The sequence below is a fragment of the Metopolophium dirhodum genome, chromosome 4, assembly GCF_019925205.1.
Source record: "Metopolophium dirhodum isolate CAU chromosome 4, ASM1992520v1, whole genome shotgun sequence".
Lineage (NCBI taxonomy): Eukaryota > Metazoa > Arthropoda > Insecta > Hemiptera > Aphididae > Metopolophium > Metopolophium dirhodum.
In genome coordinates this window covers 19,565,181-19,853,538 of record NC_083563.1, presented here as the reverse complement: position 1 = coordinate 19,853,538, position 288,358 = coordinate 19,565,181, and the positions used below count along the sequence as shown (strand labels likewise).

Sequence of the window (288,358 nt, the reverse complement as noted above, 5' to 3'; positions counted from 1 at the left end):
TTATCATGTATAGAAAATGATAAAATAAACCAGTGAAAAATATATGTATCTACGGTTATTTGTTTTAGAATTACACCAAAAACCAAAATCAATTTCATCGCAAACATGTGTAAAAATTCCCGTATTTCCTTAATTTTTTTTGGTTTTTCCTGGCTATTTTGAAAACTAGAATTTTGACCTATCAAACGCATTAAATAGATTCTCTTTTCTATCAAACAAGATACTAAAGTTGAAAATCGAAGCACTATTTCGACTCCTTATCGTGAACACAGACACAAATATTAAAAAATAAAACGCACATATCACTGTAAAATCAATACCATTAATTCCTCAGCTTCGCTCAGAATCTAAAAAATACAGGATAAATATTAATTTATAAATAATTAACTGTACATTTAGAAGAATTTACTCTAAACAGGAAAACAATGTCTGGAAAAAAATCCCCAAAGCTATACCTTATAATTTATAATACCTAAATTAAAATAATAATAATGCTAATATTTTTAGTTAGTGTAGGACAAAGTATAAAAAAATTAAACAGTTCGATTATGTATAAAATTAAAATAATTATAATAATATTAATAGCAAAAAAAAAAGTTATTCTGGACCACAAAATTTTTTTTAAAAATCATTCTGGGTATAAGAGTCCACTTAGAAACAAATTACGACCTCTGTACAATATATAGTGCGTTCAATTTTTTTCAGAAATGTATATTTATATTATCCGCAAACGAACTGAGCAACTTTTTTTCATCACTGACTGATTACATTAAGATAATATTAAAATTATCAATATCGGTACCTAGTTATTTATTTTTTTTAATTATTTATTATTTTTTCCAACAAATTCTTTAAGCAAGTGCTAACTGTGTCTTATATACTAATTGACAATATGCCAATATTATTATTATTACTAGGGCCAGGATTAAATTCAAAATGCATTATTTGTTGGGAAATCCTATGGGACTAAGCTGCAGGAAATGCTTTTCAAGTACAAAATCCGTTTTATACATCTGATAATTGAAAACTTAAATTTTATTTTGCATTTTTATCAATTTTGTTTGCTCAAGAATTGTCAAAACAATTCTTAGGACATTTTTAACGATATTATTGAGGTTTAAATGAAATTAGCTTATGACATATTTGGATAGTTCTTAGAGCATTTATATTACTATTTTTATATAATTATATAGGTATATATTATAATATAGGTACCTAACCTACTGTCTTTTATAATTTAAAAACTAAGTACCTACTCGATTTGAGGATTTTTTTCCGATTACCACTTATTTGTAATAATTTATTTGAGCATAGTTTATTTTCGCACTATAATATGCTAAGGGTTTTTTTTAATTTTAAGGCGCGAAGCCGCTTAGCTGAATGACAAGTACTTATTTTACTAGATTTCTATTTTATATTGCAGTGGAATTCAGTTTAAATCTTTACACTTTTGTCCCCCGCAGTAAATGGACACTCGTCATCGTGTTCCTGAAATCTAATAATGTAAATTTGATACCTACTCAATAACAATTATCAGGTAACATTGTTTGCCCGACAATTGGAAATGTTAATATTACTATAGCTAAAGTATTAAAGTACTACATTGTCTGATGTATTAAGTCAAAGATATCAAATATGATACTATACTAAACATGAAAATAAGATACTCATATATAGACTCGTTTAATCGAAATTAAATGAACTCGAGATGACGTGAAAACACCGGCGGGTAAAAACACCGGCGAAAGCGATGCTTCACTCACACTACATGATATAGATTCACCGATGACGTAGAAATTATCGTGGTCACCCGCAACGACGCTTGTACCTACCGCGGTATACAATATAATAATATATCAGTCATAATGAAATCTTTGAGATTAGGATGGTGAGTTGGACGTGAAGAAAAACGGTCGGCGGTCACCAACGGACAACAATCGTAGTCACCGGCTTGTGAGCAATGTAAATCATAATATTATAGTAATAAGGACAACAGGCTGTCGACTCGACCACGCTACAATCTATTCGGTTACCACGTGTTATATATAATATACGGTATACTCATAACCGTGATAATATCGGCTTTGTTGGTGAGTCGGTCTGAAGAAAACTCGCGTAGTCAGCGCCAGTTTTTTCTCCTTGTCCGTCGTGCCCCTCGATTTTGGTCCACACCGTTTTCGCGTCGTCGTCGTAAGATATAGTCTATCAACTCTGATGTGTCGATGTTCCCCATTGGCCATTAGTATAATATTAATATACAATTAAAAAGCAGGATGGCAAACAATCTGTGACCCGGTACTGATGATTGTGTTGCGCCAAAAGCTTAATGTCCTTTCGTACAGTCACGTGTTACTGCCATGTGCACATATTTATTTTGATTTTGTGTGGTTAAATGTTTTTGTTTCGTTTGAAATCAGTTTTTCGACTTCAGGAACCTACGAGCCATACCACGCCGGCGTACATAGAGATCTGAAATATGACCCTTAGTATAAATCAAAAGCTTATAAGATTATAAACTGCCTTAATAGTTTATTCCCCCATCTGTATATTGGACTTGGTAAACCGTTCGACGACATACGGCTATGCTGTCTCCCTCTATTAATCACACATATTTACTCTTTTTTTTTCTTGTATAAAGACAAAAAGTTATGATGATTTTTATTTATCTTTGCTGTTTTCAGAAGGAAAACTGGAAATGCACTGCGTTCCGGTTATGCAGCTGCATAAAGAAATATAAATAAAGACAATACAATTTTGTATTTATATACACAATAATAACAATATTCGCCTGTCATATTTTTCTTTAGAACAACTAGATTTTTGAATTTACTTTTTTCAATAATCAATAATAAATGTCAATAAAGTGTATTTTAATATTCAATATCGGCAATATAAGTGAGGAAGGAAGGAAGGAAGGAAGGAAGGAAGGAAGGTACAAATCAATGAATGTTAGGACATCAACAATACTATGGTTACTCTCGTTGGTTTACAAAATATTAGCTTAGGTAGGTACCTACCCACTGTATATATTTTTTGTAATGAATAATAAATTGTATAAAAAATTGTATAACCTAGGAACCTATTTTGTGATTCGCAATATTTATTACAGAATATTTATCAACCATAATTTTGATACCTACTATGTAAACATTTCTGGGGTATCAAAATTATAATGTTATGTGACAACCATTTTGGTCATAGAGTTCACTATATCCCAAATCGAGAAAGAAAAATAAAAACCAACCAATGTCTACACTGTAAATCTATACTCACATGACGTAGTAATGTTCGCGACATGAATAAAATAAACACAATACCTATAACATGAACAAATGTACAATGGCAAATGGACTGCCAAAAATTATTTACACGATCGTTTGTATTTTGAATATTTGTACATTATTATTATTATATTTCTCTCAGAGATTCAGGTAAAAGAGGCGTACCTACATATTTGGGGGGGGGGGGGATGGATTGACTGGATATGATCCATCCACCATGGTATTTGACAACCTTCCCAACATAAATTGTAAACTTATTGTTACATTTTTAGTTGACTGGAAAAATAATTAATAACAATTGTTAACGGCTGTTGTTTTTTGCAGGGGGCTTTGCTTTTGGAAAGCTATCTTAATCCCTCCATTTTTTTTTTGAATATTTGAAATAATTGAACACTTCGAAAATCGACTCTGGTATAGAAAGAAACCTATACTAAAATATTATTATTATAATTTATAATCATACATTACTCAATACTTTGAAGTCAAACGTGTTTGTTCTACTTAGGAATGGGCAATTTACGGGATGTGTGGGAATTCACTGGAATCATACAGAAATTGTTGGAACAAATAAAAGTTTACGCATCATAAGGCTAATTAACAATAGATCTCATTTAAATATTGTCTGTCCACAGAGCGTTTAAGCCGTACCAGATTCTCCGGTGGTTGCAAGTCAGTCGAAACGATTTTGGTCAAACAATGTTCGCACCGATGTGCATATAAGTTGGTCAATGTCGTCGTATTTAGAGGGACCACATCCACATGATAATAGTCGAATGGATATCGATCGACCGTATATCATACAAAATATTAATAAATATAATATATAAATAAAGATACTAGCAACAGTGTTACCATTACAAGATGTATATATATACAAGTATACTTAGTAATGTGTATTGGTTATGCAATATAAAATATAACATCCACTCCGATGGCTAAACAATTGCAGTTTTTACGACGCATCGCCGTTTGTCTTTCTCGTATTGGCTTGCCTTTCTATCTCACCCCTCCTCTCTTTCTCTCTCTGCAATCTCAATTCTGCCCCATCTCTTTTTCACTGTTTCAGTGTGCAAACTTATTTTCAAGATATCATATTATACCGACCCCCATGAATATAAGAAAATCAGCCAGAGACAATAAAAACAAATAAATTCAATATCGATATGTTTGTCGCTCTTACGGTCCAATATCTGATGTGACAATATTCAGCCAATAACGATGAGGCTTTGGGTTAGCGTGTAAATTAGTATTGAACACAGCTGCTGGTGGACAATTTTTTTGGGTGGGGGAGGGGGTGGGGTGCTGTACTAATTTGAGAATTCATATTAAATTATATGCATATTCATAAAAACTAATTAACATAAAACAACTAAGAAAATTCACTTGGCTCGTTTACTACCATTGATTAAATATACAATAATGTATATATTTTAATTAATGTTACTATACTTACCTTTACTTATACAGGTACATGTTCCATTAAGTACTGCATTAAAATGTAATGATAATTATCAACATTCTTAAAAACTTGAATAAGATATAACAAATTAAAAGTTAAGTAGTAATACAAATTTCACTAAAAACAATCGTTTTTTGTTAAATAATCAAGATACTTTCATAATTATTTAATACAAAAAATAAAAATAATATAATATTGAATTTTTGGGGCCGGAGTGGCGCAGTGGTCATGTAGTTGACTACGACTCACATAGTCATCGGTTTGATTCATAGAAATGTGCCAACAATTATTTATATGGTTCTAAGCGATCACAAATTTCCCGTGCTGGCGTCCGATTACGTCTTCCGGTTTCCAACTAGGTCCCACTCTGCTGGAAGTGAAGACCATGCACATATTTCTCTTGGAGAAGGGGTGTAGTATCATGCATAGATAGTGATATATACATAGATAAATAGATCACATGATCTCCTTACTACCCACTTGTGATAAGCATTGACAAAGACCTTGAGGTCGTTTTAATGAACAAATACAGAAAAAAAAATATTATATTGAATGTTGATTTGGATACTATTTATGTTTGTAAGTCGCTAACTGTAAAGTTATTATAAGTATTATTACATTAAAACGGTAAATACTGAATGGATAAAAAGTCCGAAGGGGAAACTGCCACTACTTGACCCCTCCTCCCCGTGGACGTAGATGACAGCAGGTAAGGTATACACAGTAACATAAGGTAAAAATAAGTCATAAGCCTATGCAGGTTTATATTTAGTGTACACCTTCATATTTTATGTTTTTAGAATAATATGATCTGAACTGATTTAAGGCCTTGAAGTTTAATACATTTAATTTTAGTGTTGCAAAAAATTAGTTTTGTTTATTGTTTAATCTTTAAAATGTGTTGAGACTATTTTTATTCTCAATGAATTTGATAGATCGAATATCGATTATGGCTTTTTTAGTGAACCTTATTAAAGCAGAATATTCACTCTTACATAAATTCAATTGATCTTTGTGTGCTCACAAATTGACATATTTTCTTAGATTTATTTTACAACAGTGGTTAACGGAGTAAATTAACGCACTATGTCTTTTTGGACAACGTAAATATAATATCTGTATCTCTGTCAGCTAATTATTTATTATATTTTATTTACATGGTAGCCCTGTGTTTTCAAATTTATACTCAATAGACAATAGTAATACTAAAGTCACGAATATTTTATGATTCTAATATATTTAGGACAATTTTATAACTTTAGCTTGGCATTGAGTTATTATTTCCAAAAAACAATCTAAGTTTGGTACTTATATGTTTTTATAAAACTAGTATAAAACAATTTAAGTATCGAACTTTTTACTCCACGAGAATGGTTAAAAATATATATTAATTTATTTGAAATCAATAAATGTTTTTTTATTATGTTGAACGATAATGTTTATTGAAGAACTTGATTTTACATTTTTACTACAAATAAACAAAATGTTATACTGGCTATTTATATAGTAGTAGTCATGCTATATAGCTTTTCTTTTGTTCTCTAAATTTGATAGTATTGAATCATAGTTTGTATTTTTAATATATTTATAAAACACTTGTTGCCTATTTTTATTATCGTATTAGGTATAACGTATTGCCTATAAAGTTTAAAGCATGTATCAGTTCGAGCACCGAAGTTTCAAATATCATGCTTATTTATTGGATTAGTTTTCCGATAACGTTGTATTTGTTCGAATTTTTGTAAAGCTTAGTATAGGTAATAAATTTAAAACTATGTTACATTCAAATCGATTTGTGAATAGGTACTTTTAAATACAAATTAAAATATATACAATTGCAAGTTTAAAATAAAATATAATAATACCGATGTATACCATGTATACCGATTTAAATTTACTACCTATTTTGTACAGTCTCGTATGAATCATAGTATTTAAAATCAAAATAATTAAAATTTCATTATTTTAATACAATAATGACCAATGGGTATTATATCATTGTGTATTTGAACGCGTGACAACTATATTCGTACATATTTTATATTAATATTGTAGGTTATAGTATAGCGTTAACAATATAATTCTAGGAACTGAGAAGACACGACAGCTCTTCAGACGCCTTGAACTCACGTAGGTGTAAATATATAAATGGGTACCCATCATAAATAAATACTATAATATCATTTTTTTCGAGGGTCAAAAACCGAACGAATAGTAAATAAACTAGGTATATACTCGTATTATAATATTATTATGACGTGTTATCAATTGTTAGGACGCGTTATGAATATATTTTTTTAAGTCACGTAAATATGTCGGCGCATATATTTGAAGTTTTCCGATTGAAAATATAACATGAAACAATATTCTCTCGTAAGTAAATCAACAACAATTATACGACATAAACGTTCATTCGCCTGAATTGTAAATGTTTGTTTTTCATTATTTCGAGGAATCTATGCGTGTGCCGTAATATTTTTGTATTTCTCTTTTAAGTTTTCTATGGTAAATATTATAATACATGTTATGTAGAAATTATGTATTATGTATATTGTGTATGTATACGTTTATTATAATGTACAACTCAGAACGGGCATATTTATTAAAATTAAAATTTCACTCTTTACTAGGCACACATTTAATTATGCTCCAAACTGGTGCAATGCCTGCCTATAAATTAATGGTATACCTACGGTAAAATTATTTTTTTCCTTTTAAATGCCACTGCAATGCGATGCTTTTGCATACGTTATAACGCGAATTGTTTTGTTTTTACGCCTTTGAGTGTGATTTCTCCCCCCTTATTTCATCCCTCTATTTTAAGCGCATCCCTATTCTATACTTTTACTTGGCAGGAGTTTACTTCCACCAAGACACCCTTTTCCCCCGAATAACCATTAAAGATGCCTCGTTCATTTTAGTACTATGTTAAGTTAAAAGAATCTAAATGCGAATTTTGAATTTAAATTTGAATATATTTATATTTTCATCTTGCAGTCTTCAATGAACATTTATATGATCCGCAGGGATCTAATAACTTATGTATATTTTTATCTTTTCACTTCAAGAAAATATTAATTCTTAGCAAGGAAATAATCTGTAGGAAGTATATTGGTGTATTATTATTATGCAAATAGTAAATATTATAAAGTTGTTGGTAGATAATCATATTTATTAAAAAAAAAAATAAAAAGTAGAGAATAATCGAGACTTGTACTATGAAAAGTATAATTGTTCGGTATGTGATATTAGTTCGTATAATATTATACTTATATTTTATGTTTAACCTTTGTATAGACTCCTATACATGAATCAATTATATTTATCGGTTAAACGAATATTCCAGATTACTGTAGTTTAATATTATTAATTATTTTTGTTTTACATTTAAGTGTACCTAGGTACCTGTTGTGAATGTAATAAATACTAATAACATGAACCGTCCATGCACGTAGTGCGTTTTGATCAAAATTGTTTTCTGTTTAAATTGAAATACACGTATATAGTTATAGGTAATAACTAATAACAATTTAATATTTAAACGTTATTCACCATAGCCATATTTTAAGTATGTAAGTTTTCAAATTGTATGTTATTATATTTACCTACAATCGGGTTAGAGGTAAACTTAGAACACAGTTATTTTCACCACTCGGCAATGTCGCGTTCAATTATCAAGGTAGTATGGTATTTTATTTTCATTCATTGTCCGTTTGTTTCTCCATTTTAATAATTGTATAGTTAATGGTGGTCATTGTAACTCGTTGCGTAATAAAATATCAATCCGACTCATTTGAATCACTCATTATTGTAATAAATTCATTTTGGAAATTTTTTGAAGTTGAACTTCAATACAGAATGTACTAACAAAATAAATATATTTAATAAGGTTATTAAAATTTTATTGAAAATGTAGCAATAATTATTTTTGTAAAACCTTCTAAATAGTACTTACCAAAGTCTTGTATTTTGAAATTTCAAATAAAATGTACGAACATGGAAAACATTTCTCCCAAAAAGGTCTATGGTAAAATAAGCCACCGGGACAGTCGTTGGTTTGGTCTATTTTTGTTGTATTTTTAACAACATACACATACAGTAGAAATGACTTAATATGACATCAAAGGGATCACGTAGTTTGGCCTAATTAACCGGTAGGAGTTGTATAAAACGATAGAATTAAACAGAAAATTCAGCAGGGACTTTAGCAAGATTTTGTGCGTATTAATCGATACATGACGTGTTGACCAATGACGAACCAATAACGATTTATACAGTAGGTAGTATTACTAGGTAGTTGGTTTTCTATCCAAGGTACCAGGTATCTATTATTAGTATGCACAAGAACATAGCAGTTATAGTAGTTATATTTCAGTCCCATATTTGAAATTATATTTTTGGTTATATTATACGTACTTTTATGGACTATTGTTATATAATTAATCATATAATATAACCTAACTAAACGAAAAAATAATCTCATAAAACATCCCCATACCAAACTACACCCAAACCTTCAGAAGAGCACATGTAGCTGCATTCCTTGCTCACCCATCTGGGCACTACTTTTATACAGGTTTTTATCTTTTATGGTATTATATTTTGTGATAATTTTCAGTAAATGTATAGTTGGTTGTCTATCATATTCTATTATTATTCTCGTTATTATAGCTATTTTATTTTATTTTTAGAATATGTAACAATAATCGTAGAGTAATCATTTCATTTTGGTAAAGTATCTTTCAAAATTATTATGAAAATGTAAAAGCGAGGAAATTATGCAAGTGTTATCAACAATTATTAAAAACAAGTTAATAGTAGATTCATACTTCTTAAAAAACATAAACATAATATTTTAAATAGAAAATAAACTACAACTAATGAGTATAAGACAAATTTTGATTATAGCATTGTAACTAATTTCAAACGTTCACAAGAACTATAATTAAAATCAAAAGGATGAGTGTAAAAAAAATGTTACAAAACCATTTCTTAAGTTGGTGTATATAATTATTTATGTTATATTATGATGATACTGCCATTATAAGTTGTATTTTATAGTGTTTATAATATATATAGTGGATTTTTGAAATAATTTAAATTTAAAAAAAATTGTACCTTTATAGGAAATCATATTTGTTGCCCCTGCCAGGATTTTTTTTTTGTAATTAAATGTAACTTGTGAAGGATTTCACACTCCCTACAATGTAATTATAAATTATAATATTTATTTCAAATAAATTGTTTTACTTTTTCATAACTAATTATAATGCATATATTAACAATATAATGATAATATTTATATTGATAACAATTATTGATACATTTGACAGTGCCGTAAGCACAAGGTTGTTATAAAATAATAAAATAACAATGATTATTATCACCAGTGTAATAGTAGATAACTCAAATTACATATGATGGTGTAGTGTAAATATTATCTGTACGAGTGTAATAATACGAAACCGTATGCACTATTTAAGATAAAGTTTATCTTAAACCGTGGTTGTGTCTGAATACATGGCATAACAGAATACATTTTACAACGACCAAATGTAAGGTTTATAGATAATACTAAAATATTATCTATAAACCGTGGACGAACTTATTGTATTCTTATATTATAATCATTATATTTCTGAATAATAATATATAGTGCATTTACGAAACGGGAAATGGTTTATTGTCTTAACGGTGCAGTATAGCGATTCGCTCCAAAATCCAAACCCTCTTCTATTCACGGCGACTGAAACGAGGAATCGTATCGATTTATGTATTATAATAATAATACACCACCCTACATGTGTGACGTATTCGATCTGATACAAACGATCGCGATAATAACGTAATGTAAGTAATGTAACAACTGCTGGTTAGGTATTATATAGGAGGAATAGTATACGAAGAGGGCCGTATAGTTGTCAAACACGTGTGATACAGCATATATATATGTTTATGGGTAGTCGATTTCGGAAAATTGGTTTTGAGATCTTCGAGATGATGGAAAATAAAATCGTTTGGGGGTGCACAATTTTATTGCACGTTTACACACTGCTATACTGCTGGCGGCGAGAAAACGATGAAATCGTTGAATCAAAAATGAAATCCTTCGTGTAACATAATATACAATATACCCTATACATACGAAGAGCGTGTGTCGGCGTAGCATACGTGGACACAGTGTTAATGATTTTTGTTTCGGTTTCTACTCTATTTTTTTCACGTATGCAGACAAATAGACAATTATTCACTACGGCACTACGATATTATATTATATAGGTACAGGTATGGTATGTCATATACCTACCTACACACACTACACACACACATATACAGAATCGTCGTCTCTAACACCATCACTTCCTTTGCTTTGTACTCGGAGACCGAGTATAATATAACATTCTTATATACGCGTAGGTACCGATAATACCTGCAACACCCGAAATGCATACACGTGTGTGTGTGTGTGTGTGTGTGTGTGTGTGTGTGTATGTATGCGTATACTTATATTATGCCGTGTGCACGGCAAATATGATATAATAATAATAATAATAATAATAAATTATGATGGAAGACACCACCCCCGCAGGACACCGCAGTCGGACCTTTTTGTGTGATTTTTGCAAGAAAAACGCATCGTCGGTCCCATTATGCGGAGCACAAGAAAGGAGAGGTCGGAGACGACGATAATAAAGTAATATATTATAATAATAATATAATGGTGCGGCGGTGTAAGACGTGGTACATTGGCAGGCAGATAATATATAATATAATATATATACCTACCCCATGCACACAATATAATAGCGAGACGCGACCCTGGTGTTGCAGCCATAGTCGCCTGCACATCGTGGGAAAGCAAGACATAATAACATATTATATAGGACGTGATATACGGGTGAAAAAAATTCGAAATCATAATCGTTTAATTTTTTAACTTTATTCATATGAACACAATTCCATATTTTTATGATATAACAATGATTCATAAAATTTTAACCATAACATAATATTTAACATAATCGCACATAGTCTCCCTACTACAATAATACCTATATTATAATATTTTGTATAATATATATCGTACGTATAATTATTATTGGGGGGGGGGGAGTTATTTTGCCGTAAGTCCCAAACGCGCACGTCTCCCACAGTGGTTATTATTACTTTACAATACTATCAATATAAAAGTATTGACAATATAATGTTATATACACGAACGGCCGGTATATGCAATACGATAGATGGATTTTTCAGTTTGCAAACGAAAATTGTCTTGTGGTTTTTGCGTTAGGACATCAAAAAGACACGGATAACAGAGCGGTGGCGGATAATAATATCATATACATCTCACCTATACGTAAATTGCTTGCACGTGAGTGCGTGTGTGTAACTGTTTGAGAGTGGACAAGTCTGAGTGTTGGTCTAATATTATCGCTATATATACGTCTGTAAGCTACGAAAAAAAAGCCTCACGACGACACTATATAACAACTATAAAATATAATATAATGTGTATAACGTATAGTGTAATATATACGGTTCAATACGCATATTTTCTTTATTCGTGCTGGTACGACAAAACGACACTTTATAATATTATATATAATATATATATTATAGGTGGACAAATTAAAACAAAAAAGTACAAACGACCGATCAAATATGCATTTGACTTCTTCTTTGAATAAATTTGTATGTGTGTTTTTTTTATAGAACACGAGAGTAGAAAAAAATTGCCAAGCGATGGAATATATAATCTGTGTACATGACAAAGTCGGGAGTGTTTTTACGCGATAAGTTATTATATTTTATTATAATATTATTAATTTTATTTATTAAGCTAACCGTATTGTTAATAGTATTAGAAATAGTTTTAATAATTTGTATACAAAATTATTCTTAACATTGTGGCTTGTGTATCATAAATCATAATAATATAATATGACTTTGTGCTTGTTTTTGTTTAAAAAAAGAAGATTTTATTCGATTTCGTTTAGCGAAAAACAGCAACAATTTGTAATAATAATTAATATAATTTTTGTTTGTATTTACAGTCCTTAAACGCACAAATATAGATTGTATAATATAAGACGACGATCTGCGCATGTAAAATTAGAAAAAGAAACGATCAAGTGTACGATTATTTGCAGCTTCCACGAGTCCTTCGACGAGTATATTAATAACGTCTACGTCCAAATATATAAATTTAACAATATCAACGCATTCGTAATACCTAGCATTATTAAACAGACGAACGATTAAAAACACGGTGAAACGTAGGAAACATCAAATAATTCGTGGACGTTTCCCATAAAAAAGATCCGTTTCAATACTGAAGATGTCTTCGCGAGGGACGATTTTTTTGCGCAAATCGCGGGCAGGTAGTTTTACAGGTATTATAAATGTATATAAGTATATCCGTTGGTCGATTTTCGCTCGACCTAATCGCCATAACAATATTAAAAATTAATTGTTTTTCGGTAAAAAAAAAAATATGGAGAAAAATCATTTTTCACTTAATGGCTATAGTTATAATTTATCTTAAACACGGTTCGTTACGGTCGAGAATCAAAATGCGCGGCAATAAATATTATTAAACATTATTTTAACTTTTTTCGAAAGTGATGCATAGTGAAAAATAGAAAAAAGTATAAAAAAAATATACATAATAGTAATATTATATTATACTAGGTAGTACTTGATAATATAGTTAAATTCTAAAAAAGTATTATATTTAAGTAGACATTTAAAAATGATAATTATGTATAGGAACTAATGCGGGACAGGTTTATGGTTTTTGGATAGACTAGTCCGGCATTAGGTAGGAAAACAAAGACTGTTTATCAACCAAACCTAATACTCGTACTAGACCAACCTAAACGACATTATAATTCATAACAATTACGTATATTTCAATAATTGTTGTTTTTCGCGTTCGCTGCCTCCTGAAGGAGTTCAATGGCCGTTTCGGTCTGAAAATAATAATAATATATTATATTTAAGATAACATTTTTTTTCTGGTAAAGAAAACACGTCGTTTAAGTACACGTTATTATTTTTATTGTTAAGACTTGCCTCTTCGTGCAGGCGTTTTATCAGTCGGGCCCTGTCGACTTTTAACTGGTCGATCACATCAGTCTGCTTGACCGTATAGCGACGTATACCGTTGAATTCTAATAGCGCCAAATGTGCGTCTTTTTCACTGATGGCAGATTCCAAGGCTTCTTGTCTGAAAATTATAAACATACAACAAATTTAGAGTATATTTTAGACAAAACCTAATTAGAAGGTTAGCCTTCCTAAGTTAGCCGAACCTAACCAACGCAGACATACTAAAGGTATTTTTTTGCCTATATATAAATATAATAATAATATATATTATCAGCATTCAGCTCATATTATAGATGGTGATTGGGAGGGGGAGGGATGTTATAAGGTTCGACAAAAAATTCAGAGGCCTGCCAAAATTAAAATTATTTGTTTTTGACTCAATTTGTGTAAGAATATTTTAGCCACCATAAAATTCGATCAAATCTCCGCCACTTGGGCCATTGTAAAACAAAAGCCGAGGAACTCATTCTGCCGAATAGTAATTAGTAGGTTTCAAGTGTACCTATAGTGATCGAATGGGTCATTATAGTGACCTAATATAAATAAAAGCTCTTGTGGATGCGCACATTTCAATTCAAAATTAAAACACAGAATGTACCTATATGATAACGATTATGAAATTCTGGTAAGGGTTAAAAATTAAAATATTAATATAAACTATATACTCGTAAAAACAAAACGTCCCAATTATAGCTGGCGTTAAACAATACTGTACACAGATATTTTATCTACTGATGATGCGCGGCCACCTGAATAATAATAATGATCATAATATACAAAATAATTAATTATTTGTATTGTCCGATGACATCGGAAAACGAACGATTATGATGGTAGGCATTATAGAAATATTATGTTTTTCTCACGCGATCGGAGTGCTAAAAAACATTCGTCGTCTGCAAGGTCTACCGCCGTGTCGTCCATAATATTATGTATTTGGCCGAGTTGCATTATTTCTAATATACAACTACGTAGGCATTGCAGCAGTACGTAGTAAGTACGTTCGGCGACTATATTACCTATTATTATTATTATTATTATTATTATTATTATTATTATTATTATTATTATTATTATTATTATATTATTATTATTATTATAACACTCTATTGTCGCACCGCCGCACGCGATCGTCGGAGATACGTGGCCGCCGAACAATGGCAAAGGGTCATGGTTACAGAATATTCCGGACATTCCGTCACCCCACGTCCGACTTACGTTATTTCTTTTTTTCTGTGATTTACCGATAAGGTCGACGATAACGTCGTCACCCCGATGAGTGTGTTGCACAGTCACACCACGACTATAAGCGGAATCGTCAAAGACTATTGACTCAGATCTATATAATATATTATATAGGTAGGTACCACCCATACCTACCAACCGAGCGCTCCGAGTGTTCTACTGTTCTAAGTACCGGATGTTTTAAAATTCAAAGATTTTTAAACGTCGATATAATGTTATTATTGTATCATATGTGTCAATATTTCGTACAAAAGAATTCAACAAAACGTCAATAGAGCGAAGTAAACTTTCGTTATTTTGTAGTATGAGTTATATAATAGCTGAACGGCAAACACGTACCTATATTTGCCGTTACAAATCAATCCCGCACGGCTATAACAGTTTCAAATCGTACGCCGTATCGCGTGAATTTCATCGTTCTCATTTTTGTTTTATTGGTATATAACAGGGGTGGCTACTAGTTTTAATTCTGGGAGCCACAACTTTATGAAGCTAATTTGAAGCGTGCCTCATTGTTAAGAGATGTTTATAAAATGAAGACACATTTTTAATTTTATAACAAATGAAGGGAACATTAAATGTTAAATATTAAATAATATTATATTATAATATTACATACAATTAAACGTTTATTTATTTATAGAAATATCTTAGAGCCGCACAAAACTGACTCAAGAGGCACACGTGGCTGGCGAGCATCGTTGTGTTCATCCATGGTATAATATAATAATAATATTCGGGGGGACGAGGTGGCCGAGTGGTCTAACGCGACGGATTCGGCACAGCCGGTCCGAGTTCGATCCTCGACCACTGGGCGGCATTTTTCTCCGTGCAAGTCACGGTGTCCGGAGAACAAGTGCCGCCATCCCCCCACCCCGGGGCACGGCAGAAACCTACGGGTGCCCCATTAGAAATTCTACCAAACACAACACACACGTGTACCAACCTACCCAATATAAAACCTACCAAACCTTCCCAATATAAAACCTACAGTGCCCTCTCCACACCCAATGGCCTATGTTGCCGCGGGTTACCCAATAAAAAAAAAAAAAAAAAATAATAACATTCACACCGAACGTGAGTACCTATATCGTCATTCGGCAACCCATCCCACCATTTTGTTAGTTGAGCTGTGGGTGTTTTTCGTATTTGTAATTTTATCAGTAATATTAGTGTTGTGAAATTGACATCGAATTAAACAAAACATTAACATTTTACATTACTGTTTACAAAACAAGTTTAAGAAAATAACTAATGTAAGGTGTTGACTGGGAGTAAGAGCTTTGTATCAAGAGTAATAGTAAAAAATGTTTATCGCTAATTAAAAAATTTATAAATTTATCTAAATGAATTCATATACTTTTTAACATGGGTATATAAACAGCATCATTTTAAATATTTTTTTAATTGTTTTTATACAATTTGGTACAAATGGAACCTCCCCCGAATTTTTCCTATTGTGGACCAATGTGGTAGGTTGGTACCAGATTATTTTCATTATACTATTATGCATGTGTTTAAGTGTCATGAGTATCGGATTTTATTGGTAAGCTATGTTCCTATAATAATAACAATAACGAACTTGAATATTATGAGTTATGGCCGAACCGCACCCTATGCTCGGGTACACCTACAGGCTACGACCAAATCTAAACCACTGTACGGCAAGCTTAAGCTTTAAACTGATCGTTTTTCTGTGGAATAGTACCAAAAATATATTCTATTATGTAATATGCATGCATTGAAATGTTGATTTTTGAACTGATACTATTATAATTGGTCGAATTAATTTTTATAGAACCGTTAGATAAAGATAACATTTTTAATAACCATTTTTTAACCATACACATTTGAAACAGAAACACGATTTGTTTTTCATAATATACTACTTAACAGAGTTCGTAATTAATGAGCGAGATAAAATAAAGATTGCAGTAAAAGCAAACCGTTTTATATCGGCTCAAATAAATTCCAATGCTTTTATTAATTTGACATTTTGGACTATTTTTATATAGAGGTACTTGAATATTTATTTCAAACAAGGTACAAATATTCGTTTTGCAGATTGTCTTATGTGCGTTAAAACATCGGGGACAAATATATTTTTGTTTTACTCGATTAGGTACCTTAATTGTGATAACTCTTGAAGTTTCTTTCGCCTTTCAGACTGAAGACTGAATAGCTGTTCTTCTAACGCCTCCAGTCTCTTGTACAGCCCACGACAATTTTTGCATTGGTTTTCTGCCAAAGACAATCGCTCTTCCAGTCCACAGACCTGTTCAAGACAAACAGTCATTATTATTCAACTAAATATTTTTAACATATTGTAATCGTTATATAAAGACAATCGTTATTAAACAATATTCATCAGATTAATGTGCCGTCTACCTACTGTTGTACTAGTACTAACATTAAATTGAATTGTTTTCTTTTAAAAACACAGTGTCATTGCGCTAGTTTAAATTCGTAAGAGAAAATTAAATTTAAAAAATATTATTAAACTTAACAAAAGTATAATATTCTATTATAATATTAAATGTTTGTTTTCATCTAATATACAACAATAATTTGTATACCGTAAAACAATTCGTTATAGGCAACTAAACATACACACACACATATAGTATACAAACTGCCCTGCCAAACGTTTTCCGTGCCAGGGATTAGTTTTTTTTTTAAAAATATGTATACCTACTAATTATTTATAATAGTAGGTAATGTAATAATGTGTGACCAATGGCAAGCATTTAAATAAACAAAAATAATATTGGTTTTTGTGAGCTGAAAAAAATGCACGTGTAAGCTACCCTTAAGTTACCTATAAGTGTTACTCTTTCATTTAAAGGAAATCGCACGACTATTATCGGATGACTGATTAGTGGTTACTGGTTACCGATAGTATAAGCATCAAAGATCTCATTTTCACATTTATATAGATAGATTATTATATTATATGTTATAACTTGTAGATCATAATAATATATTGTAACATTTAACACATTTTATTTAGTATATAAATCCACTTCATAATTTATTATATTTTATATAATAATATTTTTTTAAATGTTTATAACTTATTCTCGATTTTTTAAATCGTATGTCTGACAAAAATAATATTTTAAGTGATTGGCAAATTGAGAGAAAAAAAAACAACGTGTCCCTTAAAAAAACAAGCCTATTTTTCTATATTATTGTTAATGGACCGTTTCGTGATAGTCAGTTATAATCTGTGGTAGTTAATACCTGATCCTGAATGTCCTTTCGTTTGATCTGCTCTTGGAACAAGTCATCCTCGCGTTCCGATATGATCGTTACGCTCTCTTTTAGCGCCTCCTGAAGTTCTTCAATGTGATCGTTTTTAAGCTGTATTACGTCCAGCAAATCTTCCAGTTCTTCTGCGAATTTCCGTTCTAGCTCGCATTTAACGTGTTCGACGTTGCCGATTAACGTTCCGACGTCCTCTGGTAGGTCTATATTCTACGGGAATGGACGTACGGGGATGGAGTAATAATAACAAAAAATAAATGATATAGAAAAACAAAACAATGGTAACTACAAAAATAAGAGTTCAACAGCTGGCCCTTCTTCTAAAAACAATTTACCGGATTATAACACTTTCTTTCCTTTGGAATTGATAAATATATACATTATTATAATATTATAATATAATTAAATATGAAATTAGTTTAATATTAAAATCGCAGTAGCGAATTCAACGAGGTAATATTTATGTATGTACAATTTTTGTGGTAAAAATAAAAATAAAAACAAAAAATAAAAATAATATGAAACGAAAACAATTATTCAATAATAGTAAATAAATAAATTAGTTTTTTTCAAACTTAACTAAATTGTGACAGCACAAACGGTTTACTTTTTGTAATTGAAATAAGTCTTATAATGAGATATGATTTAAGTAAAAAATAAAACAAATTAAAAAAATAATTATTTGTTTTTTTTTTCTTTGGTTATTGGAATAGTCCTTTCAAAAAGGTTGCAGGGCCAGGCTGTGTACGCAAAAATAAATAAAACAAAAAATAAAATAAAACAAGTGGAAAGATTAAGGAAAGGTAAGATAAATAATTTTGGGTTAGTACAATTGTCATATTATGATTAAATATATAAATTATTAGAAAACGACGCCATACGATTTATTATAGTTAAAATTTGATTCTGTGAGCATGTTTAGGATATAATAATATGCACTGTTTACTTCTACGTTTTATGAATGTTATTTGTGTTTTATATTTAATTATTATTAGTTTGTTAAAACAAATATGAAAAATAAATACAGTTTTAATGGTATTTTGAAATAATTATGTTTTAAACGCTTTAAAATGTTTGAGTAGGTATTTTTTTTATACAGTGTTTTAGAATGGTTTATATTTTAAATAATTAAATAATATGTTCTTATGAATGCTACTTCATTCATTTTTATAAGCAAATTATTTCAATGTAAAAATAAGTTTGAAAAACAAAGTTGATTGATTTCCTTAATATAAATTCTTACTGCTGTACATAACAAACGTGTTAACACATATTTTATACTTTTATTTGTTAGTTTATAATATTATATGGGATTTTAAATGAAATGGTTACGTATTGTACATGGTCTTATGTATCGTATAAAGTTTTATTTGTTTAAAATAAATAGTTTCTATTAATTATTCTGCACCTAAATTACAATTTAAGGAAAAAGTTATAATTTTGTTTTTACTTTATTTTCAAATTAAATAAAAATACTATGGTTAATAATATTATAATAACCGTTTACTTTTAATACGTTTACTTTTAGTTAGTAAATTAGATGAAATCTTAAAAAGTTTTTAATTTCATGAATTGTTATTTAAGTAATAATGTGTCGTAATAAACTTAAGACTGATGGCCATTTTGTTAGTAAAAGTGTACATTATATTGTGGCCCGCCAGCTTATATTAAAGGCGTCGTTTTCAAATTAGTTTATTCGATGTTACCTCATCGTCTTTTTTCGGCTGTCTCGAAGGATGTGGCTGTTGCTGCTGCTGCTGAGATGATGGATGCGGCACTCTCATCTTAGGTTGTGCATTTTTCAAAGCTCTAAAAATATTTTAATACATTTAAACATGAACTTGAAATTAAAATTCGTGTTGTGTACGTACTCTTGTAATTCTCTGATTTGTTTCTCTTTCGCATTTTGTTCTTCCTGACCCATTTGTACTACTTGTAGCAGTCTTTCCATGTCTGTCTGCGATCTACTTGCCTCATCCTTGGATTTTTCCAATTCTTTTTGTAAACTTTCAATCTGGCTTTGCAGTCTTTTGATTACATCACTGTCGCCGGCTTGCGACTTGCCCTGAAACATTGTAATTTTAAAATTAAAAATCACCTTGAAACGGTATCACAACTTACTTTGTTTATTTGGGACTCTAAGAGATCCAAATTTTCTTTTCGTTTTTTTAATTTGGCGTCCAATTCCGCCACGTGCTTTTCTTTTTCTTCCAACTGTCTCGACCTACCATCGACACTTTTTCTAAGTTCTTCAAGCTGTCGACGTTGTGCTTCTAATTGTCTTTTCTGTTCCTCTAGTTGTGCTTTTAACGAGTTTGTTTCTTCATTTGATTTCGATGCTATTACATGTGCTTTTTTCTGAGCTTCTTGTAATTCAAGCTAATAATAAAAAAAAAATTAATTAATTAATAGGTATGCAGTTATAAAAAATAGCAATAATTAACAAAAAAAAAATAACAACGAAAAAAAAATTAAAAGTTTATTAAAATAAAAATAATAATAGATTGGTACATTCAAATAATAATAATTTATTTATTAATAAATAATAATATAGTATGATTTGAATGGAAATAATAGTACAAGGTGGATATAAACCAATTGGCCAACCTGCTTCTTTTCAAGTTCGTTTCGAATCTGTTGATTTTGATGTGACACTTTATCTTTTTCTAAAGCAAGGTTTTTGAGCTCACTCTGAGTATGATCTAGTTCGTCCAAGAGTTTTCTCACATCTTCTTTCAAGGCATTGTCGTTCGACGTCGCTGATATCTGAAGTTGTTTTTCTAACGTGGTGACTTTAGAAGTATATTCGTCAGTCTTCCGTTTGTTCTCAGTCTGAAGAACTTGCAATTGTTTTTTAAGCTCGGAAATAGCAGCTTCCTTACTGTTTATCTGTTGTTGTGCTGACTGTAGTTTCTTTTGAAGTTCTTCAGTCATCATTCGTTGGGCATCCATAGATTTCTGTAAATTAGTTCTTTCACCATCCACACCCTGGTCCCGCTCTCTTAACGCCACTTGCATTTGTTGTATTGCCTGCTGAAGAGTTTTTGTTTCTTGTTCTTTGATCGCTAAGTTTTGTCTACAAGTATCCAACTCTTTATCTTTTGTTCTTATCAGATCTCTTAAACGAGAAGAGTCTTGCTCGTTGTTCTGTTTGGCACTCGTGTCTAGGTTTCTGAGATCGGCCTTTAATCGCTTAACTTCATCTTTTTCTATTTCCAAACTTCTTTCGGAAGTTTGCAACTTGTCTTGGCATTGTAACAACACTGACTGAGACTTCTTTAACATGTTTATTAGCTCATCTCTTTCAGAAGTTACTTTTTTCAAGTCCACGTCAAGTTTAGACAGTTGTTTTTGTGACTCTTCCAAACGCCTCTCACTGTTCTTCATCTGTTTCAACAGTTCTTCTCTCTCTGTTAGTATGATACTAGAACTATCCAGTCGTGATTTCCATTCCTGCAACTGTTTTTCTTTAATTTCTAGTTTTTCCTTGAGAATTTCTTTTTCTCTTAGTGCTTGATTCAAATCTTGTTGGACCTTAACAATATTTTCTTTTACGTGATGTTCAGAATTTGATAAAGACATTTGCTGTTGTTCTAGTGCTCGTTTGACTTGATGTAGCTCAGTTTCTAATTTTAATTTATCTTCAGAAATCCTGTGACATTTTGCTTGACTTTGTTCAAGGCGGTCTCGCAATCGATCTTCCGACATGGTGCGATCGAAATCTCCAAAGTCTTTGCATGTACTTTGTGATCTTCCTAACACTGGTTTGTCCCTCATAAACCTATCGTAATCTCTTTCTGGTTTGAATTGTAATAATTCCGCTTCAACTCGAACCAAATCAGTTTTCAATTTCTCATTTTCCTTCTTTAGTTTATCTACATCCATCTGCGTTCTATAAAGCTCCATTTCAGTTTTTTCCTGTGACTGTTTTGTTTTTGCATAACGATCTTTAGTTCTTTCAAGGTCAAAACTATTTTGCTCTCCAACCGTAGCAATTTCTATTCTTAATTTGTCATTATCCGTTACTAGTTTGTCACATTTCATTTGTAACTTTTCATGATCCAATATAAACTTTTCATTTTCTTTTTTAAATTTAGCATATTCTGATTTACTCTTTTCCAATTCCATATTTATATCATGCATTTTATCTTCTAATTTCTTACACGTTGACTGAAGTTTCTCTGATTTTTCCATTTCTTGAGTATATTTAGTTCTAAACACCTCCAATTCTTCTTTCATTCTTTCTTGTTGCCTAACTGAATATCTTTCTGCTTCATCTCTAAATGTAGACGCCTGTGTTTTATATAACTCAATATCCGATTGTGACTTTTTGTACTCAATCATAAGTTTGTTATATTTTTCAGATATTTTTTCCAGTTCAATTGAAAGTTTATTTACATCTTTCTGTTGGTCTTCGAGCAACACCTGTGTTTTAGAAACTTGTGAATGAGCTCTTTCCATTTCGTATGCATTATTCATAGCTTCTGTCTGTAGTTTATCTCTTTCTGCTGACAGCCTTCTTACGTCCATTTGCAATTTGTCACACCGTTCCTTCATTATGTCCAAGTTATCCATTAGGTGATCTTTTTCGTCTTTGAATTTATCTTCTACGTCTTTAGTCCTTTCTAACTGTATTATTAGCCTGTCATATGATTCCTGTAGCTCTTGAATTTCAGATTTAGATTTTCTTTGATCATCTCTGGCTTTCATAGCATGTAGTTGTAATTTTTCCATTTCTAATTTAACATCATCTCTTTCATTCTCAACAGTTTCTAAAGATTTCTTGACTTGATATAGTTCATTTTGTAATCTAATAAAAAAAAAAAAAAAATAGAAAATAGTATTATTTGTTATATATTTATACTGTAAAATTGTTACCTATCGTATTTCTCCATAACTCTATCCAACTCATCTTTAGCAGCATTTTTATCCTGTACGGCTTCGTACATTGCTTTCTGACATTTTTCTATTTTTTCCTTTTGCAAATCAACTTCATTTATAGCATCTTCCTTCTCAAGCTGTAAATAGAAAACAAAATACAAATATGAACAGTTGATGATAACAATAGCCTTTATAAAATAAAATTCAGAATAAATCAATTATTAATTTACTGGTATGTGAAACAATTTGACTTAAATCAGGATTACATATGTTTTAGATCTAATCGATAATTTAAAAATTGATGTAAAATATTTAATAAATATTGTTAAAATACGTATTGTTTAAGTAGGCACCTGTGTTTTTTTAAACATTGATTGTGCCTTCTCAAATCTTTCTTCAGTGAGATCAAGTTCAGCTTGGATTTTTTCTTTTTCTCTTTGATATTTCATTATTTGTGAATGGAATAGATCAGCGTCATTTTTATTTTTCTCACTGTCGTCCAACAATTGATTTTTCTCTTTTTGCAGTCTGGCTACCATTGACTAAAACAATAAAACAATATTATATATTGGTATAATATATTTATTTAATTTACTAGAATTTACTTGGCTTATTTCATATTTAGCCTTTAAGTTTTCGAACTCTATTTGAATAGTTTCCTTGTCTTTTTGTAGACGTCCAGCTTGTCCAAGTGCTTTGTCTAATTGTGTTTGAACATTAGTAAGCTCAAACGTATTTTGTTCCTTTTCAATATGCCACTAGACATATAAAAATATAAATTTACTTATATTTAGAATAATTAAAAAAAAATTTATAAAAAGTCGTTATCGTATGTATATTTCAGATTACCTTTCTGAGTTCACTCGTAGTCTTATTTAACGTATCTTGCACTCGATCGGTTTCTCTTTGTGCATCGTCTAACATCATTTGTAATTTTTCTTGCTGAAGTTGTGCTTTGCCTAGTGTGCTCTGAGATCGTTCCAAATCTTCTTTAGTTTTTTCTAACTCTACCAAAGCCTTTTCTCTTTCGGCGAGGATTCTAGTTACACTTGATTGATTACGCTCGTATTCGTCCTTGACATTATTAATATCACCTTGGGACTTTTCTAGTTTTGTTACTAATCTATATATCTCACCTTGAGACACCTCATGTTTTTCTTGTAACGCCTTAATTTCACCCAATAGCTTATCATTATCCGCTCGAGTTATGCGGAGGTCAGCTTGTGCCGCTCTCAAATCTGCAAGCGCTTTGTCAGCTCTGTCTTGTACTCTGTCCATTTCTTGTGATTTGGTCAGCGTACTTCTACCGAATGTCGTCTGTGATAATTCTAAATCTTGTCGTAGCTGGGCATTTTCGAGTTCTAATCTTGCAAATTTCTGTCTGGTATACTCCCAATCCGCTCCACTTCTATTCACTTCACTTGAAGCCTTTTCTAATTCAGCCTTTGATTTTCCGAGTTCGCTCTGTGATTGTTCCAATCGTTCTTCCAAACGATTTTTTTCAGAATTTGCTCTATTTAATCGAGTGTGGATCTTTTCCACTTCGCTTTCTAGTGCATGAAGTTTTAATTTAAAATCAGCGATATCCCTTTCATGTAAGTCTCTTTCTTCCTGTCTGTCTTGTTCAGCTCGATCTCTTTGCTCTCGTAATTGGTTCATTTGTTTCTCTTTATCTCCTATCGCCTCTTCTAAACTTGTAACCGCACCTTCAGATGAGCATTGATGTGCTTGAAGTGACGCTAGTCTTGTTCTAGCCATTTCCACTTGGTTGTCTTTTTCTTTCAATAGGTCTTCTAAATTTTCAATCTAAAATATTCAATACAAACATAAGTTGGAGTCATTGTAGTAATCGTAAGCGTTGTATCAAATCTACTTACAATAATACTGTGGTGAATATAATAAGCCGAACAAAATAAAACTTTGCACTTTACTATGTAATAAAGAACTAATAATGAAGAAATAATAAAAAAATACATACAATAAATAATAATACTTTTACTGATTCGTGATAACTAAATACAAATTATACTACAAAATGAATACAGAACGCATAATAAATAAAATATAAATTTGTATATACTTTTCTTTGCAAGACGTTAATTTTTCTATCCTTAATATCCACGTGATCCTTGAGCTCGTTGATTTCGTTTGTCACTCTATTTTTTTCTTGAGTAGCTTGCAAAGCGGTTTGTGTTTTTTTCTCAATTATACGATTTTTTTCTTCAAGTCGTGAACGTAATTCTTCAACCTGTTAAATTTAAATAATGTAATTATAAACGCTTTGAATGAACAAATTTATCTCCGAAACCTACAAAAATATCGTTTATGCATACATAATTTTATTTAGTGGAATTTTTAGTCTAGTTCCTACCATGATATTATAATATACTCTAAAACGACTATAGTATTGCTTGTCGTCATATTGTTTTGTGTTGTAACTTTAATAATATAATAATTTTGCACAGTGCTATAAAAATTGTATGAGAAGTAAACAGAGATAGAAATAGAGAAGTACAATCATGCATAAAAAATAAAACCATTACAAATTAAGATTAAAATAAAACAGATAAAACTGTAACGACATTGAAAATATACAAAATAATCCATTATAAAAGTCACTCATTTTTCATAATATTTAAAGTTTAGGTATTATTTTTTTTTCTTACATTGTTTAATAGCTAATATAGTTTAATGTATTTTACATTATTCTAATTCATACTCATAGTAATAACAAATTAAGACCATGTTTTATTATTAAATCGTAAGATATATTTTCTACTCAAAAATGAGTACACAAAATTTAAGTTAAAAACATTTTTTTGTTCCTATCGATATTTTATAATATTATGTTAAGTTTAGATTTGTGATATTGAGAAAACCTATAAAATCTGTATGGTTCTATATTTTTTCAAATGATTATTAATAAATAATGAACTTTGATATTATTTTTGATATTGAATATGTATTGATACATTTAAATGTATAGATAAAATACTTTGTATATTAATTTAAATAAAACACATAAATTACATAGTTTGTAAATCAAAAGTTCTTCCAGTTTTTAATTACAGTGAGACAAGAATAAATTATAATAATTAATAATATAGAAAGTAGATATACATTTATATAACAAATAGGTACTTAGAAATATTAAAAATTAGTATTTTAACTATTAAAAAATGTAATATGAAATACCTAAAGTTGTATAATTGATAAATATAGATAACGCTGGATATTATGTAAAACGTGATGCTGTGTGTAGTTTTAAACGCCCTGTTTACCTTATAAATATACTTAAATAGTTTTTGGTTTATTTCTTCCTTTTCACTTTACGCTATAGCAGCTTAGTATGCATTTGGAAAATAACCCAAATGAAAAATTGATTGTATAACACTTACGTCCGCTTGTAACATTGTGTAATGTTCTTCCTTTGCACTCAAGGACTCTTTCAGCACTCCAATATGTCTCTGGTAGTCGGTGTGTTGTTCTTCCAAAGTTTTCATTTTGGCACTCATTGCCACAATCTCTTGATCACGTCTTTGGATTTCCGACCGGAACTCTTCTAACTGTACACGATACCAATATCACATTATGCAACTACAGCGGGCTGTCATATCCTCTCAATGTCACTCAAATGAACGCATTAGATAATATATTGTTTTAGCACACACCATTTATACAGGGAATCGCTATTATAGTATTATTATGGTAATGACTTATTAGGATGTGAACATCGATGAAAATGTTTTATTCATTATAATCATGCATGGATACTAAATAACAATTGAGTGAATTTTAAATACATCATGACGTTACGAAAGGTTAGGTTATCTAACATGCTTTTGAAATTGATAGAGGTGTAGATTATTTTTAACATGAATATTGTGTTATATTATAATGTTATGAAAATGATTTTATTCTAAGAAAATAATTACCTACACGTTATTTATACATGATTATTTTATTATCAGGATTATTGTATTTTTCTATTCTGTTCCTAAGAATAAATAACTTTCAGATAAATTGTTAAAAATAAATCAATATATTATTTTACCCAACTGTGTATCAAAAAAAAATGCAAATACAATAATATGTAACAGTTTTTACTTTTTGGGCAATATTTATTTTTAAGTTATTAGTATTTATATTATTATCATTTAAATCTCAATGATAAGTCGGAGTTCACAGGCTAGATAAATTGTTTTTAAATGTACTGTTTAAAACAAAAATAATTAGGTACTGATATAAGTTATCAAAAAGTAATAAAATAACCTATAATTGTTTATTAATTATGAATAACATTTTATAGTAAACGAGTTTATTCAATTTATGTTACTTATTGATAATTTATGTCTTTATGAATAATAATATAAAATAGCTATTGTTCTAAGTTCCTGGTATATCATATTATATTTAAGTACACAATTTCATCTATGATTCGATTTTTTTGAAAAAAACATTAGGTATTATTATTATTATTATTATTAGATTGTTCTTACCTTTTATGCAATGCAGTGTAGCACGTTAATAAAGAAGCAACAATCTAAATCTACTCATGTGCTTTACAAATAATAAATGTTATCGTTATCCAGTCTGTTTATAGTTATAGTCACCTATCCTGCCATACCCACCCGTTATTATACACCGTACACGTTTTTTTTTAATCATCGGTAGCTGTGGTTTTGATAGGAGGAACACAACATCTCAAGTCCAAAAAGCATTCCAAGGGTGGTTTGAAAAGATAAAAATAGATTAAAGTTTCAAACCAAGATCGTCACATTATTGCAGATGAACCAAGAAGTTGAAAAGTGCATGACATACAAATGGTGAAAAACAAGCAGGGTCAAGAGATGTCCGCCGAAGTCGCATGCGGTCAGTCCGTTGGCTACTCACTTGGTGCTTGAACGCTGGCGCTGCTGCGAACTGAACGCTCCTGTCTAGTGCGTGGCCCGGTGACCCGGCGTACAGTCGCATCCTATCCAGTTCCTGTTCAAGGAGACCGACTTCTTTTTCCAATGTCGCTATGCGAGCATCCTTTGTCTCCAAAATAGCCGTCAGCGTGCCACTGGAAGCCACCCCCACGTTTTGTGTCTGGTACGCTTTTTCTAACTCCATTTGCAGAGCTTTTAGATTGTCATTGGTGGCTTTTAGGTCCTGCTTGGTCGAATCACAAACAAAAAAACACGTGTTTCACAAAAAAGGGTTTTGGCTCGGAGTGGGTATACATAGGAGTATCTAGCCACCATTCGCCCCTATCAAAAAAAAAAAAAAAAACAAATGTCCATTTCAAGTGTCCTCATGCAAGTCCTTGGACTGTTGGACGGAAGAGACCACCATTACCGAAGGGATGTATATTGTGGTAGGTGACTGGTATCGAGAACAGGAGCCCATTTACGAAACACGGTCCGGCATGCAAGACCCAATAAGAATCAATTTATTCTTACAAAAAAAAAAAAAAAAACTATACGACAAATTGAAAACAATTTCTCGAAGGTATTCGTAGTCATTTGTACGTTTGGGTTGTTTTTTTGTTTTTTTTTTTTTGCAGTGTGAGTGTGTGTCTGTGTGTGTACTCACGCGCTTCGTACTGTTGAGTTCCTGATCCCGATTCCTGATAACAGACTGGAAGTGGTGGACAAGGTTTTCACTCTCTAACAGTCGTGCCTCTAAATCAACTTGACGGGCCTCTAATTCAATCGCCTCTACCACTTTACCACCTACAAACATCCAAAGCAATTACATATAAAGCCATCGAATTACACACTAAAAAAAAATAATAAAAATAAAAAAAAATAATAATAATAATAACTACGTCGAGGTTGGTAATTTGTCTTGGAGGGGTGTTTTTAAAAAATAAAAATAATTATAAAATGCGTTTATAGTGCGATACTACTACGAGTTCTTGGGCTGGTAACTCTAAATGTTATGATAATGTTATCACAATATATTGTATAATGATGACATTTTTTTTTTTTTGATTTGAGATAAGTGAAGCAGGAGAGACGAGACATTAAGACGCAAAACATTTTGGCACAGTTCCTTCGGAAAAAAACGTAAGCGTATGTTTTTGTCCATAATATATTGTTATAAACAACTTCTTTCATACCTATACATTAATTAAACCGATTCAGTGCGTTAGACCTTGGAGGCCTAAGTTGTCCCGTCTTAGTCTCATCGTGTGAATAAAATAATTACAAACAATAAGTACGTACATATTATTATGTATTAATGAAAACCATATTAGAGTTGCCAACCGGTCCGAACAAATCAACGTACAGCGAACATTACAACAACAACATAAAAATAAATAAAACGTCTATTAACACAACTGCAGCAAGCTTGGTAAATTATTATTTAAGTAATAATTGAATATAATAGGCATTTCGTGTGGTATATACTATATCATAATTCTGGAAGTAGTGCATGTGTGTATATATGTGTTTGGTGTGCTTAAGAGAGAAAAAGAGAGAATATTTTTTTATGAGAAGATACAACAAGGCAAAACACACTGAATTGGCTGTTAACTGAAAGTTCTGATTGCGAACGTTTGAAACGACCTGCTTTTGTGCCATCAACTGCATTTGCTGAAATAACTGTCTCTCCTCCTCCTTGCCTGCTAAAACAAACGCATCTTACATTTTGCCGTTAAATGTTTTATTTGTTTAAAAAAAAAGAATAAAAATATCAAGTGCCATATTTATGTTGTGTTGTTATTATTATCACAATTTTTTTTTTTTTTTTGGGCGTTGAGCTGTTTTCAGGTGAACAGTCTGAACAACACGGTAATGCATACAACATATTACTACTCACCAACGCCTTTGTTCTGGAGCATATCCAAAAGCTTCTTTATACTATCGTCTCTAGACTGTAAGGTTTGTTTTTGCGTCTCTATCCTGAGCTCTAATTCCTGTAGACCGAAATTAATATCATTACATGGTGACTGGTCGCCGTTGTCCGGACAACAAAAAGGTTTGTGTTCCGTATATATGTATAGGTACCTTAATAGTCTCTCTGAGGATGGCCACTTCTCGGGTCAAGTGGTCGTTTTCGTTCAACAGCAATTCTACTTGCTGCGTTAGTTCCATATTTGGCCCCCGCATTCGCATTCTCAGCTCTTCTTCCAGTTGACGCACCAACATCGATTGTTTCTAAAACAACAAGTAAAATGAGTATGTCAAAGTGGTCGCCGTACAATATCAATATTTGATGTTCGAAGTATAATTATTATTAATTATCATCAGTGCACTTATATAATGGACTGTTGTGCGCGTGTTAGTTATTTGAGCGGAACACACAAACGCACGCGTTTGTGTATAAAATAATTATCATCTAATTTTATAAGGAAACTATGCCCGACCGACCTTCTCTGAACGTTTGTATTAAGTAGCTAATTATTATATACAGCCGTTTTCTTGCCGATATATCACACTTTCAATGGACGTCTAATCCGATTTACGTGACGCGTAATCCCCGGTATACAGTTTTATAATTGCTATGGCGGCAATCCGGATTTTAGACCACGGTTGCGGTACTTTGCGTTTATAAGACTTTTACCACCCGTGCTCGGCGAGCCATTATTATACCATAATAGTATGTCGCGCCATTTACCGGCGACAATTTCGTCTCCAACGCGATTATAGGTACAAAAATAGGTATATTGTCTGGGCATTTTTTTCGTTGGAATACAAAACGTCCGGGTACAACACGTGCCTATATATTGCGCAAACGACGTTCTAAAGCGTTTATAGGAAGAATATTATAATAGTTATAATATGATCGTGTATATCACGCTTGGCTGGGAAAAAAAACGATATTATCGTGAGTCGGCGGAGGAGACGCCGCGTGTGTGAGAACTAATTCGGCTCGGACGCACTTTACTAATTTGTTACATATAGCTATTACTGCACGGTAGCGTGCAGCAGAAGACTAATAATTGTTTTATTTTTAATTTCACATTGTTCGCGCGTTTGACCGGAGAAAAGTTCAAGGAGACAATAATAATATAATTATAATATTTGCACGAGAGTCTCCCGCGATATCGTGAAATAATCACTATATACAGGAAACAACATACGCGTGCACGATCAAAACGAATACGACGTACTTAATATATTATTTTATCATTATGGACTTTATAAGACACGCCCGACGATAATACTATTACGATATCATATACTATTATATCACTCACCGTCGTGCAGAAAAGTCCCGGGCGCCCATCGCGAGAAAACAAACAATATTATGAAAATCGCGAAGAGTATATTCGCAATGATGGTATATCATTTATATGTTAATATATCACAGTAAAATGCCATGTTATCGTCATCGTTCGGTTTGCGAATGTATATTGAACGGTGAGACGACACGACGCTGCGATGTTTCCCCGCCTCTATCGTCGGCGTACGCGTATATAATATTATAATTAATATAATAAAAAGGGATACGTTTTTTTTGTCGTTTCCTTTACACAAAACATTTGGTTAGTCGTGTCAAACGAATAGGTTCAATTTGGCCCACGTTGATTCTCATGATCTATTTTAATATTGCACATTTTAAGCATAATTCATTTATATTTTAACTATTAAGACACGTTAAATGCATGTTTATTCAATATAAAGTGTTGTGAATTAGGCTCCTCATTTCAATTTTATGAAATAAATGATTTTGTATTTAACGGAAAAAGTTTAAGAAATAGGTATATGAATTTATTTAAAAGTAGGTAAGACTAATACTAATAATTTAGCTTACGCATTAACAGCAGTGACTTTTTGTTTTAAAATAATATTATAAGAAGCTTCGCTGTCACTTAATGATATTATTATTATTTTTATTGTACCTAGCTGGTAGATTCATTGTTCATATACCTACTTTTATTGCATATTTTAGCATAGGTTAGGTTTTAACAAAACGAAAAGGATATTTTATGTCACATATAAATCCTTCATAGCCACTAATAATAAGTAACAACGTAGTATATAATAATATTAAGCTAGACGCGTCTTGTCGGCAGTTAAAATAATAATTGCTTGGTTATTAATGGGCCCATCCCCACGTATTCGGGCGCGCCTATTAATTATTCTTATTTATATCGACCGCGGTATCGTTCGTTCCTTATATTATTATTATTTTCAGCGTGCAGGCTTGTGTCTGAACAAATTATTACGGATCGATTTGAGGGGGGAGGGGAGGGGTAGCTGTTGACGGTTAGCTTGTGAGCGGGGGCGGCGGAGCGAAAAATACCGCCGAATAAAAATATTAACTTTTATATTGTGTTAACAAACCACACGTAGAATAAAGAGTACACGTAAAGTGCGATTTGACATTTTGACATGTTCATTCGTATGCGCGTATAACAGTGCACCCCCACCCCCCTTAAACCTCCCACGAACACTGTGTGGAAACGCCTGAGTGTTATTCGTGCAAACGTCTTCCCAAATGCGGACGGATGCGATGTTTTCTCGACGGTTTTATTATTTCTTTCTTATTTTTTCAAACGCCACGTGTACGCCATATAACAATATTTGCGAGTCGCACAGAACCAGGTCAAAAGAAAAACGATAAAAAAAAAATCTATACCACTCGGAGGAGAGAAAAATGTAAACGACAAACGCAGACTGCGCGCGCGTACGTATATATACATTACATTACGATGCGCATACGATTATTCTCGTTTATACGTCCTAAACATTGGCTCTCGGCCGCGACGGCGTGCAGCGTTAATGACGGACGAAATCGTGTCTACACCTCTTCCTCAAATCGATGCAAGTCCGGTTGTAGTTTTTCCGCACCCAAGCCGAGTCTTCTATATATCGATGCGCATACGATTTTTCTCGTATGTACGTCCTATACTTTGGCTCTCGGCCGCGACAGCGTGCAGCGATAATGACGGACGAAATCGTGTCTACACCTCTTCCTCAAATCGATGCAAGTCCGGTTGTAGTTTTTCCGCACCCAAGCCGAGTCTTCTATAATATTATATCTACAACGGACGACCCGGAAAACAATCAAATTCGTAGGTAGGCAGTCTCACACTCGTCTCGTCCAAAGTGGTGTCCAACCAACGACGGCGGCTAAGTAATTTCGTCACGAGAACTGCGTTTTATAATTTAATATTATTATATTCTTCCGCTCAATAATCGGTTGTATTTCGTAGTTCCGTCGTTTGGAAAACGGAGTTGACTAACAACGCACACACACACACGGTGAATACATCAAATTAGAAGTCAAAACGTCAAAATTAGGGGTCGAAGTGGCCGTACCTTCGTCCTGTTTTTGTTTGTATAATACGAGTCCCCGTTAATTGCCTATTAATGCGCGTCTGGTTAATTTATGGCGCAGCTTCCGCTGCCGTCAACCGACCGTTGTTGCCGGTGTGCGGCCTCCCGGGGATTTTCAAAGCGATTCCTAAATATTTGTATATGCGTGACGTTTCGCCCCCGTCGAATAATATAATATTAAATAATGATCGACGGGGACGAGGCGAAAAACTAGGGTATCTGTATTGTAGTAGTCTCCGTATATAACGGTATAATATATATTCATGGGTTGTAACGATTGTAAGTATACACTATGCAATATACGAATATAAAGAAAAAATGGATGGGCCCTGCCTGTATCTTATATACACGGAACGATGCCTGAAAGAATACGCTAGATACCTCAGTGTTTAAAGCTGTTTATGATAATATAATAATATTATTATGGTTTTGAGCCGAGGGCCGTTCACATCTATACGTTATCGTCATACGTTACGTCATGTCGTGTCCAAAACGTTGAGTTGGTTTCAATTCTGGAAATTTCTCGGTGGATCATGGTAATAGTGAACGAGATCAGTGGCGTAGCCAGAAAATTTTGTATAAGGGGGGGGGGGGAAGGCCTAATTCTCACAAAAAAATACAAAAAATGCAAATACAATATGTCTTTTATTTACACTACTTATTTTTTTATTAATCTTGATAAAATTCTAAGGTCAACACAGCTAATGGGGGGGGGAGGCTATAGCCCCTTTAGCCCACCTGGCTACGCCACTGAACGAGACCATGAATACTGTGGCCATGCAAGTATATGAGGCACACTACAATACCACAGAGTGGACATGCAGATTATACCATGACAAGTTATGAACTTGACTTAAAGTCATCAACAATTGCTATCTAGTGATAAAATAGAAAATATTTCTTTTTGATGTTAATTTTTGAAAACCATATTTCAATAACCATTGTTACTAGCTCTCTGTTTGGGTACACATTATATGCCGTATATATATTGTGTCGTTTCTATATATTGTTTTGTGCAATGTGTAAGCCCCCCGTTTATTTCTTTATTATCTATATTATGACTAAACCTAAATCGATTGCACCCAGGCCCACTCTTTTTCGTTCTTCATGGGTTCTGTTGATTTACTAATACCTATTATAGTATAGCTACTATGGACGAACGATGTGTAATTACGATCATTTAAACACATCTCTGTCTTTCTGTCGGTGTCTTTATCTCTCTCTCTCTCTCTCTCTCTCAAAAAAAAAAAATTAAACAGCTGGTGAGTAAACGAAATAAAGATTTTTCTTTTATGTTTATAAATAGTGAATTCCGTTTTATTTGTTTTGACATGAACAACCCGAATTTTAATTCAAAAAGTTTTCTGTTTATATTCTACTTTTGGAGTAATATATAATATTATAACATGTAATATACATGAAGAAAAATCTGAGAACGTATTATGCGTATCACGTATACATCATAATATAACGTTAGACCACTTCACGTAATATATTATTTTATTATTGTTTCACGTATGCATGCCTTCTTTGTCATGTGCGATTACGTTATTCAGTGTCGGTTTCTACTAATTATAACCATCCCAAATCTGCATTTGCATTAACGAACGAACAATATTACAATTTTTTATGGCTATAATTATTATTCCTGTATTTTATGATTTAACTATGTAACTCATTGAAAACCAAATTAAACAAATCCTTTTATGGATATAATATAAAAGTATTAAGTTTATAAAACAATCTTAATTATTACGAAAAACGTTAAGAGGATGCATATTTCATCCCCGTTTTACAAGCTTAGTAAATTTGCGTATAGCAGAACTTATTTTATGGTGTTTGCTTTATTATTAGTTAATTGACCTATTATCAAACTCAAAAGTAAGAACATTATCTGTGTTTGTAATTTGTTTTTTTTTTTTAATATACTTCAATTTTCAAGCAAGTTATGTGTATACATATAGTTCAAATTATCATAATATGTAGTTTTTATTTGTAAAATTGTGAGTAGGCACTACTGTAGGTATAATTGTATGTACTCTGCTGTGTTCGGAGGATTCAGTATGTAGATACTGAATTCATAAAAATACACACTCATTGCGGATGGCATTGATTGCCAATAAGGAACAACACTTCAAGAATACTTTGTTAGTTATAATTTATATTCTATACGGGCAATGATTATAATATGCGATAAAAAATAGGGTCCATTTAAAATCCGAGGACCTAATAAACGGATTCTATATAAGTAGGGAACTTTTTGTCGTACCAAACCATCTTATAGTATTGTAATAAATATATTACTATTATTAATATAAATAGTGTGATGTAGTTACAGTAACGATGTGACATTGTAACCAAGCATTCATATTGTTTGTTGATCAAGACAGTTTTCTCCGCGGACGCAGTGTAATAGACAATACGCGTTTCCCGCAGACGTTAATCAGAATAAAATGATACGTACATATAGAATTAATGTTAATAATATAATATACTTTATTATTTAGTTGCATATATGTATCTGGATATCGGTTGGCATCAAGTATGGGGTTTCATATTTCATATTTTAATAATAAATGGTTGTTATCATTTCAATTTTATACTGAACATATATATACATTTCAATAATAATTGTTATTCGTGACGTTTCCACAGTTATAAGTAATGTCTAATACGTAGTTATATACTATACGTAGTTTTTAGGTGCATAGTATGCACGTGGTTTGATACAAGTGCAAATGAATCTAAAATTATGTGCGTGTCACAAAATCACTCGTGGTAAAAAACCAACAGGAAATTTTATGCCACTCCCAACGGTCCCCGTGCGTATGATACACAATAATATTATTTTAATTTTCAGACGATAGTTAAGTTATATTGCAATGCACTATATAATCTGTAGGTGTATAATTAAATAAAACATATTTTAGATGAACAAATGCAGTGCGTAACAATACAGTGAATCGTAATTATATAGGTAATTATAACGATTAACGAATGCTCTTGACTTCCAAATAATAAATAGTTTAAAATTGGTATCTATCTATCTATCTATTATATTTTATATTAAGAAAGTGATGATCCAGATAGATATAAGCATATTATGTGACTACCAAGAGTTGGCTATTACAGTGGTATTAATTTTTCATAAAACTAATACGCTATAATATTAAGGTAGTATCAAATTTTCAGAATGGTTATACATTTTAATAATTGGATAATTGGAGACAACATGTTGTTACATTGTAAATTTGCAACGCTATCCATAAGTGAAAACAGTGATTACAACCCTCACCAAAATTTACTCGTATTAGAAATTTACGAAATTTAAAATAATAATTAATATTATTACAATCATAATTACCCCTCTCCTGAATATTTGTTCTGTCTTCTGTGTATGAGCTTGAATTGGATCCCCGCCCCCTCTGGTAAACTACAATATTGAGTACACGATTTATATGCCAATGTTTATCAATGTTCGTTGTTCTGTTACGTGAAAAAATTAAATAAAAGCTCAAGACGTGGATTTCTACGCAGGCTCATAATCTATGGTCGACGACATAAAGCTTAAAATGTCCTCAACGCCTATATTGTATATTATATTATAATATATAATAATATATGATACGTATTTTAAGTACGCAATACATTTTAGCATTTTAGCACGCGCTAAAACGATTATTGTGTAAAGAGAATAAAAATATATTTTAATGTGTTCCAAGAGCTTTGCCGATGACAACGAGTCTGTCTGTTGTAGATCGTTTGCGGAGGATATATACTACATAAATTATTATGCATTATACATATATATATACACACACTACACACACACACAGACACACACATATAACACGCATAATATACGCGTACGTGTGCCTATATATAACTATAATACAAAACAATGCGATATAAACGCCACGATTGGACCGAACCCAAACAAGCAGACTTTAACACACGAATAAATACTTTGTATATAATATATTATATATAACACATCTTGTGCGTGTACATATATATACAAAATATATGGTATATTATAATATAATATTATTTTCAGTTTGACCCAATTTTGGAGCATGTGCCGTTGAACGACTATACTGAATGTCGGACAATGATCTTTCTCATCGATGCGTCCGAAATAATAATAATAATAATATTATAAGACCACGATAATCCGTGGTGTATCCGTATCTATATAATATTCGTCGGTCGCTCCTAGTTGATAAGGAGCGAGTTTCGGAAGACGACCAGTGGATTATTCCAGGAGGTCTACGAACGGCCGACGAGCTAATATTATGTTTATAAATATTATACTTCAAAAGTATAATACTATAATTTATAATACATAGGTATCAGACGTTTTTTCATCGTTTCAACCACCTTATAATATGATATTAAATAATATCATGATAACTTCCAAACAAACATTTCGCACATTTTTTGTTGTTTTAATATTTGGAATTTAATAAGAATTGGTAAAATGAATATATTATAATATTATTGAGAACCTATGTACCAGCTATGTATAGAGTATACTCGTTTAATATTGTGGTCTACACGATATATGTGTTGGTTCAATAATGTTAATATTCATGACACCATGTGAAGATCATATTTTGAACATTCGTTTTCTTTTCATAGATATTATTATATCAACAATTTCAGTGGCGTAATTATGATAGTAGGATGTTATATCGACTCCCTAGAGCTTTTTTTCATCAAATAATAATATGTATAATATAATGTATAGTGCTGGTAAATCAATTAGGTAATTAATAGAAATAACATACAATTGGCAACTAACGCGATTTTTTTTCCTATAAAATAATTACGCGTAAATATATTGTAATAACCATGTATATGAAATTAAAAATATGTGCTCATTGTTAATAAATGTTTCTCTAAAAAATTGTATGAACTAACTTTTAGTGAACTAGGTACCCGCAAAATAAATAAAAATATATTTAGAGATTTGTCCTGATGTGAGGGGGGGGGGAATGACGTGGATAGTGTAGTAGTGCTTTAGGATTTTACGCTGAAAAGTCAAAAGTATATGTATTATTATATCTCTCCGGAAAAAATCTCAATTATAACGCTACTGCGAAACGTCCCTTTAAAATCCGCAGTAATGTGGTAACGTGCGGTAGAAAAATAGTACTTTGAAAATCTGTACTTTTCTTTATAGACTTTAAAATTTATCTTTAAAACATTTATTACTTTTTTTGTTCGCCTTAGATTTTTCGGGCGCCACTCGTATATAGTTAGCGTCGAATCGGGCAAAAGACGGCGGTGGTCCACTGCAGCAGTGGTGCGACCTTTTTTGGCTAAGGCACGCACACACACACACACACACACACACACACACAATCGCACTCACACACACGCAAACACACACATACTCAAACGCATTTTATATACAATACTATCTTCCCGCACATATAATATAATCGATAGGCCAACGTCGCCGCCGCCTAAGGCGTGTGGCTTTTAAAGGCAAAACCGCACCAACCCTGTTGTTTGATGCCCTGCCTAGCCCTCTTTTCGCGGCGTACTGTTCGCCGTTGTGCGCACGAACGCAAAACAACCAACCCTTACACTGTAATACATGTGTGTGTGTGTGTGTGTGCACGGGGTGAATTACTATTTTTAACTTCTAGGGGGTAGAACATAAAATATATAAGAAGTAATAAATCGTGCCCATTTATTAAGAAAGAAATCAACTGCTTAAAGTTTTAAACTTACACATTCACATATTTCTAAAAATCATTCCTACGAGTATAAATCTGTAGGTACCTACTTGAATCATATTTTATGCTTGATCGAACCATAAATTGTGTGACGGAATATTGAATAATTTTGTGTTTAAATATTGTCACTATACAATTGAAACTCTAGAGTTAAAATCTTAATATTATTATGTTCATTCATTCTTCGGAAATGCCAATATTGTGTTCTGTTATTTTTTTATCATCGGCTATTTAATTATTTGATGTCCGAACTTAAGTAATGAGGGGCTGTGATTTTTGTATTGATCCTCTCTTTGAAAACTGTATAATAAATTATTATTATACAATAAAATATGCGTACCTGTATAGAAATATATACATACACCCATTACCTACCTTATCATATAATTGGCTAGAACATTCGCAATTTCAATCGTAGCTATATGTTACGAGCAGTATATACCTCTATAATATTTTTCGCGTTTTATAGGGTTGATTATAGTATATGTGTATATACGGTTTAAATAAATGGGATAAACTAGGTCAAATGGGGTAGGCAGTGTCAATAACTTTGGACGGCTTATAATAGAGGGGTCCCTGAAAACGACTACTCGGCAGTTGGCGTACACGGTATTTCACCTATATATTATGTATAAAATATATGTTGAAATGTATACAAAATATATTCACGAACGTTATTTACATTTATAAATTTCTTTATAAAGTTTGGACTATTATACAATATACAGATATAATAAACTATATTAGTAGTTACCTATCCAATTAAACTGTAAAAATTCGATTTATAATATTTATTGAAATACGTTATGTTAATTTATTTAAAATCATTGCATAACAGCATTATATAATAACATTGTAATGATACAAATATTCCCTAAAATTATATGAGTACCAAAATTCAGTGTTTTGTATGGGTCATTGTGTTTTGTTTGTAACAAAATACATAGTTAAAAAAGCATTCCTAAAAAGTAATTTATTTAATTTAAGCTTGAAAAGCACACACACAAAAAAAGAAAAAGTAACCACTATATTATAGTTGGTTATAGTAACTATAACCATTAACCCGTTATTCCAGTAATTATTTTATCAGCCTTTTATATTATATCAATAACAAACAGAATAATTTTGACGATGAAACACAAAAAGTTCATCTATTTCTGGTGATGATATGGTAGGTAAATGGCCAATAAAATACAGTTGAAGACATTTTTGAAATTTTCGTGAAAATTATTCATAAATCATGCAAAAAGTGCATTTAACGGGAAAATCGGGAAAATCTAAATTAAGTTTACTCAGCGATCATTACTGTCAGAATAATACGAAACTAATTGATACATATATAACATTTCGTACCTATATATATATATATATATATAAGAATATATTATACTTCTCATTAAAAGCTTCAAAATACGAGGTTAGTCGTGTGTGAAGTCAGATTGTCATTGAAAATATCCTATTTCAGATGACCCAATAATGATACCCCTAACTCTATATAGTCGCGCGTTACCGTGGTAATATTTGGCGGTACCTATAACGATTTTGTCGGTAATTCTCGACAGTCACTTGCGGCGGACCATCGGAAATAGGTATATGTGAATCTGTCCACGTATACAACATAAAAACGCGTTTAGGCCCAGTGGCTTTTTAGGGTGTGGCAAATACGTGTTCAGATGATAGGTACGACATTTGTTTTTGGTTTATAAAGATTCAAACAATTATTTAAAAACTAAAAAATGTATTAAAAAATAAGTACTGTTACCGCGTGGCCTCACCCAAAATACGTCCACATACACGCGGCTTTCCTTTGACGTGGACCGCCTACTAGGCCGATCGAAAATTGTGCCACTCGGCATCCAAAAAAGCCACAGAAAATGCATTTGTGACGTCTTACACACGCGACGTCATACCTGGTCGCGCCTTAACTACTCGTAATAACATGATAACATTATCATCACGACGGAAATCCTGCATCCACACATGCAAAAGATCGGACGAATACCCTTTTCCGGTTTGACACTATATAATCGTCTCGAATCTCAAAACTCCCGTGTGTACTGAGTGTCATCTCGATCGCCTGTGTGTACTGATCTCGTAACTACCTATATCGGATGCGTAGGGGAATTGGGCAACTCACAATGGAACTGCGTGTGCGGTAAAATGCAATTTCCGGCGGGGACGTGTGCGTGACAATTCCGTCAAGAATATTGTCTGTTACTGCGGGCCCACAATATAATAACACGCCCCTCAAAATAGCTACACAATTTCGTCTGACTGCAACGTGCAGCCCCGAGAAATAGAAGCTCATTTTTATAAACGCGTTTCCGAACCGGCGCACCACCGATTGTAGACCGGAAGTTCTCGAAATAGAAACAGACAAGACGACGAAAACTAAACGACGATATATTATAATACACGACTTTACGTACATATCATGCGTTTATATATTGTACATTATTAAGTATTCATAAACTATATTATAACAATATGAATGTAATCGTATGTGCTCCAATATTGCATAACAATAATAATTTAATATATGCATCACACACAAAACGCGTCCAAAACAGTCTTTTGTCGTTCCGGTTCGGTGCCGTCCCAGTTATTATCGAACGTTTATTATGATTATTTTTTTTTATCTCTTCACAGTGTATTTATTACAATTTTATTTTTTTGTTTACTGACTTGTCGTGTGATCGAAAGGTGTAGCACACCTAACTGCGCCAGTATATACGCCTGGGTCGTTTACTACCATTAATCATTCTGTATGGGGGGGGGGGGGGGGGTAGGGGTTATCCACACTAACGGAATCAGCCTCGACCCAGGCGGCGAGGACTTTTGCAACGGCGCGCGGAAAGAGCCCCGCGGCGCATTATCACAGCGGTACAACATTGTATTGTAATAATTTTTTTTTTTTTAATCAATACTTTGGCTTGTTGGGTGGTTTGTGACGAAATTTCGAGCCGAAATATCTACGTTTGAAATGATAATATAGATTAACGTCTGCTATCGAGTAGATCGCATAATTTACACGTAGTTAATAAAACAAGTAGCCTAGGACTTGCCTCAGCTCATACAAAACCTTGCATTCAAATATTGAATGTACTCTGGTTTTGAACATTTTTACTTAAAAAATGTATTATACAATATAATATTATATTAGAATAAGGCAATAAAAAAAAAAAAATAATAAATACACTTATGTGTCTAAATTTTATTCATAAGAACAAAGTATTATCAGTAGGATATGAAAGTTATTTTTGAAGAAAACATAACTTACAAGAAGTACACATTTTCTTTCCACAGAGCACCAAAACGGACCTGAGCCCCCGTTTTGAACTTTGTAGGAATATCGTTATAGTTATAGCTGGTAGCTATCACTTAATCGTTTTTTTTTTCAAGTCAGCAAATATTCGGTCCTTTGCCCCACACAACTACTTTCGAACTCCCTAAAAAGTATTCCGATAAAATAAATCAGTTGTAATAATTTTTCGCGGCGGTCGATTGTATGACATTTTTAGGTATAATATATGGCTGTTACTCTGAGAAAAAACACACGCAAATTAATGCCGGTTGAATTATTCACTTTGATTAAATCGGCGAAAAAGGCTATACGCCGTTTACCTCGCGAGGCGATGGACGCATTTTTGCACGCCCCGTCACAGAGATTCGCAGTACGTCTTATTACAATTTTATGCGTCGGTGGCTTACGCAAATTAATTACAATGTTGCAGAGTAAAAAATGTGTATATAGGTACCGAAAGTATATACCGTCGTTTGTAAGTCTTATCGCTATTGAGTCGATCAAAGGATTTGGGTCGTTTACATCTGTTTTTCGTTTCGTGATGCGTATAGATAGAATAATATTATGGATGTATATTTACTTTGATATCCCAACCATTATATACCTATACTTATAATAGTATTTTACGCAGTTTGGCTAATCAGTTTGATATTATCATATGTATTTATATTCACTTGTATTTTATTAGAAGATCTTTTAATATTCTTGTATTTATCTATTTAACTTTGAAAATATTTCTACTTACTATGGCAAATAAAAGATATTATTATTATTATTATTAAGAATTATGTGTATAATATTATTCTACGAGTGCTATGTTATCATTATTATTTAAACAAAGGCACGTCTAATAATACGTTTTTACAAAATATAAAATATAAAAACAAAGACAAATAAAAAATATATAGGACACAGACACTGCAGTATTATAATTTATAAAACTGTAAGTTTATCTACAAATTAAATTTAGACGTATCTGCTATCATTGTTTTTTTGTTATATCTTAAAAATAAAGTATATCATAAATTAATATTATTAAAATATAATCAGTTTTTCCTTCTTATTTTGTTGTAATATGGATAATGATGTTAATATATTTAGAATGATCACTTTTACGATATTAATATGTACGTTTGTGTTTTTATATTTTCATTTTTTGTGTTGGTGGGTCACGGGGTCACACTAATATATACAGTTCCTGTTCCCGTTGACTCACCCTGTATTGAATCAGCCACCCCTCGGCTTAATATCTAGCTGACAAATATATATCGTTTGGTCACTTGAGGAACACTGCACCTGTTACGGAGCAACATTATTATATATTACAAAAAAATCCACGTTAATCCGCGATATTTCGTTTAATTTGATTCTCGTCGGGGATATGATTACCTCAAAGTATATTATGGTCAACTTTAATCGTCGTAAGTGCCTAACTTTATACTCATGGACACGAACAACGAATAATTTTTACTAACCTGTCTTGCATCTTCAGATACTTAATAAACAGATGGACAAAGCGCAAAATTGATTATCGATTGGAGACCCTATGCCATCGATGATCGGATGAAGTATCACATACCTACCCACTATAATGCGTGGTGGGTCACCCTATGTTAGCGGGTGTGCTGCATGAAACGAGGGCACGCATTTTTCTTATTCGTACAATACGACATGATTGATGAATTGAATACGATTTCCATATTATAACAAAGTGTCTGGCATATGACCTGAAATGTTAATGTCTGCTTCGACAATTTATATACCGCGTATTTCACGAGTAGTGTTCGTAACTTAAGTCGTGGTGGAGAGACCATCATGAGAACTTTCTGAAAACAAGCCCCACCGTTTGGACGCCTGTGGATTTCGTAGCGTTTAAGGATGTTTACCTATTCCGAAAACCGAAGTAAGTCGAATAATGTACGCTCGTGTCGTTCGTCTGTAACACGATGATAATAACAACATGTGCGCCGATGCATGTATCGCAACGAGCAACCATATTATTAATAATAATAATAATAATAATATATATTGTACCGCTTAGGATTTCATTCAAAACTATACGGGACGTGATCTCATTGTCATACCGTACAAAATAATAACATCTACGTCGAGGGAGATACGCACGCGGACAATCAGCCCCTAACTCGGTCTGCGGCTGTTCTACACCTACTCTACAGAATATATATTATATATCGTCATGTTTTTCAGCGATACATATTGCATTATGTGATGTTGTATTATTGTTGTATCCCTCCGATCACGCTCGCATTGCATTATTCAGCTGAGTACCGCCGGATTTTTGCTACGTACCTACTACGTTATTCAGGAGGAATTCCAAAAGCTATCGAATTCCATTTCACCCCCTTCTGCGGGTCGTACCTATAGGTGCGGTATCTTAGCTGCCAACTTTATACCCGCCGAGCTATAATTCGAGAGTGGAATAGTAATAAACATATATATGCGATCGCCGCCGTAAGCCTTCGTCGAAAGCCTTCTGCACTTTTTCTTTTCTCCCGTCCTCAAGACGATCATCGATTTGTACCCAAGCTGCAGAGTGCTTGATTTGGGGAAAAAAAGAGGGGGGGGATGAAAAAGTGTAAAAAAAATGTGCGTACTTGATTATTCAAATGTTTTATTGATTAGGATATAGTTATAGCAACGGAACGCGTAAATATTTTTTTTTAATGAAGAGCGACTCTGTCCCCCCTCACTCCATCCGCGACACCTCACAAATATTCAAACACTGTCAAGCATGATTTTTCTGTGGATTTACTTTATAACGTTAATTTGGATTTCAACTGTAGTAGTGATATATTTATGTAAGTTGCGATGTAGGTACCTAAATATAAAATATGTTTCGTGTCGATTCCATTCGTTTGCGAATAGCGCAATTACCTGTCTTCGGGAACGTCAACATGATGTCGTTGATGTTCGTTAATACGATATAATAAAAATAATAACGAAACGTTTTCAACGAATATAGGTATACGATTTAATGAGTATTACATAATATGTAAGCGAATTGATCGCATTATAAGACTATTTTACGATTCGTCGGTTTTTCGGCACCCACGACCCACACGCAGTTATATAACATTCTAAACGATCATGTCGCTGCTGGTAACGTAGGTACCAGAGACGATTTTTTTACGCGTTTGCGCAGACCAGATCGAAAATTGGATCGAAGACGACGTCGCATAAATTTGTCGGGCTGCACATCACATTATGCTTCTACGCAATAATATATAATATCCTATGGCTGCTGAATTAATAACGCGCAGGTTTAACCGGTTTACGGATGTTGTCGAGTTGACAAGTGCCGGGTCGCTTGTTGCGGTCAAGATGTCCGGCACGTCAACAAAGGTCAAAGTACCTTCGATGATGGGGAAAAAACGATTATTTTTTTGTTCGTTTAACACAATAGGTATAATCAGGCATAGTGCACGCACGTGTAAATGTGTCGAACACGTTATTATATTATTATTACACGGTCGGCTAAAGGATAAAGTGGTAATAAAAACAAAAAATAAAAAAATACGTAAACTTTGTCGTCATACATAATATGCAAAAAGTAGTAGGTACTAAATAATTCGAAAGTTTTTCCCGGAGAGCGCGGAAAAAATCTGATTGACACTTTGTTAGTTGTTAAACAAATCCGAAATAATAATATATAATATAACATGTTTAACGCGAGCAAACATGTAAACTAAATATTAATAGTGTACGCGCGGTGAAGACGAACTACCCTTCCTATAGTGTGTAACCTTTACATGCACGTAACAAGCGACCGACACGCCTGTCACTATGTATATATAATACGACGATATAGCGTAAACTCAATATCGAGTTTGAAAAGTTTCGGCCGAGTAGTAGGTGTATGTGTAATGTGTATTATAGGTGTGCGAAAAATAATAAATTTTACTCTGATGAAAAATTTCGGTTACTGCGAACTATATATTAATATGACGCGCGCGTTTATAACATTCACGCGTCGGTGATAACAGTATATCGTAGGATTTTTGTCGCGCATTATTTTGTTGCGTATAATCTTGTGCTATTAAAACGACTACGAAACCGGAAAGATTATGGGTTTTGTTTCGCGGGGGTGTGCCCGGAAGAGTTATGGGGGGGGCGTGTGTGTTCGAATGGTTCAGTAATCCGACTAACGTTTCGTCAAAAATTCGTTGTGGCACGGTGAGAGGGGTGGGCGAGCTCGCGCGACCCGCACCTCGTCATTTCACCCTCACCCCACCAAGACGCGGGCGGGCGGCAAGTGCCCAGGTGATTTTTTTCGGCTGATGTTTTTTGTCTCTTCGTCGATCAATCCACTTCATTGTTTACCTTTATTTTTTTTCTCATTTATTATTTCGTTCAATTCTCGTCTGGGACAGCTGTGGTGTAGACGAAAAAATAAATAAACCCAACCTCGCGGTGGCTGTACACCGATTATACCGACGCCGCCGCAAATAATAATTATAAGACATCATAAAATAGTCTCTACAAATCGATCTATCCCTGCCAAATAACACGTGCCGAGTGCCACACATCCGTTCCACCGGGGCGTTGTGTGTCAAGACATCAAAATGGCGTCTCGAGTTTCATTGCACCTCCCCTGACCCTCACCAAATATATAAGAAGTGTTATCAAGTGCATAATATATTGTAACGTTACCATCATTGCAAAAGATTAGTATATGGTTCTCACCTGGTTCTCCGAGTGAAGCAACTTCAGCTGATCGTTGATGAGCGAGTACTTGGCAGACTCCTCTTTGCGCAGGGCACGCTCCTTCTTCAGCTCGGGGCTCCAGAACGTTTTGATGCTGTGCATGCTGGACCCGAGTTTCTGGTTGGTCAGCTCGAGTTCTTTCTTGAGGTTGGAAAGTTCGCGGTGCAAATCGGTGTTCTGGTGCTGGAGTTCGCCCAGGAAGTGTCCGGTGTCGCGGGCGTTGGACATGAAGTGGCCACCACCGACGCCACCGCCACCGATACCGCTGCCGGGCGACTGTCTTGCCCTGGACGACACGGCGCCGTAAGGATCGTCATCCAGCGACGAGAAGCCACCGCCATAGCCACGGTCCCTGTCGAACGACCTGTAGTCACGGTCGTGGCCGTACTGACCACCTGAGTCGGACAGTATACCACCGCCGCCAGTGTTGCGGTCCAGAGACTGGTACCGGGACGGTGGCATGACGCCCATCCGGTCGACGGGACGGCTGGCGCTCCGGGACCGGTGGGACGCGCCACCGGCTGGTCCCATGGCCCGTCCTCGGTCGTCCAGCAGCACCGGACTGTTCAGGTCATCGTCTCGGTAGTACGACGATGAAACGCCTCCACCGCCGCCACCGATGCCCAGACCTCCACCTCCGATGCCTGTCTGGTAAGCGCCGCCGCCACCACCGCCGATTCCACCGCCGCCGTGGTGGTCGGGCGACCCGGCGCCCGGTCTGACCGTTCTACGGCCCACCGGGCTGTTCCGCTGGCCGCCGCCTCCACCTCCACCTGCGCCTGTCGGATACGTCCTGGACGGTGACCGATCGACCGTTGGAAGTTCAGTGGCTATGCGCCGGGTGCCGCGCGGGGAACGCGTGCCTGTGGCGCCTAACGACGATCCTGGCCCGTACGGTTCCCTGGCTGACATTCCGGGTCACCTTCCACTGGTAGGCGTGCGTATCCGGGTCGGGCCTACTGCCTACCCTTCTTGCTGGTTAACTTCGGTGCTGGTGTTCGAATGCCAAACACACGCTGGAGCGCACCGTTACGCGCGGCGAGCCATCGTGTGTCGCGAGAGTCCTCTCGCGTGCTCACTCGTACTCGGCAAACTAACAACAGCCCTGCGAACTTTAACGTCGACGACTGTAATAATAATAATAATAATAATAATAATAATAACAGTAGTAGTAGTGGTGGTAGTAGTAGTAATATAAATGAGCGTATTACACAGAGCCGGTGGACGAACGGACACGCGCGTTAATCGGTACGGCGAACACTCGCGGCCCAAAGGGCGGCGCGGTAGGGGCGTCGTACGCGCACCGCGACACTGTAAAACATTCGGAGCGCACGCGCACCACCACCGCCGACGACGACGTAACACGCACACAAAACACACGCGCGCGCACCGACACAGAACACACTCGGCACACGGGCGGCGCGGCAACCACGGACGACACACTGAACGCGTTCGAGGCCAGCTGCTGCTCCCTGATCAATGAAGACCCCTTCGGGCCGCCGCGCCGCCACGACCCCCCTCTAACCGCGGTATAATACGCCGCCTGCGCGTTACCATTAGCGTCATCGTCGCCGCCGCCGCTGTTGCGGAGCGTACAGAGTGCGCGCGCGAGGGGGAGAGGAGGCCAACGCTGAATTCGGCCTCGCGCGCGCACACCCGCACAAATGCGCGCGCGCTTTTCCCTGCAGCCGCTTACGGCTACGCTAAGGCCGTACTCGGGGGTCCCGGACGACCCCGACGCCGCCGCCACGCGTTTTTTTTTTCGTTTGTGAGTTTTTCGTTTCGTTAATAGCGCCCTGGTTCGGCGAGTAGGATTTTCGTTTGTCGATTTCCTCTCCCGACGGCACATAATAATAATATATTATAATACTTCTACCGCGACCGAATGTCGTCGGCGTCTTGGCGTACGAGAAATGGTGAAATTTTTCCGCTCAACCACACGCCCACACGTGTGTGTGTGTTTGTGTGCATGTGTGAGCGTTTGTTTACCCGGGTCGGCCGTCGGTGCGGCGATGAGAGTAGGAAATCAATACGCGCGGCAACGAGTGCGGCTCGTGTGTGTGCGTGTGTGGGTTGGGCCTTTATATTAATATAATATTAACATATATTATAATATATATTATAGATAGATTAGGGGTAGTTTGGTAATAATTATTATAATAGGTATATACAAGTTTATAACATTATAATACCACATATACCTACGTAGTACGACCGTGCCTATAGAACGTGGGAGGGAAATCGAGCGAAATCCGAGGGGGAGTGGAGGGAGGGGTTTGGTTATCGCGAGCACGGTTTATTTATTTATTTTTTTGATCAATGTGTGATCGGTTATTATAATATTATTTGTAAGCGTGTCGGAACGGGTTTTGTTTTTTTTTAAATTTAAATTTCCATCTCGGCCGCCTGCAGATTAAAAGCTTGAAAACTTTTACGTTTTTCCGCGTACACATACATAGGTGTGGGTACATCGCACACGTAATAGGGTTATTTCGTTTTATAATCGCACGCTAATGCAATTTAATTTACACTCTCGACGGTAATCAGTGTACACGGCGTACAGTCGTTGTAGGTGTAATTATGGCCATTATATTATAGTGTATACGTGACCGTGTGCGTGTGCATCAGTGCCATCGTAGCCGTTTTTCGAGAAATACCAATATAGATCGTATATGGATATTGGATACCTACGCTATAATTATTGTTATGATGTGCACCGATCTTATGCACTGCACCGCTGCACCTTCGCACCATTTCACTGCAATATAATATTAATTAACTGAAATATGACTTACCGAATAACCATAAATAATCAACACGAATCATTCCACCACGGATAATGACCGCGACTTACTGCAGTCTTTAGCACGCCCAGAATTACTGATATTATAGACGAACCGTCCGCGATCCGTCCCACCCCTTATGATCTCAGTACCGGATCCGTCGGTTGTTCGAGGGGTGGGGAGCGGGTATGTGTCTAGCTTATAATATTATATTGCGAATCATATTATAATATATTATAATCACATTATAAACGATATTTTAATATTATCATATATCAATAGAATTAGGAACTTACGTGAAGAAAAACGAGACTCAGAAGGGCATAAAGAGATCGCTCGACTCTCTGTAGCCCCAACACGCATCACGTCGTAGTGACCGCTGTGTCATGCGGACATTTTTCGACCCATCAACTTCACAATTATTTTGTATTTATTGTACTTACTAAATTTGTGACAACCTCTGGACCCACGGCGGGTGCACCCACTACACGCATAAACATGGTCGTCATTTACTGCTGCGTGGGATCTGACGTTCAGAGAACTCGCTGCTATCGTAGATAATACAAACAATTATTGTACATATTAATATATTGTTTTTTTTTTTTTTTTTATCGCAGCTTTGAACCGAGACGACGTTCAGAAAAGTGAGCGTCGTATAAATTTTACAATAATATTGTGATATTTTCGTCGGCATATTATGTAAAACTTTAGACCACCCATTTTGCAGTCAGTCTTCAGTATTAATGCCGACCGATGGTCTCTGCGCTTGTTGCGTTACAACGTCCATAAACATTTTAAGTATTTGACATTTTTTTAGTGTCGATCCACGCGATAACGCCGAGTGCTCCAACCCGATTACTGTCTCCGTTATCCGCTGTTGACATTGAACAGTGTGGGTCTCGGAATTCTAACAAATTTAACCTGCTGTGTGCGGCACTACAGTGTAGTCGGGGCTCTAGGGTATTATGTCTGATCTTACGTCTAAGTCGTCCGCAAATACAACTGCGGACATCCGTACCATATCGTCTTGCAGATTAATCAATAGTCCTCCTTCACAAATCGCACAGTTTTGCAGCTCGCCTGAACCGTTTTCCCCGCACGAGATAAAATCGCCCCGCCGTAGTCGCATCAGGTCAGTGACAACCGAAAAATCCTCACATAGGTCAGGTACTTATGTAGGTTATAGGATGTACTATTATTACTGTATTAGTCATTATAATTGTATTTACAACATTTGCCGTATACCGTGTACATTCGGTCTTAATAAGTTGTGAGTTGTGACCTATGATTGTTATAATAAGCTGTGGCACATTTTGGAAGAAGTCGAAACCACTAACGATTTTTTTTTTTTGTATTCAGATGATCAATTTTCGAGATATATAAAACAATGTATAATGGTAGGTTGTATAGGTATCTGACGAATGACTTGTATAGTATCTGTATAGGTATATAATATATTAATGGGGGGACGAGGTGGCCGAGTGGTCTAACGCGACGGATTCGGCACAGCCGGTCCGAGTTCGATCCTCGACCACTGGGCGGCATTTTTCTCCGTGCAAGTCACGGTGTCCGGAGAACAAGTGCCGCCATCCCCCCACCCCGGGGCACGGCAGAAACCTACGGGTGCCCCATTAGAAATTCTGCCAAACACAACACACACGTGTACCAAACCTACCCAATATAAAAAACCTACAGTGCCCTACCCACACCCAATGGCCTATGTTGCCGCGGGTTACCCAATAAAAAAAAAAAAAAAAAAAAAAAAAAAATATATTAATATATATAACTCCGATTTATATAAATTTTGATATGCTACGATGATGGATATATAAATGGTATCCGCATGATACCAACATCCATGGTCATAAATTATGACTATTGGCTGATATTTAATACTAATTGAAAAAAAGTTTAACATTATGATGGACGTGGCATCTGCATCAACACGTCTCCGTCTTTTCAGTGCGAAAACATTACAAATATTTACTTTCAGCATTTCACGTTTAGTTTCTTTATATTATATGTCACGTGCTTAAAATACGAAGGAAACTAAAAAATAATATGTGAACGTTATTAGACCATCATTTTTAAATGATTTAAGACCAAAGATTATAATTTAGAAATTATTCGTATATTTCAATAATAGCTGGTACCTATTACGCGTTAATTTTTTATAGTTAAAAAAAAATTTATTTTTGCAGAAATTATAAATTTACTTTATCAGCATAAGTTGTAAATCAGACGGTCAGAAACATACTAACACAATTGTTACTTCAGGGTATAAGGGCCACATAGTATTATTGTTTAAAATCCGAAAACCTTTTCGTGGTATTAGATATATGTATTATATTTGAAAAAAAGCCACCAAGGAACGGTATACAGTTTTTCCCTATAAATATACAGGGTGTACACTTATTATATAACTCCCTCTGAAAATAAACTCTTGTTGTGCCACTAGTGGCAGCTGCTTATAGGCAATACATGGAAAAAGTGATCTTGATAAATCTGCAGCTGTGCTGTTCGAACGGCGGCGGCGGCTGAAATAAAAACGATGACGATTTCATGCACGCCACACTATTGCAACTATATTCACTGTGTGCGATAGTGTTATAAAACTTAAGGTTTGACAGAATTGTATTTTATTATAGGTGTGCTATTTGTCGAGCCGAGTCACATAACAGTGTATATAATATTATGTATTGTGATTTGTGATGATTTAAAAATAAAATGGAATATAATATAACGTACATAGAGATAATTAGATTTGGATTGCATGCACGTCACATAATGATGCGTGTGTTAATCTCGATTAAAATTGAATTTGAAAATAAATATACATAAATTTAAGTTCCCCTTTAATTTGATTACAATTTAATATAGTTGTAATAACGAGTTTATACCGTTTAGATTTCTCGCGCATAATCTAAAAGCTTAGATAGGTTTGTTTGTGTTACATACCACCTCGAGTACACTGTAGTCTGCAATTGTATGTCTTTGCACTATAATAGTACTACGAACTATAGAATACAGTAATTATAATATGTAAACGTCGGTTATAATATTATATAAGTGTAATAATTATTATATTTACGTACTATTGTTTACCGGGTATCTGAAGACAGTGTCCGTCAGTATCGGCCATTGTAAACGCGGAAAACATAATGCTATTACAACTATTAACTGCAGCTTGTCACATGTCACGTGTACATAAACTGTATATTATTAAAAAATTGACGAATTATATTATTATCGACAGTATAATAATATTATACCTACTGTAATGTTGTATATTATGTGTACGTTTTTTTTTTTAAAAATTTCACTATAGGAAGTGATTATTTCCGCGAGCCACGTTCTCGCTGCACCTCACTCACATCATAGGTACTTCCAAATTAATTTTTATATAGAATACACGGTTGACTTATCGTGTGATCGCCAACGATATGGATTATAAACCATACTATTGAAATGTGTAGGCGGCACACTGGATATTCACATATTTAAAACTGTAATTAAACTATATAATACGATATCTGTATAATATTAAAACAGGTGAAAGTTGTATACGATAATATTTCCGATTCCTATTCATCACTAAAGTCTTGATTACAGTACTTATATTTGTACACATAATTTATTGTATCACAATATTCACAGTTGACATACCAATTGTGCGCAGTATGTATGTTTCTTTGCAACTTATGAGTTAACAATTTATCGTTTGAATTCGTATACATTTTATTCTGCAGTTTAAAGCTGAATTCAGTTGTTCGCTAAGTTTGCTCAATTAAACATTATCAATTAGGTACCATATTCAACGATAATTTTATTAAAATTAAAAGTATAACAAAAATATTACATTATACATTTTGTATACAACTGGCGAACATATTACTTTAATGCAATCATTTTTTATTAAGTTTAAAATGGGACATTGTTAATAATGTATTTACCACGTTCATATAATATGGGTATTGTTCTAAATGGTACAGTTTAATTTTTTATAACTTTATGGATATGATAAAAATATAAATAAAACGATGGTGTATGATACACAATTTAACTAACTATTTAATATTAAAATATACTAATATAAATAATTAAGTCAAACAATATAGGTAATATAAGAAAATTAATTAATAACATCGTGTGGATTACCGCATCTGCAGACAAATTAGAATATTTAGACTTAAGTAAAGTGAACCTGTTGATTTTAACAGTGGAAACTTGCAGCCGGGGTACTTAGGTATATGATCTTGAATTTTTTTTTTTAATTTGTAAATATTTTAATTTTGTATAAACTATAAAGCATGGAACATTTTGTTATTATTCTTAACAATTAATTTTATTAAAATTTTACATTAAAGTTTAACACTATTTATTTTTTTTTAAGGGCAAAGATGGATACGGAAGCAAAGTACCTACTATTTATTTTTCAGATTAAAATACTTACCATATTATGTGATAGATTTGTCGTTAATGGATGAAACCGTACACGATTTTCTTCGTATAAAATTGTTCAATTATTATGCATTTAAATATCGTCGAGTAATTGGTTTTCTACTTCATGTTATATTATGTAAAACGAACATGAAAAGTTTAACAGTGGATAGTGTGCACGGAAGCCAAATATTGATGTATTGAAATTACGTAGGTTTTATACATACAAAAATAAATTGAGATAAGAGTGGTCGAGACCACAAAAGAATTTAATAAAAAAAATTCTCTCTCTGTTATTTTTCTTGCTTTTTAACATGAAAGTTTTTCACAAACACTTGGCACATGAACCATACACAAAAACTTGACTATCAATACCGAACCCTTCACCTTGCGCTTTTTCCTGTAATTCGGTAAATATTGAATATTCACTGCTTACGAAACCCACGCAACCAATACATTCTTCGTCCCACTCAGAGTCCAAAATGTAAATTATCAATAATATTATGTATTCATTGAATCGTTTATTTTATTGTTATCCATACGCAATATTAAGGAAAAAAAACATGGTACTTACCTACTGTGAAATATTCAAATGTATAGTTGCTGAGGTTTTGCCAAAATATGTTTGCCGGGCAAAAGCCAAAATATAACATTTATATATTATTATCTTGAGAGTAATATGAATTATGTAAAATATGGATGTAGGTATGCGCCTTTTTCCGCTTATCTCAAAGCTTTGATTTATCCACCGATAACTTGTTAATAAAGTTCTTGTATTAATTATTTAAAATTCATAATTATTATTTATACATTTTTGTTTGCACGGCAGGTAGGTACTTAAGTATTGTGTTTTATTTCACGTACAGGCATATGAAAAAAAGGAAATAATTTATAACATATTAAATAATAATATGCATTATGCATAAATATGTAATACGTATGTTTTTACGTTGGTACGATTTATTTATTTATTTTTATTCAAATACAATTTTGAACACAACAATGTGGCGGACACTTTAATAACCCGAAAAGAACCTCTTTTTTTATTGAATTGCCCAAACGATTGAGGTATCGTCATATGGATTATACAATTTTTTTCAAGCGTTAAAATGAATTATTATTGGTTTGTAGTATATTATGATTAAATGACACATTGTTTTGGAGACAATGAGGGTTTATTTGCTACCTATAGTATAATACACACAACGGGGCACCGTATAGTGAATTATGTACATTTAATAAGTTGAAAATGTAATTGTATATAGAAAATAGTTATAGTTATAGTAAAGGTACGTTGTAATGGTGAGTAGTTTCAAGTTTCTTTGATTAATATTTTTCAAATAACAGCAAAATTACTAAAATTATTTATTTTGTTTGATATCAAAATTTGTCGTTATTTGAACTTTAGTGACTATAAAAGTAAAAAAATTTCATAGTAGGTATGCAATTTAGTTAATTTTTAGTTTGATATATGAGCAGTTTTTAAGGAAGCTTATACCTATTATTTATCTTTTTGGCCATTAAAAAATGAAAATATCAAGTTATTTACAGTTATTTATTTTTTAGTTAGGTACCTAGGTACATAAAAAAAACAATACATTTTGTCAACAACTAGTGCTGCTTAAAATAATGCCAACTTTTTTTTAGTTTTTTCCGTTTATTTTGAAAAGTAGGTAGGTACATTTGTTTTTTTTTTGCTTTAAGACATGATGAGTAGGTAACACAAAAAAAATTTTAAAAACATTATAAAATCAATTATTCATCGGCTCCTCTTAGAGTATAAAATGTTATTTTTTCTATAATCGATTCTTATGAATAAGGTAATAATTTCAATAATTTCAAATTGTGTTAAATACTTAAATTTAATGTACATTATTTATAATAATATAATAATTTATAATTAGATAATAATATAATTTATATAACCATATTAAAGTTATTTAAAATATTTTTATTTTGCAACTTAGGACATCAAATATATAATTAAATTACCATTAAACACTATAAGTTGCGCGCATGAAATATTAATTTATCACTGGTCTTTACCAGCCGTGTTGGACTGTTGTCTAATATTCCATTCTTATTTATGAAGTCTTTGCATGACAATGCATTTTTATCTCGTATGCCGTCAAAATAAATTATGAATAATTACGCAGACCTTAATTATATCCTCAACACAGTTTTCTGATAAGTTTAAAGGCCTTTGAAATATTCTTCATATTTTTCGAAAATTTAGAGGTATAATTGTGATTCTGAATGGAACAATTTCAATAAGAATACGTGGCCTAGATAACTGCCATGGTTGTTAAAAATCCATTTCGACGTTGTTACATTGTTACCATTTCTCGTGGACGCATAGTATTTTGAGACAATACAAAAACTTCATTCACAATAATCATAGGTATACAGAATGCTTGGGCCTGGCACCTGGTAGTATGAAATTATCTGGTATCTGAAAATGTTTGTTTTGTTAATTTTTGAAAAAAACACAATTGTCAATTAATTGTATTGAGCTTATTTAGCACAATATTTCGGAATTTTCGGTGCAAATGAAAATATTCCTATTTTGCATTCGTCCATATATATTTATGGTATTCAGCGCATTCATTTCTTAGTCCAGAACCCTGTTTAAAAATAATATAGGTAATACATTTTTTTTAATAAAGCATGATTTTAATATTTCAATATTAATGAATATTTAATTTGATTACACTACTACATTGTTTAAACGATATATATTTTCTTGAGCTTTGCATGAAGTGAAAATTATATTGTTTCAAGTGGTATAATTGCAGAGTAGTGTTGTGAAATTATGTTTCGGGATAATTATTTAGGTATAATTGTTTGCTCCGAAGCAAGTTGTAATTATTTCCAAATAGAAATTAAGAAATCTTACTAGACATTATAATATAGGTAGTAGGTTAAAATGTAAATTATTGATAAAACAATTTTTTTCAAAAATCTTTTGATTTTTACTAATATAGATACGAGCATCGTCAATTTTTATGATGTATAATATTCACGTGAAATCAATTTTACGCAATTTTCTCAGGACCCTATAATATTGTAGCTGGCCACAAAATGTCTCGTCCGCAAGAACCTTATATGACCGGTGTCGATACGACGGTGTTTCGTTCCTATAGGACACGAGTGCATATTATAATATTATTATCGTTCAGCACATTACATACGGTTTCAGAAAATTCACAAATTGCCGAATACGTTTGAAACGTTCATCATTTTCTGTACATTATACACGTTAAAACTAATCGTCTATAATACATATTATATTGTAGTATACTCTGTTGGTCGGAAAATGTCGGGAGGAGACGTGGATACGAGCAGCAGTTGCGACGATACATCGAGTCGAGTCGAGTCCGAGTCGAGTATAGTCAGCAAACCTAAAACTTCGCCGTTGTCGTCCAAATTGCCAAAGTCGTCTAGCCCGATGATGCAGAATTTCCTCAACTACGATCCGCCAAGCCACACTTCGGATGACACGTAAGGCCCTACGTCATAATATCGTTTTATAACCACGGCGCATATTATTATTGTGAATATACCGTGGTTATATAAAATGTTATTAAATTTCAACAAAATAAGCGGTATGGTGCTGTCTAACGTCTATAACGTCTTAAGCACTGTCGGTCAATCATGAGATTTGGCCCTAGGCACAATCGTTTCCAAATACCTATTTAACAAAATTATGAAAATTCGTTCCACTGAATTTTGCATGACAACATCTTACAAAAGTTTTACTTTCTATAAACTTTGTACGCAAAGACTTGGGAATCTAAAGTTTTGACGTGGTACGTTAAAAAAAGTAAAGTAAATGCATCATGTTCCTGGGCATAATAATCGTAACGATTTTTCAGGTCAGGGTAAATACAGAGTATTGCATTATCCTATACTGTTATACGTTATACCTAATAAAGTTAGACGTTTTTTGTGTTTTTTAATTTTTGCCTTTGCCTATAATTGGCGTTGGACATCAATTTTGAAAAACTACTTGCTTCCCTTGGGTACTGAATACTTGCATTGCAGTGTCTTACGCATACATCAATGTATTGTATATAAATTATAAGTATAATTTTATGTACATTTTTTACCTTCCCAACTTTTCAGGTGTCGTTATCGGTGTTATTTTTCCACAGGTACTATTCGTCGTTCACATATTTCATTAGCCGTTCTGCTGGGCTTGGGTTCTTGTGCCTACCATACGCGTTTAAGCAGGTAGGCGTAATCACCGGCTTGGCGTTGTGCTTTATGGCTGGATTGATGTTTACCCACTCCTTCACTACCTTGGTGAGTACACAAATGTTTTCACTAGAACCACCGTGGAAAGCTGCACTTATAAAGTACAAAATATAGATATTGTGTGACGACATGCGATGTGTGTTTATTAGTGTGTGTGTGTGTGTGTGTGTGTGTGTGTGTGTGTGTGTGTGACGTGTGTGTGTGTGTGTGTGTGTATGTGTGTGTGTTTGAGTGCGTGTATAAGGCGAAACGGTGGAGATAAACCGATTCTGTTTCTTTGAGTTTAGTTGTCTCATAATCCAACTAACCAGGTAATAATTCAAAGGTATCGTGTAGAATATACACTAGACAGTCACTCGCATAAACTTCATAAATAAGCTATAAGCTCGTTGATCTTATACTCGTCTTTTTAAACTATTACTGTATTAGTACCTACTCGATAATATGGTTGCATAAGTCAAATACAATTATTTTAATTGAATGCACGCATAGTGCAGGAACATATAGGTTATGTACCTGCATTATAATATCTACCTACCATAATAATAATGTTATAGCGTCGTTTTTCATTAAAACTGCCTTAACAATATCGAACTAAAGATGCGATTTTATAGTTAGTGAATAAATCTATTATACTTGTACTTATTAAACACGTGGAAAGGTTTTCAGTCATTTTTTTTTAAACGATCGTCTTCAATGTTTGTGGGCATCATCTATATTACACATACATAACCGTCATTTATAATAATTAATAATATACACGTCTGTTTCGATTATAAATCATCACGGATCGAATTGTTCCGACGGTTTTCTTTAGAAGCCCAATAATGCCTTAGGAATTATGTAGGTCTTGTAAGGGATGATAGATCTTCTGTCGAAAGTCAAAGTATATGATTTGAAATGTGTTTTATAGTGCCGTTTTAGATATAAACTATGTCTAATACACAGAGTGCCGACAGTGCCGTATCAGAACTTGATCGAGTACAGCTTGGCATGTGGCCCGATCTGCAGATGGTTTTCAACGTTTTTAAGGTAAACAATATAATAATATATATTATAATAATTATATTTGTATTATTCACACGCTGAAAGGGATGTATGCGTTGATCAACAGTTTGTAGCATAAATATTATATATGTGAAACGTCACACAGCGACAATGAACTAGACGCATATAAATATTATTATTATATAATATTAAATTATATAGATAGGATTTTTCGAACGGTCCAATATTGTTTATACCTGTTATACGTTATTTGTTTATGTACTGAAAGGTTTACGTTTATCGCCACGAACCTGACGTTGAATTTTGGGAAGAGTTGTCTGTACACGAAATTCGTGTCCTTGACAATTTACGAGGTACCTATACGTAAATATAATATGTGTTTATATTGTTACCGTAAATGTCATAAATTCAGACGTTATTAACAAATGGCTAGTCAAATGATAATAATATAATGCTTGGGTACGTTAGTCATTATCTATTACAGGTAACATATATATTTTAAAACTCTGACTTGATAAGTTAGACAACGCCGTACGCATTGATACATTGGCTTGTCATCTTGTCATTTCCGATTGTCATGCATACAAAGTTAGTTATCCGATAGTGAGTAGCAAGTCTTGACTATTAGGTTTTAGGTCCATTTACTGTTGGATACAATATTGTAGTGTTATGAGATCTCAAGGATTCCAACATTGCCATTGAAAAATAAAATAAAAATCTAACTAAATATGTATAGGTATATTTATCGTTCAGCTAAGCGACTTTTTGTACTTCAAAATTACATATCATTAATTTACCGTGTATTGATACATTATGTGGAAATAAATTTGATTATAATAATAATTATATAAATTGTTCTGAAATTATAGTAGGTACCTAATACAATATATTTTCTAGTACACATTACAATTGTGATATTATTTGTAAATTATAATGTATCGTGAATATTATTTTTTGCTAAAGGTATCTAATTATCTAATTATTTATTACAGCCCTATTAATTTTTGCCACTTTGGTCATAGTCAATAATAATTATAACGACTGATCAATCCCGAACATTATTTTATTTTTTACTTAAATGCTTATGATATGACATTGTCTGCCTTAGTGTTAGGCATTCACTAAAATGATTATCCAATATAATACCTATGTATAACCCAGTATAACCTATGAAAAACAATCGACTAGACTAGTCATTTTTGTTTAATGTCTGAAAATCATAATTTACGATAACATATAATATAAGATGTAACAAAAAGACTAGACAAAAAAAAAATTAGTTAAACACAAATTATGTAAATTATATGGATGATAAATAATGTGCTGATAAAAAATATGCTGCTTATGTCTGGAAATGCCTAAAAAGAATATTTTGATAAAAGTTATGAAAACTCACATCTCCGCACAGTTACGGCTTGGAGGAGGTGACCAACAATAGTTTTATTTACAAAGTTATCCGTTCTGTGTAATACTGTATTGCTGTTAGTAATCAATAAATATTATTATTATTACGTTTCAAATTAATTTGCAAAAAAATAATATTAATATTTTTGGAAGCTGTAAAAATAAACCACTCGACTTAAATTAACGTCTTCACCATCAAAATGGGTCCAAAAATCAAATTTATAAATTGGCTATTTTGAATTTTAAAATGATAATTATTTTGAAAAAAAATTAAATCAGAAAAATGTATTTCGTTCGTCAGGTCTTTCTGTTACACCCTGTATAATATACGTCATAATTCATACTTTGTAACCCTTGAATGTTACGAAAAACGAAATTTAACCGGACACGTCGCTTTTATGTCTACTCCAGTTGCTCACCGAGATGGGATTTTCGGTGAACTATTTTAATGTTTCTCTGAGCTTCGACGTCGTGTGTCTGGTGTTCCTGTTATTGCCGAATGGCAATTATTTGACACCGTTGAATTTCCTCAGCAATATCGCGTGTACCGGTTTGCTGAGCTTATTATTCTGCAATATATTCACGTCGGACACGAACATCGGCTGCCAGACGCTCATCTGTGGAAATTGGACCGACGTTTTCCAATATTTCGGAATACTTTTGTTCACTTTCATACCTATAGTCCAGGTAAATATTAATATTATATTAGCAAACATTCTACTCATTATTTATTATTTAATCACGTATTTAAATTTTTATGAATCAGTTGTGAGTTTTCCGTCAACATTTCTTAGAAGTCATGTACTGTAAACCGTAGTAAAGCATCATATTATGATGTCAGTAATATAGTAATCAATAGTAATTATTTTAAAAGCTCGTTGATTATCGCAACACTTATTATTTATCTCAATGTATTAAAAACATATTAGAAATTAATTTCTTTTTCAATTGGTATTTCCTCGGTACACTCTGTATTTCATTTTCACGATTCATTTGTTTGATGTAATCGACTGTTTGTTACGTATCTTTACGCGTAAAAATAATTGTTCGTAATTATAATTATCGTTCTTAAATATATTAAAATTAAAAACTTAAAATAATATTTTCTTAAAAAATAAATGTTTTTTTTAAATAAGTAGGTATATAAATAAAATAAATATAATACATATTACAATTTTTATTAATTATTATTATATGATATAGATAACATTTTTTTATTATATATTTATCAATTTAATTACTAAGTATTAACTTTAAAAAGAAATTCCCCGAATATTTATGCTTATATTTAATTCGTGGCGTGGTATTCAAATTGGTTTAGGTGTTTAAAATCGAAGACGGGTCGATTAGAAAGAATGATTTCGCCTGGCCCAAACTGTTGAACACGTCGATGGTCATAATTACAAATATGTACATTGCAATCGGCCTGTGTGGGTATCTGGACCAACAAGATGTCCCAATATTTGGAATTCTAATATTGAAGTTCATGCCAGCTATCAGGTAACATAAAATATATTATGCTATATATATAGTTGATAAAATTGATATAATTATTATGATCGAGTGGGAGATACGTCATAAAGGCGAAGTTTTAAAGGGTAAAAACACATCATCGGTATAATATCAACACGTCTTTACAAAATTTGACAATCTCACAAACTGTAGCCCATATATTGTTGCCATTTATATAGGCTGTAATGACTATAATAATATATTTATTCGTGTACATAGGTGCCGGACTATCGTCAAAACATGCGTCGCCGTAAATGTTACGTTTCTTCACCGTGAACTGAATGTCGAGTCCACATTATTGTGGGTGTCGTCCATCAAGGTGGATAATAAAAGCGATAATAAAATTGGGCGACCGCCGTCTACCGGCAAATACTCGCCGGCTATATTTGCGGGATTGACGGCATTTACGAAGATATTATTCACGTTTTGTTCGTTTTTTGGTAAGACCATCATGTCAATACGCAGGGCTAAATTTAGGGGAGAGGGGATCCGGGAACTGGTTACAACTGCCCCGGGCGCCAGTATTTTGAGGGCGACAATATTTTGTATTCGGCTATTTGCTCTCTTGTGAATAATTATTAAAACTTTTAAAATTGAAATTATTTCCAAATAACCGTATTATATAATAAAATATAATATTAATGTATTAATACTGTTTGCAATTAAGACAACTGATGTACAACGGGGCGAAAAATTTCTAAATGCGGCACTATGACAATATATCACAGTATTATAAAGTTTACTTAAATGTCCCCAGAAAAATACCGTCGATAAGTGTTGATCATTAGCTGGACGTACACATAATATTATCATGTAATATTACAGGGTTCTCTCGAGAATATCATATAATTAAATCGATGGACCTAATCAATTAATTTTCATTTAAAAACCATATTGTAGTGTTCCAATGTACCCACGATTAGAAAAACATAGTATAAAATACCAACGATTCTTTGCAAAAATAACGATTATTTTTGACGTGGGTATTTGTTGTGTGGGCGGAAAAGGGTTAGTAATGAATAAAAAGTAATAAATTAAATTTCTCATATTAACTATAATAATTAAACAAGGTCAAATTTACGATTTCCTTGTTATTATATGAGTATCGTTTTTTAATTAAACGGAGGTGGTACACCGGCCGTACACACTAACATAGGTATTAGGTACAAAACGAAATTTGTATTAAAATCATTAAAACGAGGGAAAGCAATATTTTATTTTATATAAAAAAATGTGTACTTATAAAGTTAGAAAGTTAATTTAGAAAAAATAAACGACTTATTCATGAACCATCATATGACTAGGTTCTATTCCGTTCTTTATATGCTTAGGCTTATGTATTCTACATTTATTTTACCTAAATGGATTTTCCATAGTCTAGCTCTAGCACATAACAATATTATGAATTTTATGATATTATGTATTACTATATGACATATTATATTATACTGACTAACAAAACGGGCATTGATTTTTCCGCAGTCACCATTGCAGTAGCATCACCGGCCACCAGCGGATTCCAAGTGATGGTGGCCCTCATAGGATACCTTGGTAACGCTTGCAATATGATGGTATACCCATACATTGTTGAGATGTGCGTGACGTATGCCCTCCATGGAATATCCACCAGACGATACGTGATTTTTAAGGACGTGTGCTTGGTGCTCCTGGGCTTGTTGGTGTTCGCGTGCGGTACGTCCGCGCTCGTGATGCGCATAATTCACGGCGGTGACTGAGAACGGATATAAATACTGATGGTAATAATTATTCATATACCTAATGTCCTGGACGATATTTAAGTTAACTATATAATAATATGACAGATCGACATGATAGCTTTACCAAAAAACGAACAGAACGTGAATACCGGACAAGCCCAGAAGGACCAAACACTCATCCTCGAGGATCACGTATGGTCAGATTGACATACCGTGCAGGGCATTCATCACGACAATGTACGGGTATATCATAGTATTGAACGCGTTACCCATCACTTGGAAGTCGTGGGTGAAAATGGGTCAACGAAAAACATGTCCTTGGCGATCACGTGCGGTCTGGTCGACATACTGCTGTGCTGCCTTGTGCAGCCCTGTGCGTAACCGCATCTTATATGGTTTTTTTTTCATCAATCGCCAGAAGAAGGCTTTCTATTATAACGATAAAAATAAAGATGTTGAAATAATATAAATAAATATCAAAGTTTTCTATATATTATATTATACCTACGTCTTGTGGTACATATTATATTCGTAAAATATATCATTCCAGTTGGACTAGTGGAATGGCTCACCCTTAGTCTAAGAAACTTATACTAAGTACATTTATGGTTGTAGGCGCTTTAGATGCCTACAGTGTCTTGAAAGTAGTGGTTGAATCGCAGCTGGATTATTTTATTGCGTATAAGCAACACTATCTTTTGTTTGAAGGAAAACTCGATAATCTCGTCCTGGATGGAGCTGATCATCATATCCCACTGGTGGATAAATAAGTCGGCTGCAGCTCATAAGCGCAAAATATGACCCAAACGCAACACAAAAGCGCAAAAATAAATATTCCATGAGCGCAAAAAAAATTTAACAAATAAAAAGTGTATTTTATTAAAATCATACAGTTATTAATATTAAGCTTTTAGTAATAATAAAATTAATTAAAAACATTGAAATTTAAATTACATATTACTCTTAAAAATTAACAAGTATAATATTATAATAAGTACTTTAATATTTAATTTGAAATTTAAAGCCCACAGTTATCAAATAGTCCAATCTGAAATTTTTTTTTTATGTATTTACAAGTTCCATACTTTTATACTGGAATTGACTTTGTGTTTTGTGGTTTTTCGTCCATTTGATTGCATTTTTAAGTAAACTTTTGCCTAAAGCAGAACTTGTTTAAACACTTCGATAAAATTGTAAATACTATTATAGATGTGTGTGGGTTATAGAATTGTTCTTTCAAATGGCGGTGATATAATTCTGGACCATTGATAGTTGATTGATCTGATCCTTGGTTCGTTTGAAGGAGGTTCAGCCCAGAGGTGCGGTGGATATCTGTTGTAATTTTCAATACAATTTGCTAAAATATAATCAGAAAACTCTGATATCTTAAAATTGTCAGGACCAATAGGAATGAGTTCATAAAACGCATCTGAAATTTCAGTAGAAGGTAAAAAAGCTAATTCAAAGAAATACTTTTACCAATTTGAAATTTCTGATTCATTTTTGTCGTATTTAATTTTAAATTACAATTTTCCAGTTTATCTGTTCCAAGCTTGTCCTTACTGGCAACATTTAATTCTATTGCATTTATAAAAATACGCAAAACGCCATTATGAGCAGATAATATTCAAAATCTATAAGTATATTTTGAGGTTTTAATTCTTTATTACATAATTTTTTTATTAAATGCAACATTTTGGCATAAAATCTGTTGTCTTGGATGGCAACAGACAATACATTACTTGAACGGTCATAAATCATGTAGAACAGTGGTGGCCAAACTTTTTTTACCTCAGGCCAGAAAAAAAAAAAATTTTACCGCGGGCCATACAATTTTTTTTTACTTTTAAGTAATCAGAATTTTAGGTATAGGTATAAAATTTCATATTTAACGACGTTTTTATTGTACTTAATAATTTTAATGTCTTTATTTAATACTTAACTTAATAATTACTACAAATGAAAAAAAATTAAATCGGCTTACATTTCCAAAAATTATTTTTAAATAAATTATTAACTACACATATAAAAATAAATATAAAATATACAAAATATCGTTTTACACTTACAAAACATATTTTAAAATATATTAATTTGACTGATCACGACTGATCACGATGGCTGTAGAAACTACAATGTAGATAAAATTGGTCGCGCAACGAGCACAGTAATATTACTCGTTGTAGGTACCTACATCGTTGTTTCTACGAAAATAAGATAAGATAAGATAATGCTATTTATAATATGTTTATAGAATATATACTGTATTTTCAATTTTTTTTTTTTCGTAAATGTAAAATATTATAGTTCTTTCGCGGGCCAGATATTAAATGATGGCGGGCCGGAGTTGGCCCGCGGGCCGTAGTTTGGCCACCACTGATGTAGAACATGAACTGTATAAAGTTACTTAAAATGAGGGGGACAAACATTAAATGTATTATCGCCTAAAATGGTGTAACTGTTATTGACTAAATATTCTAAATTACTCTTAGTCGTGAAAATTACAATTTTTTACTCTTCATCTACATGGCAAAATATTTCATATTACAATGTGTAATTAAACTATTGATTTTTTATTGTTGGATGAGTTCGTTTAATAAAGTAGGTGCTGCAGGAATTTTTTTCCGACTTTCTCTACACATGGATTTTCTCATACTAGAAAATCGTTTAATAGTTCTGTATTTTCAACTGCCATCAGTTCACGACGAATAATTTTATTTGGTCACCTTTCATTTACAATTATTACGAACTAAAATATCGCAATTTTCTACAATATTGTGACTATGAAATATATTTTCATTTTCCGTCATAATATTGGATATTTCGAAATTAGTTTGAATTGTTAAAGTACATTGTCTTACAGTACATTGCCAAGATATATCTCTGTTTACCATTACTCGCGGTTGTCTGTACATAAAATTATTATGCACAATGCACATTTCTTCAGTTAATTTTTGAATTATAATTCGCAAACGCAAATGCATACGATGAAGCACAGACACAAATTTATATAATACACAGGTGATATAGGATTCTAGCCTAACTAATTTTATCATGTTGTAGTACCTCCACTGGGAGGCCTCTACATATTCTGTCTAATCTGTAATTTTATTTATATTTATATTTTTAATTATTCCATCAATAAATTTTTTTTATTGTTTTACTTTGTAACGGATTGAATAAAAACTCTTTTAATAACAGAAAAAAAATTATTCGAAACCATAAACGCGACTATTTTATGCATGATTGTACCTCATCTGCCCGACTAATGTCTACTAATTATTTCTCCTGTAACCAATATCAACCATTTATGAACAATAATTTCCATCGTAAATCTCAAAATCCTTGTTTCAGCACCTTTCCAGGTTTTATTTACACGGTGCAATTATAAATCTAAACCACCCACTAAAATATACGCAAAAAATTTCATAAAAGTCAGTCCAGCTAGCCGTCGTTTAGGAGGAGTTCAAATATATACGAATAAAGATATTCTCGAATCATAAGAATTAGAAACTATTCTACTATACATTTCTTATTATGCGCGGAATATTCAGAGCAGAACTTTAATTGTGTACATGATTCCTCTTTGGCATATATATACAATATGTTATGTACACTCGATGGTAAATTTTAATGATATAGAGATTAAGATATCCTTATTAAAAATAATCCTGAATATAAAACAAAGACATTTACTAGGACTTTACTAGGAATATGGATGATAAACTGCAATTATTAAAATTTTAAATTATATATCATTAAGTATATACCTAATCACATGATTTAGAAATTTTTTATAAATACATATAGTACATGGAAAAACATATTCTATTGATTAATATAATAAAATATGAATACAGCGAACATTGCAAAGTTTTTTAAAATACTAAAGGAGTTTCTTTTTTTGGTAATTGAACGAGATCAATAAAAATAATAATTATGATGTCAATTATACTGTATTAACAACCTACCGACCTACCTACCTACCTACTTACTTTATTATCCACATACATATAACGTATACCATATTTATATAAATATTACAAACTGTTGCAGTGTGTGTAGAAAATAAGTTGTAGGTTGTACTGGGGTTGGATTTAGGTCAATTGGAGGGTCCGAGAGCGCAAAAGTATTTTGGCGTTCGAAACATACAATGTTATTTATAGTTAGTACGTTTAGTTTTACTTCGTTTGTAAGTTATTGCAATCTTTTATTCGACTCGCGTCAATGGTTCTAATTATATTGATATTTTTATAGTTCTTTTCAGTATTTTTTCAATTAAATTGAAAAAATACTACACTTAGTCTCCTTAGACTTTACTACATTTTTTTTAAAAATATAAACTCATGTAATGTTAAAACTATCGGTAGGTGCAACGCTTCACCTGATATGTCCTAACATTTATGAGTATATTATAATATAAATTCCACCTATTTTTTATGGACTCCGCTGGTTGTTGATTATACGGAACCTTAAATTTAATATTATATATAAATATAAAAATTAACACAACTTTAAAACTGTTGAAATTGATTTGTTTTACTAAAATTCAAATACCTATATGATTAAAATCTTCATTTTGAATCGTATATTATACTCACTAATTATATTATAAATGGAATTCGTTGTAGATATTAAACATATACAAACTACAAATTAGGTATATAAAATAAATAAGATATACATTATTTTAACACAGAATATTGTGCATTAATACATTTAGCATTATAACTCGTGTCAATAAATTATTTTAATAAAAAATGTAGTCTTAAAATGTCTTAAACATATGGCTGGTTTCTGCTTGTGATACGAACCGGAAGCAATTATAATGCTCAATGCGTATAGAACTCTATAGACTCGTATTGCCGAAACGTCGTCGCAGTGTATAGCACTCAGAACTCGTGAAAAGCGATGATAATTAAATGGCATGGTGGATGCAGAAAATAAGAGCTTTTTGTTGGCGATTTGCTAGGACTGACCGATCGATGACATGGTAATAATCGCGAGTTAATCGTAAACAATGTTATATTTTTCTTAGGTCATAGAAGAATCATTGTTAATCCGACACAGAGAAAAATTTTCGGTGCCCAATGGCCGCCGTTTTCTATTTTCCATCGCCGAAATGGCATGCAAACGTACCACGATATCAGAAATACAAATCTGCGCACAGATTCCAAACGGTGCTGTGCGCTTGCGTCGTCACCAAATTATCCTTTTTGCTTCAGACCTATATACTCGTGATACATATTATTCCTTTACGCTTCACACGGCCTTTAAGTGGTTTGTTATATTATATTTTATAACCTCAAACGTTGAACACCAACTGTTGAATGTCTAACTGTTATTGAAAAATGTTTTTGAGGACAATGTTGTCCACACCCCACTCGCGCCTATATGTGCTTACCGGACAAGGACCTATAAGATATTGTATTTTTTATACTTGTTGCTTTTGGGACACGGATATTTTCGTGTGTCATAGCCAATAATAAATAATATTCTTAGTTAATATACAATTATTATACAAAGACATTATTGATTTATTGAAGAATAAAAATATTTCCATTCAAAATAGAAGTTTTTTTGTTTCCAAATGTATATAATATGTTAATCCTAGTATTTCCAATCTTACGGCATTCAATTTTCTTCAAATTGTATTTTCCCCTGATATTTATTTAATCAAACGCCTAATTTGTTTTTCCGTATCCAAAAGCTACACTAATTTATTGTTTTGTTTTTTTTAATAAAATATATTTTCCTCAAATTCTATAGGTAATTCCTAATTAAAAAAAAGGTGCGCAAGTGGGTATTGCTCTGCTGTACAGTAGCTTACAAGTGGGTCACTGTAATGGATTGTGTTAAATTTGAATTCAATAATATAATGTCGTTGTATAAGAAAAACGAGTCTGAACGAAGACGATCAGTCAGCCAGTCAGCCTATGATATTACTAAGGATATTTGATGATATTATTGTGAATAATGTAATTTATAATTAAACTAAATTTAAGTTTTAAGTTTTTAAATTACAACAAAATAAGAAAATCGCTTTATGATAAATCGAGTGAATATCCAATGTTGTAAGAATTTGAACTTCAAAGGCTCATAAAAATTTAATTTGATTTTCTTGTAGATATTTTTTGTTTGATAAATGTAGACAAACTTATGAGAATCTTGTATTACATTATAAAATCTTTGATTTAAAAAGAAAAACTTTTATGAATTTCTAACTCAAAATAATTTGCATATTGAACCAGTAAAAATTTCTTGTATCACGGTTATTCGCTTTAGAACTACACCAAAAACCAAAATAAATTTTGTTGAATACAAACTTTGCGTGAAATTTCCCGTTTTTTCCTTAATTTTTCTTTTGTTTTTCACGGCGCTTTTGAAAACTTTTGGGAATTAGTTACTTTTGACCCAAAGTATCAACTAGATTCACTTTCCTGTCAAAAAAGATACCGTTGAATAAAATCTAAGCAGTTTACTGTCCTGATAGGTGATGACAGACACAAAAAATAAAAAAACACATCATTGTAAAATCAATACATTCATCGCTCCGCTCAGAATCTAAAATATATAAATATTTTCTTTTTAGTCTTTATACCTTTATTATAATAATATATAGTTTGTATGTAATGTACATTCGTTAGGATGAATATTATTATTGTCTTGTTATTGTTTTTATTTTTTTAACCATGTGCGTCATCATATAGAGAGGAATTTCATTCTAAAAGTTATTTTTTACAATAATTTCAATTTCGTTAAGTGGTTGTATTTTACCAGGAAAAATAATGATATACCTACATAGTGGGCTACAGAGATACGTTTCTACAGGTCAGATTGGTTGAAACTAGGAATCATATCACTGCAAAAACGAGAAAAAAACATCATAATTATTTATGTGTTGGTCAGAAATATTTTCGTTTTATTTCAACCACGATCTTCAAATTTCACAATTCATTTTTTCCATTAACTAATTGTTTCAATTCGATCTATCAGTGTGTAGAATTTGTACTTAAAAATGTCCACTGATTTAAAGTGATTTTCTATTGAAGATTGTTGGTATACTGCCATTGAGATTTTAAAGCTTGTATAGTATTAATATTTAATATTAATGATAATAATATTATCACGATAATACTTGGATCCATTAGGAACCAGGTTAGTGAAACATCTACTACAGCTGTAGTAAAATGACAGATAAACAGTCAATACATATGATGGTATATTTTTCATGTTCTACGTTAAAAGGACGCCAAACGGGCATTTGTTGTCTCCGTCTTACAAACGTGCAGCATGAAAAATTTTACTCTGTAGTTTCTAAAATTAGAGTGAATTGACCTGTTATCAAATATATAAGTAAGAATTTATTATCTAGGGCATCTCGGAGGCTTTTATTGATTTTCTTATTATGAAGCAAGTTACGACCATTTTTAAACTGTACATTTTTGTTCATTTTAAAATTACCATGATTTACTTAAAAATAATTATATCAATAAAATCCTCCGACATGCCCTAGATAATATTCTTACCTATATATTTTATAAGAGGTAAATTTGCTCTATTTTTAGAAATTATAGAGTGTAATGTGTTATTGTGAACGTAAAATTTGCCATGTTGTACGTTTGTAAGATGGAGATGACAAACTCTCGTGTGGTCTCCTCCTTAAGGATACTATATGTAATCGTTATAATACCTACCTAATCTATTATAATTTTCAAATTATTAAATTACTTATCAGTTAGAAATTCATAAAAGTTTTTCTTTCCATAGTTAACATTAGAAATTTTAATAGAAGATTTTCCACACATTTTTCAACCTTCAAAAATAAAGTGGAAAGTAAAGTAGAGCGTTTGAATTTAAAATGTTTACGATATTGTATTTTCACCGGTAAGTTAACGAATTTCCATCTACGATTTTTGATATTTTTTTGTAGATAATTCAAAAACTAATAACTGTAGGCACTCGAAATTTTCATCAAATGTTAAAATCATTATTTTCCATACATCGTAAAAATGTCCAAGTGCTAAATCCAATCCACAACTTGGTCCATCTAAGTTGAATTATTTCACAAAGCTAGGTACACTGACGCCGATTTGTCCGTGAACTGAGAATGCACTAAAACTGAGATACAATTAAACCGAGATACGCCTATGTAGCGTTTAAAAGGTTTGTCACGAAAAAAACTGCACACGGGCGAAGCCGGGAAATTCAGCTAATCATATAATGATATATAATATCAAATGTAAAATAGTACAAAATTATAGTCGACTTTTGGTCGATATTTAAATTCGTTTGACACAATAACAAATCTTGATTATAACTTCGAATGCCCTCGTACAAATTTAAAATTTAAATTAAAACGAAACGATATAATCATACATGCATGTGAAAAAAAAAACGGGCGAGCGACGACGTAAATAAATCTCATTTTATTAGTGATTTACATCGACGCAAGTACCTAAATAAAAACTAGAACTAAAAAAACGAATAGAATAGAACTGAATATTCTATTTGACGTTTTTTTTGTCGCTTTTGCATTAAAGTCGATAAAACGATATAATATGATATAACTAAACACGTCTAAATCACGTGGTGCGTCGCTTGGTGACCTAACGAAAAACAATAACATTTTGTATTCGCATTAATCTATATAATCACTTAAATATATGAAATCTTCTCGGCTGATGGTGACATAAGTTATAATAGACCGACAGTGGACAAAATCCGTAATGCGCGTTGTTATATCGTATTGTATCGAAGTGGATTCCACTAATACGAAACCTCGTTACGACGAAAGGATTTCGTTTGCAACAAGTTTTCCCGATTTTGCTTTATCGGTATTCTTTTGTACTGGAGTATACACAAATGAGTTTAATATTTTTTGGTTACAAGGGTGGCAGCGAATAAGGGTGCGCATCATAAGCATTCGTGTACATATACGCGTGGATATGCGTCATACAAAAGAGAGTTAAAATTCAGCGATGGTGATGGAATTCACTGACGACTTAAGTGAACTTTTCCAGGGTCAAAAGTAAAACACGTTTCTAGAACTTTTAAAAATAATTGGGAATAACGAAAAAATAACCAGTTTTCGGCAAAACGAAATTGTTTTGTTATGAATTCAAAAACAAATAACCATAGAGATTTGAATTTTTTACAAAAATGAAAAAACATAACTGCTACAAAACGAGATTGACTGATGCTCCCCTACAGTCTATGTGAAATACTATAGCACAAAACACAGAGACGACATCGTTCTTCTTCAACTCTTCAAAGAGACGAAGCTGAATCAGAAAATATGACATATACAACACATAGATAATATTACATTTAATTAAATTAACATATGAGCGATGAGCCTCTCATTTAACTTACTTAAAATTGTTTGTATAAATTATAGAAAGTAATGTATTTGAGAGACGTTAGCAGTTGCGGCGTTTATATAAATGAAAAAAAGTTATAACAATAACAACAATAGAAATTATGTGAGAATTTTCTAGACATGGTATTTATTTCAGACAGCTATTTTTAGACATATTAAATTATCGAATAGTTTTGTTTTCGATTTGTGTTTGATGAACTATGCGAGTAAAATATCTTGAAGTGTATACAAAGTTCCTCGTAACTTTTGCTTATACCAACAAAACAATATTGAAAATACATTCCCAATAATTTTTTTTATAGATATTCCAAGTTTAATTTTTGGAAAATTGAATATTTAAACAAATATATAAATTCTTATTTCTTAGTTATTTTTGTTGTAATATAATACAAATATATTATTAGTCGTAAGAAACTTTTCTCCACTGCGTTATTTACTAAAAAAACATTGAGGTTTTCTGAATATTTAAAATTATTAAAGGACTTATTATAACCTATTCTGGCTATTCTCACATTGCTCTACGTATGACACGATATAGTACTAAAACTTTCCGACTACAGACTTAATTATTGTAAACGTTTTAAAATTATATATTAATATATTACATAATTATTTCCTTAACCTAGTTTTTAATAGCAAATAATGTTTATGTATTGCAACAGTTAGCAATCCTAACTTAATAATGCATACACATAATACCGCGTGGATAATACATATTATGCTTAATAAAAGATTATGTTTTTAATGTGTAAGTCCAAAAATATTGTATGTCTAACTTACGGTCCCAATTAAGCAAGTCTCGACTGGCAAAAATAATGATTTCCTTTTTCGCGTATTTATTTTGTTTTGTGAACACGAGCATAAACAGCACGCGACTTCTGTTATAATAATAATAATATGTTAGATTTTTAATTTTTTTACAGAAGCATGATAATTTCGGCCGATCGACCACTTTGCGCAGTTATATATTTTGAATATTATGTTTATAGTTATTTATCGACCGGATTACGGTTGTGTAAAATATCAGCTCTATAATATCGCACTCATTCCAAGTAGAATGTACCTATCTATAAAGTATATATTACATTATTATTTCTTAATACTTGTTGGTAGTTACTATTTTCCCGGCTATATATTTCTTATGTTTACCTTACTAGTTATTACTTACTGCCAACTCATAAATTTCTTAATTGAACGTGTATAGGTACCTACAGGTTGGATTTTAATAACACATTCTATTGATTTATTTGACTTGAATAGTGACAAAAGTGTTTTTTATAATTTTTTTTTAGAATAGTCATATCCTCGAGCGTGATAAAACTGGAATTTTTATTTTATGAATTAATGATCGGGGTCTGAATATTAAACATGACACACTTAAACTTTTCATTTTGAAATATTCAGCTAGTTACTGTGATATTGTTATTTTACATGCTGTTAAATGTTTATAAGCTGTTAATTGGTCATACAGTATTATATTGTATAGGTCATTTCAAAAAGGACTATAGTAATGTCCAAACTTTTGTTCATTTCGATTCATATAAATAGGTATACTATTTTTTATATTTTATTATATATAACTACATTATTTTTAGGTCAGTTAACAAAAAAAATGAGTAAAATAAAAAATATCTTAATCAAGATATAATAATAATAGAAGATTTATTAAAAGATTTAAGATAATGAAGCAAAAAATAAATCATTTGCACTTCATTAATTTGGTATCATCGCACAATAAAAAATAATATTTTAAACATTTTTAACTATACTACTGACCTATATACTAACAACATTTTGAAAAAAATAATTGTAAAATTGTACACGTATTCATGTTTTATAATAATATGATGTATTACATTATGATTTAAAACTTTAGATGTGGTACTTGATTTATCATTTTGTATATTATTAGGTAATATATTATTTTTGAAACAATTATACATATGTAAATATTGTGGTTATACTATATGTCTATTTTTTATGTACCTGAGAATTATTTCTAATATTTTAATTTGATATTCCCTCATCAGTTGCCTGCTATATGTATAAGAATAAACAATTATTATACTATTTATTTAGTGCATGTCTAAAAAATTATGTGTTTCGGAAATGTAAATTTATTTTCAATTTTATAAATAAAGTAACGAAGTGACCAGTGTGGCCTCGGATAAAAATGTGTAGGTGGTATGTAGAATCGATGCTAAGCATAGTCCGTTTGGACAAATTTACCTTAAACCTTTACCGTATTGGTAAATTTGTATATATCTATCAATTGAATGAACATTTTTGGAGGGTCGTGTACTATTTGGATTAGGACAGTAAATTGTACCGCCATCGCAAAAATACTTTTCTTCCCACTTGAACGTACTTAGGATTATTTAAAAAAAAGGTTGTTTGATTGGCTTTACTTAACGTTTTTGATAACGACGAGACACATTTATTGGTAGCAGTTCAGCTACAGCTGTATCTAACTATTAAACACATAAAAGCCCAAAACAATAATGTTATTTCATAGGTTTATCCAATATCTAACACCTAAACTTATTATGAGTTTAGTACAAAGTCTACGATCCATTATCAATTTACAGGTATAAAAGGTTGGGATTGGCCCAAACGACCTCGACGCTATTGTATTGACGGAATCTTTGCCCCCCCCCCCCCCATTACGTTGTTGCTGGCTTGGGTACGAAAAAAGGTCCGCTATTGTTTGGTTGCCGACTTACGACAGCCTAAGCGGTAATAAATAATTAAAAAAATAAATAGTCGGCCGAGTATGAAATTATATTATGATTTATTTCAAGCAGGGCAAAAATGCGTTCGGGTACATTTACAAAAACGCAAACCAGAACGAATTAACACTATAATGCGTATACTCGGGTAGGTAGGTCTGTATATAACATAATATAATATACACTTATGTCACGTTTATTTTCGCTATTATTTTGTAGAGTCCATTAGTAGTGCTCTAACATGCGACTAACCTGATGGCTGAGAGGTGGCACCATGGGATGTGGGCTGTTAATCGTACCCCGAAAATGTTCGTATCATTTGTCTATTTGTAAACGTGTGTTGGGCTTTGAAGATAAATTTAAGTTTTGAGCTGGCAGAATGTGACAAAAATATAAGCTTCGGGGGACTAGGTCATTGTTTTGCCAACCAACCAATTAACGTTATATACATTTTGATGATTTAGTGAGTATTATTGAAATAAAAATATAAAAAAAAACGGAACAAGAGTGAGTGAGGTTGCACTTAAGTAATAGCACGGAAATGCTATAAATTTGTATCAGTTAAACGAAAAATAAATTGTATGAAATCGAATAAAACCTTTGTCGACAAAATTATGATTGTGAACGATTTTCATCTCTATAAGATAGCATATATAATTCATAATATTGCTATGTATTACATAAATTAAAACACACCAAAACCTTTGAGATTATAATATAGAAAAAAGTAGATTGATATGACGTACATTCATTTATCTTTGACAAAAATGTCGGTTTTAATTTATTCACTGCACGTCGTACGATAATGAGGAGAATGATATAAGTAATTATTATTATTAATAACTTATATATACAACCGACTACCCAAAACCATTAATAATTAATATTATAAAATGTTTTTGAGTGCACATTTTTTAGCTAGGTATTTTGCACAGATTATTATTGGTTTAAAGGTTTATCACATCCTAACCAGTTATAACTACTTGAAACTCGTGAGAGCAAATAAAAATATAAGTAGGGACTGAAAGTCTCAATAATATTGTTATATAATCAACAAGATAAAAATTAAACTATTGTTATTTGTTAATACCACGCTATGCTCTATGATTCATTTAATTAAATGTATATTATTTTTTTTTGTTCTGACATTATTTAAAATATTTTATACTTAATTAATATGTGTAATCACGCGGACACGTGTCTGATAACATTAAAAAAATAAACCTAACGAGTTGAACATATAGTTTTTATTGATTTATAATTAAATTCAACTATTGTTTATGAAAATACTTTTAGTGAAATGTATATACAACATGTCAATAATTTATTTGAACTTTTAGGTAAGTATTCTAGGTTGATGTTTAAATCAACTTCTTAAAAAATAAAAAGGAATTACATTTAAAAAAAAAAAATAAACATCAGTTTACAGTTAAAATAAATACTACAGCACTTCGTTGGAAATCGAAGATAAATATTCTATCCACGCTGGTAAATTATTTACTAGTCTAGTGATGTTGTCTTAACAGAACAGGGTATAAAAACAAAGCTATTTATTTTTTTTTGTTTTGTAATTACTTGAGTGAGGACCGAGGAGTACCTATATATATATTTGTCTTGTTTAACATCAGATTTACTCGCACTAAGAAAAATTCATTGTCGCTAACATGTGCTTCCGACAAAGATCATAGTTTTTGCCTCCGGAGGAAATAATAACGATCAGAGAATGTTGTTAAACCATCACAACGACAAAGTTTATGAATCCCGTAGACGTGCTTCAGAAGTCTGAAATTAGATGAAAATTGACTATTACAGGGGTGGATGGAAACACGTGTCACGTAATTTATATAGAGATAAATTATAATAAAATATAATATACGATATTAGATGTATATATAGGTTGTTCGGGTTTTTTGTTTGTCAACGCTGGTGTTCGGTGAGTTTTCGTGAAACCCATTACTTGAAAAAGAAAGAACACCATCGCGTGAATACAAATTAATCAAACATTGAAGATTTTCTGAATAAGTAGGACAAGTGCGGCCGTGGGGGTGCCATTATAAGTGCTGCTGAGGCGACGCCTTAGTGAGAGTTTTATAAGACTATAAAGTAGGTACCTATAGTGTTAAGTGTTATCCAAATTTGTAGTGTAGAAACATCCACAAAGCGTATTGTAATATAAATGATAAATTAATGTTTAAACAAACATTATGATGATATAGTATGACAATATCATTTATGGGATACGATGTATAAAATATGCACATGAAAAATACATACCTACACAAATAACCATTGATGAACCAGCCTTATTTTAAATTTCTTTTTTCAAGCAGTTGGGAATCATATTCGAGACAATATTATAATTCACTCGTTGTGAAGCCCCGCACAGACGACGTATAGTTATTTCACTCTTATCAGTTATAACGACAACAATATAATAATATTATATAGATTACACAATATCTGAATGTGTACCTTTGATGACAATAAATTATTTTTTGTTTATAAAAAGAAAATTACTTAGGTGTACACATTATTTATATTTATTATTTAAAAGACAATTATTAAAGAATTTGTAAACTAACTTTTATTGTACCTATGTCCGTATGCATAGTCAATTTTTGTGCCACATAAATCGACTAATTGTATACGGCGTATAAAAATTTTAAATTGAAGTATATATTAATTAAACTAAAATAATATATTAATTTATTAATGTGGATTTTTGTAAAATGTATTTTTTGATAATACCATTAATGAAAAAAACGACTTATGTTCCGAGAAATGAACAATTTATAAATATTGCTGGAATATTTTTGTGACCAGAATTATTAGGTACATAGTAAAAAAAATATATATAACAAACAAAAAATATGATATGCGTAATACCATTTATACTTATTACTTATGTATTCAACGACTCTTAAATTATTAGTCTTTTTGATTTCCGAAAAATCACTAGTGAAATAATTAAAAAACAATCCCTTGTAATAATGCACAGTTATAAACGATTATTTTTATAACTTTTTATAGTATTTAGTGTCTACCATGTCTTTATAATAATAATTTATTAGATAATATCTACACAAAAATTCGATCTCATCATAAAATATTGATTATAAAAGAAAAAAATGTACGTTCTTGAAACTGTATAAGCTTATCAGTTGAAGCCCGTTTTTTGATTACATGTATACTTATATTTATATTAATTATATATACACGAATATACATGTATATATTATACCGGCTTATTGACGATCTTGTCTTCATTCATAAGATTTTATCAAAGCCCTTGAGCTGTAACTTTAATATACATATATGAAAAGTCAAGTGCCTCTATCGGGTTCGAGGTTTTAAAATCACGTGACACGGCAGTATACGAAAGAATTAAGGACACGAGACGACCGGTGCGGTAAAATAAAATCCACTTGTTAGTTGTTTCCAGATCATTATTAACCCGGTGTAGTTCTCAAAGATAATTTCATATAACTTTTTGACTCTAATTGTTAGTCAAAATCATATTCATAATCATAAACATAGACGTGTTTATTGTGGAGTGATTGAGGGTGCAGACATCTGGTACTGTAAATTAAGATTCAAGTGACGTGTTATGTTAATTACCTACAGTTGAAGAGACATTTTTAAAATTGTTGTTTGCACATTTTATCGATTATATCTTTTGAATTTCAATCTTTAAAGATTATACATATTTTATATTTAAAAATTACATTTAACCTTGTCTTTTTGTTTTATGTTTGAATTATGATTACTTAAATGTTGATATGTTACTGTTACATTTGTAATTATAAATTGTATTTCTAAGATAATTGTAATGACACATGACTTTTACCTTTATATTACACTGTTTGTTAAATTTTTGTTTTAACTGTTGGGTTTGAAATAATGCACACGCACACACACAAAATATATGTATACTATATCGAGTGTTGTGGATCAAATATGGTATCGCGTCAACATCCAAATAAATTCCATTAAATGTATACGAAGCGTTAGGTCTGAACATTCAGAAAATATCAACAGTATGATAAACTGCTTAAGATAAACGGACTAGTAGCCAGTAGGTATAATCAAATTTAACTTTAAAAAAAAATTATATTTGTACCTACGTATAAGTAATAAACTTATAATTGTAAAACTGTAACAGTCTTGTAATATTTCAACTAATAATCTAATAAAAAAAATGTAAATGTGAAATTGACATTATTTTATTTGACCCAGATGTCGTCTAAAATATACTTTAAAAGTACAAGACTGTATAATATAAAGATAGTGGGTGGGAGGGAAAGAGAGAGAGGGTTAGAAATATCATTGGCGTTGGTGCTCAGTGTTCCACATAATATGGATAGTAATAATAACAATAGTATAATATTATAATGGCTTATTGATATTCTGTTCCTTTTATATTGAAACTATACGCGTCAAACTTATTTAGAATACTTGGAATAATGCCCAAACGCAAGAGTGTATAAAAATTATGTGAGTTTAATGAGTTTATCCTATTTTTTACGTTTTATGCCTCGATTAATTTTTATCTATTCATTGATATAATACCTATCTATAATTTTATAGTTTTATCTCAAAACGATAAGTAGGTATACTATGATGATAATATCTGTACAGCTTTGTGTATAGATATTACCATTATATTACTATAATTGTTATTAAGTGTATAAATAATTAAATCATGCGATACATTAATAAAATATACAAGGGTTTTGGTACTTTAATGGATCCGTTAGACTTATTGTCGTAAACAAAACGCCTTTTGTGTTTCCATCAGCTTTAATTTTTTCTTGAGATATAATATATTGCGCTTGCCGATAAAGACACCGAAGAAACGATCTCCTATGTGGCGTATATTTGAGGGTGAGACCTAGGTCTTAAACGGATCCCTCCAAAAAAAAGTTCACTATGCCATTTACGGTATCGATTATAACTATAACGCATAGAGGTATATGAGACCCAATATGTAAAAATATTACTTTTCAACCACACTTATATTTGTATGAAAATCGATTGGTATCACAATAAAAAAAATAATATATTTTATGTACAGATAGAATGAAATATAAAAATTCAATGTCTTATAAGATCGGCTATTAGGAGGTACCAATTAAATCAATATTATTACATCCAAGTAGGTAGTTGAGTGATCGTTTTTTAAAATATTTATTTTTAATGGTTACACGTTACAGCGACGACTGCCATCGACCACCAATCGCCCGTCATTCCTCCGCTCCAGATAATGAAACATGACGTATATTGCGTACAAATTATTGTTCTGTATAATACCAGAGTTGATATTATAAACAATATTATTACAATCACAGAATGTTTTAATAACCGTCATTCGCATTAAATATTGTCAAAATATCAGCCCTCCACTTGTCACACAAAAAGTCCCGAAATAATATGTGACAAACTCTAACTGGAAGAGTACTCGTTTAAAATATATAAATGTATAATATTATGACGTAAGTATGTATATATACGTATTGTATCGTTGCATATTATTACCTTGTGAATTCTATTCAAATATATTATTTAGAGTACATTTTCATGGTGGATTTTGGTAGGTGTAGTGTATTTTACATATCATCTGACATCCACATAATATAGGTATAAATAATTAAATTCACACCCAATTATTGCACAACACTGTAACCAAAATCTTTTCAAGTTGACTAACGGTATATTACGCCTAATAATATATGATTCGTTCAGATCAGAACGGCGAGAATATTGTATACATTGTACATTACTTAGGGTATAACTTAAGCAGTGGCGTATTCATGTGTGAGTCAGACAGGCTATAGAGGGTTTTCGCACAGGGAATTTATTATATTCCTATACAATCCTACGCTTGAACTTATACGGGAAAAAGTACAATAACATGATAAATTATATTGAAGAATAAGAAGAATATTAATTGTTATCACGATGTAGACGCGGAGTATGTTATATTATAGGTACTGACCACTGAGTAGGTATTTTTAATATTTTTGTTACACGGTACGGGTGATTTTACTTGGACATTGTGTGATTAGCCGCAATAATAGTATTTATAATAATGGTACCTACTTAATGATTCATTTAATTTTTAGCATTTAATAGAGATTTATACAATTATTCCTTAAAATTGTTTATACTTGCACAATTTAAAAAACAAAATAAAAATATTCTGTCGATTGGAGGGCCGATAACTGATAAGTACCAAAAAAAAAATATAAATACGCCACTGATTAAGTGATGTGTCAGTTATTATGGTTGTATACACGTAATATTAAACTTAACACAACACTCTATTAAAATAATAAAGTTAAATCGTCCTATTTTTTGGTTAAAATGAAAGTTCCTATACTGAAAATCTTTTCAGCCTTAAAATATTACCATTCATTAATTTATAGGTATAAATTCTGATTTCTGACTATTTGATTGACACTAAAGAGAAACATCGTTTAGGTATAAAACTATAAAAGATAATAGATTAAGCCGTCTATAGATATATAGGTAATTTGTTATATTGAATTATCATTATTATCACCTAAATGACTACGCATGATTTATTTGGTCCAGACAAAGATGGGACCAACAGGTGCATTCAAATATTATTTTTTTTTTTATAAAATTATATTTATTGTATTTGAATATATATTTTTAAAAGTATTTAGAATAGTATTTAAATATATTACATATAAATATGTATGTATTTAAATACTTTCAATCGAATACTTAACAAGACTTATGATGAGTGAAGTCCTTTGACGCTCGTCAAGTACAGCCTGCACTTGACCCGTGGTTGTGATATGTGTATATATTGTTCGTGGATTAAAAAATATCTCACCGGCTCTCGAAATGAACAAGTTTAAATTCTATGAACGAAAATGATCTAAGTTCATATTTTATGTGAGTTAATTTATGCTGAAATTCGTTCACATTTTTTGAAAACTTAGTTCCTTTAGCTTTACAGGTTGTGTATTGTTATAACAAATACCTATACATTTTTTATTGAAAGGGACTTTTTTTTTATACAGTCACTTTGTGGGCTGCAAACAACATACAATATAAATAATTGAAAAATGTAATATTAATTATACTTAATAAATAAATTAGTTACAGTTTCAGTACTACATTTTTATTTCCTAATAATTGCATGAGTATTATTTTAAATTAAAATGAATTAACCAGTGAGTACATTTATTAGAGTTGTCGAGGCTAGGGAAAGCAAGTTAATGTTATATGAACAACATTGACTTGAGTTAATTAACAACATTGACTTGAGTTAATTTATTAATTAATTAAACGGTCCTAGTTGTAGGTGATAATTAATAAATTAACGGTTTTACTTAGTTCAATTTTATACTTTCAAACTAGTTAATACTATAGACGAATTTACTAAGATTTGCGCCTCACAGTATTGACTGCGTTGTAGCAGCAGCTTTCGGTCGGGTAGTCACCGGAAATGGTGTTTGGAGGAATAAAGAAATAACTTAAAAAGACACACAACCACACAGCGCATATTATTGTACACAACTTGAACGGTAATTTTATTTTTAAAATATAGAACTATAAAATATCATAATATATAAATTATTATTATAATAATATTGTTTATGGTATTTTCGAAATATTTTTGTATAAAATATTATTGGCACACACTCGTACAATACTAAAAAGATATGATAAGTTTATTAACAACATAACGAGTAGGCACTCGTTATGTTATAATATTATAATTTACATAATACATATGAGCACGTCATTTACAACTGTATTCTTCGGTCCTTTCCACGCACGTGTCGCATTTGACGTAACAGCACCAATAGAACGTGCACCGACACTGTTTGGTCCTGGTGAACTGGTGCGTGTTGTAACCGCGTCCGCAACACATCAGGTCACAGCCGTCCGTACCTATGGAAACAATTAGGACAAGATGATTATACATTCAAAACAATTAATAATAATAATAACAGCCGATACGGTGACAGATGGATTGAGCTCAGTAAAATAATAGTAAGTACACGAGTGAGAAAGAGGGCCAATGTCAAAATATATTAATCTTTTTCAAAATACCACTGCGATGGCTAATCTTGATATTAATATTAATAGTTGGTCACATGACGTTTTCAGATGCCTTATGCCAACTACTGTAAAAACCACTAAAACAAAATATGACGTTTTCCAAGTAACGTACATTTCTTCTGAAAAGTGAAATTATAGCCTTTGTTCACGCCAAGCCACAGAGTTACGAAATATACAGTATTGTATACAGCGGAATCGAAACGGAACAAAGTCATCATAAATACTTTTTCTCGAAATGGAAACTAAAAAAAAAATGAAAAATAATAATTTTGCCCGGTTTTTGTGTACACGTAAAGACCGGTTAGTTTTGCTCCGACAATTTAATCACAAAACATCTGTCGACATATTATCATAAGCTTTATACAGTTTATTTAAAATCATGAAAAACATTACTGCCGTGGATGGAAGTAACACGGACGACGCAAACGCCAATCGATTCACTAACGGGTGAGTACCTGATAAGTATACTTACTATATTATACATAGGTAACTTATAATATAGCGTCATGCTCAATCGTTTTGTCAAGTAGCAAAAAAAAAAAGTAGATGAACGGTCTTTCATAATATTATCCTAGACTCACCATCAGAAGTCCGGTTACAGGAACGGCCGTACGTGCCCAGCGACCCTGTGCCAAAGTCCCGGTCGCAGTAGTTAGGTGACTGTTCCAGGTAGACGAGCTCGGTGATTTTCGGCTCCTCCTCATCCGCCGACCCCGCCGCCGCTGACCTGGCTGACCTGAGCCTGAGCCTCAGTCGTCTTGACGACCGTTTGCCAGAAGCCCTTTGCGGATTACCACCGCCGACAGCAGCCACAGCCCCCGCGGCCTGGACGCTGCGCGCCTTTCGGTACTTTCGCATCAGAGCCTTGCCGACTTCCCGGAAGTGTGGCAAACTGTGCCAACACGTCTTCATTGTACAACTCCCTGACACCCCATGACACTTGCAGTCGGTGTTCAACAGCATCTTGACAATCTAAGAACAAACAATATGTCAGGAGACCATGTGAATATTTTATGTTTATAATATTATACACTCTCTCATGTAGAGCGTGGTTGGACGTATAACAATTATTATATAACGATTTGACGATTAATCATTTTAAGTATATCCGACTAAATTGTAAATTATAATTATAATGTAATACTAAAACAACATAAAACTATATTATATATGATACAATATTGTGTTTCTTATATTAGTCCTAACTTCTATAAGGACCTATTAGAGTTGGTTAGGTACTATTTATTTTACTGTGGATCTCAGACACGAACATCTGTTTAACATATATAAACATAATATACATTAAATTAAATAAAGAAAAAATTTACAACAAAAAATGAACATTAACTTCTCAACTCGTCACATTGCATTTATAGTATGAAACATTATTATACTCTATCGAATATTAAACTAATTATTTATAATAATATAGTGAATCATGAAATATATGATGCCATAAATAAAAAAAAAAAATGTAATACATTTTAGAAATAAACTACTTTGCTACAAAATGTTGGCAATTTTAATAAAATTACCACAAAGTAAAAACTATATTAAAATTATAAAAATATTACAAACTTTACTGTTTATACTTTATATTTAGTTTTGATAATTATTTTTAATTCGTTATAATATTATAGTAGGTAGGTTATGTTTTAATTTAAATATTAGTAATATTACACAGAGTACAGTTATACACAGTTATTAAAAATTCTTAGTATTGATAAATATTATACAAATAATTGAATAAATAAAGAGAATCGACGTGTATTTTAAAATATATATATACCTATTTGCAGAGTGATTCACCAAGCTTGCTCATCCCCATTTCTTAAATTCAATAATGAATTTATTAATTTTGATTTTTGGAATTTGTAAGTGTACATACTAAGAAACCATATTTTTAAATTTTTAAAAAATGTCTGTCTCGTAGAAAAAATAAAGGAAAATTTGTTTCGAATGAGAATAACTAATTTTTATTGTAAATTGTTAAGACGATGGTTTTATTAACATTTTAATGTAAATCTAATATTTATAAATATATAAAACGTAATATTTGAACTAGAAGTTTCTAATCATTGAGCATAATAGTCTATACTCTATAATAACAAGTTTGAAAAATATAAGGGCTATGATGATCTACAAATGATTTTACTTATATTAATATTAATTATTTAAAATGTTATAATTTATAAGACATGTCCTAGTATAATAATAAATATACAAATTATTACATCTTAACATCTATTTTAAATTTGATGTAAAATCATTATTTATAAGTGATGAATATTGTCCTCAGTACACACAATTTAATAACTCGGAAACTATTCGTTTGAATTTTAATCTATAAAATCGACATTAAAAAAAAAATGAACTTGCTATTAAAAAAGGCTCACGTTTTAATAAAAATAATAAATTTTTAAAAATGATGCGTTTTTGATTTAACTCTTAAAATAATTTATTAGGTATCTCTGAAATATTAAAAACACAAACAAAATATTTTTTTTTGTCAGGATAGTCTGTTTGTATTAAACCTATATATAGCTGATATATGTGATAAAATTTTTCAAATCTCAATTATGTATCACCAGATTTCCAAATAAACAAAAATTTCACTATTCCACAAACACCTGTAATACGTATCTATGTATATAATTGTTAGAATCATAAAATATTTTAAAAATTAATAACAAAAATACTGAAGAGCCTGACAATTTAAAATAAATTTCGACTGTCTATTAAATGGAAAACAAGGATCTGGCACTTTACTGGAATTATTTCTCAATCGAATGTATTATCAACAACAATAAAATTTTGGTTGTTGTACCTGATCCGCTTTTAATTTATTACAAATAAAAACAGCATCGTAGGTACATACGCAAACAAAGCTTTATAACAGATAGATGAGTAAGTAAGTAGGTAAATACTATAATATTATATATTATTATACATTATACTATGATATTATAATATTTAGGTACACATTGCGCGTACAGTGTAACAATGGAGTTTTGTGCGTGGCTTATACCTTTGCGTAAGTATTACAATGTTAATAATAACGTCGTTTTGTAAAATAACCTTGGGACTTGGCATATGCCTCAGTACACGACTGGGAAAGTTAATAAATAATTTTAACTCAGCTAAGTTTATTTTGGATTTGGTGTTCGCGGACACTTTATATAATTAAAAAAAAAACTCAATATCTATGAAACATTTACTCAGAACTTTTAAATGTTTAAATTTGATGGCTAATAATACTTAAAATAGCGAATTACGCGTTAGGTAAACTATTATTTCCATAATGCTGCCTATAATATGTATAATAGAGAGCGATACGATTTATCTGAGTTAATTATTCGTCGAGTATAATAAGAATATGTAACCACATCGATTATAGAAAAAATTTAGGTATTATTGGCAAATAGAAATTGTTATTATGTAAATATACATATTTTTTAATATCACTTATTTAACCTAATTGCTAGTATTCAATTCAAAACGAACTCATAAAATAATTTCAATCAATGCATGTATAATACTATATAGTATACAATTATAGTTTGAGCTAAAATGTTTGTATAGCAAATACCTTGGAATGGTCAAAGTTAACTTGTCAACTAGTAATAACTATGTATCGATGTAAAATACCATTTTTATTATTACTGTTTATGTCTTCATAATCGTATGATTTGACATCTATAACCTATACCCTATAAAATATTATGTGCGTATATACAAAATTATACAGGATGGTTTATTCTACACGGGAAAAAAAATTACTATAATATTATAGTTAAACAAATTATAGTAAATATAACTATTTAATAGGTAAAATAACTAAAATGATTTACTTATTATTCCTATATAAATATAGTTATTAGTTATGGTTAGGTTTACTATATTTTATAGCTAATGCAGTTTTTAATGTTTGAATTAACTAAATTGTAATGTTATTTAAAATAGCCGTATTATAAGATTAGTGTTTTATAAAACACTAGAGACACTAATCCACGACATTGGTGTACTCAAATTGCCTAAACAGAACGCCGTGTGACCATAATCATTATAATATTATGTTATTGATATGCACAAAAAACATATTCCTCTAATATTACAACGTAATGTCCTATAGAACGTTTTGTATCATAATACTATAGAGGATTGTCCTGTTTTTTTTAGTAAATCGTCCTGGTGTCTTGACATAACAGCCAGTCTCACTCTCAGTATTACATCGAAACAGTATTTAAATCCGGTCGAAAACATGCACTATGACATGTTAACTACCTAAGAATCAGGCCACAGCCAGTGATCCATCGTTAAGTTGTAATATAAAATCACGCGTAAGTGCGTAACTGTATTGTTCTTGTTGTCACTGTCATTGTTGTATGTACCTTTCTACCGGCTTTGTTGTTGTGCAAGTTCATCAGACTCCGGGAATCGCCGGCGTCCGATTCCTGGGCGTCCAGGAACTTCCGGGCGAACCCCATGCCGAAGCCCAAGTCCACGCTGCATCCACCCCATTTCCACGCGGCCGCCGCTGGTCCATCGTCCAGGGCGCTAGGGTAGTGCGCGTCACATCCGCATATGGATATGTTTCCCCTGCTGCACGCGTCCATCAGCGCGTACGTCACACCGGCGCTGATCACAGCGTACATGTAAGCCGCTTCTCGGCTAGCTGCGAACAAACAACAGACAGAATTGAGTATATAAAATAATATAATATGATCGATAAAAAACATACCGATACTAAAATACGTACAATGAATATTATGTATTGTTATTTACTACAATGAGAAATGAGAAGTTTGTTTTATCGTGCGCGAACCACGAGTGCAACAACGCGCCTGTTATGCCAATAATATTATGAAGGTGGTCGAGAACTTGTCTTTTATATTACGATTGCACGCTCCGATTTGGTTCTCGGACTATATATTATTATGCGAGACATTAAAAACCATACTACCTGAAAGTTCACGTAAATCCTACACGCGACCGACAAACAACGTCTTTAATCTGACCACTGCTCACTAGTTTAATTTTCTAGTCTTAGAAAGTAGAACGGAGAACGTTAGATGATATGGTGGTAGGTAGTGAAGTACGTGACTGGAACACCACGACAGTTTTTGCCAGCTACGACGACAATAATCGATAATTCCCAAAACGTGGGTAGATCGTTGAGTTGGCTTAACTCTCTTCTGCTGAGTCAGAGACATTGTGCTAGCCATTATTTTCACCACTAAACAAACCATCAACGATAGTACTATCAAAGTTTGAACTTGATTTCGATTTCTTGTTGACGTGTTTAAACCACAACGAGTTACACTTATCCTATACTCAATGCTTGGCTACATCAATATATTAATAGGTTATCAACTGTATATTATAATATATATTGCCCAAATATAATTTCAGGCCTACTGGTAACCGTAATCGGTATATTAAATACAATTTTATATATATTTGTGCTCACTAAATACATAGCGAAGAATCAAGATTTGTAAATATAGTTCATACATTTCTTGATAGACATGTCATTGAAGTCTGATGTAAATTAAGAAGTCTAAGTTCTAGCAGTAAAGGATCCTTTACCATTCGAGTGACTAGTGATTTAAATAGTACGAATAAGTACAAAATATACGTTAAAAGTGAGATGTGAATAAGTGTAGGTATTATTTATCTATCATTCTTATAGTTGAATATGACATTTTGTGGAAGTTTTTTGCGCTATAACACTGCCAAAACACAGGTTTGCACTTTAAAAGTTTAAAATAAAATTTCCTGTCCATAGTTGTTTACACGTATAACGAATATTACGGACTGACAAATAAGAAAAAAGGGGTTTTTTATTTTTAGTTAACATTGGTTTATTTTTTTTGCAATGTTTGCATTTCAAAATTGAATTTTCGTAAATTATAATTGTGATACAGTGAAATTTCTAGTGTATACATTTTATGTTCAATCGTTTGCACAGTGCATAAATAACATAAATACAATTTATTTCCATTTTCATTAAAGTAATTTTTACTCACATGATTAATATACATAGTTCCATGGTGAATAGGTTTTTTACTGAGCTTTTTTTTTAAATTGAAATGTGTTTGAATGTAAACAATCATTCGTATGGAATTCATATTACTAGTCAATCGGGCGATCACATTTAACATCGCATCAGCGTTAAAACTATAATTAAAACTGTGGGTACCTATATATTGTGCTATTTTAAATTAAAAAATGTATACTACTGTACTTAAAAATATATCACTACAAAGCTACCCATAAAATCAATAATCACGTGGAGTTATAGACATATGGAGTTGAAATACCTATTTCGTTAAAATATTAAACTTTTTATGCAGACGTTGAATAAAGTATGAATATTTCAGTTACCTAACAATGAGTATCGTGTTCATATATTATCATTGTACATAAATCATTTTCCCTTTGATGTTTGTTATAAAAAAAGTTCTTCATTCTCATATTCCGTAGTAATCGATGATACAAAGTTGAAAAATCTTTAAAGGCACCGTTTCCAAGGCAACTAACGATGGACATTTTTGAAAATAAGATTTTAAAATTCAAATGAAGCAAATACTCAGAGATTAGTTTTGAAATTTACTTGAACTTGGGAAATAAGCATGAGAGTAAAAAAAATAATATACACTACAAAACATTTGTTCGAGTAAAAATATAATGCCTTATATCGGAGTATTGTATAATATATTTACTTACAATCCAGCGAAACTGAAGTCCCATAATTTCAGATTTTAACTCTCAGACAAACCAATTCATATTCAAAACGCATGGGTAGTGGTACCAGAGAAGAAAACCTGTCCAAATGCTAAAAACGGTTTAGAAACGTGCGCAATAAAGCAGAATAACAACATTTTTAGTCGTTCATTATTTTATTTACGTAAAATGTCTTCAATGTCAAAGTTTTGAAGTTTCGATAAGCCTATAGGCTATAACTAAAAATGTTTGAAACTTTTGCTTATGAAGTATTTTGGAGTATCAAGTGTCGCAAACAATATTTTAAATAAATATTGTTTTTCTGAAAACCCCGCAGAAAATTGTCTCTTTAATCCCTTTCTCAAAGGTTAGGTGGGTACCCGAATCAACAGGAAATTGTTCGCTAGTTTAATCAAAATTATAGTACAATCATTCGACATTTCAGTGTTCGGATTAGATAAGTAGTTTTTTATCTAGATAAAGATAAAGATAATGCAACTTTAATGTATCTAGATAGAGATAAAAGATAACTTAACTCATATTTATCTAGATAAAGATAAAGATAAATACTTTTTATCTAGATAAAAAAAGATACAATTTTTTTTTAAATGGGTTTTAAATTTAGGTATATTTTAGTTGGGCACTAGGAACATAATAAAAATAATGATGATATAAATAAAAATAATTACATTATTTATAAACCATAAACTTGGTTTGAGAATCTGTATAAATATTTAAATGCGTTTGTACAATTTCGCGATTTTTATCAATAAAAAAATGTATCTAGATGAATTCATTTAGATGAGTAAAAAAATTATCTAAGATGAACGTTTAGATACCTTGTAACTATTTATCTAGATAAGATAAAAGATGAATAAATAATTATCTACATAAGTCCGAACACTGTAATCAACAATCTACTTTGCACTTTCATGCATTTTATACTATTATAAGACAAACGCGCGAATCGCATCGCGTGGAACATCACATAATATTATTAAATACCAATAATTACCAACCGTTTTAACACAGATTATATAAAAAATAATTTTATATAATTTTATATAATCTGTGGTTTTAGGCTGACACGTCGAAAACAACAATCGATCATCAATATCAGTATACCATATTTAAGTAACCTTTGTTGAACCACAGTTGAAGTATTGTACACATAACTTATTTATATCTACATTAGACATGACATAATATAATAATATAATATACATGTAGTAGCAGTTTATAATAATAGTTGGCTAATATATACACACGTTATAATTTTTGTAGTATCGTATAACAATGATAATAATATGACATTTCGTGCAGCAATTCGCTACATAGTTGGACATCAATCAATGCATAAATTACTGGTTTTTCCGACGAAAAAACGCGTCTCAAATTGAATGAAATAACGCTATCCGCGTTCTTCGATTTAAATTGGATTATACGCGACACGATATCGTTATCGTCGTGTCTCAACGTTTTAAGACTGGCACGTGTCCTGGTCAAAATTCGTCCACAAATATACAAGATATATAATAATGTAATGTATATTATTATATCTTATATATTTGTATAAATTATATAAAAAATAACACGAAATATACATAAACGAAAATATTATTACAGACTATTTATACGATACGGCAAGGCAAGGAATAATATTATATGGTATACACTTTGTAGTACGAGGAAATACGAGCCAACCATTTTAGCTTTATGCACGTGACTTTATAAATTTAGTATATCATACCATTACCTAAACATTGCGCGAGAACGATATCGGATGTACAAGTATATAAATATTATGTAAGCGTGTCTAGCGATGTGAGAGGAAATCCTGCCAACGGCATAACGGTCCAATGGTATCAAAGGTGTGTCCAAGTTGGTGGATCTCATGACTTTTATCATTAAATAAAAATAAAATTGTTATTGAGTTTTCTCAAGTTAAAGATCAAAGAGTTAAATTTTAAATACACGTTATACTATATAAGTGCGATGATATTGTTTATACAATTTGTATTAGCTTTTGCATAATTATATCTTAACTATATTATATTTGAACAATAAATTTACCTCTATAAATTAATTTCTATGCGTTTAAACTTTAAAGGAGTGGATTCTAGCACCGATAGTCTCTAGGTCTATAACAAGTTCCACGCCACTTTAACGGTCGTTTAGCAATAGAGTGTCATAGGCTGTTTTTGACGATCGCACTAGAAATAATTATATATAATCAGACTGCGTGTGTGCATGTGATGTAGGTACGCGCAATGATCGACGCGGATCTTCTTCTTATTATTATTATTATTATTATTGATATGAAACACGGTTAAGTATCGCGAGTCGTTGTTCAGAAGCCGTGTGACGTAAATTTAGCACACCCTAATATAATATAATAACGTGCGAAGACGAGAACCATTTCAAAGGTTGCGTATATAATAGGTACCTATTACTGTGGAAGTTCAGAAGTTCGGCCAATCAAACTCCGAGGAAGAGACGTAATATTTAGTTCGTCATCATTAGAGGTCGCGTGAATCAACGCATGGTCTGCGTTGCACGTAACTTCACGATCATCGCACGACCGTTCAATTTTGACTTTTTTTTGCGGTCAGAGGCAAAAAACAAGATCGCGGACATTCGCTAATCGTGGTTAACGAAACGGTTAGCGTCGGACGACGAGATATTAATTCCCGGGAGCTCGGTTAAAAATTTAAAATCCTAACAGCAATCAATTATGCGCGCAATTCTCATTGCGGCCACAGCATTATAATACGACGGTTTGTAATATATAAATTTTATATAGTATATTTTTTATACGTTTCTTCTATATATTTATTATATACGACCCAGACTCGGAATGAGTTGATTTATGGACGCAGACTTCTGAAATATAATATAATAATATTATATACGTATAACAACTTCGAGGCGAATCCCGAGTCTAGGGATTTATGTGTTCGGACCTTATTATTGTATTATTATTATTATTATTATTAATATTTACAAGTGCACAAGTTCCATCATCAATCAAGAGATACGAACAAAAGTGCGATTTTTTTTTTACCACCGTCGACGTTTTATCATAACGCCGCGGTTGGCTGCGGATTGATCCGCGTACGGCGTGGTGATAATTTAATAATAATAATATCAAATCGACTGAGGTTGAACAATCCGCGGAATTCACGAGCATATCGTCGCATATCATATATATATTTCGGTAAACACACACCGTTCTGGCATGCGGGCGTGTTGTAATCGTACAGTAAGTTGTTGTATTATTGCTGGGCTTTTCACGTCCAACGGAATGCGATTTGAGGCGGAGGGGGAGAAAAAAATTTCCGAACTTTGTGTGGATCAAGCATCACATTACACACTACAGCAGTGCCTGTGTTATATTATCACAGCGGTACAAATTAATACGCCGTGGAGTGCGATTAATTTCTTGAATGCTCTCTCCGGTGCGACGACCTGGCCCGAAATTCCTTTGCGACCGAAATTCTAAGTTTTTTCCACATTATATTATTATTGTATACCTACATCGGGGAGGCCGCCGCCGCGGTCAGCGCGCGCGTCCGATCGATAAAATGGGACACGCCGCCGCGGAAGCAACATTTTACCGCGTAAATACAATATCATCGCTGCCCCGCAACGGCAAGATGTCGTCGGTTTTCAAAGTTTTCGGAGGCTCCGACGATGAAATACTAAATATTGATTTGGTCTGCTATATAAACACTAATTTTTCGTATTCTTCTCTTATATTATATCCAACCCTTAAGACTCCGCACCCACATTAATACTACCGTTGAATTGTCAAAAGACGAGTCTTTAACGCTGCTCCGGTTCTATATTATTATTATATACACTGTTTAAATCACCAATAAATACTTTTATGATGTGACCGTTCTCGGTGTTATCATCAGATTTTTATTTCCACTCGACGTTCAACGGACTTTGCTTGTAGTTATTATTTTTTTACAGTACGATTAGTGTGAATTGAAAATAATGTTAGAACCGTAAACAAAATAGAATCTGAAAAATTATACCGTAATATTATAATATAGTATTATTATTTATTATTGGTTAATATTCAACATTTTTAAGAAAAATAGACCTATTTCAGACGATAGAGGTGACTATTTGGTTCATAATTTTGTTTATAAGTTAAATTGAGAAATGATTACAATTAATAATAATTGCCCATAACCTCTAATAAGTTCAATAGTCTAACTAAATTAAAATTTTAATGTTGTTTGTGTTAGTAGTTATATATTATAGGTGGTACAAATATTATTATAATATATAATATACCTATTGGTACATTTAATATATTATTGCATCGTAGTAACATGAATCTGCAATTATAAATGTATGAGTTTTATTCCTACAAATAACAACCAATTACTTGGTTATGGGTGAAGAGGAGGCGGTATCATATTATATCAAACTCAGTGGCTCCAATACCACAAACCTCACACTCGCATATCGTTTTCAATATTCAGTAGACGTTATAGTCATAGGTGAAAATCGGGCTAAGTCGGCCCAAACTATTTCATATGCCTTCCCCCCCCCCAGGCTTTTTAGTTGTCTGAAATCGAAGCTCCTAAGCTCAAATTATTGTTAAAAATATTAGCCCCCCAACATTTTAATGGATTTCCGCCTACGACTTATATTGGTACGTTACATGTCCTATAGTATTATTATTTCACCGCACGCTGCATAATATTATATTATAATCGTCGACATTATCATCAAAACTGCTCTATCAGACGGAGGGCCTACAGAATTCAAGTCTTATACAGTTGAACCACGGACTAAGGGCCCGTATTACAATCGTTAAATTAAGGTTAAACCACCGAATTCGGCCGGTAAAATCAGTGGGTTAGGCGTAACCGAGGTTTAAACTATGATTGTAAAACAGGCCCTAAGATATACAGGACTGGAAACGAACCTTTATCAATGATCAAGATCTGTTACGGAAAGTGTTAACGAGCGATCGTGGTGACAAAATTGAGTAACTAAAATTTAGTCGCTGTATATAGTAATAGAGCAGCGTAGGAAGCTGGTGAAAAAAATAGATACTAGGAGATGGCGCTACAATCGCTCGTTGAGTTTCCGTAACGGATGTGGATCTTTTCATTATACAGTAAACTATTGTTCGTTTCCAGTCCTGTTAATCATAGTCCGTGAGTTGAACGTACGCAATTTGACACAATTGACACATTTTTGTGAACTGAGATTATTATAATAATATATCGTTGTGATTTGAGTATTTGACTGACGATTTCGCGATTTTACGGTACATTATATACGTTAAGACATTTAAGGGCCGTTCTTACAATGTCCGGTAAAGTGTCTGATTACGCTAACCGGCAGAATTAATTTTGTTTTCTGCCGTTTAGTCTTTACCGACTGATAACAGATTTTATTACCGGCGGAATTCGGCCGGTTAAGTGCCGGTTAACTTTAACCGGGCATTGTAAAAATGGCCCTTAAGTAAAATATCGTTGTCGTCGTATATAATATTTATAAATTAGGTACATTATGCGGAGTTTTAAGCTGCTGCCGGGGAAAACAAAACCTTTCGATTGACCTATACAACAACGGCAATTGCGCGACAGTGATATAAATCGTAATTTATGTATAATAATTCACATAAATAATATTATATTAATATCGACTATCGGCCGAGTCGTCGAAGAGTGCTCCCGTTCCACGATCGGGACGCAACCGAACGTACTGCACTCATCTGACAATCTGACCGACAATATTGCGCTGTTGATGTCTGTTATTCGATTTGCACGGCGTTTCGATGCGATCGTTTGATACGTTATTGCGAGCAATAGCGCTGATTTTGTACAAACAATTGTATTATTAATAATTATAACAAAAACTAAATAGGTATATTTTGATATAATAGTATAATAATATTATCATGATGTCGATTTTTGGACCACGCCGTTTTCGTTAGTTTTCATATTTCGATTGACATTTTAGAGGCGATGGCCCGTGCTGTGAAATTGGTACCGTCTAATCATACCGTCTACCTACTTCGAGCTCGATTCGATGAAAAAAAAATATATGCAAGATATATAATACAAGATATTATATTATACCTATTTACATTTCGTATATTATATATATATAAATTTGACCGCGTGTATTGAGCAACAGCTGCTGCAGCTTATAGCTTATCGAGGGGGGGGGGATTTTACATTTTAAGTGTGTGCTGAACGTGGGCAAATATTTGCGATCAGTTTCTTGCACACGTAACTTACTTACGGCTCTCCTCTCCTCCCTCTCTGTCTCTGTCTCTCTCTGTCTCGTATTATATACGTTTATTCGTTGTCAAAAAGTTTGAATTTCGACTACTGTACCGAGCGCCCTGCAGCGAGGAAAGTATTTGATGTATAAACATCAAGTCACATTATACGGAAATTTCCTCCAACGTCGGTGTTCGCCGTATAAGGACGTGTTAAGACATGGTGAAACATTCACACAACGCGGTACATATTATTATACTATTAATATATTAGTCAGGAAATTCGGTTTATAGTCTAAGTAGGTATATATACCGTGATGGGCGTCGTTTCAATTTTTTTCCAGATGTTCGAGCTTTTTAACGCGCCAATTTTAACATTTTACCAGACCGTATAAAATAATATTATAATAAAATAATAATTGTAAGTACGTAAATATAAGTACTCTTCTTTTCTTTTATGATCCTAATTTCAATCATCATTTATATCGACTATAATAATGTATATTTTTCAATTAATAGCTAAATTGGGTTGATTTCGCTTTTCAGACGTTATAGCCTATTATATAGGTACCGTTATGTTTGCGGAACTATTAATAAATTAATAATTAATATTCAATGGTAACAGCACTATAATAACACGGTCGCCGGCGTGATACTCCACAATATAGCTGCAGGTATTTGGTAAGATAATTAATAAATAATAATATTATAATTTATAACGTATTAAAAAAAAATACTTTATTTCAAAATTTATATTGCTATTATAATAAAGTTAATGATGACGATTTATTGGAGCCCATTAATGCGGGAGGGGGCCAATAAATGTCAACATCTTTGAGTTTAACGGTGCTGTCGTACCCCTGTCCCCCACACACAAATGACTACCCTGGATACCGCACACTTAACAAAATAAGTACATTCGTCTCGCTCCGAAAGTGTGTACATTGCTACGCACTGTGCACTTTGCGCGAATTTCCAATTTTATTTTTAAAGTGGCTGGTACCATTTACGGGCCGTCCCGTCGATTCGGATGAGCGCCGTTCGCTTGAATGTTATATATATATATATATTATATATATTATATATGTAATGTGTATTTATAATATATATGTATCGTAAACGGGACGAGAGAAAAAGGCACCGCTTCGACAATATGCTAATTTTGACGTAAACTATATGGTAATTATTATTATTATTATTCGCAGGTAAACAAAGGGGCGGACAGTCTTGAGATTCCGATGTTTTTAAATCGTTATCTAATATACATAATATTATATACAGTATAATGTAAATAATAAAATAAAGTTTATTATGCATGGTGATTCACAGAGCATCATGCCAATCCCCCCTTTTTTTGTTATTTAATAGTGCAGCTTTACAATATCTGATTTTTGGAATTTTTAAATATTCTAATAAACCATAGGTATTTTTGAATACTTTTTTTCGTACCATTTAAGGGAGTGTCCTGTGACGATACAAACTTCTGTTTTACAAATGAGAACCGCCCATTTTTAAGTACTATATATTATTCAGCACATGATATTTTTATGAGTAATTTCCAAGTTATAATAATAATAATACTAATAATAATGTTTATTCATATATTTAAATGATTTAATAAAACGGGCTGAGGCCCAGTGGTACTTGTGATTAAAATTACACTACGACTAATATATAGTGAAATAATAATATTATATTATAAATAGCTAGGTAATAAGAGTTATCAAAATGATGTAATAAAGATAATAGATAATGTACTTATACACAATATTATAATTATGTATATTATCATGTAATATTTATGAATAAATAGTTGGGGGTTAGAGTTTCGATAATATCTGAATAATTACCAATAATAGGTAACTAACAGGAACACGACCAAACAAATATTCAATTTACAAATATTATTTTAATTTTTCGTTTAACCATAGCCTTGGCTAGTATCATTGACTAGTATTCTTAGTACATACAGTTGAATAAGTCGGAAATTACTGGTACAAATTTTGATTCAGAGACACAACATTTTCATACAAAATTATCTGCTTTATTATAATTTAAAGTAAATAAGGGTTGTTCTCAATTCTCATTAGAAAAACAGATGTTTGTAACGTCACGTCCGGACACTCCTTAAATGGTGCGAAAAAACTATTAGAAAACTCGGTCTTTAAGAATATTCAAAAATTAAAAAATCATAGAATTTCGAATAATTGCGTTATTGAATAGAAAATAACGGGGTGAGCATGCATGCGGTGAATGGTGAATCACTTTGTATATAACGTAATACATTTTTATATTTATTGATCACGCGTATACATTCGATCGGTTTTTTTTACAGTTGTCGTATATAAAGCATTTAATATAATATGGTCGGGATAAGGTTTCGGAGTCGCATATATTGAACCGGACGAAAAACAATTGAAACGTTTTATCCGTATAAACTATGTTATACACTTATACGTAACAAAAAAAAAAAATCTGAACTCATCGCGGGCGATGTCTTACCCGCTGCAGCGCTGTACACATAGCGCGCTTATATATTATTATATAGTGCGCCGCTGTCGATGTGTCCGGCCCATTCGTTCGCGTTGGCATCGATATTATCGACTTACAGACAAATAAATAAAGTGAGACGAAGAAGAGCGGCGGCGAGCGAGAGTTGAAGTGAGGAGAGAGTGAACGAAACACGGAGAAGAGAAAAATAAAATGATTCGGACGGATGTTAAAGCTGAGCATGTACAATATAATATAATATTATTATGGTTCTCGGACTGCAGCTGTACTTATATATTATTATTATTATTGTTGTGTATAATATTTTATAGTAATGCAATAATATTCGCGGACACACACACGCGCACTTATTTTATGTATAGGTACCTACTAATAATCCGAGAATATACTTGGAACTGGCGCCACTAATGCAATATTAAACAGTGTTATCGTGTGAAAGTCCAACGGTAGACGTCAAGTTTTAAACAACTTTAATAAGCAGCAGCGACCGGAATCATGATGGACATGGGCATTCCCTTGCGTGTAGTCAATATAATATACTGTTGTATGCTGTTTTATACGTACTTGCGACCGATTTTACCTTTCATCGTGTAATATTATCAGCTTAATAATATGATAATGTAAATAATATTATATCCGAAATGCAAATTCGTGTATAATACGGTATATATAGCCAATGTTATCATTTATTATTATATTAATATTTAAACATTAGGTCACGTATGTAACAATAATTATTGTTGTGTAGCAGTATGGATGAGTACTATAGCTAGTGTATAACGTAGATTATTATTGTATATTGTATAATATTTTGAACAACTATTGTGATATTATAACAATTTGGGTACTTAATTTTATCGCAGCTTTAAATAAACGCATAAATACATGGTATATTTGAATACACAAATGGGTTTTTAACAAGAATACACAAAAACAAATTTTCTCAACTTATAAATTAAAACTACCGGCTTTTTTTACCCGACGATTCGACGATTGTGTTATAAATATTAATCAGGTATCATTTCAGTTATTTCGTATTAAATAATACAAAAAAATGATTTAGGTACCTAGAGCTTTAAAATTTTAATTGAAAATGCGCGTGTCACGCTTACAAAACGTTTAATAATATTCGTACAAATTAACCATCATAAATGATTAAAATGCTCCAAAACAGTTTGTTACAATATTGTAAATAAAATATATTATGTAAATTTAATTTGATCGTTGATGGAGTTTAGTTAAAATATTTCAATAATATCAATTAAATATTTTTTAACGCTTTTGAATGTACCTATGGAGTAAATAAATTTACATGCGATTAATGGACCATTCACGAATGTAATTACCAGTGATGTACCAACATTATTACTATGCAGATATAATATTATATAATAAATGCATAAAAAAACGGCTATAGGAATTCACATTCGATGTGTGTTGTAGGTATATATATAAATACATTATCATATATATGTATTAGGTATGTTTATATGCATTATATAAACCGATATTGGAACCATATTATAATAGTTGTTTTTATATGCGTTTAAATTAATTAATTAATATGAATGTTTAGGCGTAAACGGAGAGTAGGTTATATAGTTTATGCCGTTTAGTATAGTTCAATTTTTACATTGCAAATACCGATAAATAACCCAATCATGTCAACGACATATTATAATTGTAAATGTGAACAAAATATATTATATTCCGTACACATTATACTGGTATAATGTATATGACGTATATGTACCAGACATGGTTACTATAAACGTTATGATATCATATATTATTGTGTTTGAAAAGTAAGTTGAGCATTTTATTTAGTATTATAACGTCGAAAATGCGTATACAGCTGCAGGTTAGTACCTGTCAGATATAACAAATTGTTTTGTGCAAACTTCGAATAAATTTACCTAACCTCTCATAGATTAGCTCAAACGATGATACGCTGTAAGAGTATAGGTACATGTTTATACGTACATATTATATTCTGTGATCGAAAAAATAAGTATTTATCTTATAATATTATTGTATGACATGTATAATGTTTTTTTTCTTATTACGCTTATTCTATCCTTAACATTATGCAATTATTCGTTCAAGCCTTTATTCGCATAAAAAAAAAACGTAAATAATTTATGTGGAATATTATTTCTTGTAATATTACGCTATTATATGTATACGAGTTTATGTTATAAAAAAAAAATTTTTCTCTTACAATATATTAATAATAAATATAAACCGAATACGAATACAGAGACTGCCCAGATATTGGGCGCTTGCTTCGATCACCTCAGCGCAGAATTTATTATATTAGTGTGTTGCGTGTAGTCATTCAGTCTAAGAACAATGATAAATGATTGTATTCACTGCTATAAACGATTTTGAGCGGATTTGATATTCTCGGTTAAAACCACACACTACACAGGCAATGATACTTGTTCACAACCGTTCGAGGGTTGATGGTATTTTATATTTTTACGCTTTGGTGAAACTATTGAAAAAAAATGGAAAAATTACCACTATCTAATGGAAATTAGACTTGATATCCACGAGTCACAGACATTTAAAAACCCCCTTCATCGAAGGACAATCGATTTTGCATACGAAGCTGACCCAACTTCCCAAGCAATAACACGATATAAAAGTTAAAATATTTATTAACATTTATTAGCATAGATTTTACAAAAGACAATACTATCTCATATATTATAATTAACGCTCGCCTCGGTACAAAGCGCATAATATATAATATAGATAATAATATTATCATTTATCGTATATGATAGGATATGGCGCTACACCCGCATGCGTTGTCATACTCATAACTTGCTTTAAAATTAAAATCTAAAAAAAAACCTATGATATTCAATAGATAATATTCTTACTTCTAAATTTGATACTAGGTCAATTCGCCCCAATATTGATCGTAACAGACTTAAATAGATTATTCAGAACGTACAATTTGCTATATTACCTATGCGTTTGTTGGACGGACACAGGCGACAGCGCATTCGGTTGTAGCGTCCTACATTTTGAATGAAGTATGTTATGATAATATGTATAATAAACAATAATATTATAATATTTCGAACTGAGGCCTATTTTGTATACGCATAGAATCGGTGTTTGTCGATGTTGTGTTGAAATATAGGTACGTCTTTGTATTATTATATTATGTATAGAGGATCACGATATATCTATAACCGAGTTAAAAGCTTAAGTGCGTTAAAATGGTTATAATTCGACCGTATCGTGTCGTCCCGTAATAATAATAATATAATAATAATTGAGACAAAACAAATGGCCTCCCCCCACCCCCCGACAAAACTCTCTCACTACCATCCCCCGCATCGTGCCGAGTATACGTGTATATTATAATGTTGGTATATAATAATACATAGTAATGCCCCGCGTCTTACAACACAAGTCCTCGTCATCTCTCTCTTTTTCGATTGGAGACGATAAATTTGGAATTTTATTGCGGCCTAGTTATAATAATATAGAAGTCATATATATGTATAATAATATGTAGGTACATACTTGGGCGTACGACCCCGCGGAGAGGATATTATACGCTCGCGCGGTCGTTCCGTATACAGAGAGATAATAATATTATAGCTGCCACTATTGCGCGGCGGTCGGGACGTCCAGACTTTCAATTACCGCACGTATAGATAATGAAAAACCAGTTATACGCACATATGCCGTATGTATACATAGTAATAATAATGCACGCGTCGAATGTGTGTAATTGCGTTTTTGTTTTGTTTTTCGTTACTTATCTCTCGTCTCTTTCTCTATCTTTGTGTGCAGCAGACGTACCCGAGAGAGCGAGATTATGATACGCCGATGCCCGAGGCCGGGGTGCCTCATCGCGAGCGCCGCTCTAAGTGCTCTCCATATAATATACTGTCGTCGTGGTCCGGCCGACTTCCGAGTGCTGCAGTATTATAATAATATATCCTTTACGTATTATAATGTACGATTCGACTCGCGTGTATTAATGATAATGATAATATGCAGCGATCACCATTATTATATTATTATTATTGTGCGCGTGTGTGGTTTACTGGCACAGCTTGGTGAAAAAAAAATGGTATTTCGCGTTTTTATCTTTGACTTGATGATTTTTATTGGAATCCTGTGGTATCTTAAAAATATATTTGGTTGTCAGATGTGAAGAGTACCAACGAGTGAATTCTATACAACCGGAGCCTTCTGATCGAGGGCACAGCTTTAACAAATGCCCGTCCCGCCAGCGAAATCCAAAGGGGGCCGACCAGCTGTAGTGCACACGAGCATCAAGTCATCAATAGCAGGAGGAGAATATGATCGAAATCGTTCAGGGGGATCGGTACGAACACCAGTGGAAGCTCAAAACATCTCAAACTTCGTCTGCGCCTCGTTGACGATGACGCGATAAATGTAGAAGCACTTTTTTAAGATATTATACACTATTTATTTTATCTAACATATTAAAGGTTTTTTTTATAAAAATACATTTATAAGTGCGCATATCCCTTAGAGAGGTTTATTTTTTTTTAAATATGATGCACAATAAAGATGTGATACATTGATCAATACAATTATATTAATATTATATTATCCAGTTAATTAAATCAATTAATATTATTGGTGAAAAAATTTATAATTTGTTCAGTACATGATCGATGGAACATGGAAGAGATCTCAGATAACGACATTGTAATATTGTATATATTACATTTGTTTCGTATGGTTGTGTTCTCCCGACTATAGAGGCCGGGTGTCGTAACTCCTAACTATCCGGGTTCTATAACCAGGGATGGGCAAATTATCATGGGCAGATAATCCCGTAAAACTACTAAATGGTTACTAAAGCCCATACGTAGACACGAAGTGTACAATTTGTACATCGTACTGCAGTACGATTGTCGATTTATACATAGAACATGGACAATTAAGATAGTATAAATTTATAATATTATATCTGTCAACATGTCTATATTATCTGTATTTTGTAGTAATGTTCATCATAAAATTATCTTTTAGTATCGGTGCCGAATGTTCGATAACTTATGCTGTATAATTTATATATATATTTTACATTGTAGAAAATCCTAAATTCTAAATTTTTTTCATTGAAAAATTGTAATTCTTTACACCAATTACAAATTACATCAACATTTAATAATTAATTACCAAATACAAATTACATCAATATTTTTATAATTAATTACCAATTACAAATTACTTAAGTAATTGAATTACTGTAATTGAAAAGTGCCCAACCCTGTCTATAACCGTGTCTATAACCTAATTCCTATATTGAATATGATTTGTTATAACACTGATTATTTTATTACATTCCCCTAATTTTAAAGTTAGGTAGTTATATTTAATTAAGAAAATAAGATATAGTTGCAGGAATCCAACGTGAAACAAAAGAAGCTTCTTTGTTTAAGGTACCAGATAGAAAATGGAAACTCTTCTCCCTACAATAGAAAATAATTTTAACGTTGGTTCAACTATTTACTCGGGTATGTAGAATACTGAAAAATGAATAGCTGCTTGGTATCACCATTGTAGTATTAAGGTTGTTGGAGCCTGCTATTTATTAAGGGGCAAAAATGTATGCAATTTCTAGTTACATGAGTACGTGACATAGTGGCAATACCATAAGCCATACGGAAAAATAAAGTAAAACTATTTCAACGATCAAAAATAACTTTACAAGAAAAATGATCACGCCTCGTAAAATAGTTGCAATTTATATTTTCTTTATTATTTAAAAGAGAAAAACTTTATTCTGCCATTCTGGTCGCATTGGACTTGGAATATTAATTAAATAACGCCAGAAAAATAAATTTCAAAATATACTTTATAAGTAATCAAAAATCTGTGATAATATAATATGTAGGTACCTGGTACATGTATATAGATTATAGGACATAGGTAGACGTTGATGACAACTTTTGAAATTAGAGTTTGTTAAATCAGAGTGTAAAGTCTTCATATTTCAAATAAAAATGTGACTATTTTTTAATTATGACTCAAAATTTGCGTTTGCTAGAACTTCCGATCCCTGATTACGAGGCTTGAGATTTTTTTGTGTGGCAAATTTTTGTTCTGAAGATCTGTCGACTTAAGCCACCCATTACATTATATGTATTATGTATTTATGTATAATCATGTTTTTCCGACTTACGGGAGCAAGCATACTGAAACTATAGAGAGCCTTTGGGGATCGGATAACTAAGAATCAGCTGAGAGAAACATCACGACGGAATCTTTCTTACTTAGCCATACATCCATTTGGCGTTCAAATTCTAATATAAATTAATTTTCAAACATTCTTAAATACAGAATAACTGGCCACCACATTAAAACTATTGAATATCGTAATTAATTTTAAATTGGCTAATACATTTTTTTTTCATTTTTCTTATGTTACAAACTTAAGAGGCCACGCTACTACCGTCAATTTTAGTTGAATAGACCTAAGGTATTGACAAAATTAAAGTTAGTTAACGTTGTCCGATTTTGATTCTGAAAAAAATTTGAACTCACCAGAAATTTGTCTATAGATCCTACGAAGCACTTTGTAAAAACTAAATTTTATATTATTGTGAATTGTAATTGAAAACTTGAAATTATGACTTTTTTCGAATCATTATTAAAATTAAAACTAATATTAAGTACGAAAAATGTTTCGTACGATCTACAGACATTTTTCTGCTGAATTCAATTATTTTTTCTGAATCAAAATCAGACAACGTTAACTAACTTTAATTTTGTCAAAACAAATGTATGTTTTTGTAAAATTCGTGTTCTCGAGTTATTGACATGTGCATACGCGTACGAGAGAGTATACCCGCATTTAATTTCACTCACACTAATAATCATTTACAACTAATACATAGATCCCAGGTGGCTATGACAAGATTAGAAATTGCCTAAATGTTGCACCTTAAATAATGACCGTAGCGAGACCCTTCATTGTTTCTTTTTCCTATTATAGTCAATTAATTTATCAACATCTTTAAAATGTATTTTATGAGTTCAAAATCATTATAAACTATACTAATAAAAAATAAAAATAGAAGTACCTTGATACTTTTGGGACCTATAATTTCCAATATTATATGGTAGTCATGATAACGTGGAAGTGCGCCTTGTACAGTTGTAAGTATAACATTTTTATGATAATATGTGCTTATAAAGTAAAAGAGGTATTTGAATATTCTTCTTTCAAAAAAATATTAACGATTTCGAGTTGAAAATGAAAATACAAGAGTAAATGATAAATTATTTATAGTTAAATATGAGCAGATATTATTACAAAACACGAGTTATTATCAAAGGCATACATAACGCAGCTGGTATACAGATGTGATCGGCGTTATACGATGTTCATAATTTATATCGATAATCTGTCTATATAGAAGTTAGTGGATATGATTCTTTAATGTAACAAACATTGAAAAATCGTATCGTCTAAATTAATACTCGTAAATTAAAACGTCCATGTTTTTTCGGAAATTAATTCATTCAATAAAATTAAACAAATAACGATTTCCTTTGATAACAGATAACTTCTTGTCGAATCGTTAGTTTATTTCCGAATCCCGATTGCATATTTTTTAATTAATGTTAATATTAATTGAATACTACTTCTTATTTGATCATTAAACTAATGACATACTTATAACTAATGCCCATATTTTATTACTGTGACGAGTTATAGAACTTAAAATTATATAACCTTTATGAGCTTTTAATATTTTTGGTTAATGCTACACCCTTATATTGTTTCAGAATTCATATTTTACCAAAAGTAAAACCATTAATGCACATTGCATAATGCATATCAATTAAAAATTACACTCGATGTACACATAAATGTAACTAGAATAATTATACATTTTACTGTACACGGTTACACTAATACTTTTATCAAATGCATCCGTTACGTCAGTAATGGGTCTTAAATTTTTTTTATGAATATATAATTTTATGTAATGTAAAAGTTTAATAGATGGCTGTGAATATTGTACCCATTGAACTTTTTAACTATTGAAAATTAAATGACATACTGAAATCTTGAGTATATATACCACATCCATTAAAACTTATTCCAACTTAGACGACTAAGTTTTGGTATGTATATATACTGATAGCTAGTAGCTATTAGCTACTAGCCAGTAACAATAATTATATTATTATTAACACTACCAGGCTACATAGATCATGTGTGAGAAAATAACGATGTAAATATTTTTTTATTCAACAAAACTACGGTATAGAATATCTAGTTGAAATATCACTGTTACTTTTAATAACAATATTACTGTTACTTATTAATAACAATATGATATAATATTGTAATGTCATTGCAAATTACTGAAAAACTCTTAAAAATGAAACTTAGGCGCTTTTTGTTACATTTCTAAGAGGATAAAAATACACCCACACACACACCTTGTACATATTATTATGTATTTTCCTTCGCAACAATACGAAATACTTTGCAGACTGTGTGTTCGGATAACACCGGCTGTGACTGTCAAACCGACTGCGTTACGATAACGAAATAACGATTTACTGACAAGTAAAATAATATGATTCAATACGGTATATATGATAATATATCGTGTCTATTTGTAGACGATGTGCATATTATATTGATGTATACATATATATATATATATATATATATAGCCTACACCTACAACATATTATAATATTATACCTATATTATAATAGGCTGTTATATATATCATAGTGTTTGATTTCATATGAACACGAAAATGTAGGTCATTGCGTCTGGGGATGGTATATAGTTGCGTATAATTATTATATATAATATTATTATGTACGCACATAATGCTGTGCGTCATTTTAAAAGCCGATCGACTTTTAAGATGACGTCGTCGGATGGAATCGAACAACGATACGACTTTCACGTAGGTACTATCGTGCCTCTCATATAGTATAATTAATAGTTGTAATATAATTAACGTATCTACATAATACACTAAAATATAAATAATATAATTATAAATCTCGTTGCACTTGGTATGCACGATGCACCTCTCCTTTCTCCGACAAGGATTTCCGTCAAGTCTGTCCCATTTAAACTAAAAATGCACTTGCAAACTCTTGTAAAAATCCATTCGTTGTCATGGTTTTCATTGAATAGTTTCCGCCTTCCGGTGCCGTTTTGAATTTTGATAAATGTTGTTTTATATATTATTTGTGATTAAAATATATGCTTATCCGTGGTTATCACTTACATGGTAGGGGGGGGGGAACAAACATAAATAAATGGAAGAAAAATCAAAATGTATTATATTATTTATGGTCTATACATATTTATATTTTTTATATCATATACGACTGGGAACCTTTGCAGCTATAATTATATTATTATAAGCCCGTGGCGTGTCGGCTGGCGATTTTTTTATAAGCTTTTAAAATATTTGTTAACGGCGATGGCGGTGATAGTGCGTGCAGTTTCGCGTGTCACTTCTTCGTGGACTACCATCACACGGGTGTCCGCAATCGGGATTTCATTAGACGCGCGTGTAATCGTAACGTTCGAGCTTTCGTCCCCCGACCCCCTCACCCCAAATCAGTCGTGTGTGATGATGGCGTTTACTGTGGGTGCCGGTCGATATAATACAGTGTCCCGCCCCACCAGCCGACCCTGCACGCCACCCACCGTAAATCGCGGCAGATACGCAAGTGATAAATAATATATTCAAGTCGACCGCAGTGTTTAGCGTTTAATCGATAATAGTATAATCGCAGTTAACTATATAAACTGCACGCACAGAAATATGCAATTCACTATACCTGTACTGCGGTTATATCGCGATGTTTTTTAGATTTACACGTAAAATGTAAATATAATATAATCGTACTCGTCTGTAGATACCTATACTCGATAAAATAATACTCGTGTAAATATTATTTTAAAAGCACAAGCACATAATATTATCATCATCTACAAATCTGGATATAGGGTTCGACAATATTATATATTAGCTATACCTATTGCTTCGCGAAACGATGGTGCGCATTATGTGCTAAGATTATTTAAATTTGAAAATAATGATAAGCATCGCTTTCAAAAAACGGTTCTACACAGATCGGGGTAATCGGTTTACCGTAATATTTATAAACGATTTTTTTTATTTTAAGGGGCCAATGAAAATAATAAAAAATGATGAATATTGAATATTTTATGATAATATAAATTATAAATTATCACTAAACAGAAACAGTAACTATTTGATAAAAATATTTTAAAATCAGAAATTGATTTTAAAAATCTTATACGTGTTAGTGTTTGACACTATTGACTGACATTGACTATATACTGCAAAGCTATATATTATATTATGTCCAATAAAAAAACTCCAAATGTCGAAACACATTATAATGTGCATAAATAAAAACAAATCTACAAAGTTCTGTGGTATAATATAATAATAATAATAATACAATATTTTGATTGTACCAATTATGGTTTATTTTCTGAATATCTAATCCAAACAAAGTACGTATTAATTTTCATAATTTTTTTACTAATTTAGCTTTATACTTATAACACTTGTATATTTGTATAGCATATTGGAATACCCCCTTAGTATGAAAAATAAATTAAACCAAAAAGTTATATATTAGATTATTAGATGGAAATCCTGACCTAAAAAAAATGTTATGTGCAACTTTTTGAACACTTTTGTCTCTTATTATACCTTATAGAATATAGATGACCACATTTATTAGTAAAAAAATTATATTTGTAAAACCAATAAGTGTTTCTATTTCCATATTATTCTGTTCAAACTTAAAATAAAACTTTATTGATTTATTACTGTATATAGCTATAGTTCTATAGGCCAAATAATAGGCAATAATGTAGGTAAGTATTATTACGTATTCACTAAATATACACATATTACAACATAATGTACAAATGTATTGATTATTTATACGTTTCGACTATAGTTACATAGAATTTATAAGGGTAAAAATAAACAATTATACTTTTACAAATTTTAATAAATAACAAATAATATTATAAATGATTGAAGTAAAATTCAATATGAAATATTTTACAAATTGCACATACATCTTTAAAGGATCTTAGGACTTTGCTTATATAAAAGGTACCTACCTACAAAATTATACATAATATATTATTATAGAATATTGCAAATTCAATAAATTAAAGGTATGAACGACTAACCACGCACATTAAGGGAGACTCAGTACGCGGCATTTGTCATATAGTCAATATCCATTAATTTATTAATAAATAATAATATTGTTTTTGAGTAATGACTAATGACATTTGAGCCGTTTGACGCGCGGTTGCAGTTGAAGTCTACATTGATTTGATAATATGCAGGATATTAATAGATGGTGGTTATGGGATTGAATCAACCATCGAATTCAGTGAAAATTAATAACGGATGCGAACGGGGTGAAAAATATCGAGGAAATCGAACGATCGCAAACTCGTACATAAATGGTTGATCCGTACAGGGGTGTAAAAACTCGATTGAAGTGAACTCGTTTGCGCAAAGACGGAAGACTGATTAATTATTATTAGGTACGTACAGTTAAGTAAGTAAATATCAATTTAGTATGGTATGAGCTATAACAATATTATAGTCAAAATACACATCTACACACCGAGGAGTTTGTACGAGGATTTATTTTCGACGAAAATCTGTTAAACACAATTTTCCAAACGAAATTGCAGTGTTGTAATATCAGTATTACTGATGCAGTGATGCAGCGTATTGCTATGATATATATATAAGTAACCTATGTACAATGTACATATTATGCGGTTAGTATATATATACCTAAGTACGCATGTATAAATATAATATATATATAACGAATGCGGTGTTTTGTTTAATTGTAAATATTGCTATTATCGTTTGTCGGGTCAATTTTTTTCCTCTCTCACTCGCCGAGCCAACGCGCACGGTTAAGCCATTCTCTGAGGATATCGCGCGCGATCAAGACTTAGACAATGCTTATTGTTGTACATGTTATTATTATTATTATTACTATTATTACGTACAGCTGATATATAGCGCGTGTTTACCCCTCACACGCCATACCCCGTGTATACTAAATAAATAGGTACACAAACGCGAATATATTATAAGTATATATAATATTATTATTATTATTATTATTATAGATATAAATAACGAAATATCCCCTAGCGACGGTCCAATTAAAAAACACGCGATCCACGCACTATTCGTGTATCCAATATCTACCTACATTGTACGAGCAAGTTTAATAATATATAATATAATGTATTGTTTGGAACAAACTGCTTTATAAAAAAATATACTTACCTACTACCTATTTGATTTAACGACAACGGACGGATGCGAATATATTGTATAATAATGGTATTCGACGAGACGAGCGCGTCGCTGATCCGGCGCTGTCAATATTATCGAAAGATTAAAGACATAACAGTTAACACCTATAATACAATGCTGCTATACTCTATCAAAGTATCTATATTATATTATTAGTTTATAGGTGGTATATGCACCGTTATCTCAGGACTGAGACATTATGTGCTCGGAGAAAGTTTTTGTCTTCGTCCCGTCGAATTCGCACACTACAAAATATTTTGCCACATTGTCGGCGACAATAAAGTATAGATTAATTCAGCTGTAGATCTAGATCCTATATGCTTAATATTGTAATAATATATAATGTACAACTTTTTATGAAATAATATTAAGCAACGATAATGCACAATAAAATACTGAATTTTGGAAAAAAGGTCATGAAGAAATCAACTATTACGTATATTATTGCGTTAATGAAAATACATTAAAAAGTTTTATATTGAACTTTGTAAACTATAAAATAAGCATGTTTAATGGGAAAATTGTGGGGTCTTCTATAATTCTAGAACAGTAGGCCTTTAGTGCCCTTTACACCAAGTCTGGTCCTGTCAAACGGGATGAGTTTTCCTCGGGTAGACTGACCAACGACGGTAACTATATCGCGGTTACTCGCTCACAAGTACCTATACCGGCTATACCGCATGAGCAATAGATTTAAGAGAACGCAACATCGGCATCGGTATGGCTTGTTATCGTAACGTAATTTGATCAGAATAATTAATATAATTTTGTGTTCCTAGATAACTAGTACGAATTATTGATATATCACAATATTATAAGATACGCTTTTTAATCGAGTTAAGATGAGTAGATGGTGTGTAAAATATTACAATAAAAAAGTGCTCATAACTCGCTGTAAAATTAAAAACTATAACTTGCTTGAACGCAAATTTGCTATGTAGTACGTTTGTAAGACAGATATCATAACAATTATTTATTAATATGTCCATGCGGTGGCCTCTTATTTCTTAGGTGGTATATATTACACTAGCTCCATTTTCCGTGGCTATAGTCAGTGTTGTACATCGTAATATTATTAATAATTGTATTCGCGGTACGTTTTCAACATTAACCGTAATCCGTGTCCGTTTTTCCGGTCCATGGTTATCAAAACAGCTATATGCTTCGACATGACATAAAACACTTAACTTACTATAAATTCGGCGCCCGCCGGAAAGTCGTCTATATAAAATAATCATATACCTAATAGTATACCGACTAAACAGTGCGTCGATGTTGACACGATTAAAAAACGAATAGAATAAAAAATGTGCTACGACATGCGATACGCGATTCGGCGGTACAGGACTTAGATTTAATTTTCATTGACGCGCCAAAAGCGGCCGCCAGAGTGACATAGATAAGCCGCTCGCCGCTTATGGCGGCCGGCCACGGACGATGCGTTTATTTAAAATTGTATGCATTATTGCCGTTTATCCGTAAACGCACAATTTCCGTATTTCACGCCGTGCATAATATTATGTCATAAGCATAATATTGAATTATAACATTTTAGAACAACTGTTTTATATTTCACAAATAAATAGTTCCTTATTATATTTGCATTACATTTTTATTAATTATTATGATTATTATTATCAACCAACCGACAAATATTAAGGATTATTTCGTTATCATTATCATATTATGATTTAACCATTTTAATTTTTGACTTTTGTATCTTTGGTTGAGAAGAAATTAAAATGTAGTTTTACTAGTGTGATTTAATAATAGTTGGTAGTATTTTGGCGCATTTTTCATAGGTCACTATTTCTAAAAAAAAAACTACCTTATGTATTATATACTTTAATATTAATAACTATAATTTTGTTCTTTATAACAAGATACAACGTATAAAAAATAACAACACCTACCTATGTCATGTAGTATAACAAAATAAACTATTAATTGAATCACTTGAATTCACTCTCTATTATTGTTCGACCAATTATCTATAGTCCTATAGGGAAATAATATCTCTATCTAACATCGATCTATTTAGCGTAAATTATAACGATCGAAACACCAATAAGACGAGCAGAAGCTGGTAAGCTGGTCGCAAACTATTACTACCGTGGCAATCAGCAAAGAAAACACGTCGTAATCGAAACGGTCGGAGGTTCAGCTGTAGTTTTACTTCCAGGAAACCCTGCCTACAGTGCAGATTCGATTTAAGAAAAGAGAAACAAAAATCTCAACACTACAGAGAGAAAAAAAACAATAACACAAAACACCGGTCTGCAACGAAAACGAATTTTAATAGCACGTGTGCAGTATTATGGGTATAAAATATATAACACCTGTGAGGAAAAAAAACCGAGACGAAAAAGAAGAAGACGAAGGATATACGAATAAAAATTACGGGGAAAAAATGTATAGATACCGACAGAATAAGTTTATGGGCCTTCCCGGTTCGGGGCACGCAGTGGGAGAAGACTATATAATAATATAATATAACATAATATATACATATATAATATATAGGTACATATAGTACGCGAGAATCGAGCTCAGAGACGCACAATCGACATATGTGCTAATGGATAAGCCACGACTTTTATGACAACCATTAAAAAAAAAAATATATATATATATATTTATATATATTATACAGCTCCGGATAATTCCGTTGTAATAGCACGGGCCCCATCGATATTATACACATGCCGTACTAATTTACCGCCGTAAAATATCACATATATGTGCGTATATATATATAATATATAGATATAATAATAAATAATACTAATATTATAAATTTGAGTCGTACTTACATCGAAATTCAAACGACAGACAACACGCGTTTTTAGTGTCCGTACTACAACCGCCGCCGCCGCTCGTGATGAACACGCACCGACCCAGCATAATAATAATACCTAACGTATATATTTTATATTATATACTTAACCAAACTACCAGAAACCGGGTAGGAGGTGTTAATACGCAACACACTCGTAAATGACCAGTCGAGTGTTTTCTCGTCATCGGAATTAGGTTGGTAAATATTGGTCGAAAAACTTGAAAACCATTGTGCCGTTTAAAGAGCCCGCGAACAGCATTATATTATAACACCGTCAAGTGCGTCAGTACCTATGAATGTGTGTAGGTTATTCAGTTATTGGTATACTCGTGACATGATAATGCACCGCCACAATATTATAGATAATCAACTCCCTTTATCACGACGACAAGGTGTCTTAATGCGAATGTGCTCGATCGACCATCGAATGTAATATTAATATATTATACTTAATATTTATATACCCAGTGGATCGTCACTTGGTGGACATTTCCGATAGATATTATACAATACTATTGGTATTAAAATATTAATTGTACATGATATTTTAAAACCAATGTGCATACGTACAGAGAGATGACTTTCCAATTGATAAGATAGGCGTCGGTTACATAACCATTCCGACTGTATGATGTTATATTATATTAGTATATAATCATATTAGTCAAATTATTTTTTCAAGGAAGGGGGAGGGGGGTAGTTGGTAATTTTAGACAAACCAACTGTAGAAAATCTTCATACACTTTTCTTGGATTTTCAAATGAGAACAAAGCCCTAGTTAAGGGCGGATGTAGATGGGGCCACATCTCCAAGGAAACACGTACCTATTTGTAAAGTGTCCATAGTTATAATATGTCAGCTTAAAATTGCATATTGGGTACAATTGTACTCTTTAAAGTTTAAGGGGAAAATATTGGGTACATTTTAAGACAATTTAATGTACAACAAAATGTATGTGAAAATAGTATGTACTATAATAGCGTGGTAGTAACCATCTACCATATATTGTAACGACATCGTATTTTCGAATTTTTTCTGTTTTTGGAATGTGTATACTGTTTTTTTTCATATAAGATGACGATAACAACAATAATAAATGTAAAAATGTTATTGTATCGAATATTTTTATAATTTATATTATTTTAGCCGTTTGGTAAAAACTAATTAAATCAAATTGATGGCACATAAACGTATAAATGTATAAAAAAACTTATGAGGTATTTAAGTATTATACCAATAATAATAAATATATACTATTTTACTGAAGGAAAAAATGAGATTGAGCATAATAATGATGGCGATTCGTGATATCGTGATAATATTGCAGTTTTTTGATTGATCGTAATAATATTAATTATAATGGGATGCAGAATAATAATATTTTGAAAAGGTACGAATTTATTATTTATATTTAATGCTCATCGAAAAGTCGGTATTTATTCCGAATGCATTTCACACATTATTATAACTGCCGGTTAGATTAGGTTTATTATAAGTGAGAATGTTAGGTATAGATTTCTTTCTCAATACAACTCAAGCTTTATTTAAATAAGTGCAACAAGGACTCCGCAAACGATTCATACTTACAACTTTTAAATATTTGTTAAAAAAAATAAATCTGCGTATAAATGATGAGAAGTAAAATAGGAAATACAAAATAATAATAAAAATAATAAACCACCTTTATAAATTATAATTTACCTCCAAAATATCGAATACCGTGAAGATAATGATATTGTTATGATTTACGTGATTTGTATATTTTGACCACAATATTTTATCGCGAAGGGTGCGGCTGAAACTGTATAGGTAATAATATAATTATGCGATAATAAATATTTATTGCATTGAACAGATTTTGAATTTCCAATAAAACGCTCTTTATTATTTACGATTGGCTATTCGATGTCACGTTTAGTGTTATGTGTTTATTTTGTGAAAAACTTTATAATGTTTACTTGACAAGTAACGACTAACGAATCATTTTGTCGTTTTAGATTTTATATTCAACTAGGAACTATATCTTAAAGTACATACACTTTTCTCCGTTGTTTATATTTTCATTATCTATTATTAGAGTGTATACTGTATACCTGTATTATTTATAATTTACATAATACTGCTATTGGCACAAATTTGATGTTTTAGCCTAATAAAGCTACTAAATAATAGTAAACACTAACAATTAACATCATATTAGTTGCAATGACACAACGCAAAAAAATAAAATAATAAAAATTCATTTTATAAGTTATTATTTCTTATTTATATTTCGTTGTTTAAAAAATATTTTTAATACACATTATAATAGTTAAGTCATTTTTGCCCTCCAAGTTACCTATTAGTTCTCTTTTTATTTTCATTTATGGCGATCTATATGACATCATATGCGTGTGAATTTTTAAAGATAAATTTATTTTAAAGTAGCACCAAAAAGTCACCGTAATGTTCACACTATACACCAATATACAGCCCATTAAAAAAGTAATATCATAAAAAAAAATATAAGTATACCTAATAACACTCAAAACTTTATAATGCTTCTATATTTAGAATAAATCACTCTTGAGATGTAATTCTTTCGTCAAAATCGTTTAAACACACAAGAGATACTACTAGGTAGATAATTTGTAAAAAAAAATTCTAATTCAAAATGTAAAATCTATTAAATCGTAATGTAAAAAATTTATATTAAATACTTTTAACCTAACCTCCCTTGAAAGAATTAGGTATATTGATTTTCTAATAATTCCGTGTCCTCTTTTTACTGATGTTTTCGAAGAACGTATTTTGAGATAGTAAAAAAGCTTAAAAGTCTCAGACAGTACTTAATATATTAGATATAGAATGGTAAAATACATACAATAGGTACTTTAAAAAGGTTATTTTTTGAACTGCTTAGTAGTTATCTCTGGAAAATTGAAACAACAAAATAATAACTGTAATGGAATGTTTAATCTTGTAATTTTAAGCTAAATCTTGAAAATTATTGGGTAAAATAATATGCTCTACTCAGAACCGTTTTTTGAATGCAATATAATTTATCACTACTTTCAAGTATAAAAAGTTCAGACAGACCCGCAGGTCCATCAACCATCCCACGTCTACAATACAGTAAATCAGAAAATATCAGCCTGGGATCAGCACTCTTTTTGACTAGATAAATATTATTTTTTTTATAAAGTAAAAAATATAAAATACTGCTGAGTGGCAAAAATTCATTGAATATTTTCTTTTTTTATATCCAAAATTTTTTTATCTTGATATGATTATGATAATATTATAATATAGGCACTAAATTATTTAAAATATAAAGTGTATATTATACAATAGCTATAAAAAATTCGTCGTAATATAATATACGCATTGTAAACTATAAATAATTGACTTGTAATTTAATTTTGAATTGAGTTTTCTATAAAAAGTTAAACATTTGTGTATTTTGAATAACGATTTTTATGAAATGTTTATAAAGACAATTCAATTTACTTTCATCGTAAATATTTTATACAGTAACTATTACTACCTAACCATTTCAAAAACGTCACTATAGCTATCAAAATTATACGCATATATAAAAGTATAAAACAAAATATCGATGTGTAATTTTCGACAGTTTTGTTTTTTTTTTATTTATTTTTAACTGAAAAATATTTAAACAACAGTTAGACAACTAAAAATTTGCTAATTTTTAAAAGTGTACCTAATAAACCAAATAACAATATTTTATTCGTTGATTTAAATTTTTAATGTAAACATATATCAAAAGTTATAAACTAAAATGTATTGAAAAAAAAGTATTGGTATTATTATTTTTATTACACAACGATCAGGTTTAGTAATCGCACATACATTTTAATGAATTCCCAACAGAAGATTAAATAATATTGTGATTTTTTCCATAAAAACTTAGTAATTACCTCGGTAATTACTTAATAATCAATGATTAAACCATTTAAACCATTAAATTGTATGATTATTTTAAGGCGATAAACCATTTGGGCCACACGCGTGACGCGTCACACGTGTAACATGTTGAATTTTAAAACTTTAAAGTCTATTAAACTCCATACACAAATAAGTTATTCATATTTTATTTTTTTAAATATTCGTGTTTATGAAATATTGTTTTTATTAATATTAATCCATCAGTTTAAAAAAAATGAAGTATTAAATATTTACGATAAAAAACAAATAACTAACAAATTAATAGAGGCGATACTATCAAAGGTAATTGATGTATTTATATTATTATCTGTTACGCGATAATATATATATATATATATGATATATACGTGTAAAATATCATAAGTATATATATACTTCTAATGTCTAAATACACATGAAAGTTATTTATTTGAATCATGATAATGGTAATTTAAATAAACAAAATTGTTGATATGAAAACGTGTTATTATTTTAACGTTCGTGTCTTAACTATTATAAATATTTATTTGATTTTTATACTCGCAATATTACTGGATATACGTCAATCAATGTCGTTGTAATTAATATAAATGATACGTTTTCGCATTACAATTATCATACAATTCGTGGATGATAATATCGGCCACTTAATCCAATAATCATGTTCAACTTCACTTCTCGACGTCGTTATTTATATTTATTAACTGATCACTATTCACTACTATCGTATTTTTATCCCAATGAAATTCCATCTAGTGACCCGAAATAGTTGCGTATTAGATTATGTAGGTACCTAGGTACTTGAATAATTTTTCAAGATACATATTTACCTAAATAACCACTGGACGCAAATGGGAGCACAATTAATAAAAAAAAATATTGTGTTATAAATTATAATGAGTAATGTCATAAAACTATGTAAAAATGAAAATGTAAAAAGAAAATGACTGTTTAATGATAAGATAGAAACACGTTGTTTAGCGGCCCATTTCGATCTCATTTAATTTAACGATGTACCTAACCCAACTACCATAGTGTAAGTATATATATATTAATAAAACGAATAACGGAGATTATTATGTAACGTCTTCATATTATGAGTATGAACTCTATAAATAATGATAAACGTATAATATATGTGTGTGTGTGTGTGTGTGTGCGCGCGCGCGCGTGTGTGCGTATGTGTGTATCATATAATATTATTTTAATACGTGTCGTATAATATTATGAAATATCGCATCGATTTTACCAGCTGCAGCCCAGGAATTTGCTTAATGGTTGTATATTTTCAGAATATTTAAGGAAATATTCGCTAACTTTGTAGATCGTTTGAAACTACGATGTTATGAGTTTAAATTGATCGCACTGGAGTATATTATTCATATTATCATTATTGCTACATCGTTATCGTACTAGACGCGCAAAGAAAATATTTCGTTTAACCTTACACGGGTGACTGAAAGAGTATAATATATATAGTTAGCGTCTTGAAATATCGTTATTTTAATTTTTTTTTTTTTTTACTGACATTAGTTTCAACAAAAGAGCTGCGTATTCGTCGCTCCCGCCGCATAATGAATTTCTTTTGGAAATGTGTACTAAATATTTCACCAGACGCAAAAAAAAATTCTCATTTCGCGCCTACAGAATCTCAAACACTATAAGAGATACGAGATACAAATAAATTACATATATTAATGTGATATCATAATATACCTATACTAGGTATGGATATAATTGTAAACGTATACACACTATACGAACGGTGTATAGCGTAGGTGAAAAAACGATTTTATATTTCTAGTCGAATTTTAATCACGTTCTCGTTGCAGATATTATATAAAATTATAAAATTGTCGTTTAGCCGAAACAACAACAACTGTACTCGTAAAAAATATATACGTAGGTCGCACGAAAACAAGATTATTTTCAAATATTGACCGGCGATGCCAAACACGTGTATTGATGACGAATAACGACGACGATGATGATAATAATAATGCAGCATAGACACGAGTGTGTCTTCACCTAGTGGCTAGTACCAATATTTAGTATTTTTTCCGTATTAGGGAATTTCCGTATGGACAACGATAACGCCCCCTCGTGGGCCACACTGCACACAAGACCTAAACCTAAAATATCGTTGAATATTAAACCGCCTATTAAATTACGTATAGGTTATAGTGATACCAACCATAGTTTTGTATAAAATAATATAAAACTATGATTTACATAAAAATATTTATGATAATCATTAATTAATTTCGATATTTTCTGAAATTGCTCAAAGGTATTATTATTTATTATTTTTTTGAATATGTATAATATGTTTATTGGCAATTACTGACACACTCCTCTTAACATAAATCAGACACCTCTCACACCCGTTTCGATCATGTTTTTTTTTTCCGATTGATATTATTGGTTTCCCAAAACCTGAACCAGTAGGTGTTAAACAAGGCTTACACCTATATTATTTTTAATTGCCCAATTTTTTAAATACGATACACGCGGAAAATCTGCCAAGATAAGACAAATTATTAAAAATATTAAGATAAAAATGCAATACTTGTAAACAAAATTGGAGATAACTACGATGCATTATTGCATAAGCACATCATAAATTCATAAGCGTGCATCGTTTTCGCCAAAAATCAAATTTTTGTTTCCACCAACTATCATTTCCGCAAAAATGAAAAAAGTTTAGCTTTCGTTTCCGCGAAATCATTTTTCTTCTAAAATTATTATAGTTTGAAATTTGGGTACCACTGTAGGTAGTCACAATTCTGGTTTATTGTAGTTATTGTTGTTTGTTAAATCAAATTTCAGTGATAGTTTATGCAGGGCAACAAATTATTGTGAATTGTTGTTTTTTTGTGGAAATGAATAACTCTTAACGATACACATTTACGTGGATTATAGTGTTAATATGGACTCTTATATTATACTGTGAGATATAATATATTATAAATTATGATAAACATGGATGGATTTTTTTCCAAGAATAATTTATATCCAGATCTCAGTGAAAAACTACTAGAACTGCCAACGAAATCAAATTAAAAAATTTAATGAAAATAAAATAATTAGATACCTAAAAAGTATATGAAGCTAATTTTTGACTGACGCATGTTTAATTGATTAAAGAATTATGAATATATTTGAATTTATTTATTTTATTATATTATTGACTTTATTGATTTTCGATTAGATTCAACTATTCAAGTGACTCAACCTATATTAAGATTATTTTGTTTGACTTACGTTTTTATTTACCTATGTTATTTATTTATTCATAAACTACTCATATGGCTATATTATATTATTGGCCATACTGATTTTGATTAGATTCAACGTTACTTTTTTTTCACATCATAACGTACTAATACATTCAACAATTTATGTAATTATTAGTTGTTTAAAAACCCTTGATTAAAATACACGTATTGTATCCCGGATCTTTTGGGGCGCGATATTCGTGTATACCTTTTTTACAAGTGACAACAACTCATATTATGCTCCCGCATGTACTGTGTAATGTGTACACACATTATTATTATTACGATTCAGAAAGTTGTTGTTTTTCGTTATTAAATTTCCACAACAGTTATTTTATATTTAATTTTTACGTAACACGTCATTATCTATAATATGTAATATTTTTTAAACTTCGCCTCGCCAATCTATTGGATCAATCCGCAACAAGCCGCAACCATGAGAGCATCAATTTACGAAGATATTAAAATACGGTACCTATTTATTGAAATTACTTATTCTGTAGATAAAAGTGTACTCATACATCAATATACACATTATGTTGTATAGTCATACATAGATGCAGTACACATGGTTGCATGAACAATTTATTAATTCAATGGTTCGTTAAAATTTAATGGACCAATCATAGGCCACTAAATCATGGTTAAGCGACCATTAGCTCACTATTGATTCGTTAAATGTTTAGTGATTGTTCGTGTAAATATATACCATTACAACCTACTCGTATATTATATAATACCCATATATACCTACACGGGATATATGATGGGTTCGAGCGGGACGTCAAAATATTTACATTTCAAAGATGTAACAGCCGCGGTAATCTCTTTTAGCCTATATAAACAAACGCCGACTTCCTCTTACGGCCACTGCTTACGCATACAGTAGAATATTATAATATGTATATTAACATAATATATAATCGATAACCCTCCTTCACGACGCACCAAGACGTAATGTTTGTATATATTATAGTATAACCCACATAGCTGATAAACACTGCATAATCACGGTATAGGTACACACGATATTGTTGTGCCATAATATATATTTGACGAACATTATACAGTGACAACAGGTCTGTATTGTAAGTCGCAACGAATCGATAATATGCTGGCCGGAAGTGCGCGGCTGCGAAGAGGGTGTTGTCTAAATACTCGTGGCTTGATTCGCGCACTGGTGAAACGTAAAATATTTTAGTTATTTTTTTTTAACACTATTTTATATTTTCTATGATTTCATGATTATATCTTATTCTTATTTAAAATATAACGGTTATATCATTATAACCCCTATTATTTTTTAAGATACATGCCTCGTTATTCATGATAAAAGAATCATTTTGTACGTATTATCCATGTCAATAAATTCTGAATAATAGCGGGCAGTTAAAATGGGAGTTTGCAATTTGCACCAAAATTAGTATCTACATATATTTGATATTTTCGTCGGTAACCTCGTTGACTCGACGGACTCGAATGAAAACAAAAAAAATAACAAATTGCTTGATGTAAAATTGAGAAATACAATAATTATAATTATATGTAAGTACATACATATTTTTCAAGTGTCCATGGGGGGAGGTTGAACTTGAGCCCGCCCTTATATTGTAAATATGTTGGGTCAATGTTGGTGCAAATTGACACAACATACATGTACACATACACTCTCATGACATAGATTATATGTATAGCTTACCGGTAATTTGTAAGTGTCCGAACGGGTTGCCTTTCGACGGTCCCGTACAGTTCCACCGATGTGTACTAAACTGTTGTTGGCATTCTTGTTTGGCCATCCGTATGCCGTGACCGACGGCGGCCATCGCGTCAGGCGCAGCGGCGCAAATCCTCCGTTGACCCGCCGTCAGTCCGACTATCTTGTTGCAAATCACTTGGGCTCCAAACGCGCTTGCCAATGCCCTGCAACCATAAACACTCAATAACTACACGATTCTTTATATATCTATCCAAACAATAACGATTTTCGTATATTATATACAATATTAGTCTATAGGAAAATCGTTAGGTATTTTATATTAACGTTTTTCGCGGTAAGATTAGGAAATATAGCAACATAATATTATATAAGACCAAACTTCCGAGCGGCAAAAGTAAATCGTCAAGAATCCTAATCTTACATTGATCATAAACATTTTTACATCTATATTTAATATTTATGTAGGTATACAATACAATGTATTAAATTAAATTTAATATTAGTATAGACAAGTTAAAGAACTCTGAACTGTAATAATTAAAGTTTTTAAATTTTGTTTTATTTATTTCAATGAATACAATTATTTTAAAATTATATTGTTAGTTGTTATTATCATATTCAGCGACGTAGCTAGAATTATGAAATGGGGGGAGGGGGTCAAGTATACATTAAACAAAGATTTTTACAGTTTTCGTATATAAATAAAACATTTATTAGGGCGCAAAATGTCAATGTTAAACACCCAAAAACCCTTCTGGCTACGCCACTGATCATATTAGCTAAAGCATAAAATTCATCATACGATTTAAGGATAAAACACCTGTATAAATTGACCTAGACTGACTAGTTTTTGTGTAAAATGTGTTGGAAGAAGCACTGTGAAATTTGAAAAAGTTTTACCTTTTTGTTTTGCATAATAAATTATTGAGAATACAATTGAAAACTTTAACCATAATCGTACCTAAAATTGTTTTATATAAGGTCACTCATTTTTGCGAATAATAATTTTACCATTACAACCTACCCCTGTCACTTTATGGTCAATTTGTATCCAAGTTAATGGAAGGCAACACTATACATATATGGTACGTTTGTTTAAAAATCCCAAGTGGATTATCCATCCAAGACATTATAACTAACGCAGTTTAATTGCCATGCAAAATGTTTAGCTAGAAGATTCATCATATCATTTTGACCTAATTAATTTATCGATCTATGTAGCTACGTGTTCGGAGAAAAACAAATATTTTCCACTTTACTAATTAATAATTTTAGTCTTCATTTTTCGTATTGTAAAAAATCAAAAATTCAACTCTTACATGTATAAAATGCATAACATGAATTCGAAAATCGGATGTATATTGTTTTTACACAATACTATTTATAAACTATATTATAGTGTATAGACACAATAGTTCGATGATTAATTGTTATTTATTTTATCTTTAAACACTAAAACACTAAAGTAAATCGAATTCCTCTTTCATGTTTTGATTTATAAAACTGCGTCGAGAACAAAAATAAAAATGTATTGTTACAATATTATGTAGATAGTTGTAAGGCCATCGATTAAAAAAATGCCTCTTAAAACCCTTGTGATATAAAGTAAAAAAATCGAACAATCTTTTGATAGGATACCAAATAAGTATGAAGTATATGGATAGCTGTTTGCGGAAATACATTTTATGGGTTAGATAAGACTGAAGGAAGACCAATTTTTCATAAATTTGTAATTAATTGTTAAGCAGCAATTCAATATTAGCTATATAAGTAACATGTTGTAACGGACAAATGAAATGATCACATAGTGTGTTGACTGTTAAGCAGGTAAAATATAAAAATTATTTTAGTAAATATTTGATTTAATGCTTATAAAAAACATAAACTGTAATAAACACTGTTCATGTTTAATTATGTGGTTTAGCGAATCATTAGTTGGTTGAACACATTTAAATATACTGAAAATATTATACATAGTTACATATTATAGTTAGGGTTTTAAAATTTCATGAAATTTATTTTCTTGAAATATTTCATGAAATGTTTCATGAATTTTTCATGAAATATTTCATTTTGATGAAAAATAAAAATAAAATGTTTATTATACCTAAAAGTTTATAGTCGTCAACTTCTAAGTGAATATTTTTAAAAGCTGGTTTATTATATGAAACAAAGAAAATATGTAACATATTTACATATAATTTATAAGTTGCTTAACAAATCTTTAATAGTTATAACAAACTATATGATCTAAGTATTAAATAATGAGCACAGAGCACCTTCACATCTCTCAGCCACATACACACACATATTATACGACTTTTGTACACTTTATAATTACTGAAAATACACTATTATTTTATTCATTGTTGGAATTGACTTCAACTTCATTTCAAACCATTATCTTTTGACCACTGATAAACAAAAATATTTTAAAACTCATGTAAAAAAATGTTTTTATTCTCAAAATAATGCCAGGAATATTTTTAAGCACTATATAATATAGAATATACAAATATGAAATAATGAATCAACAAAAACATTGTGTTTTTCTTTAATTCTAAGTGTGTAATAAATGTATTGTTTCTAATCATCTACAACTGAAAACGTTTAAAAGAAGAAAAAATATTTTTCATAATTTCATTGAAATATTTCAAGAACGGTGAAATTTTCAATTTTAGAACCCTAATTATAGTATCAACATCGTTATAATATGACATATTATTTTATGCGTTTACGTGGTGTATGTTATGTTGTATTCATAAAAATAATAATTGTATTATATTATTAATTTTTATATTGGCTGTTTATTGGTTGTTTATATTGGTTGTTTATACTCGTAATAGCTTAGGAGAGAAATTAATTAGCTGAATAGCGGCCAACGCAAACTTTTTTAATTAAAGTCTTAAATTTCAATCAATTTATTTTTAGAATATTTAATTAAATCTTAGTTCTTATACACGCGTATTATTCATCCAAATCGTCTAAAATAAGAGACGAATCTACTCGTTATTTTGCACCGGTACACAAATGATGTTCCTATTTTAATTTAATTCAATAAGGTTTGAAATTATTTTTAACTTGGGAAACTGCACGTACGTTTAACAATGTTTAACGGTTATATCATGTATATCATGTATAATAAAAAAAAGCACTTTTAAACATTCGAAATCTGAGGAGGAAAATTCTCGTACTCTCTAAAATTAACGATATCGTTGAATTTTACAAAACGTATAATATTATTTATATAGATTTGTATTAGTAGGGCCGTCGTAGTAAATGATTCGAATATGCCGTGTTTATAATGTAGGTGTACAACTACACTAAACGGACAGAAAAATAATAAAATAATATAACAAAAACAACTACAAGACTTTTTTTTTCTCGAACCGGTTATTATCAGTTCATCGAAAATCTGGGTAAAAGGTGTCCAGAGTATCAATACATATAATATACGTCTACCGAAAACACCTCATCAGAATTGATGAAGATCTGTTTCTGTTTGAACATAATAATATAGCTGCATATAGTACTAATGTACTATGTAATATTAATCCGTACGACCGAAATAGGCGCGTTTATATAAGTAGATAGGTACTCGTGTACGATATATAATAATATGTATATTTATTTTTTTTTATTAAAAGTCATCGGTACCGTATAATTAAAATTATTATCATCTATCTAGAGTCCTCTTCGTGCGACGAATAAATAACTTTTACTTGTTCGCACGTATTAAAAAATATTAACCAACCGTAATATTTCTCGACTTCTCGTTACATGGGTATAATAATTAATAGCAGTACGGCCGCGGCGTTCGCTTATTAAATTATAATATTATCATTGTCAGGTAAAAGTATTATACTATAATTACTATAATTATTATCATTACCCGTTATAATATTATTACGAGCGTGGTGTTGACCGCAACTCAACCCTACAACTATACAACTATGGTCTTATTATTATTATTATAATGCACTGTTAATATTCTATAATATTCATAATAATTATTAGAATATAAAATGTAATAAACATTGTTTTAATGTTTACGATATAAGTAGCTAATAATAATATTATGCAACCATTACATATCAAAAAGTATCGTACTATAAAAGCTAATATATAAAAAAAAAAAACATTACATTACTATACGTAATTTAAATAGAAAATACAACGCATTTTTTAAATCACTTTAATTAATTTAATACTAGGTATTTAAATTGTAACTAATTTTTAGATATTTTATGAAAAATAATAGAGCGTAAAATTGTATCAATGTATCTACCCAAACGACCGCGACTGCCCATATCAAATAAATATAAATAAACTCTCTTTAAAGTTTAAGCTACCTATATTCTAATGAATTGAGAACAAAAAATAACTGTATTTTAGCAAATTTAATACCTAATAAACTAGTTGATTCAAAGTGTATAATTAAATACTGGATCATATTATTGTGTAGAAGTGTAAAGAAGTGTAAAGTGTAAGTAATGAAGGTCCAATCTACAGTCAACCCAAAACTATTTTGTATTGTTTTTAAGTTCATTCGCGACATAATGATATAAAAGTAAATTAACACGAATGAAATATATTTAAAGAGAAATTGTATGACAAAGGAAATACTTTAATGTAATTTATCAATGCAAAATAAATAATTGTTGACTTGTAGTCTCGAGTTTATTTGTAGTGACAATAAGGACGCAAGTGAGTATTGCGTAAAATTCAAATTCCTCTTAACGCACGTCCGTACTTCAATTGAAATAAGTTTTTTGGCTAAAAATGTAATCATTCCGTTTCAAAATACGATCGTTGTAACTTGTAAGTGGAAATTAGAGAATAAACCCCAAAGTTCTGTCAGATTCCATGATCTTTACAAAAAAATTATCAATGATTATCAGTCATGTTAAACAAACTTATAAAATTAATTAATGCATATAAGGTAAAATATTCAATTTTGAATATACAATTAATATAATATTATAATCTAGAACATTATGTCAACAATTTAGTTGGGTAGCATATTAATATTATTATATGTTACTATTATACACTTAAAAGTTTAACGTTATCAATTCTTGTTAATTGTTATTAATATAATTTAATTATAATTATAATTCAATATGATTATCGATTAGAACAAAAACGTTAAACTTACATTTAGGTATGTAATTTTTGTATTATAGTGGGTCGTTTACTGTGGGTTTTTGTATTTGGAAAACCTGCAAATCACTTTATGATTGAACGAACGATGTTTGAAAAGCAATATTCAAACTCATCTTAAATCCATGCATTTGGTTCTATTGTTTTCAAACAGAAAAATTTAAAGATTTATATGTTATTAAAAGACTACAAAATATTCTCTTCAACCGGTTTGCATTGCAACAATGCGAAATGTATAGGTAAAAAATCAGTTTAAATTTATCGTATTATGCATCGTGTATTGTTTTAATAAATAAATGTACCTATATTATAAAATAGTTTTTCTTACCATACAAACCATTTTTTATAAATTTGTTTGCGAATAAAAAAAAAGTTCAGCCTGCAGTCATGATAAATAATAATATTCTATTTTGTCAAAACCAAATTTATTTTCTAATGACTGCCGAAGTGCAAAAAATCGTGTAGGCCAAATAATGTAAATAAAATGGAGTATTCGTCAAATTTTATAGAATTAAAACTAAATCGGAAAAACTAAATATTATAAGGGGGGCGGAGTGGTCGACCGGTCTAAGGCGTCGGTTGCGACGCAGCCGATGCCGGATCGATTCCTTGGTCACGGGTGGCATTTTTCTTCGGGCAAATCACGGTGTCCGGAGAACAAGTGCCGCCATCCCCCATCCGAGCATGGCAGATACCTACGGGTGCCCAATCAAAAACTCTGCCAAATCCAACACACCGACATTAAAACGTACACATCCTATACAGCTAATGGCCATAGATGCCGGGCTTAAGATCAAAAAAAAAAAATAAAAAAATATTATAAATGATATCGAATTAGCGCAATTTGCTTCATCAGTATTTTCTGCATGCATGAGATATTCCCAAATTAAAACAACCTGTTCGTTTCATACTTTTTACAGCGATCTTTGACCATTCTTTTGGCATCCCACCGGGTTATAATATGTACCAGGTACGTATATGGTACATACCTATACACTTCAGGTGTTACGCGCACACACGATCTTGACCTCAGCTCGACTTAACGATGGTTATACACTTAAGCCCGACCTAAGTTAAAACAACAACCTTGTACCTATATTATACGAGTCAGTGGAAAAATCTGTCAAAAAACAAACGATAATAATTAACAAGAAATAAGAATACTACTAAAAAATTGGGGACTTGCGACAGTCAGCTGTAATATAGTCGACTTATCCAGCTTGTATGTACATAACAAAATAATAAATAAAAGCAAAATTTAATGTAACAATAATTATAACTGCGTGTTTCATAAAAAAATATTGGTATTGCTCAAATAATTTTAGGTGGCTACCCCTCATATAATATTGTTATACCGACCTATAAAACGATTAAAATGTCCTATAATTTTTCTTCTATCGATACACACCCACCAATATTTAAGGTGTTTCCTGCGCAACATTTGGACCCAATTTATATATGTCGCCACTGATTATAAGCATAATAATATATATTATATATATAGGAAGCACCTGCCCAATGTTATAATATTTCCGTGTGTTCGTCGCATCGGCCTGATACACCACACAGACGAAATTTCGATCGTTGTCCGCTCGTACAATATAATCTATATAAGTACACCGAGATTCGTCGAGATACGGCGGTGGCGGCAGAGTTGTACCAGCTACTTTCGTCGTGATGTACAATAATATAATTATTATTATAGTCGCCGCGTTCACGTCATGACGTTCACATTTATTTATTTGTTTTTATCGCCGAGCTAATCTGAAATGGAAACGGTCGGACTCAAAAGTGTATTGCTATTATATCATTTTATCCAGTTAAATTATATTTCCGAGGAGGACGAATGGGCTGCAGTGTGTGTGCAGCGGCGGTGCAGTGTTCGTTTGCTCTCTAGAGTCTAGAGTACCCATATGTATATATGACGTATAATACGAATAATACCGGGCGACGACGTGTATATGTACGGCATATATATTATATGTATAATAATAATATTACGACGTCTGGCAATTACTATATATTATTATTATTATATTGTATATACACGGGCAACGATCAAATTGTGTCGTCCGCGAGTTGTCGTGCGGTGATAAAAACGAGAGGAAAAAAAATTACGAATGAAAAACCTCGAGCGCCATACAGTTTTGTGGGAATCGTTCGTGACCACCGGTGGGCGTGCGGACACGACCACGACGACGAGGACGTCCGTCGCTAATTGACGTCGCAGAGAGACAGCGGCGCGCACCTTTTTACAATAACATCACATAATAATATATTACACGAACGCTGCCGGAATAGTGCCACCGGCGGTTCTCTCCGTAAAATAAAAAACACAAAACAAACGCTCGACGGTATATTATATGTTATTACTATTACTATTATTATCATTATTAATTATTATGTCCGAACGATGTCACCGGGCGATATTATACAGGCGTAGGTATGCGTACGTCGGTTTTTACGTCAATTCTTCGTCGGCAACGAGATCGAATTCCTGTAGATTGAAAACTATTCCGGACGCATTCTATTCAAACGGTCGCGAAATGTTATAATGATAATTCCACGCGAGAAATGCAGTGCAAAATATTACATCATACAACCGCGTGCACATACTGTTCAGGGTGAATCGCCTACAAGCGTGCTCACTTTTTTTCTTCGCAGTTGTTCAAAATCTAATTTTTGGAATTGTTAAATATACTCAAACGCCATATTATGTTTTGTTATTCTTGAGATTTTTTGTACTAGGTATACTTATACTTAAAGAGTGTCCTGTGGAGATGTAAACTTATATTTTTCAAATGAAAATCCCACTTTTCTGCTACAAATTATTTATCGAATAATTTTTATGAAAGTTTTGACGTATCAGTATTAAAATTCGAATGCGCCTTTTAAAGTAATTTTGTTTTTCTAGAGTCTGTCCACTATGGCCATTAGCTATTGTAAGGGTTACGGTTGGTAGGGTTGGAACGGTTGGTATGGTTGGTGCGGTTGGTTGGCAACACGTTTATGGTAGCAAGGTTTTTGCCACTATGGACCCGGGTGGTCACCCATCCGGGATTATTAGCAGTGGCCGTTGCTTACTCTCAATCACGTTGCGTGATTGATTTCAGCCATTGCACCGCACCGAGAAACTTAGGTTATTTAACTTTGTGTACCAAGGTCCATGATAATGGGTTTGGAAGATAGGTGTTTAATAATTGTAGTGATTTCAACATAAATAATTTGTAAAAAAAGTCAAGTATAATTGCGTAGCTTCATTGCGTCTTAGTCCTCAAAAAGATTATTTTTCTGAAAATGTAGTTGATACACGTACGACGTACCTACATTTAATATTAGAAATTAGACTATATTATGCTAAATGGGTATAATAATATAATCAATTTAATCATAGTTAGGAATTAGGATTAATATAATATGGTCCCATCTTATGACTTATTCGCCGCGTCAAAAAATTAATTGTGACATGGTCAAAGGGCATTATATTTTGCTAGGAGCGCAACCAATTTATTAGAATTAATTCAATAGGCCTTAAAAATCAGTTTGTCTGCTATACCTGAAAGGCGCAGCGAACGTGTTAAAATCGAAATGGGATATTGATTGAATAAATACAGAGAGACAATACAATATTGTAGACTCGCAGAATATTTCCCACTATTATACCGACTGATTTCATGTTAAGCTCATTCACCCCGCAGATAATACGGTACGTCTACCTATATTTGTCACGTTCATACCTAGAAATTAGAATAACTACTAAATTATACAATATTATATAGCTGTTGTCCATCGTTCAGGGGGTTGAAATGGTAGTTTTAAAATAATGTTGTTTATCAATAACTCGCGTGCCGATATGCACACGAATCCTATGATGCTTTTGAACTATAGATAACACAATATTATTGAATATTGATTTACGACAGCACAGACGTTTTAGCGCGCATATTGCACTTGGTGTAATATTATTATGATATAATAGATATTAGATATCTACACAACCCATGTAATTTTTGAATGACGGCACTATATAATAATCCATGTACCGCGAGCCGATAATTCTGACTGACAAAATTCATCGGAAATTGGTAAACAATATACGTATTACATTATACTTAAGCGGTATAGCTTAGTCGTTAATAAATCATCGGACGTTTTCCGAACTGCATCTAACGTGTTTCCCGATTAATCAGAAGGCGGTCGAGTACCGCTTAATCTCTCGCGCCTCCCGGATGATTCGACCCATAAATAACGGGGGATAGTCAACGGCCACCATGGGTATTATATTATTAAAATATCAGTTATACGCCGGCGGAAAGTCCTCTGATCGGTCGAAAAAACGTGTAACGAAATTATTTTTGCAACATTTGTATGACATCGCCGAAGAAAATAATGCCTAAAAACGACTCACGGAAAGATGCCTGTGAGACGTGACCCGCGGGTGTTGTATTGCGATCGCTCGCTGCACTCACGCGTAGGTACACCATGACATATTAATAAAATATAAAATTTCGTTACTCGATTTTACTACACCTATATAATATTGTACCGTTCGTCACCATATTTTATATCATATGTCTCGTATAGTTTGTGCGAGGTATGAAATAAAAAAAAAACGCAAATATGATTACATCCGCGGAAGACGGTTGCGAGCTCGCAAACGCGGTTACCGTGATAATAAATTTATAATGTTATTATTATTGTGTTTCGTATCGCTGTAAAAGGTAGGTACACTCCGGCACACGATAGTTCGATGGTATAATGTGTGTTTGTGTGTGTCTGTAGTGGGACTGTGTGACGAGAACTCGAACGAGAAATTCTATTTTGTTAATTAATTCTGTACAACTTTCATCCATATACGCGTGTGGCGTATATATATGTATAATGTAATATGTATTGTACACCTATATATACATTCACATTATCAAACCACGGAGATTTTAGTTTTCAAACTCCCACAGCCCGGCTCATGGCGAAGGTGCCCGCATATTATATTATTATATTATGAGTATGTTATGTATGTTAGTAGAGTTATAGTTTGTACGCACATGATACAGCGCGATTCATTCGACGGTCAACACGCTCACTATGATTCTCGAAAAGAGAATACCGTTTTTTTTCCACCCACTGGTCTACGTGAAAATTTATTTAAAAATGTATTTAAGAATATTATTATAATAGGTAAATTTTTAAATTTTACTAACAAAAAACGGTTGTTTCAAACCCCTAAAAAATTGTGTATTACATATTGCTATAATAATAATAATTATATTATAGGACGCGTCTACCCCACACACCATACTAGCTGATATTATTTCGATGACGTTTTCAGATCCGAGTTTTCAGCCACATAAGAAATACTTATCGAAATATTAATATAATAATATATAATGATATACGTCATTATTGTACGGTATACCATAACCATATTACATATACTATTACAATCTAAATTTACGACATTTTGATATCGTCGAAAACGTCCCAGCAGCGACTCGTCGATAACCACATTTCCATACGTATAATACACTCGATATTATATTATATTATGCATAATATCGGCACTGTACCATACATGTTTTGTACATATAGCATTATAATGTTTGAAATAATAATATGCGCTGTGGTGTGTACCTACGTCGTATGTGTGTACCGATCAAGTATCGATATTATTATAATATAATATACTTATAGGTGGGTGGGTAGGTAGGTATAGGAATCTTTTTATCATTGAAATAATCATGGCGTTATTCACAATATCCGATGCTTCAGTACATTATTTTGTATTATAAATATATTAATATATTATGCTAATACACGAACAAGACATTTTCGTAAAATAAATCAATAAATTCCAACGATAAAAATTAAACGAAAAACACTAACGCTTGTGCACATATAGGTTATAGGTATCAACTATCAATCAACAGCCCGGTAAAATATAATAGGAAAAATAGTCACTGCATAAAAGACAAAATATTTGTCCAGAATGTTTAACTACTATATGTGAACTGAGTAACCTTCGCAACATAATTAACAATTTTTTTGTTGGAGTTATAAAATGTCCATTTTAAAATATACCCTCCAAATCTATAACACAATGTGCAGTGAGACTGAAGTATTTTATACAACAGTTTATATCTTAACTTTATCAAGGTTCTCGGGGAAAATGTCTTCAACAAAATTCTAACTAATATTATAAATGTGATAAAAAAATAACACACATTTTGTTGATAAACAACATAATATCTTGAAATCAATATTGAATTTATGTCATACGCTTTGCCGCTTTGGATTGTATTGCCGCAGGTTTTTTTTAAACTTATAATAGTAATAATCCTACTCATCACTTTAAAAACCATTACCTAATATTAATAGTCAAAAGCTAAAAGTTAAAGCAGGTTTGGTTGTTTTTCGTAGATGAAGTGTACGTTTTAAGTTTTATACTGCTGGGTTAATTTCACGTCAAGTGTTACTGCTGGGTAACTCAAATGTATTTCAGATCATATAGATATGCAGATATGCTTATTGTAACTATTATTTACAGGTTGTATATATCCAAATAAATATTTTAAAAAATACTGCTGGGTCATTCACTGTATACTTATAGTATTTTTTTTATTTATTATGACTTTTGGAGTAAAATCTTTGATATAAAATTAACCATGAATCAACTACTTTAGAATTAATAATATAACTAGTTGAAAAACACTTGATATAATTAATTTGTATAAATAAATGAGTCAGTTTGGTTTACCATGGATCTTTCCCCTATATTCAATCAGCCTCCTCTCCCCACCACACACACACAAACCCTAGACTTTGTGTTTTTGTAAAATTATTATTGATTCCGTCGTCTGGACTGACTAATAATGTTACACTCGCAGATCGGATTTGGCCATTTGGGCGATACTCTACTAAAAATGTTTACCATTCTCCGGAGTAAACTATCAAAGAAAACAAAAAAAATATTCATTGACCTTCCTTCAAAGATTGATGCGCTTCATTAACAAAAAATGTATGGAACTCATAACGGAATTCCTGTATATACGGCATACACGAGAGACAATGGCATCAAATACCATAGACTTTGTTTGGTGTGTTGAATTTTTTAGCAATTAAATTTGAGTTATTGCATTGATATTTGGTATTTCATTACCAAACAACTTTTTTTATAACGTAAATTTTTTTATTGTTTAAAGTTTTTAAGTACTTTTAATTTAATAACAAGGGAAAAAAGGTTTTAAAATACAGCAATTTATTATACATTGTTTATGTTTTGGTTCAACGATAATATTATGTGCGTGCAAAATATAATAGATATTGCAGAGATATAGATATATTCGATATTAAGTTGTATTATTATTAAAAAATAAAAATCCAATATAGGTATTATTATTATACCGTGTCTGCAGTTAATTGATTCTGAATTCCACTATACTATATAAATAACAATTTCATTCAAATTTCCATAATTCATAATAACGATTCCATTAAATCTCCATTATTTATTAGCGATTCGCCTATGTTCGATTGGTATAGTTTGATTATTCTCCAATTAGATAATTAATTTAAAAATGAATGAGAAAACAGGTCGATTCTTATTTTTTATGGAAAATATAATATAATATATTATATATATTTTTTTTAAATCATGAATGAAATGTACGGTTCTGCTGAACAGCCTTGCATAAGCTGAATTCGACATGTTGGTAAATCGAAAAAAACCTATAGGTACCTATAGGATATATAGGTACTTAATGTAACACCCATACATTTTATCTATCTTTTAATCATTTTAATGCAAAATTGCAAATCAATGTTGCCATCTGAGCTTCAATATTCCAGTTAATATTTATAATATGAATCGCTTCTAACTTTTTGTTTGTAAGTTCTTAGGTCCTATCTAAACGATATTGATCAATATTAGTTTAATCTGTTCAATTTATATGACTATAATCAAAATTTAAAGATAGACTAGCTGTAGACTGACTTGGCGTGTGGTAATTATAGGTATGGGCGCAAAAGCAAAATCAATTAAAAACCTTTAATTAAAATAAGAAGAAGAAAAGTAGAAAATAATGTTTAATTTCTTCACGCTGAGAAAAGGGTAAATAAATATGAACGATAGGATGCAATATAATTTTGACACCCTCAGCCAATCCACCACACTATTCAAATTGTTTTCTTTAAAATTATTCCAAACTTATTCTTTGTATAAACCATCAACTATATACACCTATGTATTTTAACTATCAATTATAACTTATAAGATATTATATAAACGTATGTGCTCTTGTTTATTTAAATCAATAGAATGTATCATCATTGGATATTACCACTTACAATAATTAAGACATTTAGTTGAATAATAATGTTATTGATTATTCATCGGAAATGAGAAAGCATCATTAGTCATTAACACGTTAAATATGGTATAATTATATAATTTCTAATCTATAACTTTACTATAAAAATAATTCAATAATCCCATCTCACGTTTAAGCCATGAAACGTACTTAAGAGTAAAAGTTTTAAGTCCTCGCATAACGCTTCATAATACATACGCTTTATATGTATTATAGATATAATATTATGTGTAATAAAAAGTAGTTTTAATTATTATTGTCTATGCGCAATGTGAATTTAATGCGACCAAGATATGAAATACATACGATATGTAAACTTTTGAAAACAAGCGTCATAAATCAGATTGAAAAGTTTAACGCAAATAATTATGTAAAGATTGTTAATCTATACCCAATTTAATAATATTATTATAAATACTAGAAGCAAACATAAAATATGAAAATCGTAATATTTTCTTCTACATGATGGACTATGGTTCCAATACCTATATTATCTTAGACTCTGATCGTATAGCGAGAAATGTATTGGTCTTATAATGATATGTCTGTCAACATATTTTGGAAAATAAAATTTGTTCCAATCTTTAACGTCGATAATGGTTTGAAGTGCAAATTTGATTTCGTTGGTACTTTATAGGGCGTCAAAAATCAGAAAATTTTATGGTTGTTTCAATTATTGACATGGTGAATATAATATTTTTATCGTATCTTTTATTCATTATAATTTTTTATCGTATCCATTATTCACTATAGTTTTTATAATCAAGAAGAGCCAAAATAAACTAAAAATGATACTAATTTAAAATGTTATCTACGGATAAATCTTTATGACTTAATTGCTTTAAAATTGTATAATGCAATTTCATTAGGTACTAGTGTACTACATATTACGGTATTTCACACCTACATTGAAGAAAAATGTTATTCCTACAATAACTTCCATGTATAATAATACAATATAGGTACATATATTACATGATATTATAATCATATAAACGAATAAATGATCTCTAACACAATATTATCGTAAAATGTAAAATTACCAAAATCATAAAAGTAAATAAGAAAATTAGTCGAGAAAACTTAATATTATAATAATAATATGTATACACTGCAAATTCGATATACCTCCATATTGTTGCTATTGATACGGGAGTTTTTGGTTGAATTGTAAGAAAACGACATGCATGTTTGAGATATAATTTCTAGTGAAAAAATAATACATTATAATTCTCAACGAGGGTAAAAAGAACATTAGAAATTTACAATTAAATTAAAACAAATCGAGTAAGTGTAGTTAGGTAAGACATAAACTGAACATAGACCATGGACCAGTAGCACACACAGGGGGGTAGTTAAGGAGTCACACCTTCCCGAAATGTCTGCCTTCTTGAAAATGTACCCCTACACAATTCCTCTCACTTCTATAGTATCATCAGTAGTATATAAGTTCGGGAAAATTATTATTAGCACAACCCTCTCCGAAAACAAAGTTCCATATTATGTAGTGGGTGTTTTAATGCAATAGCTGACTACTTGGGAATACAATGTATTTTGCCATACGGTGGTAAACAACAAGGAGTCGTTAGCAGAGCACAACGGCATAATACAGCGTGATTATGGTATAGTTTGGACAGTATTGTTGAGTATACCTTGTTTAGTAGACAGTATAGTATATTGTATATTATAATATAATGTTTATATTATTATAATATTATGTATAGAACGACTAAAAATCGATACACTTTTTTTTTACCAAACACGTATCCTTTATTTTCAAACCAATGAAAACGAGTAAAACAAATTTCGTCAACATGGTTTAGAAACCATAACGTATTGACGTCCATATTCGTTTCCTATTATATTATAGATTGGTACCTATATTATAGAACTGTACGTACCGGTATTGTGAGCAATAAGTACCTCCTACTGCGGCGTATACTACGGCCATTTCGTATTGTGTGCATGATAATAAATACAAACATTGTAATGTTATATAATTTTTCATCGATCGGATATTAATTTATTATAAAATAAGTATAGTACCTCACAATAAAGATGGTCCGACCAACGGTCTCTCGGCATTAGCTTCAAGAATACAATACGCCTAGTCACCAACGGACACACCGCGGCTGGTGATGATATTCAAAACACGATGTATTATATTTCATTAACATAAACCGACTGGAAAATATTTCAATTAAATTAGTAATAAACTTACTAATATTATCTCGTTGAGCGCCATTAAACCCAAAATTGGGTCTCTCCAAACTTATCCTCACCACCATAGGTTTTTTTCAAAGGCTTACTAAAATACAGTTTTGACAATTTAAACAAATATTGATTAAAAAAACAAATTATCATATTTGCAAACTTGTAACACCTACTGAAAGTGGCAACACTGTAAATTTTAAATCGGACGAGAAAATACTGATGATTGAAAAGGGTATCGGCTGAAAATTATTTTAGTAACTTTTGGTAATTTGTTGAGATTCAGAATTTGAGAATTGGATCTAATACTCTAATGGCGGTTAGTCATATTTTGTGAAAAACACCTTGGCGCTCAACGTGTTATATAGGAACTTTTGTCATCATTACTTAATAGTAAGTACAACGTGCTAGTTTCACTACTATATTGTATCACTTAACCATTCAACCGAGTAATAATTTATTATTGGTCCATTATTGGACCATATTATAATAATTTTGCCAGTCGATAGAAAACTGAGCATAAATTAATATATTGTGAGGCACCCGTGCGATTATTTCACATAGTAAAAAATGTACGCATGTCGCATAAAGGCCACGCACACACACACACACACACACACACACCAAGGCAATAATAATAATACCATTCCGGCAGATAAATCGGTCACGTCTGCTACCGAAACTTGTTATGCTTATCGAACAGTGAGTGAGCGCGCATACGATTATAACAATAATTACGGCGTGTATAAATCTTATACCTTTATATAGGTATATTATACACACGCGTGGTATGTGTTTACGAAACAAATCCGGTCCTATCGAACACAAATAACAATAATATATTATCATGTCGGTTTTCCATTTATCGTTTTTCAATTAATATAATATAATGCGATATGCCCAACACCCGGCTGCGCTGCAACCCACGCGCGACACCGGTCGGCGGTGACAGTGGCGATGTCGCGCGTGACCTACGAATATATATCTGTGTTGTTTTATTTGGTTTTTTTTTTCGTCGACGAGGACGATTAGCCTCTCATTATGTATATACAAATGCTGCACAATATATATATAAATACGAGCACACTATACAGTGATGGCAGCTTTAGAACAGTGAAAAAAATATATATAAAAATATAACGTCCATCAGGCCTTAAGCTATTAGCGTATCGTCCGTGTGATACACGACAAGGGTCGACGATGATAGTCGCATATAATATATTATAATAATATTATATTAATAATATCATACCTACTATGAAAAGAAAAAAACGACGTTTATATTGAATAATAATAATAACAACAACATCAACAACAACAGCGACTGCAGCGTCTTGCCACTGCAGTTCGGGTTTGGGACTAAGAAGGAAATTTGATTTAGAACCTGTTTGATGTGACTGATAGCTGCACTGGCGGGTAGGTACACTTGGCCGTTGATGCGCTCCGAGTATTATGATGGTTTATTAGAGAGATTATATATATTCGTGGTATGGGATATAATTTATAACGAGTTCAAAAACGTGAGTCGCGTGTGAAATGAGCTGAAATATTCTCCGGGGGGCACTGTGCACACACACACACACACGCAAACGCACACACGCACACCCACACACGCGCACGAATTAAGTAAAAATAAAAATCACGTATAACATACGACCAGGTATACAGTGACGGTTCCTAGTAGATATACCAACTATAATAATATGTAATGTGCAGTTTATACAACACACGTCGGGCGCCCGAAAGATGCTGTGGCGGCGGCGGTGGAGATCGTTATAACATAATATATATACTGCGCAGCAACCGCGAACCGTCCGTTTGGTGACACTGCTCCTACCCCCCGCCTACACCTGTTACCCGGTAATGTGTAGTTGTATGTTATACGTATCGCGCGTTCGACGAGGTATATACCATGATAATATACGTACCACGGTCGAGCGTTTTGATGTTGCCGAAAGCTTGGGGGCCGATTTCGACTGCGTGTAGGTACCCCGCGGGCCACGACTGTTAAATGACCAAAAATCTTCCCACGCCCGGTGGTTTTCTTCTTGCGTCACATTTCTTTCAATGTCCGCACACTGCAAGTCCGACGACGGAATCTCGTAGTGCGTATTACGATAATAATAATTATTATTATACGCCAAATCTGTCGGAAACCTGCATCATTATAGTCCATAATAAAGTTCACACAACGTCCATTTAGATTTTAGATAGGTATCTTTTTTTATTTGATCAAAAACTTTTATGTACACGTGTATTGTTATAATATGTTTGTTCACGTATAATATAGGCATTATATAGGTTCTTGGAAACTATATGCTGCACACGTTACGACGATCTGAAGGAACGCAAAACGAACGACTCGATTAATCAATCGCTTCCGTATAGGTATGTATAGTCGAGCGAGCAGTAAAATATGACAGGTATGAAATAAACAAAAGCCATAATAATGATGAACATCGACGTTAATAGTTTACGAACGTTACTCAAACATAAAAAGTAATGTACGCACTCGATTATTAAATATAACATTATATACCTATTAATTATATTTTCATAAGAGTCGCGGTATAATTATTGGGTGGTTAGATTTTGGTTTTGCGAAACACGTTATTGGCATAATGTCCGGTAGCCGTATAATAATAATAATAATATTGTAAGCCGTATAATATTATCCGAAAATGAATAATAATATTGGAGAGATTAATTAAAATTCTTAATTCAAAGATTGAAACGAACCCAGTGTATAGAAATTATATTTTACGCTTCTGATTCCGACGGATAGTATAGCCGATCAGACAAAAAATATATATGAATAAATTACTCCGAAAACTTAAAAATGCTAATGTAATTACTAATGGTTCCGATTCATAGCTCGTGCAGTAATTATTATACTCGTTTATCAATTAATAAAAATACCTGCAGGACATAATATAGGTACCACAAAAAGCTATTTAGTTTTTTTTTTCATTTGAAATTATTTCAAATGAAAAAAAAATAGGTAGTCCGACAAATTTTTATTCTGACTTTGATTTATTGTGTCCACGATAAAACCTGTCCGCAGCGGTAACACAAAAACAATTCTGTAAATCCGTTGTCGTTAAAACAACGTTTTAAAACTGTTTAACTAGGTTTTTTTTGCAAGTGCAATAAAAACGTTAAATTGATAGAAAAATTAAACCTTTGCTTTGATATAAAAATGTTTTGGAGTGTTTCCACGCAATATGGTGTAGTTTATAATACAGCCTATTAAATACTTTTGTTAATAGCACTTAATAATATTATAGTATCCGTTCATTATGTATAATGATAAAACAGCTACTTAAGCATAGTACGGACGAACATCAATCAACTGAATACGCCATATTCTTAAAACATTATTGAATCATCAAACGTTAATAACACTCGTATTCGTCCGAGACGGCCATCGTACAGATGAATGAGATTTTTGTCGATTAATAACAATTTAAACCGTTATAAATACGATCTTTGTTTACGCTTATCGTATACCGGTCAACTGTCTGTTTGATTATTAACACGACTATATCGAGTCTTCAAATATTATTTCAATTAATACCTATTTATTTTCAATCCTGCAGACGGCTGATGCAGTGGTAACAAAATTTAACATATTATATTATTATTACATGGCACGGAAACTTTGAACTTGTGACTTATACAGAATGATTCACCAACCATGCACACCCCTTTTATCTTCAATAACGCAGTTAATCAAAATATGATTTTAGGCATATTTAAATATTCTTAAAGATCATATTTTCAAATTCTTTGAGAGTTTTTGTAGTATTTAAAGAGTGTTTTGCAAAGATAAAAAATTAGTTTTTGAAATGGAAACTCCCCTTTTCTACAGTAGATTATTTAGTGAAAAAGTTTTCTGAAAATTCGCATGAGTAGCTTATGAGTTATTTAACTTGGAGTACTAAATATAATAGGAACATTTGAAGATGTTGGAGATTAATATTTATCTATCAACATATTTTATAATTCGTAAAAAAAAGACCCAAGTATAATTATTAACACTAGATCTAATATTATATTATATATTTTATGTTTTTGTAAAACTATTTTTGAGGACTAACTATTATCCCTCATACAAACATTTTAATAACTGAAAAACTATTCCTTAGAACTTTAAATAGGTATGTACCAGGTATCTACATCAAAATATTAAAAAAAAATATCAACTAAATAATATTTACAGTCAAAAAGGGGAGAAATTATTTGAAAAACAGAAGTTTGTTTGGCCATAGGAGGATAGTCATTTAGTTGTACAAAAAAGTTCAAGTAGTCGAAAAAAAATGGTATTTGGGTATATTTAAAAATTTAATTAAATCATTGTAGACATAAACTATGTGTTTTAGAACTAAAAATTTCTGAAGGAGACAGTCATCAAAAAATAATTTCATGTAATCTGATTATTAAATTTATAATTTTGTTTTTTTCCGTAAAAATGTCAACTTATAATACTCGATACATTTTCCGGAATTTATGAGAAATTCGCTATTGGCAGACCTACCACGGAATTTCGGTACGTATACAGTGTACACGGACATATATGAAATATTTGAAATATTAACTTACTTCGCCCTTCATGTAAATGATTTTCTAACAAGAAATGAAATTATAAAATACACCGTTACCAATAACCACGCATTCGGAGTATAATACTAACTAAAACGCTTTCTCTATTAATTCAATATACCTAAATGTACTTAAACGGTGTTTTTTCTTTCAATGGAAAATATTTTACACACCAAGTGGGCAACAAAAAGCCAGACTTCGTATTATAGTTGTACTTTACGCATGGCGGAGTGGCGTCGTCTCTTTGTGATGTTTCATCTTTATGGGATGGTCGTTTAAAACATCGGTTTTATAAATAGAATTATAACATTTTTCTTGGATAAAAAATGACTCGTATCTATATATTATTTTAGGAGGACGTGCTTGCATATAATATATATATAGGTCACGTCTTTCATATACACTATGTATAATGAATTGTTGATTCGGAACCAGATGGAAAAAAAGACCTAAACTTTACTAACCCATGCCGTATCATAATATATATATATATAATAACGAGACATTTAGGTACATATTATAACATATAAGTTTATTTTGTCTGCATATCCCCGAACTGCAGTCCACAACCTACTGCTAACCTACCTAACATCGCACTTCGCCATTCTACTACAGTACGTGATACACAGTATATAAATATAATAACAGAGTCGTGGACATTTTTCGTTACGAAATCTGTGGAAATTACATTAAGTTGCTATATTGAATCCCCTTCTGATTTTCTATAACTAAATTTGAACGAGCGAGTATTTATATAGGTATATGTTATTACGTTAGCCGTCAAGTTATAGGTATACACTATACGTACTATCATTATTTATTAAATAAAATATTTTCAGGAGCTTTATTGCCTTATTTTAAACGATTTTTAGTGCATAAATATCCGTAGTAGATACACTATTACCTATTATTATACATTATAATAATATAGTCGTCTCTTTCGCGATCCTACTGCGCAGCAACATATTGCCGCTGTCCGACTATAACATATAAATTATATACATAATAATATACAATACAACGACGACTACTACACACACTGTCGGATAACACTATACATATTACACGCAGGCTGCACCTGGTCACCTGGTGTAGACCGCGGTAACGTTATCCGGCTACCGTAATGGTATCCCGCTGGCGCTATACAGCACCGATGATATACATATTACAATATATATCATATATGTATGGGCACACCGCACGAATATCTCCGGCACCCAACCGAGACGTGGACCTCCTAATATCCCATTCACGGGCGCACTCTAATTATATTGTCGTTACTGTTTATTGCCGCTTTCTGACCCCCTCACCAACCCACCCACCCCGTTCCACGCCCGATCGTGTGCGTCTTTCTGTGTCTCGTCAGACACACGCTCAATACAAAAAAAAAAATCAGTACAATAATAAATAATAAGGTATATATTATAATAATGTTCAATTCGCACACCCCCAGAGGGTTTCGTGGCTGGGAGACAGACCGCCGTCTGCGGGAGGAGGTTTGCCCGAAAAATCGGACGAGAAATCGGTCACACAAAGGCCCGTGCGGCGGTTGTCGTTGTTATTCTTCCTTGCTTTTTTTTTATACTTGAACGTGTGTAATCCTCGAGTGCAGCGCGGTGTACATTTGGTAATCTCTCGTCTTTTCACCGCGGGGTTACCGATATCAATAGGGACGGCTGCTGTAGTGGTTTGTGCACGCCGCCCATTGGAATACAATATAATAATAATATATAAGTAGTATTATACAATAATATTTATCATAATAATATATAGTACTGACCGGTTCAACTATCAAGAGCGGCCAGGGAGGACGACGGCGACGACAGTCTATTATTATGAAAGACTCGCCAAAACCAACACAAAACAACGATCTATGATACACGCCTGATAAATGTGCCATGCCGCCGCAAATAGGAAACGATCAATGATATTATGATGTATATTATTACAATAATGTATTATAGCATAACATCATTCGTTCTAAGCCGTTTTGTTAGCATTTTACAGCGAGCATCAGACATCGTCTTTGCAGGTATACCTACTTGTATTGTTTATCAGCGAGCGATTAAAATCGAATTTTAAATTTGATTCCGCGGATGTTACAGATTCCTATCATCGGCCGTATATCGAAGGCTTGCTATTTTTTTCCTCTCTTTTTTGAGGCTAATCGAACATTTTTTAAAAACCAGTTTCTGTAACGTGTTTTTTATGATAATGAAAGATTCATTGAGAAAAATAAAAAAAAATGTTTAAAAAAATACGCTTCGGTGAACAAATGTAACATACTGTTGTATAACAGTGGACCTACCGTGTAGGAAAAAAAAATTGTGTCTTTCATCGAAACAACAAAACCAAAAAATCGAAATCGAATCTGTGCAATAATATATCTGTATATTCAGTGTTAAGCACTGCTATATACCCACCTATATAATATTATACACGCAATTCACTGTGGTCTAGGTACACAGTTGTGTATATATATAGGTATATAATGCAATAATATTATGTATCCTTTTAGCCCTATGCATATATATTATATACCTATATACTACAACAACCTCCCTTTGAAACGTTTTGCCGATTACTATATACTTACTGCCCACATTTCATAAAAGAAGATTGTCTTATATAATATAATAGGCTTGCCAAAACACCTGGACGCGCGCGTATACTTCATCCGATATCTTTATATATATATATATTTACTTTGGGTATATTAGATCGTTTTCCACCCTCTCGGAGATGTACCCCCGTCACGTTGTTTTTTAGTGTTTTTTTCCAGGCCAGATGTTCGGGTATATAATATATTAACCCACCCGTAAGAATAATAAAGAAAATCCAATTCGTTTTACACGGAATTGTTTGGTGGGGGGGGGGGGACTATGAATTAATAATCATAAATACAAGTAAAAAAATAATATTATACAGCGTTGAACCGCGGTTGACTTTTGCGGTTAGGTTAGGTTTAGGTAAAGTCTTCATATCGTGGCCCCTACCACGGATTTGTTGCGAGGGATGAGAAGGGGGCACCGTCATTTGGTCTCGAACCATTATTAGATGATAATATTATTATTCGCATGCGCACTATAATTATTGTAATATATTGTATTATTACTCTGTCGAGACGTCGTCGTCGGTCGTGTTGAGTGAAATATCACGTCACGCAGCGGACGCCTGAGAAATCTTTATGACGGTACATTTATGTATGTAGTATATAATATAATAATATATCATATATACGACTTATACGAGTGATGGTGTTGGGTCTCATATTTAACAACCGGCCGACATGGTAAAAAAAAACCACCCGTCCAATGACTTTTCAACGTAATAATAACAGTGCGAATAAAAAACCGTGTTCGACAATATAATCACTGTAATGATATTATAATATACCTATATATAAGCAGCGACGGGTGCCAGGACTATTCGGATGGGTTCTAAAAACCAGTAATTCTTCAGATTTGCGGCCGATGTCGTTAAAAATGTATTTATTACAACTGCGGCGCGTATGGGACCTGCGAATAGACTACTTTAACTCGGCTGTACAGCGATAGAATAATAATGAAAATAATTCTATCCGTTCAATTATAATTAGATCCCGGGGCATCTAGCTCAATCAAAATCTGATTTTATTCTAAAAAAAAATTATATTTTATTAAAATACATCACCAGTTATATTATTTACAACGGTAATATTTGTTATAGTTGTCACTACTGAAAAATAATAATGTAAGAAAATACAAATTTAAACATACTAAATTAAAAGTTTTTGCTTATTCAATTTATTTTTCCAGATTATAAATTTTAAAATTCAATAAAAGTAATGTATTGTGCTTAGGTGTATAAATTATAGTCTAGTAATTGAAGATATATATAATATATTGTATTATAGTTTAGTACACGTAACACAAATTGGGGCCCCTTTTTTGTGAAAGGCCCCGGGGCCGTGATGGCACACCCACCCCCCCCCCCCCCTTGAGTCTTGGCCTGAATAGGTACAAGTCAAAACACTATAACAAGATAACGCGCGCGATCATTTTTAAATTTTTTAGTAAATCATTTCGGTTCAATTAGTGTTTATTATGCATTTCACGTTTAGGAATAAAAACTTGATTTATTGGCGAAGGTTTACGAGCTGTATAGCTTAAATTAACAATGCAAATACATTATACATTAAGAACAACAACAAAATTGTATACATGAATATACATATATATACACACGTCTCACACACACACACACACACACACACACACATACACAGGATTCACGCATATATATATATATATATATATATATATATATAATAATATATTTGTAGTTATTACGAACCTAATTTACCTAACAGAGCTTAGAGATCTATGGTCGTCCAACCCACGAGTTTTCGTAATACGTTAATGGCGCGGACATCGGATGTTTACGATGACGTGATTCCTATATAATATATACAGTCATATAGAAATGCAGTGGATCCTTTACACGTTATTCTGTGTTCCTGTGATATGTATACAGTTTAAAAAAATAAAAGTTAGGTATCTACTTACCGAAATATCTGCAGCAGTAGTGTACGATGATTTATCGCCATTAATTAAAATTATATTTATTATGTGCCGTAGGTACCAACCGTTTTGTTTGGATCGTGACGGTCACATACAAATATTAAAGCTTATAGTTACAATAATCCATATAGTCATCGCCTATCACAAGATATAATATTATTGTACATTTGTGTCATATATTGTATAATATAATATTATATATGTATAGTCAAGTCATGCAAAGTAGAAATAACTTGATGTTTCACCGTTCGCATTATAATTTTCATCAAGTGTTCGCACTATTTTAACTAGACCATAGGTGCACAGTCTACGGAGAACCATTTGAATCTATTTGTACGTAGGAGTTGTTTACATTTATTAGTTCCATCGAAGTATTGTACGCGGGTCTCGTTTACAAATTTCGAATGTGTATTATTGTGGGATTCGGTGAGAACCGTAAATTACGTAGGTACCTATATATTATAGTAATAATATGTTAACGAATCGCCTCCATCGGTCCAATATGCAACGATTATATAATATGTCTCTGCACAGGTTTCATCGATTATCAAAAGATAAAAACTAGCAATTAGCATCTATTTATCTATAAATTATAATTGGCATTTTATCATCGTTCAATAATAATAATATTCAACAACAATTTTAAGTTTGGAGGGTATTTAACTAGCAATTCTTTTTTGCAGGCAAAGCCATTCAAATAAATAATTTATAAAAATTCTTTATGGGCAAAACAACGACGTTTGCCGGGTCAGCTAGTCGGCCGCATAAGAAGACAACAATGTATAATTAAATAGGTAATAACTAATAACTAACAACGTTAAATTTAAAAAAAACCATTTTCCATACAAATTATGGTTTTGTAATCCTCGTACACCTATCGCACGCTTTGTATAGTATATTTTAATATTATAATATGCTTGAGCTTTTCTGGGAACTTCATACTTCGATCACTACAACTCCGCCATAATATTATATTATTATTATTGTACACTGTCGGCGACGTATATATTATTAGATTTTTACAGTTCCGTTAATGCGGTGTTGTAGGTACGATGTGTTCAATATAAACCGTTAAAAAAACGATTGCAGATTTATACGCATCGCATTATACGAATAACGACCGCGACTACGATCGATTTCACGTAGGTAATGTCCATAGTAAAAGAACAGCAGTGTAGGTACTACAGTCTTTTGACAAAACATTTATAACCCGCGGACGGACGGACAGACGTCGGACATTATAGACGCAAAGACATAAGACGCGACGGCATACAATATTATTATTACAGTTACTGGTGATTAAATATTATTATTATTACCACCAAACACAATAATATTATAATATGCATATAATATGACGTTCATTGACGGTCTACGGGCGCAATATGGTTTTTTAAGTACCTGCATCGTACAGGCCTGTGCAGGTAAGTCAAACGCATAACTTCCGAGTCCTGCAGCATCATCGTCAATATACGTACCGCAGGTATATAGTGTAGCGTTATGGACATGTATATAAGACGTAATATTATATAAGAGCCATATAGTATATATAGTGTGGCTAGTACCTATATACCGAGACCCGTCGTATAATAATCATAATAATAGTAATAACAATTATTATTATTATATATTTTAATATTTATATGACAATAAACATGACGTGACGGCGCGCGCGTTGGTGTGAGCCACAAGAGATTGAAACAATTCGACCGGAAAATCGATCGTAAGCATTAAAACAAACTGTGCCAATATAATATGATCGGTATTATTATTATCGTCGGTGGTGGATGTAGGTATAACGTATACATGATGGGTGGTACGTACATATACTATTATTCATAGGTACCTATATGAGCGGCGTTCGGTGAATGTTTATTACGTATTGTTTAAAAACGTATATATTATTATTATTATTGTAACACATATATACATATATATATATATATATATATACACCATATGTTATTTGCTTTTGTATATATATATATATATATATATTATAGTTTATATAGGTACATACAAATGACTTCGAGAGTTTCGCGCGCGCACACCATTGCCGCGGGTCCTATATATATATACGTCACGTATGTAAGTATTATAATATATTATGATTTGCGAAACGGTTTTTTAGCGTATTTGATTTATAATCGATTTTTCGACAATGAAACGCCGATAAATACATTATTACGGGCGTTTGACTTTTTCTTTTCTCTCTCAATTTCTTTAAATGGCGTAATTATTTACGACCGGCCGAGTATTTCGAAGGTATTTCCAACTGGTTGTTGTAATATTGTTATAACGTTGGTGCGGTGTGCGCGTACGGTGCCTCAAGGGCCAGTCTGCTGGTGCAGAGGTGCACACCGCGCGCGTGCAGTGCATGGCATTCTCCGGCGGACTGACATCTTCAGCGGTCCGCTTGCTGCGTGACTTTTCAGACATAGTAATTTTTCCGATGACCAAAAGGCACGGATACGATACGCAATTTTTCAACCATTAGGTGTTATGATACGAGTGTGCGATGTTCATTTAATCCTAATTTACTGAAGAACCTTAAATGTTATACATATAATAATAATATTGTACAGGTTTTCGCGGTGAACAGGCGAGTCGGTGTGAACTTACAGTGATACCGCGTTAAAGTTCGTTTAATCTCGTTTTCATTTTATTTTTATTTTTTAGGCTTCGGCGTCTAAGGATATTATCCTTGTATAGTGTGTACATATGATTAGTAAAATTGTTTACATTTATATGTACAATAATATAGTTTATTACCCAAACATTGTTAATGGCACACTTATATATAGTATAAAAATATACCAATTTAGTATATTTTTATATGCATTATACATAATGATATGTATAAGTAGCTTGTTCCACTTACAATAATAGATGTGCTATATAATATGCCTGTATAGTCTGTGTTAAAAACGATCGATTTTTATTGGATTTAGCGGTGAATCGATATAGTTCGACCGTATTTTATTACATCGTTGAGGATAAAAAATGAAATACATCCCAAGATAAGCGCGCGAATGTCCATTATAGATTTTTGTTCGTCGGATTCCCTCTCGCATTGGTGTAGACCGAATAACGGAAAGCCCTCCGGGGTGATTCGTCGTGGTCTGGGGTCTGTAGGACGGTTATCGCATTAATCACACGATAAAAGGGGATGTATTGGTTCGGTTTATAAATTGGATTTAAGAAGAACAAAAATCCGGAAAATGCGATTACCTCTGTTTGAATTATATTGTATACAGTGACATTTTTTTTAGTTCGGACTATTTATTCGACAACGATTATGACTCTGCTGTTTGTACTAACAATATGAGGAGTAAAATTGATTAAAATAATATAGTACGCTTATAAAATATATAGGATTAGTGCAATCGTGTCAACTGTAGAACAATAACTTATACAGTATAAGTAGTACTATAGTTACTATGTATTATGTAAACATAAAAAAAAATATGCTAATTTTGTTCGTTTCGACTACAGTCTTTAGTGATTTCAGTATAACTATTTAATATAAATTGTATGTTTAAAAATAGATATATTGTTTATACAGTTCAATTTATAAATGTGTGGATACTTGGAAATTACATGTCTGCAGTAAATCGTTTATAATTATTAAATGGGGAATGGGGATATAATATAATGTATATTATGATAAAGGTTCAATGTATGCCTGGAAAATATACTTATTATAGCTTTATTAAGCCAACTATTTATAATAATATAAATTGTAATAACAAAATCCAGTGTATCTACAAGTACCTATAGATACGTCATGTTTATGTTCTAAACCGTAAACGAAACTCTTCCGTAAGACAGTATATCAAAAAATACTAAATAGGTACATAGTGCAGCGCACGTTATAATTGTATTAAAATGTTTAAAATTTAAACATTATCTTACAGATGTATATTATATTATAATATAATATATAGTATACCTACTATTTAGGTTTTTAATTAATTTGTTCAATGTGTTATTTTTTATCGACAAGCAGTTAATATTTGTATTACTATTATATTTGCCGCAACTACCCGTACCTACATAATATTATGGAAGCTTGACTTCGAAGTTCGAACTCGCACTTTTATAAATTGTTTGAAGTGTAGTTGCAACCTAATTGCTATATTATTTTTTTTTTTTTAAATATACAATCTGTAATAACATGTTTACAATAAATATATGTGCGCTAATACAAAAAGACAGTGATTGACACGAGTAAAGGAATTACCCAGCAGTAATACTTTTTGACATGATTTTAATTACTGTATAAAAATATTATAGCTCACCTGAAGTTGACGGCCAACAAAATGTTCCAAAACAACGCCTTGATGATGATACCCGTCCGGACTGTGCGCATAATGGGCCGGTGGAGCCCTACGAAACCGCCGGCATGCCCCCGGGGCCGTCCCTTATACCTCCAGCCGCGGTCGGCTGTCCACGTTGCGTTATCGTCACTAACCCGTCACGCCCGCGGAGGGCTGACGAAATTCGCGTGCCACCGCGACGCAGTTACCGACCGACGACGGACATCGATCGAATCAAAATATTATCTGCAAGACAACACGTAGACGTATTATATTGACGGAGATCACGACGCGTGCATATTATTAGGGTACGCAGCAGGTCCGTCGATATTATACGGATGTTAATAATGTATTTTATACGCGTTGTAACTATACGGTACGGTCGTAAAGCACGGCGGTCCGAAACTATTTTTAGACCGGCCTGTAAGCACAACGCACTGCTGCCGCAATTTATCGAATTCTGTCGCGCACGACTGATATCGCATTAATATCAATATTAATATTATTATTAACGCATGCTTACGATATACGATCGCGAGACATGTACGCGCGTATACGGAGGAGAGCGCGCGCACGCGAACTGTTCGACGTCGGAGACTTTAATGCCCCGTCGTCGTCGCCGTCGCGCGTCGTCGTCGTCGTCGTTGGCGGCGGCATCGGCCAGAGGGAAACACGAACGGCCGGGAGAGCGGGTGAATTATTTATATATGAGTGTGTATATATATATTTATATATACTACTGAGAGAGAGAAAACGGCCTCTGCCGCCGACGACACGACACGCCTCCCGAACCTCGTAATTGGTTATACACCGAGTGTATATGATGCGATCCTCGGGCTGACGTGCACGCCTAATAACCGCAGCCTATTATGTCACGGGCCCCGAGACCCCCGCGGGTCATCGCCGCGAACGGTCGCGTTTCTGCTGCTGCTGCTGCTGCAGTCGTTCATCGTCCGATCGGAGTGTTTTTTCTCGACGAACGTGCACGACTCGCTGAACCTTCCTACAGCGTATATACATAATATATATATATAAAAGCACATACAAATTAAATAATAAATAATATTTAATTTAGTCGTATCGCCCGACCGCGAATGTGTATAATTAGTATATAATATGATAATTTTATATGGATTTTCATTACGTTTTTCTCGTCAGCACGCTATAATCCTATATATATTTATTTTGCACCTTGAATGACGCCCCTTTTCGCTCTTTTGTCCGCCAAAAACACATAATATGATATACGACACGATATATTATTATTATATTATATAGGTATGTATATAAACTCTATCCGTGTGATGGTGGTGTGATGATGGAGGTGGCAGCGGGGTTAGTCCCTCGGTGATGTATACACTGCGTATTATAAACCGATACGATGTGTGAGGTATATAGGAATTATCCGTCGGGCGAAAGGTCTCAATTAAATCCGTCTCGGTTCGCTGTGGAATCGCAGAAAAATAGTCGGTTAATTATATCCCGTAAGCGGCACGTCTTCATCTAACGTCGTCATCATCTCTTTGATCCCAGCGGCGTATGTACCTATACATACATATATATATAAAATATAATACACATACATGTTATGTTTAGTCGGACCGTGATTTCGCCGTATAAGCAGCGATTATACGCTTTACCGTTAAATATATATATAATATTGTGTATGTGTATGCGTATGTGTATGTGTGTGTGTGTGTGTGTGTGTGTGTGTGCACTGTGCGTATGCGTGTAGGCTTTTTCGCGTGCGATTATTTCTCTTTTCATACACGCGTATAATAGGTATATAATAACTATATAATAATAACCTATATTGTATATATACGTAATATAATAATATAAAATACCTAAACCTACCTACCGCGCGACAGAATTTTTTTTTCTACTTCAACGATTATATAGTAGCGATGCAACCATATTAATATCGCTATGATTGTTTTTATAAAATGCGACCGACTCCGACGCAGCTGTATACCTATAATCTATATATAGCATGACGTATTTCAAGACAACGCGAATTTTTTTCCAAGTTATTTCGTACACGACATAATTAGGTATTCCATTTAATTAAACTTTCTATAAAATATCACATAAATACACCAATTTTTTTTTAACATAAATATGTTTTCGTGCTGGGTATATGGATATTATTTTATATTCTAACCGATTTTGCGAACGCTTTGTTTATCACCATAGAAACGAATAAAATGTAAAAATTACCCAATTCCCACTATAGGTGTATATACAATTAATGATTAAGTACTTATTTATACATATTTATGATTCATAAATTTGTTTCGATGTGGAAAATATCGAGCCGCGTACATTGCGTGCTACGTTCTTCTACATGGTGTTTTTATACATACCTACGTGGAAATAATCTACATTTAAAAAAATATAAAATACAATATTTTCTGGAAACAGATCAACGATTGTATCGACCAGATCAGTTTATTATTTTTTTTTTGTAAATAAAAATGAATAGAGGAAGCTGCAGTTTAATACAATACTTTTTTTAATTAGAGAATAAAATATGTATCACAGATAAATCTATTACTAAATTAATGTATAGCTATATAATCATGTATTTTGAAATAAGATATCTTATTTTCCTGTTTATTCGTACTTATATATTTACGGTATATATCTACCTACTTTCCATTATATTGAAGGTATATACGCGCAGAATTATTTATTTTTCGGACACCTACGCCAAAATAAGATTGTAATATATCATATATCCATGCCATTAGATTAAATTTAATTTTGTATTCTTTTTTAATCATATTAACTATAGAGTATAGACATTTATACGTGGATAATATAATAGGTCCACGTTAACATATATACTAACGTATATACGTTAACATGATAATATATAGTCACATATAATATAGCCATAGATTTGTTCATGTATTTACTTTATAATATAATGTATACATACCACTAATAGGTAGAAGTAGTAATTTTGAATCTTAATGGAAAATATTTTTGGAACTGATATTTTCATTTTAGCTGAAGAAAATTGTATAAACTGATTATATTTACAACTAGCTATACATACGAAAAACCTAAGCTTTGTATTGTCTTTTTTAATTTCAATCCTTCTTGACTAAAAAAAATGTCTTAACTTTAATAGACTTTCGTCGTATATAGTTATAGATAACTCTGGGCTATGACATGCAATCTCCCCTATTGTAAGGTTCATACTGCTATATAATATAATATTATATATATTCTACCTATAAACCTATTATCAAGGATTATTTTCCTTTCATAGGTATCCATATTTGAATTAAATTACGTGAGTAATAAAGTATAGGTACGTCAAGTAAACCATCGAATTGGGTTAGTAATACGTTAGTATATACGTTAATATATTAGTCCGATACACACACACACACACACAAACATGTGGTCAATAGTGAAATAACTGCAGTCAATATAATAAATGATTAATATGATGGGAACACTATACCTGTTTAGGTACAAGTCTGTATATTAGTACTTTTCTTAGTTAATGAATAACTCAAATAATGTTTCTAAGAATATTTAAGATTATTCGTTGTGGTAATCACCATGAACTCACTGATTGTATATGTATATTAAGTCAAAGTTAATGATATTATGATTGGTATAAAATGGATACATCATAATATATGGATATTAGGTGACTTTACAGCCGGTAAGATAATCGATAAATAAATATGATTTCACTTGTATAGATCTTATATAAAAATATATATTTAAAATATTATTATAATAATAAGTGATATTTTAAAATAGCAAGTATACCTATATTTTTTATTTTTTTTTATTGATCAAGAAGCCCGGCAACTATGTGGCCATTAGCTGTTTGTTTTTGGTTTGTAGGAGAGAAATTTGTAGGTTGTTAAACACATGTGTTTTTGGTTTGGCAGATTTTTTAGTGGGCACCCGTAGGTATCTGCCATGCCCAGGTGGAGGATGGCGGCACTTCTCTCCGGACACCGTGACTTGCCCGAAGAAAAATGCCGCCCGCGGTCGGGTTCGAACCGGCGCCGGTGTGCGTTGCTACCGACGCCTTAATGCGCTCGCCCACTCCGTCCACCATACCTATATTTTGTTGATAATTATAATTGATATACTATAATAATATTTTTTTATTTACGGATAAAATATAAAATATTCCAATATTACCCACTCTTACTTAATCAGTAATCACTAATCACTAAGGAACCCAGACCAATGTGTGACATGCCACTCATGCAACATGCCCCTATCAATTGAACACATAATCATCAACTGCCCCAAATTTTTATCTTCATGTCATCTTCTCAAAAATCCTACATCACTCGAAGAAGCCCTCAACCAAAACAACATCTCCAATATTTTCAATTTTTTTAAAGTAATTGGTCTAGACGATAAACTATAAATTTCCTGTATACATCATGTTTCTTTTCTCTTTTTAATATTGTATAAAACTTTTAGCTTGTAAATTTCACTAGGCTAATAATCTTTGTAATTGAAGCCTTAAAAAATAAAAATAAAAATAAAAATAAAAAAAATATAAAATATATTACAGTCGGTACCATAGATCTATATAAACAAAGTTTATAACTAGTTTATAGGTCTAGGTTGGTACCTACTATATCATGGTATATATCAGATTATAAATTATAATAATCAAAATCGATAAGATATCCGTTACGATAAATTAGATATACGTTTATAGAAATGTTATTAGCTTGTTCTACACGATATTCCATTTACTATAGGTACCTATGGAAAATATTATGCTATACAATATTAGTATGCCAATGTATCAACTATAGTCGTATTTTGTAGATGTTTAAATATACATTATTATTTTATTTTTACCTAGTTTCTAAATTGTTTTATTAACAAACAGATACATTATATTCGTACTTTGTACTGTCACATAAATAATAGACCTATTTAGCTACCTGTATAGTTTGCTAACTGCTATAAGTGCTAACTACCGTTGGTGGAATAAATCGAGTTAATTGTTACTACAATGCAAATTACGTCAATATTCTGGTATATTATATTATAAGCACGAATTGTTTGGTTAAATAATAACATAATATTATACAATTTCTATTATATCCCTGCGATGCTTGAAAGTTGAAATTAACAGTTGAGCTTACCGTTATTAATAATATATACAATCTTTGCGATATAATTATAGTTCAGTGAACCATATGCCAATATGTAATATGAATCGGATAATATGCGCATGAAATATTACGAAATATACCACACACGATACTTAATATTATTATTAAGAAAAAACATTATAATACAAACCATACAATAACGATATACCGGAAACGTTCTTCCACATTCTTCCGTACAATCATACGTAGTGCGTAATCAAAAACTGACATAGGCATATTCTGCAGCGTGACTAAGACGAGTGCGTCGTACTGCTATTATATTATATTATTATTAAACACGGTGTTATTACGTTTTTTTTTTTTTTTTGTAGTTTTTTTTATAGGACAATATCTTATACCATCATCCAAACCACCAAAAACCCAAACATTAAACGCACTCAGAACACAAATTACAGAGTATTATACCTGCAGTACTCGTGTGTGCATCACCGTATATAAAATAATATATGTGCAGGACGCAGGTACACTTATTATATATATGCGACTCCCCCGGACGACCGCAATGTTTATCCTTGTCCGGGTTAATGGCTATTATTCTTTCGACCCGCTGCTGCAGCAGTAGGGTTTTCATTTACAATCGTCTCACCTCCGGGGCCACCCATGGAAGGCGAAGTAAGAGGTTCTCTCGATATCATAAGACCAAAAAAAAACTATAATTAAATAAAGGGTCTCTCTCCATCTCGCTCTCTCCCTCCATCTAATCTCTGATCTTTCTCTCGTTCACTCTACACAAAGCTGTCATTTTTCTCCGTGAGAAATATAATAAATGTAACGCGTTTATCGTGCAATCCGTGTATAAAATCTGTATCGTGATTTCGAAGAGTAACAATAGTAATAACAAGTAATAACGTCATATTATTATATTCATAATAATATGTAATACCCGTAGTATGGCAGCGTCGTATACAGCTGTAGTGTATATATGGTAAAGGCGAAACGATTTTATGATCCATATATATAATATAATATCATACATTGTATCATAGAATAAGGATCGGATGATAGCGAGGGGTTAATCTTCGTCGAGTCGGTATCGTGAATAGGAGGTAGGTTAGATATATTATAATATACGCATATTATATATAATATACGCATATTAAGTGCCTCGTGGGCGAAATCGACGTCCGCCCCGACCCGCGGCGCTGCCGTAAACCTATATAATAATAATAATGATGATAATATTAATACAGCCAGGTATTGTACTATTACACAGCTGGTCACCAGTATCTAATCGCATGCGTCGAGTGCGCAAATAATCGTACCTACTTATGATTATTATAATTTATATAATATACACGCGTGTAGGCACCGATGGCCGAACGTTGCGTGGCACAGCGAGTAAATCGCCGTGGTTTTAAAATATGCGATGTATTTAAGACTTTATAGATGACGTCCAGAAATATTGTTTCTTAGAATATTCCGTATTCGCCCGGACTATAATCCTGTACAGATAAGACACAAAAATAATACGAGAAGAACACTGACTGCGCGGGCGCACAATATTTTATAGTTTTTATTATTTTTCGATATCGCTAAGACTAAAAAAGGTATGATAGGTTTAAATCTGTTATTTTATGGTCTTCGAACATGAAATATAAGTGATTTCGGACAATAAATACGATATTATGGCACAATTAAATAGTTCTCTTATTTTTATATGGTGAAATTTGATTTCATACGTCAGCTATATATTAACTGTAGGTAGTCTTCTCGGTTCTTTCCGTTACGAAAACATTAAAAAAATTATAAATTATTATAATCACACAACAACTAATTATGGACAATGGTACTGACATGGGATCAATTGTAATTTAAAATTTAAATATATATCATAGATTTGATTTTTGTAAATTTAATTTAAATTGCCTATATAAAACCCCTTAAAAGTGAATGAGTGTCATCCCCAATGCTAGTTGTAATAGATAATAATATACACTATACCTACCTTTGATCATGAAATCTAAGCCAACCAGTGCAGCAGTAAGTATATATTATCATTATACGCCGTCAAAGCCAGTGAGACATTAAACTTTAAAATAATAATCTGCTTAATAATACATGGTGAATAGTGATATATATATAATATATTATGATAAAACGAAATGAAACCAAACTAAATATTATGATAACAAAATTGACAATTTACTTTTTATGTTTCTAGTTTTTCGTGAGTGATATATAAATTGATTTAATTGTATTTACAAATTAGAAAATAAAATATTTAACTTTTATTTTTTTAACAACAGTAAAACAACTTATCTCGTACGAGCTTTAAATACATTTATCCGGCAATGAAGGTTTGATAAATTGGTAACTATAATAATTAATAAATGGCCCACTGGCATGATTGATAACAATAGATTTTAGTTAATCTGTTCAAGTAAAATACATTAGATAATATATTGTACACCCTATTAAATATATATATATATATATTATATTATTATACCCTTGACATTATAATAATAACAAGAGGTGTGTTCGCACGAGTATATATTTATATTGTCATCGATAACTCGGCGTTCTTTTTCCCGACACAATAATCCCTCGCAGATTTCCTCGGCTCCTATATAAAAACGTCGTGTTAAAAGAAAAAAAAAGCGCAGACCTTCCGTCTGTTTTGATATTTAGTTAAGCTAAACGCATTTACCGTCTTCCTTTATTAAACCTTTTTAATGCGGCACGCCGCGCCGTGCCGTACGAATACAAAACGCGAAATTACCATATATAGTCTGCGCAGGCTACGGAGATTGAAAAACATTTTCAAAATTACAAACTTCGGGTCAGCGTCCTCAGTCGACTACTTAGATATCGACATCTGCGTTTGGGTATAATACTTCTAATATTATGTGCCACGCACGACACGCGTTTTGTGAATTTATCCTACAGCCGTGACACGTCCTCTGGATTATAATCCTGCAGCAGTATAACTAAGCGTCGTTTTATAACAACAATTTAATTGGTAGATTCAAACCAAATCCAATTACTTTATTGTAATACATTTAAAGCGTTATTTGATTTTTTTTAATGGTTATGAATCATAAATCATAATTTATGATAGATCATGAAACAGGTAAAAAAAACTGTGCTGATTTTTCATTCAAAGTAATAAATTAAAATCATTCATTTACACAAAAATGTCTACGAAAACTATGTTTGTTTATTAATTATTATATTACTGTCGAAGTCCGTAGAATACAAAAAATAAAAATGTCAATAAGCTTAACACAACGCCAAATAGGTACTTATGATGAGATTGATAGGTACTCACGCTGTACACGAAATTAAAAATAGTGTATTATAGGTTGACTATAAAAACAAAACATATGAGTAATTATTAAATATTTCGATCAAATACTTACGGATTAAAACTTAAATATAATAATAGAGAATAAACAGGTAGCAAGTATAAGCCCGGAGTCAATGTCTCAATATACTCTTATCGTACCGTCAAACATTCAAATTCAATTTTTATGTTAAATCACCACGTGATTGCGAGCTTTAAAATGATCAACGGATTTCTAACAAATGTCCGCAGGTAATTAAAAATAATTTTGCATTTTTTGAACGCATTTCGGAAATGAATATCAAACTCGACGTCTTATCCACAGACGAGTTTTTCTCGGAAATCACGTATTATTTTGCGCGTCCCGAGAACTTACAGCAAACACATAACGAACGGGACTACTTGAAAATATAACGTTTTTCCGCTGGAAAACTATCTATATTGAAAATACATTTCCGAATGTCGTAGTAAAAATATTGATGGCACGTACAATATACATAACATTATAGCACCAACACGTGTTCACTGTATTATAATAAAATTAATGAAGTGTGTAAAACACTTGTATATAGCCATAAAGGACTAGACAAAATACTAATTTTTTGCGCCTCTCTCTGGGATAATTCACTGCACGCGCGCAAACAAATTTATAGCAAGCCTAATCATTAGATATCTGTCTGCTGACTATATTATAATATGAAATACAATTACCTAAAATAAAATATACGTACTTGATTGTATACCTACTATATATATGGGTGCATATAATATACAAAGTTATATTGCTATGTATACACACACACTGAAGGGGATAATGAATATAAAATATATATATGTTATAATAATGATATGATGTGTGTGTTTGCGCGTGTCTTTAAAAAAGAAAAAAAAGATGTAACTTTAATGAATGGGATAACGATAATTAGTCGATGTATTCGGTCTTAATTTATTTCGGTTGCGCGCGCGCGATACAAAGGAAAATAATAAAATGTGAAAGAAATAACTATCATCACGACTAGAATGCAGCGCGTCTATTAAAAAAAAAAAAAAATTGGGGGGAGGGTAGAACACGGTCGAATAAAAAAGTAAAAAAAAAAACGTGATCATCACCTCGGGTGAAACGCGGTCGGCGGTGGAATATAGTGCGAAGGGTTGTGCGGCGGGGAGAAGTATATATAGCGTATATATTATATAGGTATTAGAGGAGACGGGGACGAGAAAAGTAAAAAATAAATAAATAATAACCGAGTGCGATCGAGCGTTTTGGTTAAATTGTTTAATGATCCTTTATATAATAATATTATTATATATTATATTATATACAAGTGCTGTGTGCGTAAGACTCGGTGTTCAATAATACGGCTCCAGGCCGCTGGGGTCGTATTGTTAATGTAATATACATTTATATATATATATATACAAATCGTATGACTATATACAATAACTGTGCGCCCGGACCTTAGCTTTACATATAATCGTATATAATATATATATATTATACGTACGCGTATTCAATGTCTCGTTTTAAAAGAGCGTCGCGTATAAAACAAATACATATGTGTGTATATACCGAACAATATGTGTGTGTGTGTGTGTGTGTGTGTGTGTGTGTGTGTGTGTGTGTGTGTATTATAATATGTAGGTACTCGTGTATTATTTACGACGGTGTTTTATTTGTTTTGTAGTTTTGTTTTACCATTATTATTGTTTCGTTTGTACACGATTGACTTATTAAAATCGGCCAAGGGGTATATAATATACGCTCCCCGAGCTGTATTCCGTGTCGGTATTTCGTTCCGCGTTTTTCTACACATCTGTATTTTATAATTTATACGATATACTACAGTATACATATTATTATAGGTGATATAATATGCATCGATTATACATTTATACAGGATAACTGCCATACCGCATATCAGGTGATTCGCCAAGCTGACCCCCCAATTTTTCATTTAACAATGAATTTATTCACATTTTGATTTTTGGAATTTTTGCTCAAAGACCATATTTTCAAATTCTTGAACTTAAAAGAGTATCCTGTGCCGATACAAACTTCAATTTAACAAATGAGAACGCCCCCCCTCCCCGTAAATTATTTAGTGAATAACTTTTTTGAAATATTTGATGTACCCAATTCAAAATTTGAGGTGTAGTTTTTCAGTTATTAAAATATTTATACACTATACTAAGGATATTAGTCCTTAAGAATTGTTTTACAAAAACATAAAATATAATATGTAGTATTGGATTTAGTAACCATTACACATTTACACTTGGACCATTTTTATAAATATGTAAATAATGATGGATTAATATAGATAATTAAAATTTTCAAATTACCATACCTCGTCCAAAGCTTTTATTCATTATGCACATATTGGCTATTTTTCTTAGTACACAAAGTTGAATAATTCAAATACAGTCGAACTTGGTTATCTCGAACTTCTTTAACTCGAAATCGTTGATACCTCGAACTTTTACTCCGATTCCTAGAATTTCCTATTTAAACAATTTAATTTGGATAACTCGAACTTTTTTCCCGGTCCCTTCAACTTCAAGCTAACTAAGTTCGACTGCACTACTAAAAAAAAATGTGATTTTTCAATATTTTCAGAAAAATTATCCACAAGGTAATAGTAGAAAAGAGGGGTTGTCGTTTGAAAACCAGAAGTTTGTATCTCCACAGGACACTCCTATTAGACACCCCTTCTAAATATCAAATTTTGAATAACGGCATTATTGAAGAAGAAAAGGGGGTAAGGATGCTTAGCGAAACACCCTGCATATAGTATAACATATAATACATAATACAGTCGAACTTGGTTATCTCGAACTTCTTTAACTCGAAATCGTCGATACCCCGAACTTTTACTCCGGTCCCTAGAATTTCCTATTTAAACAATTTAATTTGAATAACTCAAATTCTTGGATAACTCGAACTTTTTCCCCGGTCCCTTCAACTTCGAGTTAACCAAGTTCGACTGTATTTTAAATATGTACGTGTAGGGTATAGACGTATATATAGTTGCTATGTCTGTATAGTATATTACTGTTATAAGAAATATATTGGTATTACTAGATATACCATATATACTGTGTGCAAAGTGAGTTATCGGAAAAGCTGCGGGAAATCAAGACACATTACAGTGATAAATAATAAAAAAAACCTGTAAAAATATCTGAAGGTATTTGACTAAAAAAAAAACGGAATATGGAATACCTACATCATTATCAAAAAAATTTCAAAATTATTACTCGAAGAGTGGTAGGGCAATCCAATTGATCAAGGTGACAATAAAATCGTTTTATTTATTAGTTTAATTATATTATTTAGATAATACTTAAACATAAAATAATAAATATTATACATATTATGTATGTAAAAAAATCATAATCATGACGTAGAGTCAGAAAAAAACGGAAATGTACAATATAATTTTGTTACTCAATGTCGCAATAATATAAAAATTGATATTATATACCTTGGTACCTATTTATATAATTATATTATATTCATAAACCTAAATATAGGTAGGTACTGTATAAAATAAGACATAATATATATACTTAAATATCGTTATGAATTTACTATTTACTTCTTAGTTTGTTTGTTAAAATATTTATGCACAGTGTTCTAAAATACAATCTTTAATTGAAATCAAATGACAATAAATTTGGGCAATTTGCTGTTAACGCAAACTAACTATATAATAAACTTTAAATTAATGTTTGGGTTGAATGCTAAATGAAAACAAAAAATTTAATCGTAACACTTATCATGGGGATATCAGTCATTAAGACTCATTAATGTATGGTAATAATATAATACTCGTATACGTAATATCATATTTGCATTTCGCATAAATGTGTGACAATTACGTTTTCGCGTGATATATTATGCGTACCTATGATTATAATAATTGCGTATACTGCATGCATTGCAACTGTACGACCACAGTTATTTTTTACCTCGGATTTTATCATATACGTTTTTTTAAAAAAAACTTAGATTTACGATATAAAAATCAATGTATACCTACGTATATGTTCCTTAGGTGTGCACACGGCTACACTAATTTCAAAAAAGTTTAATCAATAGATTTGTTGGGACTACAGGCGAGTGCCATACTCTACTTTTTATGCCGAAATTCAACCCATAAAGGGTTTACGCATGCATTCGGTCGTTAAAATACGACAATTAGATTATTATTCTTGTTAGGTACTTATTTAACCTTAGAAGTTAGAGCCACAGTTATGTTATTTCGGAATTTGGATTTTGGATAGATAGGTACACCAAAATTGTCTAATGGAACCCAACTTTGTGTGAAGAGACCACTACTTCATGAACCTATTAGAGGAAGTTATATTGACTGGCTGTGGAAAGGCGAGACAGTGTGTGTTCTCCGTGTCTCGTTAATTCCAACAGATCTGCCTTTCAATTGCAAAAGCTTACAGTTGCCGCCTACTGGCTTTAACCGTTAAAACGTTTATAAATAATAAGTTTTTTTTAATTTATATTACTTACTATTTAAAGAAACGTATTGGGAAATATGCATCAAATGTAAGAACATTGAAAATTATGTAAATTTATGAACAATTCTCAATATTATATTCTTTAATATTCTTTTAAAGTGAGTGTATAAAGTTTTATGGTATGATATGTAAAAAAATAATATATTATAATATTCTGTTACTAATTAGTAATTAGTAATTACTATAATGGAAAAAATAAAAACAAAAATAATTTAAAATTGGAATGTAATTAATAATGTCATGGTAATTAGATACATATTATATTGTAATTTTTAAAAACTATTGTAATGTTACGGTTACCAGTCACCACTGATTGCTAACTATAGGAATATGGCCACCACATTTTTTTGTGTTTCGCATAGATAATAAAGACATTGATAGAACATAACGTCTTACCGATGATGAATCCAATTTATTACCTATATGAATAAATTTCAGAGGCCAAAAAAGTATTCTTATATCGGTCATCTGATTATCTCTATTATGACTATTATAGATATAAATGTATAATCGTACTAATGTACTATACAAAAATGTAAACAAACGGTCTCAATATCTTATCTACGTTGGGCCGCGAAAAACACGTCATAATGAATATGTTATGTCCTATCCCTATGGTATTAAATAATTCGCAATTTTTTTTAAAACTAGAAAAAATATTAAAAAATCAGAAGATTAATGAAAGTAAAATGTTGAAACGTCAATATTTTCAGAAAAATGAACTCTACAAAATGGCCATCTTCAATTTTTTTTTAACAATTGAATAAAAAAATATATTTTTCAACTTTTTTACTAAAACATTAAAATAAATTAAAACATGAAATATTTGTAGTTATTGTTCCTGTGAGTCTTATTAAAAAACCAGAAATATAACCTAACCTTTATTTCAGGAGATATCTCAATGGGTAAATCCTCACGGGACACCCTGTAGACGCGGTGGGGCATTTTAAATCGAAAACATCCATCGATTTGATATTTAACACCCCCTTAGGTAGTTAATAGTCATCATGGTAAGTTTATGTTAAGTTAGGTTACTATGAGGCAGTGGTGCAACCAGGGGAAGTCAATTAGACCCACCCCCCTTGGGTCATACCTATAATGGGTATTGGGTGGGGTATATTATCCAAATAGTATGAAAAAAGTTTAACGTTCTAATAATTATAGACCCCAACATCCTTGAACAAATTCTGGTTGCGTCACTGCTCTGGCCTCTGGGGCCTACTCAAATTTCAGTTATAACAGATGAATAGCTATAAAAATATATTATCGCCGTATTAAAATAATAGTGTAACTCCACATTATTATTAATTCAAATCAAAAATGGTCCTTTGACACAATACGTGATACATTATAGTATAGTTATCCATTACACGGTCTATTATAACTGTATTAACTTCATTGAACGGTGAAAGAAAAATAAAAGTTGGACGTAACAAAATAATTGATGAATTTCCTTGATTTGAATTTTTTTTTCCTAAATGTAATTGGTTATAATTTGTCATTATTAGAAAAGTGTGTTGATTTTTAATAACTTGGTTAAATAAAATAGTTAGTAAATGTTACTATAAACTATAAAGTATAAGTTATAAGTGCTTTGTGCTTATATTTATTTCGGTTTTTCGTATTGCAGTGGTTTTTCATATTTAGATGTATTTGTATGTTTCATTAATTTTTTTATCTGCCCATTTTAGTAAACTTATCTACGGGCATAGACACAAATAAAAAATAAGAGGGTGCAATTTATGGATGTGGATTAATATTTGGGGCGGCTAATTATTGTTAATTAACATTTTTTTTCACAACGCTTCTACATCATACTTAATTGTGACATTTAGACACAGTCACATATTGCACAATTTATCAAGTTGTTTAATATAATAAATTATATAATAATTTTATTAATATGTCCATAACATTAAAGTGTAACATATGAATATCTGGTGTACGACGAAAATGCAATCCGACAAAGGCGACAATATAGACGGCGTGCAGAACAGCAAAAATTGTATGGAGTATACGAAGCTGGCAGCAAAGTACGATATATATTTTGTAAACATGATTAATTTACCATGATATTATTAATGTTTCAAAAATCACGATCAATTAATTATTGACGATAATTATATTTTATCATAATATGGGAATTTGAAACACAATACAGAAATGAACGAAATATAATATATAAACACTTAAATAATATTATAATGTACCTATACCTCCCGCCTATATATTGGCTAATACTATTTTAAATTTTAATATAAAATATCAAATGCAACTATGCAAGTATCAGATAACTATGGTCGTGGAATAATACCGCACACGATTCTTGCATAAACCACGAGTCCGCCCACTGGTACATGACAGGTCATATCTCTCCAGCGGCATCTCATCATATAATTAGTGCAGAGTGGCGTTCGACAGTGCCAAACCGATACTAATTGTGTAATTCAAATATTAATCGTGATTCGAGCAATTATGCACGTATGTAAAACCAGAATACGTGTGCCAGAATACGAGAAAAACCAATACCTACATTTTGTTAGAGTCTGATAATATTATTTATAAATTATAACAGTACCCATATAACAGTGATATTATAAGTACCTTATTGTATACCTGACTATATATTTATTACCATCATTAACATAAAAACCTAATTATTTATTTTAAAAACCCCATTGTTATTTGTTACAAAATAATTATTATTATCGGACATAGGTAGGTATAAGAAAAATCGTTATTCACAAATACAGAGTAACAACGTCCATGAAAAGTGAGAACGAGTGTGCGATCTCGGCGCGGGCGGTATTACCTTTACAGGCCACCTTTACGTACCGATTATTACTCCGAGTGGAGTTATAATATTAATTTTATATGACAGGTATCAAAAAAAAAAAATAAATAAATATTCGTTGATACAATAATACTCGATGATTATACTATTATTTATACATATAAAGACTGAAAAAAATTTTCAGCTACCAAGTTCAAATAATTATGAAATTTAAAATAAAAATTGACAAGTACAAAAATCGAAAGTTGATTTCACTTACAAATATAAGAATGAATAAATAATAACAAAATAGAATGTCAGAATATCATACAGCATTTGAAAACGAACTGTAGATTGTTAAAATAATCACTCCGTATAGTCACTAATAAGGCATAATATAGATGATTCGCCAAGCATGATCACACACATTTTTATTTTATTTAATAATGAATTTGTTCAAGATATCCTGTAAATTGGCATTTCGCTGTGATGATACAAACTTCTGTTTTTCAAATGAAAACACCACTTTTTTACTGTACATTATTTAGTGGATGATTATTTTAAATGCAGATGTAGGTACTTAACTCAAAATTCAAAATAGTAGTTTTCAGTTATTAAAATGTTTATACTAAGGATATTATAATATATAGTCTATAAGAATGGTTTTACAAAAATATAAAATATATGTTGTAGGTACTTATTCAATTTAGTATTTATTATACTTGGACCATTTTTACAAATTATTAATGTAGATGGATTATATTATTCACTAAAATTTTCAAATTATCATAGCCCCCAAATCTTCCAAACCTATAACCATGGATCTATTGTTTCTATTAATACACAAAGTTAAAAAAAATTGTCACACTTTTCAGAAAAAATATCTACTAAATAATCAGCTATTGTATAAAAGGAGTGTTGTCATTAAACAATCTAAAGTTTGTCAAAACAGGAGTTTGTATATTCATGGGACATTCCATGCATAGAAAAACAATTTTTAAGAATTTTAAAATAGGGTCTTTGTCCTTTGAGAATATTTATGAATTCCAAAAATCAGATTTTGAATAACTGCAGCGTTATTGAAGAAGTGAAAGGGAGTGATCATGATTGGACGCATGGTGAATCATCGTAGGTACCTATATATAATAACTAATAATGAGCTTTCAAAACGTATAAAATATATTATAATATTATATTGACCGGAAAAATATTATATTCTCCGTACTCGGTATAGGCATGCGTTTGCCGGTGTACGAGACGCTATGCAATGCGACGGAAAAAAAATAATGACACCGAATAGTTCCCGAAGAGTTGTAGCAAGTAGGTAATATAAGGTACCTATATAGGTAATAGGTATATTAATATAATCGATTGCGACAGTTTGCGCGTGTGGACGGCGAGCCTTCAAAGAATGCGTTAATGGACGTTTTTTTTTATATATAATACATCATATTATAATAATTAGTAAATCTATATATGTAGGTACTGCCTATCGTATTATATTATAACGAGAGACATCCGCAATGAAAGAAATCGGACGCGGCGGCTGCAGCAATGAGTCGCCTGAGAAATGTATGAAATAATAATACTACAACCGTATAACATTAATATGTTTATACTGTTTATAGAAAATACGTACTAAATGTTATATTATGTACCCCATACCTGTATGAGAAAAGTCGTAAACTACAGTCTGTTGTAGGTACTCGCCGAGGTCCAAATAACCGGCAGACACTCGTTTAATACAATAATAACATATTGTTTTGGAATATATTTTGTTTTTGATGACTTTATAATATATGTATGGGTACCTACATTATAGATAGTATCGATAATAATATAAATAATATTATACTCGTACACAATATTTTAATAGTATACACGCCCATCGTACATCGACGATCGCATAAACCTGTTCGTTAATTAATTATTACAATTTACAGTCCACGAGAACAATACAAGTCTCGTATTATATTATTGTGATGTGATTGAAAATCCTTAACAATGTACATAGTATAAAATATTATTATATTATATTATTTTATATACCCACGTTATACACATTTGTTATCAACGAAAATTTAAATGACTGTATGATGTAAAGACTTAATAGTTAATACGTATTATATTGTACATATTTTGTACAACGTTGTGCAGGTAAAAGTGGCCTAATGCTGTACGCATGGGCGATCCGGCAATCGTATTTGTCAGTTCACACACACAGACACTCAAACACATTTGGGAAGGGGAGGGGCCAAGAACTTAAAACCTGTGCTTATCATAATTTAAACGAACATTTTATACCTATATTTGTGTGTAAAAAGTACTAAAAACGGACAAGGTCCAACATCAGAAAAATACTAGAAACAGTTACAGCTGGTAACTAATTATTATAGACATTTTCAAACTACCACTACCTAACTAATATTGTAATCGTTTATAAACGAAAACAAATTTTCAATTTCGAACGTAAATCTCTAAATACTTGTGTGAGCGCTTCCGGGCAACTTTTCCAATTTTTCATTTCGTAAAAACCTCATTCATACCACATTTTTTTTTTACTAGGTATTAATAATTGTACTATAATTTGAACCAAACAATTTCAGAATTTGTACCTAAATATTTTCACCAGAAAAATCAATTTCACCTTAAAGTTATACGCAGATGTTACTTGTTTTGCTATGCAGTTATTGCGGGTAAGTAGGTTAAGTACCTACTCTGATATAATATACGAACGTTTTAAAATTAATTTTAAAGTTTGCATACTAGTTCATCCAAACTTTTAATGGATACGGAATAATTAAAAAATGTTTAATCATGTTCCTCTAGATCAGAACGTATTGAATAAAACGTACCTTATATAGACCTTTGGATGTTTACACGATAGGTATTTATGAATTAGGCGTTTAACAAGATTTTTTTTAACTTTAGATTTTTTCTTCAAAACACAGTAAACGGTAAAAACTAAAGAGTACAAACACTTCTTTGGTTATACATATTCACTTTTAAATAATGGGTGTTAACTTTACTGAAACAAAACGAAAAATTACAATTATAAATTAATCAATATGATAAATAAATAAATGATTCAAGATTGATCAAATTTAATTGTTAATACTTAATAGGTATATTGGCTCATTTGTGCATTATTATATTATGTGCACTGGGACAACACTTTAAAGTTACCTTCCATCCTAAAGATGATAAGTATTGGTGCATTATATATACTTCTAAATAGTCTATAAGAATATAACCTAATCCTTATTAAAAAAAAGGTTCTTACTTACATCAACAATATTGCTTCTGAGACGTTGAGAAACGATCAATAGTAGGTATATAATTCATCAACTATTTTTCAAATTAAATTTTAGATTCTGAGCGAAGCGATGAATATATTGATTTTACAATGATGTATTTTTTTTTTTAAATTTTTTTTTATTTTTGTGTCTGTCATCACCTTTTAGGACAGTAAAAGTGCTTGGATTTTCTTCAACAGTAACTTTTCTGATAGGAAAGTGAATCTAATTGGTACTTTTGGGGGTCAAAAATATACGAATGACTATAGAAACTTGAACATTTCACTGAATGTTTATATTAGCATTTTCTATACACCATAAAATTTTGAAAATATTTTGACTCTTTTTGAGCTGTTTACGGACATTGTCAGTTTTAAATTTTTTTAGTTTTCTTTTCTATAAATCTCAATAAAATTTTATTTGTTGGGTGAAAAAGCATGAAAATTTAATATAAGGCTCCTGATATATCGTTCTAATAGCAGTTGAAAAATATTAAAAATACATGGGCACAATTTTTTTTTATAAGCATTTAAAGTTCAAATTTTGACAACATTTGTCAAATTTATAATTTATTAATTATTTTGTAGTTAAAAATGTATAAAATGTTTAACTTTTATGGCTAAGGATTGAAAATTTAAAACAAGGCTCCACGTAAATAGGTTATATATAAATTACTTTATTCACAATAATATCATTAAATATACTTATTTCATAGACTCCTATCATAGGCTGACTGACCGTTTTCGCTCAGAATCGTTTTACTTATACAATGATATTATATCATTGAATTCAAATTTAACACCATCCATTACAGTGACCCACTTGTAACCTACTGTACAGCAGAGCGACATCCACTTATCCACCTTTTTTAATTTGCACAGCGATTTATGATACTATAACTAGTATAACTGCGTGTTTTCTTTTCAAAATAAAAAAAAAATGGGAAATGTTCAAAAAAAATTTTCTGGGTTACCATAATATTAAAATTACTTAGTAGGCATAAAACATTTTTTTCTATGAACTCAGAATTGAACGAATTGTCCACATTTTTTACTTTCATAAGACTGCATAGACCCAGTATAGACCCATATGTAAAAACATAAATCTGGTCTTTAATTATCATTATTATAATTTATAATTATTAATAAATAAGTTTTAGACGTTTTCATAAACTGATTGTGTGTTACATTAATACATTATGGTAGTTATACTCCACAATTATACGTGAAATTTATCAAATTATCAACAAAATAAATAATATATAATAATTGAAACATATTTGAATACATAGCCATATAGGTATCCTTCAGGGCTGAAAATAAATTCATTTATAAAAAATATTATGTAATTTACATGAACATTATTTTTATGTTGACAGCGGTATAAAAATAAAAATAAATTAAAACGTTGGTATGTATTGTAACTTTGTAAGTTTTAATTAGATTAACAAATTGTATCATTATGTATTATTTATTATTACTTTTAAATTTTAATACCTTAAAAGCTACAAAATGTCCGTTATATTAATTTAAATTGTCAACCAAATCCCAAAATGACACATTATAGTCATAGAGACATAATATTATATTATAGTCATGCATCCATCAACATAATATAAATAGAGATGCAAACATTCATTACCATAATATGTACATATTGTTAGATATTAAATTATCAACATGCCGAACATTCTCTGCGGACCGGTTTTTGAGAGTCTCCAGCCGACCCAAACTTTCGGCGAACAAACGTTTCGGCTTTTTTATCTGATGGTGGAAAAAATTATGGCAGTGAAGGAGGAAGAAGAGAGAGCTAGGAAGGCAGCCGAGGTAAGGTGACAGGGATCTTCGTCAAACAAGCGCTCAGGCTGCCAGGGATCTACCTATATATATACGTCTAGCAACCGCTACGGAAAGTAGTCCTTGGCAGCCAGGGTGTACGGAAACTAATTTGTCGCAAAAAAAAAAAATGTATATTAGTAACTGCCTGTTGTACGTAGGTAATTGTTATTATTTAAGTGTAAATAGTGTAATTAATAAACAATTGCGGCGCTGCAGATGTAATGCTTAAGCAGTTCAGGCAGCGTCGTCGATACTACAAAAAAAAAAGATATTAAATCATCACATTTGCACATAAATACAAAATATAAAATGGATAATAATATAAAATTATTAAATGTTAAATAATTACAGATGATACGATAACATAATACAATTGCAATAAAGGTGAATTTGCATGCTGTTGAAATTTAAGGTTTAAGTAGATTAATAATAAAACCTAATTGAAAATTGATGCAGACTAGGTATTAGTATAAAATTTGTTTCTACAAATTCTGTACAAAATAAATGTATAAAATTGAACTTCTTTCATAATATCATACCCTATGATAAAAAACTAAAAATCATAGATTTGTGGTAGATATACCTACTGGACTGAAATTTTTGTTCTCATTCCTCAAAAAAAGAAGTCTTTGATCATTTCCTTGTTTCTTTATGTTTAAAGAAAACAGATCCTAGATTCGTTCCTATAAAAATGCTTGTTCCATGTATATCATATTTCATACAATTTATTTTTCACAATACCTACCGTTTATTATAAATATTATAATATTAAATGAATATAACTATTGGTTATTATCGTAAAACTATTAGTTAAATAGTTATTGACTACTTCTAACACAGTGCACACTGCACGCTGCGACACACTAGGAAGTCATCTTTCTTATATTTGTAAAATATATTTTTATACTTGGGATTACGATTACCTACCACTATTAGGGGGTATACTCATTCATTAAAATATGTACATGGGTTTGGCACCACTGTATCTGACTTCCTGCAATTATGACAAAATGACGAACAGCTGAAGTGCCATACAAAGAGCCATAGGTAATTGTGCAACTAGCCCTAAGATCTTGGTGCACTTGTTTTTCTTGTTTTAATTTAAAAAGAAATAACTATAAATACTTGCAATTTTCATAAAATATTGAGAAACATTAGCACATTTTGCAAGTGCAATGGAACATGAAACTATAGGTATAGAAGTATTGTAAAATTTAAATTAAATTAAACACATGTAAATTTAAATATTGCTTCTGATTATTGATTAAACAAATTAAATTTATTGTTGATTGTGTTTGTATAAAAACTGAATTCAATTTTTATTTATTGTAGTAGGTATAATTTACTTACCAATTCATACACAAGAAACATATGTAGACATGCAGTTAGTGTTAATAATAAATTATGGCGGTTGAATGTCCTGATTATACATACTAGTAGTTGAATAGAATATATAATATAAATTGTCAATACAGTTTTAATCAATGAATAGAACTGGGTTTTAACTTAGTTTATTATTAATTGACATTAGATTATAAAACAATGTATTTATTGGCATAAGAATATTAAAAATATATTTATACTATACATCAGTACTTCTCAACTTTTTTTTTTACGATAACATCTTAATTTAGATCTATAAAAATGGCAACACACTTAAAACAACTAATGGATTTTTGAAAAGGTAACAATTATAATCTATAAGGTTATATTTTATAAATTGAGATTTGAGAATGAGACTTTATAATTATTGTTTTTCTAATTTGTAATCTGTAGATTTTACCATCACATCATAATACCATAATAATGTTATACATTTATTTTTACATATACAATATAAATTTTTTTTGGGGGGGAGGGGACATCATGATAAATAGTAATATTTGATGCACTTGTGTAACGATACATCGTATTAAAATTGTTGCTATACATTACAAAAATTATTGTTTTTAAAAATTTAAGCTGGTAAATAATCTAAATTAAAAATCAATACTAATATCAGGTAAGTCTTATAAGTGCATATTATATAGTACCTATTTAAATATTTAAAATATTATTTTGTTTTAAGTTGTAAAAATATTGGGTTGGTTAAAAATAAATGTTATTATCTTTAGTAATAGCAGTAAGAAAATTTTTGAAAATATAGATAGTCTTGATTTTAGCTTACATTTTTTCGGTATATCTGGGATACAATTAAAAATATTTGTTACCATAGGAAATATTATAAATGTCTCAGTAAATAATTAGTTTAATATTTATGTATATATTTTGAAATTCTAAAATTCATTAAAATCAGTTATAATAATTAAATTCTCTAAAGACGGTTGATTGAAATTGAAAAACAAACAAGAAGCAGACGAAGAGTTATGGATAACCAGGTTTAAAATAATTTAAAAGCCATTAATTTTTATTGGATTACTTTTCTTTTTTTTTTTTAAGGATATTGAAATCAATGAAGCATTTGACTTAATGGACACACATGGGCATAAGATAATTAGCACAAGAGATTTTAAATTTGCAATAAAGGCGTTGGGATTGGAACTGCCTCGAGATCAATATATACAATTACTATCTAGAATGGAAAGAGACCAAAATGGTTTTATAAAAAAGGAAATATTTATTGAAGAAATGCGTAAAGTATTACCAAAAAGAGATGTTAAGATTGACATGATTAAAGCTTTTCAATTGATTGATGAAGATGACACAGGAAAAATAGATTTTAACAATTTAAAGAATGTTGCTACTATACTAGGAGAGCAAGTATCCGATGAGGAAATTATCAATATGTTAAATGCTGCAGATGAAGATGGAGATGGACAAGTGAACCTTACTGAGTTTATGAGGATCATAGATAGAGCTAGAAAAGTGTTATAGTATAATATATTTATTATTTGTATATTATGTATTTTATTAAAATAATAATTATTATGGTCATCTTTTTTCTAAAATAAACAATGTTACATGAGTAAAATATAATAAAAATACTAAAAATAAATTTGATTTTAAATGTGTATACTATATAAATAATAATAAAAAAATCTAGGTACAAAAAGTGCACCTAAATATATCACTATTTCTCAGGAGTTTAATACTAACCATACAGAGCTTTAAGGACACCATCTGTGATTATGTCTGGTAAACATAAACGTTTTTCATGTCGGTTTCGCGATGGGATGTGTTCACTGATCATATGAAATACCGGACGCTGATACTTGACATCTATTTTATGGCTAAACAATAAAATGGAATGTGGTCAACTACAGTAAGAATATTGGTACCTTATAAATATTTAAGTCCCTAGACCAGGGGTCTCCAACCTACGGTCCGCCAAGGGTTTTTCACTGGCCCGCCAATCTAATTAATGTTTTTAAAATAATATATTTATTACTATAAATATACATTTAGTTTTCATTGTTTTTAATGTATTATTTTTTTCTTTCGGTGTTATTCGTAACAGCTTATAATAGTAATTTAAACCTATATTATACTAATTACTAAGACTAACAAATAATAAAAAAACTCGTTATAAAATAAAAAAGTATATAAGCAAACATTAATTGTTATAAATAAATCTTATCTATTCTTCAATTTCTTAACCGATCTATTCCTCTAAAAATGTTGGCCCGTGATGCCAAAGCGTATCTCAATTTTGGCCCGCTGTAAATAAAGGTTGGAGAAACCTGCCCTAGACTATTGGGACAAAGCCAAAAATCATACCTTGGCTGATACTCTAGCCCGAGGAATTCCATGACCTGTTTATATCCACCTTCGATTTTGAAAACTGTTTGTAAATATCTCTCCAAACCAGCTCTTCTTTGTTCGAGAACTTTTGGCTGTGAGCATCGTATACGTTTTGACGGAAATGGCGGTGTGGATATAGATTTCCTCAGCTATAAGAAAACAAAGACTCAATGTAGTGAACACATGTGAATGGGCAGTTTCGGGTCGTATGTATACCTCTCTGTGGAACGCGTGAAAAGCACTATACCGTTTTTCCACGCACTCCTGGATGCCCGCTGACAGCACCTTGATTGTGTACACATAGTGCGGCTTGACATCGTGCACCAGCCCGTACTTAGGTATGGTGATTTCAGCCATATTTACATGGCCATGGTTTGCTTAATGTGCGCAAAACTCCAAGACACAAGGCAACTATTATAGCGACTATATACCAACTCGACTCGTATACCAACTCTACCACTCGGGTGGGTGAGTTCGTCACTGACCAAAGCTGCAAACCGCATAGGCGCGAGACATTGCAACGACAATCCAAATCCTTGGTAGATAAAGCTTATTATAATAATTATTATTTATTTATATTAAATAAAATATAATGGATACCTTACCTCTCTGATAATTTAACAATAATAAATAATATAAAACAATCGACTACTCGTGAGTCGTGAGCTTTTAAGTGTATAATACTATGTACGATTATTCCGTATTAATTGCCATTTCGATTATTAATTATTATTATTTATTTATTACGATTCAGAATATTCAGATAACAATATTATTTTAATAATTTATTATCATAACCCATGGTTATCACTTTTAATATATGATTAAGAACTTTTTATCTTTAACCTATAATCGTGTCCATAGATAATAGAAGTACCACTGACCCAAGGTGTATTGATACAATTATTGTATTATACACCTTGCACTGACCACTATCAGCGAGTCCCACGGGTCCCCGAGTTTAATGACAACGAGTTTCCGATGGCAGCGGGCTGCAAAATTGCAATTTTAATCATAGACGTATAATATAACATTTTCATAATATTTGTGTACTGTGATAAGTGATAACACTATTTGACAATAAATTAATATAATATTGTCCACATTAGATATTATTGAACCTGTTATGAATAAATCGTAGGTATTCGTTTTTGACTTTGTTGATAGTAAATATTTATAATAATTATTGTAGTTACTAAGAATCCAGAATTCCGACTTGTGCACCATTACAATGCCTGAGAATTATGGCTGTGATCATTGTGAAAAAACATTCACAAATCGTCGACACTATGATCTGCACGTTGACGGTCATTTGCGCAACGTTTGTCGTGTTTGCGGATCATCATGCAACAGCCGCAAGATGTTGGTCGCTCATATGTCTACAGTCCATGGATCCAAATTGGAACCAATTGTGTTGAATTGTAAGTACTGTATGAAAACGTTTGTTCAAAAACGTTCGTTGCACTTGCATTACAAGACTGTGCACAAAAACACGGGTACTATATGTCTTGATTGCGGACAGCCGTTTGACAGCAAACAAGAACTTGCTGATCATGTAAAAACAATTAAGCACGGCGATGGTTTCATATGCCACAAGTGTGGGGAAGTATTCACCCGAAACCAACAATATAAGTTACATTTACAAGTAAGATTTTCTATCACTCAACATTTTTATGTTGATCAATTTAACTAACTATTTTACCACAACCATTTATAGAGGCACGATGCATACTGTTGTTTCAATTGCAATGCACAATTTGCAAATTCTAAAAAGTTGAACAAACATTTGAAATTGTGTGTTTCAATACCACCGACCGACAACTATTCAAAAAATAAACAGTCAACCACAGGTAACTAGAATTTACTTTTTGTAATAATTTATTTATATAGACTGCTAAAGTACCTACTGAATGACAATGTTTATAATATTATATTTATAATATATTATATATATTGAAGCTTAAGCAACAATTATCTATGTTCAGTTTTCTTTTATTAATTCATAGATTTCAAAATAATAATAGCTTAAGACAGAGATGGCAAATAGGATTTGTATCTATACTTGAAAATATAGTATTTTGTGTAAAATAAAAAGTGTATTCCCCCAGGACAAATTCCTAATCACGCTACTGAAATTGACCTATTATCAAACTTATAGGATTATCTTTAACTAACACAATTTGTCATTGGCTTTTTTTTCATACAATTTCAATTTTAAATATCATAAAAAAGCCAATGTGCCAATACAGATAATGCTCTTAACTTAAAGTTTGGTTATGGGTCAGAATTTTAATATTTAATCTAACAAGTAACAACCCTAGATTGGTTCTAACTGGATGCGTTTCTGCAATGTTCCTTCTGGGTTAGATAGAGGAAACAAATAGTGTGTTGCTATCCAATTAACAAATGTATTAATTAAACAACAGACTGACTTAACATAGTCTGTCTTTATTTTATTAATACATAGATAAATTTGCTATATTTTTTTATCATGTTTTAGAATGAATCTTAATATTCAAACCTTATCAAAAATAATTATTTTTAATGATTTAATCAGTTTAATTTTAAATTGACTTTTTTAATTGAATTTGTTTGTTTTAAGGTGTTGTATATGAATGCATTGAGTGCAAAAAGTCGTTTGAGAAAAAAAAATATTATAAACGCCATATGAAAACAGTCGTTCACTCAGGTAATAAAGTCGATAATCCATTTTATTGTGCCCACTGTCCAAAGATATTTTATTATAAATTTAATTTATCATCACACATGAAACAAGTTCATTTTAAACAGTACAATAATTATATTTGTAACTTGTGCGGGCGAAGTTTTCAGTATGGAAACAATTATAAAAGGCACAAAGATTCTCATATGCAAGTCAGAAACTATGTTTGTGAACATTGTGGTGCTTGTTTTTATCGCAAACACGCTTTACAAGATCACCAAATTGCTATACATAAAGAAGAAAAAAATTTTGTTTGCAATGTATGTGGTGATAATTTTAAATTAAAATCAATTTTAATAAGGCATATGAAAAATCATTCTGAAACCAAAAAATATGTGTGCCATTGCAAACGTATATTTAAATTTGCATCCAATTTACGACGTCACCAAGTCAACATCCACAATCAAGTATATACTGAATCTGTTAAAATAAAACGCTTTGTGGAAGATAATAGCCGTTCGTCTCCTTTGGCGGTCATGAACGAAGAAAAAGAAATACAAAGATTGAAACAAAAAAATATCAACCCCCTTCGATTAGAAGACAGTGTATCATATTCATTGATGGCATATCATGATAACTTAGATTTAAGTAGTGTTGATATAGCAGAAAGTGTACTTCAAGTAGCCTCTGCTTCAAATTACAAGATAGAATGTGAAGAAAATTCATGTTTTCCTGGAATTCATCCTCCTATTGAAACATCTCTAGTATGCAGCTTAAATGATGGTGTAGATTTGTCTCCTAATTCTTCACAGCAATACTTATCTGATTATGTTGTTCCACATCAGTTTCCATTTTTGAATATTTGAAGTATTTCAATGTTACAAAATTGCATTTAGGGATGTTTATTAATGATGAAACAAATTTTTTGTGATGTAAAATTAATATTGTACAAAATATTACCAATATTAGGGTATTAAGTATGATTTAATTTCTGTAGTCTACGTGACTTCTTATGCTTAATATCTTACTTATTTGGTTTTATATGAAAAATATTATTTAGCTATTATAAAAATGAGTGGCGCTGAAGTGTTTAAAATATACAATATATAATATTATTATATTGTCTATAACATCGTACATCAAGGGGCCCCCACCACCCTACTCTTACTACAATATTACAATATTATATACTCATGGACCAGGGTCGTTATAGTTATAATTTATACATTACATATTGGATAATAAAAGAAAAATATTTTCTCATTAAGTATCTGGTTGGTGTTTGTACGGTCTTCTAGAAAGATATCTTGTGGTAGGCGCAGTTCTAGCCTAAAAGTGTATGTTATTTCTCCAAATTTTGAATTGGGTAGCTTCTTTGGTTTTCTCTTGATTATTGTGAATGTTTTTGAGTATAAAGTTTATAATAGTATTACAGATATGAAAATTGACAAAATGTAAATTATCTTCTGTAGGCTACAACACCACTTTCCTCAACTTAAGTCTTTACTGTAAAATTCACAATAAGACTCCATAAAATAAATATAATTCTGGTTTTCTTACATTATTAAAAATAATACATTTTTATCATTTATTGTTCTGTTATAATATTTCATAAATATAGGCTATTTAAATAAAAATAAAAAAAATTAGCAAAAGAAAATACCAATCGTAAAACCAACCTTGTTTTGTTTAGAATCTAAAATCCAAAAAACTGTAAACTTCTTTATGATGAATATTTTGAGCTTATTTTTCAAATTACCAAAATAAATGTCAAGAAATAAAATATTATATTTTGGAAATATAAAACAGCATGTAGTAACAAGTATACAAATAAAGACTGAATATTGTTTAACACCTTAAAAACTGAATTATTATTGTATTGGATTAGTAAATTGTGTTAGATTAAAAAAAAAAATTTTGGTAAATTGATGAACAAGATTCTTTTAACATATATTAATTACATTTAAATGTATTATTTTGTTTTACTTAAAAGAGATCTGTTATTTAATAAAAATCTGTATTCTTTAGTTAAGACTTGTATGTATTAATTTTAGTCAGTGGTCTCCAACGGCTTCAACTATGTTTCGGCTGAGAGCTTGTGCGCTACCTATTAAAGATATATTATATTGTATATATTTTAATATTATATTATTGTTAAATAATTGTATACCTAAGCGAAACGTTTATCAAAATGAGTGTGAAAACCCCTGTTGGTAATTTCAAATCTTATATAATAAAATACAATTTTATGAGTTCAATGAACAGTTATCTATACTAAATCAATACTCATTTTGATAAGTGTTTAATTTTAATTTTTCAACCAAAATTCAATTAAAATTGAAGCCAACAAATTTTAAATAAAATTGTCTTTTATCAAGGAGTTTGATTGTTTTATTATATTATCAAAGAGGTAAAGTGATAAAAATATAATACATGGTTTGTGGATGATTGGAACTTGGCGCCTACCTATAAGCTAAAACATAATAAATAATATTATGTTTTATAAAAAATGAATACAATTGAATTACTGTATGCAATGTATGTATCCTATCTTTCTGATTGGACAAACCAACTGGTGACTGCGTCTCTCCCATTGTTTTTAAAATCAATGGTTTCTCCTAAGTAAAACACAATATTACCATTTATAATTTAATATTTCTTTCATCCGTATGCTTTCAAAATCATCCAATTTCTTCAATGTTTAGTTTTATTGATTGTTGATGTATACACAATTATGTTTGCAGATTTGCTATACACTGTGTTTGTAGATTATACGGTTTTTGATATATCTACAAACGCGTTAGTGATATTTAGATTTATAACTTATATAAAATAACCCCACAAACTTGGACAAGAAATACTATTAGTAAATACTAAATAATGACAGTCACTATCAAGCCAGTAGGAAGACCCAGAAGAATATGTGGTAATATTGTGAGGAAAAATCAAAAACCATGGGAGGAATTTATTATTTGGAAGGAGATCGAGGAACCTGAAATCACACTACTGAGTAGGTTCTGAGTAATATTGTTAGAAACTGTAGTACGATATATCATAATATTATTATATTGTCATATTGATAGCTTATAGACTAGGTATCTATTGTTATTGCTCTGTCAGTAATCCAGATAGTGAAATGTTTTTAATTCAAGACAATTTCCAACAGTAATTAATTTAAAATGGTTGTTTATTCAAAAAAACACAAGATAAAAATATACCAAATTGTACAAGTCAAGTGGCGTGAAGGCACTCCGTTCGATCAAGACTCAACGACTATGGTACATCTGAAAAGTGAAAAATTATGTTATCTAGATAAAAAAAAACTTATCTGATTATCTACAGAATATTAATTAATTTTTTTATTAATTTCATTTAATTTCTTCTGTTTTTCCATAACTTTTAATATTTGAAATTTAAAACAACCCGCCTAATGCCACTGCGTAATAATTTTGAATGTTAGTATGTTTAAAACCAAACAAAATTTTTTTTACATTTAATTATCTGCATTGATTATTATGTTATTATTGCAATAAATTGTGTCATTAATTCATTAAACGATAAAATTAAGTGTCCAGATAATTTAAAATGTCCAGTATATTAATATGCGTTAAACGTTCCTTTTGTTATTCATATTTATTAATTGAATCTATTGTATTTTTATATAAAATAATAAATAATATTAATTATAAAATCATAAATATATTATGTATATTACATACATAATATATTTATATTATTATAACTTTTTTAATTATATGATTCATCACAACTAATAAATTCATAGCTCCTCAGAATCTATAATATATAGGTAGGTATAGGTTATGAAGTAGGAACAAACGTAAAGCTATTATTTAAAAAGTTCAAATATTATGATTTGATTATTAATAGTTATAGGTAGGTAATAAAAGTATTTCACAACTTTGTCGGCAATGAGCACTGAGCAGACAGTAATATCTTTACTATGATTTGATACACAGAAAAATCAATGACATTTTAATATTTTACTGCAGTATATACAATATGCATTATAATTTAATATTTTAATTTATAAAGTCTTAAAAAACATAAGAACTCTATAAATGTGTAATTATCTATTTTTTTCACAGATAAAGAGGAGATTATCTTACCTTTTATCTAGATAATGCAATGTAAATATTTTTATTTATCATTAATTATCAGTACTAATTTTTACATACCTATCATAAAAATAATATTGTAATAAGTAATAACTAGAGACCGGAATTTTATGCATTTGCATGTTCATACTGAGTGTATGCACTTATACGAGGGTTTGAAATGTCAGCAAATCAGACCTAACTGATTCCATAGACCAAATTTAATTTTGCATATAATTGCATATTTGGAGAGTTGGGGCATATTTGTTCATAAATGCATATAATGTGCATATTTATTCAGTCTTAGTAAAATAATCAAACTATTTCATGTTTTCATTTTGGAAACTGGAATTTTTAAATATTGGTGAAAAAAAATGACTGTCAACACTCAACCTGATATAGAATATTATCTCGTATATAGTTCGATAAACTATTATCTGACAAATGAAATTATCTACATTAAACATACATGTCTTAAGGTTTTAAAAAATTTAGGATTCATTTATTGGCTACACTGCATATTTGAAAAGTGTGATATTAAACTGATATTAATTCGTAACATTTCACGTATCAGTGTTTTATCTGGAAGAGAAGGAAGTGTCTTACCCCCAAATTTTACACCAATGATGAGTTCTTCAAGTTCTTGTATGAAATTTGCGCCTATAACTTCTGTGGACGTTGAACGATCCTTTAGTACATACAAAATGATATTAACTGAAAAAAGAACAAATATGATCCCTCAAAATATGGAAAAGTATATTGTAATTAATTGCTATGAAAACAAAAAATAATGGTGTTTTTTTAATTTAAATATTGTGTTCCTATTTAGATGTTGAAAGGTCCAACACTTCTATATAATTTTGTTATGTTTTATTTCTTTAAATTGTTTTAAAAACATATTATAATGATGTTTTTTAATATTTTGTTTGTTAACTATTTAGATGTTGAAAGGTCCAACACTTTTATATAAATATATAATTTTGTTATGTTTTATTTCTTCAAATTATTTTAAAAAGCATATTAAGATGATGTCATTTTTATATTTAAATATTTTGTTGATTATATACAGGTATAAAGTAATATAAATTTATGATGCATATTTGAGCATATTTTTCAATTATTTCTGCATATTAATGCATATTTTGACCCTTTTGCTTTGCATATTTGCATCATATTTGCCACATTTTTAGTGCATATAATTCCGGTCTCTAGTAATAACTAATCTAACTAATAGGAATCTATATTATAAACGTTATAGACTGTTAATATACTTATATATACTTAGAAACAACTAATCTCAGTAATTACGCGACCGATTTGGCTGATTCTTTTTTTGTTGTGTCCGTTATTGTCAGGACAAGGTTTGTATGCAAGAAAATGTTTGGCAAATCAACTGGAAAAGTAGAAAATCTGGAAGGCAAAAATACAATAGTGGCGCACAGGCGCCATCTGTCAGAATATATTTTTGCTTATTGTAAGGTTGCTATTGGCATTGAATTTAAATACCTATATATTATAATACCTGTATATTATATTTGGTCTAAGCTCAAAACCATATTATAACTTGGTAAAAATGGTATTCGCTAACTCTTCGTCCGTTATCCCAGGAACCTACACATGAATATAATAAACAAAGAGTAAATAAAACATTCGTAATTAAGAAAGTTAGGTCTTATCCACAGGTGGAATCAATACCAGAAAATATACTGATCGTATAATCACAAGCGTGTCTCACGGCAACACCGGGCGTTATATATAATTTAATCGAACATGTCCTGACTCACTGATAAACGTAGAGCCTAAATAATGACAGCTTGTAATTTTCACGGTACCTATTATATTAGTCCATTATTATTATTATAAAATATTATAGATGACTGATGAGAATAGGGAAGTGTATGGTGATACGCAAGTATCTTACACTCGGACAAAGCCGGGTAATTCAGCTAGGAAGTATTATAAAATTCAACAGCTTTTGTACAGCTTTGAATTCTCTAGAGCCTTAAAAAAAAATTGTATATACCTATCTACTGCATTTATAATTTATGACTACTGGCTTTAAGTGTTAATAGTGTTTATGTATAGTTTATAGAAAATATTAATAGTTAATAGGAGTTGGGAATGTAAAAAAAATTAAAAACCTGATAACAAACGTCTACGTAAGATATTCGTAGACAATATTGAATATTTTAAACATATTTTGAAAAATTTTTTTTATCAACTCAACACAAATTAAAAGTTTAAATCTGGGGTGGAAATGGGGGATATTTCGGACTAGGAGAATATAAAAGTACCAGCCCACTTACTAATTTACTAAATAATTTTTAAAATTGGATATTTTGACCTACCTAGATTCATCATTAATTATTATACACTAGACACGACACAATACGACAGACAACGTACCTAGCTGTGAACCTGATTTAGGGTATTCGATACCCCGACATTTTTAAGGAGTTCAATATACTCAGGAAACTTTCTATATGCATGTGGATGTGGCTGATGTAAATGTGTGTGTAGTAAATGATCATTATTGTGTGTAAAAGAAATGTCGGAGCGCTTCCACATGTGCGCCCTGCGCACGCACATGTCAATAACGTACCACACGAATATTATAACTATTGTACTTTTTTTTGGTCAAAAGTATTAACATATAGAACATATTTGAATTCGACATGAAATACCTTCAAAACGACTTCCTTACATTTTTTAATTGACTTTTTCAATTCAATATTGTTAACATTGAAAATTCCTGAAATTCAAAATTTAAAAACTAATTTAATTATGAAGGATTTAGGAGTTAAATTTTAAAAAAAGTAGAAAAGTCGTTTTCAAGTAAATGTCACGACGAATTCAAATATATTTCCAGAAGTTTCATCTGCAGACGACTAACACTGGCACGAAATAGGACTATTTTGGTAGAATACACAGATTATTGGATTCGATCCTCTTACCGTTCACTCAACTTTCTACAGTGAAAATGCACATGCGAACTTAGTTATATTTGTTTGTTCGGATAGAAACGAGTCTTAGGGATAATATAGGTACAATCTAGTCTCTGATCGAATCGCTCGGACACGAAGAACACAAATGGGAGAATTAAACGAGATCCGAGATGTAAAAAGTGTCCATTAATTCGGGACCAACACCACGTGGGTCCAACCCGCAAGTTTGCAGCGGGTAGCTGTCAATAAATATTCATAATATTGTATAGGCGGTGTCCAGGTGGGTACTGCAGGGTATCTGCCCTACCTGCCGCCTTCCCGCAAACCTGATCGGACATCGAAAATTACCCAATATATACCTACCTATATATTATCCGTGTCGTTATAAAATCCTACGAGGGTAATAATAATGATATGTTAAACGCGTTATTGGCGAGGACGATTGCGACGACGACTGCGACCACCGTAAGCAACGGATACTACGACGGCGGCGGATCGATTTTTTCGGTTTTCGACGGTCGGACGGCGACGCGCGTGTGTGCCGCGGCGGCGGATGTGTGACGGCGCGCGTACGGTCTACGCGGACGACGGCGGCGGTGGCGGTGGCCTAGACCGAGACGCCACGGCCGCCTGAGCCCGAGTGGCAGTCGTAGTACCGGTGTGCACGCGACCGCACGCACCCAAACGCGCGTCGGGGCCGGCCGTGATAGGGATTCGCGCGCGTTTTACCGACGACGATCGGGCGGCGTTCGTACACCGCTGTTATTATTTTTGTCTTTTACATTAATTTATAATTTTCGTCCGTAGTAATAATTACTATTCCAATTTACAACGGTTGCGTTATACATCACGATAGTTAATGGTCCGCGTGAAACGAGCCGGTCGTCGGAGCTCGTTCTAATAAATGACATCGAACATCGTACAACCCGGCGGACGCGATGAGAACGTCTCAGTCGACGGTAAATGGCCCGATATAATATATTATTATTTATTATTATACTTTTATACATATACCCACATACCTGCGGTACTACCCATGTACGATCTTTTCGTATTATTTAATGGAACGAATAACATTCATTTCTATGAGAACGTTTAAAAACTACCAAACCGCTACATTTCTGAAATAACGAACATTATTTTGGAATATATCATTTGCTTTTTTGGCGGTTAAGTATGAAAACAATTGAAAAAATACCGTGTTATCAAATAACAAATTTCATTAAAACAAATATTTATTAATATTTTTTCACAATTTCCAACTCTAACCTTAACCCATTCTAGTAATATTCAAACATTAAACAGTACAGTATATAATATTTACTGTACCTACCATTATTAATATAATAAAGATTTTTTTTATATTTATACCTAGGTATTAGGTACTATTAATAATATCATAGTACCTATACCTAATATATTTTATATTACGCATTGATTTTTAGTCAGAAGCGTAGGTATTACTTACTATAACTACTACTTACTATCATAGACACAACTAGGGTTAAAATACTGGGGTGGGCTAACAAAACTATTTATTTAAAATAACCCATAGGTGGCTTATATCTAAACCAATAAGGGATATTTTTGGGTAGGGCTAAATCTTAGTCAAGGGGGCTAAGCCCTCAAGCACCCTTCCCTAGTTGCACCAATGCTTACTAAATTATCTACTTACCTATATTAATATACTGCGTATTTTTGTTTTTTAAACGGCCGCGCAGCGACGCAAATTGTTTTGCTTCATTTGATTTTTCATCTCCATATTCGTTTTTGACTTATGTTAGCCAATAATTATTCGATGGCATTATTTATTAACTATTATAATATCATCATATAAACAGTTTCTACATTAATCAAAGAAGTTTTTGACTGACTAGTGACTATACTGTCTATACTGCTGCGCGTTAACAGCCATGAAATGTATAGGTAGGTAATGTCTTAAATGTGTTACAGTATTATTATTTATTATAGATATCTTAAAAAGTTTCGATACCTACTTATAAGTTATATAGTAGATATATACCTATTAAAATACTCAAAATATAATATTTTTCTTCTGAAAAATAAATGTAAAATGTATGTCTTTCAAAAAAGTAAAAAAACTTAAAAATGAGTAAATGATAAAATATATTTTTAAAAAAGTTAAAACTTTTCGAAATAATAAGCGTAGTCGCGTAGATACAATAAATCACCTTGTGCTATACACTAAATTTGAAGCTTACCTTTAAGCTTTATTAACCATAATACCTACCTATCGGTGTGTCGGTCGCCTACAACCTATAACGTAATATATAGGTACCCACCTATAATTCGCTTATGCATTCGGTCATTTTTGTGTAATATTTATCAATTCAAAAGCCTTTCATCTTATTTTCTTTAAGGCAACTCAATATTTTTAGGACCGCCACCCAAGTATCCCCATTTCCTTTATCACCTTTCACGACCCACATGGTTTTAAAGAATAAAATACATTCATCCGCTCAGAATTTAAAAGTAGTAAAAATAAATATATATATATTTTGTAAATTAATTGTTTTATTATGAGGTGCATTTGTTTCCTGTTATGTTTGATAATAGCACCGATGTTCACGTCAATCTGAGATATTTTCAATCGCAGGGAGTTCGACAATTATCGCTTATTTCGGGATTATAATATATACAGCTTAAAAACATAATTATCTCGCAACCCATGGTTTGAGAAATACGCTGTTCAAATCCCTAAGGTAGGGATATATAAAATAATTTTAGACTATAACGAGAAACAATACTAATTAAAAAAAATTAAAAATTTGTATCTACACCATAGACGGTTTCGAAAGCAATTTGTCCATCTCCTCAACTTAAACGATCCAATGTCAAACAAACTTGAACGGCGAGAGTTTCAATTAAAATTAAGACCTAAAACGTACAATGACAAGCTTTAATTTATATAATGAAAATTAATTTTGTGAGATATATTCAACCTTTCACATTTAATTCTGATTCACAGAATACTCATGCTAAATTAACACGTATATTTTAATTCATAAAACAAACATAATATACTAATTATAGTAATCAGTACCTACCTAATTACTTTGTGTCACCAACACTGAGCGAAATGATAGTAAAGTTGCAATAAAATGCCTAACTGCCGTCAATGTATAAAATGCATTAAACCGTTCACTTTTTGTACACAAAATAAGTTGTTACTAGGTAGGTATAAAGCCATAAAGGGCAGTAATATAAAAAATAATGAATTGTCGGTTTTGATTTTTATGATTAATGTCAACGAAAAATGTCAAATTTATTTTATAAGTACCTTTTCGTTTTTTGTTTTTACGTATTTAAATGACCTAAAAACAACCAGGTATACAAACCTGCATTTATATCCGTATAACCATCATGCACACTGTGAAGGGTCCCGGCATACCGACTGCGGTCAGGCTGCGTTTGAGAATTTTTTTTCTAGCTATGATAAATAAAATACAGAAATCTCCTCATTAAACCACAATACCACTCCATTGTATCTTTAGTACATAGTTTTACGATTTATTTTTCAATATTGTTATTTTTTAATTTGTACAATTAGTTTGTGCAGTAACAATTTTTGTTTCGGTAAATATTTTGATTGAGCTTACCTATTCAGAAAAAAAATTTCTGTATAGGTATTATATACGATGTCTATTATTATTTTAAACAATAATTGTATGAAGTTTTTTATTTTCTATATTTAATTTACTCTGTTAAAATCTTTATTCGTAGTATGTAGGTACATACTACATTTAATATTTATTTTGATTTATTTGGGAAATGTCGAAGTCGATTTGAATAATATATAAATGAATGTGAAAGTGAAACCTATGATCACTTTTTATTAGCACTCAACATGTTTTGATAAAAAACAAACATGTATCATTGTACAACCAATAGTCACCTAAGGCACTTACTCCTTTTCAAATTACAACAAAATAAATTATAACTTATATGTATATAATGCATTTCGATAGAATGTTTAATTATTTTATAATATACATTTCTTGATATACCTACTTTAGAATAAACGCATTAAATCTTGTAAAAAAAACTAATTTATACTTAATAGATATTAATAAATTAATAAACTGCTAAACTGAAATTTTCATCGGGTTTTAAAATCGTCTTGATGAATTTACATTATAATTACTATAGGTTTAAGTGGTAGGTATTTATTAAAATGTTGAAAAGTTATTATCACCGAAAGTAAATATTTTGAAATAACTTTTAGTAGGAACATTATTTGTTGGATGATGATGCGCTTGAAAAGTCGATATGTATATAAATTAAAGACATTTAAACAAATAGTTGCATTTGATATTAACTCAGAATTATTTTCGTAATTATTTTTATTTTTTATTGACACGACTTAAGTTCGTTAAAAAATAGTATATTATTAATTTCTAAGTTTGATAATTAGTTGCATAATAGTTAACATGCCTGTTCGTATGTTATTAATTTTTATTGATATAAGTTTAATTCTTTTAAATTGAATTTATGTTTTATCTAAAAAATAAATTGTTGTTTATTATACACAGCACGTGTGCAGGTAAATGTAATGTGTATTATTTTTCTATGAACTGCATGGTGAGGGGGAGAAATATTGCGTTACTCCTTCTCGAGAACGACACTATTATAGTAGGTATTATAATACAATTAAAGTGGAAGACTATTATTATTTGTTATAACTATTATAACGGAAAGTGGAAGCTATAAGAAAATATTGTTTGAGAAAAGTCAATGTATTATTTAAATGGTAAAATGTCAATATACTTTCAGTAGGTACCTAATGTATAAACGATCAATATTTCGACGTATTAAATTTTCGTTTCAAACAATTTTCCTAAAGCTTCCCTAATATATTATTTTAATACGAGGTCAAATTTAGTCATGCTGCTCATGCAATGATGGTTAATTTGAAAGTATTGAAAATTTATAATTGTTAGTTTTTATACCATCTAAAATGTTATATATTTTATAGTATGATATTGTAAACTAAACAAATTAATTGTAATTTTCTATTCAAAATTATAACAGTCAATGTAGGTACCTACTCAATATATTCGCTTTGATGTATAAGGAAATAAATAAATAGAAAAAAAAAGTATTGAAAACTTATTGGATATATTATATAGATTATATAAATTGTTTATAAGTTATAATATATGAACGGTTTGTTATTTAAACTGGATACTTTTTTTCAGAAATGATTGCTTATTGAGTAGTTTATGGTTTATAACGAGGATTATAATATTATCCTTAAGCGTATTTTGTATTTGTGTAATATTCGATATTATTTGAATTACGGCTTATTCACAAACCTAATGCATTATGAATATTGGCTATTACGTTATTACTTTATTAGTCTTATGTATTTTCAAACAATTTTTTTTCATTTTTTTTAAGTATATCTTTTGAATTGAGTTACATAACATAATATGTAAATATGATGATACTTTCATAATAGTATTACTTATTTAATTTCGGTAAAACGAAGCAAAATATTTAGTTTTGATATTTTATGGTATATTACCTATATATTATAATAATAATATAATGTTTAATATCAAGTGTTTGTAGAGAATTTGTATTATTGAACATTAGAATCATTATACAAAGTTCCATTGTTAAGTAAAATAAAAATTACAAATATGCTACATAAATGATTATAATTTCTACGAAATACGAATAATACATTTTTTATAAATTCTGTTTGAAGTCATGATAATTAACTATTGCATTCTATGATTCATAACAAGAAACTAGGCCGTTCGTCTAAACTAAAACCGTATCCATTTGTTAAGTTAAATTTGTTTAAGTATATCATTTAATAAAATTCTATCGGGTTTTCATATTTTTAATAAATGTATTTATTTTACCAAAACATAAATTCTACATTTAATCGTGAATCATTGCAAAAAAAAAATTGCAAATTCACCAAGCTAAAATTATTTGTTTATTTAAACTCTGACTTTCTTATAATAATTATAATATAATGTTGCTGTATGTGTGCTGAACAAGTTTATGACATTGATTTCATGTGCGAATGATTGATGGGTTTAATTTGATATTTAGTAATATTTTTTTTGAACAACAATATGTCTGGTTATACAAAGCTGCGTAGGTATAAAAAAAAATTACTGAATTCTTTTTTAGTTAAAAATGAAAAATATCATATTATAATTTTATTTATGTTATATTTTTGGTCTGAAAATCATAAATTCTCACAAACAAATATAAAATGTACAGTACTATGTACTATGTATCGGTAGAATATTTAGTCCTCAAATACTGCGTCTTCCATTAAACCGTGTCCCAACTGTCGTAAGTTTTTATTATAACATTTTAAGTAATAATATAACAACACATCACGCCGCCGTATATTTTCGAATAAATAAAGTGTGACGATTGATCCAATAATTAATGATAATAATATAATATATTGCGGGTTTGCTGGCGTGTACAAGCGAATAGCCAATTAGGGGTAAGACATACTTAAATTAATAATCATATTTAGCCAGAAGTATTTTACCCGATCCGCTTGTCCGGTATAGTATGTTTCGAATTTAGAAAAAACGTTCGATATCTTTGAATATATTCCTCTGGGCAAGCTTCTAATCTTGCGGTCTTACTATATAATATTATACATATAGTGTGCGCTATATTATCAGTTGCAGCCATTAGCTTTAAAACGTTTCACCGTATCGAAACCAATTGAAAACAATCACTCTGGCTCTCTCTCTCACACACACGAACAACAACTATGATAATATATATTATAATATATAATATATATATTATTACTGTCGGCCGAACGGCGCTGGAATCTGTAAGGATATCGTTGCACGTAGACACGTAGTATAATATTATTATGGTGTATGAAACCATCACCCAGACTATCATAACATAAATCTCTAACCTGCTAACCTAATGTTACCGTTCAGCCTGACCTGGCTCGTCGACTACTATGTAATAATAAGACTTATTACTGAATAAATTCAGTATTCAAAGTTTTTAAACACAACTGGTTGTAGATGATAAAAGATATACCTAATTAATATTCTAAAATATAATTTCTACTATATAGACGCAGGTGGTATTTATTATGAGTATTACGCGTAGATAGGTATTTAAATACTTTTTTTTTTTTAAATTTTTAATTAATTTCAAATACAACTTTTTATGTTTTGTATTTAAAAATATTAATTATAAACATTTTCCAGAATATTAACCCATGAAAATTGAATGTATCTTTCATTAGGAAATGATGTATATATATATAGGTACCTACAATGTCTAGAAGAAGAATGATGCTGCGATTATTATTTTAAATACCTAATTTATGCGTCTTAAATAACTTATAACCTAACCTATATTAAATAAGTAATTAATAAAAATGTTAAATATTTAAGTATAAATTGTACAAACGGTTTTTTATAAATTTTAATTTTTACCCTTATTTTATTCTACCTAAATCTTAGACTTAAGAATAAAAAACTGACATGGTCTAACAAACCAAAAAAAAAAAAAATAATAGAATACTTTTTGAGTGTATTTGCAGTAATAACTGTAAGCCATTATAATATTTATTATTCTACTTTTATACGGGTTTGTCGCGACGATTATAGTCTGCCCTTTTAGCGTAGGTCCTACGTGGTCCCTCCACACAACCACCTGAAACTCGGGGGTTACTGACTCGCGATCGTGTCTGTGACCCAATAAGCGCATAATATTATACCCGTTAACGGTATTATCGTATTAATTCGTTACTACTTACTGCCATCGACTATATAATATAATTCACCATCCAACCGAATAATGACGGATTATTTAACGACATGCAAGACACATATTACTATAGTTTTCATCATTTATCGTATAGTTTGCACATTCAATAATAATATTCTAAACTCTAAAGTGGCTCTCGACGAGGAATGGACTACTATAATTGCACGACGCCTCTCGCGTTTGATTTGCACGTTCGCAGAAGATGAAGACGCGCGAGAAAGGCACTTTTTTCACCTCGTAAACGGCAATCTGTATAGTTAATCAGTCGTTTTAAAATGGATATTACATAAATTTATATTTTCATTATAATATAATAGAGAATATAAAAGCTCCATAATTTTCGGTATACTCTCCCGCCCTCCGCCCGTGTCATGTTATATTGTCCGTGAAAACTGGATAAACACTCACCATGGTCGGGATTGAATTTCATTGTTTGATATTTATTACTGCAGTAGGGCGTATTGGTAAACTCTATTGCGTGATTTGAATGGTTTTTTTTATATTCCTTTAATATTTATTGTCGTTGCGCAGTGTTGTCTCCGAAGTTTTTGATTTCGATATCGTATTTAGTAAGTTATATAATAAGAAGATTCGACAGCGATGACGTGAATTCGTTTTAAATATCGTATAATGTATTCATTATTCAATTAAAAATTGAGCTAGTGGCAATGAGATGTTTATTCTGTCGCATTTATTCTAGAAATCGCCAAAACTATATTATGCTCAAACATTTCAACTCGCAATTGCTTTCAAAATCAGTCGATTATTTTATTCTAGCCGTTCTTTCAGATTTACCAAATACTCCATACATACCTAGCAATGATGGATATATCCTAGTTCTGAGGGGGGGATGAATTTCAAATCCACAGAGGTAATGGCGTTAACACCACCCCTCCCCCCTCCCGGGCGGTAACGATATCCGCTACTGGTACCTAGCCGAGTAAACATTTTAATTAGGGTGTAGGTAAGTACTTGGATTAAACACAGTATATATTAATGCAAACGGTTAAATTAAATTCTTGCGTAAGAAATGATTTTCAATTTATTATGAGATCGTATAATAACGCACAAACGAAAATGTTATCCCCGTCTCTTACACTGCGTTTAACGTAGAAATAAATAATAAGCACGCCTCCGCGCGATTGCGCGGAGTCTCATCAGTTTATATAACGAAATTTTTTTTGTAGTTAACATTGATCTACGATGAAAAATAATCATATGTTATAATGTAAAATATTTTCCTCTTACTCGGTTCTATATTATTACGTCACGATTTTCGACTCGCGTATTATCGCGGATAACGATCTCGCTGTTCAGTAATAGGTATAATGTAGTGGATTTGCGATAGCTGTCGACGCCCAAAAAGCGTGAAGCTAAACATTATAATATTATTCTTCGGATATATATATATAGAGCGGCGCGACGGGTTGTGTCGTATACATTCGTATCCCGCCGTTATCAGCTCAGCTGCACGTGTCTCAGCATGACAATTTTTTAATGTTCAATTATCAGTATATAATAAAATCCGTCCATCGCCAAATCTCTGGGGCCTCGATAGGAATGGTAAGTTCTCACAACGAGCTATAAATCCACCGTTCCTGGTACATCTGCAAATGGTGAAACGTTATAGTCGATTTCGTGCCTGAAGAGGGAGACTGTATAGCGTATAACGACACTCTCAAGTATACACTCTCTAAGGTATTATTATTATAACCGCAGCTGATGGACTAGATTGGTACATTTTTCTACACCACCCCTCAATCGCAATTTTATCGGTTGATTGCATCGTTGACAATCTATATGGTGAAAAAGCGGATGTTCGGATCCTCCCGCAGTCACGGATTCGCGGATTCCCGTACGAAATTATCATATAAATGACTGCAGTACAAGTTCAAATGTCGAGACGTCAATCATCGTCTTCTGGACGTCTATAAACGAATAAAAGGAATGTGGGCGCAGAGAGATTATTTTCCGTTTTGTTTTGACAGCTGTGGCGTTTAAAGCCGGGTTCACACTACACCGTGACGTGTAAAATAATCAAATGCAGTTACCACAGTTACCAAACGATATCGCATAGTTGAATATATTCAATTTTTGACCCTGTGGTTACATTTATGTGCGGAAAAGTGATAACTAAAAAAAAAAACGATATTATGGTATCATCAGGTACAATATTCATATCATTGGTATTGCATAAAAACATAAAAACACAAAACCACACGTGTAGTGTGATCCCGGCTTAACGTTCGCATTCGTGAAACTTTTACGGTTTTCTGGATAGGCTTTGACGGCATCGTTAAATATATAGAACATGGCGAAACCTGCATGATGTACCGCATGCATATACACTATTCGTTTTTTTGGAAAATCCTCTGGATAATGTTTTCTGACTTAACTGAAACTTTTGTGTTGTCAAAATATTTCCATTCTACTCGTTGTAACTAAACTAACTAACTAACCTAACCTATAATCTTTATGTACTCGCGAGTAGGTAATTTATAATCTTGATAACACATTTGACAGTAACTACACGAGTATAATAATCAAGCTGAAATGTAAGTAACGTACAAAAAGCTACTTAGGAGGACGCTACCCTTACATTTATTGTCTCCGTCTTACACACGCACGACATGGCAAATTGTCGTTCACTAGTTTCAATAGTGTGCTGTTAATTTTCATACTAGAGTGAATTGACCTATTATAAGACTTTTAGGTCAAGACATTATCTGTGCTTAAGCGTTGCTGATTTTTCAAAATTTTCATTTTCAAGCAACATAATATGGGTATGTGAAATATCAAAAATAAAAATTGCTCATATATTGCTTGAAAATTAAAATAGCGAATAAAAGCCAACGCTTAAGCACAGATAATATTATTATCTAAAAAATTGTTAATAGGTCAAATCATTCTAATATCAAAACTAACAGCACACTATTGAAACTAGTGAACGAAAATTTGCTATGTCGTACGTGTGTAAGACGGAAACGGCAAATGCATGGGTAGCATCCTCTTAATTCAAAAAGAACCATCTGGGCAGAATGATACACAATAATAATAATAATATTATAGTGATACCTGTTGGGGGGCTTCGTCTCGTAGTTTCGCTTACATCGGCGCTACACTATTATTATAGTGAAATGATGTAATATTGATTTGAATGCAATAATAAATCGTCATACTCGATAAACGAGTTTCAGATGTGGTTGGGTTAAAATCATATTATTATTCTTTTTTTCACCTATTTTCGGTAGGTAGTTTTTTTATTACGTTTCTCGAAGGTATCAAAAGTAGTAGATTTGGGTAGTAAAGATATTACGTCTAGTCTAAAAACATAAATACATAATAATGAAATAAAACATCGTTATATAAAACCAATACGGCATTAGAGGTACATTATTTATTATTTATTACTATTCAATCAGAACATAAAGGGGAATGGAAAATAATATAACGTAACACATACTATTCGGCGTTATCAGTAATCACAAATCAGTATAATAAATATGTGTTGGTAAGTCGTTTATAAATTGTTATTCTGGTAGAATATTATGTTGACTTTAGTACGGTAATTAAAATTATGTCACATCTTTAGTCATTATCGTGATTTCCATTAAATAAATGAGCATTTAAAGAAACTTAGAATTCTTTCGTTATAGGGACACGCATTTTATTAATATTTGGTCCATCGTTTGATCACTTGCAATTGAAACGCATGTGATATCCAGCCACATAAGTACACACAGTTTTATTTTATCATGAATTGCTGATCAGTGATCATTATATTATATCAGAAATTAGTACCTAGTTAATAGTTATCAACATTAAAGAAGAGTAATTATTATAAATTATTAATTAATACATGCAGTTAATGAACATCATAATTTTTTACACAACTTTTATTATAAGATTTCGATTTATTTAATATGAATGACTTTATTACTTTAAAATCTTTACAATTATTATTAAAGACCGTAATAGTTAACTTACTCTATCGCTGAATGTAAATAAGATTGTCACTATAATTGCTAATTAGACATTATTACTACCATAAAACTACGTGATGAATTCCTAAGAAAGACGTGCCGACTGCCGATTTATAAATGAGTTGAGTCTTAGTCGTTTAAATTGATGGAACGATAATTATTTTTTTAATAAAAAATAACGACACGAAAATCAACCTTTCTTCATTACTGATATGAATGATACAAAACACATTTTACAAAAGCCTTTTATTTAAAAAATTCGTTTTTTAACGCTCACCTTTATAAAGGCGTAAAATGACACATTTTTATATCCAACAGAATTTTGTAAGTCTAAGATTACGAAAAATAAACTGACTTTATTGTTATTTTAATTTTTTTTTTTTTTAATAATATTTACTCAATCAAATTACTACGAAGTATAAACTGTGGTGAATTATTATTGTCTATATTGTTATCACGTAAATGTCAACTATTACCATCATTCCGTACCGTGAAATCTATCGCTGCGCTGTTCCTTATAACAAAGTTGTTGTTTTGGGCGTATGTAATATGCTCCAAAAGCAACCCCTTCAAAAAAATATATATGTAATTTGCGCCACATCTGAAAATTAATTATTTGCGCCACTTTTTAAGGTTGTAGTTTGCGCCACACAAAAACTTAATAAAAGGCCATTGAGTAATCTGCGCCATCGTGTGCCTACAAAAATTGTAATATGAGCCACTTTAAAATAACTAAATAATCAAGTTCATTTCAATAGAAAATCAGTAATATTATAATAATAAATATATGTATATAAGTATACTCTATGAATATTAAATAAATATATTATTAATATTTTTGCAATTTATTAATATCGGACTAACTGTAAATATCATGATACCTACGCCGCTGTTCAATCTTGTTCGATATTTTGACAATTGATAATTTTTATTTGATTAGACGTAATCGATCTCGTCTCTACTTATTATTGTTAGAACACAACAATATTATATCCGGCACGCTTTGGTATTATCGTATTTCCGATGCGATATCAGTAAGTTTATCTGCTGGTAAATTTCAACAATTAAGGTTAAAAGTGTGGTGCAGATTACATATTCCATTTCGTTTTCTGTCGTTGCGCAAATTACTAAAATTAATTTTTAAATGTGGCGCAAAATACATATTTGATTTTTATATTTTGGCGCAAATTATATACGCGCTTAAATGTACTTATTGGTAACGCAAATTACTAGTAGTTAAATTGTCGCAAAATGCCATTTCTCGTTGTTTTGTATTTTATATTTGTCGATTAAGAGGATAGCTTTTTGCCTTTTTTTTTCTGGATATTTGATTAATTGAATAAACATTTTAAAAAACAAAAAACAGTGTGACATATACTATATGGCTAATTTTCAAAGTAGTCCAATGTGCGTGTAACAAATACTTTAACCTACTTAGGTATAAACCTCTTGTCCATTATGATAATAACAATGCCGCACACAACGTTTGCTATCCCGACGAATATAATATGCATTTTGCAGAATTTTATACGGTATTACAGTTCTTATTAATCGATAAAAACCCTAAAAATAATATCAAATATTTGTCAAAGTCAACTAGGTATGTATGATGTATTAGATTTATGTAGTGACAAATGTTTCTTTATTAAGGTGGCTATTGATAAAAACATGTCCATATACATTATATAATAATATACATTAATACATGTATAATAATATAAAGCCCAATATTTTATAAATCAAGTATGAATTTTGAAATCATATTAGAATTTGACCACCATATAGCGGTAATATATAATATAATAGGTACATTTTTTGATTTTTAAAATTTTATTTTTTTACGATATTGTACCTACTAGAAATAACAATTTAATTATCGATTGGTTTCAAGATTTCGACACCATAGCACATAGGTAAGTGTCTAAACTTATATAAGAACAACTAAAAATTAAAAAAGTAAAAAAGTCCAACAAAATTAAAGTTGTTTAAGTACTTAAACTGGTTCTTATTAAATTATTAAAACTTTATTTTAATCGAGTATTAAATAACTTTGACTGACATATCACATTCCCCGATAGTTTTAATTTCTTGTTGAATACATAGGGTTTTCGTTCCCTCTTTTAAATGTTTTTTAATTTGGTTTTATTTAATTTGTGGTGTTTTAAATTAGGTTTTTTTTTTTTTGCAGAAACTAAAACCACCTGATATGGTTTTACGTTCTTTGTCAGGTAATATAAGTTAATCGTTTTATTAAATATAACTAAACTATGCTTATAATGGAAAAAAAAATGAATTCAAATTTCTACCATCTTACAGATTACACGCTTATAAATAACATGTAACTATAATGTATAGATAACATATAGATCACAATATTATCTATAATTTTGTTGAAATGTAAATTTAAAATTGTAGATAGGTAATACATAGAACACAGTTTAGTTATTATTAGTTTAAATGGATCACGCTTTATTTCTTATTTTTTTTTTAAGTAGGGTGTTATTACACTGATAAAAAATAACCACAGCAATTTATTCGACATATTATAACAATATATTATTTTTTTTTAAAAATCATCAATCACGATTCCAAAATAATCTACTTCTATTATAGTAAATTATTTAAATCTGTATAATAAGAATACTTTCCATTTTGTAAGTACATATTGCACGTGAGTAGATAATATTATTTTAATGAACAATGAAATAATTAATGACAATTTCCACCAGTACAACAACATTATACTTGAGCGATCTTTTGAATTTTCAGTGCATTCAATAGAGTACGCATACATTTTAAAATATAAATTCAGTGAACATAATAATACTATATGCGTACGCTGTACCTACCAATACGAACGTATTATGTTTATTTTAAATTTGAACGACTGAATAAAAAAAGAAAACGTATTTTCAATTGCATGAACCCAATGCGCTAATGCTAATGGTTTATATAAGCATATGCTCAAAAACACGCGAATAAATTCAAGTCATTTACGAGTATAATATATATGTACATATGGTTAGTACTAATTAGACAACTAAATTTGAGAAAAAAACTATTTTAGAAACTAAAACTAATCGTTTGAAATAATGTTAAATGTCATATATAACTATTATAGGTAACTGTTTCCAACAAATTTAAATATTTTGTTTAAAGTTGTACAGTTGGCTTATTAAGCTCAGGGTTTCGAAATCAAAATCCTCATTAAACCCGTTTTAAATCAATGATATTCTGGTTATCACCAACGTATTTGCATAATTGTTTTGTCATATTGTCGATGTAGGGGTACTGGAGTGGTTAATGTGACAATATGCGTGCAATTTTATCAAATGTTGTTTAATCTATATACTATGTTGGTATTATCAGCACGGGAGCACACATATATAATATGGGTCATGGGTGTAATGGTATGTTATAATATAATATAATATAATATTTGTATATATTTACAAAACAATAATTTTAATAATAAAACAAATTAACTCATACAGTAGGTATTAAAGTTTTTTAGAATTTATTAAAAAGACAAAATTTTTGATTTTTTTAATAACTTTTTATTTTCTATCGGTGTAATGTTTTATGTTTTTATGATGACACCATTTTTTTATTTCATATTCCGAAGCAGAGTATTTTTATGAGAATAATAATACACATAAAAATCGAATTTCAATCAAAGATTTTATTAGGCTGTAACTGCAGTATATAAGTACCTAATTAGATTTTGATGGCAAAATGAGTGGAGTAGTAGACTAACGTTATATTATAGTACACTCCTGTGCCACTCCATTCTTATCGTCGAAGGTATGATACTTTTTTTTTTATTGAAAGTATAAAACATTTACAATCTGTATTTAATATGCAAAATATGCGATGATGATACATTTCGAGATAATGAGTTTTTAGTGTTTTTACTGTTCAAGAATCGCCCATTTATACTGCAATATTGTAGTTAACGATTCAATGTGAATATGATTTTGTTGTTGTAATGTGTAATATTACTATAAAAAATGTTACACTAGGTACGTTGGCTGGCGATAACTCTATTTTTTTTTTAGGTTAAGATGATAGTGTCACTGCATTTTAGTTTACTCAAATGGTTTTTTTCCCAGCAGTTATTTGATTAAATTTAATTATTCAAAATGTCTGCTTATTTAGTCCAATGGCTTACATGTATATACGACTAAAATTGTATGGTGCGGTATTTATTTTTTTTTAATTGTTCAAACAATATTATTTTATATTATTTAAATAAAATTGTATAGCAGGAATACGTACTCATTTCACGGTTCGTAAAAATATATGTTGATTGACATTACTATCAATTGGTAAAAAAATATTCGTTCCACATAGACATAAGTCATAATAAATACCATGTTATTATTTTTAGATAATATAGATTAATACTGTAATGTATTATAATATTATATTATATAATCGACTGAAATCAATTTAAAATCAATTAGGCACAAAGTTGGGTTGATCGATGAATTTACCATTTAATTTTTGATACCCATCTTGTTGTATGATAAAAAAATTAATTGTAAACAATAGCACCTATGCATATATTATAATATATAAAATAAATATTTTTCCAGACAATATAAGTTTTAGTAAAATATTTCATATAACTACACTTGGCACGAACACCTTGTTAGCGTTGCATATAATTTGTTTTCATAATATTATAGATCATCAACAATCAAATGGTGTGCAGTTCCTTCATTTAATTTGCAAGTTAATAACTTTTGTAAAACAGAAAATAACTTAATTAAAACATTATAAAAGCTTAAAGTCCATCAATAAACGATTCGCTAAAGTTATTTCTACATTCCGTTTTTTATAATAATAATTAAGAAAATAGTAATGATTTTTACTATTCATGTATTATATTTTTATAAAAACTCATAACACCATCTATCATCAGATAGCATAGCATTTTATAAACTATTATGCCAAAGATGATAAAAAAAACCTAACTTAGATTAGATTTACCAAATCACTTTAAATGTATTTTTTTATTTAATATGTATCAAAATAACACACCTTGCAATGAGTTTTAATATACATTTCATAATATATAATGTATAAATATATAGTATATTTGAGTACAATATTTTATATTTGTTTTATTTGTGTTATAAAGTAGGTAGTGAGACACTTTTTGATTACCCTTTAACATTAAATAAACCAGTTCATAATATTATTTATTACTGACATCTTATAGAAATGAAAAAATACCAGAATTCATTAGATAAATATATTTTTCCTGGTAAAATTATTTACAGGACTTATTATGATTAGGCGTATGTACGAAAGAACGAAAGATGTAGTTAAAGAGATTTTCATTAGTCGGGGGATTTTAGTATAGGATTATGTAAGCATTTAAAAATAGAAAGTAATCTTACATTTTCCACCTAAAGATTTGGGAAAAACATTTCTTGTATTAAATATAACTAATATAATATTAAATGTACACAAGTTGTTCTTTCGGAATTGTATTTTTTACAATACATCGTACTTCCTTGTTCCTATAAAGGTATTCTAAAATGTACACCTAAATATAATTTTAAATAAATTTAAAAGTATGTTAACAAAATTAATATATCACCGTCTGTGTCGGTGAATTTCATAAAATAAAAATAATAAGTAGGTATAACTATGATACCCGTTAAACAAAAGAAGAAATAATCCTCGGCCCAGACCCTATATTACTGCTATACAATCAACCTATCCAATTATATCTAAATATCCAATATCTACCATGAAATATAAAGTACAAATGTAATCTAATTATATTCATTTTAACCTCTGTACATTTTTTTCTGTTATTATCTCCGACGGCCGTTTGGAGCCACAGATGTACTTTTCATAAAAAAACAAAACAAAAGAACGTTTCTTTTTTTCTACTTTACCCGCTTTGCAGAAGGCGTTTCGCAGCTTCCACTAAGTCCCTGTCATCTGCATCTTGTATTCTTGCTGTTTGTCATTTATTCTTATTCAATCATTCTTTACACGGACCATCCACCGTTGTCGCGATCTTCCTCGTCATCTCCAAATGGTTTATTGATTATAACGTTATTGATAAAATCGTGATTTCCTCTCATGCATGAGTATGTCTCACTCTATTATTTTTAATATTAGAAAACTTTGAATCGTCTGTTGAATAGATTTCAAATTTCTGAGCATTTCCTCTACTCGTATTCCCCATAATCTATACGTACCTATATAAGACATAGGTATACACAGTTTCTCCTCAAAATCTTTCTTTCGAAACTCAATAGTTTTTCTTCGTCACCCTTTGTCATCAACCATATTTTACATCCATATAATATATGGCGATAGGACGAAGGTAAGTAGTATATATGAAGTTTCATTTTGGATTCTTTTGATAGAAGGATTATTTTTTTTTCAAATGTATAATTAAGTGTATGATATACTCAATTCTTGATGGTAAATCCAATAACTCTTTCGCTTCCTTTCGTTTTGACTGTCGTTTATTGTTATGATGCAAAAAACTCTCCATTATTCTCTTGAATTCGTCTCAAAATTACCAGGAAGGAAGGTTTTATACCACCTTTTTACCATAATTTCGTAGTTTTCCGTAGACCTGCAGGGTAACAAAAACATAAATGATAAATGTACCTAACGTATTTGTTGTTTTTTTTGTTATATTATGTACTTAAATATATTGTATTGTCGTTAACTGATTTATCATTATAGCAATGACTATTACTGATATCAAAATTTGCTTTGTCTCATCCTGTTCCTAAGTTTAAATCTGAAATAGCGGCCATAGTGATCATGGTGGATTTGTTTTTCATGGAAATAAAACTTCATATATTTGAAAAACTATCCACTATACCACCAAGACATTTTTTCACAAAATTTGCCTAGAAACGTATCATCACATAAACATAATAAAATCGTTAACTAGCCTATAAAACTTGAATAACTTTTCAACTTGAAATATAAATTATATAAATTGGCACAGAGCCAACATAAACTCTTTTAAAAGTAATTATAGGTATCTATCCATTAGGTTAGTATAAATTAAACATTTTTTTTTACCACAAATCGAAAAATAAATATTTGAATATGGTATTTCAATATAATATTCTTTTCATAATAACTTTTAAAGTTTTTTCAGTCAAGAGCTAAATACTCATAACATGCGTTCTATATTATTTTGAATTTTTGAATATTTAAAATGTTCGCCTTTTTTAAAAACTTCATCTCTTTAAATAGTTTATATATTTATTGTTTCTCTGAGTCCGTAAAAGTCTTGAGAAGTCTAAGATTCTTATAACGTTATGACTGAACTGATTTAATATAATAATATTTAAAAAAAGCTAGTCGATCGCTAACTGTTATGAGCCGTTACGGAATAACCATCGGAATTCTCTTTAAACACAATTGATACTAAATATGGCTGAGCTTTAAATAAATATTAATTAATCATTTATATTTCAACAAATAAATACGTATTCTGATTACGTAAAATGAGTACAATGTTTAAAATTAAATCTAATAAACTAAAATTGATTTTGTTATTTTAAAATGTCATACACTTTACCATGTTTTTTGAAATTGTCGGTAGTTTTTTCTTACGATCCAAGAAACTAATGAACAGAAGTTTATTAAATTACCTCATCAAAATGCCAACTAAGCAACATTTCCGAGCAAAAGATAGGGCCACAACTTACATAAAACTTACCGAGTACTCTTTCAATAAGGAGCAATAAAGATAAACAAAACTAAACAAAACATTGTAAAAGCATTTTTAATTTTACATTAAAAAACATAATATAATTGATTGTAAAACTAATATACATTTTTGTACCACCAAACATTTTGTAACTTATAATTATGAACCATAAATAATATTTTAGTGTTTTGAATATATTTAAAATAAACAAGACTTTATGGGATAGTTTAAAAATAAGTAAAATAAGTAAAATAACAAAATATAAAAAAATACAATTATTCATGAAAACACAGAAGTAATATTATTTACAAGTTACAACACATGTTTTGAAACATTTCTCATTTTTTAGTGTACGTGAAATATGAACATTCAAAATGTATTTAACAATATGTATATTACATTTTACAACAACGTAAATTTGAAGTTTTAATATTTAACTATAAATTATTCAATCAAATTTTTTGAAATAACCGAGTGTAATAAACAACGGAAGGTAATAAATGTCAGAGACACAAGGAAATACCATTAATTGTATTCATATTAATGCATATTTTCATTTTAAAAATTTATTTTTTGTCATTAAATATACATAATATTATAATAATATGTGCGTATAGTAATTACAAAGAGACCATAACATTTTAATAACTTTTTTTTTCTTCATAATTATGCAGTGATTTTCTTTTGAAAATGTAATTTATACAAACATTTCAATTTAATATCTATAATATGTTTCGGTAAATAATAAAACAAATTATATAGGTAGGTACACTATAATTATACTTTTGATGCTGTATCGTATTCATATTCCGGAAGTTATGAGTTTAAATATTAAAAATAAAGAATACGAAATAAGTAACTCCTCAAAAATATCTTTTACAGTGGCGTCTTAATCGCAGTTGTAAGTACACAGATTAAACTACGTAAAAAGAAAAAAAAGCACATCGTTTGGCTCATAGTTTAAGACAGACATGAATATCAGCTATAAGTTAACTCAAATTTTATTCAAATATTCTATGGTAGAATTCGTCTTGTGAAAAAAAATTAGACAACTGCTGGCGTGTCTTTTGCAATTTATGCAAATAAAAAACATGTCTAAATCGTTAATCTGCTTCTGTGATCTCAGTAGGTACCTATGCATTCTGTTTTTTTTTCACTTTTTATACTTCTGGCAACTATTGTAACGCGTATATATATATACAGGGTGATTCAAAATTTATGTTACAGCCATTTTAACATATAAATATTCAAATTAGAGAAAAATGTATGATAAAAAAGTTTTTTGATTTAGAAACATCTATTATGATTTCACAATTTTGTAATTGTTAACAACATTTTAGGGGGGTTTTGGGGGGTCAACTTTATAAATTCAAATAGAAACCTATAATGTTTTTGCAATCATAATGTGGGGGAATTTTTTTAATGAATTTTAGTGAATGAACAACATTGATTAATGCAAAGCTCTATGCTTGAGAGGTATTCAAAGTTTTAGAAATTGCGTTTTAAATGCTTAACCACACAACGCACGCCGACAGGTAGCAAAATAAATGGTGTTCTCATTTATTGCTATCATACGATTCGCATTTCTTCCGCAAACCCGTATATCAGAATAAAATTAATCATAATTATAATTTGTTTGTCAACGTTTAACCCCAAATACCAAATATGTATGCAGGAGTGCAAGGGTTGACCTGGGGTACTCCGTGAACCCAGCCAAAATAATGTTTCGGATCTCTGTTTAAAAAAAATACTTAAATCCATATTAAGTATTGCAAATTATATTTTCCTTAAAAAAAACCCTAGTCTTTAATACATTTTCCACTAGACTTAAAATTGACATTAATTAATAAACTAATAATAGTTTTCCTCGTCATATGAACATTTAAAATTGCAATGGATCAAAACGTATAAAATAAAAAATATTTTAATCAATATTTTATTTTGCTGTTACTAATTGATTGAAATACCGTTTATTTATAGTAAAGAAATATGACATCGATAACAATGTTTGATCTTATCGAATAATAGCCTATTTAGTACCTACATACATACATGTACCCGTTTGGAGATAATCTGTACATTTACAATCCGTATATGTATGTATTTCTTAACCATTGCGTTTTATAAACTCAAACCGATTTCATTCGATTTTATTAGAATTTATACATATTTTCTAATATTTCGTTAGTCTTTAAAAGTTTTTTATTTTTAAAATGTTTGCGGCATATGTTTCCAATAACCCGACTTTTACTGGGTCCGAATTGGATTATTATAAAATGGTAGCAGAAGCCGCCGAGTTAATTGTCATTGAAAATGAGGAATTAAAGCAAGTAAGTACCTAATTTATTATACAGACTACACAGTATTAGTAGTATTACAGTTAGATGTAAACGAATAATTTAGGATTTAAATTAATTTAACGTTTTTCATCAAAAAATATTTTTTATTACTCGTGAATTAAGGTTTAGTTTTCAGTAGGTAGTTTTTTTTCTATATTATTAACTAGTTTACTCTATTTCTTTACAAAAAATATACATAATTTTTTTTTTTTTTTTTTTTTTTTTTTTTTTTTTTTTTTTTTATTGGGTAACCCGCGGCAACATAGGCCATTGGGTGTGGGTAGGGCACTGTAGGTTTTATATTGGGTAGGTTTGGTACACGTGTGTGTTGTGTTTGGCAGAATTTCTAATGGGGCACCCGTAGGTTTCTGCCGTGCCCCGGGGTGGGGGGATGGCGGCACTTGTTCTCCGGACACCGTGACTTGCACGGAGAAAAATGCCGCCCAGTGGTCGAGGATCGAACTCGGACCGGCTGTGCCGAATCCGTCGCGTTAGACCACTCGGCCACCTCGTCCCCCATACATAATTATTATGTACATAACCTGACAATATTAAGTCATAAATACAAAAAAAAACAAACAAAAAATAAATAACAATAAACACTTAAATTCACTTGTATTCTTAAAACATTTTTTTTAGAAAAATTATGAACTTATTTCCAAGTCAACTGTATTTTTAAATGAAAATGAGGCATACGCTGAAGAGGTCAGCAAGTTGGAATTGGAATAAGTTAGTATTTCAAAATAAGTAATTATCTGTGAATTTAAAATACCAAATATGATAACTTTTATTTACAACAAATACTTTTTATTTTGTTTTTTTTTGTTTATTTTTCAATTAGAAAGAACTTAAAAAAGAAAATTTAGAGTTACGCAATCAAATAAATATATTGGAAAAGAATATAATTTTTGAAAAAGAACAGGTAGTAGTAAGTATTAGTACAAATATACATAATATTATTCAATATGTATGTGAATACAAATACATAAAATTAAATAATAAACATTTAATTTATTTATTTAAATTATAATATGGTTAATTTTCAAATAACTTAGTAACTTCCTATACCTACAACCTGATACCTTTAATTTTTTTTAAGCAGACAAATTATTTGTATAAAAAACACTATCAGATTTATATGTATGTATATTATACATAAGTGTATTTATATGTTTATATGAATAGCATGACACAAATTAGTATCACTATGATTTTAACATATATGTATGTATGTAATTTTTAATATTTAAATCTAGTAATTATCACATTTTAAATCCAAATAGAAGCAGTTTTAAATAAATGATTATACAAATATCAGTAGAGTAATAATATGATCTTTATATTCTTTGGTTTTGGCAATAAATCCAATATTTATAGTCAACTGTAATTTTATGTATGTTGTATCTAGGACTCTTTGAAGGACACAAATATCGAACCAATAATTAAAAATTCGATAATCCTAATTAATAAAATGGTCAGCGATAAGATGAACCAAATTGAGGATCAAGTTTGTGCTAAGTTTGAAAATTTGAATTAAAATTTAATAAAATTTCAAAATATAATTTAGAACTTGTGTAATTGAAAGTATAACACTTCTTTAAATACTTAGCATTCTTTTTTTTTTTTAACAAAGGTATATTTAACTCCACCAAGAGACATTATGGAACTTAAGGAGAGAATTATAACTGAATGCAAGAATATTCCACCAGAAGTAATAAAAGAAGCCAGTATGAATAACTTCCAAAAAAGATTAAATATATGTTTTAATCAAAGAGGAAGACAATTTGAACACTTATTATAAATACATAGTAATTTATATTATGTAAAAATAAATTGTACAACAAATCGTTATTCTTAACATTATCTTACTTGTGTGAATAGACCATATACGATCTTAGAAAATAACCGAACAATGGACTTTAATTTAATATTAACTTATCAAAGATAATGAACACATCGATAATTGAGATCTTTAGTAGATTTCGGCCAAATTTCCATAATGCTAATTATAACAAAATTCGGGTAAGACCAAAACTAATAAAAAATATCAAAAATGAACATATCCAAAATCCTAGATAAGATCATACAAATTAAAGTACATTTTTAATAATTCTATAATACAATATATAAATAGGGCTAGAGATTTTTAATATTTAAGAAACTATTAATTGTTGCTCTAAAATCTATATTTTTGTAAATGTCTTTAATCTTGACTATTTTACTTATTAATTTTAAGAGTTAAATTATAATTATCATTTAAAAATCATTGATTTTTACTATAAAATATAAGCTTTTCATATATCTTTTATCATGACTTCAGTCTTTATTACTATCTTTATTACTTATTATTTTTTTTTATTAAGTGTTAGATTAGGTATAAGATGAAATTGTTTGAACATCAAAGTTAAACAAACAATATTAGTATTAAAAAAAAAAAAAACTCTTAGCCCTACTTATAAGAAATAGTTATTATAATAATGCTTCAATATTTAGTTACACATTTTAAATATATAAAATTAATTATCAACTAAAATTTTGTCAAAGGTAAAAGTAAGTTATCTTGATTTGATTGAACCTGCCCATTATTATGAAATTTTGTTTTTCCCATATAATGTTGAAGAAAAATTTGTATCACATTCACCAGTCTAACATGTTCAAGGTGTCTTTCCAAATCATTTGTTTGCAATTGTAGGTTTTGTGTGTGAGAATTTTATTTTGATGAGTTAACTTTAAATTTACTAGCTAAATATAAAAAATTTAAAAAAAGTATTAAAAATTAAACTAAGTTTTTAATTAAAAATGTTCATACATACTTATTTTATTCTATTGTCAATCCATAATTAATATATCATGAAAATAAAGTATTATTATTTTTCATTATATCAATGCATATTTTGAAAATTTGTGTTGAAACTTGCTTATTGAAATCTGGGTTATATTTGTATTGAAATGTAGAATCCCCAGAATTTGAATAGGAAATATTAAAATAATAATTCTTATAGACAGTGTCCAAGATGTCTGTTGTCTTGGGTGTTTGTATTGTATTATTATGTAGCTTGATTATGTTATTTTTCAATGAATATTGTATAATAAAACACTCATACTTGCTTCACTGGTATTTTTTTCTATAACTGTGTTTGCTTGTAAATAACCAGAAACCTATCACTCTTTATGAAGTGTTGTTTCTTACTGTACAACTGTGCAAGTGACACATTTTCTCCGCAAGCAACAGACAATTTAAGTGATCCATATGTATAGGTACAATATTTAAATAAAAATTGTATTTTATCCAGAATAACAGATTCGACTAAAAGAAAAACAGATTATAAAGCATAAGGTTATAATCTTAATAAATATTCATTGATTTTTAACTGCTCAATTTCAAGGAAACTTACCAAAAATGTTGCAAAAGTATTCTATAGTAACCAAGTATCCAATTTGCTTGCATAATACCAGTAATTATAGCATATTTTAAATTGGATTATTTATAAATGAAATACTTTAAAAATTACAGTATTATAAAAAACGCATTTCCACATATTATTTATTACATATATTTTCAAATTCAAATTTAAGTTATACGGATTGCGAATATGCGATGGTGAGTCTTATACAATATACAATATTAAATATTTGAATACTTATCAGTTATCATATTATATTAGAATTTAGAATACAACAATGAAACAGTTTAAGGTTAGCTTTTTAGTGTGACCAGTGACCACAGAATTAACTTAATTTAATTTATTTTGCGGTATCACTGTGTGAAGTTATATCAAAAGGTAATAAGCATAGATATTATAAGCCGTGGGTTCTGTAGTAATCGCTGCCACTCGTAGGTACTTATCGATATTCGAAACGAACAATATTCTGCTTATCGGTCAATGGTCATTACTCATTATAAGTTATATTAAGGATATCACCTTTTGAGTATGATTAATGCTTACGAGGTGGTTGACGATTGATAGTGCAGTGGTTTATCTCTTTTTTCTATGAATAGGTTAACGGGTATGACAGTAGTTGTAAACGAGTTGATAGTAGTGACACTATTAGCTACCTACTTGTTGGCATGGGGTTAATTTATTGCAATTTCTAAAATTTGTAAATAGCTCTCAAGCATAGAGCTTTGCATTAATTAATGTTGTTCATTCACTAAAATTCATTAAAAAAATTCCCCCACATTATGATTGCAAAAAAAGTATAGGTTTCTATTTGAATTTATAAAGTTGACCCCCCAAAACCCCCCTAAAATGTTGTTAACAATTACAAAATTGTGAAATCATAATAGATGTTTCTAAATCAAAAAACTTTTTTATCATACATTTTTCTCTAATTTGAATATTTATATGTTAAAATGGCTGTAACATAAATTTTGAATCACCCTGTATATATATTTATACATTTGACTTTATGGCTCTTAGCCAGTAATTTTCATTAGAACTTCCGAAAAACTTTAAACTTAAAACCATTGTTATTTTACTTTTTCTCTGGGTTTTCTTCTTTTTTTTCTTCTACTTCTATATCCCAGTGTCTTCGAATAAAAAGCCCTTATTAAACATTGTTCAAAATCAGAATAACCAACCAGAAAATGGTAGATCTATTATTTTCGTGTTATACACGTTTCGGAAATCATTACAAATTATTAAGTTCCTTATTATACCTCGCAGTCTTGGTTAACTTTCAGTGTGCATTGTCCGATTTTTAGACTTTGTTACGTCCAAAGTGTTCTATTATTTATAAAAATGTCAAAATGTATGCGTCTTTTATAACGTAAGTTGCGTTGCATTTTTTATACGACCAAAATAAATTGATCGAATGGAATCGCCGAAATATTCTCTCTATTAAAACATAATAGGTATACATAATGCTAATGAGTAATGGATTTTTAAAACTTCAAAGTTTTGTGGTGTAATTTAAATATAAATCTGAAAATAAATATGCTTATAAAGTAATATCAATAAATTATAACACAAATGTAAATTTTCAAGTGGGTACTCAAAAAATGGAATTATTTCTAAATCATAATTTTAAACTATTCTGTGTGTTTGGTTTATTTACTAAATACCGACAAGTCTGAAAAAAGCTTATAAAGTGGGTTTTTTTATAAATAAATATATATATTTTTTTTATTAAAAATTCGTTTGTGCTGCTTTATTGTGCTTTAAACTTACAAATTAAAAAAAATGATTGAATACTTAATAATTTCACATACTCGTGACCTTATGTACATTACAACAAACGTATCTTATTTTTAATGTTAACACATTATAAGCTGAGTTTTCAATTATAATTGTATTAAGTAAATCAATTGAAATAAAACTTACACGGGTATTTACCTAAATGTATACATATAAAAAAAAACTTACACTATAATATACAATGTATACTTACTTATTAGTTATTACTATATTATCTTGCTATTGGTAAAACTAAATTTTACTAAAGAGTTTATCTTTAATAATGACGGTATTTTATAATTTATTATTCAACTAAAAATTGTTTATACATCTCTTGATAAGTAGGTACCATCAAATAACTTTTTTTATGTTAGCTGTAATAGGCAAACATTTAATTATTTATTGCTTCAATTATAATTATTTTTAAGATGTATGCCATGAAGTTGGTCACTAATTCTTAAAATGTATCTTTTATCTGTTCCTCGTATTTGTTCATAAGATATTATACATATTATAATAGTGAACATTAATGGTAAGTTATTTTCTAAGGTGGGGGATTTTCAATTTAGGTATTTAATTGTTGTATATTAACATTTAATATCAATCATTTCAATATTCTAAACGGAGTTTTTTAATAAACAACAAAAAAAAGCTAAATATCAGTTGTTTTAATATTACAATCCATAACAAATTTCTAATGATAAAACAATTAAACATATTATCTAAATTTTAAAGCTAAACTAAAACCGGAAATTGCATATAATTTTACTCATAAAGTCATAACTTTAAACGAAAACTTTATAATTTTTACACACACAATGATCTATTTGTGTTCAATAAAATAAGAGACCATAAACAACTTTCAAGGCAGCTTTGATTTTTCAAATAAACTATTTTCCAGGAAACAAATATACATTACTTTAAAGTAAATCTATTTAGATTTCATGATTTCTAAGTATCTGATAAAACGAAATCGATAATAATAAAATCTTTGGGTGTAGAAAAAAACGTAAAATGATTTCATATATTTCGTATATAATATTATAAAGTTTAATAATATAAAACAGAAATATTTCAAGAAAATTAATTACATATTTTCAATTTATATAGTTTTTCTGCCAAAGTTGAATTTTATTTATACATTTTATTGTAACTGGCATTGCCGTTGTTTTGCCGAGAAATATTATTAGGTATGCACATTCAACATTAATTTTAAAATAATTACAAACTTATTTTGCAAACCTTCTCAATGAAAAGTTTTCATCCGACTAACTTTTAATAATATTAGTTCTAACAGTTTAGTGGTTTCTTGTCGGTATCTGTGAATTAATTTTAAAAAAGTATTATTTATTCAAGAATACTTCACAAACCATTTGACAATATTTTTCCCAGTATCAAATACCAAATTTAAGTAATGTTGACACGAGCCTTTTATCAGAAATATAATATCTTCTCGTTATTTGTCTCTTATTATTTATGCTGTACCTAACTATGTTTATGTCAAGTTTAACTTTTATAACTTTTACTGCATACAATTATGAATTTTATTAAACCTAATAAAATTTATGATTTTACTACGATAAGCATAGTTTTTAATTTACCAAAAGACAATATTATTGAAAGAAAAAATGTTTTTTTTTTATTTATTTACCGCCTTCAAAACCCTTCGTTTAAAATATCTAGTGTATAACACGTGTACAGTATTTTAGTCGAATTAAATCATAATAAAAAGATTTAAATGCAGAAAATTCGTTCACGCTGTAATATGTTAAGCTTTTAATTTCCTGTACCTATAGCCTTTACTTGATGATAATATAGCGAACATTTTAGCTTATTTTGTAAATTAATAAAAATCAAAGAATTAATTTTGTTCTGCATTAATTAGAACACAAAAATCGTTTATTACTATTTATTCAATTTTAAAAAATACATTAATTTATGATTTAAATTTTAAAATTTACCTATGCGGTTAGCTGATAAAAGACCCAAACAAAATAAAGAGCCTATGTATTGAACACTTCTTTAGCTGCAACGGTAGCTCTAGAACTGGATATTGATATGTGTTAAGTAGTATCCTAATTCGAAAGCAATGTTTCATTTTCATCATCACATTAAGAAATAAATATTTATATGACGTGTTAAACATTTTTGGAACTCATATAAAAATTAATGAATAGGTAATTATTTTCAAAATTAATTGATAATAGTAATGAATATAACACCTGATGTAGGAGTAGGAGAGGGGAATACCTAGTATATTAAAATACCAATTATTGAATAACAAATAAACTGATTGGGAATTTAAAATCAAATCTCTAAATTACCAACTGAATAAAATCTCAGATCTAAAAAGGAGCTACATTTGAACTTGCATTTTGGATTACTTATTTATTTTGTTTATCCTAAAGAGTGGTGGTGACAAATCACCACATGTAAGACATAAAAAAGCGAAGGAGGTACTTACAGAGACCGTAGCGTTAGGTAGGTAGTATAAAAACTCCATATTGTAAAACCAATACTCTCCTGATTCTTCACTTTATTAATCATGCGCTTAAAACTTAAAGATCTATCTTGAATTTTTTTTATCTAGAACCAGGTAATATTTTATCTAAGAGTTGTATGATTTTATTTTAGGCACAAAGGACATTTTTCGTCGAACACATAATAATATTATCTCTAAAATAAAAACCATATGTACAACTATTTAATGTATTATAAAATATGTAAAACGCATCCTAACCTAACCAAAATAAATTTGTACATATCGATTTGCTTATGGAAATGTTATATCGTTTCTATGTTTCCAAGTTGCGAGGTAGGTACTTATTTTTAAATGGAATTCTTATTTTAATTTTGTAGTATAATATGTACATATAATATTACATTAAAATATATTATATTAAATAAAATGTAATATATAGGTATATGCTTTTTATATGATATTTCATATTGAAATTTATTTAATTTGTTGAATAATTAATAAACTAAGGGCTTTCATAATTTAGCCAAATAGTATATTATTTAAATGTCAATCGTTAATAATGAGTATATATAATATTTATTTTAGTACTTATACAACCTACACAAGAGTTATTTTTGCAGGTAAAAATAGGCCTAATTATTAACACTTCATTATTTTGTCATCAATTTATTAAGCTTTACACGTTTATACTTTTTATTATTTTAACAAACTCAATTAGTTTCAAACAAATATTATGAATGAAAATTTATGTTTGCCTCTGGCTTATTTTTCTTACATTTTAAACAAATTATAAGCCATATTTGTAATGTCAGCAAAGGTCAAATTTTTAATTTCAATCGATTTGACTATAAATATTGAAACAATGAAACATACCAATGGCCAACGAGGATAGTACCTAATACCAATGACTGTTATTTTATTGAAATTGTTCTATTTTTAAATGTTATATTATATACTATAAGTTCCACACTGCTACGCTGAAGAATATAGTAATTAAACATTTATACTCCTTTCCGAAGTCCTAAAAAATGTATTAAATATATTCCAATGTAGAAGCATCTAATATTTGTTTTTAACACCTATAGCTTAAAATCCTTAAACGAAACAAAAATATTAGGTTGTGTCATTAAAGCTGCCATTAGTTTAACGCTAATTAAAAAAAAATTAAACTTTTTACAACAATGGAAATATGTTAGAAATAATGTAATATTGGGTATTGACTATGGATTTAAGAAATGTTTTTCTATATAACACATTTATAAATGAAAACGTGATTTACTAATTTAATGATTTACGGTTTGAGATTTAACCACAATATTATATACCATAGAGCCATCAATTGTTTTTTCTATATCTTTATACAATGTTACTTAGTTGGATTAATTCCAAGCTTGATTAAATTTTGCACAAAGCTAACACGAAATACAGAAAATAGTCAAAATTGAAAATAATTCGTTTTAGATCCTTTGTTAACTCTATGTAAGTAGATACCTTTGTACAATTAAAAACTATACACATTTTAATGATATCAACTATAAGGCATCATTTGATAATTAATGTATAAAAGAGTTTTGTGAGTCGTATTAGTGTAAGTGTAATAATACGAATAAGAACCAAAAGGAAAAGAAAAAGAATGAATTATAATGATTGTATATATTATTATTGGAAGGTATATTTCAATATTTGTATCCCACAAATGCTTTGTTAAAATGTTGAATGAATATCATTAAAAATATAGTGTAGGTATTTTGTTCTTTAAATCTTTAACGACAAAAATAATTAATTTTGTATAATCTGTGTAAAATGAAATCTATTTTGTAACTTAAATAATTATTATAAGTACAATTATTATTTTCAAAGCTATGATATAAGACTATTGATGTACACCTGCTATAATATATTTACCATTCATTTAAAAAAATATTAATCTCATGCTATTCCAAGAATAAGATTTTAAAGAATATCTCAAAAAAAAAAATTAACCAACATTATACGACACTAAAAAGTGTACATTTATAAAATTAGATAAACATTAAACATGATTTCATTAGTCATATACACATAGGCGCAAATTGACTAAATTTTTTTGGGGGGGGGACTCAAGCCCCCCTCCCCATAGGCCATATTACTTAGTACCACAGAATATAAAAATTAGTACTAATTACTAGATTTTGAACTGGGGGGGACTTGCCCGACATTTGGGGGGACTAAGTCCCCCCAAGCCCCCCCCCCCTATTTGCGCCAATGCATATACATAATCCAAGTATTTTTTTTAAATTATGATGATATGTACAATGTATATATCATATTACTATAAAATATATGATCAATAGTTATTGCTAATATATATTATGTACAGTTTACATAATATTATAAAGTATAAACGCAGGGCCTAGATTTTGTAATTTTTCGTATTACTCACATTTTAGTACCTAGGTTAGGTTAGGTTGTTGCTAGGGCACAAAAACACGTGAATGGCTTCGCATTTTTTATTTAACTAAATAGGAATATAGGATTATACATAATAATAAATTTTTTCAATATCTGCGTCGCATTGTTTAAATTTTTTTAAAGTATAAATGTATAATTAATATAATTACATACGTAGACATAATTTATTGTTGAAATGTATATCGATAAATTATTGTCACAACCATCGAAAACGTCAATGTTCATCAGACATCAACAATTATTATTAGTAATCAAATAAAACAAAAAATCCCTAATATTGTAATTTGTTATTGTATAAACTATAAAATAGTAATAATATAATTTCGTATAACCCTGCATAACGAATTTTGTATCACACACAAAATATGCATATAATTTATAAATTTCAGTATTATATATTTAAATTATAATTATATGCCGTATAATAGCCGTGTTTCATATTGTTATTAGTTGTAAATAATAAACTAGTGGTATTGGGACAGCATAAAAAATAATAACATATCGACCATTAATAATTGATTAGTTATACGATACATTTAAAATTTTAAAAAAAACATAACCCATTCGTGACTCTTTGTCGTATACATCCGGTGAAATATCTCCGGGCCACCGTGACCTTTATCTCAATTTATATTTATTATATATCTATAGATGTGAAAGGAATAGATAGGATTATATTTTTTCGTTTTTGTGATCGCGTTCTGAATCTGAGGCGAGTTACGACATCGTAATACGGTAATCTGTATTCTGTGCTACAATCAAAGACACCAGTGTATAAATAATTTAGAGGCCTTTGCCGTAGATATAAGATTAAGGGTAAATTAGGCCCCTGGTTAAAACATATATGGCCTCCAGTAGACTTACATTTTTTTAAATTAAATTCGTTGTGTATTAGTTTGAAAAATTTGTGGCCTAGAGCAAAATCCGATTGTATTTGTGCCTTTCAAGTCCGTTTAAACAGGAAAAATCTCTGCAATCAGGGCAAATTAAATTAAATATTAGAACTTTTTTACTTTATTTATTTATTTATATAATTCGACAGAAAATGATAACAGTGATTAATGATATCACGACTTTGAGTTATTTTATGGACATTTCATCATATCGTTCTAAATCGTCTTATAGTCTGAATATAAATGGAATATTCTTACGTTTTTAATTACATCTCTAAAAAATCTATAATGTAATAAAATCCGAACGCACTCGGTGTACACATTTTTACTTTCGGTACTGACGACACTGCGTAGCACCTATTATAATAAACTATTTTACGACAACATCAAAATTAGATTTAAAGCAAACTTAGTTGCGTCACATATTTTGTGGGGAATGTAAAAACACGTGATTATTATTATTATGTTATAATTTGTGATCGCACAGCGGTAACCGCGCTAATGAGTTTCGTTTCCAAGAGGTGGTGTCGCATAGGTTGTTATACCGATGTAAGGTTTCGTCGTCTGTTATGTTACGGACTAAATTTTAACAACAATTGTTATTATTATTGTTCCGAGGTGTAACAACGCTTTCAGACCACGACGACTGCATGGGCGCCGGCGAGATGTGGCGGCGGCCCGCCGGGCTTCCCGAAATATCGTGAAATCGATATCGAACGAATGCGCGCCGTTTCTTAGAATATTAAGTTACCGTGAAAAATAAACGTAAAACGCGGCGTGAAATTCGCGGAAACCACGAGGTTACCACGAAGGAACACGACTATACCGCAGTCTGTGGTCCGTACAGCTTATCACATAACGATAGCACAAGGACGGCCGGTTTCGACACAGCATCGTTTGAAATCGATTTCAACAGCCGATCTCTATCGATCAGCACGCGTCGTCTCTCGCATTACCATAATCCGACGTACCGCTTGAGACGATTTTCGACGTTCAGTAATAGAAAAGCGTCCATATAGTAGAAACTGCGCGAGCCACGCCACCGAGGGCCGCATCGCGATCGGCGTTGATTCGGGTACACGCAGACTATACCGCGGATACCTCGGTTACATATGTCGTGTATTGTGTCGTCACCAGTCGTGTTGTACGCCCGACCGGAACTGCAACCAGCCTACGGCGGTCGATCATGTACCTAGTGACGACTCGCGGATGGTTGCAACCGGAAACCACACTCACTGACTCCACGGTACTCGTGCAGTATAGTATGCTACCTACCACGTTGGGCTTGGTGTATTATGTTACCTACCGACAAATATATGGCATAGGTACCCGTCATATTATTATTCTTATAAAAGTTTTATATTTATTAAATTTTATTACGGAAAAGTACCTGTGACTTGAACTGTCACAGTCATACAATATTATATCTAATACCCAATGTTACACATTATGATAAGTGATAGCAGTTGGTAAATATCCACCTAAACGACGACGACTTCTGGGATGACGTAAAACCAACATGACAATAATATAATGTAACGATAAATTATTATGATCATCAGCAATACATTAAGTAAGTTTTAGTTTAATAAATTTTAACTAATTACAGTAATAGGTAGAATACTCCGTTTTGTAGGGTAGATAAATACACTCGCACAGTATTATAAGTGGGTGGGTAGCATTTTACGGTAGACAGCACACCGCACGAGTACCGACTCCATTGCAGACAGTAAAAATAGAAAAATTTAATTTTAATAAAAAATCGTTCGTTTGTTGATACAACGGCACCTCTTTGTCAACCCAAGCGGCGGATCAAACTTCAGCTCCCACCTACACCATCGTCGATAAATTCACACAAACACCTCCATTTCACTATAATTGCAGTCGCATTTAGAACCGGTTTTTAATAAAGTTACACATAATTTTAATATATACGTTATACATGCTAATGTTGTAAATATAATTTTTACTCTGTATAATAAGTTAGCTGCTTTGTGAAAAAATAACATTATTGCATTTTATTTTTCAAACGATCGTTTATTTACATGGATCATCTGAAATATATAGGTACATTATTAAAACTGAAATTTGACGCGGCATTCGATCGTCACCTTTTCTCTGCCTGGCATACTACAGTCAGAGTATCACTTGTGTCGCAAAAGGTCGCAAACAAATATATAATATAAGAATTACCTATAGTGATATTATGAACCCTGATTTTGAAAACCGACCTAATTATATGATTAATAAAATCAAATTGAATCAAACTTGCAACTTTTTATACCAAGTCTAAACAGAATTTTTAAAAATTCTGAAAACTTGTAAAAATTAATACGTCGATAAAATTATGACGAAAAATACAGAAAAATATTATACTTACCATAACAATAATTCTATTTGGGGGACGGAGTGGCCGAGTGGTTCAAACCTCGGTTCATGGCCGGCATTTTTCTTCGGGCAAGTCACGGTGTCCGGAGATAAGTGCCGCCATCCCCCACCCGGGCATGGCAGATACCCGCGGGTGCCCACTAAAAAAATCTGCCAGAACTACACACACGTGTTACACCTCAGTTCTCTCCCCTACAAATAAAAACAAAACAGCTAATAGCCATAGTTGCCGGGTTTCACAATCAATAAAAAAAAAAAATAATTCAATTTAAACTTTTTGTAGTTTGTCATCTCAAATTTAGTATGCATTTTCATTTAATTGATATCATTTTCCAACTGAGCTTTTGGGAATTAGGTTCTCTTGAATATTTGAAATTGTCTGTTTGTTAATAACTAACAATACTATTTGACTAATAACCTATCGCCGCCAAACACGGGGATGAGAGGATTATTGTTTTTGTAAAAACGTGATGTGGTTGGCTTACGAAATTGCGTAGGAATCTCATGCGCAATAATTATCAATAAAGCAACGACAACAAAGGCGTATATAGGGTACAGACGTGTTTGTCGACAATGATTAATTACGACTATTTTACACAGCAATAAATCCGCGTTTTCCTCGTTGCTTATCGTTGTTCTTTTATCTTATTATTTTATGTGTAACATTAATTGTATACTCGATTATTATTATTACTCTTTTATTATATGTATTATATATGTATATATACAGGGCAGAAAGAAAAGAACAGACGTGAGGTTCGTACACAGTATGTATAGGTTCGTACTCTAAAATTGACGTGTTTTGATTATATTTTATAATCAAACAAGTTTTGGTGATAGGTAAAAATTATTACCACTATAAAGTCCGATGCAAAATTGTAGGTATATGAATTGATATTATATACGGCACAGTTTTAGCACAAATTGGTATCAGAGGTGATAACCATTGTGGTGAAGCTCGTGCTAAATAATTTAAGAAAAATCACGTGACACATCGTTTTAGGGTAGGATTTTGCGACCAACCGTTGGGTGATATCCCACTAAGATTTGAAGTTAGAAAAATTTTTTATTATACTTAAAATGTTATTTCAAGATTTGAAAATGGATTTAAAATTTAAATTGTACTATTATCTTTACAACTGTTGTTTTTTAGAATTGTAAGCAGTGATTCATTAAGGTCATGCAGTATATAGACAATATTATACGGTGTGTAAGTGTGACAAGTTTATCATCATTAGTGTGATAAGTTTATCATCATTAGTATGTGTTCACATTCGGGACCCGTTGTGATACATAATTCTATGGTTCAATGTTGGGACAAATCGTTTAATAATATCTCTACTAAGATTTAAAGTTAGAATAATTAATAATTTTAAGCTATAATATATGGCATGATATTACTAAAATTATACAATTTTAATTCATTCAAATATCTACATGAAAAGAACACAAAAAGAATAATAATATGATAGTGCAGATCATTTGTCCTCAATTGTTTTTATCAATAATATGTCGTCTTTATTGATTTTATTTTTTCCACGTATATATTTTCATTGATTCAAATTATATCATGTTAGTTTTAAATTATGCCAATGAACTTAATGAATATTATATCACAGTTTAAAATATTAATTTAAATAAAATAATTAATTCTCCAATTTTAAATCTTATAGCTAGTGGATACAAAAGATTTTACTAAATGATGTATCACGGCGCGTCCCGAATGTTTACACACACTTACGATGATAAACTTTTCGCATTAACACTCTGTATTTTCTGTACACGACCCTATAATGAATCACTGCTTCAAGTTCTCAAAAACAACTGTTTTAATGAAAATAATACAATTTAAACCCGTTTTAAAAGTTTAAAATAACAGTTTAAGTGTAATATTCTATTTTTCTAACTTCAAATCTTAGTGTAGATATCACCAACCGATTAGGCGCTAAATTTTACCCTAAAATGACGTGTCACACGATATATTGTAAATAAATTTTCATCAATCAATAATAATTAATTTACGTTAAAATGGTGTCTTATATCAATTTATTTTAGAATTGTATGGTGGTTGTCATCTATACTTATCATTAAAGTATGACGAATACCATTATGAGAAACCATCATCCTTTTTCAACCCTGTATAATTAAATACATTGAAGTTTCATACTTGACGAATGAAGATAATTGTATGTTGTGTGATATTTAATTTTTTTTAATATAAGTTAATTTTTTCTAAATAGATAAAACCTTAATGATATGTATTTTTATATTACCTACATTATTACGATAAAAATTATTTTATGTTTAAAAAGTAATTATATAATTACTGTCCATAGACTATAACCAACTGTTTTACGACTGACTAAGATTTATTATTTTATAATATTTGTATACAATTTAACAACAATCTCTAAATATATTAGTATTTATTTAAACAATTTAAAAACGTTGGAATAATGTTGCATTATTACTCATCCAGAAAATATTAGTATAGAGGACATTTAATTGAGTTATGTTATGCTTCAATTGATAGTTTGTATTCATTTTTTTTAATGACTACCCATCTATTTGAAATATTTATGAAATATTTAAAAACCAATAAATTTACATTATATATTTAAAACATCTTTTAAATTTATTTGCCACCATTTTATGTATGGTGTACATTAAATAAAAAATTAGAATATAAATAAAAATATATCACGATCAAACATATAAATAAACATCAAAAAACCTCAGAGGAACCATTTTAGTTTTTTTCAATCACTAGATTTCTTGATACTTTGCAGAGCTTTTTTCTTTTCTTTAAATATTACTCCCTTTTTATTAATGTATCTATCAATCTCTGTTTCGATGTTCCATTCTCCTATAAATTCTTCCTTCTCTTTATACTACAACTCATAATATCCTACCCTGTGCTACTTTATGCTTACCTTACTTTATACGATTTCAACCCTAAATATGAAATATGTATTTTTCATAACCTCTCTAAAAAATAGCGTCGTTGAACCAATCTTTGTACCTTATATTTAAAATCGAACAATATGACTTAAACTATAAAATATTATCTAAATCCAAATAAAAGTATTTAGGTGAGCATAGAAACGTACGTATTATACGAAGGGGCATATTATAGATAATAGTTTATAATCGTATTAAATTCTATAATATATTTAAAATATAATGATACTAAATTAGGTACTATTAATATATTTTAACTGCAAAGTAGAAATATAATAAAAATTTTTTCAAAATGGTCTTATAAACTATAGCTGTACATTATGTGGAGAGTCAAAAAGTATAGCTTTACAGTTATACATTTCGTTGTTGAATATAACCACTATTTAGAATAAAACAAGTTCACAAAAAAGTTTTACGTAGCAACTTTTTAGATAGTAAATTGTACAAAAGTGGACTATTAAAAAGGTCAGTTTTAATATTTAGTTATTAGTTTATGTTTTATATTAGTGTGCGTTTTGTTTTTAATGTTTTGAAATAAATTATAGAGTAAGTACCTACATTTGAAGTAGGTACAGAAGTACCTTTGTACGTTGTACCTTGTCCGGCTTGTTTTATTCTTGTTTCTACTTTTTACTATTTTAAATAAAATATAACAAATAAATAAAGTGTTTATTAATGCTAAATTAATTTAAATAATTACTTGAGTATCTAATTCATTTAAATTAAGTTACCTATTATTTATTGAAAATGTATAATAATTAATATTCGCAATCAATATAAATTGATGCACACTATTTCCCAGGCTGCAGGGAACTAATAATTATTATTCGGATATGCACATTATAATACTTGAAAATTCCAATTATGTTTATTTACCAAATTAATAAATCAAATAATTTTAACTGGATACTGTGTATTTAAATCTAAATCGTGAATAATGGTGACGTCAATATATTACTCTTTTGATTTCATATTCATATCAACAATGTATTTAAATCCAAAAAATCAGTATATATTAAAATGCATAAAAATCTGGAAAAAATCTAAAAATCTGAATATACATCCGTTATATTAGTGTACTCTGTACACAATAATATTGACTTGCTGTGACTATACAAATACATTTTTATAACATTAAAACACCCTTTTATTTTGTAACATACCAACATTTTCTAAAATTAATCATACTACATTAATGATCTTTGATCTAATATTAATTTTCTTAGTTAATATTTATATTTATACTTTTTATCATATAACTTAAATTTACCGATAATGTGTTTTCAAAGTTGCATTAGTTTTTTTCAATAAGCACATAATTTTTCATTTATATAGTTAACTGAAGTTAAATATATTTTAACAATTAATGTTTATCGATTAATATTGTTTTTTATATTTATCGACGATAAATAAATACACGTTAGGTACCTAGATATTAGAATTTTACGCAAAAATTCTACAAAAGTATATATTTTAACAGTGCAGTGAGTAAATAAATGCACAATGGCTATAAATGTGTAATAAAACAATTATAAGTATATTTTAAATTTTTTTATATAAAGTGAGTTAGGTATAAACTATACCATAGTCATGATTATTCAGTATCATGCTTTTAGTTTAACGAATTGTACGCACGATAGGAATACGAATACCATCTCGTAGAATTCCTACAAGAATTACAGAACAAAAATTAACTTGAGACATTTTCATATTTAAAGGAAATGCATTTATAAATTTATTATAGTACCTATATTTGAGAAGAAGGCGTAGAGTGTTTACTTCTAATGTTTTCTTATGTTTAATTAAATTAAATTTTTAATTAAGAACTGTATAATCTGTAAATTACTAATAACAAGAAGCATAATTAATGTTTCGGTTAATATAAAATTGGTTAAAGTAATAATAAATTAAATTAGTTAATCATGGGTAGTGCAACCGGTGCCCCGCACAAATGTAGGCCCTCGGAAGCTGAGCTCACTCCAGAAAAGCAAATCATCACTAATAAAATATTATAATTTTAGAAAAGATAATATTTTTCAAACTACAGTTGAAATAATAATTCTGCGACATCCGTTCGGTTATATGTGTAATCTAACTTTTATTTTAAATATAATTTTATACATCAACAAAAATTTAAAAAATCTCTTAAATGTTTAACAATATTTAGTATTTACGATACAACGTACCTACTTAAACGGTCTAAAACTAAACTAATATGAAATCATAGGCGTGCGGCGTTCGCATAATTAAGTTTCAGATCCAAGTTTCAGTCCATTTCAATATAATAAATTAATAACCTAATATAGTAGTAGTTAGATTCTGATTTCTGAGTGAAGCGAAGGATCGAATCTATTCAATTTACAATTATGTTTATTTTTTGTCTATTTTCGGGTAGTAAACTTTGTTCAAAAGTTACTTTCAGTCACTCTATAGTTCAGACATTTACAAATTATCTCTTTGAAAATGTTTAGGTGCAGCATTTAAAACATAACACATAATATATCTACAGTGTAATCTTAGTTTTAAAACTCTTGATAAATGTATTATATTGTAATTTATTTATGTAGGTATAATTCAACAAAATATTATTTTATCCAAACAATTTTGCACAGGGCCCCACAATTTGTAGCGCCGACCCTAGTCTATATTGTACATCTTAATAATTTATGTACATTACAATTTCATACAATATTTCAAATAAAAAACCTGCAGTCTTTTAATATTAATCGGTGGAATAGGTAATTTAACCATTATTTACATTAAGAATTTTAAAAATCTAAAAATGTATAAAACCCACACTAAAAAAGTTTGGTGATTATAGTTTAGCATATACATTCAAATATGTCATTGAACTTTCTACTAGCCATATTACCACCCATACTTACTATTAGTTTTTTTAGAAAAATATAAGCATTAGAACATTATCGACATATTCTTTTGTATATATGTAGGTATAGGTACTTATATAAATTAAATAGATAACTATTACTATATTCAATATTTATAGAACACAAGATATTTGTTCACGTGGTTATTATTAGGCATGTATGAATGTATGATGAATAATTATATAATATCAATTATATACCATATTATGTCCATGTTCATTTAAGAGGATGTCAGCGCAATATTTGTATTCTCTCTTAAACCCATGCCCAATATAAATAAGACGCGTTCATGTAAAACCGATTTTTATGATTTTTGAGTAATCTTAGTGTAAAATTATGATATGTAAAAAAATGATAGAGGATTTTTTGAGGGTTTGATACATATTGGTTTTAAATTTTTTTATTATTTGACTTTGGATATAATGGATATATTTAATTGTTTTTAAACAATAATTAGACAAATCGATACATACCCTCAAAAATATTATTTTTTATAATATTTGTAAAGGGTGAATTTACTCTAAGAAACCAGAAAAATATAAAAGAAAATATTTTGCGTGAATGCGTTTTATCTATGTTTCATGTGTATCAGATAGAGAAAACAAACAATGCGGTGACATCCTTTTAAAATATTTCCCAAGTATCCTAATACATTTATTATGAAAATCAAAATATTTATATAGTAAAAAGTTGTGTGCTTAAGGCTGTTCTCCGGATTAATCCAGCCGTGCCGCATAAAAGCAAACTCACGATCAGTTTTAAATGTGATGATATATCAGTGTTCTCTGCAATCTATTCGAACGTTTAATTATAAAAATAAACGTATCAATAAATCAGGTCGTGTTAATTGTGAGGCTATAGCGGTTAACCTGACAATGACATTGTCTGTTATTCAGCTTTTTTTGTTTGATCGAGCTATAACAAAATATATGAATCCTAAATACTAGATACTGCGTGTACTTATATTTTACTATACTTGTCTATAAATGAGAAATGCAAAGAAAACTGAAACGTATATTTATGCGGTGCTCAGTTGATAAGTGTAAAATCTATAAGTACGATGAATTAGTAATGATTGTTACGTTATATACGAGTGCAGTATATGATGTCCTCCTAGGCCGTGATGAGGTAGCTCGCATATTAAGTAGAATATAGTTATCGAGAACATATTATTATTTTTTGCACATTATAATATATTGTACCTGCTCTAAAATATGCATGAATGTGATGGCATTTGATTTTCAATTGGGTTATTACTTAGTTTACAAATACTCGGCATTTTATTCAGGCGTGATAATGTAGGTACAACATATATTCTAAGCTGCTTGAACTTTGAACTCGTACTGCACTTCACTTTGTATTGTTTTGTTTAATACATAGGTACCTGTACACACATATGATTGTAACTCGAGAGTTTTGATTTAAACAACAAAAGACTATATAATAATATATAGTAAAATAAACCACTACAAGTTTCTAATTGCAATATAGTTGTATGTTATATATTATAGTTATAACGAGTCGTGTTAAAGAACGAAGTGGTCGGAAAATGTTTGTAAGCATAAAATCATAATACATACTATGGTAATGGGCAGTTTAAAAATTCAGATTAACATCTTAATGGGTTTCTAACTGTGTTAAAAATAATAAGTAGTGTTATATATTATTATTTGTATATATATTGTATTATTATACCTATATATTGCTTACACGTGATTGCAAAATATACTTGGCGTGATGGGTTTAATATTTAAAGTGAGTACTTTCCATTTTTAAGCTGGTGTTGTATAAATAATGTAAATCAATACACAAATAATGAATATAAAAACATATCAAAATTAGTTTGGATAATCGTAACATTCTGATACATTTTTAAACATAAGAAATATTTCCAATGAATATTAGAAATATAGCTTAGTTAGTAGTTGAATTGCATTTAGAAATATACTATATTAGGCACTTAATAATAATACTGTTATAGTATTCATATTTTATTTGAATATTTCAAAATTAAAATAATAAGCATAGGTACCTAGCATATGTACATATCAATAGAATTAAAGGATTGTTATTTAGATCAGAATATAATATGTTTATCTTCTGATATCCAATGTTTTATTTTATTTTCAATCAAAATCTAACGATACGACCTAATGAAATTCAAATTAAATTTTGCTTATTATAAAAATAAAACTACCTATTATTAATACATTTGCCATGCATTTACAGCTGAGTTTTATATACATTTTACGATATTATTTTTTACATCTATTGCACCACCTAAATTACAAACAGTTTCAAAATTCAACCACTTTTTTTATTTGTAGTATAAAAATGCGATTTTGTTGGACTAATTTGAAAGTATGTAGCCATAAATGCGTTTTCCAAAAATCGTTTTTACCTTGCTTTTTCTCCAGTTAGTCAAATTTACAGATGAAGTGTATAATACAATTGTTTATGTAATATAATAGTAGCTTCCTCACATTACCATACGAACTCATGCAAGTATTAAGGAATCTGGTTTGGTTTTTAAAGTTATTCCTTAAAGTTAAGGTATGTTTTATAATTTCAATTCTCATGTTTGCCGTACTAACTGAGCTAAATAATAATAATAATAGTAATAAAACAATGGTATATCGATAAAAAAAAAATAGTAACTTATTAAATGTATGATACGAACTATATGATATAGATTGTACCATTTCATAATGCGCTAATACTGTATTAAGATTATAATAAGTCAACCACAGATTATTTAGATTGAAAATTGTTGTAAGATCGTCATTAAAAAACAAATTATTGTTAACAATAAACAACAATATAAATATTGAATAATATAGGTATTATAAAATAATATTGTCTTTCATTATAATATTTTGTTTCGAAACACGGTGACATGTAAACAATTATTGTAATAAATGTCTAGTAATGGAACATTATTTTTCTTGCTTGGTTACAATAATTATCTGTGGTTAGGTAGTTCGTTAGATATATATCTACGCCCTACACTACATAATGTATTTAAATAAAACACTTATAAATCTGTTGTTTCATAAAATGCCAATTCATATTATGACGTATTTTTATAAATATATTATACTTTATAATTATTTCTGATAAATAGTCAATATAAATCGTATGTTATTGTCAGTATTTATCGATAGTATTCGATACTGATAATATTGATTATATTAGGTATGTCCGGTATGTGTCATATATGACCTAAGAACGATTTTCTGTTTTTTTATATAATTATATTATTATGTCTATGCCGCGGAACGGCAGGATTTCTTATCAGACACGATGCCAACAACCGCAATAAGACGTTGCTATATCCCACCGGATGAGTGACCCCGTGGGACTTTTATGAGCAACAGGGTATATTGCGTGTTATTTCTTCCTTTACTATTAACTATATTTCCTGGGTTGCACAAAAGTCTTTACAATGCCCTTCGGTCTTTGTCTAGGTTATACGCGTATATATACAAGCGCACACAACAACATTTCAAAATGCTCTTTTTAGCCCATTTAAAAATTATTAATATTTCATAAAAGCTTTTATAGGATATGAGCTCTATAACATAATGGGTGTTTTGCGAACCCATATACGATAAAATGTCTATGAGAAATATCATATTTTATACTCATAGCACCGTTGCCTTGTTTGTGTTTATTATATATAGCCGAAAACGTGTGCCACGTGAAATTTAACACGAGATCGTTGAGAGAACACGACCACCACCGATCGTCGGTACCCTGCAACGATGAAACGGGAACCAGCGACTTGGTCCGACGCCGACCGTTGTCTAAGTCCGACTTCGACCTCAGCTATCCCGAGGACTTGGACTATTTGTGCAAGAAGTTTGCGGCCGCGGAACGGCGGCATGTCACGATGGAGAGCTTTGCATCGTCGTCGTCGCCGAGCACACCAGGAGCCGGTCAGGGGTGCTGTCCATCCGCAATCAATTCGTCTTCCTGTGCCACTGCCACCGCCCAATCTACTATACAAAGCATCAACGTGGTGCAAAAGACCCATTCCTTTTTCAATTCCTTAAAGGTAATCACACGAAATCCCACGTTCAATCATCTCTGATGTATAGATAATCAGATATAGAAATATTCACATAACTGGAAGTTCCTACGCGATATAAGCATACGAGTACTACTTATAGGTACTTACGATCATTATTTTTAATTGGATGATGTCGCTATTTTTTCATAAAAGTACCAAAATAAAAAAAAAAAAAAAAAAAAAAAAAAAAAAAAAAAAAAATAGGAAATATTAAAAATATAGGAAAGGTTTGTAACCTATAGCTTGTATGTGACTGTACGTGTGCAATTGTGAAATTTAAAAGCAAATAATATAGGTAATATATAATATTATATAATATTTAGGTATATATCGTACATAGGTTGCTCTATGATAAACTATGGAAAAATAAAACATCATAAATTATATGCGCAATGTCATCTTATACCTACCTACAATTTCCAAACCACGTTCAGGGTCCCTGTGGTGTTCGGGTTTACACGTGTGGTAAAAAAAAATGCAAACTTCATTACTATGTACTCCAATGACAAAAAAGTCTGAACACCATTTTTGAGTGATAGTAAATAAATATTTATTTTTTTACTCGTGGTATTCAAAATCAATAATACCATTACCTACACAAGAGTTCATAAAACGTATTATCGTAGTTCGTAGTGACATATCGACGATATATGATATCGTAGTATAGATATATTGCAGAATACAGACATAATAACATCATCCGTATATTACAGAATTATACGACCGACAAATCAATAAATTTTTTTTCATTTGTTTTCGAATGGTCTTTTAATACCTTTTATCAAATTGAACGAAACTTCCATAAAAGTTGCGATGAAATAAAATTACTTGTTTTTTAGGATTGATTTCTATAAACTAAACTCCACGCATTGAATACATTGATTTTAATTACCAAACAATAATGTTAGATGATGATACAAATACTACAGTTACTATTAGAACTGTCGTCAACCTGAAAAACACTACTAACGGTTCAATAAAAATCAAATGTCCATAAGTTGTATAGAATTATTCATTGCTCATTTTCAAAAGTTTGAAATATATAGTTTTATTAAAAATTTGGTTCCTATATTCAGTAAGTAATTTACCGTAATATAATAGAGATATTTGCGTTAATATACAGAACTTACATAGAAAACTAAACCTAACAAACTTGCCCGAAGCTTATCTTATCCTTAAATAATATTATATTTTGACATTAAATAGTAAACAATTACTGACATTTTATCATGCACTGTAAAGTTTATGTTTTAGTTGAAATTGGGGTACACATGCTTTTGTTATCAATCTAAATTTGTTAAGTTAATCTATTCTATTGAAATAAAAACATTAGGCAGTAAATCATTTACTTTTACGATCAATTTGGCACACAGGCAACTGTTTTATGAATTGAAACTAATAAGAATTTCTCAAATTTAACTCAATAATATTATTATTGCCACAATATCACAGTCTAAAATGGCAACTTTTTTTTTTTTTTTTTTAAACGTTTATTTAAATGAATATTTACAATCTGAGGGGGCACAATAAGTAAAATGTATAGCATAAGATTAAAAAAAAAAAAAAGACAATGAATGGCATGAAGGAGCTTCACATTAGAGGCACCTAAAATTGCAACTTTGAAATAAATTAATTTTTGTCAACATTTCTTTAAGAAAAAAAATAAACGGAAAATGCTGAAAATAACCTAGGAATATAAAACAAAGTTTATGATCAATATATTGTATTACGTTGTAGCAAACTTAAAACTAGTTTATTGATTTAACATTATTGTTTGAGTTAACTTAACCGTTAAAAAACAATCGATTTAAATAGTTTGATAAAACTAAAAGTATTTATATATTTTACTATAATACTTATAGCGTATATGTTTTTTATTTTCGTTTGCTCCTTCAAAAAATGAAATAATCAAAGAACTATTTATTAATTTTAATAATTTAAAATATAAATGCTTAAATTAAACTAAAATTTATTATAGTGTATTTATAATAATTTATTTCAGAAAATTGCATATACCACTAGGTATATAATATGAACAACAATATATTATGCACTAACTGGTCTTTATATTATGTAACATAATAATTGATTATTACGTAATTAATTGAAAATATATTCTTTTCAACTTTTTATCGAAATTTTTACGTGTCAAATTAATTACAGATTCCAAAATTTATTGGACTAATACTTATTTATTTTTGTGCATTTGTATGCACATACAGCCACGCATATAGTTGTTAATATATTGCTTTTATATTTTGACACAAATTGCGTTATCCCATTGGTAGCTAGCTAACAATAATAAATTAGACCAGAATTCTACTAAGCCTTTAAAACTAGGTAGGTACTAATAACAAAGAATATACTATTTTATTTAGTTGCTAAGCAATTCAAAGAAAATAATTCAGTACATTCACATAAAAGGGAATTTTTGTACATGACAAGACGTAACATAATATTATGCTCTCAGGCAATTGTTTTTTTAACAATGTTTATTAATCATAATTTTAAGCATACCCTTAGCTATTTTAAATAAATTATGGTACATAAAAAAATATATGGGTCAACCTATAGTTACTCCACTCCTCATAACTTACCGTCACATATTTATGGTCCTATACATATAAATTATATCGGAACAATTTATTTTATAATGTGCTTATATAGATGTCTAATGAATATTTATAATGTGCTTAACACGTTATATTTAAAAAAAAAACATAAATATTATATATATTAAAATTAACTGTGATCATTAGTAGGGACCCACGTCAAGACATTAAAGTCATAAAATATTCAATATACCGTAAGCTATAAGTTATAACCTAGGCCTAGAAATCTTTATTTTATCCAATTTTAATTTCATATTATGTTATATAACTACACTTAATTTTTATTTAAATAATTCAACTGACATCATATTGTAATAATATCAATATACCTAAATTAATGATTCATTATTATTTTTAATTTTATGTTTTATTAGAATCGGTGGTTTCCTACCGAGGTAAACAAAAATTTGTATTTTATTAAAAAAATATACTAGTTTATACGCCATATTTTTTTGTCCGAACTCAAGCCTATTTGAATTTGTATATATTTAAACTAATTTAATCATTATAATACTATTTTCAGGAGAAATGGGCCAAAGGGAGAAATAAAGCACGAGGCTCAGACACTGACGAGTCACCCTCTGAATCTCCTATACTTGCAAGACTAGTCCGTCCAGACACTTTACAACAAACTAAGTCTACAGACTCAAGAAATACTCAAAATTCAATTACTAGCGGTAGGGTATTCAAAATAAATGTAAAATTGAAAAACTAAATTTTCTTAAATAGCCGTAAGATGAGAAATGTTTCGACGTAAAAACTGAGTCTTAAACGAAACAATTATTACTAAATATTCTTTATAACTTAATTTTAAAAAAATAATTTTTTCTCTATATCAAACGGAATTTAACTGCCTTAAAGTTTTTATTTTTTGATTAAATATATCAAAATAAGAATTATTATAATATTAAATTTAAAACTAAACATCTTATTGAAATTCATTTAAAAATCATAATATACTTACATTTTGGCTAGTATCCAAAATTGCACATCAAATAAGATTGTTTTCTCAGTGTTTTTTGGAATGTAAGAAAGAAAAATAAAGTAGGTAGATAATTTTCTAAAAAAGACCTTTTTCCTCTCATTTAAGAAAAATGTTTGAATATCGAATAAAATAAAACTACAAATACCACTAAAATATTGACACTTTTTTATATATATTTACTACTGCATTTTAGAATTTGGATTGACCCAGAATTGGTTCCAGAAAGTTGTTTCACGCGATCATCAAATTCGACTTCGGAGACAAAATTCAATAAGATCTGAACAACAAATAGAGTTGGCTACACCAGTAAATATTAATTTAAATTCCTCTAATTTTTGTAATTATGTTAATTTAATATAACGTGGTAGATAAGGATGCGCCCAATAAGGAATAGAGGTAGTTTCTAAAAACAACAAACGTTCTGTAGAAACTGGGATCCTTTATAGTTCATAGTTAAAGATATTTACTCAAGACAAATACCGATCTCATGAGTCTGAACAGTATTATGGAATAATGTTAACATAACTTGGTTTATAATTTACATTATAAAATAAATTTATATTATTTAAAATATTTTTACAAAATCTTTAAATTAAATTTTGTTGATGAATATTTATTATCCAGGAAGGTCAAAATCCAATTCATAATGATGCTTTGCTCAGAAAATACGACTTTTTTCAACTCAAAATACATTTGAAAAAAGGAAAAGATCTCATTGCTCGGGATAAAAACGGTAATTAATTAAAATAAATTTTTCTCAGACCAATATCAAAACTATGTTAAGTACTAAAGTTTGTCAAAATGTCAGGTCTCAGTGATCCATATGTGAAGTTTAAGATAGGTGGAAGACTGATTCACAAATCGAAAACTGTCTATAAAAGTCTGAATCCAACTTGGGACGAAACGTTTACACACCTACTAGATGATCCCTTTGAACCAATTCAAATAAAGGTATGGACTTATTCTATTTTAAAATAACAAAATATAATTTAAAAAAAATACTCATTTAAATTATAAGTGGTAGGTCAAAGGTATGGTAATATAGTACAGCTTATAATAAATATATTTATAAATTAAAACTATTCTGTAAACCTTTAGATGTATTATCTTTTGATTATATAATTTGGTTTTGTTATGTGCTTAGGTATTGTTTTTGAATTTTGTTTTTTCCTTCAAATGTTTGTTTGTTAAATTATAATTTTATAGCCACATCGGACACCGCCTCAGGGGGAACTTTTTTCCAAATAAAAAAATATTACATTATAATAATATGAGGTACAATTGCCTGGCACTTTCACGAATAAAGTTGGATAAAAATATATGTATATACCTATCATTTTAACACAAGTTCTATCGTTTGTATGTCCTCAATAACCCTTAACCACCCATATTTCACTGTTATTATTTTTACAGAGAAAAAACAATAAACAAAATCATAAAATAAATATTATCATCATACTATAAAATATATTCGTACAATAACGTTATTTCCCTAATGGTTACCAAACACACAGAATATAATATAATAATTTAAAGTAATATTATTTTTTAAATATTTTAAACAGTTTTAGTAATTTATAAGGTTATTATTCTGCTGTGTTATACAAATTTAGCATTGGCCATAACTCGATATAATAGTATAAGATTTATAATTTATTAGCCGCATAACCTGACTATGCCCGAGAAAAAAATTAACAAAATATATACAAAAGACACTATAAGTGTATATCGGTTTTAGTGTATCTTATCAGTTCTTATCGTACTTTGTATCTTATCGTCGTTGATATACCCGACTTTGTGAACTCATTGGACCGAGACACGTAATCCGTGGGTGTCGGATTTGATATACCGCTCGGTATATTTTCAAACGGGGTTGAAGCTATACTTTCCATAGTTTTATGGCATACCTTTAATTTTTATAATTGTTCGTCAAAATCAGTAGACATAAGTTAGAACACATTATTTTCCCGCTGTGTTTGTTCGTACGTCCACCCGTTACCAGTACATGGTTACGATTGTTGGTATTAATATATTTATTATTATTGACCGTAGTTACCTACTGTACAGTATACATAGTTACAATATTGTTCGTACTAAGATTTTATAACAGTTCTATAAAAAGCATTATTATTCATGCTAGCCAATATTAGAAAAATATCAAATATAAGTATAAATTCAATATTTTAGAATCTATAATCTATATAAATTAAAAAATTCGTTTTTTGAGAGCAAAATCAAAATCCATGTGTGAGGCGTGGCTGCGTGAGCCACCCTATTGTAACCTATAGGGGTCGAAAAACAGTGCTATAAACATTCCTCGAGTCTCAAGGAATATGTGCGCAAGATTTGGTGCCAATCGGTTCAGTTGTTTCCAAGTCTTTAAGCCTTATCCGAACGTACATTAATTAGCATAATGGGTTTATAGATAATGTGTTCCATGATATCTAAAATTCTACTGCTACAAAATATACACGGCTATATGTAACCATTCTTCGCGAGAGATTTTAAAACGGACTTGCACTTCAGATTTTTATATTTTATTTTTCTTATTTCCTCACTGCGAGCTATCGAAAATTATCATTATATAGAGTTGCCCTGTTTCATATTGGACCATTGAAGTTGTGTTTCAAAGTTGCGGTACCTACCTATATTATTTTTCATTTTATTACAACTAAAATTAATATATCTACAGTAATATTATAAACTACCGACACTTATTAAGGAATAATACATTCTTAAAGCAAAATATCTGTTCATTATTTCGTAGTTAGAAGACGGGAGGTGCACACTTGAACAAACTGTATATGTTCATGCGTCATTCGACTGTACACGATCCAATGACTGCAGAGCACACGCAATTGTACAATTTGTTCAAGTGTTTCCACTGCATTTATATTCCGTTGTATTTGCGATCATTGACTCTGCGCACCAAACCCATGTATGATATTTTGAAGCAAAAAAGTCTACGAGTTTATTGATTATCTAAGCTTAATGTTTGTTATATTATCTACCTATTGGCTTTTTTAATTAATAATAATATTCGTTAAAATTTCATCTTAAAATAATGGTTTTAAATGAGCAACGGTCGATCATAATAATTTATTATCGTAATTTGTCGACCTAAACTAGCATATGAAAATGTATGGAAATTTCTAATTAATATATTTGATATATTATACTAACATGCCTTATTCATAAGAATATAAACTTCATGACTAGTAGGTCTCGCGCGAATAAATTTACCTTTGCTATATTTGCATACACATTAACGAAAAACCTCCAACCTGGAAATTTAATATTATGTATAATGTATTACTTGGTATTATAAATTGATTAGATTGTTAAATCGGGAATGAAATAAAAAAAGGGGCATGCTTATATTGCACGTACAAAATGTTATATTATTATAATGTGTGTGTACGTATATATAATATATTATGATGTATATAACGCCTTTGTTTGTTTTTCGCTAATATAGTTATGTAACAAATATTTTAATATTCCATCAATTTAATTTTAAACTAATGCACAATGTTGTTACATAATACTTTAAATAATAATTGTATGTCAAAATCAGGTTCCAATCACCGTGAATTCCAACGAATAAATCATTGTTTTGTTTTGTTTTTTTTTAATTTCATAATTAGAAATGCGTGTTACATAAAAAAAATAGTCATATGGACTGACACAAGGTAGTAAGATATAGGAAATGCCGGAACTCTTGTAGCATGCCACTCGATAATTTTCCTCTGTAAGCAAAATTGAGGAATGTTGATTTGCGTTTCTATGGTGATGAACAAAGTGGCAGAAAATCGGTTTAACATATATCTATGTTAATATGTATGATTTTCTACGGTACCTACGGTCAAATGTAGGTGCACGTGTTTGGCCCCGTTAATACCTTTTTACCAATGCTATAATAAATCAAATATTGAATTCAAAAAATAACACCAAATCATCCCGATAGTAACAATAGTGAACTGTATAATATTTCTAATATACTTTTACGAGGTTATAAAAAAAATTAAACAAGATTTTCAAGAAGAAAAATGTTATACACAAGGATAAGGAATAGTTACTTACCGACTAATATCAAAGTCTTATGCCCGTATACATAGTAAATGATATGTGTCACATAAGACATATTAAACTATGCCTTATACACACAGACATGGGACCTGAGTACTATACGGATCGGCACGTATCGCTTGCAGTACAATACTGAACGTGTATCTTCTTGAACGCTGAAAATTGATCCGATACGTATTATCGATACACTCCAATTTCTTCCTCGAAAATCTTGAAGCCGAGCTCGGTCCATCCGTTTATTAATACCGTATAATACGTACGCCATCATAAAGATAATATATTTTAAAATCATACACAGTGAAATGCGCAATGACGGTAACAAATAACTCATTTTATTTAATTCGTAAAATTGCCGTAAACAATGTATTAGGCATATTAATATGTATTAATTATTATTCAAATATCTGTCAGTGGTACATTGTATAATATTATAATATTATGTATATTAATATATTAAACAGCTGCATATTATGTAGTTTCATAACTCGATAATGGTGAATACTGAATATATACAAAGTGTTATTTTATACATAGATCTACAAAGTACAGTAAAGTAGTTTTACTGTTTTACATCACTTTGGTTAGATGGTATTGTTTTTAATGTAAGTGACTTCCCCACATCACAATATTTGCCCGTTGGTGTAAAGTCAAATAAGTGTCGTATTTCGATTAGTGTTACTCGAGTTTAATTAAATTTTGTTCTCACATAATACAGACGAAGTTCCTATGATTCTATCTGCGGGATCATAAAACTTATTTACATTTGTTAGTATTTGACAAAAGCATCCATAAGTAACTTATAACTTAGTATAATTCTAAATGGTTTTAATTTAAGTACCATTATACTTTGGTTGCCAACATTTTATTATACAATATTGCCTCGTAGATATTTCTATTAATCGGTATCGTCTGTAAACGACTACAGTCGTATAAGTCGACTGTAGAACTCAAAAATTAAAATGTACACACAGTTAAATTTGTAGTAATTCGTTACTGATAAATAATATGATTTTATGTAAGTACTTTTAAATATCTGAGCTGTAAACATTAGCATGGTATCTGTCATACACAGTCACGGTTACTGGTTAATTGTAATAATTTATATTTTATTTCAATAATAGGTATGATTTTGCACAAAAACTTGTTCATATTTCGAATTATATCGATACTCAGTTTGCGCACAAACTGATCTTAAATTTATGGAAAACCATTATTCGTTATTAATCATGACTTAAGTAATTGTTATTTTTTGTCCAAAAGCTCCCTTTATTTCATATTGTGCTTCATTGTATTAAATAATAATTAAAAAATAAAAAACATTTGCACCTTTAATTTTATTAAATACCATTATACCAATTGGCAATGGCCATTAATATTGTTTTACAAAAATGTTTGACCGTATTAGTGACTAAGTCAAAGGAGCCAATCACAGAGTTATTTATTTAACAATCAACTACTACAATTAGTTCAATAATTCAATAATTTTCTATATTTTCTTTATGGATTTATTTACATTTTTTTCAGCCTATATTTCTATTTTCATCCTTTTTTTGATAATAAACTCACTATACAATTGCGATTAAAATGACAACCTACATTTTTAATTTCATATTCTTAAGATTGAGAATCTGAAAAAAATTGAGAGTAAAATAAGTGTATGGTTGGTTAAAAAAAAAAAAAATAAATGAAAATATTAAATAACCATTTAAAAACAACCTCTTAATATACGTATCCATCAAAGTTCCTGATTTATCGGAAATCAAAAATGATGGACCTAAACATTTAATAATTATGTCGTTTATACCTACTAAAACTAATTGCATCAATAAATAATAAATATACTTTATGTTATGGGGCTTATCATTTTGTATGTATTGGTGTATAAACACTATAAACTATGTTTCGTCAGAACTTATGGATTCGGTTAATCGTATCTATAGCAGATTTCGTTAAATGGGATTTTACCGGAATTTAAAATGAACTTTTTTAATACACAAATAAGCATCGATAGTCTATTTATATATTTATTTATTTCGACATTAGTGACAGATTTAAACAATGATTAAGTATTGATGTGCTTCGTTAAGTTACTTAGACGTTATCAAAGATATTGATGTTCAGCTGCCAGAATTTAAAACAAAGTAATGTCTTGTAATTCCACTATTGACCGATTAAATTCAGGTGACTAATTTACTGTGATATTTTCACCTACTTTCGATTTTTATTTTTATTTTTTTTTGTGTACATGTTATGCATAACTACCAACCCATAGAGGGTTTGGTAAACATGAAATGTGGTTGAAAATAAGAGCATGTCACGAAGTACAGCGTATAATTTTATGAAATAAAAATGCATACGCACTTTTTTTCCATAATAATATTATTCACGCACTATACCAAATTAATTTTTCATGCAGTAATAAATTAAAGTAACAAAGTTTTTGGGTAGCACATTTATTCTGTTAACAGAATAAAATGTATAATGCATAATTATTGTATTTGTTTTTACCCAAATGACCCAATCAAAGATTTATCTATAATAATATCAATGTTTTTGTTTTTTTTATTAAAAAAAAACTCTCAAAACTCAAAATGTATTCAATGACCGTGTCATAATACAATAATATAATAATATATAATCAATTATAATATAAAGTCATATTATTGTTGGATAAAAGAGTAAAATATTATGCTCCTTGTGTAGTTTTGTGCAATATTATAATAGATAGTTATACTGAAAAAAAGAAAAATGATTTATACTAGAAAAGTTTTGTATTTTTACAGGTTATAGAAGGGGTTTGAAATATTTCAACTTCACTTTGTATATTTCAAATTATGAAATAAACATATAGTTATATTATCATGAAGTTTACATATTTTCTATTTTTCACTAAGATTTTAATAATTTCTAAAAAAAAGAAATGTACCTATTAATTACCTATTTGAAATTAATAATAATTTAAACATTTTATTTTTACTGAGCATTATTCAAGTATTAAATGGTTAAAAACTCGTCTCATATAGTTTACTTCAGCACATATAATGCTGTTGTAGGGTTGTGTGGTTTTCTGATGAATAAAAATACAATTGGCAAAAAAAAAATAATTAAATAAGTACCTACTTTGATTTATAAAATTCTTAAAAGTAATAATTCATATTATATTTCCAACGAATATAAGATAATATTATTTTATTTATATTTAAAATAAAAATATATAGTCTGCAAATTATCAAGCAACTTTTAAAAATTAAATAATATATTAAACTTACATTAGATGTTATGATATTTAAACTATTGATATAAAACATCAAACTATATAAACTATAATATTCAACAATATTATTTTATCGTTTTAGGTTTTTGATTACGATTGGGGTCTTCAAGATGACTTTATGGGAGCGGCGCAGATCGCTCTGACGACCTTAGAATTGGGCAAGTGAGTTTAATATCACTTTATGTCGTTAGTATAAATTAATGCTGGTAATGATTAATGCCTACCACTAAAAATACCACAATTGTATTCAAACGTCAACTCAAAGGGAAAGTGAAAATAAAATAAAACAATATTAAGTCAAAACTCAAAAAATTAAGAATGATTTTATTTTTAAATTGTAAGATATATTTCAAGAAGGTACCATATAAAAATTAAAAATAAATATTATATTTAATTACTTTTCATGTAAAGTACAAATGTTTGCAATTTAATTTATATTAATAAAAAGCTATTATTAATACTTGAAAGTCTGAAAAATAATATAAATTACAACCGTTATAATGTGCATATGAAGAAAAAACATTTTAAGTTTGGTATTCATATCTAAACTTTACTAAACTATTGTGAACACTGCACAATATAGTTTGATGAACTTTATAAATTGTATGTATTTTATAAGGTGTTATTTCATCACCAGTATAGTAAATAAACATATACGTACTACCATGATATTTTACAGTAATTATTTAAGGATTGTTAAAATTATTTTATTCGTGAATTTGTATTACAGTATAAATGTGTCCCATCAATACTTATTATTAACAATGTTATTATTTAATTTTTGTTTTTAGACAGCACGAGATATGTTTACAATTACGAGACACACAAAATGCTGAATACCTTGGTGAAATTTATCTAGATGTAACTTTAACACCTCAATCCCGAGAAGAACGCGAACAGGTAATTATAATCGATATATAACCCAACTATAAATTAACTGAAACTATATTAAATTATTGTTTATTGACTTTTTTTTTGTGTAAACGTTTCTATGAAATAATAAGAATTAAGAATAATTATTTAAAACTACGTGAAATAAATATGAATTTGCTATGTAATGTAATCGTACTATTTCTTTAGAGTCTTCAAAAGACTGGAAGAGTAACGGAAGTAGGTAGAAAGTACAAATGTCAAGTTTGGAGTTCAGTAGTAACTATTGTTTTGATTAAAATAAAAAACTGTACAATACCTGAAGGTTTGTGTGACCCATATGTCCGTTTCAGGTATGTTTTACTTTTGTCCGTGACAGGGATTAAATTATACTATTGTCAAAGTTTAATTTGTATATAGATTGGGAGGAGAAAAATTCAAAAGCAAAGGTAGTAATCGAATTCCAACGCCTACTTGGCTGGAACAATTCGATTTACATTTGTTTGACGATCAGACTCAAGAACTAGAAATAAACGTGTGTGCTAAAGAACGTTCACGTGAAGAAATATTAGCAAGGTATGATTTATATTTTTTTATAAACAACTGTATAAAATTAATAAATAGACAAATCAAAGTTGGCGAAATACGCACCTGGGTTTTTCGAATTTTCAACGATTTTTCTGGTTTTATTATATCACTGTCATAATTTAAAATAAGAACTAATTTGGTTGTATAGTCTTGTCAGTTATGAAATTGGTATGTCAATTAAAAGTAGCAATTCGTCAGAAAACACGAGTAGAGGTAGGGATTTTTTTCGTCAACATAATATTTTCCCCTCAGGCATTTTACCAGATTTTCGTTAGTCCGAGATTTATTCTTCATCCCAAAGCACACAACTTTAAAAGATTAATATTTTACGAGGGAGAAATAATAAACACTATATAATTGTCATTATTTAGTAATGCACTTGTACATACTGTTAGTATAATATGTATATAGGTATTCATTTTAATTTTTAACCTCTTTCATATGTTTCAAAAAGAGAGTTTGTCTGAAATACATGGTTAATCCATTAAATTTGAAAGCCTATTGGTTTTCTTTATACAGAGATTATGGTTATATATAATTTGTGATTTACATGGGATGAATACGATATTTAGATATTTCTTACGCGTATATGTCATACTTACTTGCTTCATTTCAACTTGGCACTTAACTAGTTAACTATAATCCTAAATCCTGTTAATATATAATAGTGTATAATATATTAATAATACATATAGCTATATTTTACTAATGAATTTTCGATTATGGATGATGTGTGTACTAACTACTAAGTAAACTTTATACTTCCCAATAAAATAAACATATTAAAGCTCAAAACACGTCAAACAGATTCATATGATTAACTATAAATTGATATTCATCTTAAAAAACTATTGACTATAGTCGATAACTGTTAAAAACAATGAATTTATTGTAAATTGCATTCATCGCTTCGCTAAGAATCTAAAAAATGATAATTGCAATTAAAGTAATATTTAAAATAATAACCATTATATAATTATTGTAATTTATTTTAATTAATATGATACTAATGGAAAATCATTAAATTATTTAAGGAAGAATTAAATGTAATTTATGGTCACATTATAGGATAATATTATAATATTATAAACGATATTTAAGGATGGATTATTTAAGTAAATACATTTTCTTTGAAAAGTAACCTATAACTTTGGTACCTAATTACATACTAGAAGCTTTCTATGCATTTCGTGTTTATCGACCATATATTTAGAATATATTATATAACAGCCAACAGCCACAGGCCATTAAAATGTTACTTACGTACTAATAAATTACTTGACTTGTAACTTTATATTTATTGACGCTGTATAGAAACTTAAAAATACGTAAAATGTTTTCACCGAATTATAAAATGTTTAAATACACACTTTCGTACGCATGTCACATATGCTAATGTTTCACAACACCACTTAAGAATTTTAAATTATAAAATAATTTTTTGCATTATAATAAAAATTATTTTGATGTAAGTAGTAAGTTCTATTAGTATAACAGGTATGCTTTCTTAGTAAATATTATAGTTTTATTTTTAACGAAGGTCCAGGAACCAACTCATAATATGACTTATAAGTTATAACATAAACGATCAGTCGAAATGAATTGTTTATATTTAATTTTAGCTAACATGAAAATAACTGTTGTACCTAGTTATAATATGGTAGTTAGTTTACTAAACACATCCATCGCGTTTTGAATAATCCAAAACACATTGTCCGTATATGATTAAATATTAATTTACGCGAGCATAATAAATGGATAGGAATCGATAAACATACAAGTCCATAAAATTAACATTGTAGTATATCGAAATGAATCGAAGAATGCACCTAGTAAATTTAATATAATTGTAGTGAAGTATCATATTGGAGTAATGGAGTATGATATCGAGTAAATAATTTTGTGGGGCCAACAGTAGATAGCGAACCTACTGAGTGAGATATTTAAACCGGGAATTTGGGAAACTAGGAAATATATTTTGTAAGTGCCTATTACTAATGTTACGACAAATCATCGTATTTGAAAAAAAAAACGATTTTGAACCGAGCACGGTATACTGCATTAATGTCTTATAGACTGCTCATAAAAAATAATTAATGCTTGAATGTAATATTAACTCTAGGAATGGACATAATATTAAAAGTACAACTATATATTAAAAGTACAACTATGTATTAAATATTCTAATATTTATATCCAAAAGTCAAAATTCACATTCAATTAAATTATTAAAAAAAGTGCTAATACAAAAGTCGGTCGGGTATGTTATTATGTTAACTTTAAAAGCATTGATACATTATCGCACATAAAAAGCTAATGTGGCGAAGCTCGTTAAAACCATGCGTGCTAAATATCGTCATTTTTTAACACTTTTCTTAAGTTTTTCCTTACGCTTGAGAAACCCTGCACTGATAAAATCAAAAATGAGATTTAAAGTGTATCAAAGTATAACAAGTATCTATAGTGTACTTAAGACTCTAAGGGATGTTTTTTTACTGCTAAAAAAACGTAAACTAAAAGTAACATAAAACATATACAACAAAAAAAAAACCTCATTGTACAACATTAATAAATTCTTCACTCAAGCAATAATCGTAAAGATTTCTCAATAGTTAATTATATGTATTTATTCATTATTCTTCCATTATTTATTTGGAAGTTTGTTATGTAAATAAATTCTAAATACACTATACGCGACATATTAAAATATAGAATATCAGGTATAATACTCGCTTATAAACAATAGGGTATACATACCTATTACCTTTATAACAGATATAATATAAGAAATAAAACCGAAATAAAATCCTTCTCGCGAGGACCTCCTAATCCTATTCGAAAAAAACGAAATCAACTGTTCAGACTACCTATTTATTGAAGTAGCCGCGGCACCTCCATCACTGGCTACACCTACCTATATCAATAATGTTTCTGTTTATAGCACTGTCGTGGACCTGAGTAAATTGGAACGGGAAAAAACGCACAAAATCAAATACAAACTCAACGTCGGCGGCGGCGGTGACGATTGCGGCGGCGATCATCATCAGCATCGAGACGCTTCCGGCGCAGGTGTCGGTGGTGTACTGTACCTGTTGCTGACCATCAGCGGCACGTCGACGATCGCCATGGTGTCGGACCTGTCCAACTACGAACGCGAGATCACGGAACAGGAACACGTCCGGCAGAAGTACGCGGTCGGCCGGACGTTTTGCGACCTGCTCGACGTCGGCGTGCTCACGGTCCGCGTGTACAAGGCCCACGGGCTGACGTCCGCCGACCTGTGCGGCAAGTCCGACCCCTTTTGCGTGCTCGAGCTGGTCAACGCCCGGCTGCAGACGCACACGGAATACAAAACGCTGGCGCCCACGTGGGACAAGATATTCACTTTGTGAGTACATATTATACGATTAAATATTATATGATGATGATATAGCTGCAGTAGGTATTACCCTTCGTCGTCGCCCACGGGGATGAAGAACACCGAGACGGACAATCCACCCCCGTGGCGTACAGTAATGATTAGTAGGTTTTTTCTTTTTCTCACGTCCGTGACAAAGCTGGGGACAAAACGAACATTATGCGGAATCCTGCCGAACAGTCACATTTTATAAAATATAAACTCTGCAGGTTTCGCTAGTTTCTCATGAGTTATAATTTCTTTATCCGAGACCGTAAACGCGATGATTTCGATGCATGCTTTTACCTCATCTGCAGCCCGAGTCCAATAGCTTATTTTACCAATGGCAGCCACTTATATAATACGAAAAAACACTAATTTATACTGATATCTTCAAACACAGTTTTAATCTGTAACCAATGGCAACCGTTTATAGACAAAAGACATTTCTCAATTTCCTTCGTAAATCGTGAATTCATTGTGTGAACACTGAGCACCTCCTTAAAATAACATTTTAGTTTTTAGGTTTTAACTATTATAGGAACCAGTGGCTTATGGACAAATCGGAGTCTGTGACCTTTTGCTTTGTGAACTAATTCGACCGAAATGGGCAATCCACCTATGGTAGGTAGGATATAGCACTTAGTAAAAGTTCGAACGTGGTTGAAACTACTATCTAAACTTTCCTGTTCTAAGGTAAAATCAATCAAGTAGTTTTTGAGTATATAAGCAACAAAACATTAGTTTTTATAAATTATATAGATTATAATAGAAAAGTCTCTTTTATTGCTGTAACCAATGGCAACCTTATTATATATTATACTATATAAATAAAAAAATATTCTATTTCCGTTTGCTAAAACAAAATCCCTGTGTGAGCTCATCTCGAAAATGTGAAATTTCAACAATCCTTTCTTAGTACACCCCTACATCGTGGTATGAAGCCATGAAGGTATTGTTGAAATTCCAAGGCTGTATATATTATTATAGTTCAGACCAGTATTTCCCAAAAGACATGCCATGACATTTTAAAGCTGTGCCGTGAAAACTTAAACTTTTTATTTTAATTAGGTACTTTAACACTTATGTTTGATATGTTTGAACGTTATTGTTCAATATCGAAAGAAAAATGTAAAATGTAATTAAAAATGTTACTAGATAATATAAAGGTTATACCTTTAAGTACCTACTTATTTTTGGCAAATAGGCAATGTTTATTCAAAATGTGCCGTGACTCAAAATAACTAATAATAATGTGCGCGATGAAACAATAGTTTGGGAACCACTAGTCTATACCCGATATTGATCAGTCAGTCAGCCAGGACATGTTTTATTATAATCTATATAATTATATAAAATCCAAATACCACTCACTCACTCACTCATCGCTATACGTCAAAAACTACAAAACGTACGAACCTGAAATTTGTAATAATGGTTCCTATAATGACATAATATATATATATATATATATATATATATATATATTATATATGTATGTGCATAAAAAATGATTTTCCTATATTTGAATTTTAAATAGATGATCAAACAGGGAGCTTGAGATTCACGAAATTGAAATTTTTTTTGTTTATAAATGATTGCCATTGATTACTAGGGCAGATCAGGTACAAGCGTGCATCAAAATGTCACGCTTATGGCTTCGAGTGATGAAACTATAACTTAAAACCAAATGCATTGTATGTATGTACATTGTACAAACATTGTATGCATGTATGTGTGTAGCTTATATTAATCAATAACTATACTTAATTGAATTTGACGAAAATCTCAGATAAAAATATATATTAAGTGCTAACTCCAATCCGCGGTTGCCCATCTAAGTAGAATTAAAAACAAACTAGGTGTAATACACAGACGCCGATTTGTCCGTGAACTGCGAGACACACTGAAACTGAGATACATTCAAACAGAGATACGGTTATATATGTATAGCGTATACACTATAATATAGGATTTGCACAAAAAAAACTGCACACGAGCGAAGTTGGGATATTCAGCTAGTTAAATATAATATAGATTAACGATAGCCGATAATACATCGTACTGGCCGAGTGACTCGGTGACTGTGCAGCCTCACCCCCTCACGCCCCACGGATGCTTTGGTTTTTTGAGCTATTTGACTGTTCTTTTTTAGACATTATTCGATTGCTCTGGTAGTATGGGAAACCTCTCTATGGACGCCAATAGCCAAATTATTTTGGGAGGGGGACTAAAACCCCTCCTATAATATTTTCTAAAAATTATACATGCTCAGTACCATTTACTGATTTTTGAACTGAGGGGGACTTGGCAGAAATATGGGGGAACTAAGTCCCCCGAGCCCCCTCCCTATTTGCGTCAATTAACCTCTCTAATATGTCGATAACGACTACAACAGGCCTATAATATTATAATCGCTATCACATCAGCTCCCTCATAAAGGTTACCACACACTGCAGCGGTAGCGGTAAAATTCTTTTGTCTCGGCTCGGTGCCGCCACGGTGGCGGTAAATTGTGTCCGAAGTTCCGGACTCATTACATAATAATTCAATATTATCTGCTTAATTATGTACCTACTACCTACCTTTTTGGGGATACGAACAATATTCAGAATACGTAATTGTAACACATTACGAATACACAAGTACACGAGTACACGACACTCACGGCGTCCTTGGTGTATTTAAGCCTGATCCACAGAGTCTACAAACTAAAATAAACTCATATTATGTAACAGAAAATGCCCGTTTTTATTTTTTTAAATGTCTATAGGTACCTCTATTTATCGCATTGCCAATGCAGTATAATAGCGGAGATGTGGTATTATACTCGGTATTTATTTTTATATTAATCCTACTCAACATAATAGAGGGTTGTTTTGACATTTAACATTTTTTTCATGTAAATAGCTTGTGTATATGTAATATATAAGTATAAATTAACGTTGACCGGTGACGTATACGATAATAAATGAAAAGTTGTCAATGAATAATAATTAATTAGCATTGTGTATTAATATTGATATATTTAATTTGTCTGCATCGACAAACCACAGAAAATTGACTTTATTGCGTAATTTAAGCAAATGCAGAACTATGATGTGCCTATAACACGAAAACGTATAGTACCTTTACACGAGTAACCTACCATTGTTATAGTAATAACTAATATTATTAAATTATGTTTCGGTTTAATATAATAATTAATTGTTCAACGAATAATAAGTATTGTATATTATATATTTAAATTGCATTTGTTGTTAGAGTAATCGGACAAGGGCAATATAAACCTAATGAAAAGTGATTAATAGAAAATTATCAGTACTTTTTCATTTTCATTACTTTTGTAATTGATTTATATTATATTTCATATACATCAAAAACAAAACTCGATTTGTGTAAGCAAATATATAAAATAATAACAAACATTTATATTATTACTTAATAACCAACATGATATATTATATATACTTAAACGTAAATTGATCCCTCCAAAATTTATTATTTAATGTGTAATATTACCATTATTTACGTTTTATTTAAAACACAAACTGTTAACAATGAATTACCACTTGACTTGGTTTATGAAGAAAGAAGCAACATTATTGCATACAAACTATAAATTATTATATACGATATTTTGCATAAATAAAATATACAAAACGCTATTTTTCCGCAACTGACGTTTTTCTTTATCTGTTCGCATAAATTAATTGGATTAATTTTAGCTAATTTAATTCTTTATTATAAATAATTATCAAAATTATTTTTAAAATTATTTTTGTTTCATTTCCAATACCAAAAGCAATTTAAAAACAAATCTATATTGAATGTATTCGTACATACAAATTGATAAAATAAAAGTTTTGGCACTCTTGTAGTATATGAGACCGACTAAAAAGCTGTACCATGTATCTACCAACAACGGTGTAGGCATTCCACATTTCCAACTACTAATTAATTAAAATGTATAAATCTAAAACTTACCATAATATAAATAGTAAGTTATTGTTGTCTTGGTGGATATTATTACCAATAATGTTATCACATTGGGTAATATTGGGTATTATATTATATTATTGTATGACTGTTATAGGCATTTATGTTGCTTATATTCATGACTCGAGTCATAAGTACTTTCCCGTAATAAAATAAAATAAAAATGTATAACTTTTTTAAGAAAATGTCTGTACATGTCATATTTTCCGGTAGGTACCATAGTTCACCAACGAAATAGAAGTACACTACACGAGTACCAAAGTTTAATTATATATTTTATAGTAAAAAAAACATTATTTTATATTATTCATTAACTCTTTTTGTACATAATTGTGTCAAAAATGGTAAATATTTGCATACCTTTGACGTGTATTTTAAATACGGTCTGAATAAAAAAATTGGAATTTTAACTAGATTTGAGTTCAAATAATTTTGATTACACCTTTTCCTTGAACTACCTACTTAAATATATAAATCAAAATAATGTTACGAAAATAAAATCGCAACCAGTGTTGCAAATACAATGTCCTCCTCTGAGAGCTGCTTTGATCATATTACAAATTCTAAATGCACAACTGAAATAGCTATACAAATCTGTAGTGGGAAGCAATATACTTATTGTATTTAATATTAATGAACACAAACCTATGACAATGATAACTAATAAGTGGGTAGGTAATACTACTCTTATTAAATCCATTTCTAATTTAAATAACAATATAAAGATAAGAAAAACCTTTTAATATATAAGCCCAGGTATACCATACATTTTAAATACTATAATTTGCTCTGCTGTTAAAAATCGTCAATATTTATCAAAACAAAATTTTGTAATGTAATTTAATAAATCAATTTTTAAATTAATTGTTTTTCTATAAAATTAAAGTGATTAATACGATTATTATTTTTATACTATTAAAGAAAACGATGTATAACTTTTTTTTTTAAATTTATACATACGCCTCAACTACCAGGGTTATTGGTGTTTCTGATAGTTATATTTTTGGTTAAATTTAGATAAGCTAAAAATTATATAATATACAAATATAATTAAGTAAAGGCAAATTAAAAAAAATTAAAATTATAAAATAGTAATAACTTTGATCTCTTTAGATTACATCTTTAAATTTAATTAAATTATATTTTTTTTTTCGTCAAATTAAAACTTAAAAGTATGTTTTTTAATTTAATTTAATTTAATTTTTAATTTATATAGTTATGAAAAGGAATAAGTTATGATTCTATTTTTGTTTATCTCAATATAGATTATATTTATATACCTATATATAGTTAAAGTGTAAAAATTATAAATCCAATATGTTACCAATTCATTTATTTTATCACTTGAGTACCTAGTTGAGTTCATAATTATTTAGATTAGCACAGCGAACAAACATGACAAAAACTGCAATAATTTATGACAACATAGGTCATTTTTAAATCATTCAATATTTCGCATAATTTTGGTTCAAATAATTGTATATGCCTTAATTTAAATACTCATACTATTTAAATGTATCAAATATGGATATTATATAAAATGATGAATCTATAAACGGTTCAGGTTTACTGTATCAACTTGTACCTTTGTCAATTTCACTGTTCCATCACAAATTTGTTAGCTTGACCTAATATTTTGTCAATACACTTGATCAAACATCGATTGACGTTAGAAGGTCACTGTAGAATTAACAATAACCCTTCTAATAAAACAAAATAAATGTAATATACCTATTAATCTATAGTAGCATAGGGCGTAAACTCACATACACTTAATGCATAACAAATTTTTCCGTATTGTTATTAAATGTAGGAAGACAGGAAGACTTTATAGATTTTTTGTGTGTAAATAAATTAAAGTCATCAATTATACCAACAAAAACACTTCGTCATACGCTGTGTAAAAAAAAACGCTAAGTATAAAAAAACGGCTCTAAAAGTTGTAATATTATTTTAAAGGTAGCTAAGTTTTTGAACAATAAATATCATTTATGTTAAAATAATCAGCGGAAAAATTGATAGTAAAATCAAATTATGTTCAATTTTTTAGCTGATTATTTTAACATAAATGATATCACAACTTTTAGAGCCGTTTTTTCACACGGTGTATGGCGGAGTGTTTTTGTTGTGATTTCACTAATTTTTATTTGATACCTTATTATTTCGGGAAAATATTGATTATTAGTGTTACAATGATGTTTTTTGTTTATTGGTTGCCATAGGTGTCGGATAGTGCATTGTAATGCGGGCCGCGGGGAATATTATCTAATAAATTGTTGAAAATACGCTACACTAATTTCTAGTTAAATTGGCTATAACTCTGTTGATATTGTTCAAAATGATTTGTAAACTACACCATGCACTTCTACGTAAAATGTCCAATTTAATTATTGTATTTTCAAACTTCATTATTTTATTACAAATTTGCTAGGCTTTCTCAAGAAATTTATTTCGTAAATCTTGGTGGTTGCTGTAATATATGGTGTCCGGCAGTTAAGTGTGTGTTTTACCTATGTGTGTATTTTAAGGCGCTCTTTTCTTTTTATACTTAGCACGACCCTACCGGGTCGTTGGATTATGTTAATATATTATATATATTATGAATATACATACTATTGATAATGTTATTATTTTAATTATTATTATTATAGATATTATTGATAATGGGTTATAATAAACATTAAATACTAAACTATCTTTAATACACACATAGATACTCAACATATAAATATTATTGTTTTTTTGTATTTCAATATTTATTATACGATCTGTAATTATATATCTACAATAAGTTATGTGATGTCATTTCATAAGTGATGTCAGTATTTAATGATTTGTGGTCTTGAGGGAAAAATCCATCTATTAATGGAACTTCACGGTGGTGGAGAATGATCCCTAATCATTCAAGAGGTCTCGACGCCAATTTCGTTTCAGTCGCCTTCTGGTGTCACCTGGGATGTTTCGAGTAGATAGATTGGAGATTAAAAGATTGCTTGTGGTTTGATAGATTTGAGTGAAAACGTTTGTGTAGAGTTTTGGCTACTTGGTGTGCTGTTGGGATGAAGAGATCATTTGGAGTGTATTGTCTGAGATATAGAAGGGATCTTTGGTTATTTATCGAAGGCATTTATTTTGGAATGTTTGAATTTTCTTTATATTCGCTGGTTTGGCCGCACCCCAAACTTGTATACCATATGACCATATTATTAGTTTTAATAGGAGTTTATATGGGTGAATTGTGTTGTTTAGATTGATGTGTTAAGAAGTTAGAAGAAGTTGTAGCCGAGTTCAGAGCGATTCGCTTGGTATGGATGTGATGACCCCAGGTCAGTCGATAGAATGATGAAAACCAATGTAACGAATATTTTGTGTGGCTGGGATGGGTAGGATATTAATGGTTATGGTAGGGCTTTTATAAATATTTAAACTATATCTAGAAGATTTTATTTATTTAGTAAGAGTAAAAATCATGTGTGCACATATATTTATAAAGCCAATCTAATATCATAATACCATTTACCCATAGTACACATACCTATAGTATACTGTTTACATAGTAACATAGTAACTCAATTTTAAAAAACATTATTTTAGTAATATATTTTGTTTTATTTTTTTTATCTTCATGAAAAATCATTGAAGTGAAACATTATAAAAATCACTTTATTTAGTTATCTGATAAACATGTGATATTGTCATTTTTGTTCTATTCACAAACAAATTATAAATTCTGAATACCAGAAATTATAGACTTAGAACTTTGGAAACGTCCTTATTCGTTGGTGACGTCCACTTATGGTTAAAGTTTTAGTTTTAAAGTTTTAGGTTGATGTAAAATATAAATACATGTATTGTTGTGTATATGTTGAATACCAAAATACCAAAGTATTGGTTTGAATAAATTACCTTACAGAATTCATCGATCAGTACAACAAAATATTCATAAAGGACATTGTCTTAAAACAGTTGAGTTATATTATAATTTATTGTGTGTACCATTTCGAGGTTATACAATTTATCAAACCTCTGACAAAAAATTTTAAACCAAGAAAAAAATGTATTGCTCTTCAGTACGAATCATCCCCTGAGTGTAAATGTGAAATAGTTCTGCAGCCAAATTTACTATGCTTGAGCAATTATTGTGTTACTTCAGAGACAGTTCCAGCTCTAAGCTTCCCATATGTATTTATATAGATGCTCAATATATACATTTATAATATGTACAATATAGCTTGCTCTCCACATGATTACGCTTCCACGATCAATCGTAGTCAGACGTGTTGCATGCCTTTCATTCCTCTAATCTTCTCTACTGTCCCGCCTTCAAGGGTGTTTAACAACTACATCACAACCCTTGGCTAAACAAGATTAAGTATAGTCAGTGTACGCGTTGTTCTACTGCTCGCACAAGCGACAAGCCTTACATACAAGTTCATATTATCATATCAAATATAAAGTACCGTATTCGTTAAATATATTTAAGAAAAAACCGTTCATAAAAACATACCCAATTGAGTTACAATATATTTTTCCATAATATACAGCACGAGATTACATTTAGCACCGTTTTAAGTTTTTATACGGTTCGTAGAGTAATTACATTTTTTCGGGATTCTTAAATCAATAAAATAATACCGGAAATATTCTATAAATATTTTGTATAACGATAAAATTAAGCAATAATGTAAGAGTGCTAAAAATAGTATTTTACGTGGAGTTTTTTTAATGAATTTTGTAATATATACATAGGAACCTTATTGTTTAGAATAGAGATAACGGAATAAATTATTTTGTGTTTTCAGCAAAAAAATATTTCAACCCCTCGATCCCGCAGGGATAGCTTTCTCTCCAAGTAATACTATTTTGAGACAGCAATAAATACATCCATAATAAAAAAAAAATAAGTTAAATAATATGCTAGTTATATATAAATACTTAGAAAATTTCATAGTATAAAATATATCGCATTTCAGCCACAGTAAATACTAAATGCTAAATACATTTCAATAAAATAAAAAAATATGGAATTTTTTTTCTATTTAAATAATTGCTACTTTTATAAAAGCAGTACCTAGTTCCAATAAAAGAAAAAATGTCATGAAATAAAATATTTTGTTTTTAAATTAAAAATATTTAAAAAGACTTCTGACCGAGTAAAAAGTATAAAAGTATAAATAAACAATTTTAATTAGGTTAAAGCAAAGTAAAGTAATAATCTGCAGTTTATATAGTAAGTTAATTTACTTACTTTTAAATTACATTACACCATATGAATTGTTTTTGTTAGTTAAAATATGTAAAATCTAAGTACTTGCAACTAAATAGATCATATTCAATGCATACGTGTAAAATAATGAATCATTATGTACACATGTACAAATAATAAATAAGACTACTTACTCAAATGTGTCATATAAACAAACATTGGTAGGTAGGTATGTAGGTACTGCGATCACTCACTAAATTGTCAGGCAAATTGCTTTTTTTTAATGTATTATTCATTGTCTGTGAAAATAAATAATGTAGAAAAATGGCATTTAACTAAAAAATAGAGATGAAAAATACAACATACAATCGGAATTTTTTATATTTAGTATGTAACTCCATGAAACTAATATAAATCACTCAATGACACTTAACAATGTATGTCGTCAACTAGGACTCTAATCTCCATCCCAAGTAGAAAAACAACGAATGTGTCATTTTTGAATCTTTAAATGTATAAACATATTTTAAAATATGACAGAAAAAATTATAAAAAATTAAAATTATCCATGCTCAGAAAAATACAAATAAAATATATGCTTCGTTGTCATTAAAAACTACCATTTTGATGAAGTCAAAAAACGTTTTCAAATGTTTAGTTCTCCTGAAATCTTCACTGATTGAAGTGATTAATGGTCATACTAATACAGTTATTAGGTATTACTATTAAAAATGCAAAAATTTGACAATGATTTGTAAATTAAATAATGCAAAAATCTAAGTACTTATCGATGGCTAAGAGGCCAAAAGTTGTATGTCCCAAACATTAAATTTTATAGGATAGCAGTTTTAAGATTTTAAATTTTTTTGATATAAAAAATTCAATTTGTTTATATAATTGCAGTAAAAAAGTAAAAAATATAAAATATATTGCAATTTTTTATTGAATGTAAAAATAATAAAGTGGCATTTTTCATCAAATTTTTAGTCAAATAAAACCTACCAACTAACAGTATCCCCTACAAACAAACAAACTTGCCGGGCTCAAATGATAAAAAAAAAAAAAAAAATTTTTAGTAGTTTTTAATACAATCTAATAAATAGAAAATGTAATAAACACTTTTATTTATATCATATTTTTTTCAATGCCCCCACCAGAAATTAAAATCAAACCTTCAAAACTTTTGAGTATATCCTTGTAATTGAAAAAAATAAATTTTGGCTTAAGGGTTTTAACTGTTTGTTTCAGCAACGTTAAAGATATCAACTCTGTTCTCGAAGTGACAGTTTTTGATGAAGATCCTGATTACAAAGTTGAGTTTCTGGGAAAATTAGCCATACCGTTGCTTTCTATTAACAATGGTGTCCAAAAATGGTATTCTCTCAAGGATAAAAAGTTATCAGGACGGGCTAAAGGAAACGACCCGAAAATCTTATTGGAAATGCGGCTCATCTGGAACCCGGTATCTTTGCTAAATTCATGTAATTACGTTCCTAATGTGGCTTAATTTAATTCTATTGTTGGTTAAGTTTAGATACGAGCGTTTATCAGGACATTAAATCCAAAAGAGGAAAAATATATGCAGCAAGAAATCAAGTTCAAAAGACAGACACTAATCAGAAATGTAATGAGGCTCAAACAGCTCGTCTTGTGGGCTATCGATATTGGAAAATATTTTGAGTAAATATTCAACCATAATTTAGCCCAAAATAATATTTACCCTATATCATTATTATAATAAATAATAGTTAAAATTATACTTAACTTTACGAACACATTTATATATATATATATATATATATTTTGTATATTGTATTAACATATTATACAAAATAAATAAGTAATTAAAAAAAATACAGGAATATTTTATATGTTGAATTAAAAGTAAACTATCGGCAATGTGTAATTTTCCTGGGTATTAAGGCAGTGCCAGATTTCGCTAGCAAATTTAGAAAAAATTATACATTGCCTGAACCTTATAGAATAGCCCAATCTAGATTGTAACAATAGTGGTATGGTTTATTTATTACTTATTTTTAGTCAGATATATTATAGTTCCTAATTACATTTTTTTTTTAATATAATTTTTAATTTTTTAAGTATTGCTATTTTATTTAAATTTATTTTTCGTCATGCCTGCACAAAAAGTTTAGTTTTCGTTGCAGATGGTTGAAGCGTTGTACAGTGACCTTTTTCCTGGAATCCCCATAGTGCCGAGCGGTATAGTGGAAATCCCAAAAAGTGCCGGGCGTGCATATCACGCGTAACGCCTGCACAACCAGACACTGAAATCTATACCACGGACCTTATTCAACATAAACTTTTGGTTACATGCCTTACATCTTATATTCATATTATGACCTCCACGCATGCCGCTTAAAATAAATAAAACCAAATCGTTTCATTCACGAAATATTGTTTTCGTAGAATAGTCTGGTTGTCGCATAGATCCCTGCAATACCTTTGCCGTGAGCAATAAACGCAGAGGCGTTACAAAAAAAAGTTTGTGTGACTCGTGGGGGAAGGCAATTTAGTCTTGGGCGAAATTGCGACCCTCGCCCTCGCCCACGACCCAATTAGCTCACTTACCGCCCTTGCCACACAATATACTATTAAATTCTTCATAATACACGTTCTTACAATAATTCCTTGTTTTATTAATAAACGCTACACAGACGTTTGTTGTCTCTGTCTTACAAATGCGTAACACAGCAAATTTACACTCATCAGATCACGTTTAGCTTCGTTGGTTTAAAAATTAGAGTGAATCGACTTATTATGAAACTTAATGGTTAGAACATTATCTGTGTTTTTATGTGTCTTTTATTTATGATATTCAGTTTTTAAGTGAGTTATGAGAATTTACGGTATATTATTCACGCAAAACTTTCTGAAATAATTGAACTAATATGAAAAACCCACATGCAAATATAGATAATGTCCTTGCCATTAATTTTCATGAATCAATTGTCGATTCAATCTAATCTTTAAACTAATGAAACTAAATGTGATTTTCTGAGAGTAAATTTTGTAATGTTACGCACTTGTAAGATAATCACAATGAATGTGTAGCGTCCTCTTAAAATATATATACAATACAATTATTGAAGTTGAAAAATAAACATTTGTTTTCCCACCAATACATTTTATTGATAAACTTTTTCTAAAAACTCTTCCCTTGTTGTGTTTACTGTAGTAATAAAAAAAATTCCATCCGTCTAGTTTTCTAAGTATATTTTTCATCTATTAATAAATAAATATAGTCTGTATATTTAAGGTAGTTTTAGAGGATTGTTTCGAATTTGTTGTCAACACAACAGTTCGTGTAAATAAAGTAATTTTCTGAGCATAATATAGTCACGAGTGCTATACTTTAACTTGGTTTACGATTTTTTTTCTGTATAACCTTTAAACCATTTATATCGGTCACTAGCCGGTAATTCTCAGAGGAGCCCTTGCTGATCGATCCGCCTAAACAGTTATATATTGTGTTCTTTATAACACTTACTTTTATATATTCCTTACACGTTGTTTGTATTTTTTTTTAGTCTTAAATACATAAATATTCTAAAAATAGTTTGTTCCTATTCCTATATACTTTATACATTTAATTTAGAAAATAATATCAAATACAGTAAGTTATTTGGATTGTGAAAATGTAACCCAACATAATATATACTAAATGTAATGATGTAGTCTGATAATATTTCAAAAATAAACACTCTAAATTTCATTCTGACGCATACCTAGACCATTTTAATTACTTTTACGTTATTTTTTCGATAAAATAAGCGGTCCTACTTAATATTCATATAATTAAGAACTTTACAACTGCGAAAGAAGTCAACGATAATCTGCAATGGTAGCGGTTTTTGTGTCGTGGTTTTGTTTTTACGATAAAAGTTTTACCACGTTGACCTACATTCGTATTTTTTCCGAAACTAATATATTTAATTCTAATTTATTACGAAACTGAAGATAACCATTTTAGGTGGGTGGTATACACAATATTCATTGCACAATATTCATTACGAACTTTAAAATCACACACATTTTGCTAAAACTTTGTCATTAAAAATCAAATTAAATACATTAATTAACTACACCGTATCTCTAGGTACTGGTTGGAATGGGAGTCGCCGATTCACACTATTCTCGTATTAATCGGGTTCGTGTTGGCTTGTCAGTTCTTCGAACCGTATATGGCACCTATTGCTTTATTACTGGTCTTCCTCAGATACTATGTAGCACATTCGTGGGGTGCGTCTAAATTAATCGACGAAGACGACGAACAACAGACCGATGAAGACGACCAAGATGATCAACAGGACGATCAAGATGACGATAAAGCAAAGGTAACGTGTACAACATACATAATCGCAGAGAAAATTATTAGACATGATAATTATTATATTGGAAAATATTTACAGGAAGAAAAAAAATCTCTGAAAGAGAGAGTGGCCGCTGTACAAGAAGTCACGCAATTAGTCCAGAACACAATCGGAGACATAGCTTCGTTTGGTGAAAAAATTAAAAAGTAACGTTGTTTTTCACTTGTTAGTCAGTCAATGCAATAAGCTAATATATATAAATTTTTTTTCGTACAGCCTTTTAAACTTTTCCGTGCCGTTCTTATCGTACTTGGCCATCGTGTTGCTGATTGCGGTTACAACAGTGTTGTATTATATTCCAATAAGATATCTGATTATGGGTTGGGGCATCAATAAGTTTACCAGGAAAATACTTCGGCCACATACAATTCCAAACAACGAACTTCTGGATTTGCTTTCTAGGGTTCCCGACAACGAGGATAAGGTAATGATAGGAATGCTTTTATCAGCTGGTAAAATATTTCTAACCATTTAATAAATTAATAGTCCAAACAACTATGGTTGCAAACCATTTTCATTTACAAATGAAAAAACTTCTGACTAAAAACTTGCTAAATATAGTCTTTAAATGTCCATAGTTTATAAATAATAAACGACTAGTTCAATATACAATATTATAATACTAATAACATAAAAGTTGTAGTGTTAAAATATACGAAAGCTAAAAAATTAAAAACAAATTAGAAATAGTAAAAATTCAGCTTTGTTTTAAGTATTTAAAATAAGAATATTTAAAACTATAACAATATTATAGTATAATTCTATTTTTCAAAATATGAAAATTTTAAGCTGGATTTAATTAAGTATCCTACATATAACAATATCCGTATATTATAGGTATTATATAATAATATTAATTTTAATCCCTTTAAATATTGAATTAATAATAAAATATAAATATTTTACACAGCGAAAATTCAAGGAAGTTAAATATAATCCAGAAGAAAATATAAAATGGTTTCGAATGTGGTAGGTAATTTTTCTTTTCATAATCATTGACGCGTGGTATGTAACTTGAAATAGTATTGTATCAAAATATAATTTTATAGATTTATATTTAGGAATTACGTTATTAAAATATTATGTCTAACTATTTTACGAATTTTAGAATTATATTTAACAATTTCTATAACTTCGTAACAGTTTAAAATCGAAAGTTTCGAATAAATTATACTTATTGTATAATAAATTTCAACACCAAATTCGTTTATAAATAAAATCTATAGTTACATATACTAAATTATCTTTGAATATATAACAGTTTTCCCCTTTTATTTAAAAAAAAATACAATAGATATCTCGACTTGAAAATAATTTACAAAATATTTTTCATCAATATGATAGTAAATCGAATCGTATAAATATAGTGATCATAATTTATCTCCAAAACATTAATTTCAAAATATATGTTATTTTCCAATATCAATAAATGTAATGAACATAATACTATGTTTAGATATATTACAAAGAACTAACAACTATCGATAGTGTGGATGGTGGTGATAAATCAAACAAAGATTCAAGAAGAAAACAGAAGCTGTGATTATTTTTTACAATTTTGCAAGGTATTAATTTTGGTTGTTCTTAGTAATTAAATATATGGTACACATTATTGCTATTTTATTATCATTATTATTATTGCCTATTGATAATATGAAAACTTTTAAATCTAATTCATAAATTCTAACTTAATTCCTTTTTTAAAAAATATCTGTGTGATATTTAGATTTGTTATTTTTACTTAAAAAGTGGGCTTATGTTTTAAACATTTTCAATAAGTTTTCCTTACTTCATTTTTATCTATACTTTTAAATGATTCTGTATTGTATAAAGTTTAAACTGTTTTTTAAATTACTTATTGTCTATTGATTTGGTCTTACAATACCAAAATTATTATATACAATTTAATAATTGTTTTATCTCATATTGTTTAATTATTATTTATTATTACCTATTTCTAAATTTTATTCAATACTGTTCAACGTATTTATTGTTATTGAGTGATTTTTAAAATATTTATAATGTATAAATATATAATAATATATTTGAATAAAATATTTTGATCTACAATACATGAGCATGTGTGTTTGTGTACAACTTTTTAAAAATATTATTATAGTTTGATTAAAATAAAATGTAGGAATAATAAATTGTACCTATTATTGATAAAACAATAACACCTATACTTTTATAAAAAATAATGCGATTCCGTTTGGGTATAAATATATTATAATAATATTATACTATCATTTTTTAATCATAATAAATTATATGACGTACGTACGTATTAATAATATTATCATAATCATGCACGTACGCATGCATGTACTTAAATTGCCTATACAAGACGCCGTGCGTGGGTTAGAAAACAATAACGGTTAACACATAAATTGATTGATCGCACATTTTTATATTTTCGATAGAAAAACTAATGTAGTCTTTACATCATAACATGATCACGTATTATGTATTTCTATGGGATTTTCAAAGTCTAGCGATATCGTGTCACGATCTATAATTGGTTTTCTCTTCTCTGCAATAAATAATAAAACAACATTATATTATTATGTTCACTGATTCATTATAAAATATAATATAAAGACGACAGTGTTTGATTAACGTGTAAAAGTTTATAAAACATGTGTCTATGATGGCTAATAACCAGAGCTTACCTCTATTTATATTATAGAAATATTGTATGATCTGTTCCACTGTATAATCGCTATCCTGCACAGACAAACTTCTTTTTATACGATTATTTGAACTGAAATTATTATGTGATGTCACTTCTTCTACCGATAATGGCATGTTATCCAGTCCAAAATCCTATTTAAAATTTTAAACACGTGCAAGAATCAGTACAACACCGCTAAGTATTACGATACATTTTAATTTATAAAATTGTTTCTTTATAATTTAATAATATCAAATAAACTATGAATGATTATAACTTAGTCTACAATTATGATATTATCAAGATTGTAAATTAATTTCCAAAAAAAAAATACTTTTACAACTATAGCGTGTTATATTTATAAAAAAAAATATCTTCATAGAATTATTGAGCTAGGTAACTGACATGAACGTGCAATTAATAGTTAAAAAGTCGTTTTTATTAATTAGAACAAATTACTGTTAAAGTGAAAAATATATATATATTTTATTTTAATAATGAACGTTTTAAAAATATGAACTATAAAATGTTTTTATAACTTCTTAAATAATATGTGTACACTGTACGTTTAATTCACTATGGTATTACATGTTTCTCAATGACACAATATGAACATACATTTACTATAGTTTCCTTAATATGATTAGCATTTAGATGTGATAGACATTAAATATCAATATTAATAGGCTGCTAGGTCAGATATAAATTGTTTTGGTTACCAATACTATGTAAGATGACTTAAAAAATGTAATTTTGCTCGATTACAATTATTTTTTTTTTGTTAATAATATTTCTGTTTTTAAACAGCGGAATATCTATGTATTTGAATTATTTAAAGGTTACTATTTATTAATATATCATATTTTAATGTCTGGGTGAATGGATCTAATTGATTTTATTAGTAATAATAAATGTATTTACCGATACGATACGAATAAGAAGTTATTATGCATAGTAGGCTTTTAGTATGTTCTAAAAATATTCAGTAATTGTACGTCAACTGTTCCATCGTATCATGAGTGTATTTACTATTTTTTTAAAAACATTTTTTAGGGTTTTTATTTATTTTGTTTAGCCGTATTTTAAATAGTTTAATGAGATGAAACTCCCAAACTCTAGTAATGATTAAATAAACTATGGTTATTAAAAAATGTGTTTAGACTGTAGAATGTAGATAGTATTAATTTGTATCTTATAGAATATGCTGACAACTCAAATCAAAATATCATGATTTCATATAATCCTCGAATATCGTATCGTATAATAGTATTAAAGTATTATAGTTATAATATAAAGGAATAATATAAACAATACATATTAAATACAATTGTATATATAAGATAGAAGTCGTAGCATAAGATTAATTCTGAATTCTTCTTATTTCACTGTATGAAATGTATGGTCTTTAAGAGTACTCACTAAACATTTTCCACTCAAACAAAATGCCCGTCGATCCGGATCTCCTCGAGCGCAATCAGTACCGAAAGGAAACCATCCGACTTCACCGTTAACAATGTAAAATCTGTGCTGTACCGTCTGATCTTGACATGCAAGTCTACATGGTCTATCCATATCATCTACGAATTATTAAGATCAAGATTTTAAAACAAATTTAACTATTTTTCGAACAATTAAAATTGGCTTTCTAATAACGCTTTCTTACCTGGCACTGATGACAGTTGCATTCCTAAACCAGAAAGTCTCTGCACTTTTTGACCATATTTAGTACAAATTGAAGTCGCATAATCGACTACGGATTTCAGACCCATTTTGCATTGCTATTTATAATGAAGAAGATATATGTTAAAATAATTACCACAATATTTTGTGAAACTAAAAGTTTACGTTGTTCGGTCGGGAACTTAAATTAACTATAGTTTCTGATACCTACGTATTTAATTTTATATACCAAAATTAATATGGAAAATCACTTGTAAAAACTAATCTCCAAAACGTTCAGTCACTCACCACTTAAATATTTATACTTAAGTTTCGTTCAATTATGGTCTTCAAAATATTATATGATAAAAACAGTGGGGATAATGTTTCAAGTTATTACACATCTTCGCCAATTTTGTTGCACAAAATTCTTATAATCCACTAATCGTATGTCTAATTAGGAGTTATTTACTACAGACTTTGATGTCAATCTATAATAAATAATATTATTGCATATATCCAATAAGATTAATATGTTTTATACATACAAAAAATTTAATTAAAACTTTATAAATAAGTCCGATCTTATAAATAATATTTTAGAATTTGAGCAAAGGAATGAATATTTTGATTTGACGATTATAATATAATTACTTAATTTTTTTTAGGATTTTTGATGGGATTAGATGTAAGCATAAAGCTGCATACACGAGCATAGGATCTTAAGAAATCAAGATTTTTAAAGAGATTTGAATTTTTAAATTTTCAACTAAATTTTTTTACGCAAGGAAGACTCGTCAACGGTTAGAATTTTTAAGAAACGCGAGGGAACGTGAATTTTTCCATCGTATTATTTATCATCGATTTCTATAATTAAATATATCGATAATACTTATGTTAGTATGCGACAAACCAAAGACGAATCACTGCGAAAACTCTTTTGTCGGCATTTTTTTTTTATTATTATTATTCAACGTTTAGTGAAAATGTTATTTGATTTGAATACTCCCAAACGACCATTCGATTATTGAGACCCACACAATAAAGTATATTGAATTGGGCAGGATGTTAGTAAACAAACAGGTAATCTATATTAATGATTTTTTTTTTTTTTATCCCTTAACGGTAAAAAATTCATGGCAAATGAGTGGTAATATCGAAAATGTATACTCGCTTCTTTTTGTGGACGGCAAATCTTTATGCTCATGACTGGCTCGCACGTTTTGCACGTTTTACCTTCAACCAGCTTAAGGCCGACGCCCGGTACCATACAACTATAGTGGCACACAGATATTGGCTGCCATTTCCATCCGACGACACTGGACTCCGCGGGCAAAAGTGGCAACGGTTGTGAAGGCGATCTCAGCCGATTTATCGGTGGTTCGTTTATTTCGCATCTTTTTGCCTGCTCCACGTACAGTGTGTCCGGCGAAGACGATTTGTCGCAAACGAATTCCTTTTGACAAAAAAAAAAATGTTATGAACAAATTCATCGCAAACTCGTAAGACTTGTAAGTTATTGAACAATTGGTTAACATCTATAGGTAATAACTGTTTATAGAATATGACCAGCCGATCAGGTACCTACAATAATATAATTTGATACACAGAAATTTATAGTATACAACTAGCAATATACAATCATAATTTAAGCTAATAATTTAATTTCAATGACCATTATATTGTCTATTTGTTGATATTTAATAATTGAATCATTTAATATTACATAGGTGGTACTAAATGAGATTATCATCACGATTGATTATAATATTAACATTATTATTTTATTTATTATTATCAATATTATTAATATTGGTTATATATCATTACTGAAGGTGTGGTATCACGTAGAATATTGTAGCATTCGAATATAACAGCCGGCATTTAAATAGTGCTCACAACTCACAAGACGTATAGTAATTTATTATTCTTTGAGTACTATCATAATAATTAATATTAAAAACAACATTATATTGTTATATTTTTGTTCGGTAACTAACAAATCAATTATCAATATTTTCATAACTTGTAACATAATATTATACGTACTCGAATATAAACTTTCGATAACATTTTCAAACATTTATAATAATTCTAGTTACATGGTCATAATTAATTTACAGTGAATGTACTTATTAATTAATAGTTATTGTATCAATACGTATTTGGGTTGTTAACTATTGTGTCAGTAATTCACCTTACAATAACCACCGATGCAATAAGTGGATTCCTTATCCTTATTTATTTGACATGTTGTACCATCAGGAAAAGACCAACCCCGACTTTTCGTACCACCTTTTTCTTTATGACACCAAACAGTACACGCGTCTTTGGCTAAAATAATTCCATGAAAATTATAATATATAAACGTAATAACACGAAGACGAATAGTAAATTTAGGACCAGTAGTTATTTTGTAGTAAATTTACACATACGATCTGAACTAATTTTTTGATAACCGGTTCCCAGAAGCTCTACATCGTATTCTTTAGCTCTTAAACATATCTCGTTTGCGAAGTCTTTGAGAGTGAGCTGTGGTGCATTTGCGCACTAAAATTGTGTGTTGTATATTAATTTCTGATCAATCATTTTGAAAGATTTATTTTCAAAACCACTTACTTGTTCTGTTGAACATGATTTGTACTTTTGATCACCGCCTGAACATGTCTTGCCGCTATTTTCCGGCCTAGAAAATATAAATTAGTAAAATAGTATATACTACACGTATCGTTGTAAAAACTAATTTAACGAATTGTAAAAAATAGTAGGTGTAGAATAATAAAATAATATTATATTATTATTATCTTAATTTCTAAATAAAATATTTACACTTTACCCATGTACAAGTATAATTAAATTTACTGTAAATTGTATATTGTATCTCTGGTTTAAGATTTTTTTTTTGACTAATCATTAATTACACTAATTAAAACTACACAATAAATAAATAAATCTTTATGTACACACGTACGTGAATTGTTTACACGAATATATTATTAAATGCTAGGAATTGAAATACGAAATAATTATTAAAAGTTTAACTACGCCTCTTTGTTCCTTTTACTTGGTATTTCTTGGTTCACATTATTGTTTCAAACATATAGTAATGATCATAACCCTGGATTCCTGGGTGAGAAAACATTTGGGCAGCTTTCCTTTACGCAGTTATTATTTTTGGCACATGCTTGCAATAATTTATACAGCGTTGACACTAATGTCGCAGTATATTTTACAAAATGTGAATGTTCATGAACAAAATTAAGACAAATGTTGTTCGAAATCATAGAGCATTGCGTTGTGGAAAATTCGTCGAAAATATTGTTAATAACGGAGATATTCATTTTCAAGTACATTATAGAATAATAAACTGATTAAATTCATTTTATAATAAATTATTATTTTAAAAATATTTGTATATACTTTGAACGTATACAATTATAATATATTGTTGGTATTCAATATTGTAAAAACTTCAACATGGTTAAATAAACTATTACCTAAATACAATTTACCTGGGATTGTTACACCTTCTTAACGAGGTCATTATGCCGGTGCTACCGCTATTCAGATCATTTTTATCGCCCAGCAAACACGATGAAGCACAGTCTGAGTACGGCTGCCAATCACTCCATCCACCATCGATACTCTGGTGCGGTGCAAATCCGGCTTGAAGAGCAGACAAACCCTTATGTACACACCGACCACTTCTACACCACTAAAATTTGTATAGACAATTATTAACTGCAATTCATTAATTAATGACAATTGACCCGTGTTTTATATAGTTTTGGAGGGGAAGAAAATACTATATAATTATTTCATAAATTAAATCGTTCTATTGAATGATATTTTCAATTTAATTAGTTTAAGCTTTAAGAAGTGGTAAACAAAAGAAGTCACTCGATCCAGAAATTCTTTCTTTTTGTAACTCAGGTTTTGTGCATATCTTACAACAATAAATTCAAAGATATTTTTATTTTTTATATTACTTTTTGAAAATAATAATAAGTACGTGATAAATGGACTCTTAAAGTGAAAATGATTTTACTTTATTTTTTTAATACCTATATATATATATATATAATATATTATATTCAAAACACAAAATCTTACTTTATTTGGGCCACACAGAGTTCCTTCTAATGCAGGATGTGAAGTCCAAGTATATCGGTCCCGTTGGCAATGTAAATCCCGACAAACCTCACTCAAATCTTGACTAGTAGCATGTACACTTCCTCTGCCGTATTTGAGCAGACACTGTTCGTGTGCGTCGAACCGTTCGCCGGGCAAACGACCGTGCTGTTTATGGTCCATGTAACCAGAAGTACCACTGTCGTCAAATAAGCACCCTGCCTGTGAGCTCCTAGACACATTTTAAGTTATTACTACCAAATTATTTTATAAACGATAAAATTGGAATTTATAATATTGTCTTTGAATCAATACGATTTTTCAGAGTAATGGACTTCATGAGTATATTATTATTATATTATTATATATTTTTTTGATCCAAATAATTAAAATACATATATTAAAAAGTATATTATGTGAACAAAACAAAAATATCCTAGGTACTCAAATTAGTCACTTGCTATTCATGCTATGGTTGTGTTTTCTAAAACTCCAAGGTTTCAATATCGTTAATATTGTATTGTTATTTTAAATTACAAGTAAGTATAACGTATAGTTACATAACTTTATCAGTTATTATAGTTACCTACTTAAAAGTTGCACTGATAAAAATCCACCTCAAAAATCTAATAACGACGTGATAAAAAATAATATCTTATTACTTATATTTATTTTGAAGAAATAATCCTAAAAATTCAAATGTTTGATTGGCCTATTTGTACAATTTAATAGTTTTAATAATTACAAATGTATATATTTGCCTTAAAATTAAGCAATGTGTACATAATATATTTTATTAAAGATGTATTATATAAATTGATTTACAATCTCTATTTATTTTTTTTTGTCCTCTAAAATATTAAATAGGTAGGTGAATAAAATGTTCAAGTTTCGAAATTTTTATTCAAGATACAATTTAATCAGTTTGTATTGTCGAAAATAACACCAAATCATTACATTTTACAAATGATATTGTACAATATTCCGGGTAACTACATTATAACTATTATTATTATTATTGTATATAAATTAAGCATTAAAAAGTGAAAACAAATTAATTTAAACGATATATAACTAGGAATGTTAGGCTATTTTTAGAAAATAATAATAAATAATTGCTGAACAAATGTGAAATTCTTACTGTAAAAACTTCTCCAGGTACTCATGGCTGCACGTGGACCATGTAATTTTACCACTTCCCAGGGTCGGTGACATCAAGTAACTTGTCGGATCACAATTGTTGTCCGATGAAGTTCCATCGTGCCGCATTCCCAAGCTATATACAACGAATAAACAAATTAAACACCGGACGGATCGATTATATTTTATTTGTACAAGCCACGGATGGTAATTTATAGGATCAAATAATCGTCGTTCTTCACGTAAAACTGGTTGTCGTGCCCTTGAAATTTTAGTTCCATAGTTGCTATATGCATACTATCCCACGAATTTTTTGATCATCTGATACCGCATGATAATATTATAATAGAGCGTAAAAAAATGGAAATGTCCTTTTTTTGTTACAGTAGATACCTATAGTTTATTACTTTTTTTTTTTTAATAAAAAATGAAAAGAATTCGATGAAATAACTCATTCCACTAAATGCTTCAAATAAGATAATATTGGTAAAATGTTCGCTGTAGCTCAGTATCATAATATTATATGGCTTGAACGCACTGATCACGATAAAATAAATTGTATTTCCGTGTTTTAAGTGTAGAATTTCTATCGTATTGAAATGTATTGACTTATAAATCTCTTACTTATGGCCAATCTCGTGAGCGACCACGTAAACGCTTTCAAAATGACGACCTTCGTTTACAGTACAGCTGCTAGTTTTTGTGCACATGCCAGCGACTGGAGCGAGACCTATAACATAAATATAATATCGTAAAAATTTAGATAATTTAAAGATAAATCGTATAAATCCACAAACGAAAATAAGCGTAGTGCGTGTATATGCTAATAAATCGTAGTCATCATACGTAATTATAATATGGGATATCGTCTACTCACCTACCACTTGATTGCTGATTTTACCATTTTTGCCGGTCACAAACAAATCAAGGCCAGTCAGTATAACGGCATGATCCCAATGCAGAGGATCCGAGTCTTGAGGTGGATTCTCCGTCTGTTGCCATTTACAAAAATTGCTTAAGAATCGGTCTATATCGTTAGACCTCGACAGTCCTTCGGGATCCGAATGTAGAATCTCCAGTCTTTTTAAAATGAAATTAATTTGACGCCCTAACGAAGGGTCGTGATACAACAAATCAACCTAAATGACCCAAAAACCAGATTTTTTAATATTTGCTGACACTTTGATTTGATCCAACTAGGCCATTACACTGCAACTGTTACGATTCCATTATTATTCATGCGTACGATTTGACGATATTATTGATATCATTTTTAAATGCGTTTGTCGCTTTTTACTTTATTATTTCCGCTATTAAAATACTGTTCATTGAACACCGTCATTAGATAATCATTATTTGTTCTCAAGCATTAAATTGCATGTTAAATAATTTTTAATAGAAAAATTAGACAAGACGGTACATTATGATTTATGAAGATTTGACATATTTAAGTGTGAACTCGAAGTGAAATTATTGTCAAACTCTCGTCATAGGTACGCACCTTGCGATATTTAATTTTAAATACATTCTATAGAACATGGAAAAGTAATCAGTTGTTTCATGAAGTTTGGTAATTTACTTACAGCGTTGACCATAGCTAAAACAAATCGAATAATTTCTTTTTCGGTGTTGGATTCAAAATTCACGGCCATGAGCCTATAAAGGTCTTGGTCTACAAAAATGGCTATTTCCACATTCAATACAGATGGTGACCAAATAGCTCTTTTTGATCGAATTTTCGGTAATTTATCATATTCATTCACGGTGATAAATTTACCAAGAGAATCTTTTAGCTTGGCTGCATTCTCTAGTCGGACGATTACGTGTGGTGTTTCATCCAAACCGTGAAATCGTTCCGGTAATGGACTTATGGCATAAAACTCATCCTCGTTTGATTTAAGAATGCCCCTCTAGATAAAGACAATATTACAAAAAGTAATGATGAAATTTCAGTTAGATTTACCAATCCATTGCAGACGTCAAGTGCAGCAACGTGGGGTGAAAAACTATGGTAATAACAACCCGTATCATTCCATTGATCGTCTATTATTTCTGATTTTCCATTTTTTCTTTTTAGTATGACAAATTTGTCGTCGAACAAATCGTCATTTTTTTGTAGGTCTAATTGAAAATAACGACCCAACTGATTAGACGTGAAATTGACCAGTCCAATTTTCGGCATATTTGGATTTAAGTAAGTTACGCCAAAATGTTGACCTGTAACAATGTAAATGACGTGCATATTATAATATAACGTAGGTGGTATATCATGCGCGCCCCATAATATATCAGTTGTATGTAATATTTTAAAAAAACAGAATTTTCCACACAAAGGTTAATATGGCATTCACGCGTAATTAGTATTTTCCTGTAAGATAACGCTGTCAACTAACGAGAAAACCCTATCTAAATCTATAGCGTGTAAATGCACAACAATTATAATACTGTCCACGTGTTATTGACCTCTTCGGAAACCCACGGAACCATAACGATTAACATTTATTATTTTAAACGTAGGTATATGTGTGTGTGTGTGTACCTCCCACCCCGATTCGAACATTTTGTAACAACTTTAATAACAATCCACACATTTTCACTTTTTTCTTCCGCCGATCTAAATGATATGTTCAAATAATAATCGCTGCAGTGCGGAACTAAAGCATAACCGATAGTATATAGTAGGTTGGTACTTACTTGCATTTGGTCCTACGAAATGTCTCCATTCTGATGGTGTCAAATGTTCAAATAGATTCGTCTCGTTGATCTAAAAACAAATATTGCGTCAGGGCATTTATTTTTTATTATTATTATTATTATTATTATTATTAAATGTAAAAGATTTATTTTAAGAACAATGATCTAATCGGTTGACAACATATTTTTACTTATGTTGACGTTTTCAACAAAATAAACTAAAGTAAATAATTATCTCGTAATATTATCTGATTAAGTTAACCCGATTAATGAATTATATTTGATTCAGTTTTGGACCTAACTAAATACTTCTTAGACATATTTGTTTACACCGACCCGATGCAACCTCGTTTTAGTTGCGTTTTGCGACAATCGTAGGTACCGTAGGAACATTCTAATCCCATTCTACAGGAACAATAAATTATAATGTAATTAAATATGAATTATTCCATGTAATTTTATTTCGAAAATTAGGGTTTTCATACGACCATAACTTCTAAGAATTGGAAAAATGAATGTATTTTATTTTATTATTTTTCATTTTCTCTGCGACTCTAATCGGCTCGATTCAAATAATTACTTTAATACATATATATATTATTTATAGTATATTATGATATTATAATTTATAATTTAATTTAATGTATGTGTTTTTTTTTTTAAATACAATTTAATACAAATGCACATTTCAATTAAGTACCTACACCAGTTGTACTTACACCACGTTATTACGCGTGTATTTTAAATATTATTTTATTATATTATTACAATTAAGACTTAGTAGCAATGAATAAACAGTTATTTAACAACATGACTTTTTTTTATCATAAAATCATTTCATACTTATTTAAAATAATGCGTTGTGTAGGTACACCTACTATGTAGACATTTTTAAATATTGTTATTTGTTACCACATATTCAGCCAAACGTAATTTAATAACCGAAGTGGATAAATTTACATGCCGGTTTGTTATATTTCATATATAATCGTTAAAGCTTTTATCACTATAGACAATTTATAGAGATCAATACATAATGGGATCCATTGAACTATGTTGGATAGTATTAAATGTGTCTTATAGACTCCATAATCCAAATATAGCAATAACATCCCGAGTTTATTTTAAATATAGGAAGGTACCGTAAAGTTCCCATCGAATTCAAAATAAGTCATCTCATTTCAAAAATTGTTATTCGCTATCCGGTGAACGAAAGTAGTCCTATTAGACCCATTCAGTCATTTAAATAGATAATCGTAAACTATAGAAATTTCAGGAACATTTTAAAATGCTTTCAGTGTTCTCTGAAAGGATATATTACACGATTTATACATAAGATGTATCCATCACGTATTACAATATTGTAATAATTTATATGCCAACATTTTACATTTATAATACATAAATCATAAATTATAATTAATTAATAACAAAATCCTGACTAAGCCACTGGTAGATACCAATATTATTATTAGCAGGTAGTATTACAGTTATACAAACAACCATTATATAGAACATAATATTATAAATATTCAAATATGTAAATATGCGTGTCCGTTTGTTTTATTGATCTTTTTCCTTAATTATATTTAAGTACAACTTGTTACTAACAATAATATATTTTTTTAAAGTTAATGCATGTAACGGCAATGACGTGGTAGTCAGATATGTATAATGGCCGATAACATAAACTTCCCTTCCCCGGCATAAATTGTTTTATTGTCAAGTAGAGGTATAATTTATATTTTGCATTTTTTATTAAGACCTAAATCACATAGTACATTGACCAATAACCCAAAAATAAAGTCCACATTTAAAAAAAAATTTGCTTATCAATTAGTAAGTAAGAATCTATTTGTATATTATAATATTTTATATTAGTATTTCAAATTTCAAAAAGCAATTAACACCAATATTACAGTCAACGCATAATATTTTTAATTTTTTTTAAACTTAAAAGTGGAATTTAAAGCAAAAACAATTTTAATATTGGTTATGTAAAATAATATGCCAATAAAACAAGATTTATATTTAAATCATTTTTTATAATTATTCATTTAATTCTTAATTTATTTTTAAAAAATACAGTTAAAACAAGTGTTATTGGCATAACTACACTGCATGGAAGACAAAACATTTTAACTATACAGTAAATTATAATTATTACTGAAATAATCGTTAGTGTGTTTATCATTCTGAACTTGCATACATTTTATGCTCAGCATACTAATGTGCATAGAAGGTAATGTTTAAATTACAATATTTAAAAATTATATTAACCATTGGTTTTAATTTGTACGCTCTGTTTATCTCAATGCAATCAAACATAAATAATTAATATACCTACATAACATAACATTATAACAAACTATAATATAACTATAAACTTAACCCTTTTAAATATTCAAATCACTTCTAAAATTGGTACCTATACATTTTGAAATAAATATATAATTTATTAGATTTATGTACGACGTAGGTACACGTCATATTTTAATACGTGCGTGTAATGGTGTATAAATAACTTACATAATCATGTAAGTACTTAATAGTCAAATCAGATTATTCCACGTTAATAGCCAATAGTAGGTATTTAGAACTTAGGCTCTAGTAATTTTGGGCACTACATTTTTTTATTATCCCTGCAGTGATTAGATAATGTTATATGAACAAAATAATAAACTGAATAGATACTAGGCAATCGCAATTATTGTGGAATTCTTTGATTGAATCAAAAATAAAATAACTGCAAGTCACGTGCTCTGTGTTATTATGTTTGTCAATATTTGTACACGTTTAAATTATAATATAATAGATAGTTTAATAGAAACATCTAATGAATATTTGTTCCAAAACATTTCAGAATAGAATTATGATATGTAAATTAGTCCATTTTATACACGATCATAATATGACTTCAGAGTTGGTGATAGGTCTATATGTAGGTATGGAAATGTTTTGTCTGATCGATTGACGACCGAATTTCGTCTTTCTCCTGAAATTCAGTGTCAACGCCATTTGACCCATTGACATTGATATGTGTTTATCTGTATATTTATATATAATATATATATATATATATATTGTGATATCAGTAGATTAGCATAGTTTTACGTTACAACTCTGATGTAATTTATTTTATAATTAGGTACTTAATACTTATTAAATGTAGGTACATTTGGAAGAAAGATTTATCAATAATAACATAAATGATTTTTTAATGCTTTAGATAAGTATCAACTTAATTTGGAAACCCCAATAAAATATGAAAGATCGAAGGAGCAGGACAAATTCTGTACATTAAAATGTAACTTTTTTAATAATATATTTATAACTGTTGCAAAAAATGATAAAAATACTTATAAGTTTTTTTTTAAATATTAATACGAAGTGTTTATAATTGAAATTTTAAATTGAATAATCATCTTTCGTGTTTATATTATTATTATTTATTATCATAAAAAATTTAAAATTATTACTTCATAAAATTATTATTTTATAATAAATTACATTGACAATTTTTTAACAGTGTGAAACTAAATATACCTACTTAGCCGACTGTACCAGGCAAAATATGGAATACAAAAATAGTGACCCAATAATACGTTTCCAGATGGTTAATTTTTTCAGCCCGTTAAACAATTATGATCATCGTGTTTTATGTCAAAGAGATTTCTCATTACTGAAATATTCTGAAAACGTTAAACTTCGTGAACTATATTACATTATTAAAATAAATTTACTTGAGTTAATTAACATTATCTTAAACTTAAGATTGACTTAAAGTTGACTAACTATATTCATACATTATCCAACTAAGTAAAACTGATAAATCAAATGTAGGTAGGTACCTACTTATAAAATGTTTAAACTTTCACACATTGTAAACGTATGGATAGGTAACAAATAATTAGTTTTAAATCAACTTTGAAAGTGGAAATCCATCAAAACAGTCATTCTTATCAAATTAAGTATTCTTTTTATTATCGAATGTTTTTTTTTCCATGCTAATTTATTATACATAAGGGTTCACAAGAAGTGAATAATTAATTTTAAACTTATAAACGAACGATTATTTTTCAAAAGTATACATATTATATTGTTATTTCTCCTTGAAAAATAATTTTGAAATATTTAAGGTTATCAACCTGGACAACAGGATTGGTTTGATTTTATAATATTTCCTGACAATAGTAGGAATTTTACACTATTATCTAAACAGACTAAAAAAAAATTAAATAAAAAACACACTAGCTCAAACAATGTGATATTATGTACAATCATATTCGATATTCGGATACCTACATAAAATTATATTATTATTTTTTTTATTATTCACTATAAAGTGTGTCACTGATGCGTGCAAATCAAACGTGTCCCGAATGGGCAAGGTTATCGGGAAATAAGCGTTGTCGCTATAATACGAGTGTTCGAAAACTATAATGGCCTTTTCTCATCATTGTAATAATTTCGTTTTTATCAGACTGATAACGAATCCGTTTTTATGATTTTTTTCATGTTGTGTGTATAATAGTTATGATGGTTAAATACCAGTGCCAGTTGTCTGCATAGTACATATGGTTACATTTGGTATAAAGAGAAATAGTGGAATACTCTCGCTGTTCCGAATCCGGCAATTGGATTGCAAAAACAATGGTCTAGTGGACCTGGGACAGGATGTGCCATGAAAGTAAAAGGTGTACCTATATATAAGAAGGCAATTTTTAAAGTTATTACCGAATCGTTACTTTCCTCGCGTTTGGTTTCCAAGTAAGATAATCATTCTGCTCGTATACCACTGATATTGAGAACGTATACGGTTTTCCCTCGAGGGAACGCATCGTCTGTGGTCCGTTGCGCTCCACGCGCATAACAGATATTATAATAAGTGTAATGAATATACGATAAAGAGGAAAACTCTTATTCAGATCGATTATGTTTGTTAATCGATGCAGAAATGTCTTATGAAATGATGAACACAAACACTGGAGCGAATGATTTTAAAATACAATGATTATACTTTATACACAGGAAAAACTTTTAAGTTAGAACAAGGCAACATTCTTACAGTTCTTGATCTATTGTTGAGCAATTGCTCAATCATTTGTTGTACCTATATATCCAAATCAAAAATATAAATCGCGTATAGCTGAACAGCTGATTTAACATCATTGAAAAACCATTTGTATTCTAACGATGACCTTGTCGTGCAATGACCAACAAACATGATCTGTATTAGTACGGTAAATGAACCATTAATATGTCAATTATCTATTAATATAAACGTAATTTTGGAGTTGCCTATTGGCTGTTATAGTATTCTGTATTAGGTAATAGACTGTGTACTTAGCCAATAAACATACTTTACTATTAATTCGTGAAGCGAAATACAGTATAATATCGTAATAATGTTTACGTGGTATTAAATATGTTTAAGTACATTAAAAAATTAAAATACTTCTGTTTTTTTTAAACATATTTTATTGTGTTTTCATCATCTTTACAAAAATGATTCATTTCAATTGATATATTTTTTGACGCTAGATTACATTTTATTTTTATAATATAGATATCACTATTTCCAAGAAAATTACTTACAACACGGAACCTTATTAATTTTGACATTAGTGGAGTTATGAAAATGTATTTGACACTATAGTATACGATTCAGGAACCAATTGGATAGTCCAACTATAAACGGTTTTATGTGCCTGCTTTTTATATACCTAATTTATGAGGTTTTCTAGTAAAAACGATTTTAACATTTTGGTTATTTATGATTTATAATTCGTATATCCAATCTCTTTCAATAACATACACTGAATTATACTGTTATACTGTTATAATAGTGGTAATTTTAGTTGAAAAATTGTGAATTGTGAGCTCAATGCAGAGTGTATTACCTTTATATTTAGTACGCAAAAGCTTCAATTTTCATAGATTACCAATTAGAATATTTTTAAGTGATACTCAAAACACTTTTCGATTCATACATAGTAGCATATCTCGGTTATGTTTTGACCGTGACTCCGTTAGAAAATTGGGGATAGTGAAGGTAAAGCGCTAAAATGTGTCTGGACGAAACGAAAATAAGTGTTATAATAAACAACCTATTTAACATTGGAATGCCAGTAGGTAACCGTTAACGAGTAGGTGTCAGGTGGTAATCAATAGATTTTTCAGCTTAGTGTTATTATCAGCCATTGGATACCTACATATCAAAAAATATATAAGCACACATATCGGTTGGTGAAATAACATATCAACTTTAATATCTATACCCTTTTAAATAATTTACCACACTTCGCTATTCGAATGTAATATAGTAAAATTATTAATCACCAAATATTTAGTAGACAAAAATATTATTTATTTTTTACATTAGTAGATAGAGTTATTTTTTTTTTTTTGTTTTTTCGCATTCCATAGTTAAGCCAAGTAAAAATATAATATATTAATACAGCGCGCCTTGGTCTTAAGTCTTAATACAAATTCAGAAAATATTTCAATAAATGTCATCAAATTCCTATTTTTAACTGTACGAAGAAATCAAAGGAATAGTTTCCGATTGAAAAATACAACATTGGACTATAGGCAAAATTATCATAACAAAATGAAAATTTTGAAAAATTACTATAAAAAATTGCATATTTGATACACCCGTTACGCCAACTGACGTAGTTTATAATGTATACATTTTATGATATCTAATTGATTAATTTTAATAATAAAACATTTTAAAAAACATTTCTTAATAAAAGTTTAGGAATAGTTTTGAAATCTTTGTCTTAAAAACTTTTAAAGAATAATAAAAACAAAAAAATCTTTCACCTACATTTTTACCATAATCATAAACTATGACTAGTACTTTCTTATTATTTTAATTTTTTATCATCTTCGAAAATAACGATTTTTTTCGAACAGGTGTTAAATTATGCTGATGCCTTAAGGCAAGGTTCTCATGCATTGAGAATTTTTAGTTTACAAATTTTTCGCGATTTGAGAATCTTATTTAATTTACTCACTTCCAAAAATGTTATTCATATTACAAATACTACCTATACAATAATAAATTGTTTAATTATTTAATACCACATAGGTAGAAGCATTAAAGAACTATAACTTTAAACTTTCTCATTTGCAAAATTGTACTTTTTAAATGTTTGAATCTCTCAATTGTTTTGTTAACATGGAATAACTATTGTTTTTATAAATGTATCTATTATAATAGTTGAGCGATATAAACTTAACCCTAATTATAATTACTTTAAATGCATTTCCTTATTAACAAATCAACATTCAAAACAAGATCTATATATTAGATGGTATAGGTATATTAACTGCGTACAATTATATAAATTTAATTATGACACTACGTACATGCATTAATCTGCTTGTATGTTATTATATACCTATACACATATTATATATTAAATATTTAGAACGCAATTTCAAATTATAATTGATATGATATAAACAATTACCTTAACACTTTTTAACGGTTGAAGTATCCATAACAGCAAAAACAATTCGAATAAAAACTGCATTATTTTTTAAACGTCTAGTTTCATAACTATCAAATGTATTTCAAATCTACATTGATATGGTTATTTTACATTGATTTTTTTGTAACTTCCAGTTATTGAACTGCATGTCGCCTGTCTTAACCTCCGATGATTATTAAACAACACATAACTCTTATAAAATATGGTATCGTACGATTTAACGATATCGGTGAAAAACGATTGTAATAAATTAAACAATTACGTAAAAAAACACGATAAAACATAAATAATCGCACACGAACATTTCATCCGCTAGACTAAAACGAATGGTGTTCTGCTGGAAACTGACTGCCGGCAGTGCCTGCTCTATCGTAGTGTGTATATACATAAATATATATATTTTTTCAGGTATAAAAGAATACCGCCACTTGTTAAAAAATTACAGCATAATGATTGTTTACGCGTGTATATTATGTTACTTCCCTGGTGTCGTTTTGGCGCACTCGTATATTAATAATAGTAATAATATTATATTATAAACTGGTTCTTCTGCATAATCCTAAAATTGTACATACGAGCGAAGATATTTTCTAACGTATGTATTTGAACGATAAAATAATTTTAGATCGATTTATAATAATATGATGTATAAATTATAAATGTATCATAATATATCACCTACTTTAATGATAATTTTTAAGTTTAGTTTACTTTTATAGGTTTTAATAATAATAAAGTTATACTATATTTAATTTATTGAGGTTATATTGTATTGTTTATTATAATATAGTTATTAAATTATATAAGTTAAAGTAAAGATAATTAATTATTAATATGCCGGTACATTTGTTTACCATTATTCATTAAAAATAAACAGGCTTCAACATTTTTTTATAATATTCTTATCAAATTGTAATTTATAACTAAAAATAATTGTACATAATTTAAAACAAATAATAAAGTCAAATAGGTAACATAATACAATATTAAAAATATCTTTGACTAATGAGATTTCATATTAAATCTCAAAGTACTATAATATATTGTATACATTATGTATTATAATATATACTGTTATAGGCATAGAACAAAAAAAAACGATTTTTGGAATAAATCATACAATTCATTATATTTTAAATTAAGATAAAATTCAGTTTTAAAAAATTTAATTACACAACAATACTGTAACCAATTGATTATGAAAAATAAACAATTCGTTGTATGACCCCCAAGATCAGGGCTATTTATAATTAAAATTAATTTTTCACTGTATTAATCCCTGGTCAGGCCCTGTTTGATTACTTTCAGCAAAGTATTAGTTTTGCACAAATAATCAATAACACTATAAAATATAATAAACTTATATAATATATTATATTTGAAAAATCAAATACGTGCCCAATATTTTTTTAATTCATAACAATATTTAATTCAATATTTTTGTATAAATATTATTATATTATAGAATATTATCTTTACTAACAATAAATAGAGCGGTTGTTACTTAATTTTAAAATAATAAATAATAACATATTTGTGAAACAAAATAAATATTTTTATAATGATAATTTTAGTTTTTAAGTTTACTTTTGTTTGATTTATTTAATGTTTTTGTGCATAATTCCATTCCTAAAATACAAACTGGCTACAATGTCACCAAACAATAGCCATTGCATGATATATTATACAGTCTGGCTTAAATAACGGATGATTTTTTTAATAACCTGTACTCGGCTATTTTCTAAGTTAAAAAATTTAGATTTGCATATTTTAATAACCAATTAAATACCATTGACAAATTCAAAGCACCTGCTTCCCTCCCACCTGGACATGCTAGGCCTCCGCCATAGTGCAGAGGGTATTAGACGCATTACAGTAAAGAAGTCTGAGGCGCATTAACCTCAACTTTATTAACAGACTTGCATCGTGTTATGAACATGATAGTTACCATATGGTTGACATAATTTAAAAAAAATTTTATTAATTTTATACATTTAATTGACTTATAAAATATGCAAATAAAATTGTTTTAATTTATAAATAATCTAATACTACTTGAGGGTCGAGGAATAGGAACAGTGAAATATAGATAAATTATAATTTTTGCGTAAGAACTTGCAAATTTTACTATAGTTCTTGGTATTTACCAGGGCTTCAAAATATTATTTATAACGTTATAACGGAAAATAATAAAAAAAAAAAATAAACAAAATCAATAAACGAAAAACGAAAAAAACGAATATCATTAATCATAATTATTGATTAAAAATAAACAATAAACGTATATGTAACATAAAAAAATTGCAAATAACGTTTGCAAGTACAATAACGATAAACATAATAAACATTGTATAAAGTTTAAATATTCAAAAATGTAAAAGCGATTAATATTTTTAAATTTGAGGCCTGAAATATACAATACCTACACAAGATATACTAATGTAAAATTATTTACTATTACTATATATGGTCCCAGCACTTAAATCCAATATATTTTATTTAATTTATTTATTTACACCTGTTGTAAGGCATTGTAGCCTATATATAATAGTGCCTATAGAGAATTGATCTAATAGTAGAATTCGCCAAATATAATTTATAACATTCTATAACTTTGAGATTACTTATAACTTATAAATTCAGTAGAATAATAATAATAATATATATATATATATTTATTTTATAATGAGTATTACAAATTATTTGCATATAATTAAATTTAAATTTTTTTTAATTTATTATGAGTTTGACATTTCTATATAATATCATAATATATCCTTATAACTAAGAAACTACAGAAGTAGTATTGGAATATTGTAGTTTACCATGATTGTTTATTATTTATTGTATGCTCCGAATTCCAATTACATAAAATGATTGATTGAAACTATCAATCTCTATTTTTCTTTCGAAAGCTAATAATATCAAGAGGATAGGTAATAATGTTAAGCATGCTGTGAAAGTATCTTTATAAGTAACCTAATATGATTATAATTTATAGAAATCGGCATGTGGTTGATGTATTTTATGTCACATTTTCTATTACATCAGAACAATTTAAAAATAGAATCTACAGTATTAAAAATTAATTTTACTAACGTAGCTAAAAATCAATAACTTTGTGTAAGACTATAATAATATAAGCTCCTTCGTGAAATTTAACATAAGAAAATTACAACCTATTGATATTGAAAAACAAATTTGATAAATTAAAATTATAAATTGCTATAACAAATATAATATTATGTGCCTACGTATATGATATTCAGTATTCAGTCTAGAGAGATATATTATATTTACCTAATTACTAGGTTTACTTATGGTACCTAACTGTGTATTTAAAGCTAAATATTATATAATCGAGAATTAATTGTAATTACCTTACTTTTTTTAAAATTCAATTGCAAATAAAATATCTTATATAAGACAATTAGGTTTATCATGTGACCCATCGTATCAAGCGTTTATATATTATGTGTAATTAATTCACGCTTTTTAATTTCATATAGGTACCTTACATATTATATATTCTTAAGCCATATAGGTTTGTTTACAGTAAATTATGCATACGTAAAAAAATATACATTATACATATTACATTTATTGCACAGCCTACGCGGCTAGGCACCGTAAAAAGTGGGTACGCAGGGTGTGTATTTTATTGCACATGGGTTTCAGATACAGGCGAATCGAATGGGGCCCACTGATTTGTGAAATTTTATTTCGACAATGAACACGGGCTACAAAAACATATTTAAATACGACGTAAGTATGTATTCTATTTACGATGAACATTTACCCAAAAGAAACTTGAAACATTTGACAAACACTTCAAAAATAATGTTATTATAGAAAAATTCATGTTTCACATATTATTGTACATTTATGTTATTAAAATCACGTTATTATCATAAATAAATAAATATTACAACAAATATTTAACTGTAAAATGTGTAAATGAACATTTTATTATTCAACATAAATTAAGTTGTTCATCGTAGGTATTTTAATAATGCGGAACAAAACCAGTATTAAATACATTTTGCTCGGAAAAATTAATTTTATTGCAAATTTAATAAGTATTAAATACTGTATAATTGTTATAATGACAGTTTTCACATAAAACCCCGTGTATGACTATATATATATTGTGATCTGCAGTTGTATATATTCGTGATAATCGTATTTATAGCTGATAGAATTAATGGATACACTCAATAGGTTTAACACACTATACCGATTACCTTGCCTATTATGTGCACGTTAATTCATCCATGAAAAAAGAATTATAATATATTATACCTTATATGCAGTAGCTCGTCCTTCGTCGATGAAAAAAATGTATCGCGCTAACCAAACACAGTAGGTAGTATATGTCTACGAAATCAAGCTTGCACGCCTTGTTTGTCATGCGAGCCACGGATTTTCGAAAATATTTACCGATCGTTGTCTGAATCGGAAACAAATTCCTATCCATCTATTGTCTTGCAATCTTGGCTTATAATATTATAATATATTATTATAAATAGGTATACATAAATGCATTTTCCTAATGAATACTGATTAGACGTCATCTGAAATATAATCAAGTACCTACCCATATGGGATTATATATGTGGAATTATATGAATTTTAAATACTTACCTGCATAATTATATTTTATTTTTATATTCAATAAATTAATTGGAATGTGCTGTGTACATCATTGAAGTATAAACACGTAAATTTCTAATCCTCCACGGATAGAGTTGGTACATTTTAATACAAAAAAATATATGACAATTTAATGATATAACGACATTTTACTTGACATTTTCGAACCATTAAAAATTGTACAATTAATATTGTACGGTTATTGTATCTAAACTCTAAACATTCCTAACTACATATTTATTATGGTATATTTTATATTTTTCTCAATCATTAAATCCGTAAGACATAAAAGCCTTAGGTACCTACTTCAAACAATCTTAATCTTTCAATACAGACATTCACTATTTATAAAACAATGTAGAGGAACTTCAAAGATTTTTCAAAAGTATTTTCCCCGGAATTTGCTTGTATACAACACATACAATTTAAAATTAATCAATAGGTACCTATAATAAACTTAAGCAATTTTAAATAATATGAATTGTTTTATTTAGTTTTATGATTTTTATTTTTTAATCACCACTCTGGCTATTTCATTAAATTTATTCGTCTACTTATAATGTTTAATTGTTAAAAACGTATACACAGCTATATTTTCAATACCAATTAGAAAAGTTTTAATTGATTTAATGCAAAATAAAAAAAAAGTATTTCAATATAATATTGAAGTTAATAAACGTAATATTAAACAGAAATAATAAACTGTTAAACATATCTTAACAGAATGCTAAAACTATGAGATATAAGAAATAAACACTTACAGGACCTTCAATCAAACTTAAATATTATCAACTTCTTAAGTAAACTAAACTATAAACTTAATTTAAGCTAAGCGAACATTGTAAATAAGATTTTAGATTACTGGGCACAGTTGCCGATGTTATATAGATCAATAAAAATAAAAGTAAAATAATATTTCATTTTTTCATCATATTATACCAGCGCAATATTATATATGATAATATAGTCATACTAATTAAAATATCTCTAGTTTTTAATTACAATAATTTATTGTTTAATTATTATTACGAGGCTTTAACAACTAAGCAATTTTATTTTTGTATTAGTGTTATTTGATTTAAGTTTTTCAAAAGAAATTCATACTTTGATTAGGTAAGTATAATATTAATATTTATTTGATAGAATTTATATATTCAATATTAATACTATTGAATCGATCATTTTGGGTCAATCTATTTCATGCCTACATGGCTATATATGTCATATACTTATTATAAAGTATACAATTTACATTATTAATTTATATAGTTAATAAATAAATCCTTCTGCAGCGTCTAAAGTTATAAATATTTATCTATTAACTTAACGAAATTTCTCTACTATAGTATATACCTGTATAGGTACTTTATCTTAATATGTTATAATTTATTCCATACCACTTATTATAGTTAACAGGAGTAAAATTAACTAATTATAACTTAATTTTTATG

The 288,358-nt window shown here is 30.2% G+C and overlaps 9 protein-coding genes and 2 long non-coding RNA genes across 29 annotated transcripts; 6 read left to right on the top strand and 5 right to left on the bottom strand.

Annotated features, from left to right (window-relative positions):
* Positions 1-11,658: 11,658 nt before the first annotated feature.
* On the bottom strand, positions 11,659-48,758 carry LOC132943431 (myosin-2 heavy chain). 12 transcript variants are annotated; one of them, XM_061012420.1, is made up of 20 exons: positions 48,512-48,758; positions 47,280-48,427; positions 30,246-30,395; positions 30,058-30,154; positions 28,825-28,964; positions 28,141-28,401; positions 26,646-26,813; positions 25,328-25,495; positions 24,097-25,053; positions 23,853-24,005; positions 23,601-23,789; positions 23,245-23,384; positions 20,974-23,176; positions 20,488-20,745; positions 20,238-20,431; positions 20,073-20,175; positions 18,343-18,576; positions 17,226-17,374; positions 13,819-13,972; positions 11,659-13,715 (listed from the first exon to the last, which is right to left on the bottom strand). In XM_061012420.1, exons 2-20 carry the CDS (start codon positions 48,210-48,212, stop codon positions 13,656-13,658), a joined length of 6,711 nt encoding a protein of 2,236 aa, XP_060868403.1. In that variant the 5' UTR covers positions 48,213-48,427; positions 48,512-48,758; the 3' UTR covers positions 11,659-13,655. The 12 variants fall into 12 exon arrangements, with proteins under 12 accessions (XP_060868403.1, XP_060868404.1, XP_060868406.1 ...); XM_061012421.1 differs by lacking the exon at positions 28,825-28,964 and adding an exon at positions 29,757-29,863 and having other exon boundaries at positions 47,280-48,758; XM_061012423.1 differs by lacking the exon at positions 28,825-28,964 and adding an exon at positions 29,805-29,863 and having other exon boundaries at positions 47,280-48,758.
* A 9,081-nt stretch (positions 48,759-57,839) lies between these two features.
* On the top strand, positions 57,840-59,816 carry LOC132942586 (uncharacterized). Its single transcript, XM_061011136.1, has 3 exons — positions 57,840-58,024; positions 58,678-58,828; positions 59,694-59,816. Exons 1-3 carry the CDS (start codon positions 57,840-57,842, stop codon positions 59,814-59,816), a joined length of 459 nt encoding a protein of 152 aa, XP_060867119.1.
* Positions 59,817-61,615: 1,799 nt separating this feature from the next.
* Positions 61,616-64,794, top strand: LOC132942316 (uncharacterized). Its single transcript, XM_061010620.1, has 5 exons — positions 61,616-61,879; positions 62,514-62,692; positions 62,924-63,144; positions 64,187-64,461; positions 64,528-64,794. Exons 1-4 carry the CDS (start codon positions 61,616-61,618, stop codon positions 64,438-64,440), a joined length of 918 nt encoding a protein of 305 aa, XP_060866603.1. The 3' UTR covers positions 64,441-64,461; positions 64,528-64,794.
* A 19,277-nt stretch (positions 64,795-84,071) lies between these two features.
* On the bottom strand, positions 84,072-154,140 carry LOC132943321 (protein Wnt-2). The gene is made up of 5 exons (XM_061012268.1): positions 153,506-154,140; positions 124,283-124,503; positions 89,025-89,308; positions 85,215-85,605; positions 84,072-84,462 (listed from the first exon to the last, which is right to left on the bottom strand). The coding sequence occupies exons 1-5, from the start codon at positions 153,574-153,576 to the stop codon at positions 84,311-84,313; spliced, it is 1,119 nt and encodes a 372-aa protein (XP_060868251.1). The 5' UTR covers positions 153,577-154,140; the 3' UTR covers positions 84,072-84,310.
* Positions 154,141-174,273: 20,133 nt separating this feature from the next.
* Positions 174,274-177,306, top strand: LOC132943584 (uncharacterized). Its single transcript, XM_061012618.1, has 2 exons — positions 174,274-174,420; positions 176,872-177,306. The coding sequence occupies exons 1-2, from the start codon at positions 174,274-174,276 to the stop codon at positions 177,304-177,306; spliced, it is 582 nt and encodes a 193-aa protein (XP_060868601.1).
* LOC132943445 (sorting nexin-22-like) lies at positions 177,301-178,931 on the bottom strand. The gene is made up of 4 exons (XM_061012452.1): positions 178,779-178,931; positions 178,390-178,708; positions 178,150-178,322; positions 177,301-177,662 (listed from the first exon to the last, which is right to left on the bottom strand). Exons 2-4 carry the CDS (start codon positions 178,528-178,530, stop codon positions 177,524-177,526), a joined length of 453 nt encoding a protein of 150 aa, XP_060868435.1. The 5' UTR covers positions 178,531-178,708; positions 178,779-178,931; the 3' UTR covers positions 177,301-177,523.
* A 152-nt stretch (positions 178,932-179,083) lies between these two features.
* On the top strand, positions 179,084-183,212 carry LOC132943444 (gastrula zinc finger protein XlCGF57.1-like). 3 transcript variants are annotated; one of them, XM_061012449.1, is made up of 4 exons: positions 179,084-179,310; positions 179,374-179,818; positions 179,891-180,023; positions 180,776-183,212. In XM_061012449.1, the coding sequence occupies exons 1-4, from the start codon at positions 179,300-179,302 to the stop codon at positions 181,699-181,701; spliced, it is 1,515 nt and encodes a 504-aa protein (XP_060868432.1). In that variant the 5' UTR covers positions 179,084-179,299; the 3' UTR covers positions 181,702-183,212. The 3 variants fall into 3 exon arrangements, with proteins under 3 accessions (XP_060868432.1, XP_060868433.1, XP_060868434.1); XM_061012450.1 differs by having other exon boundaries at positions 179,366-179,818; XM_061012451.1 differs by having other exon boundaries at positions 179,084-179,314; positions 179,366-179,818.
* A 5,307-nt stretch (positions 183,213-188,519) lies between these two features.
* LOC132943441 (multiple C2 and transmembrane domain-containing protein) lies at positions 188,520-264,787 on the top strand. 6 transcript variants are annotated; one of them, XM_061012445.1, is made up of 19 exons: positions 188,520-188,854; positions 201,870-201,909; positions 232,652-233,025; positions 236,027-236,047; positions 236,176-236,329; positions 236,831-236,943; positions 237,262-237,370; positions 237,446-237,588; positions 244,083-244,162; positions 244,792-244,900; positions 245,081-245,223; positions 245,291-245,446; positions 248,400-248,846; positions 259,309-259,522; positions 259,595-259,740; positions 262,178-262,415; positions 262,491-262,597; positions 262,668-262,875; positions 263,908-264,784. In XM_061012445.1, the coding sequence occupies exons 1-19, from the start codon at positions 188,834-188,836 to the stop codon at positions 263,992-263,994; spliced, it is 2,910 nt and encodes a 969-aa protein (XP_060868428.1). In that variant the 5' UTR covers positions 188,520-188,833; the 3' UTR covers positions 263,995-264,784. The 6 variants fall into 6 exon arrangements, with proteins under 6 accessions (XP_060868428.1, XP_060868429.1, XP_060868427.1 ...); XM_061012444.1 differs by lacking the exons at positions 188,520-188,854; positions 201,870-201,909 and adding exons at positions 221,731-222,056; positions 263,362-263,420 and having other exon boundaries at positions 263,908-264,787; XM_061012446.1 differs by lacking the exon at positions 201,870-201,909 and having other exon boundaries at positions 263,908-264,783.
* On the top strand, positions 207,013-211,311 carry LOC132943447 (uncharacterized). Its single transcript, XR_009664349.1, has 4 exons — positions 207,013-209,719; positions 210,368-210,457; positions 210,570-210,656; positions 211,137-211,311. It is a non-coding gene; the product is annotated as an uncharacterized LOC132943447 (long non-coding RNA).
* On the bottom strand, positions 211,463-214,082 carry LOC132943446 (uncharacterized). Its single transcript, XR_009664348.1, has 3 exons — positions 213,124-214,082; positions 212,542-213,035; positions 211,463-212,470 (listed from the first exon to the last, which is right to left on the bottom strand). It is a non-coding gene; the product is annotated as an uncharacterized LOC132943446 (long non-coding RNA).
* Positions 264,788-264,841: 54 nt separating the features above from the next.
* Positions 264,842-282,612, bottom strand: LOC132943442 (A disintegrin and metalloproteinase with thrombospondin motifs adt-1-like). Its single transcript, XM_061012448.1, has 17 exons — positions 282,234-282,612; positions 274,750-274,819; positions 274,019-274,272; positions 273,639-273,965; positions 272,933-273,194; positions 272,680-272,785; positions 272,057-272,191; positions 270,898-271,147; positions 270,297-270,499; positions 269,404-269,470; positions 269,220-269,334; positions 268,982-269,118; positions 267,959-268,240; positions 266,789-266,903; positions 266,545-266,702; positions 265,124-265,277; positions 264,842-264,984 (listed from the first exon to the last, which is right to left on the bottom strand). Exons 1-17 carry the CDS (start codon positions 282,294-282,296, stop codon positions 264,908-264,910), a joined length of 2,775 nt encoding a protein of 924 aa, XP_060868431.1. The 5' UTR covers positions 282,297-282,612; the 3' UTR covers positions 264,842-264,907.
* Positions 282,613-288,358: the final 5,746 nt, after the last annotated feature.

Excerpts from the sequence above, each read along its gene's own strand:
- LOC132943431 (XM_061012419.1), bottom strand. The coding sequence starts at position 48,212 with ATGTCAGCCAGGGAACCGTACGGGCCAGGATCGTCGTTAGGCGCCACA. Across the intron at positions 30,396-47,279 it reads TGCTTCACTCGGAGAACCAG|AAACAATCGATGTTGGTGCG; the intron begins GTGAGAACCATA and ends TTGTTGTTTTAG. Across the intron at positions 13,716-13,818 it reads TAAAACGCCTGCACGAAGAG|ACCGAAACGGCCATTGAACT; the intron begins GCAAGTCTTAAC and ends TATTATTTTCAG.
- LOC132942586 (XM_061011136.1), top strand. The coding sequence starts at position 57,840 with ATGTCGGGAGGAGACGTGGATACGAGCAGCAGTTGCGACGATACATCG. Across the intron at positions 58,025-58,677 it reads AGCCACACTTCGGATGACAC|GTACTATTCGTCGTTCACAT; the intron begins GTAAGGCCCTAC and ends ATTTTTCCACAG. Across the intron at positions 58,829-59,693 it reads CCCACTCCTTCACTACCTTG|TGCCGTTTTAGATATAAACT; the intron begins GTGAGTACACAA and ends TGTGTTTTATAG.
- LOC132942316 (XM_061010620.1), top strand. The coding sequence starts at position 61,616 with ATGGGATTTTCGGTGAACTATTTTAATGTTTCTCTGAGCTTCGACGTC. Across the intron at positions 62,693-62,923 it reads AAGTTCATGCCAGCTATCAG|GTGCCGGACTATCGTCAAAA; the intron begins GTAACATAAAAT and ends TCGTGTACATAG. Across the intron at positions 63,145-64,186 it reads CACGTTTTGTTCGTTTTTTG|TCACCATTGCAGTAGCATCA; the intron begins GTAAGACCATCA and ends ATTTTTCCGCAG.
- LOC132943321 (XM_061012268.1), bottom strand. The coding sequence starts at position 153,576 with ATGCGCACAGTCCGGACGGGTATCATCATCAAGGCGTTGTTTTGGAAC. Across the intron at positions 89,309-124,282 it reads CGGACACTTACAAATTACCG|CTAGCCGAGAAGCGGCTTAC; the intron begins GTAAGCTATACA and ends GTTTGTTCGCAG. Across the intron at positions 84,463-85,214 it reads CTGTAACCGGACTTCTGATG|GTACGGACGGCTGTGACCTG; the intron begins GTGAGTCTAGGA and ends TTGTTTCCATAG.
- LOC132943584 (XM_061012618.1), top strand. The coding sequence starts at position 174,274 with ATGCCGAACATTCTCTGCGGACCGGTTTTTGAGAGTCTCCAGCCGACC. Across the intron at positions 174,421-176,871 it reads GAGCTAGGAAGGCAGCCGAG|GATATTGAAATCAATGAAGC; the intron begins GTAAGGTGACAG and ends TTTTTTTTTAAG.
- LOC132943445 (XM_061012452.1), bottom strand. The coding sequence starts at position 178,530 with ATGGCTGAAATCACCATACCTAAGTACGGGCTGGTGCACGATGTCAAG. Across the intron at positions 178,323-178,389 it reads TTCACGCGTTCCACAGAGAG|CTGAGGAAATCTATATCCAC; the intron begins GTATACATACGA and ends GTTTTCTTATAG. Across the intron at positions 177,663-178,149 it reads GGGCTAGAGTATCAGCCAAG|CCATAAAATAGATGTCAAGT; the intron begins GTATGATTTTTG and ends TTTATTGTTTAG.
- LOC132943444 (XM_061012449.1), top strand. Across the intron at positions 179,819-179,890 it reads AATATAAGTTACATTTACAA|AGGCACGATGCATACTGTTG; the intron begins GTAAGATTTTCT and ends AACCATTTATAG. Across the intron at positions 180,024-180,775 it reads AAATAAACAGTCAACCACAG|GTGTTGTATATGAATGCATT; the intron begins GTAACTAGAATT and ends GTTTGTTTTAAG.
- LOC132943441 (XM_061012442.1), top strand. The coding sequence starts at position 221,918 with ATGTACCTAGTGACGACTCGCGGATGGTTGCAACCGGAAACCACACTC. Across the intron at positions 237,589-244,082 it reads TTGAACCAATTCAAATAAAG|GTTTTTGATTACGATTGGGG; the intron begins GTATGGACTTAT and ends TTATCGTTTTAG. Across the intron at positions 262,598-262,667 it reads TTTGGTGAAAAAATTAAAAA|CCTTTTAAACTTTTCCGTGC; the intron begins GTAACGTTGTTT and ends TTTTTCGTACAG.
- LOC132943442 (XM_061012448.1), bottom strand. The coding sequence starts at position 282,296 with ATGCAGTTTTTATTCGAATTGTTTTTGCTGTTATGGATACTTCAACCG. Across the intron at positions 268,241-268,981 it reads GCATCGGTGGTTATTGTAAG|GAATTCGTTTGCGACAAATC; the intron begins GTGAATTACTGA and ends TTTTGTCAAAAG. Across the intron at positions 264,985-265,123 it reads TTTCTATAATATAAATAGAG|AGAAGAGAAAACCAATTATA; the intron begins GTAAGCTCTGGT and ends TATTTATTGCAG.